The 288358-nt window shown below is 38.6% G+C and overlaps 1 protein-coding gene across 2 annotated transcripts; it reads right to left on the reverse strand.

Moving 5' to 3' along the window:
* Positions 1-33930: 33930 nt before the first annotated feature.
* On the reverse strand, positions 33931-202455 carry GADL1 (glutamate decarboxylase like 1). 2 transcript variants are annotated; one of them, XM_008009354.3, is made up of 15 exons: positions 201958-202455; positions 168429-168598; positions 163863-163989; positions 161548-161638; positions 157694-157800; positions 156849-156964; positions 151281-151360; positions 151104-151158; positions 145920-146036; positions 141068-141132; positions 140697-140778; positions 109403-109602; positions 93300-93351; positions 85101-85190; positions 33931-36186 (listed from the first exon to the last, which is right to left on the reverse strand). In XM_008009354.3, the coding sequence occupies exons 1-15, from the start codon at positions 201992-201994 to the stop codon at positions 36013-36015; spliced, it is 1563 nt and encodes a 520-aa protein (XP_008007545.1). In that variant the 5' UTR covers positions 201995-202455; the 3' UTR covers positions 33931-36012. The 2 variants fall into 2 exon arrangements, with proteins under 2 accessions (XP_008007545.1, XP_072879767.1); XM_073023666.1 differs by lacking the exons at positions 33931-36186; positions 85101-85190 and adding an exon at positions 86487-90127.
* Positions 202456-288358: the final 85903 nt, after the last annotated feature.

The following is a 288358-nucleotide window of genomic DNA, read 5'->3' on the forward strand; positions in this document are numbered from 1 at the left end:
AAAGTTGTAAGAGTTAAATGAAATGGTGGTTTTTTAAAATGGTTAGAACAGAGACCGATGCACGTTAAGTATTCGATATTATGATTAAGTTTTGCGTGCTTTAAAATGAAGCTGTGTTATTGCAGTATTTTAAAGATATCTTGTTCCCAAAATCTTTGGGTACAATTGACTCTTAAGGAAGATGAGTCATGTTTAAACTGTAATTGTGAGCAGACCACCCTTTTTCCTCGAGGGGCTTTCTCAACCAGGTGAATGGCATGGCTGTGGTGGGAAACACGGAGCCCTGTGAGACAGGAAATCTAGGGCGTTTGTGTAGCTCCATTACCATCCTCTTCTTTTATGGATTCAATGTCTTGTTCTTTTGTTCCATGTGAGAATCATCCCTATTCTGCCTACATTAGAAAGCTGGAGAAAAACGAAGTAAGTAAAAACACATGGGAAATGTACTAAAATATTAATGCAAGGATGCAAGGTATAAGCTTTGCTGGAACATTAGCTCCTCATTTATTAGTAACATTACAGGCATTTGAAAATATGTACTTTATGTAGGACCTATGTTTTACATATATGCTAATCATCCTAGAAACCCTACAAGGTAGGTGTTACTTTTTTTCCATTTTACCATTAAGGAAATCATCCAGGTTTACACAACTGGAACCCAGGTCTCTGTCGGTACAAAACTGTCTACTCTTCCAAACTGTTTTATCTATCCAAATTTATTTCCTCCATCAAACATTAGTTGAACGCAACGTGGTGTATCACCCAAGGTCAGCTGGCACCTTGAAAACTATGTGTTACTCAGCATCTTAGCACCTAGCAAAGAGTGGAGCATATAACAGTCTTTCAATTAAGTTCTGTTGAAGAAAGAAATGAAGGCTCTTGGTCTTTAGAAATTCACAAATCAGCTGAAGAGACAGACTTACTAACCAACAGCATATGATCAGCATGTTCTAATTGGTAATGTCTCTGGAATAAGACAGCCGGCTGCAAAAAAATGTCTGATTTTTGCAGAGAAACTCCTAGTGTGAGTTTGACTGCTGTCCCACATCTACCTCTGTGGCCATAGTGCTGTAGCCACTGTTGTTACCCTAAGAGGACAGGCTTCTTCCTCCAGGTCTCTTAGAACTCTCTTTTAAGGAACTTGTATTAGATCCCTAGAGCTGCTGTAACATATTGCCCCAGTCGTGGTGACTTAAACCAACAGACATTTATTATCTCATAATTTTGGGGAATAGAAGCCTGAAATCAATGTGTCTGCAGGCTTCACTGTCTCTGAATTTTTTTATGAGAACATTTTTCATTTGATTTAGGGCCCACCTGGGTAATCCAGGATGATATCATCTTAAGATTCCTAACTTAATGAGACCTGTAAAATCCATCTTTCCAAATAAGGTCACATTAACAGGTTCTGAAAACTAAGCATGGACAGATCTCATTGGAAGCCATCATTTAACCCACTGCAAAGCTTTAGCCAATTCCCAGCTATGAATTCTTCCAAGATGAAAGGATACCAAGCCCAGGACTCTCCCTGGTTCATTTGAAGCCTTCCCAGAGATGACTGACAACTTCACAGATTTCATCTGGTTTCATTTCCTATCTTAATGAAAAAAAGATAATGTTTATACTGTATGATAATTAAAACATCATGTAAAGATTACTCTTTATCTAAATGTTAGCACATACTTTTTGAACATCTATCATTTTTCCGGCAGTTACGATTTTTTCTTCCCAGGAATATGGGAATGAGGTGAAACTGACAACTTTTCCCCCACACATTGTATCCTCTTTTAACGCCACCCTGTGTTTAACAGCCGCTGACAGAATGTAGGAGCAATCCATGGTGCTCAAAGAATGTTATGGAATTTAACAACAAGTATATATTTTAGTTTTGATCCAGTGTCGCATCTGATTACCTTGGGCTACAGGAATACCCTAGGTGAGAAGGGAAAGTTGGGTTCTAGCCCAACTCCTGTTATTAAATCTCTTAGCTCCATGACCCTTGGATGTTCAAGTTATTATTACTACAAAACTTAGTGGCTTAAAGCAATCTTTTCATTTTGCTCAAATTTTGTGGGTCAGAAATTTGGGAAAGGATTAGGCTGGATAGTTTTCACTTGGAGTTTCCTCTACCATTGCAGACATATGTCAACTGGGACTGAAATCATCTGATAGCTTAGCTAGGCTGGATACCCAAGATGCCTCACTCTGGTGGTTAGTGCTAGTAATTAACTGGGAGATCATTTGGGGCTGTCATCTGGAACACCTGCACATGGCTTTTTCAAGTGGCAGTGTTAAGACAATAGTTCTAATATGACATCTGGCTTCCTCTAGGGTGAGTGTAGAACCTGTGGAAACTACATGGATATTTATGACATAGCCTTGGAAATCATATAAGATCACTTCTCCCATACTCAACTGAAACAAGCAGTTGCAAGTCACCCAAATTCAAAGCAATGGGACATAGCTCCCCACATCTCCATGGGAGACATGACAAAGAATTTGGGAGCAATATTTTAAAACCACCACAGGTACTTTATACTACGTGAGTCTAGCTCTTCTCTATAAAATGGGACTACATTGTCTCTAAGACTCCTCTAGGGCTTAAAGTCTATGGAGCACTTTCCTTTAATAATCTTAATTTATAGATACTTACATTAGTATTTGTATGCTAATTCTTTTCTATCATAAAATAACCATAGTACATAGAATTTTTAAGAATAGAAAAAAAGGCTCAGTTTCAATGCCTAAATCTTTATATATTTACATATTTAGAGTTGTTTTCTGTGTTTTTGTTTGTTTGTGGTGCCTTGTGTGTCTGTGTCTGTGTGTGAGTGTGGTGAACCTACCAGTACATCATTTTGGCATCTTTTCTCAGAATTAAACAAGCCACAAAGACAGTCTGAAAGATTGGTTTTTTTTGAGATGGAGTCTCATTCTGTCACCCAAGCTGGAGTGCAGGGGGGCAATCTTGGCTCACTGCAAGCTCCGCTTCCCAGGTTCACACCATTCTCCTGCCTCAGCCTCCCGAGTAGCTGGGACTACAGGTGCCAGCCACCATGCCCGGCTAATTTTTTTTTTTTTTTTTTTTTTTTTTTGGTAGAGACAGGGTTTCACTGAGTTAGCCAGGATGGTCTCAATCTCCTGACCTCATGATCCGCCCGCCTGGGCCTCCCAAAGTGCTGGAATTACAGGCATAAGCCACCATGCCCAGCCTGAAAGTTGGTTTTTAAAGACCATCAGTTGCCATTACAACTAAACATACTATGAAACAGTAACATTTAATATCCCAATTAAATTGTAGTGGTCGTTGACCTCAGATTACAAACTCAGGTGGGCCAGAAATGTCCTATTTTACTATAATATTTGTTTTAATTTTGATTCTGAACCCCTGTCCTGCTGAGCTGGTGGGAAATATAGCCCTTCATTTTTGAGACAACCTTCCCCACTAACTCCTGAGGTTATATCATTCATCCAGGTCTCATACATTTGGAACAAAGGGGAGGGGGCTGAAGGATTGTTCTCAACTATCCATGAAACCGAATTCACCCTAAAATGCCCATTATCCTTGTTTGCTGGACTTGTTCAAGTCTGTCTCTCCTATGGCTCCTTGCCTTGCAGGGAGTTTGTTATTATTCTCCAGGAAACAGAGTATCTCAGGTCTAGACTTGCTTTCTGGTGCACCATAAGCAATTTCCTTATGTCCTCCATGTCCTCAGGGTCCTGCCTTGGAACAGTAGGCAGGTGCCCTCTGCTCCAGAGATTACCACGACTCTTTCTCCCTCAGGTCCTACAGATTCCATATCCTCTTCCTTTTGCCTTACCCAAGCTCTACTCCTGCTCCTTTCTCAATAGTTTTTGATAGCCTATCAAAATCATTAGCAACCAAACAACTGCTTCACTTCATCCTGAAACTTTCCCTGGAGAAGGAAATATTTGCGTTCTATCTTTCTACTGCTTCAGAGAAAAGAAGAACCAAATGACTATTTTTCCACAATAAGAGTGAATGTTCACATCCTACTACAAAAGAATACATCAGGCTAATTTATATGCATTACATATTCTCCAATATATAAAGGGAATCACACTTCCATTAGAGAGTTTTTTGAGTCTGTGTTCAACTGCTTCCTAAATCTCCTGGGTCTAATGGGAGAACAGTCTCTTTCGTGGCTGATGACACTGAAGAAATGCCAAAGAAAAAGCAAAATGGCAGACTGTGTTTATTGTTGGGAAGAGATACTACAGGTTCATAATCCCTATGTGCTGTTTCACATTCAAAAGCTCAGAAAAATTGAAATAACTTCTCACTCATTTGGCTTCTAAACCTGACCTGAACTAATGTGAGGCTACTTTTAAGTCTTTGTTTATCACACTTAGGGTTGATATTTTTATATTATATACCAGAAATATTAGTATGATTGATTATGGGAGTGTTACCTACTTTCTGCTGCAGGGTATCACATGTTGGGGCTCAGAAAATGATACCCTGAAATATGCTGCTTTGAACTTCCAACTGAGAGGACCTGAGAAGCAGCAAATGCTGAGTTCCTTAATTGACTAAGATAATTTCCTTCAGAAGGCATTCAATTGTCTTGCCCCACCCCACCCTTCACCCCCAGAATTTCATCAGAGGAGATTAACTCATAGGAAAGAAGATTGGAGCTGACTCTACTCTTGGAGCCCATACAAACTTTTTCCCAAGCTATTGTCTGTTCTTCAGGCCCATTCACCTCCCCCAAAAAATCATGTATTCTTCCTCAAAAATTGTCTATTATCTTCCACTTCCCTTTCCCCCATGAAAAAGTGTTGAGGCTTATTCTGAGCCAATATGAGTGACCATGGCCTGAGAACCATCTCAAGAGCTCCTTCAAAAGTGTGACTGAGCTTGTTAGGTTACAATTTGGTTTTATACATTCAGGGAGACAGGAATTGTAGGTAAAATCATAAATCTATATAGAGAACATATACATTGGTTCAGCCTAAAGTGGTGGGATATCTTGAAGGCAGGGTTGAGGGGATGCTTACAGATCATAGGTAAATTCAAAGATTTTCTGATTCACAGTTGGTTGAAAGAATTAAGTTTTGTCTAAAGACTTGAAGTCAGTAGAAAAAAATGCTTGAGTAAGGATAAGGGGGGTTGTGAGGGCCAAATTTTTGGTACGTAGATGAAGTTTCATAGATAGCAGTCTTCAGAGAGAATAGAAGGTAAATGTCTCTTTTCAGACTTTAAAGGTATCAGACTCTCAGTTAATCTCTCCTGGATCCAAGAAAAGCCTAGAAAGAGAAGGCCTGATTCCATTAATGGAGATTCTCTACAGATGCAAATTTCCCCCATAAAAGATGGCTTTGTGGGGCCATTTCAAAATATGTTAAAGAAATATAATTTAAAGTAAAATCTGTTTATTTCCTTCAGGGTCTGCTGTCATGTGCCATGACATGCTATACCAGTCAGGTTGGAATCTGGTGTCTTATTGCCATAGTCTGTTTACTCAGTCTTATGATGTCTATTTTAATGTTAATGCTGGTCAGTTGTGCCTAAACCACAAAGGGTGGAAGTATGATGAGGCATATCAGACCTCCATTCCCATCATAGCTGGGAATTCAGTTTTTCAGGTTTCTCTGGGTCCTCCCTGAACTAGAGAGCATCTGATTAAAGCTGCATTTGCAAAGAATATGACAGTGAGATAAATCTAGCATGGCTGATTCCAACTTGTTTCTAGTCTCACAGGCTGGCTGTTTTAACCATTCTTGGGTATAGGCCAAGCTAGCCATGAAAAGGGACTGAATTCTGCTAAGATCTACTTTCTATAGTCCATTACTGCTCAGGAGTCACATGGCTGGAGGTCACAAGATTTGTGACTTATTGCTGCTTTACATAGCATCACCATTGTAGAAGATTGGCCTTTTGAGATGTTTTTTAGACTTTTGCATTCTGGCAACCACTGACCCCACCCAGACTCAGGACTCAACTGGTCCTGTGGCCCTGTACCCAGAGTGCCCCTCCAGCACACAAGGACTATTTTCCATGCCCCCATGATTGTATCCCCAGCTAATCAGCAGTACCCATTCATTAGTCTTCTGCCCACCAAACTCTCTTTGAAAAACTCTAACCTCTGAGCCTTTAGGGAGGCTGATGTGAGTGGCAACCACAGTTCTCCTGTGTGGTCTGCCTTGTGTTAATTAAGCTATTTCTTTACTGCAGTCCCACAATCTCAGTGAATTAATTTTGTCCATGTAACGGGCAGGAAGAACCCACCAGGTGATTACATGTTTATTTAGCTGAGGGGCTTAGTTTTTTATTTTTGGTTTATATGAGCAGATTTAAGCTTCAACCATCTGAACTGTCTTTGGGTTTTCATACTTTTTGTGACTCCTGTGCACTTGCATATTAATACATTTGTATGCCTTTTCTCCTGTTAATCTGTCTATTATCAGTTTATTTCAGCAGACTCAATTATCAAACCTTCAGAGAAGTTTAAGCTTCCCTGCATACATAATATGTACCATATTATCTTTTATGTATATATTTCATATATATGTGTGTGTGTATATATACATATGAATTAGTAAGTTTCTTTTTCATGGTATTTCTTCATGTGTCATTACAGGGACAGAAAAAATAATTTTTCCTCTACCCTTGTAAATTCTCAGCTGGGGCCCCAATATAAAAAGACAGATTAATGAAAGAAAAACAAACAGAAGTTTATTAACATGTATACAATGACTTTTTCTGTAACCTCTGCCTCCCCACCTCATCTTTATAAACCCCGACATTTAAACCATCTGGGACTTCAGGTTTTAAACACGAGCTGCCTGAATCTTGTTGCTTGGTACCCTGCAATAAATGTATGCATGAGAGACACCCAGGGAAAAATGAGGAACTCTCAAAGAGATACCTTAGAATTCAAGCATAAATACTATCTTCAGCTAAAGACAAAACAGAGAAGGGTGTCAGGCAGGAGGAGGTATCTAGGAAAAGTACAGTAAAGAGTAAGTTTTGTAATGCAGATTTAAGTCAGTACCTTCTTCATGGATAAGAGTCGCTAGTGATTTACCCATCTTTCTCTTTCTTATGCAAAGAGGGAGACACACTTAAAAAATGGAGATTTATTTTATAAATGCAAATTTCCCATAGAAAAGGGTTTACTTCTCCCTTGTTTTCAGAGTTTCTCCTGTGTCTGCTCAAAATAATTCTTATGCTAAAGAGGCAAATTTTGGGGTGGCATATTCTGGTCTCCTACATCATTCACACTAAACCATGGGGCAGCATGATTTTCAGTTAAAGATGAATACCAGGAAAGGCTTTTTAAAATTTCAAATGCTTCTGCTTCTGAATATCAAGAGGCAATCTGTGAAGAGATTCAAAGCAAGAAAGAAGACAGGAAGCATAAGAACAAAGCTTCTTATTTCCCCACCACCAAGTCTAGTTAAAATTTTCCAGTTGAAGGGAGACAAAGGAGCTAAGATGAGATAAGATGTTCATGGGGCTGAGGGACAATGTGCTGCAGACTTGGAGGAACCATGCAGAATGAAGGTAAATCATAATCGAGGGAACAGCCAGCCCCCACTGGAGTAGCACTTTATACTGTCAGTCCATGGGAATAGCATGAATACTAAGTCAGACACTCTAAAACTTCTGGATCCATTCAAGTGAGAATCATGTCTCTTGTGCCAAAGATTGACATCAATAGTCTTTCATACTAGCAACTGGTAAGAAGCTCCCATCCATAGCAGCCTACTGCCTACTTAATGTTAATCAGTACTGGCTCTAGTGGCCTAAGATAATTTTCTCAGGCCTTGACTGTTCTGAATTAACCTAACTCAATTTTGCCAGTCAAAATTATCGGATTATTTTGGTTATCAGTAGTTTCAAATGCTTAGAAGCAGACTAAGGATACAAGACTCCTCCCAAAAACCTCCCCAGCAGGCTTCACTGAAAACCATCTCAGATTGCAAAAAAAGCAGTCACACAACTGAGACGGAGCAGGGAACCCTCTTAAAGGCCTGCAGCCCACCCCCCACCACCAAAGCTTGATAATAAGGGAATATCTTGAGTTCCTTTAAGGGAAATTCCAAGCACCTAGTTAGCCCTGAGAAGTAAATGAGTGATTTGATAAGCAAGAAGGCAAAAGTAGCTTAAAACAACAGCTAAACAAGTTAGCATCAGGAGATGTTTTGTTCCCTATAGAAATTAAAGATAACATTTTAACCTCTCTTCCTGAGTTGGTTTACAGAAATCCAGACTCCCACCAAACGGATCCATTGGCACATAGACCTCAGATAAGGGGGAACTGAGGGCTGAACTCTGATCACCATTCTTCATTCTAAATTTCTTCCTGAGGGAGGCAGTTAAACCCATGAGCTAAAGCTAACATTCTTTTCTGCTGATCCCAAATTTTAGACAAAGCTTTGCTTTTTAACCAATCACAATTCAGAAAGACTTTGAATCTACCTATGACCTAGAGGCCCTGCTTCAAGATGTCCCACATTTCTAGTGAAACCAAGGTATAGCCTCAATGTATTGATTTATGACTTTTTCTGTAACCTCTGCCTCCCCATCTTTATAAACACCTACCTTTAAACCATCTGAGAGTTCAGGTCTTAAACATGAGCTGCCTGAATCTTCCTGCTCAGTACCCTGCAATAAATACCTCATTTTCTCTCATCTCCATCCCAGTGTCACTGTTTGGCTTTGCTGCACTGGATTAACAGACCCCAGTTTGGTTTTGTTGGGAGTAGGCCTCCGAATCTGGCCATAAACTGGCCGCAAAAATGGCCATAAACAAAATCTCTGCAGCACTGTGACATGCTCGTGATGGCCTTGACACCCTCGCTGGAAGGTTCTCGATTTACCAGAATGAAGGCAAGGAACACCTGGCCCACCCAGGGCAGAAAACCGCTTAAGGCGTTCTTAAACCACAAACAATAGCATGAGCGGTCTGTGCCTTAAGGACATGTTTATGATGCAGATAACTAGTCAGAGTCTATCCCTTTATTCAGCCCATCCCTTTATTTCCTGTAAGGAATACCTTTAATAAATCTTATGACTGGCTTGCTGTCAATAAATATGTGGGTAAATCTCTGTTCAGGGCTCTGAGGTCTGAAGATTGTGAGACCCCTGATTGCCTACTCTACATTCTATATTTCTGTGTGTGTCTTTAATTCCTCTAGCACCACTGGGTTAGGGTCTCCCTGACCAAGCTGGTCTTGGCAGATTTGATAATACAACCTTTACCACAACCTCAAGGAAGTTCCAAGTCTCTCTCTTTAGGTACCATCACCAGACCTCACACTTGAGACAAGAGCAGCAATATACTAAAGTTAGGGGGCAGCAACTTTACAGTTGGTGTCCAACAACCAGAATCTAGTTAATTAGTACCTGGACATTGTTTCAGAAACAAGCTTCAAATACCATTGTAAAAGATACGGATGTCTGAGCTATCTGGATTCTATTCACCTGAAGATGAAAGGGATCTTCACAACATATTTAGTCCATCCACATATTTCTATAGTTTGGATTTTTGTCCCCCAAACAGTATGATAAAATTTGATCTCCAGTGTCAGAGTTGGGGCCTAATGTAAGTGTTTGGATGATGGGGGCAGACCTGTCATTAATGGCTTGGTGCCATTCTTATGGTAATGAGTGAATTATTACTCTATTAGTTCCTGTAGGGTTTTTTTTTTTTTTAAAGGGATGAAAACGCCCCTCTCATCTGCTTCCTTCTTACCTTGTGATCTCTGCACAGGCCAGCTTGCCTTCACCTTCTGCCATGGGTAGAAGTAGCCTGAGGCTTCACTAGAAGCAAATACTAGCACTATCCTTCTTGTACAGCCTGCAGAACTGTGAGCCAAATAAACCTCTTTTCTTTATAAATTACCCATTATCAGGTACTTCTTTATAACAACACAAACATGGACTAAGACATACACCTTGATCACCAGTAATTTCAGCAATGAGCACTTATTTGTACATCCATCGTGATAATTAACAAAACCTCCACCATTGATATATAAAGGTAGGTGAAATGCTTGTAGTAACAGTCTCTGAAGTGTGACTTTTAACATACTAACTCACCATCCCTAGAGAGTATTTTTTGAAAATGGGAAGCCATCCATCCTAGTAATGTGCATTAAAGCCATCATACACACACACATATATCAAATACATGTGTGATACTATTTGAAAGTAAGCTATAGACTACAATTTATTAACTGAGGTCCTGTGTGGGTAACCTGCTTTTCATTTTCCCAGAGCACTCAGAAGCCCTTCAAGTTAGAGGGCGGAGCACTGGATACCTAGAAGGGTAATAGTGATGGTATTTAGGTGAAATCCTCCTAGCTTCTCAAACTTCACAGTTGAACTTGTTTGGAACCGAATGCAATCAGATGAAAATCTCCTCCAAAAGCAGGAAAGAAGTATATTATCTTCTATTCTTTCTGCTCAGGGAACATACCCTACATTTGGGACAGAGCTCGATTTGTTGGAATGTTTTTTCACTATAGCTCCCCTATGGACTACACTGAGTCATGCTTTCTGCAAGAAATGTCTCCGTTGTTGGCACAGTGATACAAGAAAAAGCTGTTAATGTGGCCATACCTTGTGGTTTTGTTTTATGAGACAGGTAGTTGTGTTAATATACAGATATTGTGTTAGAAAATTAAATCATTCACATGTAAGTATTGTGGTAAGAAATTAAATTATTTGTGTTATATATTTTCACTAATTGATATTAAATATGGTTTCTTAAAATGCTAATATGAAGTTACAACTTAAACGTTGAACATTCAAAATTTTATAAGGCAACAATATAGAAGTGATGAAGTAAACTACAGTTAGGGCTAATCAGGTGACAAGTCATGTGGACTGCTATGCATGATATAATGTTACACTGAAAAGAATCATGAAAAACCTGCAGGTTTTACCTTGTTTTAAAAAGATTTTATGTCTTATGTATGCATCTGTTGGGGCTCACAAAATGATATCCCCCAAATTAAAGTATCAGAAGCAGTCTCAGAATCAAAGTTTCTCTCTGACCTTCTGCCTTCCTATCACTCAGTCTTGTTCCCTTCCAAGGCAAATCATAGAAACCAGAATCCCTTTTCCCCAAAGTCAGCTATGAAGTTTAAAATTGTTACTCTAACTCTCCCCACCCACTCCCTTCCAGGTAAGAAATGGCCAGAAAGAAGGTATCTCATCTACCTTGTTTGATTATGAGTCATAACAGCCCCATTCCAGAATCCTGCCCTATGCCAGAAAGAAATGAATTTCCTCCAATCAGTCTATTACTATTAGATAATACATTTTATTGCCCAATCACATTTCTACTCAACTGTCCCTGCTTCATTGAACCTAAATATAAAATAAGATAGTTTTCCCTGTGTATGAGTCAGGATTCTCCAGAGGAACAGAACAAATAGGATATATGTACATACGAAAGGGAGTTTATTAATGAGAATTGACTCACACCATCACAAGGTGAAGTCCCACAATAGGTCATCTTCAAGCTGAGGAGCAAGAAAGCCAGTAGTGGCTTAGTCCAAGTCCCAAAGCCTACACAGTAGGGAAGTTGACACGCCAGTGCAACCTTCAGTGTGTGGCCAAAGGCCCAAGAGTCCCTGGCAAACTACTGGTGTAAGTCCAAAGGCCAAAGAACCTGGAGACTGATGTTCTAGGGTAGGGAGGATCCAGCACAGGAGAAAGATGAAAGCTGGAAGACTCAGCAAGCCAGCTTATTCCACTTTCTTCCACCTGCTTTTTCTAGTCACACTGGCAGCCAGTTGGATGGTGCCCACCTACATGGAGGGTGGGTCTTCCTCTGCTAGTCTGCTGACTCAAATGTTTATCTCTTCTGGCAATACCTCACAGACACACCCAGAAACAACACTTTGCTTCCTTCAATCCAATCAAGTTGACACTTAATATTAACCGTTATACCCTATATCATTTGGTCATTTAACCTGGAGGCTCCTGTGTCATGTAAAACTTGGACTAAATAAATCTGTTATGCTTTTCTCTTGTTAACCTGTCTTGTGTAATAGGAGTGTTGGCTATTTTATCATACTCAGGAAATGCATCACATCTTTCTGTTCCTACACATCTATGCTTGTTATTTTATCATTTCTGCATTTCTGTGTGCTAGATTGCTTCCCATTTCCTATTTTCCACCATCATGAATAATGCTGCAATTAATATTTTCATATAAGTTTGCTATGTTTTGTTATTTAAGATATACTATAAGAGGCTATGAGTATTTTTATGATTCTTATGGTCTCTGGCCAAATTATTTATCAAAAGGGTTGTGTCCATTTTGATTCCCACCAACAATACGTAAGACATATATTTCATAGAACATTCACTTGCTTTACATATTAGCATTTTAAAATTTTAATATTCCACAATTTTGCCTCACTAATGTTATTATTTGTATCTCTTTTATTCATAGAAGGTTGAATTTTTTCATGTATTTGTTTAGAAATTATATTTCTAGGCTGGGAATTATATGTAATTTCCTGTAGGAGAGAACAGGTAGTATCTTATTGTCACCCACTATAAGATTACTGGCTAAGAGACCTATAGCAAAAAAAAAAAAAAAAAACAGATTAACAAGAGAAAAGCATAACATTTTTATTTAATATAAGTTGTACATGACACAAGAGCCTTCACAAATGAAGACGTGAAGACCCACAGAAATCTATGTTATTTTTGTAGAAAGTTGTGCAGAAGTGTCACTGGAGGACAAAAGGGTGTGACCTAATGGAAATAAACAGGGGAGAACTCAGCCAGACCTGTTTGTTCACAGTCTTACTGGCCTCCCAGTATAGGGCAGAGCCCCTCTGGAATAAAGGTCTTATGTCCTACTTTCAAGGGAGGTAGTGTAGGGAATTCTTATATGGCCTCCTTCAGAGGAGAAAGGCAAGAGAAAAGCAAGGACCTTCCTGTTTCTGCGGAGCTTTGTTGTCAATTTCCTTCAGCTTAAAATACTCATCATGCCAAGGTGACATATTGCCAAGGGTTATTGTGTTCTGAGCCCTGACAATCCTTTATATATTTGTCTATGACACTAAAGTGATTTTATGAATTATAATATTTGCCAGAAATAATTTCTCAGTGTATAGGGGAAAGATTTATTTTACCCATCACTAGCTTCACTGCTGAAGTCTCTGTAACAACAGATAGATTGACAAGAACAAAGCATGCAAATTTATTCTCTTATAAATTTTTTGTGACATGGGAGTCTTTAGAAAGGAGGACCTAAAGAAACAGGGAAACCCATGTATTTTCATGCTTAGATTTGATGAAGAGCAGACAGTTCTGCAAAAGTATGACTGCACAAATAAGACATAATCTTATGGTAATAAACTAGGAGGAACACAGCAAGACCTGTTTGTTCAGATTCTTTTTTCTCCCTGTATCTTCAGAGATAAGGATGTTCCTTCCTCTGGGCACAGGAAGGGTACCTTTCTGAGGGTCTTATGGCCCACTTCAGGGGAGAAGGGCAAGTGAAAGGTGAGAGGAGACTTCCTGGTTCTACTGTTTTCTCAAGCCTCAAGGTGACATATTTTTAGGGTAGCATATATTAAACCGTATCACCAAACTTTCACTTGCCTTTTAATTTTCTTAATGTGTACTTAAAACATTTAAACTAAAAAATATTCATGGAGTATAATCACTCACTCTATTTTCTTATGAATTCTCCTGCTGCATTCATATTTAGAAGAGAAGTGTCTGTCCAAAGATCTAGTAAACATCCAACTTTATTTTCGTAAAGATTTTCTATGGCATTATTTTAAAACAATTAATTGCTTATTCTCTCCAGAATTTATTCAGGTGTGTAGTGTGGGCTTGATGGAAGATTATTTATGTTTTCTAATTGCTAAACAGATGACCCCAACATCATTTAATGTGGAGTAAGAATGAGAAAGTTTCATTTGTTATCAATTTGTGCTACTTTCTTAAGGATTTGTCCTTGCAATTGAAACCTTCTGGACTATTTTGCTCCATAATTCAGATTTCATACAAGTCTATCGTAGATAATATTACTCTAATTAATGTTTGTATATTTTAATTCCAGAAGAACAAAAAAATTACGGCTGTTAATATTTTTGTGTTTTCTTATGCTTCTTTTTTTGTCTCAATCATAAATTATTTTATTAGAAACAAATTAAAAAGTCAGCACATACTCAGGCCTATAACATGTATTCAGAGTTAAAAAAAGTATTTTGTCATGTTTGATTCAGAACTTAGCCTTTCACTTGAAAAGTAACAAAATATCACAAATACGTTAACATCTAAGTAACTGTCTTTACTTCCTAGTCCTGTCTCTATTGATCCTCCAAGAGCCCAGTTCTCTTATGGCTTAAATGTGGATCTTTCCTATCGATATATGTATCTAAAATCTAGAGTGTTACTTCCTGTACATGTTCTGTGTAATTTATGTAAATGGTATTTTGTATATATTGCTCTACAACTTTTTTAAAATTTAAGATTACACTTTTGAGAGCTATCTATGTTGATGAATATCGACCTAATTTATTCATTTTAACTGCTATGTAGTGTTATCACATGAATATAACAAAATTTATTTATTTGCCTTACTCAAAGACATTGGGTTCTTTCCAATGCTTTTTATAATTACAAAGTGCTGAGTAGACAGACTTGATCTATTTTATTAGAAGAGAAAATATCAAGGTTAATTAACAGAAACAAAACAATTTAGATTAAAAAGTTCACTGAAAAGTAAAGATGGAACATACTTAGTGAAGAAACAGATAGGATAAAGAGTAGAACACAGTGTAATTGTAACCTCAAAAAGGAGGATACATCTATCAGTTTAAGCTCTAACAAAATATGTCTAGAATCTGTATGCTAAAAGCTATAATAAACTAATGAAAAAGGAAATAAAAACATAAATGAAATACTAAACTCTAATCATGAATCTCTAGCAAGAATATTCTAAAATTTATGTAGAGATGCCAAGGAAATAGACTAGCCTGAACAATTCTGAAAAAGAACCAAGTTGGAGGTTTCATACTATCTGATTTTTTTAAATACCTATAAAGTTACAGTCATCAGAATAAGAAGCCCAGAAATAGACTACAGAAATATAGTAACTTATTTTTAATAATTTTCAGAGAAATCTAAATAAAAGAAATGGAAAGAAATCTCTCACAAATCCATAAAATCTCTCCCTTCACAAAGGTAAACGAGAGGCTGGGTGTGGTGGCTTACACCTGTCATCCCACACATTAGGAGGCCAATACGGGCAGATCACTTGAGGCAGGAGTTTGAGACCAGCCTGGCTAACATGTTTAAATCCCATCTCTACTAAAAATACAAATATTAACTGGGCTTGGCGCATGCCTGTAATCCCAGCAACTTGGGAAGCTGAGGCACGAGAATCACTTGAACCCAGGAGGCGGAGGTTGCAGTGAGCTAAGATTGTGCCACTGCACTCAAGCCTGGGCAACAGAGTGACTGAGACTCCATCTCAAACAAACCAAAACAAAAAACAAAGGTAGAAGAAAAATAAAGCAATTTTATTATTCTATAAGCATTAAACTATAATGTAAGGAGCATCACACGCAACTGGCTAAGGTGATTGTAAAAATGGAAAGAAATCACACCATTTTGTATAGCAAAGTAGTTGCAATCCATTACATACATGTGAATTGTCTTTATCAAAAAGAATAATACAACTTCTTATATTTTTGTGAAAAGCAGGAAGTTACACTAGGAGTCAAGCATGTAGGCTAAAACTCCCACAGGAACAGGAAGACAGAGCTCATCTTCCTCGATGTTTGCATTTCAAAAAGAAGGCCCAAACATTCCCAAGAAATAAAAATCTTTGAAATGCAAAACTAGGAAGAGACTAATTTAGCTTTTAAAGTGATTTAAATACAATTCAACATGACAGATAAAACATTTGCAATCTATTTTCTAAAGGAACTGTCTGACAGAAAGAAAGGGAGAAAATGTTTTCTCTCTCTTTTTGCATGAGGGAAAATTACATTTTTAGAATTTATATTTATACTTTATACAATATACAAAGACAGCTCAGTGGATAAAGAATAGTCCTTTCAATAAATAGAAAAATTGGGTGTCATATACAAAATATATGAACCTCAAAACATACCACACACCTTATACAAAAATTAATTCAAATGGTTTATAAAAAAAGTGAAAACGTGTAAGACTATAAAACTTATAGAAGAAAATACAGGAGAAAATCCATGTGACGTTGAGTTTAGCAATGAGCTTTTTTTCTTTTTTTTAGGTATTTTACAAAAAGAGAAAAATTAATACATTTCAGTTGATTAAAATTTAAACTTTTGTGAAAGACACTATTAAGAAAACAGAAAGGTAAACCACAGTTTGGGAGGAAATATTTGTAAATCATGTATCAATAGAGGACTTTTATCCAGAATATATAAAGGACATCTAAAGCTTAATATAAAGAAAACAAAAAGCTCACATTAAAAAAAATGGGCAAAAAACTGAACAAGAACTTTATCAAATAAAATACACAATGGCAAGTAAGTATATTAAAAGCATCTCAACATTATCAGTCATTACAGAAATGCAAATTAAAACTACAAGAAGGCAGAGGATTCTGCAAAGATGGTGGAGTATATAGCATCAAAATCTGACTCCTCCAAAGTCAACAACTGCACTGGCAGAATTTGTCTGATGTAACTATTTTGGAACTCTGAAGTCTACTGAAGGCTTGCAACTTTCAGGGGAAAGCTTGGATGACAAATTGCTGTTATTTTAGTCAATTCCAGCTCTTAAAATAGTAGTAGCTACCTATGCTCTATACCAGGTGTCCCTAACCCCTGGGCCACAGACTTGTACAGGTCCATGGCCTGTTAGGAACTGAGCAGTACAGCAGGAGGTGAGTGGCAGGTGAGCAAGCATTACCACCTGAGCTCCGCCTCCTGTCACGTCAGTGGTGGCATTAGATTCTCATAGGAGCATGAACCCTATTGTGAACTGTGCATGTCAATGATCTTGAGAATCTAACTCATGCCTGATGATCTGAGGTGGAAGAGTTTCATCCTGAAACTATCCCCCATACCAGGTCCATGGGAAAATTGTCTTTCACAAAACTGGTCCCTGGTGCCAAAATGGTTGGGAACCCCCACTGTACACCTCAGCCACATGGCAGACTATTTGCACATGTTTCTGGAGCAACTTGCGCACAGCTTGTGGGACCCAGGGTGGACAAAACTAATTCTACTCTTTAAATAGTGTTCATCCGTGCTTAGTTGTTAATTGCCACTCTGATCACGAGGGTGCGGACATTGAGGTGATAGCATTGTTGTTGTACCTTCCCAAATTGTGCAAGCCTCTTCTCCAGCTGAAGTGATTTCCAGGGGATGTATAAAGCTGGTGCCCCTCCCTTTCATTTTTCTTTTTTTCCTTTTTTAGAAGCCAGAAATGAAAGACTATGGCATTCAAAAGCACGCACATACATGAAAGAAATTAGAAAATCACTATATATGCCCAGGGAAAGACAGAAGCTCAGAAAAGATCTGAGAAGACCCTAAGTTCACATCTGAGGTTGATTCTTGGCAAAGATATAGTCTATAGCAACAACGACAACCAAAAAGGTCTTAATAACAAAAATACTTAAACCCCAGGGAAGGGAGAAAATCTGATTTCCAGAGTTAGCATGTTATTACTTACAAATGGCCAGTTTTCAACAACAACAAAAAATTACAAGACAAATAAAGAAACAGGAAATAATGGCTCATTCAAAGAAAAAAAATGATAAAAACCATACCTGAAAATGGATCTACTAGACAAAGACTTAAAAACAACTGTCTTCAAGATATTCAAAGAACTAAAGGAAGATGTGGAGAAAGTCGACAAAATGTTTTATGAACAAAATGGAAATAGCCATAAAGACATGTAAAACCTAAAAAGAAATGAACAAACAAAAATCAAAATCCTGGAGCCAAAAGTTTCAATAACTGAAATGAGAAATTCACTACAGATATTCAAAGGTTTGAGCAGGCAGAAAAAAGAATCAGTGAACTTGAAGATAAGGCAATGGGAATTATTAAGATAAGACATGGAAAAAAGATTAAAGAAAAGTGAACACAGCTTTTGGGACACCATCAAGTGAATCAATGTACACATTGTGAACGTCCCAGAAGGAGAAGAAAGAGAAAAATAGAGAGACTATTTAAAGAAATAATGATTTAAGCTTTCTAAATTTGATCAATGATACAAATATAAACCTCCAAGGAGCTCAGTAAATAAACTCCAAGTATGATGAATTCAATAAGACTCAAACCAAGACATGTTGTAATAAATCCTTTAAAAGCCAAAGGCAGAGAGAATCTGGAAAGCAACAACAGAGAAGTAACTCATTACATATGAGAAATCATAAATAAGATTATTAGGAAATTTCTCATCAGAAACTTTGGAGGCCAGAAGACAGTGGGCTGATATATTCAAAAGGCTAAAAGAGAGGGAAAAAAGCTACCATCAATAATCTTATATCCATCAAAACTGTCTTTCAAAAGTGAGGGAGAAATGAAAACATTCCCTGAGAAACTACAGCTGAGATAGTTTATTACCACTAGCCCTGCCCTGCAGACAATACTAACAGGAGTTCTGCAGGTTGAAATGAAAGGGCAGTAGACAGTAACTTAAATGTGTATGAGAAAATAAAGATCTCAATAAACGCATGGGAAATTATAAAATTAGTATTATTGTAACTTTGGTTGGTTACTCCACTTTTTGTTTTCTACATGATTAGGAGACTAATGCATTTTTTTAAAAAAATTATGAGTTTAAAAGCTAATGCTATAACATTTATTTTTAATTTTATGTTCTGTTTTCTACACAATTTAAGAGACTAATGTATTAAAAGGAATTATTAGTTTGTTTTTGGACAAATAATGTACAAAAATAAAATTTTGTTATATTAACTGGAAAAGATGACTATGGGGTAGTAAAGGAGCAGAATTTCTGTATGTTATTGAAGTTAAGTTATTATAAATTCAAATTAGAGTGTTACAAAATTAGGATGTTAAATGTAATCCTCATGGTAACTACACAGAGAAAATAGCTATAGAATATCCACAAAAGGGAATGAGAAAGGAATTTAAATATTTCACTACAAGAAAAATCAACTAAACACAAGACAATAGGGATTAAGGGACAAAAAGCTATAAGGCATATGGAAGTAAGTCTCTCATTATCAGTAATTACTTTAAATGTAAGTAGGTTAAACTCCCCAGTCAAAAGGCAGAGATTGGCAGAATGGATATAAACATATGATTCAATTATATGCTGTGTAGAAGATACTCACTTTAGATCCAAAGACACAAATAGCTTGAAAGTGAAAGGATGCAAAGAGGTATTCTATGCAATATTAACCGAAGAACACAGGTGGCTCTACTAATACAAGGCAAAATAAACTGGAAATAACAAAAGGTTACAAGAGACAAAGAAGAATATTATGCAAAGTAAAAGAAGCCAGTCATAAAAAGGCAAATGTTACATGACTACACTTATATGAAGTACTTAGAGTAGTCAAAATCATAGAGACAGAAAGATTGGTAGTTTCCAGGGACTGGGGTGAAGGAAGAATGGAGACCTATTGTTTTTCGGGGGAATCTAGAGTTTGTTTTCTGAGAATAAAAGACTTCTGAAGATAGGTGGTAATGATGGTTGTACAACAATGTGAATGTACTTAATATCACTGAAGTTTACACTAAAAAAATGGTTTAGATGGTAAATGTTATGTGTATTTTATCACAGTAAAAATGGAAAAAAAAAACACAAGAAGATACAGTTATTAGAGTGGCCGATAAAGATGGCATTACTATGTGCTAGTGAGAATATGGAGCAACCGAAATAGAATATATTGCTGGTAGAGATGCAAAATGGTACACCCTCTTTAGAAAATAATTTGGCAGTTTCTAAAAAATATATACCTATCATATGACCCAGAAATCCTCTTCTAAGCTTATTGAAAACATGTTCACATGAAAACCTATAAATAAATATTATAGATGCTTTATTCATAATTATACAAAGCTTGAAAGAACTCAGATATCTTTCAACAGATAAGTGGATAAACAAACTGTGTTATATCCATACAATGGAATATTACTCTGTGATAAGAGGAATGAATTATTGGTTAACACAACATGAGTAAATTTAAATATATTTTGCTAAATGAAAGCAGCTACACCCCCAAAGCTACCTTTATATGATTCCATTTGTATGACATTATAAAAAAAAGGCACTTACATTAGGATAGAAAGCAAACCATTAGGTGCAAGGTGTTGAAGGTGAGAAGAGAAGAGTTGACCACAAAGAGATCACACAAGAAAATTGTTAGGGTGGTGGAACTTTTCTCTATTGCAGTAGTGGATACCTGACTTTAATATTTTTCAAAACCCATGGAAGTATACACCACAATGAATGAATTCTACTATATGCAAATGTTAACAAATCAACTGGGATATCAGGGTAATATTAAAGAAAAAAATTATTCTGGCATTTGGTAAAATGGTAAGGAAGATTTCATTCAGGACTATTAAATAAATCAACTTCCATCTGATCTCTCTCCTCTATTGCAATAAGAATATCAAGAGAGAATAGGCTCAGTTCCAAATACAACAAAGACGACTGGGGATTTACATCCAACAAGCACATTGAGTGGAGTCAGTGTATAGAAAACTATTAACAGCAGGCTGGGCACAGTGGCTCACGCCTGTAATCTCAACACTTTGGGATGCCGAGGCGGTCAGATGACTTGAGGTCAGGAGCTCGAGACCAGCCTGGCCAACATGGTGAAACCCCATCTCTATTAAAACTACAAAAATATTAGCCAGGCATGGTTGCACACACCTCCAGTCCCAGCTACTCAGGAGGCCAAGGCAGGGCAGGAGACCTGCCTGAACTCAGGAAGCGGAGGTTGCAGTGAGCCGAGATTGCATCACTAAGCTCCAGCCTGGGCGACAGAGCAAGGACTCTTGTCTCAATAAAAGCAAAAAAAAAAAAAAAAAAAAAAAAAAAAAAAAAAAAAAAAAAAAGAAAATCATTAACAGGAGACCTTCAAGGGTAGGGGGATTTTTTTTGCCTAACTGACATGATAGGATTCTTGCTACAAACAGCCAAGGTCTTGGACATCAAAGGTGGGGGATGAAGAGCTTGATCAGATATCAAGGATGATCAGATATCAAGAAAGGAAGATTCTCCCTAAACTGACTTAGCAGGATTCTTGCTAAAACTGGACTGCACAAGGATGGACATGAAAGTCCAAGATGAAGGCCTAGTTGAGAAACGTGCTCAGAGGAGCCTTTAAAGACTGGTTAAGGAGACAGTCTATCCATAACCAGAATGAAATGTAGATTGTAACAAATAAATCTAGCAGTATTAAAAATTTATGACATAACTTCACTAAAGGGGATAGAGAGAAAAGAAGCTGACCTAGGTAACTTTGGAAAACAATTTTTTGTGTGGGTGCTGTAAAGCTAGAGAACAAAAGTACTGTTCACAAACACCATCCTCTAGCTGGGAATTTTTTTTTCACACAAAAGCACAGATTAGCAATTCTGGAACTAATCTATATGTATAATAAATTTGAACCAATAAGTAAATATGTTGTAGATAAAGACAGCCAGATTTCTTATTTCCAGAGAAAGGAGTTACAAATAATCAAGAGGTGGAGGAGTCGGAGAAGGCTAAAATAACTCTGTGATGCTGCCTTAAAATCACAGAAATCAGTACAAACTCATGTTTATATACACACACACAAACATGCATGTACACATATATGTCTGTAATATGTATAAATCACATGTATGTGACTGTGTATGTACTTGTATTAGGATATACACATGTATTTCCTAGCTTTGTCCTCTTAGATGAACTAAATGCCATGGCACCCAGGGATAATGAGCACACTTAAGGTCCAGATAGTAGTTTCTACCATTCTCCAATAAAAGAAACCAGGACTTCTTGAAGAAATGGCTGAATCTAGAGTTAGGACAATGAAAAAATCAGCCTGGAGCATCTTGTAGTACCAAAAGATATGAAAGTGCTTTTTGTAAAAGATAAGGGCATGTTAAAAGGACACAGAAGTCAATCTGTGAAAGTTCCCAGTGATCAAACCTGGAACCACCTGAGCATAAAATGAGTATCCTTGAGTCCACACTGATATAAGCACAAAATTAAATACATAAATAACTATGGGGAAATGCATGTTTTTCTTACAAAATAATTCCAATTAATAAATGTAAAAGGCATGATAGAAATATAAAGTCAGGCTGGGCGCAGTGGCTCATGCCTGTAATCTCAGCACTTTGGGAGGTTGAAGCAGGTGGATCATGAGGTCAGGACTTCAAGACCAGCCTGGTCAACATGGTGAAACGCCCTCTCTACTAAAAATACAAAAATTAGCTGGGTATGTTGGTGCGTGTCTATAATCCCAGCTACTCAGGAGGCTAAGGCTCCTGAGACCCAGCAAATGGCGTTTTGACAGAGTGCTGGGTCCCACCTCTGGGACCCAGGAGGTGGAGGATGCAGTGAACCGAGATCATGCCACTGCACTCCAGCCTGGGCTGCAAAGCAAGACTCCATCTCAAATAAATAAATCAATAAAGTCAGCATTAGAACACCACAGGAATAATTGCAGCTGGCAACATCCACTGATGACTGCAAAAATTACTGAGCAAAACTTTGAGAAAGAGGATACTTGCATATCCTAAAAATCTCCCCTAAAATATGTATTAATTAGTGTTAGTGGTTTTACTTTATGTCTACATATTCATTTATAGTCCTCACTCCAAAAATGGAGCTTAATTCTCCTCCATAAGTAACTCACTTATAAATAATAGTGCATGAAAAGGGAAAAACTAACTTCACAATGGAGAAACCTGTCAGGTACTACCTTAACCAAGTGATCAACATTAACATCATCAGTAATAAGACTAGACACAACCCAGACATCTTAGTCTAAAGCTAACTTTGTCCTACTGAGAGGTGACAACGTGCTAGCAGCCCTCGCTTGCTCTTGGCATCTCCTCAGCCTCAGCGTCCACTCTGGCTGCGCTTGAGGAGCCCTTTAGGCAGGCCACTGCTGCACTGTGGGAGCCCCTCTCTGGGCTGGCTGAGGCCACAGCTGGCTCCCTCTGCTTGCTGGGAGGCGTGGAGGGACAGGCCAGACGGGAGCCGGGGCTATGATCGGCACTCGCGGGCCAGCGCAAGTTCCGGGTGGGCACGGGCTCTGTGGCCCCACACTCAGAGCAGCCAGCTGGTGCCACCGCCCTGGGCAGTGAGGGGCTTAGCACCCGTGCCAGCAGCTACAGAGGGTGCACCGGGTCCCCTAGCACTGCCGGCCTGCCCATGCCGCGCTGGAATTCTCACCCGGCCTCAGCCACCTCCCCGCGGGGCAGAGCTCAGGACCTGCAGACTCCCATGCCTGAGCACCCCCTTCTCTGCCGTGGGCTCCTGCGCAGCCCAAGCCTCCCCGACAGGTGCCGCCCCCTGCTCTGCAGTGCTGGTCCCATGGACCGCCCAAGAGCTGAAGAGTGCAGGCGTGCTGTGCGGGACTGGCTGCCCCCAGCATGCGATCCACGAAGGGAATCCAGCTGGGCTCCTGAGGTGGGTGAGGACTTGCAGAACTTTTATGTCTAGCTAAAGGTTTGTAAATGCACCAATTAGCACTTTGTGTCTAGCTCAAGATTTGTAAATGCACCAATCAGTACTCTGTCAAAATGGACCAATCAGCTTTCTGTAAAATGGGCCAATCAGCTCTCTGTAAAATGGACCAATCAGCAGGATGTGGGTGGGGTCAGATAAGGGAGTAAAAGGAGGCTGTCCGAGCCAGCAATCTAACCGGGGTATCCCCTTCCACGTGGTGGAGGCGTTGTTCTTTGGCTCTTTGTGATAAATCTTTCTGCTGCTCACTCACTGGGTCAGTGCTGCTTTTATGAGCTGTAACACAGTGAAGGTCTGCAGCTTCACTCCTGAAGTCAGGAAGACCACAAACCCACCGGAAGGAACGAACAACTCCAGACACGCTGCCTTTAAGAACTGTAACATTGCGAGGGTCCACGGCTTCATTCTTGAAGTCAGCGAGAACAAGAACCCCCCATTTCAGACACCAGACACACTACTACTGAGGCAAGGCTTTTTAAAGTGTTCTACCCAATGCTTTTCTAACTATTCTACCTAATGTCTTGTAAATCATGAGGTTTTTCAGCCTGGCTAATAGAAGGAGGCAATATTACAGGCTCTGTATGGGAAGTGGACACTGTTTCCTTAAACCTTCTAAGGGAATTCTTTCTTCAGCCTCAGGTAGTTTTCTTACATACATGTGCTGATAAGTACTCTGTTGAAGACTCAAGGGAGACACTCTGTGGATCAGAATTTTCTCTCAATGCAGCTCTTTTCTCTTCAGTAATCTGTACCATATTCTCTAAATACCAGGTTTCCCCAGTCTTTCAAATCTGTCTCTAACTCAGTCTTCTGAGATCCACGTTGGTTTCTCTTCCTGTGCCACACTTAAAAAACAAACAAAAAACACCTCATTCATTAAGCTGGAGCAATCATTGGGTTCACCTCATTAGCTTCCTAGTTTTCAGGGATCACTGTCCTTCATTACCTGATGTCCAGTGTCTTAAAAACCTAACGTGTTTAGTCATGTTGTTTTGTTGTTTCATGTGAAAGAATAAATTTGGTTCCTGCTACTCCACCTTGTAGAAGTGAAACACTAAGTTCTTTAATTCTAGCTTTTACATCTGTTATTTTATCACCCAATCTTTTTATCTGTGTCCATTTATTTCTTTTATGACAGTTTTCTCAAGTCAATCTTGTGCTTAATTCATCTAAACATCAAAGTATTTTATATTTATGTATTATCTAAATATCAACAATCATTGTTAATACCTGCTGTTTCCAGTGCAGAGATGAATTACAGAAGCACAAAAAGTATATGCAGAATACGTAAGTGATGGGATTAATAAAATAATACTTTTCAGGATTATTTAAAAAAGAGTATCTGGGTAAACATAAAGCACTCTAATATGTTTTAAAAAAATTGTATTTTTTACCCACAACTAAATCTTACCCCCTGTCATCTCTCTCTCTCTCGACTCTGTGAGGTCAATTTATTACTACTTTTTCTCCCAATATGCTATGCATGTTTTCCATTTCTTTCCCAGTGATTCAGGTCTGTCCTTTTAAGTTCGTGAGAAGCCCACTTAAACTGGTTGAGTCTGATGCTCTACTTCACCACTGCAGCTCACTCAGGTCAACTCTCTAACAGGAAGCAAACTGATAACTAATCTTTGTGAAACCTGAAATATGCTTGACTCTTGTGATCCAGAATAACTGTTGCTGAGTATTTTTTCCTCGTTTCAAGGGTTTAACGGCTATTTTGGTGAAAAAGAGAGAAAAGGGATTTTACGGGCAATTACTCTTCAAATTAAGAAAAATCATCTTTAAGCAATCAAACTCTCAGTGGGGTCCAAAGTCACCCAAACATGCAACTAGTGCGCTTAATTCAGCAGACTCTTTGAAGAATATTCATTGGATTTTTAATTTTGAAGATAAGAACCAAAGACAACCCATTTAGATAGCATCAGGCCTAAGACTTTAAGACATTTAGTTATCATTACAGCAGGCAGCATCACAAAACATTCAGCAACCATGGGATTTGAGAGCAGCAGCATAAATGCCAACCATTGATTTCTAATTACCAAGCACTTCTTAAAAGATGGCAGTTGGCGCAGTGGCTGGTGATACAGTTTTTCTTCAGTTTTCCTGTGCAGTAGTAAGTTATGATTGTTGATGTGTTTGTTTTCTGAGTTGTATCACATCTCTTTCTGGAAGTTACTTGCTCATCCAAATTCATTCACCCACTTGCCTACTTAACCTTCCTTCCAAATTTCCCTGGTAATGTCAATCATTTTTTCCACTTACCCGTAATCAAAGATTTGCATCAATCTTCCACAAATATCCTTACTCATAATAGTGCACCCTTACTATTGGTCCTTTAGAATAGTGTGATACACACATCGTGTATATTAAACTGCTGACTTGTGAAGGGGAAGCTTAAACATTGGCTAGTGTTCAGGTCAATGACCTTGGTACCAATTTAATCTCTTTTAGAAGTTATGTATTTGTAGCTCTACCAGGTTCTGTTAACTCTGCCTTACTCACCATTTTTGGAAATTGGATTTTATTGTTTAGGCTTGGCCTATGCAGCATTCAATTTGCTCTTTTCCCAAGGTGTAGTGGTGGTCACTGCATTTCAGTTAAAAATCTTGTACTTCATTTTTGGCTTTAGAGAACCCAGACCTGCTGCCAACACTTGGCCAACATCCTGACCAAGTCAGCCCCATCCCTAAAAGTACCATACCTTCAACCTATAATCCAGTCCCCAACCTGTAACTACATACACACACCATAGACCAGGAGTAGAGCTGTTGTGTGAAACCTGTATCTATTAAGATGTTTCCATGATATTAAAACTCAGACCAATAGAGATTGGAAGACACTATGCTGGAGCATAAATATGCAGGACTAGTCATGTGACTGTTATTTCACTGGTTTAGTTAGCTATAGCAGGGGTGGAACAGGCCTAGGTGCCACACAATTAGTTTATTCACAAACTCTAGGATCTGTTCTTCACTCTTGTTTGTTCACATTAGGAGAAGAGATGCAGAAATTCACACCTATACCTTACTCAGCTACCACTACATATGAATATCCTGAGCTTGCAGAGAGTAAAGATTTTTAAAAATTCCTCACAATTTGCATACCGGATTAGGGCGATATGTGAGTTCTTGACTGGTAAACCAGCAAGTCACTATAACATGAATGTAAAAGCTCCTTAGAAGTCATTCAGGTTGGATTGTATAGCTCTGCCCTCAAAGATGTGAGAAATACCAAAATTGATTCACAGGCTCCAGATAGCAGAGAGTAAACACTTGAGTTGGGGATATTCATCCCAGAATGAGAAAATTCTCTCCTATAGATCCAAATTAGAGGCCTTAGAGGGGTTTTTGAACACTTGACCTAGTCATTCAACTAAAAATTCAACACACGTTAACTTAGATATGAGATGAAAGACATTTTTAAGAACCCATGCTAAATACAAAAATTAGTCCTAAAAGAAGAGAGTTGAGGAGGTAATGACATTTGCTCAAGCATCCATTGCTCATCCTCTTCTGTACCCAGCCCATCAACAGAAAGGAGCCACACCTGCAGAGAGAACAGCTGTGTTTCCATTACGGTTTAACCATCTTCTCATCCCTTCATTTCTGGCAGAGCATGACTTACCCAGAGAAACTTCAAATAACAGAATAAAAATTCACTTCAAAATAATAAATTCACTTCAGAATAAAAAAAAAACTTCATGGTGTCTTGCGAAGTCTTAAGATGGATGAACTCTTGTCATACTCTATCGTGAGGAAATATTTACAACTCAAAATCATGCTTAAGAAGAAAAATTTTGAGATAAGTCAAGTCTAACTGGGCGCGGTGGCTCACACCTGTAATCCCAGCACTTTGGGAGCCCAAGATGGGCGGATCACAAGGTCAGGAGATGGAGACCATCCTGGCTAACACGGTGAAACCCCGTCTCTACTAAAACTACAAAAAAATTAGCCTGGAGTGGTGGCGGGCCTGTAGTCCCAGCTATTCAGGAGGCTGAGGCAGGAGAATGGTGTGAACCCGGGAGGCGAAGCTTGCAGTGAGCCGAGATCATGCCACTGCACTCCAGTCTGGGTGATAGAGCAAGACTCCGTCTCAAAAAAAAAAAAAAAAAAGGAAACATTTTCTGAGATAAGTCAAGTCTAAATTTATTTTTAAGAAGAAACTTTTCTCTTTTCCTGTAGGGGCACATTTACTGACCAAAACACATTATGTCTCAATCTGTAGCATGTGTTTTAAAATTAGAGGTGACTTTAGCGCTTTCTCTAAGGCAATTGGTTAGTTGTTTTACATTTATGATATGCCTCTCAAATTAAAAAGTCATCTCCAAATACAAAAGCACCCATCTGCCAATCTTCCTTACTTCCCTAATTATATATTGAGCAATTAATTACTATATGTGAAGCCCTCTATAAATATTATAGTCTAATTTTTTAAAATGCACAGAGATACGTAATTACAAATAGTTGCACCTATAGTTTTGGGAAAGTACAGCAGCTTATGTTGGTGCAGATGCCATTTGGGTTTGTAGAGAATAGGTAGAGAAGCTGTTCTTAAAGAACTGAGAATCAAGCTGAGATCTGAACTGTAAGCACAAATTTAGAGTGGTGTAGAGAGAGAAGAAGGAAATCACACTTGAGAAAAAGGGAGTACATGCAACATTCAAAGGTTTTGACATTCAGGGGAAAGGACAGGGGTGGCTGAAAGAAGACTGAATTTTCTGGAGCCCAGCGTGAGAGAGGCTGCAAAACATAAAGCTGAAACTTCATGGAACCTGGAGGCATGCAGAGCTTTGGCAACCACTTGCAGAATTTGATCCTGTTGAGAATTCAAATGACTGTTTCCATATAGCTTAACTATCAGGACTAAGAATGAAGATCACTTACACCAACAAGATTTAACTCTTTATTCTTAACTGTAGATTCTTGCTCAGAAAGTTAAGGTTGTAAATCAATGAATAACTTTGTTCTTTAGGAAATTCCTGCTACCTGATTTATCCAAATAAACACTTGACTCATCTCTCACATCAGGACAAAAGAATGCTCACCTGCAGAAACAGCTTGCTTATCAAACAGCAGTTTATTTATCAAGACTCACATCAAGACCTTCACTTTGCTGTGCTCACCAGTGCTAAATGATTACATGATAAATTGTATTCGAGTCAGTTGGTCTTCTAAGCCACTTGTGTCCAGAACCAAAGCCTATAAATGTCCTCCTTTTCCCCCTTTCTGGGACACCTCTAAAACTTATTCAAGGCCATGGGATAAATGGACTTAGCTTTTCTTCACTTAACAGGTTTTCTGGTAGTCTTTGGCAGAGTTGGTAGTTGTCAATCCTGGGAGCAAACAAAAAGCTATTGAAGATTGTTAAGAAAGTAAAAGATAGTACCAGCATTTTAATTTGGTGGCAGTTTGGTGAGTAGATTGGAGAAAGCACAGAATCAATGTATGGATGTGGCGGTAAGGAGGCTATTGCTATAGTCCAGGGGGAAGGTGATAGAAGCTTGGAATTTGAACATGACAACTGAGATAGGATAAATGGATGGATTAGAGACGTGTTTTGAAAGTAGATCCAACAAGGCCTGCTAACAGTGGAGGAGAGGGGGAGTTAGAGGTGTTAAACATTAATTTATGAATTTTTGGTTTGCAAACTAGATAGAAAATGCTGGCAGTTATTGAGATGGAAAACATAGAAAAGGAACGGGTTTGGAGAGAAATGTGAGGGTTGTGGGTAGGAAATCATGAGTCAGTTTTGGACATGCTGAGTTTGAGGTGTCTTTGAGATACTCAAGTGGCACTGTCAAGTAAGCATTTGGACATGTGGTCATGGAGATTAGAAAAGGTCTGAGAAACAAAGCAATGGCCAAATACTCAGAAAATAATTATTTCATCTCCACTGTGGTTCCCGTTTAAATTTCTTAGTATGTGCACCCAAAGGGCCCTTTATACTGCTATCCTCCAACTTAAGTGGCAAAAAGCAGAAAGGAAAATTCTTGTATTCAGGCTTGAGAAAGATGGCAGGGTGGTATGATGTAATTATTGCCTTCTAAGACCAACTTGGTTCTTAATGGCCTTTCCTTTCCATATAGCTATACTAACAAGAAGAAGTTAAGAGTCTGGTCTCTGGGGTGAGGTGGGCTTAGATTTGACTCTTGAATCTATAACTTACTAGATCGATAATCTTAAGAAATTTTCTTAAACTGAGCCTCAGGTCCCTCAATTATAAGTTGAGGATAACAACAACTACCACCTCATAGAGTATTATGAGAAGTAATTAAGTCCATGTAGTGTGGCTGGTGTAGTACTTGGTGTGTGGTATGGACTCGATAAATGTTAGTTGTTGCTATAATTTTCATCCTTGGATTACTGCATTAGAGGATTCTCAAGCTCGTAGAATTTTGGCCATAAGAAGTGCCATGCCTGCAAAATTAGAGAGTTAAGGAAACAGAAAACCTATACTATTTTTCTAATGTACTTCAGGCCCACACCCAAACTCACTGCCAACCCCATGGAACTATAAGGGTCTAAATATCCAGTGCTTCATTTGACTAAACTCATGCCCATTGAGAAGAAGTGGAAAATAGAATGAAGACTGAGAGCTCTCATTTTTCTCCCCTTGTGACTTACATATAACTTCGGGTTGTTTTTGTATCATTAGATGAGTTTTCCCTTAATAGCTTGTCAAGAGTCCCTTTATTGCAATGTTGCTACTGAACTGTGTTCCCTAAAGCCAAGAGATTCATGAAAAAGGAACTTCTTTCTGAATCCAGTTGGATTGAACAATTTAATCCATCTTTTCTTGAGTTAAATTGTATAAAATAAATCCTATACAAATTTGAACAAATCATACAAGTTCTACTTAGTTGAAATAAATTTGCCCAAGATCAAACTAGCTCAAATAGAATGTGATCAAAACAGAGAGACATAAAATTACTTCAAACTGCAATCAGGTCAGTTCAAATGATATTAGGCTACTTCAGACCAGTTAAAAGGAATCAAACTGGTCCTGAAGAGCTTAAGTTAAGTCAAATTTTTTTTCCAGTTCAAAATTGGCTCTAATTGAGTCAAGGAGATTAAGACATTTCAAGTTGTATCAATCTGTTTCCAGTTGGATTAGATAAGCATGAACCAGGCAAGCTGGCTCTGATCAGCTAGAATGAGACAAATTGAATGCTAAACAGTTTAATTGGAATCAAGCTTTATCAATCTAGGTTAATTTCTGTGCTGTCTGGGAAAACAAAATATTCCTTTAAGAACTGGTGTCACTCTATGCTTGAGTCATGGTGGCAAAAACGATGAGTTGCTTCTCAGTGTCCATTCTGGTAGTTTTCTTCATTACTAGTGGAACTTACATGGTTGTGGTCATCAATGTATCTAGCTAAAACAAAGCAAAAAATAAACAAAAGACTACATTTTCTAGTCTTTCCTGAAGAGAAATATGACAAATGGAGTGGGCATTGAAAAATGAGTTCTTTTCTATTTCTTGTGCCTAAATTGTGGAAAATGTCTGGAACCACAGAGTTGCAACCATGGGTAAAACATGGTGACTTAATTCATCTCTAAGGATATCAGAATAAAAATATATAAGGATCCTGGGTCCCTGATAACATGGTGAAGGTACCCTGTTTCCAAAGTGGTCAGTGCTCCTTCCAAATCTCCTAGGCACTCACCAGTCCTGCTGAAGACTTTAGCTTCAAGCATCTGTACTCTGTCTAAAGGATTTCTCAGGCCATGGGAGCATGGTGGGGGACTGTCGGGTTGCTAATGCCCCTGGAATCAGTTATCAACCAACTTATCAACCAATGGATTAACAGCTGTTCTTCCCCAGCCCTCAGATGGAACATCTCCAAGGTATATTCTATACCCTTTCCCAGATGTCATGTGTAGGATTAAGCCTCAGTTGTTCAGAGCACTAATTTTCTCACTAATATCACTACTGATTCTCTCCCATTTCCTGTCTCAATGTACCACTCTCTAAACAGTGTTTCCTGGCATCACCAAATGAATAGGCTACTTGCTCTCAAATCCTTGTCTCATACCTGCCTATGAGGTAACCAAATGTAAGACCATCTCTGGATTGTCTATCTTGGAACTTCTTTTGAATAAAGAAACATAAGCCTCTTTAATTAAATCACAATTATTTGAGTATTCTCTTATGTGCTGCTAAACCTCATCTGATCCAATTAGCAATGTAATAATTTCTTTTTTTTTGTTTTCTTTTTTGAGACGGAGTCTCACTATGTCAACCAGGCTGGAGTGCAGTGGCCGGATCTCAGCTCACTGCAAGCTGCGCCTCCCGGGTTCACGCCATTCTCCTGCCTCAGCCTCCCGAGTAGCTGGGACTACAGGTACCCGCCACGTCACCCGGCTAGTTTTTTGTATTGTTTAGTAGAGATGGGGTTTCACCGTGTTAGGATGGTCTTGATCTCCTGACCTCATGATCCGCCCGTCTCGGCCTCCCAAAGTGCTGGGATTACAGGCTTGAGCCACCGCGCCTGGCCAATAATTTCTTAAGCTTAAATCACTTTATTATTACTAGACCTTTTTCCAATGAAGAACAGCTATTAAAAACAAAAAACCAGAAGAAGAATTTAAAAGCCTTTTTATTTAATAAAGTCTGATTCCTACTAAAATATTGAAAATTATATTCTAAATGTTTACTTTTAGCAAATACAATTTCAACAAGTAAATGGCTTCTACATTACCAACTAGTAAATTTCAGTTTTTACTTGATTCATCCATAGCTTTTGATAGAGTTGGTCCTTTCCTTCTTTCTGAAAAATGTTTCTCTAATTGGTCTGTAGGCAACCACCCTCTCTTGGCTTTCCTTCTGCCTCATTGGCTGCTGCTTTCCAGTCTCCCTTGCTGGTTTCCCCTCATCTCAAGCTGGTATTCCCAGGCTCAATCCTTGGCCAGTTCTCTCCTCTTTATCAAAAAGCATGCTCCACATGATATCATTCGATCCCATAATTTGAAATAGTATCCCTAGGTTGATGGATCTTAAATTTACATCTTCAACCCCAATTTCTCCCCTGAAGTTGAGACTCATAACTAACTACTTATATACCATCTGTGGTTGACTGGCTTTTAGACAGCTCAATTTTCACATGGCTGCAACCAGGCAAAACCACTCTTCCTGCAATCTTCAACACAGTAAATGGCAACTCCTTTATAATGGTTGCCCATGCCAAAAGCATATGAAACTAGCCACAATTCCTCATTTCTCTTTCAACCCTCCACTCCAGTAGCCAACCTTATCAACTCCACCTTTAAATACTTCTAGAATCTGACCCCCTTTCACCATACCTCCACTAAAATGCTAGTATAAACCACCATAATTTCTTGCTTGAACTCTTTCAATTGCTTCCTATTTTAGTTCTCTGAGTCTCCTCTTGCCCCCCCCCCACACCCAGTTCTCTAAGCAGTAATCAGTGTGATCTTCATTCAAATATAAGTTGAATTACATCAGTACCCTGTTCAAATTTTCCAGTGTATATCCATCTCACTCTAAGTCTTCACCTACAGAACCCAGTGTAGCTGACTCCCAGACACTTTTTTACTTCATCATTTACCACTCACTCTGTCATTCACTTGGTTTCAGCCAGATTCACCTCCATGTTGATCCTTGGACACATACCATGAATGCAACTCCTCAGGCCTCTGACTTATCATACCCTCTATCTAGAAGATCTTCTCACCAGCTATCCTTGTGCCTCTCTCCCTCACTTCCTGGAAGTCTCCACTCAAGAGGCCATGACTAACCAACTTTTCTACCATAGCATGGCCCACCACACTCTCCCTTCCACGTTCTATTCCTCTACTCTGTTTTTCTTCAGAATATTTATCACCACCTGACTTGTTACATATTTATGTGTCGTCTGTCTCCGTTAGGATGAAAATGTTGGAAAGGACTTTCTATTTTATTCACTGAATATCTCTAGTACCTAGATAATTGCCTAGAACATAGCAGGCATACTATAAATGTTTTAATGAAAGAATAAATGCATTATAATAATACTTCTCTCAAAAACTTATTTTTGACCACTTAGTCAAATACCTGATTGAGTGTGGTATGTTTGAATGTTTCAAGAAAAAATAATGAAATTTTCAAAATTTCTGGCAGCAGTTGTTTTTTTACATTGATCAAGGAGCTGCCCTCTCATAAAAAGGCACAGCAGGAGTTGAGCTGTGGCTGAGCTTACCTAGTAATTGAGAAAGATTAAACGAGAGTCCACTCTTTGCTATAACTGCTTTTTTTCCATTTTATTCAAGGTGTTAACTAAACTACAGAGAGCTTTCAACCTGCTTTTTCAGTCATTAAGCTAAAATGCCAACCAAGTCCAGTTCACTTCTAAAATGTGTTGGTACAATCCAGTAAGGAGGAGATGACAGGAAAAGAAAAGTCAACAACACTAAGTATAGTAATGTTCCTTTTTGTTTCATGAAACTCAAATTGTTACAAACATCAATTTTAGGAATATTTTATGTAGACATTAAAACAAAAAGGCAACAAGAAATGCAAAATAAATACACACACACACACAAATAGGTTTCCCCTGAGAATTTGAAGTAATTCAGAGAAAGATTTAATATTCTTTGACCAATAGAGATACCGAGAAACTGCACACTAAAATGAAAATAAGCAATAAAAGCAAATAGTACTCAAAATTTAAATGACATTAGTTAATAATGGAGTATGAAAAGGTTATTGAATATGCTAAGTCTAATACTTTAATACTCTTCAATCATTCACCTTTTAATGCAGAGCTTTATTATATTCATAATCTTATCTTGTTGAACTCTACACCCACACCTATGAATTCCATCAATTTCTTAGTTAAATAAAACTTTCCTAGAAATCTAGGACCAGGGTCAGAGATAGAGTTAAAATCACAGGCAAAATGGAGGACGTATTTCCACTGAAAGGCTGATAATTCCCAGATTCTCTAATATAAACCACTTAATAATCTATACTGACATTTCAAATCTTAGGAAAGGGAATGTTGTACAACCGTGGACGTCCTTGTGTTTATTCCCTATGAGGCACAGAGCAAGATAAGAAACAAGCCCCTCAAGCTAAAAGAGGAACACAGAAACATATATGTATATATATCCACACACATATGTATGTGTGTATATATGTATATATATCACAGAAACATATATATATGTCCCAAATTTGTTCCCAAATTTTTCTTAAAAAGCACCCCAGTTCAGGTATCTTGAATAAAGAAAATTAGTCATAGATGAAAAAAAAAAAAAAACTTTCCAGTTGTCTAGCAAGAAAAATCTAATATGAATATTATGTGCATTTCTATTTTGAAGACTAATAGTTTGTTAATTTATTAATAGAACCTGTATTTTTCTGTCAATTATTGTGCTTTTAATTATTGTGGTTTGAATATATATATATAGAGAGAGAGTCCATCCCCGGCTAATGACACAAATGATTTTGGGAAGTGAATTAGGACTATTGCTCATTGATTGAAAGGGCCATACTACAAAGTATTTGCCTTTTATTCTAATCTCTAACTGAGAAAAAACAGAATGGATAATTTTAACTTTTGAGATAAACATTCAGCCTGCATAAAACATACATCTCTATGAAGTAAACATCTTATACAGTTTCTCTCTTTAAAAACAGCTTTTGACATGCTTCTGATGTCCTTAAATATTTCTGCTACAGATGCCATAGTTGTATTTTTTCAAAGACTGGCTCAGAGGCTTCTGAAACATTAGATATCCCTTTGCTGGCAAAATATCAGAGTGAGCATTCGATCATTACAAGGTTTTTCTTAAACCAGTGTTTCTCAGATTTTACTGTGCATCAGAATTCCCTGAAGAGCTTGTTAAAACCCAGAATACTGAGCCTTACCCCCAGAGCTTCTGATCCAGTTGGTCTGGGGAAAGCCTGAGAATCTGCATTTTTAACAAGTTCCCAGGTGATACTTTGATGCTGATAGTCCAGGGACCACACTTTGAGAACCACTGCTTTAAACTGTTAGTTTATAAGTTCTTTAAAAAGCAATGTAAGCTTAGAATCCAGAACCTACATGGTACTTACTATCAGAGCTGTGTTCCAGGGGCATTCCTTGAGAAAATCTTTTTTTTTTTTTTTTTCAACTTTCTTCTTTTAGGACATAGTAATGCCCAGGCAGCTAGAGAGTCCTTAATATTCATTGCTTAGCATTTTGGTTTTGTTGGGCCTGGACTTGGGAGAATTTCCTATTTCTCATCAGAAGGGCGGCAATCTACTGTGTATCCCCAAGATGTTCTGAATCTAAACTCTCCCAGGACAGGATATATGCCTCTGGGGGACGAAAGCCGCAGCTACATGTCTTTACCCAGTAAGTCTATCTCATCCAGGAGGAAGTCCATGTCCTCCCGGCTCACTTGAGGGCTGATCACCACCTGGCGGAAGAAGTTGACCTTTCCCCGGTGCGGCTGGTAGCCCAGCATCAAGCTTCCCTTCTTCATCATCCTCTCCTTAATGGCTGGGGCCACCTGTGTGGGGAGAAAAGGGGAGGGAGGTGAAAGACCAGAACACCAAGGCATTTCAATAGCATTTTCACCAGCCATTTGACATTTACTGGGCATCGACTGGTTTGGATCCCATTCTCATGTGCACAAGGTTGACACTAGTAACAATAATAATTTATGGAGGACTGATGACATATGAGTACTGATTCAAGTGCTTTAGACATATTAATCTTCACAATAACCGTGAGGAAGATGCTACTAATATGCCCATTTGTGGTCGAGAAAACAGATACATGGAGACTAAATCAATATCTCAAGGTCCCAGGCATTTTCTCCCTAAGCCCATACTCTTAAGTATAAATCATTATGCAATGCTGCCTCGTTAAAAACAAATCGGGTGTCCACAGGGATTACAGTCTCATTCTCAAATTTGTCTTAACTAACAAACACCCCAGTTCAGGTATCTTGAATAAAGAAAATTAGTCCTAGATGCAAAAGAAAGAAAACCTTCCAGTTGTCTACCAAAAAAAAAACAAACATGGATATTATGTGCAGTTCTATTTTGAAGCCTAACAGTTTATTAATTTATTAATAGAACCTGTATTTTTCATTAATTATTGTGCTTTGAAAATTTATGGTTGCCATTCCTAGAAAAAAATGAAACTTAGATATTATTCTCACATATGAAATACACTCTGTCTCTTATTAAGAGATGTAAATGTGGTAATAAAATTAGGAAGCACATATTTTAAAGATCTATAGCTGACATGAGAAGTACAGGCCCTGATAATCCAGATACACAGATTTTTCTAAAAGTTTAATGTTTGAAGAAACTATACTAATTTAAGAACCACTTGGGAAAATCAGTCCATTTTCTAATCAGTAGTATGGCCACCAAAGAGCTAGGTTGTAAACTTTTAAAATAGTGAAGTTCTTTTTTGATACACTGAGTTAAAATATTAAGAATGCACTTTTACTATCTTGGAAATCCAAGTGAAGTTTTTCCATTTGAATTTTATTTTAACTTTTTTTTTTGAGTGTGTCCTATGCAAATATGTGGACAGGGAATACGATGAGTTTCTATCCTTGCCTTCTCAGGAAGATGAGACTTAGTCCTCCAGAAGGGAGGACTACTTAGAGAAAGAACACCAGGCAGAGTGTGGTTTTGAACTCCTTAGGTGAGGGGCATGAATCTTGGTTCCCACGAGTCTCTCTCTCATAGTGTGACAATCCCATACCACTCCAGTTTTTGAACATACCCACATTTTGTCAGCAAGTCAAATGACTTCATCTGACACTCAACACAATCTTGATCTGTTCCAAAACTGATGGAAAATTCGGTGTTTTAGACCTCTGAAGATACTACTTGTTGAACTTTACCACAGAGCCTTCTCAAGGGATGTTCAAGGGTAATTTTAACTCAACACTTTTTTTCCATATGTGCTAATTTTAGAACATAAGTCTTGCAAAACATGGACAACACAGTGCTTACAATAACAAAACAGACATCTATTCAGCAAAATCACATTGCCATTCTAGCAAAAGATTGGAAGTTTCTTACATTATAACAAGATACGAAAGGAAAATATATGCATGTAAAAGAAAAAATGTAGAAAAGGTGATGTTAAAGGTCAAGTTAGTGAAAAAAGCATGGGCCATCAGGTTCTACAAATTTCTAAATATATGTGACACATTTTATTCTGAGCTTTCTAGAGATGAGAAAAATGTGATTAAACAACAGCCTCCATTCACTTGAAAAGAGTGACAGATGTCCAGTTGATGCTGGAAACTGGAAGCTAGGAAGTAACTCTCTACTATGCTTATACGTATCTGCTTGAAACCCATGAATTTGTATGCATTGGTTGAGTTTTCTTCCAAATCTATTTATGCAAGTAGTAATTATAAAATCAAGTAAAATAATATGTAAGACAGAGACAGGTGAGTGCCAAAAAAAGTGATTTTTATAAAAACTAAGTTGAGTCCGTTGGAAAGACTGGATAAAGGGGGATGGCTAAACATCATTGCGATCACACTAGGTAAGAGAACTATAAAAGCTTATAAGAATCCAGACTGATTGTGCATTGCGGTCACTACACAGGTGCCTGAGTACTTCACTTGAAGAAACCTGAGCTGCATAAGACAAGATGATTCTTGAAGAACGTGGTTTATACAAGAACCGTGGAGGGCCCTCTTGTCATCAGACCTCTACTTAAGAAAAGATTCACTTGTTTTTAAAAAGCATTTGGAAATCTTCACTAGGTGGAAAAAACCTTTCCATCAAAAGATGGTAACATCAATGTACATTGATGTACAAATATAACATTAAAAATTTAAATATAAATATACAAATATTAAATGGGAAAATGTTCACATTATGTATGCATCACATTATTTTCTAAGATTATTTGCTTTACCTGACTAATCCTTCTCACCTTAGGTAGGAGGGCTTCTCCTGTGTTTGTGGATATAAATGGGTGTGCATGCATAAGCATGTGTGTGTGTGCCTGTGTATATGCACATGTGTATGTACACACACACATATAATTTAAACCTCTGACCCACCATATTGTACCGCTCTTAAAACCTCTCTGGCCACAAGGCAATGGCGAACCATGCTTTGACTTAGGTTCATGATAAAAGTACATTTGTTTTTAATTCAAAGAACAAGTGGCCTTCTGAATGTAAACTGAGAAAAAGACAACAGTACTGCCAGTGCTAAATCAAGATTAGGAAGACCTAATTTGGTCCACTACATGGACCAAATGTCTGGCCAGAAGAGCCACAGGCTATCAGTTTTAGAACTTACAGCTTGTGGTTCTGTGGTTCTTGTTTTTGAAATTAAAATTCTCTTCATTATTCCTCTTCGTTGTCCTCCAGGTACCCAGGGTATAACTGGCTCTGGCTTGTAGCCAATTTTAAATTTAAAACAGGCATGCTCTTGGCTCAGACCTAATTTGCATAGTCTATTCCTGTTTACTTTTCAATACTTCTATTTTTTCTCCCAAAATGGTATTTTATGGCTTATCTTTGGAGAGTATTAGAATTTTGATTCCAGCACATAATATGTCTGAGGCTCACATGAGGCAATTATCAAAATGAATCTGTCACGTTTGTATTTCTTGTGAGGAAGCCAGAAATACTTTGTAACGTGAACAAGAAAGTTAAAGGAAGAGGGCACTTCGGATGTTTTACTATAAAGATACTTTGGATGTTTAAATTCTTGCTCTCGTGTAAAGCACATTAATGTACTTCCGTGGGCAAAACACAGGGAATAAAAGCCAAACTTCTAGGACAAATTTTGTTACTGATTTTCTGAGATTATAAAGACATAACTAAATATATGACTCAGAGAACTAGCTAAGCAAGGGTTTGACAGTACAACACACTTTTATTTAGGAGTCTATGAACTGTAAGATTAATTCCTAGAGGCAGTTACTAGGTAAAAATGGAAGGTCTCCGCTGTCTATGAATACTTCAAGGGAAAGAAAGTAATAAACAACATCAAAGCTGATATTCATCAAATCTCTATCACAACCTATTCTGCTGGTAGTAGTAGTTGCTGTTTTTAACACATATTTTACCAGTTCTTTACAATTTGCAATGTCTTTTCACTGTCTGATTCCCATAAATTGAAATTAAAGCTTGCTTGAAAGGAATTTATGTTTTGGTAATTTAGGGACCACGCATGTTCTCACTAACAGTCTTTTTTAAAGCTTTTATAAGCATATCACCTTTGCACTTAAAAAAAATCAATCATTTTTTAATTTATAAAGCTCCAGTCATAATCCAATGCTAGCTAATTTGGATATTCCTTTTTGTTGATCACAGCAGAGAAACAGTCCTGATCTGACAGGATGGCATGTCACAGGGGAAGGAAAATATGCACGAACTAAATGTCGGCATCCAGATATCACCCCTAAATGGGGTGCGCATAGAGGAAAGCAATTTGGCAGGAGTGAGATTGCTTTCCAGCTCTCAATTATTTTACTGCTGTTTTTCCTTCAAATTGTAAATCAAATTCTTTTCTTGTGCCTCAGTGCACTGGTTCCTGCATCTTAAGCGGAGGAAGATCCTGACATTTCTATTTGGATACACAGTGACTTAATCTACACATTTCTATAGAATTTCTGTCTCTCCCCACCCTTAAGTTATGTTCCATCAGTGGGTTAGTCATTTAAGTAGAGTTTTGTTGTCACATCGCTGTAGCACAAAATAGGATTTGATATTTAAAAGTTGCTTAAATCCAAGGAAAAATAAAATAAAATGACTTTCTTTCTGACCAAGTGGGGCAATTTGATAACAAGCTACTGACCAGGCATCATTATTGCCTTTGATTAAAATAAAATGATAGTTTCCATAAAATGACATTTCTTTTTAAGACTTTGTTACATACTCAGTGTTAACAACAGTTTTTTAAAATACAAAGTGTTTTTCAGGGTCGGGTGTGGTTGCTCACACCTGTAATCTCAGCACTTTGGGAGGCCGAGGCGGGAGGATCACTTGAGGCCAGGAGTTTGAGACCAGCCTGAGCAACATGGTGAAACCCTGTCTCTACTACAAGTACAAAAATTAGCTAGGCGTGGTGCTGCTTGTTTGTAATCCCAACTACTCGTGAGGCTGTGGCATGGGACACGGGGGTTGCAGTGAGCCAAGATCACTCAACTGCACTCCAGCCTGGGTGACGGAGTGAGGCTCTGTCTTAAAAAAATGTAATAAAATACAAAGTGTTTTGCAAACTATCTGTGGGGAAGGATCAGTTTTATTTTTTTCATTGCATTATAGACTAGCACTTTTGTAAAATACAATAAAAATCAATTACTAGCAAAATGAAATAAAAATACAAGCCCAATTTTGTTTATTTTTAAGTTCAATAGTAAAGTTAATCTGTTAAGGTTGCTATAAAAATTTCTAAATGGAAACTGTGGATTTCCATAAATTTCTTATTGCAGACTGGTAACACAGATGGGTTGGGATTGCTGCTGTGGCTTTCTTCCAGTATAGTTTTTCTGGAACAATCACAAAAACTAATTTGCTTTATACTTTCCTCCCACGTAATCTGCTTCCCAATGTGTCCCACTTTTCTATGTCAACTTGAGGAGGGTTCTGCTGAGTGGGATATTGAAATCTAGTTCATGGAAAACGTTGGCACGAGATGTTCATACTTTGTATCTGGCACTCAAAACTATCACTGAGACTTATATATCTCCTTCCCCTGTAAAGTCATTTCTTTTCTCTTTTTCCTTCCTTCCTTCCCTCCCTCCCTTCCTTCCTTCCTTCCTTCCTTCCTTCCTTCCTTCCTTCCTTCCTTCCTTCCTTCCTTCCTTCCTCCCTCCCTCCCTCCCTCTCTCTCTCCTTCTCTCCCTCTCTCCCTTGCTTGCTTGCTTTCTCTTCTTTCTTTCTTTTTTGTAGTTTGGGGTCATCTTAGATTTTCTGAAGCCACCATGGATCAAGGCAGGGGCCAGAATTCAGGGTATGAACAGCCTCAAGGGTAGAACTTAAGTGGAAGGATTTCAGTTCAAGAGAAGTATTAGCATGTCAAACCAATTGAGATTTTGATGGCTTTCCACATGCCTCCCCCTTCTGAGAGGGTGCACCAATGCAGTGGCAATCTAGAAGGTAGAGTTTTTCCTGCCTCACTGGACTCAGGAGAAAGTAGCCACAGTCCTCAAAAGCTAAAGCCTGATTACCCATCTGAGAAAAGCCAACGTAGAGAATACTGAATGCCAACTTCTGCAGATGTGAAAAGTTAGACATGTGAGAAAGCATGAAATTCTTTTATTTGCTTATTAATTTTTCTGGTATTTATCTCCATAACTAAAGCATTATAGTTGGCAGTGAATTTAAGGTCATCAGAACCATGTTAGATCACAAAGTCTCATATAGATTTACATGTCTGTTTGCCTTTTAGTTTCAATTTTTGTTTAAGTATATTCTTCAGTGGAAAAGTGGATTTCATCTGTTTCTGATGATGAAAGAGCTCAACAATATGTCTCATACAAGTACTTCTTAAAACCTAGTGAACATTCTTATTTCTGAACTACATATCTGACCATAAATATGAACGGAATTATTCTGCCTGTAAATATGAACTGAATTTTCCTTTACACATGCAGCTCACAACATGTAGAGTTAAAATGGGTTTTGGATTCAGCTAAATATACATCCTCCAGTGTGTCACCTCCATGTTAGCCAGGCAGGTTGTTACTAAATGAACAGCTGTTGACAGAAAGCATTTCCTTATAGTCTAAACATATGATAGTGTAAAAAAGAAAGTGATTGTTTTAGTCTTATATAAAAAGTTTTTTTGTGTTAATGGTTAGCTTTACATCTTTAAAATGTATTAAATGGAATGTCTCACCAAATACAAAAAAAAAAAAAAAAAAAAGGCTAACCCATAATATAGAAGCTTTTCTATTTCCAAATATGTCTGAGTAATTTGTCTCTTGTCCCAAGTGAGACATCCTACATACCACTACATACCAGACATTTGCCCTCCCAACACAGCTTGCTTTTGTCCATAGCCATAAACTGCAGAAATTTTGAATATCCTTCATCGTATAGTCAATTTCAGTCCCCATTAAGGAAGAAACCAGTATTTGTCAGAACAAGTACTTTATCACCTTCTTGTTTCTTAGAGCACCTGACAATTTAAAGAGGGGAAAATAATAGTCTTCTTAGTTTGTGTTCAGGTACCATCTAAATCGCTCTACTTTGTTGTTTTTTCTACCTGATTTAGTCTTAGGTAAAATGATCTTATTTCACTGTTGTTTCATCAAGTTACACATTTTCCTTTTGGAATAGAAAAATAGCAAGAGTGCTACCCTTTGTTGAAAGCTACTTGATCCATGCAGTAAAGAAAACAATCTCCCACTGCATTGTGTAAAAGCAGTCACACTACACAGTTTAACCTTCTAGGGCAATTGTTTGTTAATGAAAAATTTAGAACATTTTTCTTAAAAATGCCAAATCAAATGAAATTATTCACTCCATTTTTTTCTTCTTTACATTGATATTTTGGCTGTATAGTCTTAAAAAAGAAATGTGAATGTTTACAGTAATTTATTCAAAGCAACACAAATGTACTTCAAGTACAGAATGGATAAACAAACTGTGGGATACCTATACAATGGAATACTACTCAACAATTAAAGGGAATAAACTACCAACAACACAACATAGATGAATCTCTGATAGACTATGCTAACAGAAAGAAGCCAGACTCAAAGGCTACCTTCTATATGTTTCCATTTATGTGGCATTCTCAAAATGGCAAAATCAAATGGCTAGAGAAAAGATGAGTGGTTGCCAGGACTTGGGCTGAGGGGAAGGGTTGACTACAAAGAATCAGTCCTAGGGAATTTTGGTGAGTGATGAACACTGTGGTACTGTCATGGTGGTGGGTATATAAACACCAATGGGCAATAAATTCTGTTTGTAGCTGGGCCTTTCACTCTTGGGTGCAAAGGAAGAAGGCATTTTGAACACGGTAGAACTTGAAGCTTTTCTTCCTGGTGGGCTGAGTGGAATAATGGGAACTGCATGGCTCAAGGATTTTGGGGGGCTCTACCACACATCAGACTGAACATATTTAAATGTACCCAACATACTTATTAAATATAATTCATATGGAATTATAGAATATTTCAGTTGAATTGTGATTGACTCAGTTAACATAATCTTTTGTTGTGTTTGTTTTGTAGTTTTCCTTTTACATTTTGGATCCATTTTTAAAACTAGCAAATATTTTAATGTGGCCCTATTGAATTCTATGCTCTTCATGTTTATTTTGCCTGATGATTAAATAAACAAACTCTGTTCACACTAGTGTGATCAAATATCTGGTTTGCTCAGGAGAGACCCATTTTATACATGTTTTCCTGTAATTATCAATAACACCACTTTTCATGGCCATAAGTGTCCCAGTTCAGATGATAAACTTTATGGATTACATTGACCATACATAGACCAACAGACTAGCTTAGACTGACTTGCGACCCAATTCCTGAAATTCTCTGTGACTTTGGGCCAATATTTAACTCCTCTGGGAATCATATGTCTCTTCCATTCAGAGCCGATAATCCTTTGCAGGGTCCTTATGTGGACTGAGTGAAATAATGAGAACACAATAAGCATAGTGCTTGGCACATTAGGCACTCAGTAATGGAACTAATATTATTTATTTCTTAAAATAAATTTGTATTTAATCAATTTACACTCACATTTGGACTTTTATTACATTATTCATTATTATCTCTTGAGACATGAACATTTCCAAGCGCTATGAAAAACATGACATAATTTATTTTCTCCCCAAAGTGTCTAAACTGTATTTAAATATTTATGAGAGAGGCTGCAAGTCTGAAGTTTCAGAAATTAAATATTGCACCCATGTATACCATTAATCTTCCATTTAAGTTGCAGGATTTTTTCAAACGTTGATAAAGTCAACTTACATTTTTCCTTCACAAAGTAACACAGTCATTGATAATCTTGGCAGATATTTTGGAGGGAAGTTTTCCACTAAAATTTATTGTGGGTACGGATGAGTTTATTATATGCTAGAAATTTCTATCTGTTGCATAAGTTGTTAAAATACAAAAGCATTTTAAAAGTAAAAAAAGTTACTTTTTCTTGGACCCATGAAAAGGCCATGTACTTAAAATTCATAAGCTTGTTTCCAGCATTGTGCAGTCTCCTTGTACTTTCCTGTCATTTATGTCTTTATCAAAGAAAGGTTGAAGAATACTATTTGGTATGTCCCAAATGTACATGAAAATACAAATCACCTAGATTCAGGCCCCGATCAGAGCAGCTGAGTTTGAATTTCATCCGAATAAGCCTAGTGGTCTGTATATTTACCAGGCCACCCAAATGCTTTTTTTTTCATTATGTTAATTTGGTGAATGATGATCTCTTATTTAGGACTTTGGGAGAGGCAAAGGTGAGGTTGGAGGTAAGAGGAGTTTAGGAAAGGAAAAGCAATTTTGACAGAAGGGGAGAGGAAATTGAGAATTTCCTCTTGTTGCATTGCTTATGTCGATTTTGTAATAAAACAAACCAGTGACTTTCAAAGAAGTTGTTAGCCAACTTTTTTGTTAATCATAAAACCTAATAAAGTGTTTAAAATACTTAACCATGGCCCAGGAAACAATGAGCCTCTTAGTTTTAATTGCTCAAAGAATCAATTTTTCTCTTCTACCAAATTTTCTGCCATTTTAAAACTATCTAATTCTTCTCTTACTCCTTTATAAAACCCTTACTCATTTCCCCCGATACCCCCAAAAATCCATGATTTAGAGGTAAAATGCATTAGTGTAAGTCTCTCAAGTTTAAATTATGTAAAATTGGTGGTCTATAGCCCATGAAATCATATGCATCTAAGGGATCATTTTAGCTTGGCAGAACATGAACAAAAAAGCCATACTTTGATTGAACATACGTTTTTCAAATATGAACTTTTACCCTTATTTTCCTCCTGAGTATATCTGAAAATCAGACATGCACAAAATAAAAGAACTGCCTCGATTCATGTTCTTTCCAATACAGATGAGCAAAGCCACAGAAACAAAGAGTTTAGAAACCCCAAAAGCCAGAAGAACACAGTGAGCTTCACATTTGGTGTTTACAACGTAGTGACGACGATGACAACACTTCCAATAAACCTAATGTCAGTCATATATTCAAGGCAGCTGAAATGAACAGTCATAAAAACAAACCAAACTGAACTGAAAGCTTTAGCTGAAGAATGGACACAATAAACATTTTATACACTCTATAAAGCAAAAGCTTAATACTCAATTGTGTCTCAGCAGCCATCTGAGCTAATAGCTCCTGAGTAACTGCTGTGGGCCAACTCCCAAATTTCTGCCTATGTAGGGAGATCCCCGTACTGCTCCCTAAATGCAGTTATTCAGTAGGCCTCTACCAGAGGTGGTACCAACTCCCTTGGGGCATTTGGAATCATGGGAAAGCATTTTGGATGGTTGCAATGACTGTGGAGTGCTACTTGCAGTTAGTGTCCCATGGTTAAGGGTGCCAGACACCTCACAATGCTGAAAATAAATCTGCCCAAGGAAGAGTCATGTCATCCAACATGCCAGTAGTACCTTTGTTGAGAAACACTTTTCAGGAGCCCCATAATCCCCATCGACATCTCTACACTTTTTCTTGACACCCCCGAGACTTTTAAGTCTCTCTGAGGAGTCGTTAACCTTGCTTTGGCCAAGAGCAAAGTAAATGGGATCATAAGTGCCTAAAGGTATGTTCATGTTGTTTTCCAAGGATTCTTAACATACTCAGTGAGTATCACTCCATCTGAGAGGAGAGAATGAGTACAATCCCAGGTTCCTCTTTAGGTTCTACGGGTAGTGGTCCAATATTTCCGAATATTGTGTCTGACCATTTTAGCAGGGATACAATGCTTTAGTTTCAGCACTACTGCCTGTTACAATAAGTGGGTCACATTCATGAGTTTTTAGCCACACAGATGTCACATTCACACCTTACCCACACACTTAGTGAGATGAGGAGTACCTCAAATACACTCTATAGCAGATGAAAATTATGATTCATTTTCTCACGGGTTTTCTCAGGGCAACTTTCTCTGAGAATCCTATTACTTTTCAATATTTGACATTGGGAAATTAGCAGCTAAAAGTTTCTCTTTTGATTTATTCCACTCTAGCAAGCCACTGACAGCCAACGAGCCTCTTCTGGGCATAAATGCAAAACTCCTAACTAGTGGCACAGGCACAGATGTGGGAATCGGCCCCAGTGTTGGCACAGCAGTAATTTTACATTGTAGAACCTGCATATTAGGCTTGGGAGGCTTAGCTTCCTGAATGACAGAATTGCTGGTTTTATAGTAGATTCAGGGACCTGACAAGGCAGGGGGTGAAAAAAGAAGGGAGCCCATGGTGTTACGCTGCTTTGACCTAAGAGACGTCTTGTTCTGCACAGGCTGCCAAGACATTCCAATTATGCCTCGGTGAGATTCCTGTATCCATCAGCCTGCACCCTCCTTCCTGTGCCTGTCCTGTCCTCCTGTGTGACTGTCTACCTGCCCCCACCTGCCTGTGCCCGCCGCCTGCACCCATGCACCTATATCTTATCTTGTTTATAGGTTTTTTCCACTGATTATTTGCTTCAGGAGTAAATTGAAGTTTAAATCGTCTTGTTGACGTTTTTTTGTTTGTTCGTTTGAATACAGGTGTTCACTATCCACACAAAGTTAGCTGCACACACACAGGATGTGTTCTCAGCTCTCCCTATACCTTCTCTTTGCATCTCTAGTTATGTCATTTTCATATATTTTACTGCACTTCTTTATTCAGCTATAGTGCTTCCTAAAACACCTTGGTGTTTCAACCTCAGAGGCAAAATCTGAACTTTTAAAGTCCCACGTGTTACGTACCTTACTTTACTTCTGTCACTGAATCAAAGAAAGCTACCATGGGGATATTTTAAAATAATTATTATTCTTGTATTACTCATAAAAATACTGAGAAAATGTTAAGTATGAGGTGTTTGTTCCTCCTTGAAATCTTTATAAATACTAATAAAGAGTCCTTACCATTAATGCTATAAATATTAACCAACAGTTTTTAAAAGCAATCCAGACCATTTACTTAATGAAATGCTTTTGATTTGCACATTTTGAGAAAATTAATGGAAGCAAGTTACACATTATTTTTTATGGAGCTTGCTCAACACTCCTAGTGTTTAAGTTTGGAAATTACTCTTTCCTCTAAGTCATAATGTTTCTATTGTGTCCAGGGGGCTACAGGATATGGAAGAATAGAACGCTCCCACAAGGGGCAAGAAGAAAGCAAAGCAGGCAGGACCCAGCTCTGCCTAAACTAAGCTCTGCTTTGCCTGCTTCATATGTCAGAGTTCTACTAAGAGTCTGCTTGGCAAAAAGGACTCTGGTTTTTAAAAAGACAGAGTTCGAATTCTATTGGTAATGTATTTTTGCTATTATTCAAGATCTTTATTTGGCAATAACTGCAAAATAGCCCTCAAGATGTTAGCTAGGGGAATTCCTACATGCCATGTCTAAGGGGAGAAAGTTGCTCTTGGAGTCTGGCATTCTTTCCCAAGTTGGGGAAGTTATGAGAAAGGTCCTAGAGAAACATATTGCTCTGCTAAAACCAAGTTTGTTTTGCTTAAGAGTTTAGGGTAGGTGATACACTGTCAAGTTATGTTCAAGTCGAGTAATGATAATAATAAACTACTATTTCACATAATTGAACCTCTAAGTACGTCCTAAAGCAGTTACGTAACAAAGCACCATCACCTTCCCACCAAAGGTCTCTTTTGCTTCTTCCAGGTAATCACTATTCAACTCCTGCTTTCTTACTCTCCCATATATGCCCCTAGGGTTTCAAGTTATCTACTAGCCATTTGAATGTCTTCTTTTTGTTAAATGCCTATTCATGTTCTTTGCATATTTTTGTTTTGGGTGATCATCTTTTTCTTACAAATTTAGAAAAACCCATTATTATTAAGAACATTAATTCTGACTTTACGTGTTGCAAGTTATCTGCTTTTAACTTTGTTTTTAGTTATTTCCTGAGCAATTTTTGTTTCTACAAACAAACATTTATATATATATCTCAAATATATAAATGTTTGTATAAATATATAGAGGTGTTTGTATTATATATATATTCCTATTTTATATATATGTGAGATAGGTGGTTTGTTTGTATTAATATTATATATATTATGTAATTATATGTGTGTGTGTGTGTGTGTGTGTATTCCAACACTGTGGTGTTATCCTCTGCCCTCTCTCTGCCCACACCAAGAATACCAAAATGTGTGTTATTTTCTGATTTGATTATGACACTTGAACTTTTAATCCATTTAAACATTCAATTTTTTACCTTGCATAGAGATACACTCCTATATCCTCACATTTAACCAGTAGTCACAACACTGCTGATAAAACAAGCCTGCCTTTCCCCAGTAGGTATTGGAAACATGTTTGATTCCTATAAATACTTGGGCCTAAGCCTTCTATTCTGTAAGACTTACCTGTCTATTCTCAGAATAATCCAAGTTGTTTTATTTATGTAATTCTATAATACGTTCAGTTCCTAGAGAACTCCCCTCTCAAAATGTTCTTACCTGTTACTACCAACTTACTCTCCTAGGTGACATCTAGAAGTGTTTTTGATGAGTTTAAAAAATCATTTAAATATTATGATTAGAATTATATTAAGCCCATGTATAAATTAGGGAAAAATTAATCTTCTCAACTAAAATTATGGTGGTGTTTTTCAGTTTCAAAATGAGGTAATTTAAAAAATATGACTGCAATTTTTTTGACACTTCCCTCAAAGAGATCTCTTGAATGAGATAGGGCTTGTGGCACACTAATCACCAGTGGGATGCAGTGGAAGAGACCCTGTGTGGCCTCCAAGGCAAGGTCAGCAGAGGTGGATTATTGTCCAACTTATTCTCAGGTACACTGACTCTTCCAAGTTCAACTCTCCTGAGCCCACCATGAGGAATCCCAGGCCACATGGAGAGGCTTTCCTGTAGGTGCTCTGATTGACAGCTCCAAATGAGGTCCTAGCTAAGGGCCAGCATTAACCACCAAACCTGTGAGTAAAGACACTTCCAGAATAATTCGGCCCAGACAGTAAATCACCTTCAGCTATTTTAGTCTTCCCAGATGAGATCCAGAGATCATGTTCCCTCTCTGCTGTGTCAGAATTACTGACCCACAAAATCCATGAGCATAATAAAATACGGCTTAATGCTCCTACATTCGGAGTGATTTGTAAAACAGAAATTGTTACTGGAACATTAAGGGGTTGTTTTTTTTTTTTTTTTTGCCTTAAACTTTTATAGTTTTCTTCCATAGATATTACACTTTATTTAACTCTTAGTTATTTAATATACTTTTGCTATTATGGTGATAAAATTATTCTGACTAAAAAGCTACCTTCTGATGTAATTTTTCATTTTCTAGCTCCCAGTTTCTTACCTTTTGTGTAGTTTTTCAACTTTGTACATCTACTATAGTAAATTTCTAAAAGTATTTTATTTAATATTCTTAGGTTTTATAGATACACGATCACACAATTTAAAATGAACATATTTGGATCTTCACCATTAAAATATCATAAAATTCAGGTTTTTTTCTGGTCATTATATTGGCTAGTACTCCTAGAACATCATTAACTCACAGTGGTCCAGCCAGACGTTCCTAATTTGTTACTGAGTTTAAGGGGAAGGCATTTCATGTTTAATATATATAGGTCTAAACATCATACAAGAAAACAAAATAATATAATCAGAAGATAACCTCTAAGCCTTACTATTAGTTTTGAAGGTCATATATTTTAGCATATTTCAAGTAATTTTTTTTTTCTCTCCATTTAAGTGGGAGAAGTAATTCTGGATTACTTTTTTGATTTACTTATTCAGAGATAGGAAGAAAATTATGAAATTGCTTTTTAAAGCCTGCTTTTGCTTCGCTTTAGAAATAATGACGTTCTGCTGAATGGAGCAATAAAAACAGAACCTGCGCGTGATCTTGTACGCTACACCGGCTGACTAATCCATCTCTTCAGATGGTTTTCAGAGTCCAAAAATGCTACATCAATTTTTTTCAACCTGTGTGAGTGGATTATTGTGTGGCTTCCTGAAATAATCCTCTCATCTTTTAACACATTTCTGACCCAGTTAGAGAGAGTATCTTTAATATCTTGCTCTACTTCACTGACCTCAAGGCAGAATAGCCAGAAATATATGCATTTAACAGGCAACTTTCATCTTCAGGCTCACAAAAGGGTTGGCTTTCTTTAAAAAGGAAATTGAAACTTATATCACCAGGCAGCTTTTTAGATAATTTTACTTTCTATTTTATAACTCCAGCAAATAGGAAGCAGAGATGTGGAATGACTGAAGGAGAGAGATGGAGTGACTGAGGTGTCTCAGAATAGGGCATAACAATTGATGGAAGCAAACAAAAGCTGTCACAGGGTCCGCTTTTACCTCACCATTGATTATTCATCAGGTCAAAGGCATTCATCCCAGAAAGAAAAACAGAAACACATGTATGGAAGACGAGGAAAGTGGGTTGCTAGAACAAAACACAGAACAATAGCCCATCCAGAGGAGTGGGCTAGCGAGGTACTTACAGAACACAATCACTCTAAGAATTCACAACACACCCTGATTCCCCGAGTGGATGGTGAGGAGCATGGGTGTTTTCTAGTGGGTAAATGGGAGACTGATTGTTCTTCATTATTTAAATGTCCTTCTTGCCTTTGCCTCATAACCCACACACAGGGCCTGCTGTAGGAGAGGTACACATACATCTCTGTTCCATTGCTAAGTGACCACTTCTGAGCTGAAACTCTAAGAGTCATTGTGTGTTTCTGCCAGGCTTTCTCTTTTCCCTTTGCCACAAGAATAGCATTTCCCAGACAGAGGCTCCTCCTTCAGTCTGGATGCAAGGGGAAAGACCATGGAGCAGAGCAAAGCTGTGACTGACGCCCCAGGGCATGAAGCATGATCCAGAAATACACTTTTGTAATATAAACCATTGAGATTTGGCTGGGAAAGGTGGGTGGGGTAGAGAGGCTTATTTGTTGCTGCAGTGTAACTAAGTGAAACCTAATTCACATGACTCAAACAAGGTATATTTGGTTAGATCTAGGTGAGTTCTACTTTAGAGGAAATCCTGGTAACTGTTGTTTGTTTGTAAGTTATGGCTCTAATTAATAATCCCTGGATTCGAAGTCCCCAAACCCTGCATTTGGATACTATGCATTTAGACTTCCTTAGGCAATGTCAAGGCAACAAGCTGATGATTCCAAGCTATTGTTCAAGGAGTATCTGCCATTGTAAAAGTGGCTTAGTCATATAGATAATATCAATCTATAATACAGGAGATGGCAAAATTTTTTTGTAAAGAGCCAGATAGTAGCTGACTATGGTGGCCCCTAATCTCAGCACTTTGGGAGGCTGAGGGGAGAGGGTCCTTTAAGACCAGGAGTTCAAGACCAGCCTGGGCAATATAAAAAAACTCCGTCTCTACAAAAAAACTTTAAAAAATTAGCCGAGTGTAGTGACTCATGCCTGTAGTCCCAGCTACTTAGGAGACTGAAGTGGGAGGATTGCTTGAACCCAGGAGTTTGAGGCTGCAGTGAGCCATGATCACACCACTGCACTCCAGCCTAGGCAATAGAGTGGGGCACTGTCTCCAAAAAGAAAAGAAAAAGCTAGATAGTAAGTATTTTAGACTTTGCAGGCCATACAGTTTCTGTGGCAACCACTCAGGTTGTAAGTGAAAGCAGCCATAAATAAAACAAATGATAGTGGCCATGTTCCAATACAACTTTATTTACAAAAAAAAAAAATGACAGTGGGATGTATTTTGCCTGTAGGCTGACCCTTGCTGTAGAATAAGAAACACGAACAGCGGTGAACAAAATCTAAATAACAAACCTAATGAAGAATGTTCTACAACTATGTTTATATGATTTTAAAATTAAAAGCTACCCAGGAGCCACTGAAGAACATCGTTAAGTTCTTGGTTTTCTTATAGGTAAAACAGAGACAGTAAAAGCTATTTCATAAGATTTTTGTAGGAATTAATTAAGATGAAATACAAAGTGTGCATGAGTGAGCAAGTGCTCAATGAAATTTCAGCTTTAATCTTTCTGTGTGCTACTATTCAGGACTCAAAGTAGATTATCAGTGAAGGCCTATTTAATTCATGCCAAGTTAATGAATGAGGTCAAACAGTAATAAGGTGAAGCAGAGAATCCTTTAAGTCAACATTTGCTGAGCAATTCAAACTTATGGTAATGAAGAATAAATATTAATATATGTCATGATTTACATGTCTATTAATTAGATCCCTAATTATATTGATTTGACATGGAAATGCTTTATTTTTATTGCAGGGGTACATTTGGAATGATAGAAAATAATTATCTGTGTTCCACACCCAAATCATGAAATTCTGTCCTGCATGGGCAAGGGATAGAAAATAAAACCCTATTGCTATCTGCTATATTAAGAAGCTGCTCAATTAAACAGAAGTCCATTTTGTTATTCATTAAACTCAGATTGAGACATCAGATTTTCTTTCAAAAAGCAATAGATCTCAATATGTTGCTCTGTGTTCTGTTAAATACCTTCTATCATGAATAATTAGTGTCAAATACGCTCAGAAGCTCATGGCCAATATCATCATCTTTGGTGCATGGGCCATAGTGACAATTGTTGAGATACCTGAACTATCTTTTTCTTTTTGTAAATCTAAATGACACCAGAGAAAAGTATATTTGTTTTTCTAATACATTCTCTGCCTCATTTAACATTTAAAATTTATCTTCCTAGGCCTCCACTTGGAGTTCATCTTGTTCCAAAATATTAAAATTCTCTTCCCTTATTCTTTCCATTTCTTCTTCTACTTCTTTGTTTTTTGTTTTTTGGAGTTTTTTTGTTTTGTTTTGTTTTTCTTTTTTTGCACTCCAGCTCTGTTGCCCAGGCTGGAGTGCAGTGGTGGGGTCTTGGCTCACTGCAGCCTTCGCTTCCTGGGTTCAAGCAATTCTCCTGTGTCAGCCTCCCGGGTAGCTGGGATTGCAGGCGTGTGCCACCATGCCTGGCTAATTTTTGTAGTTTTAGTAGAGACAGGGTTTCACCAGGTTCGCCAGGCTGGTTCGAGACCTCAAGTGACCTCAAGTGATCTGCCGGCCACAGCCTCCCAAAGTGCTGAAATTACAGGCATGAGCCGCTGCACCCGGCCTCCATTTCTTCTAATGGCTATGTAATGACTAATATTTTTAACAACCTCAGGATGTCTGGTCTATCCACAAGATGGATAATATGACATACATCAAGATACACAATTACTTCTCAAGACATCAGGCTGGGTGTGAATACTTCCCCTCCTTAACTGGTGTTAAAAAAAAAAAAAAAAAAAAGATGTAAATATTTTTCTGTAAAACCTGAGCATATGCTTAAGTAGATCGAGTTCCACCTTATTCACAGAGTAGAAGAGATGTTTAAGGTGAGTAAAAGTTCTCTGAGGAGACAGCACTGTTGTGTGCTTGAATAAATGTGGGGAAAGGAGTACGGAACTGGGAAATGACTTAATATGCATTGAATCCAGATGCTAATATAATTGACACATAGTGGCAGGGGAGATAACAGCATCTGTGCCAGTCTTGCATTCATCTTGCGTAGCGTTTCCAGAATATGGAAAATTTGCCTTGGCATCACCTGGACATGTTTGTTAAAATTACACGCTTTAAGGTAGCACTCGCTGCAGACCTACTGAGCCTCCAGTCTCTAAGAAGTTGTTTCTAGAAATACAATGTTTACCAAATTTTCCCATGATTCTAATGTGAAGCCAAGTATGGGACCCTCCTTATTAAAGGAACATGAAGAACGTGAGAGATGCCAATAGTCATCACCATCAATATTTTCACAGGGGCATAAAAAACAGCACCAGGGCTGTGATAAAGGTAATAAGGTGACAGGTGCACCAGGTGGGACAGGTGATGGGGTGATAAGGTGACAGGTGGGCCAACATTTGTTAGGAGGAGTTTTCTTCTCTTTTTACTTCGTACCTTTCCTTTAGCTGAGAACAGTATCTAATCCTGGGCCATCAGATTTCGTACACACAGAAATGCCAACACATAAAAGTGACATATAAGTTGGAGATGGAAGGAAACAATGGACATTAAGATAATTGACAATAAAAATTTCCATTAAAATAATTGAAAAAAGTGAACCAGATCTATCATATCTACAGAATTATTATCTATAAATTCAATGTTGTATTTTGGTGTTCCTGATGGCCAGCAATGCAGGGGAGTGAAAATGAGATATGTGAGTTTAAGCATTGAAGGGCAGAAGGATACTGAGAAATCCCTCAGTGAAACAACCCAATTTAGGCCAGGAATTTTCCACTCTTTATCCTCACAGGCCCTTTTTGGTACCTTGTATAATTATAGCAGACATATAGGGATGTCTCTGCAACATGGTGCCTGTCAGGTTCCTGCGTTTTTCTTTTTGCCTCTCAGATGATTTTCACTATCACAGGCCTGGAGTAAGTGATTTGCACATAAAGCATATTAGCAGACCAATCAATTAGAATCAGGCTTTTTCTGTTTATGTTGATAGCCAAATGATCACAAGAATACCCAGGCCATTGTTCCCTCCCAGGGATTTAGCATCCAGCACCTTGGGTTGTCTGAAAGTTCTTTCCAGGGAGCTCCTTCCAGACCTTAAACACACCATGAAAAACATGTCTCCTTGGCTACTGACAATAATGAATCAACTGCATAAATATATCTGTCAAAATGGTGGTACATTTGTCTATCTGAGTACTAGAGAAGGAAGGGTAGGAGAGAGTGAAAGAAGGGTGGAATTGAGTAGAGTCTGACACCTCACAAACTTAGCAATTCTGGTAAAGGATAAATTCACATCTATCTGTATATTTCTTTGGACATCTGTGCAGAATTCTCAAATCCAATTTCTTTGGAAAGACAGTCTCTAATATAATTTCTGAATCAAATGGATTTTTAGTTTGTTTGTTTTTAAAGTTAATCTATAATTTCCTTTGAAATGAAGACTCTAGACATGGCCATATCTAAGAGAATATGAACCAAACATTTAAATAGGAGCATTCATGGTCAATTCACTTCCTTGGTTTATCCTATTCTGTAAATATTTTCAATCTACTACCCATCTGTCCACTCCATTCTCCTAACCTGATTCCAGCTCTTGTCAGGATTGTGGCCTGTGGTTTAACTGACTGCCTTTGCCAGAGAGTTCAAATGAGTCTGTTCTGATTCACAGTACCAGCTAGATCACTAGGGCCACTAATGATGAGTTTAGCAAACCTCCCTGCCAAGAACATAAAACAATTCGATGGCTGAAAAATGCTTCCTGTCCGAACTAATCCCCCAAATATTTACAAGTATAGCCCACAAAAAAATTCAACAGCATGCAAACCTAATTACTCATCAGATAGTGATGAAAAGTCCAGCCATTGCTGAAGCCAGAGAAACGAAGTTAGGTGAGTTAGAAAGGGATGGCTTGGTGTTTTCTCACCTTCCTCCTGGACCAAATCAATGGCATAGACACAATGGATTGATTTGGAACACCATCTAGTGAAGGATGTGAGGAAGTGCATGGACATAGAAAAATCCCACATCAACTCCTGATTCAATTCATTTAACATTTCCTTTCAGGCTACTTTAAATGGTTCTGAAATGAATAATGATGTAATTTTTTTTTAAGTTATGAAAAAAGCAAAACAGAATGACCAGCGTGTACTCCAGCACCAACCAGATTCAGCTAATGAGTCTACCTGCCTCTTTCTGTCTTAGCGCTTTCCCACTGACTACAGTAAGGATGTAAGAAACACCCCCATAGAGTTGGGACAATCAATAGTTTCCTTCGGCCAGAATGTCAGCATCTGGGATGGCACCAAAGGATTTGAGAAGAATGATGCCAGGGCACCAGATTTTCAAACAAGCATCTATCAGCCATGGTATTTTTCAGTTAACCAATATATGTGTAAGAGGCTTTAGCTATCAAAAAATTAAAAAATTTTCTGGAACTCAATAGCTTTTATCGCCAGAAAATCGGTACCAACAGCACCTATTTCACACTGTGCTGCACACAAAAAGCATTCAATAAATATAATATTGTCCAATGACTAGAGGTGGCAGCTAGAATTTTTAACTTGGGAAGAAAGCTGAATATAATTCAACCATTACATTTTGAATTCTTCTATATAAAAGTGTGTCCTCAATTATTTATTTACTTTTTGAACCTCTCAACTCCACATTTCGATGTCTTACGCCTTGGGACATTTATCCATGTGCTGTTAGCACTGAATAAATACTATATGACTGCCTCTAAACTTCCCACAGAGGGAAAAAAAGACAAAGCAAAACAACAACACAACTCCCCACATTCAATATTGTGGTTATTTCACTATAATTATCAATTCCCTAATCAATCTTGCCTTCATTTACCTTATTCTGACTTTCAGGAAACCTCACTGCACCATTCCTCATTGGAATCTTGCTTTGTGTTTTCTAGCTGTTGCTCTGAAGTCACATGGTCAGCCTGCCATTTGGGGTATCATAGTTTCTGAGCAATTGATTCTAGCCAGTCTTAAATGGAAATAAATGCTGTGTTTGTGTTGCTCAACATGTTAAATTTTCCTTTTAGTTGAAGCAGAAAAGGTTACATAAGGTCTGAAGGCCTCAAGTATAGGCCACTAGGAAGATAGTGACCTCCCATTACACTCTTGGTCTTCTCCCTATAATAGGAAGAAAAGAAGACTGGCCAGAATGCTGGAGTGTCTCTCACTTTCTCCTTTCAACTCTTCTATTGTTTGAACAATGACTAATTAGCTGTCACTATCTTTAATCCAGCAATGTACTGACTAACGCATGCCTATTTTTAGCAACAGGTGAATCTTGGGGCATTGCTTCAAGAAGCCAACACTTTAGACCAATGGGACCTACTTTGATCTTAGAGAATAGAACAGTTTTCAAACATTCCAACTGTGCTTCCCTGATTGTGTGTGTTTGTGGTCCTGGACATAATAGAGAAGGAAGGCTTTTACCTAGCAGCACATTTGCAATCTTCTAGGCAACACCTGAGAAGCACCTGAAGGCAGGCAGAAATCCTCTACTGAGTGGTTTCATTCGCCCCAGCTGAGCACCTGCCACAAGCTCCCGAGGCAGTCTAACGAGGATAATTAGATGTAGCATGTCACTACTCAGGGAGCAGCAATAAAACATGGAAACAGTTATGATATAAAACGAAATGGGTTAGCTGTCATAACTGAAGAATTAACTGTGATGGAGAGTTAAATCAGGGTATTCTACAGACAATGATCAGGGTCAATGGAAAAGAGTGCTTTGGGCAGGAGGTTTTGTACTTTAGACAAAGGTCGGGAGATTTTGCTGTCATTCAATCAGTTGTGTGCTGTGTAGGCAACTTATTATCATTCAGGTTACAGTATAAGAATTTGTTGTTGTTCTGGTGTGATTATTGATAACATCCTTTCACTTTCAGAAATGTCCTGAGTTGGGCAATTCATCCTCTGGTCAACAGACACGCACCAATAGTCTATCTTATGAAAGCTGTAACAGCACATGGAGTGGCACAAGAGGGCATGATGCATCGTCGACATCCACTGACACCACCGGCATTGTCAGCCTCCCTCTGCTTAGGCTTCCAAAGCACCAGGTCTACCGAGATGCCCAAACAACATTGCAAAGGCAAGGTTATGTGAAATGCCACACTAGTTGTGGAAAGAGTGCCAGTTGATGTTTTCAATGGAATGAAATGATGAAAAACCCGGTGGATAAAAATTTCTGTATATCCCTTCTCTCCCCTTATAGCCACTTTTTTTTTTTTTTAACACAATCGCTACAGCTGTCAATATTAGCAACATACACACACACAATATAAAATATACACATACGTAAATGTAAAGTCTGCTGTGGTTTCATGTGGATTTAAATTCATATCTTCAAATTAACTTATTTTCAGCTTGACTAAAAAGTTGCTAATTCATTTGCCTTAGCTCATTTTTTATTTTCAATGAACATTAGTCTCTGGTAGATCCTGTAACAAATAAAGCACTACATATTTTAAATATTTTTGAAAGACACAGGACATTATCTGAACCACAAGGTAATAAATATAAAAGAAGTGTGCTTTGAGAGAAAGAGGTAAAGAACTATTGAGACAGGAGAATAGGAATCAGGGTAACCGGGGTTAAGGCATAAACAAAAGAACAGCAGGTGCAACCAATTCGCATAAGCAAAAGAATAGCAGGTGCAGCCAGTTCTAGGCAAGATTGGGCAGCCTGTGGGCCATATTCTCGCTTCGTGGTGGCGAGACAGGAGTTTCCAGTTCAGCCTCTGAGTAACTGCGTGTCAAGCCTTCACTTCGGCCTCTGATTGGTTGCAGGCGAATCCTTCAAAGGGCGTAACCAATTGGAGGCCTCTAAAGGACACCTGGTGGGTGTTGCCAAGTTCTTTTGGCTTTATAAAACCCTGGGAACTTTTCGGTAAGGAGGCTCTTGAGCCGTTTGTTGGAGTTTGTTTCTACTCTGTGAGTTGTCTTCGATCAATCTGTGCTTTTTCTTTCCTTACTCTATTCTGTTGCTTTGTCTTTCGTTGCTTTGTGCCTTTTGCTCGACACTCTGAGAACCTAGTAGAGCTAGATCTTTTAACACTATTTCATAGGCAAACTGGAAATGTCTTTTTTTCTAGTCTACTGAGTAGGCAAAAACTCTCGAGTTTGAGTGGAGGTATCTGTAGAAGATAGGCTGACGTGAAAACTGAAAGAAAAACGGCTTGAGGAATTATCTCCCCACAAGCCCACCCCTCCATCTAGTCTTAGCTACAACTGGGTCCCATGGACACGAAGATCTATGCACTGAGAAACTGAATTAGATTTCTGCTGCGCTGGTGCCCCCAATGGCCTTACCATTTCACGGCTCACAGTTTTTAGAGGAACGTCCCTTGGAAAATTTGCCTTTGTCTTTGGCTGGCTAGACACAGAAGTAGGATTAAATGGTAGGGCTAAATCTAGCTTCCCTCTTCATCCCCAACCAATCTTGTTCCCCTCTCTCTCTTCCCAACATCCCATTGAAAGGCAAAGGGTAATGAGGCCGAAGATGAAAACAAAAAAGACTTGCTGATGGCTGTCTAAAGATAGGACGAGATTCTGAAATTAAACCCAGCAGGCAGAATGCTTCCAAAGGCCGCCCGGGCCCATGTGCTGAAACCTATTTCACTAAAGCACTGTTGTTTCTCATTCCACACGCAAAGTGGCACCTGACTGAGTACTTAGAACTTTGAACAGAAGATGTGGCTCTGATGTAGTGCTGCTTATCAAGTTTTTGCAGATAACTTCAGGGTTGTTACCAACAGCCTTTTCTTTTAAACGTAAGGGAAGCCAGATCCACAAACCGAGCACTAGCACAGGCTGGGACGAAACAAAGCTTAACTTTCACTTCAGGCACTGTAGGACCTATCTCTGACTTGCTGCAGTTACGGGTGCAGTTTAAGCACAAAATCTAAGTGGTGCACTTTGCATGGAGGCGCAGAAATGTATGATAAAAGAGGATAGGAGTAACAATGGAGTCTGTGCCGCAGCCAATCTCCACTTTTAGATAATGTCCTGTATCTAATTACTAATTTGTGATAGCCCTGGGAATGAGGATGCTGGGGGACACTGTCTTTCAAATCACCATAACCACTCGTAAACCCAGTCTCGAAGAGTTTTAACAAGTGTCTTTCTCTGTCGTTTCTCTCAACCTGTTCCCTTTAAATATCTGATAGTTACAAGAAAACCGTCCATTGGAGCATACTTCATAGCACCATGATAGTAGCAGAAGGGAGAAAAGTGTTTCGAGAGGAACTTGCCCCAGCTCTTAGTTCCTTTGTGAGTATTTAGAAAGTGCTGGAGTCCAAAGATTTGTTAGCATTTGAGAGATGTTAATGGCAGGTTAAAACAATCCAGGCTGCTGGAGGATTAGAGTGTGTTCGATTTAAGTTAATAGGATAATTATTTTTCGAGTTCTCTAAAAGTGGATGGAAGTCAAACCAGTGTAAGATGGCAAGCTGGTAGTTCTTAATTCAGTTGAGAACACAATCTTCATTTTCACCAACTTAAATTGGTTTTGAACACTTCATTGGCAATACTTAAATTTTTAAAACATTCAGACTCCTAAAGGAGAATCATAATGGGCGGCTTCTTAAACCAGCTTCTCTTTAAAATCAAATGCTGTCACTGCCGATAAACAAATGCGATGTTTTTTCTTATCGGTGAGTCAATTACTTAGTCTCACTGTAATTTCAATCTAATGTTGTGAAATATTAACCACGCTCCACAGGCCCCACCCCTGACGGCCCCACCCTGACTGCAGGCAAGCAGAAATTCCCTTCAGATTGTGTGAACGGAGACAGTTCCAATCTACCTTACATGGTCTCTCTACACAATAGTATGTTTTCTGACATTTATTCCTTTAATTCAGAAATCCTTAAAACCATGTATTTTGAATCTTAATTTCAAGTACATCTTTGAAAATATCCATGGCAGGTTTGTGCACAACTTGTATTTTGCTTATTTACCTTGGTTAATTGAAGTTTTTCTTTAGTTTATTTTTAAATTTTCTTTTAATTTTTAGGAAAAAATTTCAGGTTTTTAATTTAAAAAAAAAAAAAAAAACTTCCTTTTACGGGAAGAATAGTTCCTTGTAGAAAGGTGAATGAAATCCCTGCTTTGCCATTCTCTATTGAGTTATTTCAAATAAGCATCCAAAGACCAACAAGACTCGTAAGGGTAACTTGTTCTTCTCTTGAGCAATACTTAAATTCAGTCTTTTAATTGTTTACTTGTGGGATGTGGCTTAGAGAATCTCAATCGGATAATATGAGGAAACCAACGTGAATTCAGTGGCACCAAGTATAAAGAAAACTATTTGCTTTTTAACTACTAAACCTACAAATGTGTTCCTATGCAAGATTTATATAATTCATAAATTGCAAGAAAACAGGCTAGCTTCCATGTACACTTTTAAATCTATTTGAGGCTCCTCACTCAGTACCTTTTAGTGGACCCTACAAATGAGGTGACTTAGACCATTGACGAATCAGAAGAGGGAAGCAATTGCCTAAAAGGACATCACTACTCTGTTAGGAGCACGCTAAAAGCCATGGCCACCTGCAGATTTTCCCGAGGAGGACTGAGGGTGAGGGCTACCTGCATTACCAGCTGTATTCTATATTTTCCACCTGCAAATAGTAACTCAATTAGTAACACACAGGCTTTCCTGAAAAAGCATCTGATTTGCTAATGTGTCTCCAGATGAGTAAAATCCCTTTTAAGAAAAATAGGCAAGGTTGTGTATTGGCTTTTGTGAAGGTATGGCTTCATCCTTTTTTGCTTTCCCCATGGGTTTAGAAATTCAATGCAATGTGAGGGGCAGAAAGCCTGCCTTTTTTTTTTTTTTCCCCAAGATGTGTAAAGGAGAACCATATGCAAGCCTTTTGGGGAACAAACTATAATTCTGTCAAGCTGATTGAAATAAGTTATCAAGTAATCTTTTAGCTTCCTTCAGGAAAGAAAATACGTTGGGACTACATTTTGATAGGATATTCAACCGTGATAAGCCTTAAAAGCATGAATCCTAAAGGGACATGGAAAAAAGCCTCACAGGAATGCCAGTGATTGGATTCTGGAATCTTCAGGAGTTCTGGGAGCATCAAGAATATGGAATCCAAATTCTACCGCTGAGCTGACAGATGACAAAGTATATTACCTCAATGGCTAAATATTTAAGCTTCATGGAGTGGAAGATATTTGACTGTGTAAATGAGCCAAGAATACAAAATTAAAAAACTGCCTGTGAAATTATACTGCAGACATAAAATCTCAACTGCCTAAGAGCTCCAGTTCTTTTCAAAGCCGTGGCTGACAGAGCAAATGAAGCAGTGAGATGTTTACTATGTTTAACAGAGATACACTGGCAAATGTAGAAGATGTAATTACCCAGCATGTTTCTCTAAAAATGAATTTTAACTCTGTCCTATGAGGGGGCAACAACTGCAGGGCACTGATTTATTTATTTTTTCTTGAAAGTCATGTGCTTGGGAAGAATTTTTAAAATTATTCAGTAATTGGTAATGGTCAAATATTGAAAAACCAAGAGACTTTCACTGAGAAAGCAGACCAAAAGGGGAGCATTTCAGCATCTCCTGAAAAGGATTCTGGTTGAAGAATACCGTTTGATCTAGCAGGATATCCAGAGGATGAGCCTGCCAGGGACAAAGCAGTGCTTCACACAGAAATTAGTCAGTTAAAGCTGACTTGAGACTCTGTATATGAATGTCATATATACAGATGATCTCCCACCACAAGAATTAACCTGTGCTTTACTGTAAATTATATCACAATTATATTTGTCTTGCATGCAATAGATAATTACTGACTTTAAAATATATGTAAAGATGTTTACATGGTGAAACCATCAGCTTGATTTATTAAAGAACCTGGACACTTTTCTTATTAAATAGCAACAATAAATGAGAGTTCCAAGACAGTCTTTGGAAGAAGATACTATTACTAAAAAACCTAGAAATAGCTGCATAGCAAAACTTTTAATAAGCTAAAAACTTCTCTAAACCAGCACTGGAATAAATACAAAGGTGATTGCTCACACATTTAAAAATATTACAGTAACCTGAAGGAACTCCTCCTCCCCCTGAGGAATTTCTTGGGCCTGTCCTAGGAGGGCTATTTCCTTTGCAATATTATGACAGGAAATCGTCCATTTTTGAGTGTGACAGTTGTAGAGAATATACTAGCCTCATAGTGGTAGTGTTACAGTTAAATGTCTGAATCCCCTGTTAGACTATAAATTCATGCAGGTCTGGGAGTCCTCCTAGAATAGTGTCTGACACATTGGAAATGCTTAGTATACTTGTTAAATGAATGAGTGAATGAAACAAAAGGCAAATATCTAGATATCTATGTTGTGATAAAGATTTAAAAGCCAAAGGTACTTTTTTCCTACTAAGAGGGCATCACTTGTATACACAACATTCATACACAGTCCCAAGTCAGCTTTAAATGGCTGGTTCCTCTGTGAGCCACTGCTATGTCACTGATGGTAGACTTCCACAAGCCGCCTTCTATATGCAGATTAGAGACCTCAGCTTCTTGATCATCCATACAGTTACCTCACCCTAGGCCTCACAGGAGAAACCTGGGACTGTACAGGAGACCTAGGACAGTGCAGGAGGAGTTTCACAATGTTTTGGCAGCAGGGAACCAGCAGCAGCAGAGATGAAATGACCACTCTTTGGGCACAGGATCTAGCTATGTCAAGCATTTTTCACTTCATTTTGATATGTTTTTATGGACCATGACGTGAACATGGAGCTTGGTAACTAAGAGAAATGTAAGTTCTGAAACTCTGAGCTGCTCAACTGATTTGGCCTCAGTTTCCTCATACATATGATGGGAATGAGAATAAGAAGGAAATGGACTATTCTAGGATTCGTAGCCGAGTCAAGTGAGATTGGATGTGTAAACACTTGTCAAGCCATAAAACACTATAATGTATGAAGTGTTAAAGGCGTCTTTGTGGTAGAATGATAGAAATATGGTACCAGTTATCCTTCTACCACTTTGCACTGTGCCTTTTGAAGTTCCATCAACAGGTGAAGTCTATTCCTCCACCTCATCTCTAATCTAGTCTGGTCTTGCAATTTGCTCTGGTTCATAGAAAACAGCAGAAGTAATGGTGTGCTAATTCTGACCCAAGGCCTCAAGGTAATTTCTTTTGCAAATATATTTGCTCTCTCAGAACCCTACCACTGGCAGAAGAACAAGCCTGGATTAGCCTGATTAGGAAGTAGAGATGATGTAGAGGAGAGTTTAGTTGTCCCAGATGAGGCCATCCTTGTCCACCCTTAAGCCACAAACACAGCCAAGATCAGCAGAGCTCCCTACCTGACTCATAGCTGATGGCAAGTTGTAAGAGTGAGACAAGCCAAGACCAGTAGATCCATCCAGATCTGTAGATTCATGAGGAAAGATAAAGGCTGATTGTGTTTAAACCACTGTGTTTGGGGGTAGTTTGTAGCAATAACGGATTTCAGCATTGTAGCTGCCAACCAGAGTCCCTGGGGACATGTCAAAGGAGGGTTAACAAAGGCAGAAAATGTGTGGGTCTTGATGATCAATGACAACTGTTTCAGCATTACCCCTCAGCTTCCTCCATTTTCAGGGTGGTGGTAGTCACAGCTTCTGGCTTACCTCGAGACTAAGTCTGAGAACTTCTGATTTCAGCAGAAAGACTGTTCTTAATTCAGAGTGCTATGTGAACCGCTATACCTCTGCTTCCAAAATGTGATTTATAAAAGAGAATAAATGGCCTGCTGGACCCTATCAAATTAAGTATGCTGTCTCAATCAAGAATGAAATACTCAGATCTCCTTTTAAATATAGCCTCTGAAATCAACCTACTCAGCCTGACACTTAAATCAGCTGATACAGAAAGGCAGGAAGGGATTAGTTAGCAAAAAATGGGAAAGTGAATAGATCAGAGACCAGATCATCAGAAGCCTATAAAAAGCATAAATGCTTGGGACAGTTCACACGGAAAGTGAAAAGGGAATTAGACATGAAAGGGAAACCAGTTCATCTTTTTTTATGAGCAAAGTATATCCTTGCTCAGAGAACTGTGTACAGCCAAAACTAATGTAATGCCATCAGTAGTAAATATTCGGAGGATAATTACAGGCCCATAGATTAGTGGATTTCTACTTTAAGGTTGCCCTTTACTTCCCAGGGCATAACCCTTCCCACAGAGAATGAGTAAACACAGAAGGGCCTAGAATTCCAATCATCCAAAGAGTTATTGTAATTAGTAGATCAGAAGATCAGATTCACAAAATTAGAAGAATTTGAAGGAGTTCTACACTCCTAGTCCCACCCCTGTTTAAACAGACTGTTCTTTTTACTCTCTTCTGGATCCCGAGACATCTTTCTTCTATCTAATCAATACACTAGTAGCAAAGCTGCTCAGATTATTAGCAGTTCAGCAAAATTCAAAAGGAATATCTGAGCTTAAAGATGGAAGGGTCAGGTACCCAGTACCAATAAATGCAGATAACACTTATTGAGCATGTTATGTGCTGAGTAGTACCATGGTGTTTCTTAATTATCTCAAATTTGTTTTCTCAATTCCATGAGTTAGGTATTAACCAGTTTTATAGATGAAACTTCACAAGATGCAGTAGCTTGCCCCAAAAGTTTCATAGCTTTGTTTCCTGCACAGCCCAGAGCAAAACCAAATCTGGATGATACCAAACTACTCTCTCCAACCATCCAAACGTCATGTCTTGGCTTTACTCAACATTCTTTGCCTTTGTGTACTACACATTCCTATCTGCCAAGTACTAGCGCATACAGTTGCGTGAACCAAGTGTGTACTCTTAGTGAACACCTTTCTTTGACAGAGCTTGGTGGAGCACTCCACTCTAAAGGAGCCCCTCCTTAGCCTGATGAGTTTTCTCTGGACTATTCTTTGCAGCCTCCCTCCAGCTCTTCTATCAGATCTCCATTTCCTACACTTTGCTTCATGTTGCCTTTTTTTTTTTTTCTGTCTTCCCCTCAGGAAGAACCACAGTGACTGTACTTAACTTCAGGATCAGATTGGCTCTGCCAGTAACTGATTGACAAAAAACCTATGAGATGGTAACTAACAATAAGATAACATGGTAAATGCTGAAACATAAATGTGGGACTTCTATGAATATATCGACTTGGTGGAAGAGTAAAAACTATTCCTGGATTCTTATCACTGAGATAAAGGCTTTCATGGTGACTCCAAGAGGACTCCATTGTATTTCCATAAAGCAATTTTTTGTCTCATAATGAAGTACTTTCATAAACAGAATCCTGTCCCATCCTTGCCATTAGGCAGCACTTTGTAAAAGCTGGTACAAGTGTCACCCTTTTGATAGTCTTCCCTGAGCTTCCAGTGGAAGATATAGGGGACTGATTCAACATTTATTCAATCTCCTTCTAAACTCCCTATATTGCAGAGGCTTACACATTTCCAACACTCCCTTGCAGTTAGTCTGATGTAATTTAAAGTGAGCCAGCCAGATGTACCTGCACAAAAGCTATAATTTCAAACTTAAGTGGGAGAAGTCATAATGATAAAAATTCGTGTTTCCCCCCACCCCCCCAATCTAGTGCAGATCACGATGGAGGTGGCTGGATTTAGTGCTGGCATTTAAGGCAAATTCACAATTCAACAGGCCTCTGCAGATTGGAGCAGAAGCAGCAGCTCCCTGGGCACCCCAGTTTTGGGGTAGAACTTGGACATCTGTCTCTTTAGCTCTCCCAATGATTATGTAAATCCCTTTTTCTTCCAAAATTAGCCAGAGTATATTCTACTCTGCACTTCATTTCTAAACAATAGCTGAGAGGAGCTCTTGCTCTTTTTTTCTGTACCTCCAGGACTTGTTCTTGCTCATAATTCTTGTTACACTGGACGTTTTATTACAGTAACTCTTGGATACATTCATATTTTCCTGAAGTTGAAAGCTTGATGGAAGATGCTATGTCATTTTCACCTTTGATATTTCCCATAGTGCTTGGCACAAAGCATTTGCTGAATTGAACTGAGACAGGTTCCCACAATAACACTACGGTAAGCTAAAGCCTAATTTTGAATTGTCACTAGGTCTTATTCCATATTCTGTACATTGCTAAATTATGCTTAAACTGTTTTAAAAGTGACCATCTTTATTTGTGGTAGATTAGGTCCTTCAGAAATCCTGATGTATCTTCACTACTTCACTTCCTTGGAAGTGTAATATATTTCCCTGCTTCACTGACACTGGATTTGTGCATATGGCTGGATTTGGCTAACTGCAGTGGAGTATCGTCTCCAATATCTTCTAAGGTTGGGCTCAGTTACGCGATTCACTTATGGCCAAGCTGATGTCAGCGGATATAACAGACTCGCAAAATGCTCTTATGCAGCTGGGCTTGTGCTGTGTGCCTCTGCTATCGTACGAACATTCCTCAGACAGTCCGGTTCAAGAAAGGATAAGAGATTCACGGAGCACAGCCACCCCCAGCCAAGTTCAGCCTAAATTAGCTACCTAATATCTCCCTTTTACCTGCAGGTGCATGAGTGATAAATGCTTATTGTCTTGTATCACTAAAGTTTTGTGATTGTTTCAGTGTTGTCAATGAGTCATGTTTCTAGAGAATTCTTTCAAAGAAAACTGGATGTTACCAGAAAGAGAAGGCATACGCTGGTATGAAGTTTAATACTTCCCTCTAGGACACTTCCTTCCTGCACAACCATCTTCCTCCTTGAGGCTCATCTCCTTCATTTCCATAGCAATACACATTACTCGTGCCCCAGTTACTGACTTGACCTTATATCTTTGTGTGCATTATCAATAGATGGTACTCAAATTTTGCTTCTCTTCATTAAGCTTTCGACTCTTAAAAATCATTTTCAGGGACTTGTATCGCTCTCTATGGGAAAACTCCTAAATTCTGTCCAACCTTGAACTTTTTAAGTCATAGCCACCAAGCTCTAGCTACCAACAGACTGTCTCTAGCTGGCATTCCTCCTAACGTCTTACATAAAACTCTCCAAACCACATCCAGCAATGTTTCCTTAAAGACAAAACAGAGTGAGTTTTCTCTTACCATCTTCCAGGCCATCTATACGCAAAATCTGTTATCGTTACCTTCCTCTCACCATACCAGACTCCAAAATTTAATAATTACCACATATCTTAAGTGTTCTGACAGACATTCCAAAGGAGTTACTTATTAGGTTAGTGGAGCTTCTAATTTGAAGGAATACTATTTGAAATCATTTTTGTAAAGCAAAGAGCAATTTTGATTATGTAACTTGTCCCTGAATTGGTCCTCTAATTTCGGGACTTCTACTCCATATGTTTTTCTTCAGCTGGGGGCAGGGTGATGGGCAGCATGTGGAGCATCATATATACTGATCAAGATTTCAGGTAGTCATTTGCAGAAGGGAAAGGACATAGGGAAACTGGCCATTCTTGCTTCCACCAGCAAAATTAAATGCTGATGTCCTGTACTGTTCTAAAAAATCAGTGGCTAATAAAAAACATAAAAGCAATATTTACCTAGACTGGCAAAACAAGGATTAAAATTTACCATGCAGAACATAACCCACAAAACATTTTGCAACTAGATAGCGTTACATTTTTTTGAATGAAAAAAAGCTATCATGTTTCATATAGGCATTTAATGAAGGATCTCTGAAGGAGAGCCTGGATGTAAATCTTATTATTGTATGCTTTATTTACTTGAATAAAATTCCAGCTTTCCTCTAAATCAGGCTAGATTTCTATCACGTACATTTGAGAGAGGTTCTATCATGGATAGCAATGAGAATTCTGAGTCTCTAGGGAGAAGACAGAGCCTTTCAAAGCTCCTCAAGCTGAAGCTAAAATTGACTCAATGTTTATTTGGTGAATTCTAGGCATAAACAACTAAGTTAACCAAATATTGTAGGGTTTATTGACAAAACAAGTAGCCAAGTCTTCTTCCAGGCACCCAGTGTTGGTGGCACACACACATTTTCATGGTCACTTAACTGCAGAACCTGGGGATAGATATGTTTTTACTGCATGGTATATTTTAGCTCCTATATACTACCCAAGTTTTTAGTGCAAAGGGTTATTGAGTAAGCTTCCTTCCCTGACTCTGAAGCTGACATTTGTTTTGCATCTGGAAAATCTTTCAGTCTAAAACTTCATCCAACTGAAACTGTCAATCCTCAGCATGCTGTAGTAATAATTAAAAAAAAGACTTTTTAGAGGTATCCATTTGCATGTGAGGCAAGTGGACAGAGAAAAGTAATATTAGACCAGTAAGGAAAAAATCTGGAACATATTTTCTACCTTGTAATCACAATAGAGCATCCCCTCCACCCAGTACCTCTACCAATTAGATTCAAACCTATGGCCAATATTTTTAATGGCAATCTTGAAACAGCACAACACATAAAAATGCTGCATTTCACAGCATACATAATATGACGTTTATATGCATGTATATATGTATTTGCATATAATATCTAGGGCCGTGGGAGGAGTGGGAGTCTAATAGAGTATCTGGAACTAAGGCACAAAAGAGCCGAGACATTGAGTACAGACCTTGCAATGTGACCTGAGCAGATAAGAGGTTTGGATGTAGGAGACAAAGTCTACATCACTAAATGCCTTGACTACCCTGCTTAGGAACTCATGTTTTATAGAGAAGGCAGCAGGAAAGTCTTCACATAGTGGAATTGAAGGAGTCAATGGCTGTTTATACAAGGCCTCTAACAGTGAAGAGAGAAGAGGGGCTTGGGGTAGTGACAACGCTAGGAGTAAGCGAATTATGTTGAGAAGGTTCATGGCAGTAATCTAAGTGAGAAAAAAGAAGCAAGGACATATGCTTTAAAAGGCTTCCTTTTCTACCTGGTAATTCAATACAAGGTCCTTTGGAAGACTAATTTTTGTGGGCACTTAGTAGGTGTATATAATTTTGGGGGTACATGAGATGTTTTGATGCAGGCATGCAATGTGAAATAAGCACATCATGGAAAATGAGGTATCCATTCCCTCAAGCATTTATCCATTGAGTTGCAAATGTCCCAACTATACTTGTTAAAAATGTACAGTTATTGACTAGTGACTCTTACTCAATCAAATTAGAGGTCTTGTTCATTCTTTTTATTTTGGACCCATTAACCATGCCTACCTCCCAGACTCCCACTCCCCTTCCCATTCTCTGGTAACCATCTTTCTAATCTCTTCAATTGTTTGTTTAGATCCCACAAATAACTGAAAACATGTGATGTTTGTCTTTCTGTGCCTTATTTCACATAACATTACAATCTCCAGTTCCATGTTTCAAATGACTGGATCTCATTCTTTTCTATGGCTGAATAAGACTTCATTGTGTATATGTACTGTACTTTATTCATCTGCAGATGGACACTTAGGTTGCTTTCAAATCTTAGCTATTGTAAACAGTGCTACAACAAAGGAGTGCAGTTTTCTCTTCCATATACTGATTTCCTTTTAGGTTGACAATTAAAACTAGGATCATAAATAGGTACAATCATGTGTCAAAAGTGAAACTATAAAGGTACACATACAAATTACACATGTACGTATGTGTATTCATACATATACATATACATACTCCTCAACTTACAATGGGGTTACATACGCATGATCCCATCATAAATTGAAAGTATTGGCCAGGTGCAATGGCTCACACCTGTAATCCCAGCACTTTGGGAGGCCGAGGCGGGTGGATCACAAGGTCAGGAGATTGAGACCATCCTGGCTAACACAGTTGAAACCCTGTCGCTACTAAAAATACAAAAGAAAAGTAGCTGGGTGTAGTGGCCAGCGCCTGTAGTCCCAGCTACTCGAGAGGCTGAGGCAGGAGAATGGCGTGAACCTGGGAGGCGGAGCCGAGATCGTACCACTGCACTCCAGCCTGGGCGACAGCGAGACTCCGTCTCAGGAAAAAATATATATATATGGTAAGTCAAAACTGTATTTTATTACACCTAACCTACCAAATATCACAACTTAGCCCAATCTACCTTAAATATACTCAGGCACTTAGATTATAGTTGGGCAAAATCAACAGGAAGCCTATTTTATAATAGTGTTGCATATCTCATAGACTTTATTGAATACCGTACATTACATCAAAATTGCACGTTTCTCACATTGGAAAGTTGAGAAATCCTTGGGGTCTAAGCATTGTTAGTCTTAAAGACCATATCTTTATATATGTCTTCATCTATAGAGATACATACATACATATATATATAACCTTCAGTCAGCTTTTGACCAGAAAATTCTAAATGAAGAAATGTGAATATATCAGAAAATATCACCTTAAAATGATATAACTTGGTTATCTATATTTGAAAAATGACTAAATCCTCTTGATAATACAAAGGAAAAAATCTTTCCATTGACTTTTTTTCTTAAAGAATAAAATTATAGAATATTCCTATTAAACTAACATCAAATCTCTAAATGAGGATACAGGATTTAAAATACTCCATAATTTGGGCAGAATAGCATAGAAAGTTTTTAACATTCATAAAAATTCAAATACATATTAAATAAACATTTATCTTTACTGAAGTAATTTTATATTTAAACTTCATACAAAACATTGCCTAAGATTTTTAAGTTTTTCAAAATTTCTTAATTTTTTTCTTCATGTCCTCAGTTATTTATCTTAATAGTTACAAGAACAGATATTCAGATCTGAGTCAATTTCCCTACTCATTGTAAGAAGATACACAGCATAAACTAATTTCTGAGACATCGGATAGATTCTGGTGTGTAGACTCTAAGAGAAACCTGCAAAATTTGTAAGATTACACTTAAAACATAAAAAATATAACTCATAAGAAAAGTAAAACTACAGGACCAGTGCATTAAAGCTGTTTGATTTTCAGTTTACTTCCAATTTTATGGAAAAATTGAGCCAAGTGTAGTTACATTTTATCTTTCCGACTATCTTTCATACTACTTGGTCCTTCTTTATAATTTTTCTAAGCCCCTTACTAAGCATTTAGAGAAATCACTTGAAGGATATGTCCCAAGCATCAAGAACAGTGGAACACAATAGATGCTCAATAAATATATTGTTTAATGAATAGGCAAGTTCCCATGAGAATTCTATCTCTGATCATCATCTTACACTTGTTAACTCACATGAGAGAGGTGATTAGTACCAAACTAAATGGCCACAGTATTCTAGTCTACCTCAGTACACTTCAGGGTACTCACCGCAGGTTGTACTGACAATCTCCATTTGGAATTAGGCAGGTGATACTACAATTGATTAAAGCAAGCTCTGCTGAGGTACTGCCAGAATTTGAATTATTCCTATCCTTAAAACAGTGAGGCACTACCATTTCTAGAACATCCTGTAAGGGGGGGGATACTTTCATAAGAAACAAAGCATAATCCAAGGACAGATTGTAGGAAAAGTCTGACAATGGAGGTTTAGCCATCTGTAGTCACAACAGTAAATTGACTTTTTTTCTTTTACATTCTGAACTGATGATTTGGCCAGCAGAACCAAAACTAGATAGCAATTTACAACCCTAACTCTGCTAGATTTACGCAAGACAGAGGAGGTAGTTCCCTCAAAGGCAACGTTAGGAGAGCCATCAAAATGTTCATTTTCCCTAACATGTCTTCCTTATTAAGCTGTCCTTATCCTGAGAATTCCCCACACAGATCACTCATCAGAAGTGGTAGCTCTCGGCTCTTCCTGCACATCAAAAGCCAGATAAAAAGATGATCCTAGGTTTTTATTGCAGACCAACTCGATCACACTTTCAGGATGAGTAGTCATATTCTATAAAACTACAAGTGGGATAATGGACAAAGAACCATGTCTTCAGAAAGCCACGATAAGCATATAAGTTGTCCAAATCAAGTTCATGCCTTCATTTATTGATTCAGCAAAATATTATGCATCCTACTATGTGATAGCAACATCGTGAAAACATATGAGAACAATCAACCCCATTATTTAACATTCAGTACCAGGGCTTGCTTCATGGGTGTACAACCTGTGCAGCTGAACAAGGCCCTGCCCTCAGAAGGGTATGCTTGGTTTAATGCTCAGCTGTCAGCATCTTAAGACTCTGGGTAATTTTGGAACAAGGAGAGCCCTACATTTTTTATTTTGCATGAGTTTTTGTAGTAGCCAGGCTTGGAAGGTTGAAACTCAAATATGACCCTAGTGTGACACATTGTCCCCACCTTCATCTCCCCTGCAATCTACTGTATCATAGGGAAATTATAATGCATCGTCCCTGTGCTGAAATTCATCAGCTATTTTCCCCTATGCATTGCATAATTTCTCACTGTCTCTCTCGCCTCTAGCTTGACATCTTTTCCAACCCCCGCCCCAACCCCCCACAATATTGGTTTCCTATTGTAACTGCCGAGACAGGGGAAGAAAATGTGTCATAAAAGTATCTGAAAAGTATCATGCTCAGGTGCCAGGAAATATAGTTCCTGGGAAAGCTGAAAGGCTGACCTTCTGATTTTAAATTGGAGTCAGACATAAAAACTGACTGTGTTCGTTAGATGATATTGGTTACAAGCTATAAATGGCTTACAAACGATTACATCATTCCCCATTCAGAGGAGGAGACAAGTATATATCTGGGGCCTCCAGGAGGAAATTGAACATGGGGCACCAAGAATGAAGAGGTGGTAGGAATATAGGCACAAGACGCCAGGGACAAAGAAAGCAGAGAGAGAATACAAGGAGGCGGGAATGCTCAATTCACTCTCATTAACCCTGAGCACCAGGGATTCAAGATGTGCAACCAGCACAGTCACACAAGCTCCTGAGCAGACAAAGGCCTCATGCTTGGTAATGCTCTACTGTTGCCATCTTGAAAATTTAGTAGTTTCTGGAAAAGGAACCCCACATTTTTACTTTACACCAGGCTCTGCAGATTATGTAGCCTGTCCTACTTAGCACTATGTAAAGTGGTTAACGTGTACTATCCTATTTAGTCCCTGAAAATCCACAACATAATTACTGTGATTTTTTTGTTGTTGTTGTTTTTTTGCATGAGGAAACGGGCATGGAGCGGTAATATACTTTGCCAAAAGGCACACCACGAAGAAGTGATGAAGCCAGAACTCGCATTCGGGTTTTTCTGACTGCCAAGCCAGTGTGTTTTTAATGACTGTGATAGGCTGGCTTTCCAAGTAAAGACAGTAGCAGGTTGTCTCAGTCTGCTAGACTGCAGGGGACGTAAACAGGATTAGCAGAGGACAAGGTAAGAAGGTTGAGTAAAAGATCACTGTAGTCCCTGAATGATAGACTCTTTCCTATGGGACAAGGGGAAACATGAAAGTTGACATATTGAGAGTTGGACTTTAGGAATTCTATTGTGATAGTGTTAAGGTATTTTGTTGAGCAAACAAAAAAAGGCATGGAGAAGATATCTTGGGCTCATATAGTCCTTCCAATATGAAGTAACAGGATGAATAATAATGAAAGCTAATATTAAGCGTTTACTCTGTGCCAAGCACAATGCTAAGCACTTTACAGTATTTAAGCATTATACCAGTCAATCCCCATCAGTTCTGTGAGGTAGGTAGTTTTTAACATATCATGTTATTGATGGAAAAATGAAAGCAAGTTTCAGTAACTTGTTCATGGTCATGCAGCCAGTGAGTGGCAGAGGCATCATTTACTTAACTCCAGAATCAGTGATTTAATCTTCAATAAGAATATTTAAAAGATGCCATTTTTAACTTAAAGCGTTCTAAAATATATAAAAACTAAATTATTAAAGAATGCCATTTTACAAAGTTAGCAGATTTGAGAACCTATTGTAAAGGAAAACCATTTAAATCCTTTGGTTCTTGGCACAAAAAAGACTCAGATCAATAGAACAGATTGGAAAACTGAAATAGTTCTTAAAATTGTAACACATAAGTACCCCAAAATAAAGTGTTAGGAGGAATTAATTAGAAAAACTGGATAATACTTTGAGGAAATGATCAGGTTAGATTCATACTTCGCATGGTGCACTAAAATAACCCCTACATGGATTAAGGAGTTAAATACAAAAAATTGAATGACAGTAAAGCCAGCAGGAGATGGAATTAGAATATCAGATTTGTGAGAAAACGGTAACTTCAGCTTTGAAGCAGTGGAATAAATTATGCAGGAAAAGATTGACGGATTTGAATACATAAAAAATTTAAAACTTCTGTACAATGAAAAAACAGCAAGACTAAATACAAAGGACATTATACTGAAGGCAATATTTGCTTTCCATGTTACAAAGACAGCTTTAAAACCCAAACCATGTTACCCTTATTCAAATTTACAAGGAAAACATCAGATCTCATATATAAATACTTAAAATATGAAAAAAATGGATACTGATCATGAGAAACTGTTCAGCCTACCAACAATTAATAAATACACATATGTGTAAAATTTTAGAAAGGTAAAATATCCTATCTCAACTTCCCATACTCCCCTTATCCCTACAACACCCAATGCTGTCAGAGTTAGATTGAACCTGGTGTACGCATTCCTTGCTGCTGGCATTGTAAATGTATGCAGACTTCTTAAAAAATAGTAATACAAAGCTAATCAAGCTCAAAGTCGCATGAGTGTTTTCATAGTCAGCAATTACATTTTGAGAATTTTATCTCCTGGAAATAATAGCAAAAGTAGACGTGAGAAAAAAAAGTTCATCTGTTATTTACAATGGCAAAATCCTAGAAACCTAAATGCTCCAAATTATGGGAATGGTTTTATAAATTATGAGAGGGACTACTTGTTACAGAGGGCAAGCCATTTGGAGATTTTTATTTTCAGGAGTTTGGTCCAAAGGGATGAGGAAAGAGACAGTGTGAAGTAGCTTGAGGGGAAAACAATATTAAGGAAAAATTATGTCATTTCTTTCATTGAAGCCTGGACATGTTTATCAATTGAGGGGGGAACAAGATATTAGAGGAAATAATGAAATTTTGAGAAGGCGAAAGGGAGAGAGAGAGGACGGGGCGGGGTGGGGGAGGGGAGCCGAGAAGGAAGAAAGTGGCGAGACTGCAGGTGCAGTGACCGCTGAGGCACAAAGAAGCCTCAAAGGCAAACGTGGAAAAGTTTGCTTTGGAGACAAGGGATGTGACTTCCTCTGAGATAAAGTGAAAGAAAGAAACATATTTGAAGTGAAGAGAAGGAATAATTTGATCCTCTGAGAATTTCTGACTTGAGTCTTTCTTGGTCTGGCAGAATCGGATACCCTTGGCACCTGTGATGCTGTAATTCTGTAACATTTCACAGTTGTTCACTCAGCATTTAGTGTGTCATTTTCCAGCTATGACCAAAAACGTGAGCAAAAGTGCCACCAGGGGGCAGGCTGGGCACTGGCAAAGGACTTCAAAGAGACCATGGAAAAAAGTCTTTTGCTTTCAGCCCAGGGATCCATTCTTTTTTTTTTTTTTTTCCCAACAACAAATACTACAAGTCCAGAGCAATTTCCTTAATGGTTGTGTTGTGGGTATGGATTTTGCTCCATAAACTCAAGTGTGCAAGAAATGTCACAGTACTATATTTTCTCTAAATAAAATTAAATCCAACTGCAAGCCACCATCCTAGGCAAGGCTGCTGAAAGTCACTCAGTCGTTATTACAGCTCCCACAGCTCCAAAGGATTCTGTAGAGGTAATGAGGATCTTATTCAGTGCTCATGTTTAGGTCATTGGTCCATCCAGTGACCAGTGAAATACTTATGACCTGAACCAACATGATGTCTTTGTATACTGTGACAGTGCTGTATCCTTATCTGTTAGGATATGGGCAGAAGTTCCAATGTCTGGAACACATGCACGCATGCACACACCCACCCACCCACCCAGATAACTCCTTAGGAATCATCCTCAGCTTCCCTGCTTTGTGTAACCTATCTGTAGAAATTGTCTCCTGTACCCTCCTCTGGCTTGAGGGAAATTTCTCCTGCTTCCTCCTGTGCCTGCCTCTTTGTTGCCTCTATGGTCTCATGATGGGCCAGCTTAGGTTACTAGAACATCTAGGAAGATGGACATCTTCAGAACACACAAACCTCAGGAGAAGGCATGAAGCCCAGAGGCCCTGTCTAATTCTTGGAATCCGGAAAGGAGAAAACACAAGACCAAAACGCACCCACACCCATATGTCTAAATTGTGTTACCACATTTGCCACAAGGTTACAGTCTTTAAAACCCACTTCACAGTCTGACAGCGTGAGACAGTTTTTCGGTAGATGACAGAGCTCAAGCATCCCTCAAAGTCGATAGTGGGCCAACCCCAGAATTGTTGCCATAGAGGAGCAAAGATGAAGAGACAAACTCTCAAGGAGCTTCCAGTGACACACACACACACAGGTAATCAAGGACTGATGAATTTAGGTAGGAATTGCAAGCTAAAAGCCTGAAGACCAGATCCCACTGACAAATGTGTATTACACATTTCTAAATTATTTGCCAGTATTGAAAACATTAAAAACAGTTCATGTAAGCATCTGTATATTATCTAGCTTCTCTTAAAAATAAGACTTGGCAACTCTGATCTGCATTCCTGCATGGCAGTCATGATTAGGAGCTGAGTAGAGGTTGCTCCCTTTAGCTGGGGCCAATATACTTCAGTGTATCACAGTCCCCATCACTCCCTCCTGTGTTATGCTCGGGCTCCTCTCATTTATGCCACTTGTCTAGCTTCTATATGTATTTGGGTTTGCAACTCGACTGAGTAAACCAAATAAAACCTTAGAGACACAGCAGTAAGTGGCCCATAAGTATTAAGCTTCTGCCTTTCCTTGATGTTCACCCTGATATATTTGGAAATTCAGAATTATTTCACTTAGACCTTAAACAGACACTAAAGAAACAGACTTAAGTGATAAACTTGGCTCATGTGCAAATGTTACACAGAAAGCCAGTGGCACTCCAGTACAGAGCATAGTATACTTTTGCCTCATGTGTGTGTCTATAGAACAATAGACCTGATGTACAAAAAGATGTTTGTGAAATGCAGCTTTAGCTGTTCCTTGGCCTCATTTCCTAGGACTGTCATCAAAGGTGCCCAGTGGATCAGTCGGTCACAAGTGAACAAGTGTTTACTGTTGTGAGCTGTGGGTGGCCACTCCCATGAAAATTCCTCTGATAACTGGTCTCATCCTGGCCTTAGGCCTCTGAGGTCAGCCTCAGTCTGCAGTAAATGCCAGCTTCATTCCTCTCTATTTTAATTTTCAAGAGATAGGCCAAACTCAATGTATGCCACAACAAATTGGAACAGTCCAACAGAAACAAGAGAAGGGAGGCTGTTAAACTCAAGGAAAGAAATTTATAATGAGGACATCTGTACTTATCTGGCTTTTCTGGAGAGTTCAAGTTACTATCCATAAAACACTTATATCTATGAAAATGTTTAAAGACCAAAACAACATTAATTAGCAAATAAAGTAATAATTCATTGAAACATGCTATTAAACACAAAAGAAAACTCAGAACTTCCCCCTTAAACATGCACAATACAACAAGAATTTTATTGGTACTTTTTGTTGGTTGAAATTGTATAAATCCAGTGGAGTATATTTAGAAAGACAACAATTAACAACTGGAAAAGAGATGAACATAAAAGCAAGAAAAGCACTGAATATTCCCTGCCCTTCAGCTGAAGGAACACTACAGCTTCAGCAATCAGCTGAAGCTGGCCATAATTATATCAGAAGTACCTAAGTGGCTTCTCTTGACCCTTAGTTGCAGAAAGGTGTAAGAACAAAACTGATTACCATTAGAATGCATGACAAATTGTACATAATCTCTACCTGACAGAATACTTAAAATTTTATATTAGCTTTTAATAGTTCAGGGAAAGAGCATATGATGTCTACAAAACACAGAATATTAGCTAAATATTCTTGAAATCTACATCCCAGCCACTATCCAAATAAGGGGAGCCTCTTAAGTCATATTTAGAACTATTTTCTTTAAAAGGCACTTTGATATTAGACTCTTTAAACATAAATTTTAAACTACAACTTGAAAGTGATATCTACTAGGAAACAGGATTTTTTGAGGGATATACTATAAATTCTGTAGCATAAGGTTTAAAAAAATCTAATCTTTGAACATTTTTTTAAAGCGCTGCACCTTTGAAGACCCAGGTGCTTTTAGTTCACAATCCAAAATTGAGTGATTGAATATACTAACGTCAAAGACAATGACAAAAGAAAATCAGAATTCTGAAACAATACACAAGCCTTCAATTGTTGTGAACTTGTGCACGTGTGTGCATGTGTGTATGCATATCTGAGTCCCTAAGAGATCAGAAGACATATACAGAACTGCTGTTGGAGTGGCTAGAAATATGTCCAGATACTAGACACGCAAAAACACATTCAGAAAATAAATGGGGCAAGGAAAGAGATGCTAAAACCCTCCCTAAAATCCAAAGCAGCAGCCTGTGTGGAAGTCTTCACTGTGAGGTTTCCACAGTGACGTTTCCACATCACCCTACCCAGATTATGCAGTCTCATCTTCAAGTGCCGTTAATCAGAAACCTGCCAGGGAGAATACTAAATTCTTAAGATATCTGGGATATCAAGTTTTATCACCAAACAATAAAACCCATCAAGTAGATTTTTAAGATTTATTTCCCCTCTACTATTGAGAAAGGAGCCTGTTATAAATAACATTAGTCACAAATCTGCAGGTCAGCAAATGAAAAAAACAACCATACATGAATATGAAAAGACAGCTTGTTAATTACTTTTAAGAATGTAAATTTTGTTGGCATAATGTAGAATTATTTATGAAATATTGACAAAAGAAGAAATCTTCTATATCAGAGTACCAAGTAATGACGGGACAAAACAAACAAGTGGAATTTTCAATTACATTCTCTGGGTCTAACATTTCCCATCTTATCTTTGCATTCTATCCTCAACTTCCTCGTTCTAAATATCTGATCACTATCGGGCAGCTTCAGAAGCAAACATACAAACTTATTTCAGGAAGTTACTTTAGAAAGCGAAGTATAGGGCTGGGTGCGGTGGCTGACGCTTGTAATCTCAGCACTTTGGGGAGGCCAAGGTTGGGTGAATCATGAGGTCAGGAGTTGGAGACCAGCCTGCCAACATGAGTTAAAACACCATCTCGACTAAAAACATGAAAAATTAGCTCTGTGTAGTGGTGAGTAGCTATAATCCCAGCAACTCAGGAGGCTAAGGCAGGAGAGTCGGTTGAACCCAGGAGGCGGAGGTTGCAGTGAGCCAAGATTGTGTCACTGCACTCCAGCCTGGGCGACAGAGTGAGACTCCATCTTAAAAAAGCAAAACAAAAAAAAAGCAAAGCATAACTTTACCACAATGCCGGAAGCTTTCAGGGAAACCTAGGAAGCCTATTGAAGATCACTATGAACCACCACTAGCAATGCCTCTAAACTGAAAACCAATGCAGATACTGTGTGTATTTTAGCAAGGAGGGAGAGATGGGAAGGGATGACATTGAACACAATACCTAGGAACGTGTCATAAGAGAAAATAGTTTGCAAACTAATCGATTGAGTATTGTATAATGATCCTTAAAGAATGGTACAAGAAGATTAAAACATTTTAATATTTAAAACTTCAAAATTCATCCTTACAAAAATTTTGTGTTAAATCTACATGCTATATTTCTCAAGTAATACGTGTAGATAATTTTAAAATGGTAAAAATGTACCATATTGGGCTTAATGCTTAGTTTTTCTGGCTCTTGGGAAATACATGGTTGAAACCTGGATAATAACTTCTGTCTAGATAAAGCACTCAGGGAAATCTGTGGCTTCATTGGATCAATTACTCCACTAAAGTATCTCATTTTATTGTTGTTGTTTTCACAAACATACACTAATTACAGAAAATTTTCAAACTGAAGAGAAATATAAAATCACCTACAACTTTAAAATATTTTAGCACCTCTTATGTACCCTTAAAGCATACACAGTATTTTATATGTACTCATGTACATTTAAGCATAAAATTTCGATATTGGTATAATACAGTGGCTGTTTTAAGCCCCTTTTTAATAGGAATTATTTTGAAACACAATTTTGTCTGGACACTACAAATTTGTTTATAAGTTATGTACTAAAATTTAACCAGTTCTCTATAGTTGAATATTTAGTTTCTTCTGAAATATTTGCTATTTTAAAATAATGCCTATGAATGTCTTAGTAGCTTCCCCCAATATTTCTATAACTATTTTTAAAGAATACATTTTTTAGAAAAGGAATTTGCTGAAAGAAAAATGAAATTAAGATATTGATATGTTTTATAAAGTTGCTTTTCAGAAAAATGGTACAAAATTTACCCAAGAACAGCTTACAGGAGTCTCCTGACGCGCTCACCAACAGTAGACAATCAACATTGAAAACTACAGTGATTTGTCAATTTGATTAGTGAAAGATATCCATTACCCAGTTTCCAGTGTTTCTCTAACTCCTCTGGCCCAATTTACTCGGTATAAGAAATCACATAGGTTGAGTTAGAAAAGTGCCTTAGGGATCAGACATGGAGGACTTTGGATGCCAAAGAGACAAGATTCAATTGGTAAGACATGCTAAGATTTTATTCTGTTGGACAGTGGTTCTCAAGGAAATGCTACTACATGCCTAGGGAATACAGGAAATTTGGGCAAATGCTTTGGATTTTCATGATCTTGAGGGGGTTGCTACTGGCATTTAGTAGGTGGAGAGCAGAGGTGTCAGCTGCCCTGCACTGTGTAGAGTTATCTTGAGTGACATTGAACTGTCCCATGTTTTACACAACTTTCAAATGTCCTAGTAGAAATGCATGAGGTAAGAAGCCTGATTATAATTATTCAAGCACAGAACCTAACTGTTTTACGTACCAATGCCAAATATTTTGTGGCCATTTTTAATAGTTTTCTACCGTGTAAAGCAAGGGAAAAATGATTTCTTCGGAGTATTCGCAAAAGTTGTTCATCATTTTTGAAAAGTATATCACTAATACCATACTGTTATTTTCATCACCAATATCACCTACTTATAATAGTGTGCATTCATAAATAGCCTACATTCACTGTGTTTCTAAGAGTATATGCAAGAATCTTATCACTTCCTCATGTCTTCCAGTACTGTCATGCTTAAGCATTTACATAATATTTTTATTATAAACTTTCACATTGTATCATAAAGTCTTATGTAGCCCTTTACAAAACTGCATATAGGGAGGTCATGTATTTCATTGGTTTCATTTTAGAATAGTAAAGGGTATATTCTAAATATCGTATTTTACTATAAATAGTGGTCATTGACTCTCACATGGTTGAGACCTGTTGCTATATGGGACTAGGGGATGGGAAGCAAGTCAGACTTCCAGCCAGAAGAGTGACATGATGAAGCAGAGATGGAGGTAAAGAGGCTGACAGTAAAGAAAATAAACTGGAAAAGGAGATGGCAGGAGGCAAAGAGACCAGAAAATGAGACAAATACAATCTTAGGGAAGTAATGAAGACGTAAGATATCAATAATGAATCAGAAAGAGGAGCATCTTATGGTGGGCATCTTGAAAAGAGGTCATTGGAACTCAGTGATCCAGTATCACAGAGTGTCATCATATTGTTAGGCCACAGACTAAATTGTGTTCTCAAATAGTCTCACGTATGCGCACATACTTGCAAGCACACATGTACACTTATACCCTCCAACTCTCCCGATTCATTACCAAATAATCCCTCTCCCCTTCTGCCGCCAAGTGGAAGATTTATCACACCAGCGATTCTGAAATCTGACAGCTCAACCTGACAGTCTGCATCAGAGGGGCAAAGCCTTAATTTGTGATTCTCTGTTCAAGATAAACCCTAAAATAAATTTCAAGTGTGCTTTAAGTACACTACAGGTTATAAATCATACCCTTGCATTCTCATTCTACAGTAAGCATAAAACCACATAAACAATATGTATACATATACATATGTCTCCCTTCCCCCTTGCCAAATTCATGCAGACACCTCGACTTGCAGGAGGAGAATGATAGGAAACTAAAACTCAGGACTGGTGATAATTTGTCTGCAGCAGGCATTTTTTCTATTCAGTGGCAACTATATAACAAATGAAGTTGTTACTAGATCAGGCAATGGTTGTAAATGGCAGAAAAGCATTTCCAAAATTAAGGGATGGAGAGTCCATGATGGGCAGTAAAGAAAATAAACTGGATATTTACCATATGATCCACTTTGGCAAATATTGGGGATAAAAGAGAATGTCCCAATTCCTGTTCAATTCCCAATATAAGATAAAAAGTGCATTACACGCCAGGCATGGTGGCTCATGCCTGTAATCCCAGCACTTTGGGAGGCCGAGGCGGGCGGATCACCTGAAGTCAAAGCCTGGCCAATATGGTGAAACCCCATCTCGACAAAAATACAAAAACTCAGCTAGGCATGATGGTGGATGCCTGTGATCCCAGCTACTCGGGAGACTCAGGTGGGAATCACTTGAACCTGGGAGGTGGAGGTTGCAGTGAGCAGAGATCGTGCCATTGCACCCCAGCCTGGGCAACAGAGCAAGACACCATCTTGGGCCGAAAAATACCCTTTCTACTTTCACTGGCACAGTTAATCTCCATTCAGGCACTTCTTGGCTACCTTGTGATTGTTTCTCTACTTGTTGTCTCTGGGAATATTGAGTTTCTCAAGGGCGGAGACACATCCTTTTGATGTTTGTATTTCCAGTGCATAGTTTAGTGGACATCGGCAAATGTTTGTCACTTATCTGAGCAGGGAGTTTTTTGTTTTTGTTTTTTGTCTTCTTAAAGGCTATGGACCACAAAAATTGCTTAAAAAAAAAAAAATCCTTTTCCCCCTGAGGGTTAAGGAGGGGTTTGCAAGTCAGAGCCTTACTAACCAGGGTCATAAAGTCAGCTGTGCTGACTTGATCTCACTCAAAAGGGTAGGGAATTGCCTGATTTTGTTGGTGCTAGCCCGTGAGAATTTGCACTCTACATGACCACATAATCCCCAGTGGAACTCCCATGGGTTCACTTTCAATATGCATTATGTTCATACATCTGGAAAGTGGGATCAAATAGTGTTACTTGCAAGACTCCATAGTTCTTGGAAATCTGAATCAGAGGCAGGATTATAACTGGCAGGGCCATGCTAGGCGAGGAGTAGATGAGACACAAGCAGTCCCTAGAGCCTAGGGCCTCTCCTCACACTGTATGATCAGCCCCAACAGCTGTGTGTGAAGACACTTCCAAGCACATTTTGTTCGATGTTCAACTGAAACCCATTGCTAGCATCTCTTCTATGTAATCCCCTTGGGTGTAAGACATAGGGCCTTTGTTGAAGACAGAAGGTCTCAAGCTCACAAAAAGTATCAGATTTAGATTTTTAACATTATTTTCCAAGTAAGGTGATACAACAGCCCAGATGCAGTAGCAGAGTTGAAATAGTCATTCATCATACAACTCTAACCTTGTGTCCCATGACCAGATGGCACTTCCTGAAGTACACTGTGAGCCAGAACTTCTAACAAATTCCATAATTATCTTACAACCTAATTGTTTTGAGAGTGTGTGTCAACCATGTTAATTTGTTAAATGTAAACAACATCTACAACTGTTTGGCCTGTCATTACTTTTTAACGAACTAGAAGACACTTCTCTAGATAAGAGGGCCTAGCAAGCACAGAACTACTTATAGGATCAACAGATAATGTGCACTGAATCAACTTCATCAAAAAGAAAAATACCATTTACTTATTACTTACCAAATTAAGTTTTGCCCAGAACTCAGGTCCTTCTTTCATCTCTCTGAGGCTCGGTGGAATGTACCAAAAGCAAATATTGGCATATTCAGGCTGAGAATTAGAAAAAATTTAAAATTGTTATCCTAAGATTTATCTTAGAATGCAATTAAATACTTTGAAAACTTAATTTCTTTAAGGGTTACCATGTGTATAAAACTTTAACATATCACAATCTTAGAGTAACAATCCCTTCTGCCTTCTGATAACATCCTATTTAAAAATTTTCTTCTCCATAGTGTGCACCTAGCGGGTTCCTTCATCTTAATGTGAAAAGAGCAGGAAAAAAGTTAAGTTTGAAGCTGACTCAACCCAGTTTTGTCAGTTAGTGCCTGCTTACATATATGCTTAGAGATGCCCTGGATCCTTTCTCTCCAACACTGATCCTTAAGTTATTTGCTATATCATCATAGGCTTCCAATAATTATTTTTCTTAAGGCAGCCAAAGTTGGCCCCTACACCTGACAAATGCAAAAGCTTTGATTACCTGTGAGTTGATAGTAGCACGACATGCGTGGGCTTCACTAACCAGCACTATGATCCTAGCCAATACTGCTTTTGAAAAAAGAGCATCACCTTGACTCCCGGCTCACAAATATCAGTAAAAGTGTGAATTAGCTAGAAGACCTATTCAAAATGTAGAGTCTGAGTTCCTATGTTCAAAATGTCCAGTGTCTAAGTCCATCCCAGAAAAGGCTAAAGAATTGGCAGTTTATGAAGCATGTCAAGTGATTCTGAAGTGGGCAGTGTATGTTCTATGAGAAACTGTCATCTACACTAAGTAACCATAACCCAGTCATCTTCCCTGCTGGTCTGTTTTTCTATCAGACATGATTTGCTTAAACGTGGAACTGTATTCTAACAGACTTTAGCCCAGCCGTTGTCATGCAGACAAGGCTTCGTCCTCACTGGACAAAAATATAGGAAGTTCCATGACCAAAAGACTTGTACTCAGGATGAGGAGATTTGGGACATTATGTTGGGGGTTCACAAATTAGACATACAGAATTGTATTCAGGAAAGATTGAGTCATACACATCTTCCTCATTGTCAGTTTTACACTGACAATATTTGAACTGATTTTCATTTTCTGCCATAAACAGTTTGTAATAACCAATGTTATAACAGTTCTCTAACCATCAGAATTACGCTCTAGTATATAAAGTTTCAAAGCATTTCATAAAGAGAAATAGAACTATCATCTCATATCTTAAAATCAAGACTGGTGAGATATATATATATATATATAAAATATATATAATATATGTAATATAAATATATGTATTTTTTATATATATATAATGTTTTGAGTTTAGTGGATTTTAAATCATAAGTGAATGCCCAGAAACATTCCCAGTTCAACAAGGTAAGTTCTTGATCTTATTTCATCTCTGAAATTAACATTCTTATAGCTCTTCTCTTGTCAAGTTCAATAAGTCTTCAAAATAAAGTTAAAAATGAAACACTGTAATTCAACTCAATTTTCACAAACATTTATGAGACTACAATCATTCTTACAAATTACACAATTTATATGTGGATTTCTGATGTATTGAAAGTAATGGCAAAACTGCAATTACTTTTGCAGCACTGTCACTAGATTGTGTTATGTCAGTTATCGATTTATTGCCTCTCAGCTACAAATCTACCCTTTTTTGAGTGTCCTAAAATAATGTAGGTGGACTCTGCAGATATTTCTCCCTTGACATCTGGTCCAATCTTAAACTTTGTCAGCAGAGGGTGCTGGAGAGACACTGGAGAAGGAAGGAGGAATGCCTTCCTGGTGTGCTCACTTCATGGGTCTCCTACAGAATCTGTGGTTCTTTTCAGCAGCACTGGTAACCAGAAACCAGAGCACATCCCCACCCATCGACCCCAGCAGCTTCCCCCAGTACATCCCTTTCAGGTGGCATCACAGGCAGCAAGTGAAGGGCCCATAAATGGCTTTTCCTGGCATACTCCCCTCAGGTGGTCTCATGAGAGATGCCAGCTAGGCACCTTGCCTTGGATGACTTCTTTGGCACTCCTTCTGGGTAGCTTGCAGTGATTTCCAAGTTGTGGCATGGCCCCTGTGGATGGCTTCCCTCAGCTCAGCAATCCAGACTAGATTTCTAGTGAGTACCACCAATGTAACACCTCAGTAAATTTTTGTTATCCCATGAGCCAAGGTCATACTCTCTGAAGAGGTCTAGACCTCAGTCCCGCGAAGGGATGGCCTTTCTCTTGGGTGCTCTATCTCAGTTCTAGGAGTGGTGGTTGCTCTCTGTCTGCTACTCCTGTTCATTTTTAGGTTTTTCATTCTCTCCTATGAAGCAATCCTCCGTTACTCCAATCCCTTAATAATTCTTGATACTACATTTCCCACTTTACCATGCAGTTCTTGTCTTCTGAATGGACTCTAATATGTGTCACCAAATTTGTTATTCCCTTTCATTTGCACAGGAACATTATAAAACAGTTCACAATGTTTTATCTGCTGTTATAGGTTCTATATTTTACATTTTTTAGTAAGTTTCTGTTTAGCAATAGATCTGATTCCTTTTGCCCAAACACTCTTAGAATGGAATGGCTTCAGTGCTACATTTGAAAGCTTATAAAGTCTTTCTGAGAGTTCATTTCATTGGAAGACATTTGATGCTTCATTTGGAGTATCTTCGCTTTGGTAATTTCCCAAATCATTAAGAGTTGAAAAACATACCTTTTGAATTTCTGCAAAAGTATGAGTTTTTCCTGTCTCTGCCTCTGTAACTTGTATTTTACATAATTTTTAAGAGACTTCAAGGCACTGAGTATTTTCAGAGTAAAATCATTTATACACCACTTTAGTTGCTTACATACATGAAAGTCTGACTTCTTGGATGTCCTGAGAACACATTTAGTCTGTTCTAAAATCCACAAAATTAGGAAGGTAACACAATAGTTCACGTGTCTAATGAAGGGTACAAAAACTCCGTAGCAGCAAGTGCATTATCATCATCTTTTAAAATTCACAACAAAAGAGTAACGTGCCATTAAAGAAGAATTTGAATACATTTTATACTGGTTTTCAAACAAAAAATACATAAAGTTCTTTATCAATTTCAGGAAGAATTATTTAGCAAATTTTGAGACCATTTGGGAAAGAAATTAGTGGTCACTAAGAGGTAGCAGCTCACATTCTGAGTCATATCAAAAATTCATCTCCTTTGCTTATACTGTCATTGGATCAGAATAATAAAAGCTAGCACTGTTTTGTTTTAATAAATATATATGCAGAATCCAGCACACAGATTCAAACAATCATGCAAATATAGACTGAAGGAAAAGCTGGAATAGTGAATTTTAATTGACTTCAAGCTTATAGGTGTTAAGATTAGACTATTGAAAAATTTCAAAGGCAGCACTGGATAGCACAAAAAGCCTTAAGTTTTGGAGTTGCAAGGATGTGGCTTTGAATTTCAACTTCATCAGATCTTTGCTGGAATGAGTATCAAACTTTCTCAGTTTCTGCTTCCTAAACTAAAATGTAGATGATGTCTGCTCCATCGGGTTGGTTTGATGATAGAAAAAAAATGTTTTCAAAATTTAGTACCATGTCTGGCACACAGCAAGCACTGTAGTCAGTGACTATTATTTGGGGCCATAATGGTAAAAAGAGATGTCTTTTAAAGTGAATGAAGTAGCTCCATTAAAACGTGTACTAGTGAGGTACATCACTATGTTAATTTCTTGCTAATATATTTGAAGGGAAACATTAATGTCCAACGAGGGGCTAACCAAGCTGTCCAACTTAATATGCAAAACTTTCTGTGTTATAGATATTGACTAGGCATCAGGACGAGAAAATGACTAACACTTTCTGAACTTGGAATGAATAGAGGACAGGGTGTACTGAAGAGAGGTGAAGCTAGAATTGAAGATGGGAGTTTTATGTCATGAAGGACTTCTTATATGACATGCTTGGAAGCTTGGGCTTGATTCTAGAGGAAGATGGAGTCACTGGAGAGTTTCACTACTCTAGGAAATAGATGTCATTTTCGAAAAGCTGCTGTAGCAGCAGTGTGGAGGTTAGGCTGGAGGGATCTGAGACTGGAAGGTGGGACACAAGTTAGGAGACAGTACCTAGATAGTACCAACCTGAAGAGTGATGAGATCTTGAACTAAGGCAGTGGCTTTGGGAGTGGAGAAGACTAAGCATTCAAGATGTATTTAGAGGGGAGGAAAAGGAGATAGTAAGAACAACATCAAGACTTTTGCTTGGGTGGATCATAGCTCTAATGACCAAAAGAAGAAAGTAGAATTTTGGTAAGGAAAATACTACACTTAACCTTTAGAAATGTTGCATTTTTGAGGTGTCTGTGGCATCTAGGTGAAAATTTCAGGATATATTCATATTACAAAGGCCTAGAGTTTAGGAGCTAAGTTGAGGATGAGGAGATATAAAGAGGCTATTGATAAAGCTCTGGATGTGAAGAAATTTCAGGGAGACTGTGTGGCCAAAGATGACAGAGTATAGAAGAATATTTAAGGGGGTGCACTGATGAAAAAACCCCTTAACGTGGAGACTGAAAAGAACAAGTCACATGGAATGAGAGACTGGGGAAGGAAATCAAAGAAACTAAGACAAGGGAGACTATCAAGAGATGGAGTAAATAGATAACATGATGCTACAGAATTTCAGCAAGATGAAGATTAAAATACGCATTGGATTTAGCAATTAGGAGGTAGTTGTAAATCTAATAACTATAACAAGATAACAATGTAAGAAAAATCACAATTGCTTGATACATATTAGTAGGTTCACTTATTAGAACATGAATAATTAGAGCTATCTGGAAGAGGAATGAACTAGCGAATTCTCTGCAAATAGGAAGTATTCAGAGGTTGACCACTTGTTAACAGATACTGTTAAGATAGCTTTCCTGCATTGTGCAGGAAGTTGACTATATGTCCTCGAAGATCTTCTGTAGCTCAATGTTGATGAAACATTAATAACTCCTCCTAGTGTAGACCTTGAGAAAAGAAAAACAAAAAAAGTTGAATAATTAGGACTCTCCCAAGAGATAAAAATAAAATATGTGAATGATAGTATAAGAATGAATATACCTCTAGGAAACGTCTATTAGATCTTAGATCCAACACAGAAAAAGAGATGATTTTCAGAGGCCTATGAATAATTCAGAATTCACTTAAAATAACTTTCAATCATCTTCAGGAAATGTATTTTTGTTCTTTTCAGGAAAAAAAAATTCAAGTACTGGGTATTGTCTTGTGATGTTCATCTACAATTTCCAATGTTCCATTTAACTTTCTCCTTGCTGTTAGACAACGGTGATACATGTACTCTCTCTCAAATACACACATGTACATATACATATAGAGACATACAAATGCATATATAAGCAAAAAGACTATCAACTTAATACTTATATGTGACATTCAAGGTCTAATTCTGCTTTATTTCTTGGTGTAATGAAAAGCAGCAAATGCAGATCACATACAAAAATTCTTACAGCAGGAATTCTGGAAAACCATTTAGAAAATCACCTTCACTGCTTGTGGCCCAGCTGGCTCCCACAGATGAAAAATCCAGGGGCAGAAGGCTGACTAATAATTAAATCCTACCTTAGCTTTCATTGCAAGGACTTGAGTGTTTGCAATTTCCTAATGACAATGGTAAGTGGTTCCTCTTTTCTAAACCTTTAGGAAGAATATATAAACAACTTTTTAATTGGCCCATCTTTTTTCTCACTTTCAGCTCTATCAAAAGACTGTACAGTTCTAATGTATGCAGGACTTTTCATAAGCACTAATAACTCCCATCACCAGAGAAAATAACACAACTCAAATTTGAGAAAATAGGAAACTCAAACCCGAGAAAATATAATCAAACTCAATTCAAGTAAAATAACTGCTTTTTCTCCCATACATGCTTAGGTATGCACCTCTAAAATCTATAGACATTTTCTTACATAGTTATAATGCCATTATGCTTCACAAAATTGACAATTCCTTGACACCATCTAATAGCCAGTTCATATTCAAAACTCCCCAATTGTTACAAGAATTACTTTTTACAGTTGGCTTGTTCAAACTGGGATTTCACAAGGTCTATATGCTTTACTTGGTTGTTATGCTTATTTGGTCTCTTTGAACCTAAAGAGATTATCACTACTCCCTCCTTTATTTTTTCCTCACGTCACTGGCCTATTGAAGAAACCAGGTTGTCTATTCTGTAGAACTTTTCATGCTCTAAATTTGTCGTCTTTCTAGTACTACCAGAAAGTTGTTTATTATTTTGGAATGCATGCAAGATCTTCCATATCTGTAGCTTTCTGGAACTCGGGAAGCTTAGAACTTTCTAATCTGGTGCTTCCTTTGTAGATAGTAGTGGAATCCATGGTCTAGATTCTCTGGAAAGTATTTCCCAAACTTCCCTGAGGACTATTGTCATATTTCACTTTGGCTACTAAAAAGTTTCCAAGTTTGTCTTCCTTATTTTTATCTTGTCCTCTCTTCACTATTACTTTTTCAACATTCCTCTCTTCTCATGACATCAAGCATCTTTTAAAATGCAAGTCAAACCCCTGTCGTCTTAAAACATCTCCAATGACTACATTTGGAGTACAGGCGAAAGGCCTTTACCTTGACCTACCTGACCACCTCTCCAATTCCGTCACCTGCTGCACACTCCCCTTCATTTAATACAACTTTTTTTTGGCTGCTCAAAGATAGAACTCTCTTCAGCTTTAAGCCTTGCAGTTGTTTACCAATTCTGCCAGAATGTCTTTCCCCCAAATATCCGCATGGCTTGCTGTTTATCTTTATTCAGATCTCAGCTCAAAGATAACCTTAAACTCTCCTACCTAGATTACCCAAACCAAATAAGCCATCCCCATTTCAGCATTTTACCCTCTTCACCCCAATAAAATAATATATCTATAACCTTGTCTAATTATATACTAGATTATCTCATGAACATGTTTTATTGTTTTAAGACTCTTACTACCTGATTTCCCTATTAATTAATTTGCTTATTTAGTGCGTTTCACTTTCCAGTCAAATGTAAGCATCATGAAATCGGGGCCCCTTTTCTGTTTTCTATCTCCTGTGCCTAGAACCATGCCTGACACATAGTAAATTGTTCAATGCATCTTATTGAATACCAAAAAAAAGCTAGATTTCTTTTTCTTTTTACTTTCCTTTTTTTTTTTTTTCTTTTTTCTTTTTCTTTGAGACAGTTTCGCTCTTGTTGCTCAGGCTGGAGTGCAGTGGCGCGATCTTAGCTCACTGCAACCTCCACCTCCCAGGTTTTAGCAATTCTCCTGCCTCAGCCTCCCAAGTAGCTGGGTTTACAAGCATGAACCACCATGCCTGACTAACTTTTGTATTTTTAGTAGAGACAGGATTTCGCCATGTTAGGCTGGTCTCGAACTCTTGACCTGGTGATCTGCCTGCCTTGGCCTCCCAAAGTGCTGGGATCATAGGTATGAGCCACCAATGCCCAGCCAGCTAGATTTCTTATATATAGCACAGGCTCCAAGACTAGAATCTCTAGGTTATTTTTACATTTAGGTTAAAAACTGCTATAATACATATACTATAACAAAATCTAAGATAACCTTGCAATTTGTTTCTTAAAAACCAGAATTACACATTAAATATTTATATTTTCTAAACATGTTTTAGAAAAAAATATATTCTCTAGCTTTGTAACAACCTCATTTCTTACATATAGCAAACAATACAACATCAACAAAATGACTTATTTTCCCGTTGCTCTAAAACAAATATGCTCATTATTTTATAAAGAGAAAACTGTATGCAGTATTGTACATTCACTTAATTGATTTTCACATGCAGGCACCACTACATTACAGATGAATATTTGCAGTACAATCATTATGCAATTTATATATCAAGATAGAGGTTATAATTCAATATTATCCTTGGTAATTGAGCATTTTAATTTTCAATACTTAAAGGCAAGTATATTCTCTGAATCCAACAAAGGAAAAGTACTCACTAATAGAGTAAATTAACATAATAGACTCTATGAATTAAACTAATTACTTGTTTTTAAGTCTGCAACACAAAAACCAATGAAATATAACAGATTAGAAAATTACCACCTTCATCACTGTTAACTGACAAAATCACAAGCACAATTACACAATCACTTACTTCCAGCAGTAACTTGAATCCTTCTCTTTTCTTGATTTCATCTACTAGGTACCTAAAATTAAAAGTCACAATATTTATAATCTGCAATGTAAAAATGTCATGAACATGAATGATGTATGACAAAACCGATTCAGAGACAGGACTTGGAGATAAGAAAGATACAGATAAAGGTCAAGGTATAGGTAGAGCTATGGATAAATACTCCAGACCTACTGTTATTTACTTGGCCTGAGTAAAAAGATACATCTTTTTGGTGAGGTCTATCTCACATGTTAGCGTCAGGCTTTAACCCTGGTGTGAAAAGCTAGATAAAGCAGGTTGGATATGTATCTCTTCTGAACATGTGGGTCTTACTTTCATATCCTAAATCGGGGATTTAACACAGGCACTTATATTAAATAGCTGGCTTGGAGGAAAGAGGTTTTTTTGGTGTGTAATCCTGCTTGTAAGTTCATTTAAAATGAAGGAAGATCAACATAATCTTAGTACAGCACAGAGGGAAGGAGGACTGATAATCAGTATCATGTTAAAAGTAAGTGGGCTGATTATCCTTAGCAAACTAACACAGGAACAGAAAACCAGACACTGCATGCTCTCGCTTGTAAGTAGGAGCTGAACAATGAGAACACATGGACACAGGGAGGGTAGCAACATAACTAGGGCCTGTCAGGGGAGGATGAGGGGAGAATATTAGGGAAAAGAGCTAATGCATGTGGGGCTTAATACCTAGGTGGTGAGTTGATAAGTGCAGCAAACTGTAGTTCATGTTTACCTAGGTAACCTGCACACGTACCCCAAAACTTAAAAAAAAAATACAAGAAAAAATAAATTACTTGAATATGAGGGGGCAAAAAAGTGGGCTGTAGCCATTGATAGAATATCTATAAAGTCATTTTGGATGTTGGGGGAAAGAGAATTATCACTCCTAAGGGCATGGATGAAATATGGAATATGAGTGAGAAAAGACTAAAATAGTATTGAGAATATAGTGCTCTATGTAATAACATTGACTCCTCTCTTTTAGGCTTGGCTTTTGTGTATACCAAAAGAAAAGTCTGAAATGGCCTTGAAAACTAGCGATTCACAAGCCTTTAAATGTTCACAACATTTGACCCAGTATTTCAAATCTAGGAATCAAATCTAAGGAAATAATAGAGACACTGACAGAAATGTCTGTCAGAGCATTTATTGTGATTTTTTTATATGTAATAGCAAAAAAAAAAAAAAATCACACCGAACATAAGGAATACCTTTGAAAACTAGATTCCAGTAATGGAATTATGATCTTACGATCCTGTCACTAAATCATAAATATTCAACTAATATTTAAAGACACAACGATGCTCCTCTTGGGCCTCAAGGCTCTTACCTATAAAACTGGACTAATACAATCTTTTCTAATTTGAAATGGTTTTTGTAAAAATGAAAATCATAAACATGAAAAAACGCAGACTATAAAACCTGGAAAGAAGGGACAATTACATCATTTTAGGAAGGCCATTCTATAATGTGAATATGGAATACAGTAAAGATGAAGTTCCTTTTTCCAAATGTATACAGCTTTTTATATTAGGTTAAATATTGATGTTTGCATATAGATACTATCATCTTTGAAATATACAATATCTTATTTAAAATTGTCAATATTAACTAGTACGGGAATCTTTGAGCAATAATGTTGTGAGCATACACACGGGCACACACGCTCACAAAGTACTAGATGTTCTATGTACACCATTCTCTGAACACTTTTTCAGAAGACAATGTAGCTATATAAAGTTCTTAAACCTTTTATCACACTGGCTAGCTTTCATAAAAAGCAATTTCATTGCTCAATACATACCAGAAAAGGTATTCAAAACCAGTAATAAAGAAGTACAAATTAAAACAATAATACGGGCATCCCGTGGGGGTATTGTAAGTTTGGTTCCAGAACACTACAATAAAGTGAATGCCGCAGTAAAGGGGGTCACAATTTTGGAGGTTCCTCAGTGTATATAAAGGTTACATTTACAGTATACTGTAGTCTGAGTGTACAATGGCGTTATGTCTAAAACACAATGCACACGCCATGATTACAAATACCCTATTGCTAAAAAGTGCTAAGGATCATCTGAGACTTCAGTGAGTTGTAATCTTTTTGCTCCTGGAGGGTCTTGCCTTGGTGATGGTTGCTGACTGATCAAAGGGCTGAAGGTTGGGGGTGACTGATAATTTCTTACAATAAGACAACAATCAAGTTTGCCACATTGCCTGACTCTTCTTTCACAAAAGATTTCTCTCTAGTAGGCAATACTGTTTGAAAACATCTTACCCACAACAGAACTTCCTTCAAAATTGAAGTTGGCCCTTTCAAGCCTTGTTGCTGCTTTGCCAAGTAAGTTTATGTAATATTCTGTTTCCTTTGTTATCCTTTCAACAAGATTCACAACACGCTCACTGAGTAGATTTCTTCTCACAAAACCACTTTCTTTGCTCATCCATAGGAAGAGGCTCCTCATCCATTCAAGTTGTATCATGAGACTGCAGCAATTCAGTCACATCTTCAGGCTTCACTTCTAGTTCTCTTGCTGTTTTCACCACATCTTCAGTGACTTCCTTCCCTGAAGTCTTACACCCCTAAAGGTCAACCACGAGAGTTGGAATTAACTTCTTCCATATCCCCATTACTACTATTTTGACCTCCTCCTATAAGTCATCAGTGTTTTTAATGGTGTATAAAAGAGTAAACCCGTAAAATTTTCAATTCACTTTGCCCAGATCCATCAGGGGAATCACTTATATATTCTGTAAGGCTATAGCTGTGATATTTCTTAAATAAGACTTGAAAGTAATCCTTGATCCATGAGCTGTAAAATGAATGTTGTGTTAGCAAGCATGGAAATATTAATCTCCTTGTACATCTCCATCAGAGCTCTTGGGTGGTGACTAAGTGCATTGTCAATGAGCAGTAATATTTTGAAAATCTTTTTTTCTGAGCAGTAAGTCTCATGTCTCAACAGTGGGCTTCAAATATTCAGTAAACCATGCTATAAAGAGAGATGCTGTCACAGGCTTTGTTGTTCCATTTACAGAGTACAGGCAGAGTAAGTTTAGCATAAATCTGAAGAGTCTTCAAATTTTCAGAATGGTAAATAAGCATTGACTTCAACCTAGTCACCAGCTGCATTAGCTCCTAAAAATAGATTCAGCCTGTTTTTGAAGCTTTGAAGACAGGCATTGACTTCCCTCTGGTCATGAAACTTCTAGGTGGCAGCTTATTCCAATATAAGACTGATTTGCCTACATCGAATACCTGTTTAATGTAGCCACATTCTTCAATGATCTTAGCTAGATCTTCGGGATAACTTGCTGCAGTTTCTCCATTTGCCGCTTCACCTTGCACTTTTATGTTATGGAGACAGCTTCTGTGCTCAAACCTCATGAGCCAACCTCTGCTAGCTTCTAACTTTCCTTCTGCATCTTCCGCACCCCTCTCAGCCTTCGCAGAACTGGAGAAAGTTAGAGTGTTGCTCTGAATTAGGCTTTGGCTTAAGGCAATGTCATGCCTGGTTTGATCTACTCAGAACTCTAAAACCTTTGTCTCAGCAATAAGGTTGTTTTGCTTTCTTATTCATGTATTCACTGAAGTAGAACCTCTAATTTCCTTCAAGAACTTTTCCTTTGCATTCATAAATTGGCTATTTGGCACAAGGGGCCTAACTTTGTCTTGGCTTTTGGCATACCATCCTCACTAAGCTTAACCATTTCTAGTTTATTTGTGACAGACATGTGACTCTTCCTTTCATTTGAACACTCAGGCCCATTGTAGCATTATTAGTTGGCCTAATTTTGATATTGTTGTCTCAGGAAATTGGAAAGCCTGAAGAGGAGGGAGGAGAGAGATGGGGGGAATGGCCAGTTGGACAGCAGTCAGAACACACACACTATTAAGTTTTCTAGCTTCTATGGTGCATTCTATGGGGAGCCCCAGAATAATTACAACAGTAACATCAAAGAGAACTGATGAATCAAACATCTTTATTATGAGAATTACCAAAACCTAACACAGACATGAAGTGAGCACATGCTGTTGGGAAGATGGCACTGATGGGCTTGCTCAATGCAGGATTACCACAAACCCTCAATTTGTAAAACAAAACCCCCCAAAACACAATATCTGGAAAATAAGGTTAAGCACATGAAATGAAGGATTCCTGTATTAACCCTGTTTCCCAATGATACCGGAAACACTTTAGAGTGACAACTTCCAGTGGTGGTGAGAATATGATAGAAAGCTGCTACAAACCTTTTAATAATACTCATATCTTCTTATCGAGCAAACCAGTTTTGAAATGCTGGTCTACCAAGAAAAAAGTTATCAAGGATAGATGGTACATATAAATATGTGCACATATATGCTGTTATATCTAAATCTCTACTGTGAGTAGGTATATTCCATACAAAATAACTGGAAACAACATTAATATTCAGAAATTAATAGTGAATTAAAATGTACTATAGCAACATAATGTAATATGCAGCTATTAAAATGAATTATATCTACTTCAATTAAAGCACAGGATGATCATGATAAATTAGTAAAAGATAAAAGTGAGGTTCTGAGAAATGGGGATGATTTGATTCAATTTTTAAACATTTTTTAAAAATTTCTATCCACATGTATATACAAACAAAATATGGAAGGATACATTATAAATTTAGTTTACCTGAGGGAGGAGGAAAGAAGATGCAATAGGGGTGGGGAGTTTTCCATTTGCTTTTTATCTTTTCAAAGTTTCATACATGTGGTTACTTGTATAGTTTTTGAAAACTTAAAGAAAAAATATAAAAAAAATAGATGTATATACTTCCTACCTATAGGAGGAAAGCTTTGTGAACCATCCTTTTTCTCACCTTTTCAGGCACAAATGTACTGGCAATCTGTTAACTCAAAAGTTTATGCTATGATTTCATCCTGAACTGAGGCTATGAAGAAAGCTTTCTCCAGAAATCTTGGGAATTAACTATAAGATTCTAATTGTGCAGCTAAATAACTTTGAATCTAGGCAAATTCCTAAGTCTTCCTGAGCCTGCCTCCATTTCCTCGTGCATATAAAGACATACAACAAAATTGGTAAAATCCTTCTCTAACAAGTTATGGCTACACAAAACTTACATGTATTAACCATAGTATAATTTTAAAATGCTTCTGTCAAACTGGCTAAAGGTGCTCCTGGGGGAAAGGCATCCTAAAACAGAGCTGAATTATTTTGGTTAAAACTCTTTTTGCTAACTGTATAGATCTGGGCTTTGTGTTGGGGTAATGTGCCTATCGCAGTCACTCTCAGAGCCTGTAAAGCCCAGTGATATGGTTTGGCTGTGCCCTCACCCAAACGTCATCTTGAATTGTAGCTCCCATAATCCCCATGGGTCATGGGAGGGACCTGGTAGGAGGTAATTGAATTATGGGGGTGGGTTTTCTCATGCTGTTTTCATGATAGTGAATAATTCTCTTACCTGCTGCCATGTAAGACGTGCCTTTGCTCCTCCACTTTCCACCACGATTGTGAGGCCTCGCCAGCCACGTGGAACTGTGAGCCCATTAACCTCTTTTTCTTTATAAATTACCCCGTCTCAGTTGTGTCTTTATTAGCAGCATGAGAATGGACTGATACACCCAGTGTAACACTCCAGCTGAGTTGAAAATAGAGGTGATTTGAGGCAAGAGGGGATGCAGCTATTACTATGATAACAAAGGGTCTTACACCAGAATTTTCAAACTATGCTCCATGGTATACCATCTTAATAGGTTTTCCACTTAAAAAGTCCTACTATCAAATAAGTTTGAACACTGCTAGGCATATCAATTAGATTGATTTTTTTTGTCTACACTTAGAAGTACACTTGGCAAGGCATGGTGGCTTATGCCTGTAATCCTAGCACTTTGGGAGGCCAAGGTAGGCAGATTAAGTCCAGGAGTTCAAGACCAGCCTAGGCAACATGGTGAAACCCCATCTCTACAAAGAATACAAAAATTAGCCGGGTGTGGAGGTGTACATCTGTGGTCCCAGCTATGCAGGAGGCTGAGGTGGGAGGATCACTTGAGCCTGGGAGGTGGAAGTTGCAGTGAGCTTTAATTGGACCCCACTGCACTCCAGTCTAGGTGACAGAATAAGCCCTTCTCGAACAAAAAAGTATACTTGGCTTAATTCATAAGGCCATTTGTCAAGCTGGTTGGATTGTTCAATAATATCAGGAAACAGTTATTATAATTTCAGCTAGCCATGCTCAGTGTTAGGGAGGTTTCCTCTCATGTTCTCATGTTCACAAGACAGCTGCTACAACTCCATATGTCCCATCCTTATACAGCAGTGTCCCAAGAGTGGAGGGTGCTATAGCAAAAGCACTTAAGTTCTCTCTATTTAGGTAAGAATATTTTCCCCAGAAGTCTTCACAGTATCTTACACAGTGACATCTTCACCATATCTTGTTGACTGAGCCACATACCCTCCCCTAAACTAATAGTTAGGGAAGGTAGTTTGCTAAACCAAGTTCCCAGCTTGAACACTGCTACGTGAACAAAATCAAGTTTCTACAGGCAAGACACAAATGGTCCTTGGTGAGCAATCAACAGGGTCTGCATATTTATTAAAGTTAAAAATGCTTCTATAAAATCAATATTGTGAAAATGGCCATACTGCCCAAGGTGTAATTTATAGATTTGATGCCATCCCCATCAAGCTACCAATGACTTTCTTCACAGAATTGGAAAAAACTACTTTAAAGTTCACATGGAACTAAAAAAGAGCCCTCATTGCCAAGACAATCCTAAGCCAAAAGAACAAAGCTGGAGGCATCATGAAACCTGACTTCAAACTATACTGCAAGGCTACAGTAACCAAAACAGCATGGTACTGGTACCAAAACAGAGATACAAACTAATGGAACAGAACAGAGCCCTCGGAAATACCACACATTTACAACCATCTGATCTTTGACAAATCTGACAAAAACAAGAAATGGGGAAAGGATTCCCTATTTAATAAATAGTGCTGGGAAAACCGGCTAACCATAGGTAGAAAGCTGAAACTGGATCCCTTCCTTACACCTTATACAAAACTTAAGATGGATTAAAGCCTTAAATATTAGACCTAAAACCATAAAAACCCTAGAAGAAAACCTAGGCAATACCATTCAGGCCATAGGCATGGGCAAGGGCTTCATGACTAAAACACCAAAAGCAATGGCAACAAAAGCCAAAATTGACAAATGGGATCTAATTAAAAGAGCTTCTTCACAGCAAAAGAAACTCATCAGAGTGAACAGGCAACCCTACAGAATGGGAGAAAATTTTTTCAATCTACCCATCTGACAAAGGGCTAATATCCGGAACCTACAAAGAACTTAAACAAATTTACAAGAAAATAATCCCCATCAAAAAGTGGGCAAAGGATCTGAACAGACACTTCTCAAAACAAGACATTTATGCAGCCAACAGACACATGAAAAATGCTCATCATCACTGGTCATCAGATAAATGCAAATCAAAACCACAATGAGATACCATCTCACACCAGTTAGAATGGCAATCATTAAAAAGTCAGGAAAACAACAGGTGCTGGAGAGGATGTGGAGAAATAGGAACACTTTTACACTGTTGGGACTGTAAACTAGTTCAGCCATTGTGGAAGACAGTGTGGTGATCCTCAAGGATCTAGAACTAGAAATACCATTTGACCCAGCCATCCCATTACTGGGCATATACCCAAAGGATTATAAATCATGCTGCTATAAAGACACATGCACATGTATGTTTATTGTGGCACTATTCACAATAGCAAATACTTGGAACCAACCCAAACGTCCACCAATGATAGACTGGATTAAGAAAACGTGGCACATATACACCAAGGAATACTATGCAGCCATAAAAAGATGAGTTCATGCCCTTTGTAGGGACATGGATGAAGCTGGAAACCATCATTCTCAGCAAACTATTGCAAGAACAGAAAACCAAACACTGCATGTTCTCACTCATAGGTGGGAATTGAGCAATGAGAACACTTGGACACAGGGTGTGGAACATCACACACCAGGGCCTGTTGTGGGATTGGGGGGAGGGGGAGGGCTAGCATTAGGAGATACATCTAATGTAAATGATGAGTTAATGGGTGCAACACACCAACATGGCACAAGTACACATATGTAACAAACCTGCACGTTGTGCACATGTACCCTAGAACTTAAAGTACAATTTTTTAAAAAAAATGCTTCTATATTACAGGCCCTCTCAAAGTTTTAGTACTTTGAATTTCCAAGAGAAGAATAATATAGCAGTTAGCATCTCCCAAACTTATTTAACCATGGAACCATTTTTTGAGAGATCATCTATTAAGATCTCTTGGAAGTCTACTGGCCACAGCGTACTTTCATAAATGCTGGTTTGGAAGTGTTTCTACTATAAAGTACCCTATCCTCTTAAATAAATGCTTAAATGAGTTGTTGGGAGGAAAGCCAAAATGTTTGAAATCACCTCTGCCTAGGTTTCTAGGGATGATTTATTCCTCACAACTCTTGTTTTCAATATATGAAAACAGCCTAAAGACAAAATACATTTAATAAACTAATCTTATATGGTGGAAGCCAGAAAACAAGGTCCGTTCAGTTTGGGGACATAATACCGAAAACCATAAACTACTATCAAAAGGCATTCAAGTAAGAGGACTCGAAAAGCAGTAATAACTTCATAAAACTCTTTGTCCCTTCCACTAACCTTGGCATAGAAGAGAGAAAAAATATATATATTAGCAAGAGGTTTCACCAATCTGTGTGGTAATAACATATTAATATTCTGGCTTGATCTTGGCATATGCATTAATGATAAACTTGCTACAAAACAATTTTCCTTTACTTACAACGATGCTTCTAACATTAGAGAATCTCAGTTCTCACATTGGTTATATAAGTCCCCCGCTTTTTGTTTTTATTTCTCTTGTCCTTTTGCAAGACATTCTTTTCTCTCTGAAAATAGCCTTTCCAGTCCCTTTCTTCAGCAGCCACTTAGCGCCTCCCTGGACCACTTTGGACCAAGTTTCTCTCCTAGTCTCATCTTCCCATTTGAAATTTCTTCTGATGCACTGAGTCTCCCAGCACTCCTGAGATTTTTTCCATCTGCTTTCCGTATGCTCTGCATATATCAGCACATATCACATGGCTTGTGGAATTCATCACAGACACCCACGTGCTCTATTCTACTGTAATTGTAACTTTTAAAAAGATCACCAATATAAAGATAAAAATACAAACAAAGACTGTTCCCTAGTTTTCTAGACTCTGTACCTCCCATCACCTAGAGAAATACACCGGCACAAAAGCACCATTGTGTAACTGCTCACCTTTTCCATACTGATAACAATAAGCCCCTCGGTATCCATGCAAGTCTATGAAATGATTTCCATCTGAGAGATTGCAGAGATTGTGTGTCAAGGGAATAAATAAATGATACTCTGGAGACCAAACAAAGTAGCAGAGTTGGGAGTTCCTGAGCTGTTTGTTGTTGAAAAGACTTACAGACATGACTCTTCTAGGCCTACTTGAAAAATGATCCTTTAGTGGATATCCATTTAACCTGAATGCCATCACAAAGGCCTAGAAGGTGCCCTCAGCAACAGGTAACCTTGTATAGTAAAACATTTTTTACTTTCCTAGGCAGATATCAGAAATATACAGTCACTGGTTTTATGCCATAGTAGTGGTTTTAAACCTGAGCCCCCTGAGTTTCAATTATGCTCAATAATCACATGTTGCTTTAGGCTCTCAGTGTTGCTGATTTTCAAACCAAAGAAAAAAAGCATATTAGCCATTAATATTTTCTGGGAGAAATATTCTCTCTTCAGTTGGGTTGATAGGGTCAAATGGAAATTAGGAAAAGCCTTAGAGGTCTCCTAGGCACTAAATTTTTCCTTCTTGCTAAATTTCTGACAACCAATGAAATTGGAATCATTGTCCTCTTGAAAGTGTCTGCTCTTACCTTCCCAGGGGAAGACGAAGAAGGCTATCTTATCAGTGCAAGTGATCACTGGCCTATCAAAATCTCGTCCTTAAATCTTAGTCAATATAAAAACTTCAAAGTTAAGCTCCATTAAGATTCAGGAATATAGAAACATTAATCTATGGAATCAGTATAATTCTTCCTGTATCATTATCAAAGGAAAAGAGTTGCACAGCTTTTCCAGTATTTTAGAGATCTGACCTAGGGCCTAGGGAAGTGGATATTTTAGCTATGAGAGCCTGCCAATAACGTGCTCCTCAAATACTAACAATCATCACATGCAGCTTTACTTTGCTAGAGTTGTCTACTGAAGGAAGTTACACCTCTTGGAAACAAAACAATGTTACTGTGACTTAGAAATTATTTCAGGTGGAGCCTTCCAACCATGGGTGAAATGCTTTTGATTTGGTAAACTCTGAAGCCAGTTGCCAGACATCAGTGAGCTTCATGGGAAATATCTTGACCCTGAGAGTTTTTGAATTGATTATGCTACTTCACATTATGCGCGTGGTTAGAAGATTGGAAGAGTTAAGATTATGGCCCACAGAACCAGTGGTGTTCTAGAGTTAGTTTGTAGTGGTTGAGAGTCCACTGTTAAATATTCAGGAAATTCATAAACTACAACCATTGGTAGCTTGCAATTGGCTGTGACAGAAATATTTACACCATGAAAATTGGAAGACAACTGGCGCTTGCTTTTCCTTCTGAGAGCCAATTTATGGCCACACCACTGCATATAGGCTTAAGCGCAAACACAAGAGACCCTAGAATTGAGAAAATATTCTGTTTTTCCTAAAAAGCAGAACTTCAAATGAATCAGTAATTTGAAAAGAAATCATGAAAATAAAGCCCTTCTGTTGTTAATTTACTACAAATCTTACTCTAGAGAAATTCTCTTCAAGTTTATAATTTCACATTCATACCAAATTACATGCCTCAGGGTACTCTGCCCTTTTTCTTGGCATTGGAGACAGACTTTTGCCCACCCCAGGAATAGACTGTTGGATATCAAGACTGTGGGAAGTTAAGCCAAAAAAAAAAACTCTTATAAGTAACAGCAGGAAAGAGGAGGGATTATTTTTCAAATATTTAAATATAGGTCAGAGTCTGCAGCAATGCTCACTAAAATGTTAATTCAATTCAACTTAACAAACATTTACAAACAATAAGTGTTTGTTGAATTGAAATGTTAACATTCATCCTCCTGTGATATTTCTCTGCAAAAATTAGAAAGTATTCTTAGATTGTGAACTAAATTCCACCCTGAGATGAATGTTAACTTCATAATAAATACAATCGTAAAATATTTATATCTAACCTTATTTCAAGACACCTCCCATTGAATTATTTCAAAGCTTAGACAAAATAATGCAGAGATTCTCTACCCCATTTAAATAGTGCAAGAAAATCCACAAACAGGGAACAGAGCTTCCTGGACTTCTAATTTAGTGAGCAGCTATAAATAATTTATGGTAGACCGTAGACCATCTTGTGTTTTCACCATTGGGTTATCTCCCCACTTCTAATAGAAGCACTTTAACCCTATCTCTAACAAAGGTACCTTCGTCATCTAGGCTCAGTACACATTCTATAAAAGGAATTGACACTCTCCCCAGTGCCAAGAGAGAGCAGGTGAGTCATCATTACTACTGAGAGCATCACACTGCCCTGGAAACCATGATGACTGATTCAGAGATGGATATTTACCTCACTCTCAAATAATTAAACTTTCCTCGGATTGTTGAGAGAGGAGTACTTTATCTTTTGATCTTGAACCCGGAAGAACAGAGATCTGACACTCTTTGCAGCCACCTTCCCCCATAGGAATAAACTCAACCTGAAGGAAAGCAGAACTGAAAGATGCAGAGAGACTGAAGACTGCTGATATTATTTAAGCACCTAGACCAAGCCTTCCAAAAGTCATCACTACACTAGTCTTAACAGCCTTAAATTACCTTTGTTTATAATACCTTGAGTTAATGTTTCCATCGCTTACTACCAAGAGTCCTCATATAACATTCACAGGTTTTTCAAACTACTTCATACTCATAATCACCAGAATTACTGACTTCTAAATGTCTTCTGAAAATGCCAAAGCCATCTCTTTACCTGTCTTTACATCCAAGCCCTTTGCCACGTAACTTCGCAATTCTTCCTGCTAAAAGCCGCCAGAGGGTACTTCCCACCTCTTCACATAGGGCTTAGCCATATGATTTTCTTTGACCAAGGGAGTATAATGTAATCAGGAGTTTAAAGTGGGCTTACATAATTGGTTTGCCTTCTTGGCCTTCTGTCATGGCCATCTCAAGAATATGTGCTGGCTAGTATACTGATCAAGGAATATGAAAGACATGTGGAGAGTAGACTCAAACACCCCAGCCACTATGGTATGCTATAAAGTCATGCTAGCCAACATTTAGACCTCTGGGGGAAAACAATTGTTTTAAGACATTAGGTTTCAGACAGCTCGTTGCTCAGAATACCCATACCCACTATAGAAAGAAGAAATTGCTCTAAATCTCTAAGAAGGTCCTTCATGATTTTCCAAGTGAAATGTTAACAGGGAGTAAAGAAGGAAAGACTATCCAAACCAGAGTTCAAAGCCTAATGTCTATACTGGCTAAGCAGTTAAGTAAATAATAACTAAGACTTAAATAGCATGTAGGACATCGCAGGCATTGATCTAAGTGTTCTACATGTATCCATTTCTTTAACCTTTACAGTAACTGTTTGAGACATGTGCTATTATCATTTTCTTGGGACAAAACTGAGGTGCAGAGATTAAGAAACTTGCCCCAGTCACATAGGATTTAGGTCTTGAATCCAGGTTGTCTGTACCTCTATGCTATTAGGCTAGATTTATTTGTTGTTGTTGTTGTTGTTTTTAACTGTAAGAAGTGATAGGGACTGGTTCTCCAGATTTGGGCGTCATCATGTTCAGCTAATTGTTACCATGTGGGATTGAGAACATTCTAACCTTTGAGAAAAAAAAATCCAGGTTTGTGAGAAATCTATTTTTAAAAAACATTTTAAATATTTAAATGTTTGAATGTTTAACACCATGGAAGTTAACCCTAAGCAGTATAAGCCCAACAAAACACATGTAAAACTAAATTTGGCTATGGCCTGTCCACCACTGATCTAAGTTTAGCAGTTCAGTCCTATTCAAGTAGCAATGTCTGGCACCTATCTCTCGAGCTTTTCTAATGTTCTCGCAAGTGTGATAACAGCTTTATTTCTTAATGTTACTACAAGGCAAGTAAACATGGTGCTTCCACACTGCCTTTCCCTTTAAGACTTAAGCTGCCACCAAAACTCACAGATCTGCTTTTCAGTTCCTTAATGTCACATCCAGACTTTTGCATCACCTCACATCCAGAGACTTAGGCCTGCTGCTCCTTCCACCCAGGTCATTCTTCTCCCTTTCTGTTTTAGTCCGTTTTCACGCTACTGATAGACACACCCGAGATTGGGAAGAAAAAGATTTAATTGAACTTACAATTCCACATGGCTGGTGAGGCCTCAGAATCATGGTGGGAGGCAAAAGGCACTTCTTACATGGCAGTGGCAAGAGAAAAGAGTGATGCAAAAGCAGAAACCCCTGATAAAGAGCTTGTGAGATGTAGGTACTACCACGACAGCAATGTGGGGAAACTGCCTCCATGATTCAAATTATCTCCCACTGGGTCACTCCCACAACACCTGGGAATTATGGGAGTAGAATTCAAGATGAGATTTGGGTGGGGACACAGAGCCAAACCATGTCACTCTGGCCCTGGCTCCTCCAAATCTCATGTGCTCACGTTTCAAAAGCAATCATGCCTTCCCACCAGTCCTCTAAAGTCTTAACTCATTCCAGCATTAATCCAAAAGTCCACAGTCCAAAGTTTCATCTGAGACATGGCAAGTCTCTTCTGCCTATGAACCTGTAAAGTCAAGCAAGCTAGTAACTTCCCAGATACAATGGGGATACAGGTATCAGGTAAATACAGCCATTCCGAATGGGAGAACTTGGCCAAAACAAAGAGATTACAGGGCCCATGCAAGTCTGAATTCCAGCGGGGCAGTCAAATTCTAAAGTTCCGAAATGATCTCCTTTGACTCCATGTCTTAAATCCAGGTCATGCTTATGCAAGAGGTAGGTTCCCATAGTCTTTGGCAGCTCCACCCCTGTGGTTTTGCAGGGTATAGCACCCCTCATGGCTGCTTTCACATGCTGGCATTGAGTGTTTGTGGCTTTTCCAGGTGCACAGTGTAAGCTGTCAGTGGATCTACCATTCTGGGGTCTGGAGGACAGTGGCCTTTGTCTCACAGTTCCACTGGGCAATGCCCCAGTAGGGACTCTGTGTGGAGGCTCGGACCCCACATTTCCCTTCTGAACTGCCCTAGCAGAGGTTCTCCGTGAGGGCCCCCTCCCCTGCAGCAAACTTGCCTGGGCATCCAGGCATTTCCATACCTCTTCTGAAATCTAGATGGAGGTTCCCAAACCTCAATTCTTGACTTCTGTGTGCCCACAGGCTCAACACCACATGGAAGCTGCTAAGGTTTGGCGCTTGCACCCTCTGAAACCATGGGCTGAGCTGTACTTGGGCCCCTTTTAGCAATGACTGGAGCAGCTGGGATGCAGGGCACCAAGTCTGTAGGCTGCACACAGCATGGGGACCCTGGGCCCAGCCCACGAAACCATTTATTCCTCCTAGGCTTCTGGGTCTGTGATAGGAGGGGCTGCCATGAAGAACTATGACATGACTTGGGGACATTTTCCCCATGTCTTGAGGACTATCGTTCAGCTCCTAGTTACTTATGCAAATTTCTGCAGCTAGCTTGAATTTCTCCTCAAAAAATGGGTTTCTTTTCTACTGCATCGTCAGGCTGAAAATTGTTTGAACTTTTATGCTGTTTCCTTTTTAAAACAGAATGTTTTTAATAGCACCCAAGTCACCTCTTGAATGTTTTGCTGCTTAAAAATTTCTTCCATCTGATACTGTAAATCATCTCTCTCAAGTTCAAAGTTCCACAAATCTCTAGGACAGGGGCCGAAATGCCACCAGTCTCTTTGCTAAAACGTAACAAAAGTCAATTTTGCTCCATTTCCCAACAAGTTCCTCATCTCCATCTGAGACCACCTCAGCCTGGACCTTATTGTTCATATCACTATCAGCATTTTTGTCGAAGCCATTCAACAAGTCTCTAGGAAGTTCCAAATTTTCCTGTCTTCTGAGCCCTCCAAACTGCTCCAACCTCTGCCTGTTACCCAGTTCCAAAGTCACTTCCACATTTTTGGGTATCTTTTCAGTAGCACCCCATTCTACTGGTACTAATTTGCTATATTAGTCAGTTTTCATGCTGCTGATAAATATGTGCCTGAGACTGGGAAGAAAAAAGTTTAATTGGACTTACAGTTCCACATGGCTGGGGAGGCCTCAGAATCATAATGGAAGCCGAAAGACACTTCTTGCATGGTGGCAGCAAGAGAAAATGAAGAATGCAAAAATAGAAACCCCTGATAAAACCATCCCATGTTGTGAAGGCCTATTCACTATCACAGTGCAGTATGGGGAAAACAGCTCCCATAATTCAAATTATTTCCCACCAGGTCCCTCCCACAACCCCTGGGAATTATGGGAATACAATTCAAGATGAGATCTGGGTGGGGACACAGAGCCAAACGATATCACCTTCTCTTCATTAGATCTCAGTTGAAAGTCACTTTCTCCAAGGAGCCTCTGCCAGTGCTCCTCAAGAACATACTAGTAGAGAGCCCTCCTGATTGGGATTGGAGACTCTGTACCTCACCTTGCTAGAAAGGAGGGCCATTTGTATCTCTCAGTAGGCTAGGATCTTGGAAAGAGGTGGTAGGACTGCTCTGTTCATAATTCCTAACACGTAGTAGGTACTGAGAAAACGTGTATTGGATGAAATAAAGAATGCACAAATGAAAATATGCACTTGCAACACATTTGAAGTATTACTTTCCTTAGGTCTTTATAAGACAGTCATGGATACACACACACACACACACACACACACACACACACACACACACACACAGATTGAGAGAGGCTAGTACCTAGATAAAGCAAGAGCACGATTAACTCTCTCTTCAAGGCCTGATGTACCCAGGGCCTTCCAGGTCATCCAGAACTTGAATGCATCTGGTCTTCTGCTACATTGGATAGACTTGTCTCCTGTGTCATAGCTCACATCATAGAATTTATCCTGCTGGAAGAGGTAAGATGCCTTGGCACAGTAGCATTTTTTAAGAAGATCCTTTGAAAAAGAAAAAGATTACAAGACTGTTCAATTTTAGAATACAACTTGATTTTGAAAGCAAACACATGTACACACACAATGTATATTCTACCTATGCCAAATATACATCTCACTTTGTGACTGCCTTGCATCGGACACAATCAGTGTACATTGACTTTTGAGATACACGTTACCCACAGTGTTACCAAACAAAGCCTCAGAGTTGACAATGCTAAAATCCATCTTCACAACTTTACTGAGTATTGAGAAGCTGAAAAGACCATGTCATTATCACTATGACATCAAGGCGGGCCAGTTTTTCAGTATGAATAAAACTGTCTATAACTCACTTAAAGCTCTCCATTGGCAAACAAAAAAAAAAAAAACTGACATTTACACGATATACAATTTCATAAGCAAAATAGGTTTAAAGACCTTCTTTTTCATATTCATTTGAAAAGGCTAGACCCGACATAACTCAGGGGAAAAGCCCAGGTATAAAAACCCAGTGAAAGAGCTATGGAAGAGGTAAACAAGAGCCAACAAGTTTTCACTACCACAAAATGTCAGCTATAATTCCACGGGGCCTTTCATGTTTGTCTCATGCTGGTTTTATTTGCAACCAAATTCCATCTGCATTTACTAACTTGTTATCATTAGGAAGTGGGTGATAATTTACTGTTCATCAGGATTATAGGGTCTTTGCCTTGACCTCAAACCATTAAAGTTGAAGCCATGTTGTCTTCAATGTCATCTAGTGTCTACAAAAGCCAGGATTTCCTAATCAATCATTGACAGCCCTGACAACTCTCCTAAAATATTTTAGATCCTTGTGCCTCCTCAGTGGAAGCCAATGTACTCAATGTCCCTGAACCACTTCATCATGTCTCTTCTATGTCTTATACCATTTGCTTGCATCTAACTCTCTATTTTATTATGATACTTGACACTTTCAACAGAATATATGCAGTCTATTTATAAGCTGTGAAGTTTACTGACACTAAACATAGCCTTGCCTTCTTTCTCAGGCCTGCCCTTCCATCAGGTCCCATCTCAACTTTTTCCTCCCCTTCAGCTTCATCTGCCCATCTCGTTGGACTCAAAGGAATAACTGGTATTTGGCTGCATTTGTTGGCCTTCGTCCTGTGCTTTCCCCATGCAATGAGCAGTCACTACCTATATTCTCTCCTTGTGTGGTCAAGCAGGTTCTTGGGAGCAGGAATCATTTCTTATCCATCATTATATCCATGTAGCTTAACACTGCTGGGCACAGAGCACTCTCATTAAGCTATCAAGACAATGATTCCTCTCCCAATACCCCTGACATGTGGTATGAATAGAATAAACACAGATAGATGAGCTTCTCATTTGGTGCATTTTCCAAACTTTAACAATTCAAAACTACTAGTGCTGTACAGGAAGCTTACAAAAAAGCTGCTCAGTAGACATGGGGGTCCTAGAAAATGTTTCCTTCTGATCAGAGAATGTATTATATGTGCTTCATTTGACTAATCAGCTTGTGCTAATTAGTTGAATGAAAAGGAAATCTCAACGTATCACATTTCAAATGAAAGCATAAGTTTGCTGACTTAAGCAACATTGTCTTGTGTACATACTAGTCTGGCTCTAAATATGTTTTGTTATCAAAGTATGATTTTATACTACATAAAAATTATATACCAAATATAACCAAGAATTACAATATGCCCCTCATCCAGTATCCACAATAAACTGAATATAAAACAATAAGGCTGGGCACTGTGACTCACACCAGTAATCCCAATGCTTTGGAGGGCCGAGGTAAGAAAATCACTTGAGGCCAGCAGTTTGCTACAAGCCTGGGCAATACAGTGAGACCTCATCTCTATAAACAAAAATTAGTTGGACATGGTGGCACGTGCCTGTGGTTGTGGCATGTGCCTGAAGTGGGAGGATCACTTGAGCCCATGAGGTCGAGGCTGCAGTGAGCTGTGAGCACACCACGGCTTGCCAGCCTGTGCAACAGTGAGACCCTGTCTCTAGAATAATAATAATAAACATTAGTATGCCTTCAGCCTGGTTCAGATGGGTATTCTTGAGAGATACAGGGAAAGAGCAGATTGCTCTGACCTGAACACTAAAGTAGAAAAATCCCTTAAAGTCTTAGATTTTATCATCAATAACAACTACTCTGATCACAGTTGCCACTGCTGCATCTCCCTGCCCTCAAAAGTCGGGAAATTTGGTTGTTTCCATAGCAACTACAGTCTGATCATATATTATAACACTAAAAGGCCACCGCATGTATTTTAAGGACAAATCATGCACACACATTCACAACACAGGCACACACACACACTTGCATTATGATTATAAATTCACTGTCACCAACCATGAAAGATTAAAAATTCCCAAAGCAAATGAACTTTGGACATTTATTGAGCAAGTTTTAGGGGCCTATGGTAGTGATTGAAAGGGAGAGGAGGCTCATCCATTATCAGAAGACAAATTTGTGTAATCATAAGCAAGTGGAGAACCACGAGAGCCAAGAAAGCAAATAGCAGAAGAAACAATTGTCCTGCAGTAGTGACAGTTAATTTCATGGCACTAAAAATTCTGCCTTGGGAAGGTTTCCTAAAGAACTGGAGGCTTGGGATTTACTTTATCAAAAATAAACTTTCCTCCCAAATATTTCACTTTGCATTTTAGTTTATGTCCTCGTATTAAAGTGGATGAGATGTCCTTTAGTTTTAAGACATCAACTAAGAGAAGATGCTCAGATCTCCAGAGAAAACATTTTAGAATAAGTATAGTAAAATTTAACATTGTTGAAAATAATTAGTTATTGTGCTATCAAAGAGAAGTACCATATTTATCTTGCTCATCTTCATATACTCTTAATCCTAGCAGGACAATAAACACTAGTAATATGGCTTTCAGAGACAAGTATCCAATGAAAATTCAAACTGCTTTATATTGTGGTATTGAAACTCTTCTCAGGGATTAGTAGACATTGTATTAGGACTTGTACAGTGGCAAGTGAAAGAAGCTTAAGCAAAAGGGAGTCTTTTTATAGGCTTGTATATTTAAAATCTAGTCGTATATATAATCTTCAGGTACAGTTGAATCCGGTACTAAATAATACCCATTATCAGGAATATGTCCTTTCGTCTTGTTCTATTGTAGCCTGTATTGGCCTCACTCCCTACATGGAAAGCTGGTAGGAAGGCTGAAAACTGAAGCTTCTAAGTGGGATCTGAGAGCATGGAGAAAGGCTCTGTTTGGAGATGGGAAGTGATGAAGAGACAACTTCTGCTGGTGGTGCTACTAACAAACATTCTCTTTTTGACTAACATTTAGTTAAAGTCCTCTAGGTCTCCACCTTGACATTTATCTTTCTATAAATGCATCGCCCTCTTGTAGCAAGAATCTTGCTAGTCAGTTTGAAAAGAATCCCCCATCCCAATATCCCCCTTTATCTGACCAAGTTCTTCATCCTTCATACTTGTTATCTGACTATTCTAGCCTGCCTTCAGCAAGACTCTTGTCAGATGTCTAACCTGTATCCTTTTATTCCTAATGTTTTCTCAGTCATTTTCCACCCACTGACTCCCAAACTGCCCTTTGGCTATGAATCCCTACTTGTCCATGCTGTATTCAGAAGTGAGTCAGGTTATACTGAGGTCTCTCTTCCTCATTCCAGTAGTTCCTGAACAAAGTCTGTTTTTACTACTTTACTGTCTGCTTCCAGTTTTCTTTAACATTACCCATGTAGAGAGAGACTCTTGGCCTCCCAACCTCACTATCTTATATGAACCTCTTTGTGACCAAACCTAGCAGGAAGCCAATTGGCAAAAGAGCCTGGAAAATATGACTTTTAGGAGTCTGGCCCTTTTGCAGAGCAAAGCAGAGGAAAGTAAAGAATGGATTGGATTTTACGGTACAGAGAAGCCAACGACAAGCACAGAAACCACAAATTTACTTTCCCTTTTTGCCTTCACAACACCTAACCTAGCACATAATAATGACCAGAGCTAACATTTATTGAACTCTTACTATTTTCCAGATACTTCATATGTAATAACTCATTTAAATCTCATAACAACCCAGTGAGAGAAATTCTATTTTTGTCAAGTCCATTGTACAATTTGCAACACAGCAAGTTAATTACCTAACTTCATGTAGCTACTAGGTGACAGGGCCAGGTTTCAAACCAAAACTTAGGTTAGAGTTCAGGCCCTGAATCTATTATTCTTTATTGCATCGACAGTGGGCACTTAAATACATGTGAAAGAGGGTGCTCCATTTGGAGAGGTTGGTAAAAAGGAAAATGGCAGAAGAGAGAACACTGAGCTAGAGGTCAAAATAACTAAGATCCTGTTTCAAACTCTTTTTTCTATAAACATGACTTCTGGTCTTACCACCAGTAAGTAATATCGTGTTTATAAAGCATTTTGAGATCTTTATGAATATTTGTGAATCTGGAAATATTATCCAAAATATTCACTCATTATGTGAATGAATGAATCTGTAGGTTGCATATTCTCCTGACCAAGATTAGCCAAGCCATCTTTGATTTTCATAGGCCAGATCAGGTTCTGCGGTCTCTTTTTGGACAGTGATCATGTGGGTCTACTAAGTCGGGATTCTGTGCACCAGCAGTCCCAGCCTTTTTTCGGCACCAGGGGACCAGTGCTCATGGGAGACAATTTTTCCACAGATGTGTGGGGTGTGCTGTTGGGGAGATGGTTTCAGGAAGAAACTATTCTACCTTAAATCGGGCATTAGAGTCTCATAAGGAGCCACACGACCTAGATCCCTCTTATGCACAGTTCACAATAGAGTTCGCATTCCTATGAGAATCTAATGCCAAGGCTGGTCTTACGAGAGGCAGAGCTCAGGTGGTCATGCTTGCTCACCTACCACTCACCTTCTGCTGTGTGGCCCCATTCCTAGCAGGCCATCAACTGGTACAGGTCTGTGGCCTGGCGGGGGTGGGGGGGATCCTTGCTGTACACAACAAAAACCTTTGTATTTCCTCCTTGCAATCATGTTTTTCAGCTCATCAAAGAAAAGCTACCAAAAGCTCTTCCCATATGACCTTTCCTATATTCTGTCCTACGTCACCATAAAAAAGGTCTAAACTAAATGACTTAGAAAATAGGAATATTAATCATCTTTTAATAATTCATCTAAAAATTGTGTATTGAGGACCTATTACATAACAAACACTATCATGCCAGGAGCCTGGGTATAGAAGCCCATGAAGGTGCTAAGCATCTGGGTTAATATTTGTTGGCGTAATGTACAAAATCAAAGTTAGGTTGCAAATAGAAGACTTGGTTGTAATCCAAAATATAAAAGTGAACTTTTAAAATGATTATGCCATCTGATACTGGCTTTATTTACCAAACATTTGGGTACATTAATATAGACTGAAAGCTGTGCTAGGCGCTGGAGATGTAAATAAGAAAGCCACCAACCTTAAGATATTTCAGGTGGGAATAGGAGCAGAAAAAAAACAGGCCACTACTGTCCAGTGCTAGAATAGGAAAAAGCACAAGGCACGACGGAGCACAGAGGGTCATATTCACCACCTTAGAGGTGTGAGAGATGGCTTTTCAGAAAAAGCTGAGCACTGAAAAGTGAGGGGCAGCTGGACCAATGAGAGGACAGAATGAATTGAGTATAACTGGAGCTAATTAAGGAAGTGGGCCATAGCTGGAGAGTTCAGGCTAGAAATCTAGAGTAGCCAAGTCACCAAACATCTTAAATGCCACAGTAAGAATGATTAGTGATGGAATCTTCCCAGGCTCCTGTAGATCTTACAGCTTAAACTTCATTACTAATCTGGCAGAATAAAGTGAGAATCAGCAGATGTGAATTCTGCTTTTGATTTAGTTACTTGGTGTCAGAGCTCAAAGCCTGTCACTTAACATCTTGGGCTTCATTTTTCTCGTTGGCCTAATGAAAATGCTGTTACTTGTTCTACCCATCATACATAAGTATTAGGAAAATCTGAGGAACTAACGTTAACTGGGAATACTCTTCAGTCTTAAACCAAAAATCTTACCCACCACTCCTCCTCTTCTGCACATTCCAGTATCCCCTGACCCCTCCCAGCTGTCACTGCCTGTTCCTCCTTTGGTTTACTTTATTTCCCCCAGGCAAGCTGCAGGATGGAACATCAGCTCTCGACTTCCTCACTGTTTATGAAATGAACATATTACAACCCTCACCCACCTTCCTTTTTAATGGAATGTACTTGCCAGTTATACAGTTATAGAAGTAGGCCGAGCTGACAGAATATATTACAAAAAATCTTGAAGCAATAAAAAGTTATCAATGCTCTACATCCTTCAAATGGAGCAGATCCTGACTTAATTAAGCTCCCATACTTGAAGTCCTTTGTAGATGCTGTGGGTCTTTACAAGTCTCAGTGTAGTTTAAATGGAAGACCCTAAAGGCATCACATAAAATTAGAATGACCCAGGGCATACGCCAGGTGGGCTGAGAGCTAAGGAGTCATCAATTGGCCAGGTGTAACTTGTTGAGTTTTCTCCAGTTTCCTTAAGCAAAGAGGGAAAAATGGTTGTTAATTTCTGCATAGTTGGTGTGGGGTGGAAGGAAGAGAGTAAGCAGAGGACAATAGAGGATGTGCGGCCGGGCGCAGTGGCTCATGCCTATAATCCCAGCACTTTGGGAGGCTGAGTCGGGTGGATCACTTGAGGTCAGGAGTTCGAGAGCAGCCTGGCCAACATGGCGAAACCCCATCTCTATTAAAAATACAAAAATCAATCAGGTACGGTGGCACATGCCTGTAGTCCCAGCTACTCAGGAGGCTGAGGCAGAAGAATCATTTGAACCTGGGAGGTGGAGATTGCAGTGAGCCGAGATTGTGCCACTATACTCCAGCCTGGGTGACAGAGGGAGACACCATCGGGGCGGGGGAATAAAACAGTGTTTTTCCCAAAAGGAAGCAAATCAGACTGAACCATGTAAAAGGTCAGTGTATTAGGTTGGGCCATGAATAGTCTGACAAGGAAGAAAAGAAAGGAGGGAGGGAAGGACAGGGCAGAGAGGTGGAAAAAGGAAGAAACCAAGGATGAACAGGCCAGGCCTGGTGGCCCACGCCTGTAATCCCAGCACTTTGGGAGGCTGAGGTGGGCGGATCACTTGAGGTCAGGGGTTGGAGACCAGCCTGACCAACATGGTGAAACCCCATCTCTACTAAAAATACAAAAATTAACTGGGTGTGGTGGCACATGCCTGTAATCCCAGCTACTTGGGAGGCTAAGGCAGGAGAATTGATTGAACCTAGAAGGTGGAAGTTGCAGTGAGCTGAGATAGCGTTACTGCACTCTGGCCTGGGCGACAGAGCAGGACTCATCTCAAAAACAAAAAACAATGAGGGATATCATTCAAAGGTGAGATTTCAAGTGCTAAAGTATAGGGTCAGTACAAGGCACCTGTGTAAATGGACACATTTTTGAACTTGTGGAAATCAGCAGACTCTTTGGATGCCATCTAATACACAGATTCTTATATTAGCACACCACTTTTATCAATCTTTTGCCTTTTTTGTCTAAAATGCTGACGTATGAAGTTAGAAAGTGGGAAAATAGCCCTCTCTTCATTTCTCTAAATGCAAGTCCACCCACTACTTTTGTCTTTCTGGTCCCTGCCCCCCCCCCACCCCACCCCACCCCGTTATAAATGTTCCTTCTTTCTGACTTTCAAATGTATACAACATGTTACAAGTCCTGTGGTAAGAATGAGAGCAGGTCATCAAAATCATTTCAAACAATCTTTGCACTTAACCTTCACCTCACCCTCCTGTGTCTGTTCTTCTGTGTAACCTCTGCTTTCCTAGTCTCACGCACAGTGAATGAAGGATGGTGGCATTCTACTGTAAGAGCTATTCACTTATAACTGGGAATTTGCCTTCAACTTTAACCAGCGAGGACTCATTTCCTGAGTCTCTACTCACAATCTTTCTACATTTTGCTCTATTTATGTTCACCTATAATCCAAAGCAGGTATTCTTTCATTTGTCATCTTTAAATAGACATCTTTCATTTTTTTCCTATGGCATGTCTTTAATTCATTTCTTTACTTGGATTTATTTAGTTCATTTTTCTGCTGTAGATTTTTCATTCTCTGTCAGAATAGAAAATATTTAAAATCATCCAGTTTGCATACAGCTTGGAGAGAGAACTTATTTTTTATAAAGGGGCACAATTTTTGAATTTGCCACCAAATCTGAATTCCTATTTGCCTTTTCATCTGCAATTTGAGAGACTAATCGCAGACACATTGTGCTCCATTGGATGTTTCAATGTAGGAGGTTCAAATCATGATATTAAAGGCTTGCTTCTATTACCAGTTCCGAATCATTTTTTGATATTGACTCAGCTATCTTTCCCATTCCAGTCAAGCATTTTCCAGTCACTGGTATCGCCTATAGATCAATCTCTACTCAAATCCTCAATTAGTTCTCCAATTCTCACTTCCTTCTCATGATCTCTTGTACTTCCTGGAAGATGTTGTGTACAGAAGTTTGCTGATACTTTTTTGTTTGTTTTTTAATAGTTTATTTTCAGAGGTGGGATTGTAGAAAACTTTCATTTAAGTTTATATTTTTATATTACTTGGATTTATTATAAGTATATATTAAGAAAAAGATTTTTACACACAACTTTTCCTCCAAAAAAATCATTGCATAAAATTCATACTATAAGAAGAATCTCTATGCATATTCTCTGGGGGATATATACATATTTTTTGTCTTATTCCAATTTAAGGAGCATGAGGCTACAAGGAGACAACAACCTTGCTCTAATATTTTCTCAGACATAATCTGAAGTGTATCAGATACATAATGAAGTTTGCTGATACATAAGGTTCTTGTGATTGAATTTCTGTTCTGCTGAACAGTCTGCCCTGTATTCTTCTGCCATATAGTGACATATTTGAGCTTGTAATGCCATTTTGACATCTCCTTTCCTCGAGTTTATTTTGATCTCCACTTTCTCAAAAACTGTGTGCTGTCAGCCCTCCTCACAAACTGGTTCGATGGTCTGCCTGGTTCAAGCCGTTTCCAGAAAGTTTCTGGGTGCTGTGTGCTAGGTTTCCAACAAAATGTGACTTCATCTCTTGTTTCAGTTAATTGACATAATGCTTTTAACTTCACAGCTATCTGTGAAAATACATTCTTTGAGAAAACATCAGCATTTAAATTCATGATACTATGAAAGAAAAGTTTTACATGATATATATAGACAGGTTAATAGAGATATATACAGAGAGAGATCTGTTTGTTTTCCACCTTTGACCCTTTCGTTGATATGCTCTTGAAAATTCTTAAGTTGCTTTACAAAGCTGAGGTCAGTTGCTTCTTTCCTTAATACATTTGACATTTTTGTGGTGGTTCAAAATCCTCACTTTCCCACTGTGTATATTGCTTTATGTAATAGGTTATCAAAGAGATCCTACAGCTCTGTCCAGCTCAAGGCAGAAGAGCAGGAAAGGGCGTGTTTGTGCAGTGGGCACTACTCCCCAGGTTCCTCCCATGAGCCCCCAGTCATCTCTTGGCCGCACCCTCCTCTGGCTCGCCTTTCTTCTCGTTTGTCATCTTTGCTACTGTCTCTCCCAGTCACCCACAGTAGTCTCACAGCACAATGGGCAAAGGAAATAGCAGCCTTCCACGCAAAATGAAAGTAGAGAGGGAGGGGGAGGGAAGTCCCTCCCCCTCATGCTACAAGGGCGGGGCTGGAAACACCAGCCTTCTTGATAGTGGTTTACACATTACCAGATATGAACTGCCAAGAGGTCGCAGGCACTGGATCAGTTTGACATCATCTGTAAAAAACCACTGACTTCTAGAATATTCTGAGCACTTAGTGTTGAGATCAAGACTCCCCTTCCAATTCCAGAAAGCCTCTTGGAAGATTCCAGAAAGCTTTAAGTTTCAGGGCTGTAGACCTGTTAGGGATTTTCAGAGAACTGCTAGCATACTTTAGTGCAAGATCTGAGATATTTTCTCCCAGAGTGTAAATCTTCCTTAAATACCCCTAACGAAGGGTTAGAATGAACTGCTTAGAAAATGAGGAGACTGAACTAAAAGATATTTTTAGAAATGCAACTTAATAATTTTAAACCATAACGCTGCCTACAAGAGAGGAAAGTTGGACTCAGTTTCTTAGAGAATGTGTAAGTGCCTCTATAAATAGGTAAGAAACATTTGATAGTGCAGAGATCACTTGGCAATACCTCGGCATGCCCTACAAGCGTTTAAAAATAGTACAATCGGGCTTCTCTCTTGGGACAGATGGAGATTTTTTGATTTTCCCTAGGCAACAATCAACATACCTTCTCTATTAAAAATAATCTAAAAGTGTTTTTCAAACTCTGACTACAACTCACAGTAAGAAATTATTTTTAAATAGTGACACAGTATCCACCCTACTACACATGAAACTGAAAGAAAAATTTCATGGAATAGTACACATTACCACATGGAGTGCATACTGATTTTTTTTTCTATTTCAGTCTGTTCTGTTCATTAAAAGGAAAAAAATAAAAAGCTGGCATGACTTACAATTGACTGTAACTCAAGAACAATTAGTACAGTAATTGTTAACCCTGGATAACATTAGAATCATCTGTTGGTGTTTTTTTTCCCCCAAAAAAATAACATTGCAGGGTTCCTACTCCAGGCCACAGAGCCAGAATTTTCTGTGTGAAGGGCAATGTTACTGTTCAAAATGTTTCCCAGGCGATGCTCAGGTGCAACCAGGATTGGAAACCACTGCTCTGATGGGTCTTGATCTCACGTTGAAAGATCCTGATCTAGAAGTTTCAGTGAATATTACATTCATGTTGGGACTAGAGAAGTCTGAAGTGTTTTTTTCTGATAACATATAAACTAGGGTGATTAACTTATTTTTTGCTACTAGTGCTCATTATAAGAGTTTTATTTGTGTGTGAATACAAGTGAAGAATGGCTTTATTTCATGTAACCCAAAGAGAATATGGGTTACATGTCGTCCATGCTGAAGTCTTAATCAGTGGGAGGAAAAAAGAAGCGCCAAACTATAAAACCTATGTCCACGGGCTACAGCATGGATGAAATGTGCAAACAAAACCAAGAACCTTATTCAACCTTTTGTTTTGCCATGTGTATCAGTCTGTCTTCATGCTGCTGATAGATATACCAGAGACTGGCCAATTTACAAAAGTTTAATGGACTTATAGTTCCACGTGGCTGGGGAGGCCTTCCAATCATGGTGGAAGGTGAAAAGCACATCTTACATGGCGACACACAAGAGAACTTGTGCAGAGAAGCTCCCTTTTCTAAAACCATCAGATCTTGAAAGACTATCACGAGAATAGCATGGGAAAGACCTGCCCCCATGATTCAGTTGCTTCCCACTGGGTCCCTCCCACAACACAAACGAACTGTGGGAGCTACAATTAAAAATGAGATTGGGGTGGGGACACAGGCAAACCATATCATTATGTTATTGTGATATGGAAGAAAAACCATTTGTTTTCAGAAGCTAGTATCAACAGATAGGTTAACTTTGCTCACTTGGCTCTGATAGGAAGAACTGCGATCCTTCCTCTTCCTATATTACTGCTAACTGAGTTTCTGGGATCCATTTGAGACCCTACTTTGTTGCAAAAGGGATTTAAGGTAGCCTACAATGTGGTAGGATTGGGAGAGGACAAGAAGAAGGGGAGAGATAAGAGATAGGAGAAGTGAGGGAGGTAGGGTAGAGATGGGGGAAGAAGAGAAGGAGGGGGAAATAAAAGGGGGAGAATGTGGAACAGGAGAATAAATGAGGTTCAAAGCCAAGAGAAAATGCAGTGAGGAAGCCTGGCATGTCTGCACACAAAAGGCACATGAGAAGGGAGACAAAAGAGAGATTACAGAATTTGGCAAATGTTTGGCATATCTAGTTAACTGACGCATAGTGTAGCAAAGGCATTCAGTAATCATTTGCTGCTTCTGAACTTTGGGTATTTACTGTGTAACGGTCAACTACATCACCTTGCTTTATCATATAACATTTTCATTTATCTGCAAATTGAGGATAATATTGCACTGCAGTCCGCCACCTGGAGATATTTGGATTATTTGTGGCATGATGTGTAAGTAAATGCCTGAAAAAACATGTTAACACAGGACGTTTTTCTTCAGTCTAGATGGATTAATTGCATCTCTCTAAAATAGGTAGATGTCTAGAAATGTTCTCTTTCAAATTGGACAAAACAGAGACAGAGTGAGTGTGCTGCTTTGGACTGAGGCTAGAAGAGCAATTCTTCACCAAGAGCATAATACTTAACAAAATCAATCTATGTCCCCAGCTTATTGTGATGCTGTCAACAAAGGCATGGCTCCTTCTCAAATGGAATTTTACATTTGCATTTTACCTTTAGCAGTAAGGCCTGTGGCCTACATTTCTTAGAGTTCGAGCATTCTTGAGAGTTCTCGCCTCTGAGGCCTGAAGTATAGGTAGGAGATTGATATCACAGAAAGGAAAATGCTATGCAGGAAGGTGAGTTCTGAAACATAAGTTTCCTGTTCTTCTTTATATAAATCCCATTGAAGATTTGTGGGACATTACTGACATTACCATCACCATGAGTAGTCCTATTTAAAACTATCCTTAAATGCCAGTTAAAAATTTAGGAAGTACTTGGTGGAACCTTTCGGATACAACAAAAGATGTAGTGGACAATAGCATTCTTTTAAAGGACTTATAAACTACAGAAATGTGCTAAAATGACATGTTTCCACTATACTAATGGATATTTGTTCATACAGAAGAGCCTGTGCATTTGCATGTGGCTTACTCAACATAGACATAACAAGGAAAAAGGAAATTATTTGCTGTGTGCTGACTACCTGGTTAACAATGCATTGCACATGTTTGAACATTATTTAATGTTATAGTAGTTTTTCAAAACAGAAGGTGTCTTCATTATACAGATAAAAGCATCAAGGTTCAGAAAGGTTAAATGACTTCTCAAAGTCACACAAGGCAGTCCCAAGCAGAGGAATAACTCGAATACAAATCTTGCTGGGTTTTCAAGGTCCATATGTTACCCACTGAGAAATATTTAATCCCAGAATTTCCCAGTTCAGACTATAGCCTTAGAGACTGGGTAAAGCAAACCCGCATATCTGGATGTTCTAAAACAAGGATCAGCAAGTGATTCCATCTTATACATCCTATATAGGATAGATAGAATCTTATCTGTATAGAGCCAGGTAGTAAATACTTTCAGGTTTACAAGCCACATGATCTCTATCACAACCACTCAACTCTATGGTGGTAGCATGAAAACAGCCATAGAGAATATTTAAATGAGCATGACTGACTGTATTCTAATAAAACTTTATAAGAACAGGTGACAGGTCAGGTTTAACCCAAGGGCCATAATTTTTGGACCCCTGCTTTAAGACATTCCAGTGAAGAGACACTCCTTAAGTCATTTCCAAATTTGTAGAGGCAGAAAAAGTTAAACCTTTACATGAAGGCTGCAAAACCAGAGACATTTTTCTTGATTTAAAAAAAAGGAATAAGAGTTTGAGACCAGCCTGGCCAACACAGTGAAGACCCTGTCTCTACTAAAATTAGCTGGGCATGGTGGTGGGCACCTGTAATCCCAGCTGCTTGGAAGACTGAGGCAGGAGAATCGCTTGAACCTGGGAGACCAAAGGTTGCAGTGAGCCGAGATTGTGCACTCCAACCTGGGCAACAGAGCCAGACTCTGTCTCCAAAAAAAAAAAATTGTCTTTTTCATTAAGGCAAATTTTTAATCCCTTTTACACAGTAAATGTTTAGCCATTAAAAGAGATACTTAAACTGGGAAATAAAATGGCCATGGTTTATTTTCCTTTCTGGATTTGAGAAACATCTTACACAATTCCCATAGAGAATGACATTTGAAAATCAAGACCCATACTGGTTTATAATTTCTAATTTTCATTGTTCCCCCAATAGCCCAAGAAGAAAAAAAAAATACTCTGTGATGAAACTGGTTAAATTTGGTTTCATTTTCTGTTTTACTGCAAATAGTAAGTGGAAGCTACCAGTAAAGGAGCAAAAAAGGAGGCAGGGAGGGAAAGTAGACAGGTCTCTCTGGTCGGTTAAAAGGAGGGATATGTGATGACGTTTACAATTCTCTGGCGCAATCCTAGGTCTCTAGGTATGAGAATTACAGTTTCCAAACCAAACAAGAAAACCGTTGTCTGACAAATTGCACATGTCCCGAAGGGAACAAGAGAACCAGATGTATCTAGAACAACCATGACTGCAAATCCAGGGGAGAGAGTGACTGTATCTACAGAGTCTCCGTACAACCTTGGCTGAAAGAGGGAAAGTGTAATGAGAAAAACCTACAGGCAAGAGTCTGGGGACCGAATTGAGTTAGGTGGAGATTCATAGGTCAGTTTAACCAGACTAGCTGTGGAAATGAGTTAGAATTAGCAAAATCATCAGCATTACTACTTCATTTTGTATAAGGTTCCAGAGGGGATTAAACAAGCAGGTTTTATCTTTCTAAATCAACGTTTTCTATTTCTGTACATTATTATGGCTTTAAAATTCAGTTTTAGGCAGGAAATAGGGTTGATCCATTACCTGCCATCTTGTTTTAAGCACACATAAGCTATGTGGTTAAAAGCATGGATTGTGGACTGAGCATGACTGACTGAATCCCACTTCCATCCTTTATGAGCTTCATGGAAGGCTTTGAGCATGTTCATGCTTTCTGTATTCAGGTTCCTCATCTGTACAGTAGGAAGGGGAATAGTCCCTACCTAATGGGGTTGATATGTGGATTTGATGGGTTACTATATTTATCCACTTGTTTTAACTGTTTATGGAACTTGCCAGGCCTGTACTGGACATGAGGAACAGGCAGGGAGCCTCTATTTCAATATAGATGAGAGGCTAATGGCTCCACCATTAGAGGAATTTGTGATATGTACTGAACAAATGCTTGGCTAGACAGGAGGCCCCTAAAGCGTCCTGGAAAAGCAAAAAGGCCGCCTGGAAGAGTTGAGGCTTGAGCTGTGTTTTATGAGATAAACAGTAGGACTCAAGTAGGCAAAGAAGAGAGTATCTGGTTTTCCACACAGAGGGAACAACTTGCCTGTAGGAAAAAATCCATTCTTCACATGATGTTTAAATCCCTCCATATGTGATCTGAAATTGCCTCCAAGCCTCATCTCCCAGCGCATCGTTTCCCAGTCCCAGATACCCACATGTCATTGTCCAGATCTGACTTTGCTCTCCCCAAGACCATAGATTCTTAATCTGTTTCTTTTCTTTCCTTTTCTTGTTTCTTCTTCTTCTTCTTTTTTTTTTTTTTTTTTTTTTTTTTTTTTTTTTTTTGAGACAGTCTTACTCTGTCAGCCAGGCTGGAGTGCAGTGGTGTGATCTTGGCTCAATGCAACCTCCGCCTCCTGCGTTCAAGCAATTCTCCTGCCTCAGCCTCCCGAGTAGCTGGGACTACAGATGCATGCAACCATCCCTGGCTACCTTTTGTATTTTTGGTAGAGACAGGATTTCGCCATGTTGGCCAGGCTGGTCTTGAACTCCTGACCTCAGGTAATCCACCTGCCTCAGTCTCTCAAAGTGCTAGGATTATAGGCATGAGCTACCACACCCGGCCCACATATTCTTAATTTCTGACAGTTCAGTGCTTGTCAGAAATCAGGGGATAACTGTGTTTACAGCATCTTAGGGTGAAGGGTACCACACCCTATTCCTGTCCCATATCCAAACACTGATGTAGTCCCCACGCCTATCACTGCTCAGCATACCCTCTAAAAAGTCACCGTGGGCTGACATACAGTGCCCACACCCCAGTGACCTAAAATGAACCATAGACACTTTCCTTCTCGCCTGCCTTACAAAATCCATGAACGCATTACAATGATGAGTGACAATATGTCTTCTCTCTAGTCTCATGTAGCCTGGCATGCATGTCTGTTTTTGGTTCTAAATAATTATAAATGTCTTGAATGTAAGTGACAACCTTTCTCAAAATTGTCTAAAGCTATAGCGGCATTGAGAAAAATAAATCTCCGTACAGGGAGAGTTAAACTCCATGAGTTCATACTAATTTATTGTATTGTAAATCCAATATCAGATTCTAGAATATACTTAAGATTCCAGCTCTGTGAAATTAACCTTGCCACCAATCATGGGTGAGTCATTTCCTCAATCACAAGCTTTTTAAACAAAGACGACAATTGAACTCTACTTCTCTAGAGATTTTCCTTTTAGATTTCAATTGAACCTTTTACGTGAAGGGGCCCTGTATCTTTCAAAATTGGGAGATGAAATCTATTAGAGTGGCTAACCCTCTAACGCTTGATGTTGCTACCTCACAGGCAGGAAACAATCTTTTCCTTATTACATATAAATTTCTGGTTCACACTAGCTCTGAAAACAGCTATGTATTTCATTGCATTTCACTCCCTCTCTGGCAAGTTGGATATTGAAATGGCACAAAGATTCTGACAGTGCTCTAAATGAATGCACCAGTATTTCTATAACTGGATGTCAAGGGTTTAATCTACACTTTGGTGCTAAGACTGAAAATAAAACAGATGAACACTATTTCAAAGACCGAAAGAACATATAATAGCCACATGTACTACTCCATGACAAGGGCATAATGAAATGTACTGGGAAGAGAGTAGCCTTATAAAGGAGAAGTGGTAAACTTCTTTCTGAAAACTGCTATGGAACTGGAGATGGGGAAGGTACAATTCTTGGTTTGTTTTTGTTTTGTTTTGTTTTGTTTGTTTAGTTTCTGGACTACATTTCAAAATCAGCAATCCACTAGTAAATTGTCACAGCAAGGCATGGAAGATGTTCATTGTAGACATAATTTAGCCGCCTTGCCCAGTTCACAATGACCCCTTACTTTCCCTCTCATCCATAGAGATGGGCGCAAAGAACCCTCGCTCCATCCCGCTGCCCCACCAATTGGACCAGAGGCTAAGAAGACTAGAAATGTGGAATTAACACTGAGATATTTTAATTTAGCTTTGCTGGTCTCTTGGGCAGAGATGTAAACATTATACTGTGGAGGTGCTGTATTTTTCCTGTCATGAGAACTTAAAAGCAAATATAATTGTTAGAAGTTTTAAAATTATATCACTTTGGATGTGATATAATACAAAGGGAACTTTATTTTTCTTTAAAACATTTCTGATTTGGAGCCACCATTACTTCTAATGCATGATATTTAGTCTGGTCACTACCAGAAAAACTCAAATTGACCAGTCAGACCATTCAGAAATAAAACATAGTTGATCAAGAATTTTTTTTTTCTGAGGGTAATTTCTTCCTCCTCTTGTTCTCTATTTCATGTTATTGTGAATTTCTCAAATGCTTTTAAGAGTTGCCAGTTAAAATACAAAATACCCCCATTAAATTTGAATTTCAAACACATTATAAATTTATAAAAACCATTAATATAAGTATGTCCTATGTAACATTTGGGATATACTTACACTAAAATATTGTTTAATGAAAATCAAATTTAACTGAGCCTCCTGTGTTTTTATTTACTGAATCTGGCAACCCTATACTGAGGTGTGAAATCTGCTTGTCCAGTTTGGTCACTGCAGTCATGTGTTGAGCTCCGCCCTTAGCTCATCCCAAGATGGTCTTCCCACCTTTCTGCTTATGCCTGAAGATCTACCATGGCCTCTGAATGTCAGATCACTTGAGGTCTGCTTCTTGCTTCATGCTCCTATTTCCAGGCATCTTTCTATTTTGTTCATGTTCAGTCACTTTTGGATGATCCTCCATACCAGCCACTCTGAAGCCTGCAGGAACACAGGGGGGCTACCCCAGGCACTCTAATGCCTAGAAAGGGCCATCTCTAGTTTCTGCTTGACCATATTGACATGGGAGATGGAGGAGGGGGGAGGCTTCCCACATTGAGTTTCACCTAGAATTTCAGCTGACAGGAAAGAACCTACTATCCTTTCATTTACAGGGAGGTTCTATTCTTTCTTGGTGCCCCGGGTTTACACTTATACTTAAGAATTGCTTTCTCTTCAGAGAGGCCTCTTCCCTCCCCAACTCCTGAAGCCTGTTTGTCTACTTGGGAAAGAGGGTGTGAATTAAAAATGGTTTTTCGTATAAGATACCCTTCCAAGAATAACGGAGTGTAAAAGGTAAAAATTTGTCACTCTTTATCTCTGGTTTCATTCTGATCATTATCTGAGTACAATAAAAACCAGAATTTCATAATGCATCTTAAGCACTTCGGAGATTAAAATCACTATTATAAATCAGTCTTTGCTCAGAGTAAACTAACATGGTTATTATAGATTAATTGGAAAATAATTTAGATGAGAACACTCCAAAATGGAACTTAAGGAGCTGAGCCAAAACTGCCCTCAAATGTAAAACAGCATTCTTACAGAACAAAAAAATCAGGAGAAATGGAATATTAATTACATAAATTTAATAAGGACATGAAAAATAAATGCAAAAAGTGATTCCTCATGGAGAGAAAATAAGTAATCAGGGAAAATTTTTTAATTAAAAATTAAGATTTCAGGCAGGAATACGAGACAAAAATGAGATAAAAATAAAGACATGGCATATATTATGCTAAGATCTTTGAAAATCTTAGTAAAATATATTTGAGAAAATATTGAACTCAACTACAGCAGAAAATTATTAATAGTTCAATTTAAAAACTGAACACACAAAGAATTATCTATCCCAAAATTTCAGAGCAAGAATTTTGTTACATTTCCTGAACATTGCTAAAAACTGATCCTGTTATTGAAATTTTTTTTAAAAAAAGACATTTTAAAACTGTACTCAAAATACTATCCAACCAAGATAAAACACAAAGAATAGATTGATCACATGTATATGGAGGCAAAAATCATCCACTAATATATTAAAATAATTTAACGTAATAAAATGAGGTGAATCAGTAATATAGAAAATCTATTAACATTAATTTTGTTTAAGGAGAAAATTAATAAAATTGCCTTATATGATAATAGAAAGATATATGGTAAAACTCAATACTAGATAATTTCTCAATATTAAGAATATACAAGTTAGGGCACCTTCAATAAAATTACAAAGACAAGAGTGTCTTCTGTTTACTATTACTGAACATATTTTTGAAAATTCTATCAGTGCATTATAATTGTAACCAATATGAAGCTTAGATATTAGAATGAAAAAAATGACAATTTATACTGATATTCTCTTGCATTTCTAAGAATATGATTATAACTTAAAATCTCTCAGAACCAATTAGCTAGCGATCTGGTAAAGTAGTTAAATATAAGTAAATATTTCAAAAGTTTTTCTTACATCAGCCTTAGCAGTTAGGTTTAAAAAACAAAATATATAATAATATAAAATGTATAAATAATCCGAGCAAAATATATGCAGGGTCCTCTGTTAGAAAAGGCATTACAACTGAAATACTTACAGGTACACTGATATAATGTGTGTCTTTTTTTTTTTTTTTTTTAATACACAGGCAAGAGGGGGAAGAAATAGATATGAAACTTCTCATGAATTGATCCTTGCTAAAAACCATGTGATGGGTTCATGGAAGTTCATCTCTACTTTTGTACATATTTGAAATTTATAACAAAAAGTTAAAAAGAACCTTTGTGTGAAATAAATGGGATCTGAATATTACTAGGTTGGAAGGCTAAAATCATACAAAGATGCTAAGTCTTCTGAAATTAACTTGTAGGTTTAATGTAAACCTTAGAAAAACTCCCCAGTGGAAGTTTTTTAAACTTAAGTTTTTGAAAACTGTTTGGAAGAATAAATAGATGATAATAAGTCATTTTGTAAAAGACTCTACTAGATGAAATATATTCTGAAGCTATAATGATTACAGCAAGGTGGACTTGCAAAACAGTCAACAGCCGTTTGATCCAATGAATGGGATTATTTCAGAAATGTAATATCAAGTTATATTCATGCCTTACCCAGTCTTCTGACCCTTAATTAAAATTCCTCTACTTTTCTCCTCCAGTTTATGCACTAATGCTATGTTTTTTACAAATTATTTTCACTTTAGACTATTCCACATTTCCTCTAGTTGATATGCAGGTTTTGTACAATATTGGGTTTCATTTGGTACATCTAATGGGATAATTTGCTCATACGAAAATCTTGGTATCACTTGGAGACTTTCTCTATAGATGAATAGTTAACGTGTGTCACAAAAAGATGACAAAATTCCACAAGAAAAATAGATGGCTGGATGATATTTCCAAATACCAATATCTCCTAATTGAACAAGACAGGTTTAGCTTCCCATGTTTCTGACAGTCACTGATTACCTCAGTAACTACAGTTGTAAGAAGTGTCTGGATGGGGGAGAATGTGTTGCAAATTTTGTAATAGGAAGAAAGCTTCTAAAAACATATATGGACTTTCATGTAATGCACACCGCTGAACTTGGCTGAAGGTGCTGAATTAGCTGCTTTCGTGGTAAAGATGGCTGTGATTAAAGAAATATTCTCAAGCTTCTTTAAACCCAAGGAGACTGTTTTTTAGATCATAAGAAGGGGTAGAAGTGGATAAAGCAAGATGCTGGCTATATAAGCAAAATATATTAATTTATACTTAGCATAGACATATATTAACATGCATCTCAAGAAAATTTTAAATGATTTAATATTGGCTGGTGTTGTACAAATAATTTTTGTGTTCTTAATTATGCTTGACTCTGTTTGATAATGTGATCATATTATTACTTTTAAAATATGGAAAGAAAATACCGTAACTGATATTTTAAGTCACCTCTGTTGCAACAGTTTCTTGACCAGCCTTTTCAGCAGTGCTCTCTTATTTTATCTACATTCTCCAACTCCTTTTTAACCATTACATAACTAAAGAATAGTATACGTTAATTGTTTGCTGAAAATGTTTTTCTTATTAACCTTTGCGTTAACTTAGGGTAGGGAGCATGTCTTATTCACTGAACACATAGTAGTCTCTACATATTTTCAGGTTGAATGAAAGACTGAATAAACATGCTTATTTCCAGTGGCAGTACTGAACAGCTGCTAATTACTAAAAATCCAAAATGTGGTACATACCAATTCTAATAAAGGAATAGATGAATTGGAGTCCCTCCCATTGAAGACAGCCAGGAATCCTGGAACAAAATATCAAAACTGCATCTAATGAAAAGCCTAGCAGACCTCCACAAGACAGGGATAAACTGCTGGAGGTACAAAGAGGGAAAGGGAACTCAAGGAGGTAAGCTAGAGACGTTCCTACTCCAGGACATTTTCAGAGTTGGGGAGGACAGTCAAGACAAGAACCAGAATGGTGAGAAGGGAGGGAACAAAGATTGAGGTCCTATGTCCACCAAGTTTGGAGACCTGGAGTGTTATCAATTCTCACCACCAGATATCCTAAAGGGTTCAGGAAACAAAATTCAAAAGTGTTTATTGTCATTAAGGCCAAGAAAGAAATCCCTTTTCTTATTTGGGACCCAAAGTTCTCTACCATGAAATGGAGGTGCAGGCTATACCTCGAAGAGCCAGAAAAAATGTCAAACATTGGTCCTAAACTGCCAGTTCCCTCAGATGCTCATAAAAATGAAAATAGAGATTCCATTTTTATAAAGAAAGATCACTTCAGGTCTCAAATTATTCCTAAGGGTAACTTTTCAAATAAAATATTAAGTAAACCACCAAGGATTATAAGGTACCTCTCTAGACAATATGAGAGCCAGGAATCACAGACACAAGAAATAATAGTAATAACACCAAAGGGAAACTAGATATTGAAGTTAACAAAAGAGATGGTAAATATGCTTACAGTGTTTAAGCAGATAAAAACTAATCTTAAAAACATCAAGAACATAGAGAAGACAGTATATAGGTAAAAAGAATCCATTAGAAATTATAAAGCTAGAAAGACAATATCGAAATAACTCAGACGGCTTTAGCAGCAGATTAGCTACAGCTGAAGAGAAAATTAGAGAATTTCAAGATACGTCAGAAAAAACTACACAATGAAACATGGAAAGACAATTATAGAACATATAAAATAGAAGGAAAAAAAAGGAACAGGCTTAATATATATTTAATTGATGTGCCAGAAAAGGAGAGAGAAATGGAAGCAAAAAATAGACTCCCTGAAATATTTTGACCATGAAACAACAAAGCTAGAAAGCCTAATTAGAATTATCAGGTATGTTTTAAGATATCTTCCTTGGAAACAATCAATATGACAACTAAAATTGTACAAAGAAAAACAAATAGAATGATTTATTCCAAGAACTCAAAAGGGCCTCAAGTATCATATCAGAGTTGTGGTAAAAGAGAAGGCCTTAACTAGCACAGGAACAGAAAAACCAACCACCACAAGTTTTCACTCATAAGTGGGAGAGAAACAATGAGAACACATGGACACAGGTAGGGGAACATCACACATCAGGGCCTGTCTCTGGGTGGGGGACAAGGGGAGGGAGAGCATTACAACAAATACCTAATGCATGCGAGGCTTAAAACCTAGATGACGGGTTGACAGGTTCAGCAAGCCACCATGGCACATGTGTACCTATTTAACAAACCTGTACGCTTAGCACACGTATCCCAGAACTTAAAAAGAGAAGGCCTTGTTGCCACGAGTTAATAGTAAAATAAAAGGCCAAAAGGCAGATACTTGCAATCCTTTAAAAATAGTAAAACCAAATTCTAGCCTACCCGAGGCAGGTGTAGCGTGCTTAGTATGGCATAAATGTTTCTATTACGTTCATTCCAGGCTTCCTTTTATTCCCTTAATCTTATGTTTCTTCCTTTCTTAGATTTTAATTTATATAATCTTTCTGTGCTGTGGGACCCTAATCAGTTTTGTTTCAAGCTGAGATGGAAAAAAATTAGTGCGTAAATAGAATCCTCTCTCTGGGATATTTTTCAACTGCTGGTCTTTTATCAAATGACAAAAGGACACAAAGGCAGAATTTCATATTTTTCTTGTCATTTTTTTAGTGAATCTGAAGTCCTCTGATGACTGGCAGAGAAGCAAAGATTGGAGTTCCATACTGAAACAGGCTGACTGCCAAGATGAGTGAATTCGTTACCTGGAAGGGCGTTAGAGATTCCTACACCCTCAGGGTTCTACAGAAACAGGCAGAAAATATAAAATCCAATAATGGGCAAAACCCCAACTCATCTAAGCCAAACTGACAAAATAAATGTAGCTTAATCAGTAAGACCAGGTGGCAGTCACCCAAGAGTTTTGAAGGAACTCAAGGATGAAATTGGGAGACTGTTGGCCAAGATGCTGCATCCAACATTACAGACAGCCATTTGCAGCCAACTGGCAGATTGTGAATGTCATTCTGTTCATTAGAAGGGGTCAAGAGAGGACCCAGGGAGCCTTAGAAAAGCAAGTGTCTCTTCTACTTGTCCAGTCTCCAATAAAAGACAGCATCATTAGATACTAAAACAAAAATAACTTCCTAGGGGAAAGACAATATGGTTTCTGAAAAAGGAAACCATGAGTCACTGGTTTATTATTGGTCTCTAAGGCATGTAGGTAAAAGGCCAAATGTTGGCACAACCCAGAGTCAAGATTTTTAAAGTTCCAACATGGGATGGGATGAGAGGGAGGTAATGGCTACATCAAGCCATATGGATGAGACGAGACAAACGATTTCCATACCCCTTCAAAAAAATTCCTCTATATTAGCGAGAAGGGACATGCTTTGAGACTTGAAAGATCAGGATGCATGATAAAGGACATATTACTCCACACTGTGGGTAAAAAACTTAAAACACATTGCCATTTGGTGGTATTGGAAATAGATACAGATTTAGTCACTTCAGGAAACATTTTTTAATTGAAAATTAGCTGAGGCTTGGGTTTTATACTCAGTAGTGGAGCAATAGTGGTGAGTGAGACCCATTCTATCCTCAAGTAGCTCTCAGTGTACTACACAGATGATTCTAAGAACTGTGGTGCCCAGTTCAAGCTCTGCATTAGGACCGGTACACATTTATGACTAGATGGTAACTGATGATTGAGATCAGGTAGTACAATCACAATTACATAATAACACATAATAACACATCTCTTGGGGCCACAGTCAGCAATAGCAGCAATATACTGAGCTGTATGGGTCAAGGATCTAAAGCAAAATGCAAATTCTCTTGTTAAAATGAATGGCAATGGTAATACCAACAAATCCTAAAAATTTTATTGGTTTGGCGGAGAAATAGATAATGGATTCTGAACACAGGAGGTTCTAACATTATTATCCCTTTACCTTTTAGAGAAGGAAAGCAGAAATGACAGAGGTGTTTGTGATTACTGATGAAATCATGTTTTTTAATGTGATGCACCTGCAAAACTTCGTGGACAGAAAATTACCTGTTGCTTATTATAATTTTTAAAATACAGGAATTAAAAAGAGTATTTACCAATCAGGAAATCAATGAGTTCTCTGTGTTTGATTCTCAACTTTGCCGAAAGGCCTGGGAAGAATTTTCTGAGCTCAAGCAAGAACAGCCCAGACACAGAGGATGATTATGGCAGCATGAAGCACAAGAGATTGATATCTCCCCTACAAGTCAAATGCTTCTCTTTTCTGATCAGTTTTAAACACCTACCTTCCCCTTTTTCCTGCTACATTAGCTGGTAGGCTGCCATCCTAAATAAATTTACAATGTACCTGTACAGAAAAAAGTGTGAGTGTTCTCTGGCAGGAGAGAAAAAAATTTCTTTGATCAGATTGTTCAGTATTTTCAAACCATCTAATGGCATTTCCATAGGAACTCTATGAAGAAAAGCAAGAGCTATGAAAGAAATCCCCACAAAACCAGATTCAGTTTGTTCTAGTTTCTCTGATTTAAAAGAAAAATGTATTTTCTTTCTTTCTTTACTTGCACACTTTTTAATGGGCATGTAATAATTGTCATTTGTAATATCATTCAGAACAGAAATGAAAATGGGGCTAAGAAACCTGCTTCTCAGGTATATTTTCCAGCAAAAATTCTGTCTTTTCCTGGCAACCACACTGGGAAATGACATTAGTCTCCTTTTTTTCTTTACATTGCAGTGTGTGGCTCAGCACATCCTCAATAACTATGTGTTGAATGACTATCCCACTCTTTTTTTGCTACTCCTTCTCCAAAAATAAAAGTGGGGGGGCGGGGAGGGTCTATATTCTGAGCCTCCTCTAGAATAAAGATGAAAGGAAAGGAAAAGCCTTGCAAGCTTATCTCCAAGGCCTCACATTTAAACCCTAGGTAATTTACAATTGCGTGTCAATACACTGAGCCAAAGAAGATCCCTGAGAAGGAGGTATAAAATGTCAATAGATACAATTAGAAGGAAAATGTTTGCATCTGTGTCAGTAAGTGTACAAATGTCTGCCTATCAAATTGACAAAACTATGCCTGTGATGTCAAAGGTTAGAACAAAAACACATGCATGCACACACACATGCATATATATATACACACACACACATACACATACACTCCACTAATGAGAATGTAAATGCTTTTGAAGAAAGATTAGGAAACCTGTATTTAAAAAGCATTATGAAAGCTAGATACTGCTCTTCTACTTCTAGGGATTTATGCTAAAGTAAGACTAAAGTTTGTGCAAAAAGATTTAGTCTCAAAGATGGTAACCAAATTTGTAATAGACAAAAATTAAAGTCATCTGATTGGTCAGCAATAAGAGGTTGGCCAAGTTAATTATGATACATTAAGATTATAGGACTTTCTGCAGCTATTAAAATTGTAATAGCATCCATATTGACATGAAACAGTTTTCATAATTTTGTTAAATAGAAAATGCATGCTAAAAGCAAGATATACTGCAAATTTTTTAGATGAAGGATGGTGTACACACATACATTTAAATGTAGGTATACATTGGGAAATACATAAAGGGCATCTTCAGATATCAGTATTCTGTGTTGCTTTTCATTCACCTTTTTATCTGAATTTTCAGACTCATTGGATGATGAACATGAATTACTTCTGAAATAAAAACATTAAAAATGAACATGATTTTAAAAAACCCATACTGTCAACATAGTCTTTCTAAAAAAGTAAAATTCACTTGAGTTTTCTGTAGCATCCAGGTTCAACAGAAAGGCATTGTGAGTTCAAATGGAATGATAATGGTAGGTAGAAATAAAGAGGAATCATTTGTACTTAAAATGCCGTCTGATTAGCATGTTTCATGTTCTCATACCTGTTGGGTTTTTTTTTTGAACTAAAAAATGTCTCATAAACACTAAAAATCAAAAAGCTGATACTGAGATTTTTCTCCATCTATGTAACTGATTCTTAGAATATATTGCCTTTTATTTTAGATCAAAGCATCAAAACTGTCTTTGATCCAAAACAGCCACGCAAATCCTGCATTTACCTCTGAAGTCAACCCTTTTTTAAATCCCTGATTTTCTTTTTATCCCTGTGATTCAAAGGGGGGGTTAGTGATAATACAACTTTGAGAGCAACAGCTGTGCTTTGTTCCTGAAGCAGTCCTATTTACTAACACAGGAAATCAAAAATGCAAAAGCTACCAGTCAATCAGGAAAACAGCATTGTGGATGTCAGGGCTTTGCAGGTACAAATTAGGGAATTAGTTTTTGCCTGAAGAGCAGTATATTTACTAAGTAATTTCCTTTCTTTTAAACTAGAGTTATCCTCTTACATCAACAGAAGAAGTACCAATTAAAATCACTATTCATCAATGATTGTCCTAACACAAGCCTTGTGTTAGGACCTAAGCAATAGAGCTCATCAACTATAATTTTAATCATTGTATCTTGGAGTTTTCAAAAGGAATAATTTGGGGTGAGGGAAAAATTCAAATTCTTAGTTACTGCTGACATGAAGGCAGATATTGCTGAGGATGATTAATGTATTTAATCATTCAGTTTTTAAATAGATACTAGATTTTTTTCCCTTTTCAGTGAATACTTGCTAGGCACTGACAACAAAGTGGTGAATATGATGATAGTCTTTCTCCTCATGCAGCTTACATTCTAGTGGGAGAGAATATTACATGAGAAGTCATAATTACAAATAGTAATTATACACACTATGCATATAGCAACTAGATAAGCACTTTAAAGGAGGGAAACAGAGTCTGAGAAACAACACTGGGGAGGTGCAAGTTTATCTTGGTAAGTCTGGGGACTCTTCAAAGAAGAGGGTGACAATAAGCTGTCACACGAAGGATGAAAGTCATTCACATGCCTCACATTTTGTATGGCTCAGAACACAGTTATCCAAAATATGGCACCTTGGAGGTCACTCACTGACCTTCTCTCACCTTTCTTCCCTGAAACATGGTCATAAATAATTATTTGACCTATCTCCCCTAAAAGGAGGCTGTTAAGACCCTCGTTCTGGAGAGGTCCTACCCTATGCCTGGAGGCCAAGAAACCTGGACAAACAGGCCCTGCAAAGTCCCCCCTGCCAGTATATGACCATACTTCTGCATGATTGTCTAGAAAAATAGTTTTACCTGGGCCTTTGGAGCTTCATCTCTGGAAGGTTCTTGTTTCACATAAAATATTGGTTAAATAAGCTTGTTATGCTTTCCTTTTGTCAATGTCTTTTGTTATAGGAAAGTCAGCCATGAACCTTGCAATGGGTAAGGAAAAGAGAGGACTTTTTCTCTCCTACATGTTCTTCTCTGTTTGGTTAGCATCACTCTTTGTGGTCTTCCCACCATCTCCCTGGCCATTCTGACTCAGCCTTCATGGGGAATCCTTCCTCCTCTATCTAATCTCTAAATGCTAAAGTTTTTCAGGGCTAAGTTCTAGATCTTATTTTCTTCTAATTCCAAAGATCCTCCCAAGGCATCTAACCCCTTCCTATGACCTCACATGTCATCTATGTGTCAACAATTCTGTAACAGACTTTACCATACAGACTTCTTAGCTTTGGGTCCGTATGTCAACCTCCTATGTGACTTCCTCACTTGAATACCTCAGAAGAACCTCATTTAGTATAAGCAACACTGAAAGGTGTTTCACTCTCAACTCTTCTCCTCCAGTGATCTTCATCTCCCTAAATGGAATCATTCATTCAGTTGCTGTATCCTGATGACTGATACAGCAACTGAATGAATGATTCTATTTAGGGAGATGGACATGACACCTGTTTCTCATCTCCCATAATAATTGATAATGAATTGATAATAGTTGATAATTCAGCCCTGTCTAAATGGACAGCTAAAATGTATACTAAATATCACATTTTCCCATCTCTCTTGCCATCAACTCTGGCATAGGATATTACAAGCCTTTTTTTAGTCTTCTATCTATTCTTGTTCCCCTCTAATTCATTGTCCTAAATGAAAATCTTTTCCAATAACTTTTAGTTCTTCTGTTGTTCTAAAGATCAAGTCTAAAATCATCACAATAGTCTCTAAGACCCTTCATGATCTACCCACTGCTTGATCCTTTAGTCTCATATTATGTCAATCTTCACATTATTCTCTATGCCTCAGTCAAAATAGGCTTTCTTTTTCAGTTTTTTAATTTTTTAAAAAAGGACATTCCTTTCTTAAAGAATTTTTACATGATGTTCCTTCCACCTGGAACATCATAGATCTCCCTACTGTGTATTACTGAAGTGACATATTCTTCTCTATATCAGACAAGGGTGCATTTGGCTGCAACTAACAGATTACCCAATGGAGATGGTTTCAGTAGTAAGAACATTTAATTTTAACCACTGATATCACAAAGTCTGAAAGGAGTCACGTTTTGGGGGTGCAATGTTTCAAAATTACCCCAATCCAAGACTTTCCCTTTGTTTCTGTCATTCTGTGCATATTAATTTTTAAAATTTAGGGTAATTGCCTTATGGTAACAACCCATATATCAAGTCTGATGCAACTGCATTCAAGGTAGAAAAATGTGAGAAGAATGCTTTCGTACAAAATTCTTCTCAAGGTCCTCATCACATTTTCCTACATCACATTAGACATATCTACGTCATATGGAAACTGCAGGGGAGGCTAGTTAGGTGAATATTGGGAGATGGGCAAGAAGAGAAGGAGGCTGGAATGCCTGTTGATTTTTACAATCAACAGAGTCTGACATTCATTGGTGCACTTATCAAATTAGCAGTTAAAAAATTATATATCTGCATTTTGTTCATTGTCTTCCCTGTGAGATTAAAAGCTCTTTGTCTCTGAGGAATATGTCTGATTCAATGCTATAAGAGCTTAGAATCGCACAGTGTCTAGCCTACACAAATCGTTTATGCTGGTTGATGGAATGAATTAATGATATGGAAGAGAGAATAACAGGCAGAAACCAGGTACAAAAGAGATAGAAAACTGCCAACACAAAGCTTAAACTGATTGCCATATCTCATATCTCATGGTTCAGCTTTCTATTCCATTTAAATTGAAAAGTCTTTTCATTTAAAAAAAAAAAAAAAATCAGGCAACTTTTTGAAAGTGCTCAGTTCTTTGCACAGTGAATAGAATTCCCCTAACCTCTTAATTCATGCCATGAAAACAGACATGGTTATTATTGTCACTAAGATCCAGGAATGAATTCTTTTTTAAAAAAAATAAAATAAAACCCTGTTAGGGAGTTATATGATCCAGAAAAATTTAAATTGTCTCAAGTACATAAATGTAATTCAGTTGTTGGCTAAATTACTCAAATATTTAACAAGAAAAGTGTATGAAAGCTAGAAAGTTATTTAAGAGTAGTCATAAAATTTTTAGTCTAAGTTCCCCACTCCTTAGCGTATCACACCAACAGATAAGTTTGTCATTCAGATTGTCTGATTTAGGTAGAAAGCACATGTAAAATACCTCACTCATTAAGGATGCTTTTGATACATTTTTGTTTTTATACCTAGACCAAAAGAAAACTTGAGTAAATTCTTATCTCTGTACCATCCTAAATGTGTACCTATGGGCAAGTTGATTACGTTCTTTGGTTCACAATCAATATAGTAATCTTAAACTACCTTTCAGTTATAAATACAGTCACACCACAATTTTAAAACTTAAATTTAAAAATTAAATGGTATTGAATACATTCAACTATATCCAACCTAATAAAACATTAAGGAACTGATTCATATTTCTGGTGGTGTCTATTTCTATAGAAGCAAAACCTGTTCCTAGTTTCTGATGGACATTCTGTTTGATCATGTCAAAATGCACAGGGCACTAGCATATAAATATCACAATTTCTTTACAAAGTTGTAAATAGCTACGCATGCAAGACTAGGTTTCAAGTTTTAAAAATAGTTTTCATTTGAAATAAAATTCCTTAAAAACAGAAAATGACTTTAACATTGGCAAAGGGAGTCCCCTAAGAAAAAAATGTAAACAGATGGCTGAGAAAGATCACCCACATGCTGAACACAGATCTTGAGGAGGCATTTCTAAGAATGAAGTAGCACTTCCCAGCCTGGGCCACTTCCCACAAGGATCCTTATTTAACCCATGGAAAACACAGAGTTTATACCTCCGGCCAACAGGAGCCTCAACTTTTTTCCCACTTGCCTCACAGTTATCCAGACAAGTTTCCAACTCTCCCTAGCATTCCAAAAGAAGCTAAGTACCAACCACTTGGGATGAACAATCCCCTAATAAATCAGTGTTCAATGATCAGCCCTGAACAAATGTCTTCCCATATAAACGGGCTGTTAAGCCCTAGCTAAGCATATTAAGTATTCAATTTAATGTATGACACACATCTGTTTCACTTTCTCAGTGAGCAGAAGTTTCAAGATAACTTAAATCCCAGACTTAATCAAGGAGAAAAAAATCTTGGCAATGTTTAAAACTGAGTTTTAAAATATAATCCAAATGCGGTGAGAGAGACCATTTTGCTGTAACTAATGAGATTATATAATACCTAAATCAAATCCACAAAATGACCTGAGCAGAATCACTAAATATTTTATGTAGGCTTCTTTGTCTTTCATTTAGAGACCATCAACATTTCCCAAAGACCTTCAATTTACACCTTGCCCAAGTCATCAAGAGGTGAGCAAAAATGAAGCCCTTGGCAAACACAATGACTTAACCTCCTTGAAGCCCAAAGAACACAAGAGGAAAACTTACAGATTTGTCTTTCACAAGGAGAGCACAGCACTGGATCCCAGCCATCAGCATCTTGTGTGGGTTCCAGGCCACAGAGTCAGCCCTATTTTTTAAACAAAGGGACAGAGAAGGGAGAGGACTCGTTAGTTTCCACAGGCAATGGAATACTATCATTATCAGTATCTACATTCAGTACTCATACAGTTTTACTGTTCTACAGAACTCCTTGTCTGAGTGGTTTAAGGAATTAGGTTTTGTGTTTGTTTTTGTTTTTTTTGGTTTATTTAAGGAAAACAATTACTTTGTTTTTTCCTATTTTCAAAATATCACTTAGTCCAAAGAGATCCCTTTGCCTGACAAAAGTTGGCTAGACACCAGGAAACTACATTTACCTGTGGATGCCATGCAGAAGCTTGCGGTGCTTCCTCGACATCAAAGCTGAGCCACCCCAAGAAGCCTGTTGAGATATTTACAGTACCAAAACAATGTTATTTCAATGTTATTTGTTTGCCAGTGGATTGTCATGGAAAACCCTCAGTGATGACCTCAATCCGCATTATTTGATATTTCGTTTTATGTCATGTTACCCGATTTGTACCCCAGGAAATTCTGATCACTGGTTCTACTCAGGCAACCAGAACCTCATCACAATAGACGGGCCCTCACTGACCCTTAGAATTATAAATTCACATGTCATATATTGGTATATTAACCAATTGAGCTATGTGTGGATGAAGAGGTTCAAAGTCTATGCCCTCTTGTAGCTTAGACTCTAACATAGACAACATGTTCACAATGCTAACATTTTGCCATTCAGTGTTTGATGAGACATGGGCTAAGGACTAGCATTCTACATAATGAACAAGGCATATTATTGACACGGTAGCTAGAAGACCAACTAGAATGATCTAGGTGGAAACATCTGTTAATGAAAAATTAGATCATTTTAGCTAAATGGCTTTCAGAAATATCTGCAAATGAAACAAGGACAAATGAGAGAAGAGAGCAAGCTTGGGACATAAGGAAGTTATCCGCAGGAGAAATAAATTTTGTGAGCAAAGGAGAGGGGGAGCTCAGATAAAATCCCATAGTCAACAGGTCTGGAGCAAAGGGAGAAAAATTGATGTAAGAAATACAAAAGTTAGTATGCTTCTTGAAAATGGAGCAGACATAAATTTTAATTTGTAGGACATTAAAGGATAACTGTATTGAGAATTTGAGGGGACTAGCTTGGGCTGTATTGAATGCTTTCCATGTTTATTTAAACCTTACAGCATTCCATTAAGAATGGAGTTATGATCACTTCCACTTCTTCTAAAGTTCAGAGGTGTTCAGGTAAATTGTCCAAGGTCTTGTCAATAACAAAAATCAGATCTGAGATTCAAAGCCTATTCTCTTGTCATGTTAACATCATTACTTAAGGAAGGTGACAATTTGGCCAAAGTGGGGAGTATAGCAAGTGCAATGAGGGTGACAAAGATGCTTCAGGCAATAGGTAAGTTCAGGAGTTGCTTAGGATGTAGCAACCTCTGTTTTTGGCTATGGAATTTAAAGGCATAGATAGACCTTAATATATAGAAGGAAGTGGCAAGGTTGTATGCATCACAGATATGGAAGATAAAGAAAATGAAGTATCTCCATGATCCTCAGACTACTACAAAAGCTGGGCCCATTGGTAGCCAATGAGAAAGTACAGCACAAGCAACTTTGTGGCCTTAAATCCCACTTAAAAACAACTTTCATTGACAGCTGAGACTAGGGTAAAGTGAATGAGTCAGTAGGGTGCATAATTCAAGGAGGAACTCAGTCTCAGAGCTGGACTCTTGCAAGGCCCTAAGAGTGAATCCTTCTTAAAATTTGAGCCCTGTGAATCCCACTGGCCTCATATTAGCACCAGCCTTGATCCCATGGACTAGACTCTCCAACAACTCGATGGGGGTCCCCAGAGGCCTGTGAGGTCTGATGTGTTTCAAGGATGTTGTGTGTTCAAATGCCAAAGATTCCCAGGTAAAGGATTAGTAACTTAGTATTGTCAGTCAAGTTCCCTTCCTGTTGCATTTTCTCCCTTACTTGGATTCACAATGGACCACGTGCGACTAAGGCTGAGCCACAAAGGCAAATGTCCCCAGCATCTAGGAAAAATTTATCCCAGCCTACACCTGAGGATCTCCAGATCTGGATTTTGAGAACTTGGTCCTTGCAAATATTAAGATGAATTACATATCACATTTTTCTTGACTTTCATTACATATCCTAAATCCTAAATTACCTACTTTTCTCACTTCTCTTATTGCCCAACCTCTCTGAGAACCTTTCAGTGACAACTACAGGAAGGATTAATTAGTCCACTCAGTTACACCTGTTTACTCGCTAACCCTTTCCACCTACCTCACACCCTACACTTCTACTCCTTCATGCTCCCTGAGCTAGTGTCTGCCTCCATTCCTTCTCCAGAAAGGTCAATAATCATCTCCCAATTCTAGTGAACTGGATTTAAGTTTTGAAATCACAAGAACTCTTTCAAGGTATTAGTTCACCAGTTTACAAAGTACTTTGGCAGGATTAGGAACAGCTCATCCATAAATTTATTCAAAAAATAAATAAAACACTCCTGATGTAAATGCCGTACTTTAATTTGCTTTACTCTAATTCCTAACTCCAGAACCTGTGAAATTATCAAACCAATCACCTAAATGATGGAGTTTGGCTTTCCATCTCAATAAAGACTATCATTTATTAAGCTCTTACTATGTGTGAGGCACCACAGTTTATCATTTTTTATATATTTGTCTTTAATTGGTTAATAAATTAATAGTAGAACCAATCCTGAAAGGGAAGTGAAGGAAGGAATGGAATTGAGATTTGGTAGCTTCTAAAGCCCAGGATTTTAAATATGTTTGCTGCCTTCTATGGGACTTGGAATGAAGAATGGGTGAGAGAATAGGAAGCTTTGCTGGGAATGAGGCTTCCAGCAGCTACAACCTCTGATTTAAAGAAGAGCTAGACCAGTCCAACATTTTGCTCTCAGACAGAAGCTCGCATAACAATTGCCCTCATGAAGGAAGAACTGTACGGGAGGTGAAAGAGTCTAATAAAACTAGTTTTTCTTATTCGGTTGCTTAAAAATGCATTATATTACCAAATTGAAGACACTATCAGATGTAAGCATCCCCATTTTTTGTGTACTACTAATAAAAATTGACATCAAAATACCAATTTCAGATGTTAAATTTTTTTCAAATAAGTGCATCTTAGAATTAATAAAACATGATATGTATGCAGAGCAGTATTGTTTTACTGAAAACTCAGAACAAGTAAATGTCTTTTCATTTTTAAAAAGAGATAATGTCAGTTTTTAATATTTTAAAGAAGCTTTAAAATGCCATTTAGAAGATTTCCAACAGGTCCAAGCAATTATTGCAATTTGTTAATATTTTCTCTTTAAAAGTAATAAAGTACCTATGGCATATGAAGTTTCTTCAACATAAGCTACATGTTCCTGTAATAACATTTTATTGATTTGACACCCACAATACTAAAGGATGGGTAAACACTGTCTTTAATTAAAGACAGTAAACACTGTCTTTAATAAGCCAGATAGGCTTGTGTCAAATTTAATCTAATACTATAGGCATTTGCCAGATGGGCATGCTATGCACAAATAGGATAATTTGGTGTGGTTTACATTCCCTTATAAAGATGTTTTCTTCAAAGACTCAACCTTTAATTTTTAGAAAACCGAAAGAGCTTTTCATTCATACTTATAAATCACAATTTTCTCTAAGCCCCATAAATCTCTTAATGTCACTCCCAATTTAAAAGCTGCTGTGGTTACTGTTTTACATAAACTACTTACTTTTACATAAACTATTTACTTTTCTCCGTTTTATACAAACTACATAAACTATATGATCCATATGTGATGTTTCTTTTATGAGAGTATAATATTTAGGTATAACTGCTGATGTATTTGATTTTTTTCCCCTTATTTCCACAGTTAAAAAATGCTCACTTCATATTGTCTTTTAGGATATAATGTATTGTTATGCTTCTAAGTCTATAAAAATCAATAAGATATAAGTTGAAATATGAACAGATACAAATGCTAAAATCCCATTAAGAAGTCACAGATAATCTACCTGAAGTATTGCCATTGGCATACTAATAGAAGCAATAACTCTAGTGAACTTTATACTACTGTTGCTCTTACCAAATGTTAGTATACAGTTAATGTAAACTTTGAATCATATCACAGACGCTGTACTACATGATACGATTGGATTGAAATAAACACTTCGAAAGCATAAAATCATCTAAACTACAAAATTATGTGTGGATATATCCCCCAAATGCTGTTTTCTTTTGTTCAGCAAGTCAAAGAATATTGCTTCTGATAAGGAGGATCTGAAACTATCACTTACCAGAGGAAAGGTCCCAAAATACCACATGCAATTGTCTCTTTGGTTAGAATCAAACTAATTAACTCCTGGTTTCACAAAAAAAATTTAATTTTAAAAAAGAAAATTAAAAAGCTCAACAAGTGTTCATAGTTGATGGAATTCAGCATTCTAACCCTGGAGAAGTAGAATTTTTAAAGTTGCCTTTTGATTTAGGGAAATACGTATTTTGAATTAACCACAGGACTTACAAAATTTTTTTTAAAAGCCAATGTTTTGTTAAACAGTGAAGAGTATACTTTCCCAACCCCCCTCAAATAATTACTTGATAGATCCAGAGAAAACTTGCTTTAGTGATAGCATGCAATTATGTCATGTAGCTTTTTGCATTTCCCAGCTGTTGGGCATCATAATTTTAGAGCTAGAAGATCCTTTACTGCCCACATCCACAGTCCCCCCTCTTTACAAATGAAGAAATTGAAATCCAAAAGGCTAAGATCACAATGAAGAAGAGGCAGATGAGAGTCTCAAACCAAAGTGTCTCAGCTCCCTAGTCCCAGATGTGTCCCTTACACCAGGCTGCTTCAATGACAGTAGATTTGAGGACCAAAGATGGCTCATGGGAGTGAAAGAAGCAAAATGGAATCCAGAAAACTAAAAATTTACGAAGCCTTGGAATCTTCTCATTTATACTTCACAGAAAGCGGCATACTACTTTTCCCCAATTTGAAACATAAATAAAAGCATTGGGGGCTCCACATCTAGTTTCTGAGAATAAGAAAAATATCATACCAAGGCTACAAAAAGACCAAAGGTTAAACAGGTATGTACACATAGATGAACTTACATCTACATGAAGCCAGAGGCCGTGCCGCTCACAGATGTCTGCTATTTCATCCAGAGGGTCAAAGGCTCCCAACACAGTTGTACCAGAAGTGGCACAGACAAGAAACGGTGCTGCCCCCTGTAAGAAGGATCCAAAACACAAAGAGAATTGTCACCGTCATCACTAAGCTTGTCCTGAAATAGCTGGAAAATATAAAGGGTTATGCATCCAGAGAGTTACATGGTTTTTTTTGGAGATAGTCACTAATTCAATGGGTGTTTTTAAATGTTGTCAATATGTGGTCTCTTGGCATTATAAACAGATCAAGTGTACATCTTCAGTATTCTCAGTATTCTTCAGTATTCTCATGTTCTTTTTGTAATGTTTTGCTCTTTAAATTGTCCAGATAGAAATTTAATAACTTCAGCTGCAACAGCAAACTGACATTTTGTATGACTCCTAATTTCTTCCTGAAAAAATTGTGCCATCACTGTCACCTTCTCAAAAAAAAAAAAAAAAAAAAAATGGAATATGAACAGAGCTCCAGGAGTAAACCATGCAGGCCTGTTTGCTTGTCTCCTTGTAAAGTAAGTGCAGTTATAAAACAAAGAATGTAGAATATACTCAGGTACAAATTCAGCATCAGAGGAGATAAGGCAACCTCACTGAGACACATTCTCCAAAACAGGTGCTGCAACAGAGAAATCCATTGGCATGTGCTGGAAAAGAAAATCTGTATCACTTCTATCATGGTTATTCCTCCTCACATAGCTGATGACTGCATCTCATGGAGTGAACAGGCGCTGGTGGGAAATAGAGAAGGAAAGGGAGAATGTGGGTGCACACACACACAGTGAATGGTTATCTCGGTCAAGCTAGTCACACGCTTTGTCCCCATTAAAGGACTCGATGCCAACCAGATCGAGGAAGAGTACATGAAGTTGTTTCCACATGGATTGCTCCAGGATGGTGGCACAGATGTGTTGCTCGCTGTGTAGGTGCCCTGCAAGAACACTTGCAGACAAATGTGGGGGTGAGGGGAGCAACTAGAATATTAAGATTCGAGAGCACCTGAGAAATAGTGACAAGAATGTTTACTGCCTCTAAAAGTTGTTTACTGCCGCTAAAAATTATTTTTTTCTCCATTTAGCATGGAGCCACTTTTTCCCCTCAGTTTTATAAAGTGCATGCTCATTGCAATATATTTTTATGTCCTTTTATGCCAGGGATTATTGTGTTTGAACCAAACTCTTTCCAATTTAACTGACTTTTGACAGAAAGATGTTATTTCTCAATGGAAAATGGGGCAGAGCAAGAATATATGGTTTGCATCTCTAAATTGAGACTCATACAGATCAAAGTGATGGTATATAACAAATCCATTTGCCATCTTGGGAGACAGCTGTGGCAAATAGAATCAATTCCATCTACCCAAAACTTGTAGAGCCAAGTCAGTAGGTGACAGAGCCCTGGAGAAACCAAAGGTTTTGAAAATTCTTCCCTGTATTCAAACTACTGACAACTATGGCTTTATCATACCACTGACCTAAAGGAAATAAGACCAGCTTTACATCAATCATTAAAATCATTAAAAGCAATAGAAAAAGTAATTTACTAAAACCATTTAAGGTGTCTTTAATGGTTGGGCTTTTCCTCATAAACTATATGACATCCTGACAGTCATGAGAAAATACCTTTGCAAGCTATTATAGTCTATTAATGAGTTTTTCTCACCTTTTAAAAAAGATCTCACTATAAATACAAGCCCAGAAATTAAACTTTTGCAATCTGGATTTAACCTTTTAGATTTTCTTCCCCATATCTCGTGCTGTTAATGAGAAAATTCAGTAGAAACAGTATTGATTGCATGCTGCCAGTGAGCTGTACTGCCTAAGAAAATTTGTCATTTCTAACACTCATAACTCTAACAAAATGTCTCTAAATATTCAGTGTTCATCCTAGTTTGAGCTTGTCAGTAAGCCCTTTAGAACCTATGATGCTTTGTGGTTTTCACCATCTCTGTAATGACATCAAGACAAGGTCACCGTGCAACAGTTTTTCAATGGATTGTCATAGGCCAGGGAGTTGAATCCCAGCAGAAAAAATAGTTGATGTACTACTATTCCTTATATCTGAAACAACACAAGTTAAAAGCTTGAAACAAAACAACTAGGTCTGAAGCTACTGAGAAAAATGAACCAGTCATCATGTATTATTATCTCAGAATGGATGCAAGGTTTGTCCTTGGTGAATCCAGGCTCAAGTATTAGCTGACTTGAAAGAAAACTGAGGAGACATACCAACTTTAACCCCATTGCCCTACTTTTAAATGTGCCTAAAGCAATTTTTACTTTTCAAAAACTTACTTTTTTGAGTTCTCAACTTTAGTATTATGTCCGTTTCATGTACTTTCACTGTCAAAACAAACAAAAATTTGAGCGACGAAAATGATAATGACTGTGGTGGAATAAAACCCTCTATGCTAGAAATATGAATTCTTAATGACATTAAAAAAATAAGGATTATCTTTAGGGGATGCTAGGCAACAAACTCACTATTTTAAAAATTGATAAATAAGGGGAAAGAATAGGACGTCTATCCTGTCTTGCTGTGCAGTGTTTCCTTAGGGAAACAAAATGAGGAGGAATATTTTTCTTTATAGCAGAATGCCTGACAAGGAAGGAGAGAAGGAATTAGGACATCGCTTAATGAAATAATGGGTCTAGACAATGATCATCAATGGCAGCAAAATCCATCAAGTGAGAAGCTGATGGAGGGTATATTGTGATGGATAGACTGATGATACCAGACGCCACCAATCAATGTTATTACAAAAAAGAGACACAGGATGTCTCCTGATGGCAGGACCCATGAAGCCTCCCTGGTTTTTAAAAAAAGAAAAATACAGCTTAAATCTCATTGAGTCTCAAGATCTAACTGCCAAATTACAGAAAATATAAAGAACAAACCGGATGGTGCAGAGGAGGTGAGCACTTAGGGTCTCAAATTCTTGATGTAATCCACAAAAATCTATAACGTGGAAAGCTCTACAGGACAAAGGACCTGATCTTTTCAACAAATCAATGGTAGTGGGGGACAGAGGAGGGAGGAGGAAGCCTATAGATCAGAAAACATTTACATTTGACATATCAACCAAATGCAATTTGTGAACTTTATTTGAATCCTTAATTCAGACAAGCCAACTATTTTTTTAAAAGGGCAATGGGGGAAATTTTAATATACACTGAAGATTTGATATTAAAAATTATATTTTAAACAAAACTATGGTATGTTTTTAAAGCAAGTATATATCCTTTATAAATATACTCAACTATTTATAGATCAAATGATATTATGTCTAGGGTTTACTTCAAACTAATCTAGTGGTGATATGAGGGAATGTAGTACAGATGAAATAGAAAGGAGCCTAATGGCTGTTGATTACGGAATGGGTATATGAAGGCTTATGATATTAGTCTCTTGGTTTTTGTGTGTGTTGGTTTTTTAGGAAACATTTACAATTTTTTGTAATGAGAAGTTTAAAATTTAAGAAGTGGGGAATAGGGAACGGAGAAAGGGAAGAAGGAAAGGAGAAATAGGGAAGAAAAACAATCATGACACAATTAATATTCCCCACCAAGATTAATAATATATGCAAATTATTTTTGATAGGAATTTGTGTAGAAAGAAATGAAACTAAAACTAGAAAATATCTGCAGTTCTCAGCAGAACGAACTTACAAGTTGTTACTCAGAATTATACCCGAGTCAAATCTGATTATGTAAACCACCAGATAACAATCAAGTTCACTTGTCATTGGAATGTTTAAAAAAGAAATGTAGATGAAGGACACATACCTGAAGTCATATATCTGCAATAATGGCAGAAATTTTAAATACAGAAGTTCAAGCCAAATATTGTGATCTAGCATTCCCCAGGGCTAGGTGATTTTTATGAAAACTTGAGAAAAAAAAAGTATAATAACAGAACTGTAATATTTGAACTTAAAAACATTTAAAAACCCATCCTTGTTAGAGGATGAACTCCTATGAGGATAGATACACGTGTATCCCAGCTCGGGAGCCAGGCTTTTTATTTTTCCGTAGTCATGCCTGACTTTGTTGCTACCTATTGGAAAGTTACTGGAGAATGGACTCAAGCTCCATTAGCAGGTAGCAGTGGGATGGGAGAGAAGCAGCAGATCTAGCAGGCTTTTGGTCCAAAAAGCAAAATGGCTGACACCAAAATAATGACATTTTTCTTTTTTTTTCTTTTTGAGATGGAGTCTTACTCTGTCGCTCAGGCTGCGGTGCACTGGTGTGATCTCAGCTCACTGCAACCTCCGCCTCCTGGGTTCAAGCGATTCTCCCGCCTTAGTCTCCCGAGTAGCTGGGATTACAGGCGTGCGCCACCAGGCCCGGCGATTTTTTTTGTGTTATAGAGACCGGGTTTCACTGTATTGGCCAAGATGGGTTGGATCTCCTGACCTCATAATCTGCCCGCCTCAGCCTCCCGAAGTGTTGAGATTACAAGTGTGAGCCACCGCACCTGGCCTAATGACGTCTCTTTTTAAAATGCAGGTGTTAAGGCCAGCCTTGGCTGGAGCCATAGCAGGTGCACAGAGCCATGCCTTGCTTTCTCCAATATTTCAGTTTTAATATGTTCTAGCAGCTAAGGAAGAAAGGACGTTTTGCCACTGAACTACTAGATACAGACCCAACAGGGGGGTGATAGTAATAGATGAGTTTTTGGGTTGGAAGCAACCTGGGAGAATAGGTTGGTCAAGAAATCAGGAATCACCCTGAATGCAGCCCAGAGAAAATCGGTTTGTCCTGCAGATTTCTCAGAGGGAGGAGTTATAAGGAGAGGAGATGCTGGGGCCCTGCTGGAGAGACTGGGTTCATCCTTAGAGCTGCTTCTAGCCAAGAATCCTGAATACTGGTGATTTCATTGTTTTAATAGGCTCCAGCTACCTGGGAACATGAATATCCAGGAAACTCCACAGAACATGGAGAGCCAAGCACTTGGAAATAGAACATCTGTAAATGAGTTTTCCTATTTTAATTCCAACATGCTCTCTTCTCTCTCCCACACACAGAAATGGTTTGGGCTGTTTGCATTCTCTCCTTGCTATTCTGTCTCTCTCATAAGCGCGCGCACGCACACACACACGTTATCTCTCCCTCTTGCTTTCTCCCCTCTCACCTCTTTTCTGGCTTGCCAGACTTGCTTCTCCAGTTCCTCCGGTATCATTTTACCTCTAAGGGACAAAGATTTGAGACTTTCAGTTATGTTTTGTAGTTAACAGACAATGATACTGCTTTATAAACCGTATGAATTTTTCCCTCCACCCACCAGGCTTCCGGATCCTGTCCCCATTACCTTCCATCTGTTTCCACAAAGCAAACATTCTCAGTGCCAATCCCAAGAAAAGAGGCTGCCTTCTTCATGGAGTAATGACACTGAATTAAAAGGGACAGTGGGGAACGGAGAGACATGAATACATGACACAAAAAAAGCATTGCTTATTATCAGAGGCGCAGATAAAAGTCAGTATGGTTGAGCATAGTCTTTGGGACATCATTGCATAAAAAAGTAATTGAGCTCCTTAGCATAGTGGTTGAGAACATTCACTTTGGGGTCAGAGAAACCAAGATTGAATGTCAAGTATTCCAGTTATAACTATGGAATCTTGAACAAATAATATACAGTCTCCAAGCCTCAATTTCCTAATCTTTAAAGAGATCATGCCAATAATGCCTACTCCATCTGCTTGTGATAAGTGGGTTAATAATATATGTAAAGGGCTTAGCACAGAGCCTGGCACATGGAACAAACCAGGACACTGGAGGCTGTTGTTTTCCATCCCATTGAGAAAAGTAAAGTTTCTCCTGATGCTACCCCTAAGACTTAGTATTAATGGAAATTTAGAATCTAGTCCACTGCTGACTTGAAACCCTCTAAGGAGAGGGCATGACTCTATCTCAAAGATTGCAATCACAGGCTAGAGAGGAATTTAATTATTTCTTAGAGCAAACAATGAGTTATAGGTGCTGATCAGACACTTGACCAATCTGGTTTAATACTGAACACAAGACTGAAATTAAACACACAAGAATGTGGCTAAAATCATAAGAACGAGAGTACTAATAGACAAACCTACTCAGCTATGGCATGAGTGAGGCTAATAGGTGAATATGGAATTAAGTCTGGTCTATTTCATATTGATAAATAGTAGTGTGTGCTTTACATTATTGGGCCTTCTCTACACTACATGCAGCCCATAAAATAATTAGCATGCAAACAATGAATATGTCGCTTTTCATACATTAGTGAGGACAGGTGGTCAATTCTTTTTCATCCCAGAAAAATGAGGGTGCTAAAGGGACATCATTGTTCCAAAGAAAATCTTAGTAATTTGTAGGTATGAATACATTAAAAGAGTAGTCATGCCTTCACACTTCACTTGATATATTCCCTCAAATGTGGTAATTTTTTCCTTCTTTTGTCAAGAGAGTTTTATTGGGAGCTCTTTTTTTAACTCTGTAAAAATAAATGCAGAAGTAACATCAGGAACAGTGAAACCATTCTAAATAATTAATTTCCAAATATCAAATAGGACATGTCCAAAATGCCTATAGGATGCTTTTATTTCAGGTTGTAACAAGACTATATGCATACTGAAGAGTAATGATGTACATGAAAGTGTAATTAATTCTCTACTTGCTCCACCAGCCTATGCTGGTTGGCGGTAACCTGCCTGCCATAGCTAAGGTGACACAGCTCGGGTGAGTTACTTCTCACCAGAGAGTTGGGCTCTGGCAACCAAACAGCTATTGATTTCATAATGATAAATGCTAGCCTACCCCACTGATATCTACCTATAAGGAAAATCACAATGCTCTCCCCCTGAGAAATAGCAAAATATCTCCAATCAATGAATCTGCTGAATAAAAAAAACTTGTAATCGGAATAAGAATAGTGGAGCTCTCTTTAAGTACCTCAGTGCAAATTACAACCCAATGTCAATCTGAGATAGACAGATTAAAAAAAAAAAACTCTACAAAACTGAAGTTTAAATATCTGAAAGCTTCAGAGAAGGAAGAGTCCTGGAAGGGGAACAAAAGAAGGTGATGCTTCAGACATGCTGAGTAGTTTCAAGGAAAGGAAAAACCTAGAAGGCTGGAATTCAAAAGCAAAAACTGCATTTAGAAACAAACAGTGGCTGTTTCTATCACTGGCAAAAGATAAGTCGGTTGTTCTAAGACCCAACCTCCCCATAGGTTTCATAAATCTACAGAAGACGAAAAAACTCTCAGTGGGTGTTCCTTTCTATAAAGATAAAATGGCAAGTGCCTACATGAAAGACAGCATTGAGCAGGAGTTTTACTTTCTGGCTCCCACAAGGATTTTTTTTCTATGACCTTGAGCTGCTCAATGAACTGCTGCTTTCTCCTCAGTGTACACTGTGCCCTGGACACCTGGACTCCAATGCTGACTAATTTGATTCTCAAGTTAGCTGGTAGAGAGAACGGGGTAATAAATGTTACATTTTAGAGAATGAAGAAAAAGTTTCCAGGGGATGTCTCTAAGAACACACAGCTGGTTTAATTCCCGAAGAGGCCAGAACCAGAAGCCAGATAGACTGAACCCCCCAGACTCATGCTCTGCAAGATGTCCTATGAAGCACCTGCTTGCCTGTGGAGAAGACCTGCAATCACATCCCATCGCAACTCAACCTCAGCTCTCACTCAGCGATCAGGAGGAAGTGAAGGAGGCACCTTACGGTGCAAAATTTAGAGGCATGACCCTGAGACACACCCTAGATAACCTACCTCACTTGCCTCTCCCAGCCCAAGCCCTGCTAGAGAGGAGCTAGGCCATTGATTACTGGCCTGGGAGGTAAGAGTTTCTTTTTCACCCTTGCTTTTTAGTGGCAAATCATGATCACTACTTTATGCTAATTCCAGAAGTGATCTGAAATATACAGGAACTTTACAAACTTGGGATTTCTATACACCCATGGAATTTACATCAAAGTGCAAACCAAGTCATAGATTTATTACTTTTATTTCCCCAAAAGTTCCCTTCTCTTAGATTCCCATTTAGCACTAGAGAGGCAACCTTGGATATACTGACAGTACAGAGGTTTTAGTCGTGATCTTGCAGGTCTCTATCTATCAATAGTAGAATTACAATAAAAGCCTAACGCATGCAAAAACACCTTCAGTGGTGGGTACATATATTCTGCACTTGATGGTGCAAGATAGAGATGGAGTAATTTGGGGTAGCACAAAAACTGGAAAAGACCACCTAATAGAACAGTACTGGGCCATGGACCAAACCCCTAAAAGGAAATAAGGGAGATATAGCAAAAAGACTAATGCAGAGTTTAAGACTGTTTAGTAACACAACCTTCTTTAATTCTTTAATGAAATAGATTGATTTGTTGTAATAAGTAGTAAAGGCAGTCAATAAAATATGAATTAAAATAGTGCAAATGCTATAACTTGACTCTTTGAGAGAGCAGGGAAAGGAATGAGCTGCAAAGTAGTGTTTCAACCAATGGAGTGAAAATATAAATTCAAGGCTACAGTGTGCTCGAAGTGATGTAATTTTTCTGTGGAATTCACACCTAGTTCTTGGTTTTTCTGGCTCCAACTTCTGCTGGCATGTTAGCCAAGGCATATATTTTGCCTCTATTTGGAAAATTTTTAAAAACCACTTAGTTCTGGTTTCACAACTACATAAGGTTTCACTTTCTTTTCACTCCCAATTCACAAGCCCCACCTGTTACTGATATTTCCCAGGCATCATCTTTATTCTAGGCTTCCATATAATATCTTTCCCCTTTCCATGGTAATTATTCCAGAAGAACTCCAGCAAGCTTTAAACCAAATGAAGAATGAAAAAGGCAAAAGTAAAAAACCTGAGCTGATAACCAGGGAGCCATTTAATCAGCTTTCCCACGCTTGGAAATAGCAGTTTGAATGCAGAAGAGACTCTGCATTTATGATCCACTGGGGTCCCTCACACTGAAATATCCAGGGCTGAAGCATGAAGAAGGAAACTCTATTCCATAATAATCCCAAATAATCAGGTACTTTTTTCCAGCTGTCCATATTACCAAACATTCTTCTCTTGGTACAGAAAGAATGTCTTATGAACAAGAGCCTCGAATGGCCGAGTTAAGAATCTCAGGCTAGATGATTCCTCCCAGTTGCCTCCCATCACTCAACTCCCACTTTGCACTTAGTGCTGAAAGAACCAGAGCAAAGGTCAGACAGGGCAAGAGGAAAACATGAGAGTGGTCATATTTTCTCCTACTGAGGAGAAATTAGTGCACAATTGGTCCTTTTGCAATAAGAGACTAACTTTTATATTTAGAAGAAAACGATAGATACAGGAAAGCCCAGCTGGAAATAACAAACCCTCAGTTTTTTATTTTGCCCACTTCATGTTAATGACAGGATACCTGGTATTACCTCAGAAGGTAAGAAGCTAAACTCATTCTGCCAAGAACCTGGGTGATGAAGCAGTGGTAGAATAGACAGAGGCATCCACTGGAGTCACACAAGAACAGGAAAGGGAAAAAGTCTCTTCCATATAAAGGATGCACTTAAGCTGTGCCATCTACTTCTGCCCACCTTGTTGTAGCTTGATCATTCTCCTAGTAACAATTATATTTAATATTTTAAAAAATCTATTATGTCTCAGATGCTACTTTACATGCAATTACTCATTTAACATTTGCCAAAACTCACTAATCAGCAACTACTGCATGGTTGCTGGATTGTTCTAGTGGTTCCAGTGGTACTCTGTTCCATGTATTCAAATCCTCTGCCTGGTGACTTTACAGCAAGTCTCCCCATGAGATGGGGTCTTCCCACATCTTGGATCTGGACTCACAAATGGGACTTTGTCAAGAAAATGAGGCAGAAGTAACAATGGCCGGTTCCGAGGCTAAGACTCAAGAGGCCTGATGTGTTGCCATGCCCTTTTACACCTGCACCATTGCCATGAGGACACACCTAGACTGACCTGGAGAATGAGAGACATATGGAGCAGAGAGGCATCACTGGAATCATCCAGGCTGAGCCACTCATAGATGGGCCATCAACCAGCCAACCCCTAGACGTGGAAGGGGGCCCAGCCAAGAGCAGCAAATTTGCCCAGCTATCTTGAGACTTACAAGAGATAATATACAGTTATGAAATGATAACTGTATATTTGGGGTGATTTGTGGGTTATAAGAGCTAAGCGATAAACTTATTTTTACAAATTTAGGAAACTGAGGCACAGAGAAATTAACTCAAGGTTACTCAGATAGTAAGTGGCAGAGGCAGAGACTGAATCCAGGCAGCCTAACTCAAAGCCAATGTACTTATCCACCATCTGACCTCCTACTTGAGTAGAGAGTAAAATAGAAGAGATTGAGAACTGTGGCAAAATCTCTCTCTCTCTCTCTCTGTCTTTTTCTCTCTCTGTGTGTGTGTGTGTGTGTGTGTGTGTGTGTGTTTTCGTTGTTACTGTATATCTTTTCCCTGGAAAAGTAAGATACACATCCCTTATATTAGCCAATCAAAGCAATCATTTTACAAGGAAATGTGAGTAGAAGACATAGCTGAGATCCATAGTGTTCATCTAAATACTGACAAATAAGACACTCAAAAAAAAAGAGATTCACAGAGATAGCACTTTCAAATTTAATATTCTTTTCTTAAAATGTTTTTACAGACTATACACTTTAAATAAAGGTAATTACACAAAATTGGACCAAGTGTTACAACATCAAACTCCTTAGAATTTACTTTGGAATGAAATACTATGTTATACTGCAGCATATCAGTCACATGAGTATAGGACACAATCGCATCAGGAGTCCTCAAACAAGCCCTCTTAAATATACATTCTCAGAAAATCTATATTCAACACAAAAAATAATTTTACCTCTGCAGATGTGAAAAGGATTAATCTTGGCGAACCAGACAGCCCCTTTTCCTTAATATCGGGACAATATTTGTACCTAGCTAAATTCATTGCATACATATTGGACACTGAGCCACCTGCAAAAACAAAATTAAAATGGCATATTTGTAGCATGAAGTTGTAGCTCACAAAATGCTGAATACAGTGGAAAGCATGGATGGCCATGGCTGCGCTAGTCTAATGAAAAATCACTGTGAAAAGCACATGAGCAGCGACCTCCCTGCTCCCACTACTCTGAAGATTTTATTGCATACCCTAATCTCTAATTCCAGAACTTTTATTCTTAGGAAAAAAGATAAATTTTGGTGTATTTTCATGACAGGGTTTTTTTCAAACCAAAAGTCTCAATCTGTCAGCTCTGGACTTAGAGTCAGTACCTAGGTCTCCATAGTTAATATTCTTTCTGTCACCTAATCAATAAAATTGAAATAATATTTGTTGGTTTCTGGCTCCAAAAAAGGACTACAGGATAAACAAATGTAATTCAGAAACCTTCTCAAGTAAAATTTGATTTTAAAATTTAGAGGACTTATAGGCTTTCCAAACTTCCAGCCACTGATCAATTCGTTTGTGTTAGATATGAATCCTAAACTGTAGGCGTCTCATTCATGAAGTATGTATGTCACTTATTTAGCATTAATACAAAACGTGATCACTCTGGAGAAAGGCATAAGCTAGATTCTTAGCAAGTAGAATTATTAATACCCAACTTTTTGTCATGTATAAATCTGCAAGTTGTTCCTCATATAGGTAAATTTTTATGTGTTTGTATTGGAAGATTGATATCAATAACTCATTGTACTCACCTGGGTTAAATATTCCATCCCCTTCTTTCCAGCCAATAAATTCAATCATTTTCTTCAGAACCGCTTCTTCCACTAACAGAAACACTGGGGACACCTCATACGTATAACTAGATGGATATAAAAAACACTTCACTTCTATGACTAGAGTCAAAACATTCCTTTGGTGTCCCAAGAAATGCACACAGAGTTCTATTAAACCAAGTGGCTGCTGAAGTGTAGGCAGTCTTTGGAAATTTATCCATTGAAAATAGAGAATTACTCCATTAGTGACAGCACTAGTCATGGTTAGATAAGTGCCAATAGCTTGTGGCCTTAGGGATCTGCAAGCTGCTGCAGCAGTCTTACTTTCTAGAAAAACCTCAATTCCATGAGGAGAGATAAAGGCAACGCATTTGCATCCTATATATTAGTCATGGGCAGTGGCCATTTCACTCTTCGGATGCTTGGAATACTGCCTTGGATGCTGTTGATGGTGAAAGAAAATTCATTGTCATGGTAACCAGGTTTTATCAGATTACTACCGTGAGTACGCTAACAGTCCCCTCTAGATATTCTAAGTGGAGACTACTCCACCTGAACCAGGGTTTCCTCTACACTCTCTGTCTGTATAAATGAGGAGTGTTCTGTGAGACATCTCTTATGTGATAATTTTACTGCAAAGCACTGCCCAAATCCCTTGTCAGTGTAGGATTTGTTGCTCGGGCTGGAATGCTGTTGTCTCAGAGCATTGCTGTTTTAGCCCCTTTAGAGATTGCCTCAGCTGCAGGGAGCTACCTCCTCCAGGGTCACACCCCTTCTTGTGATGGTCTACACCTGATGACTGCTGGAGATGTAAAGGCCTGGCTGTCTGGGCCCAACTGCAGACCACTCTTGAAGGGCCACTGTAGTTCCAGAGATCTCCGAGCATCAGCCAAGATTGCCATGGAGGCTGCATGGCAACTTGCCTCCTATCCCTGCCCTTTCTTGCATCCTCCTCCTCCTCCCCAGGTCACTCATGTTGATCCCAAGGGATCAACTCCTTAATAAACATCCCACTCACTAAACACCATCTAGAGCAGCATTCCTGGGAACCCACATTGCAACAGTCACCATGCCTTGTTTGGTAGTGTTTGAGTATTTTCTCTCTCTCCAGACAACTTGAGGGTGACTACATATCTATGATCTCCTTCTCAATTAAGGGACTACATTAAATTGTATCTGAATAAATGTGTAATCTAAATGTGTTAAGCAGACACATTTAGATTTGTAGTCACAGAATTTAATGCAATTATTTTAACATCTGGAAAGGAAAACTTTGGGATTGAGGCATAAAAGTTGGTCATCTATGTATCACCTACTATTTATCACCTACATATGTGTCAAGAACTCTACAGATATTATGCCATCTTACAAACATAGATTCGGCCGGGTGAGGTGGCTCACACCTGTAATCCCAGCACTTTGGGAGTCCAAGGTGGGTGGATCATGAGGTCAGGAGTTCAAGACCAGCCTGGTCAAGATGGTGAAACCCCATCTCTACTAAAACTACAAAAATTAGCGCCACATGGTGGCGGGGGCCTGTAATCCCAGGTACTCAGGAGACTGAGGCAGACAATCATTTGAACCTGGGAAGCAGAGGTTGCAGTAAGCCGAGATTGTGCCACTGTACTCCAGTCTGGGCAACAGAGCAAGACTCTGTCTCAAAAAAAAAAAAAAAAGATTGTTTTTCAACCATGTTATGAAACCAGTGTACATACACCAAAAGTGTGAAAGAAAAGCATATATATTTATGTGAACCTACAAATATATATAAAATAGTTGTTCACTTTTTCATAATAAAAGTATTAAGCCTGTCTTTGAAAACTGGCTCAATTATAAACCTAGGAATCAGCCTGGAGGTGGAGGGAAAGACAAGATAGAACACACTCGTGGGCTGGCATATTTTGAGTGGATGGTTTAGCTTAGCAGCAATTTAACACTTCTTTAATCTGAAATATTTAGAGATTTTTGAACTTAGATGAAGAGTTAGAAAACCTGGCATATACAAGAAAAGATTGAGAAAGGTATGTAATTTTACTGTCTCTTCTGACTTACCCTCACTGTAACTGATTGTAACCTGGTATCTGCTCTCATCACTCCAACAAAACATCCGTAAAGTTGCCAGGGATGTCCATGTAGCTAATCCAGTGGACGCTGTTTAAGCTCTTAGTTGAATATTCAACAACATGTGACACTAAGCATACTCTCCTCATGGCTGCCACAGCTAGCCTTTTGGTTTTTTCTTTCTATTCTCGCCATTGTAAGCTGACCCTGTTCTTCCTAACCATTAAATGTTAGATGTCCTCAACGCCCAGTCTGGAGCCCTCTTCTCTCCCCACTCTATACTCTGTCCCCTGAGCAGTGGTTCTTTATCTTGGCTTCCCAGTGAAATCATTTGTTGAACTTTGTAAATATATCAATGCATGGGGCACAGCCACAGAAATTCAGATTTAATTGGCCTGGGTTGGCACCCAGGTATCAATACATTTTTATAAAATTCTCAAGTGATTCTCATGAATAGTCAGGGTGTTGAATCACTGACATAGGAAATCTCATCCACGTCCACCATTTCAATTACCATCATTTCACTGATAATTCTTAAATTTATACCTTTCATATAGACATCAGAATTCCAGGCCCATGTATTTCTCAGCTTAGTTCCTATGTATTCTTGGGTATTTTAAAGTCACTGCAAACTCAAATGCCCACAACTGAAAATGGATTGCTTGCTCTTGCCTCCTTCACCATGTACTTGAAAACCAGTTCCCTCTCCCAGTGCTTCTTATTTCTATGAATGATATGACCATGTACCCAGCTATGAAAGCCAGAAACACAGGCATTGTCCCAGAAACCTTCTCCGTCCTACCATTATTTCCAAGATGTGTATCCCGTCCTTTCTGTTTTATTTTCTGAACTCATTCTTTCCCGCTCTATTCCTACCTCTTCTCTTCAAGTCCAAGCTACTTTCCTCTCTCACTTGACTAAAGTAATGCCCTCCTAACGGGTCCTCTCCAACCTATTTATACTTTTAGAGATTTTTTCAATAAGCAAATGGCACCGAGTGATTTAGAAACCCTCAATGGCTTTTTGTTACATTTAGAATGACTCATAAACATGGTCACCTGTGCCCTGTATGTCTGGCTCCTGTCTTTCTCTCTCTTTCTCTAGTCTTATTCTCCACTACAGTCCTTGTAACTCTCGGCTATACCCACACTGACCTTCCAGTTCTTAGAGAATGGCATGCTGTGTCCCGCCACAGAGCCTTTATACACGTCTTTCTATCTATTTAGAACTCATCCCTCACCGTATTACTTAATAACACTTATTCTTCAGTGCCGACTGTCACCTCTGCAGAGCACACTTTCCTGAGCTTCCAACTAGGAAGAATTACCCCATTCGTATTAATACTTAGAACACTTCATACTTTTCCTTCAGATGAGAGTTTGGATTTTACATGAATTTTTGTGAACCACTTCGATTAGCATTTTTATACCAGATATTATGCTCCATGAGGGCAGAGTCAAGGTTTATTTGTTCAATATGTCTCTCCATCACTTAGCACAGAAAATGGCTTTTCATGCAGGATAAGCCAAAAAATTGCCCAATCCATTTTCTCATCTGTTAAGTGGAGATAATAATAACTGCCTTTTCCATCTCACGGTACCACTATTTAAATCAAACAACTATTTGAATCTGATAAGTATCATAAAACTATTCCATTATTTGTGATGGCACTATGCGAAAGAAACCATTAAATAGAAAATTTTGAAATAAAATGTCATCTAAAAAGTCTCTAATCCACATTTGGTGTGAAATTTCTATAGCATGGCACTTACACACTTGGATTCAATGCTTCGGTCATAAATCGGGCCACCAAGGAGTAGTAATCAAGTCCAGCATACAATTGGTTGAAAAATCTTGGGTGGTCTGCAAATTTAAAATGGAGCATTCATCTATGCAGCAATAAAAAAAAACTGATACAGCATTAACATAAATGAATCTTTCAGAAAATGAAAACAGACACACACACAAGAATTATATATAACGTAATTCCATTGATACGGCATTCAAAATCAACAAAGCTAAGGAGATGGTGGTTAGAATTCTAGGTACTTTGTAGAAAGAATTATGGATTGGGAAGGGACTTCAGAGAGCCTCTGGAGTGCTAGAATTGGTCTATATCTAGATCCAGGTGATGGCTCCATATGCACAGCTATGTACAAATTCATCATGCCAAGCAATTATGATTTGTGCATTTTACTGAATATAAATTATACCCCATTTTAAAAAAAATCCATAACAGGATCATGTACAAGGAAGAACATGTTGAAGACTCATCTCAGAGCCCTTTCTGCTGATCAGTGTTTCTAAGTAAAATCTGAGTTATCTTTTAAGAGCTTTGATTTACTTGCTCCTCTTTTTTACAACCCAGACCCAAACCAGAACCCTTTAAATAATTATTTGAACATTGTTTGTCCAAGGATCACAGGGTACTGCCTTTTTTTCTGAAAATATCAATATTAACTTCTCACTTCATATACATTTCACTTACAACAGAGTTCGCCCCAGGCTATGGCACTGAGCAGCCTTTTCATTTTTCAGATTGTACCCATGCGACTGGCAGTATATAGATGGAGTAAGATGTGACTCACTATGCGGCTTATGTACACTTCTGATTCAATTTGCTTCAAATGCAATTGCCTTTAACAGACAAACATCTTGTTCCAGTTTTAATTTTTTCCCCTCCTATAAAAGGTCTCATAAAGGTTCTTGGCTTTACACCATGTGAATAATCACACCATACACCCAGCTAACTGGCTTGACATTCTCAATCACAGGAAGCTCAGCATGACAGAATAAATAGGCAGGAGGTCTATTTCTACATTTGAGTATTTGGGAATCATTTAATTTGGTGACCTCTCATTACAACTTACAGCATCTGGCTTTAATTTATTTTAGTTTTTTTTTTTTCTCTTTAAACTAGGGGTTCAATAAAAAACAAGTCTCAAAAGAAAATGTCTTTTCAGCTTAAACGTGGAAAACTTCCTCTGATCTGGCAAAAAAAAAAAAAACAGGCACTGCTACAAGTAATTTTAATAAGTTTTTTTTAGTTCTGTGTTAATTTATGATTGATTTCCATGGTAACATGGAAAATATCCAGTAAACTGAAAAATCTACTGCATTAAATGTCATTCTACACTTTTGACATGCACTGTAATAATAAGATACCTATCTCTGCTTTTGAAATGCTAACTGGGTTTTTGATACATACACTAGACTTTCCCAAGGGAATATACTCCAATTATTTTTAGCCAGAATTTTATTATGTTCTTTCCACTAAATTTAGTCCAGTGTCAGAATTTACAAAGTAATGCCTGTATGGTCTTAAGCACTGGATTACCTTTACATTACACTGAGAAATATTTTAGAAGATTATTCTCCCATTTTTGAAACTTGTTCACTGGATGAACAGGATATTAACAGGTAAGTTGGAATGCGCCTCAGTGTAAGACTGACGTCCTATCACTGCATGTAGAAAGTTCACAGTTATGACATCACTGTGAAATAATCTCATCAAAAACTTGGAATGTATTCGTTTGTCTTATATCCATCTAAGGGCTTTTATTTTTTATTTTTATTTTTTGATACTGCCAGATTTGATCAAATAGTTTGGCAGCTACCAACTGCCAAGAGTTAATCAGTGTCTTCCAAATCTATTTCTGTTTATATTAAAGATAGCTTTTGAACACGTTATTTTGCATACTCTGGGCCATCAAGACTTAAAATCCCTTAACGAATATATATAATCAAAATACTATTTGCCACTTTGGTCTAACATAAGAAATAAGTAACAGTGATAATATATGATCTCGATTACAAATAGTACGTGGGGGTTGGCAAGGAGAAGAGGATATTTACATACAAACACTAACATCAACAGTTTTCCTATCAACTTATCTTTGGCCTTCGCAGTGAATCTGGATTAGAGATTAAAGGGACCATTGCAAAAACGTCAGAACCACTAATTTTTTAATCCAGATTTCTCATTCCACAAATATCGCTATACTCAGTTTTGAGAGGTAAATAAATGCTTTACAAACATAAGAACTTGTCAGAGGTACAGATCAAGGAAGTAAATTAAAGTTCTTACTAGTTTTGACGCTGTAGCGTATGACATCCCGACAGAGTTCCAATAGTCTATGGGGTGGCTCGCCTGAGTCTCTCATCTCCAAATCAAGAAGCTGTTTCAGTTGCTCAGGAGGCCTCCATTCACACACCTGGAGATTCAACCACAACCCAAATTGAGTATCCACCATAGCTAGGTATTGAAAGGATGTTAGAAACATGGACTCTACCATTACAAAACGTCTGGGCACTAGGAGATTTAAACATGCAACTACAGTTCAGACGAAAAGAACAATGACAGTAATGTAGACGTCGATGCTACTGATGAGGGGTGCCATCTTAGATTTGCAAGGTTAAGGCTGATTTCTTAGAGACACTGATATCTAACTTGTTACTAGAATAAGAGTAGAGTGAACCAAGTAAAGTTTAGGGAGGTTCTAGATGGAAGTGACAGAAGTAACAAAGGTCAAAAGTAAAATAAAAAAATAAAAAATTCAGATCCTATGGCACATCTGAAAAATCAAGTACATTAGAATATGGTATGGTTAGAACATGGATTTTTGAGAAACGGAGAGGAAATAAATAAAACAGGAATGCTGAAGTAGTTTTCTCTCTGCAAGTACCCTTCCCTATACAGTCTGCTATCAATCTTGCAGCCAGAATGATCCTCCTAAACTTAAGCCATGGCCATTCCCCTACTCAAATACATCTGATGGCTCCCTATTTCTTTCAAAGTAAAACCTGAGGTCCTTACAAAGATATAAAATGATTCTTTATGATCTGCTTCTCCTGGTTTCATTTTTCCTCTAGTCTCATCTGGGAGTACTTTCCTTCTGGCCGACTCTGCTCCTGCCACCCTGGCCTCCTTGCTGTTCTTAACTGCGTGAGGGATGTTCCCATACTGGGGTCTCTGCACTATCTGTGCCCTCTGCCTAGAATGTTTTTCAAAATATCCTCATAACTGAATCCCTCACTTATTTCAAAGCTTAGATCAGAAGTCACTTTCTCAACAACAGCAATCCTGCCTCCCTTACCCAAAATTAAAATCTAACCATTACCTCTATCAATCCCCTTTAACCTTTCCTACTCTTCCTTTTTACAAAGCACTTATCACCCTCTAATATACTGTTATTTACTGTATCCTACATAATCTCCATACAAGTAGATCTTTTTGCTCACTGATCCCAAGTGACTACCACAGAGTCTGCACATAATAGTGCTCCATAAAGATGTGTTGAATAAATGAATGAATAAACAGATAAACAAGGCTCAGATCATAATGGACTTTATGTGACATATTTACAGAGTTTGGACTTGGCTCTAAGGAAGCCATTTAAATGTGTAGGACAGGGGAATGAAAGAATCATATTTGTGTTTGGGGCAATAGCTTTAGTTGTTATGTGGAGATTCCAAATAAAATTTGAAATAAGAGTTTGCTGTAATAAACCAGGCAAGAGAAGGTGATGATCTGGATGAGGGTCAATGCTGTATTAAGTATGTAGTTTTTAGAGATATTTAAAATGCAGAATCACTAGAACTTGGAAATCAGTTAGATTTTGAGGGTGAGATGCATGAGCCAAGGATCATTCTGAGGTTTCCAGCTTGGACACAAGATTGGATGGCAGCAATGGGGAGAGCAGGAAGAAGGATCTGGTTGGGGTGGTGTGGGGATGATGAGGTGTAAGCATGTTTAGGACAAGGCACCTTCAGAATATCCAAAAGTTATATAGCCGTTGATCTGAGGCTCTTGCAAAAGATCGAGGACAGAGTTCCAGGGATACACTATGATAATATAACAGTAGATGATGTGACGCAGAGAGAACCTACAGCAGAGAAGAGAGGAGCAGAATCTTTCTGGGTATCACCAACACTTACGAATGGACACAGGAAGAGGAGCTTGCCTGTACTATGGAGGACATGCCAAAGGGGTAGGGAGACTCCTAAGAGTTTAGTGCTACCATAACCAAGAAGAATGAATGTTTAGGAAGGAGATGTTCACCACTGTCAAACACTGCTAAGAAGCCGAATTAGATAAAGACTGAAGTGCTCATGGAATTTATCAACAAGGAGGTGTTCTTGGCAAGAGCAGCTTGACTTAGAGAGGTGGGGGCGGAGGCCAGATTGCTTTGAAGTGAGGATGTAGGAGGTGAAGAAATAGAAGGGAGGGAGGGAGGGAGTATAGATAATCTCTAAAAATTTTGGCTGTGGAGGGGAGGAGAGAGATAGGGAAGTAGCCAGGGAGTGAAAAGACTGGGAGGTTGGGGGAAGCAGAAGGAAATACCAAGTTGTGCAAGTAGTATGAAATTGAACTCTGATGCTATAACCATGACAGGTCAGAGGTAAATTGGAAATGCCTGAGACAATCAAAAGTAATGACTACTGGTGCATTCAACAACATGGATGAATCTCAAATGCATTTTGTTGAGGGTGAACAGCAAGACTCAAAGGCTGCTACAATACAATTCCATCAATATGACATTCTAGAAAAGGCAAGTATCATAGGGAAAGAAAATCAGTGGTTTCAGGGGCTAGAGGAAAGGAGAAAATGGATTAAACAGGGGCACAGAATAGTTATATAACTATTCTAATGAAGATATAGAACAGTTCCATCATGTTGTAGTAATAGTTATGACTTCTGAAACTCATAGAAACACACCCCAAAGGGGTAAATTTTACTGAATGTAAATTCAGTTTTAAAAACTGATTGATGAAGAATTTTCTACTAATGAAACTAGCAGTGATCATTGCATCAAGCTTGAGTATGTGTCTGCAGGCTACTTTTTAATGGTGCTCTGTTGGATCTCAAACAAGGTAGGTTTAGTTAGTGTTATCAAAACTTCACCTCCTTCCCTGAACTCGAGCATAGCTTTCAATCCAATTTCCCGTGGTAGCCTGCACATCTATTACATTGTGGTTGACTTGTGGTTCCTTCATTGACAACTTAGGATCTTAAGATCTTCCATTTCTCATCTTATTAGTCCCCTGTGTGAGCCCTTTTTTTCTGGGCAAAAAATGGTCCCCTTGCTGTGTTAAATACATCTTGTCCTTTTGCAATGCTCTTTCCATTATTGACCTCCCTGCTTTCTTCTTCCAGAAATGAGTACCCTAAACCCAACCTCTCTCTTCCCCTGCCACTTGCCCTTTACATTCCACATCTGAGCTCAAAGTACCCACTCCTGAGTGAAATCCCAAAAATCTGCTCCAGTCTCAAAGCATTTCTCACATCCTCACTGGAACCCCCACTGCCTTTTCTAATGAAAACATATCCTTCCAATTAGATTATAAATTCTGTTCAGAGCTGGGCCTTTCTATTGTTTTTCTTTGTATTCTCTAGGACTTAATATAAAGCCTTATTCATAGCTAATACTCAGTTAATATTTAATGACTGAATAAAGGCCAATTTAAAAAAAAACCCTGCCAGAGGAGCAGTGTACTCCAAAGTAAAGCAGGTCCAAAGTATTTCACAAGTACAGAGAAGACCAGAAATTACGTAATTATACATATGCTCTCTAGGCAAATACCAAACACCATCAGGATTTTGCCTTGAACATAACTTCTAAATTCATGCATCAATCTATTTTCCTATTCGTTTTCCCAAAAGCATGTGATCAAAACCTCAGAATAAATATCACCTGACATTTAAAATCTTTTCAAAATGATATTTATTTCTAACTAATATAACTAGAATAAAAATCTCTTCCTTACAACATTTGGTGATAATCTACCTCCAACATGAAAACCAATGTGATAAAGGATAATTCGGTAATTTTAAGAGGCATATGGAGTAGTTAAGAGTGCAGATCGTAAAGTGAGACTGCCTGGATTTTAGTCCCAGCTCTGATACTTGCGTATAATCTTGGACAAGGTATTTCTTTTTTTGCCTGACTTTCTTTCCCAGCTCTAAAATGGGGGTAGTAAATAGTATCTGCCTTTTAGTGCTTTTGAAAGGATTAAATACATAAGGAGTAATCCTTAGAACATAGTAAGTACTCTTAAGAGTAGATGCCATTAGCAGCAGTTCTAGTATCAATTTGAATTGAATTTGAGCCTGAATTTGAAATCTATAATCAATAACTGGTACCAGAAAGGAGTCAGGTTTAACCATCTAAGATTTCTAGGCTAAATTCAGACAAGCTCTTGATAAGGACCTTAAGATAAATTTAAAATATCTTCACATCCTTTTCTATCTTTTGCTTGATTTTCATGAGCAACATGAAGAGTGTGCACTAGAAAGTGGGGAGCGAAGAGCATTAGAGAGTTGCATAAGTCAGATTAGCAGGTTACTTATCTATGTTATTATCTAGGGCAGAGAGTTTCATCCCTGTGCTTCATGGCCTTATGTGATTAAGCTCTAGGGTCTCAGTCAATCTTCCCACGAATGATGACTGTCAGAGGAAGGAGTCAACCCTTCAAGGAAGGCAGGAATTGCCTGAAGGACAGCCTACACTTTTATATCTGGACATCCTTTTGAGACAAAGGCATAGAAGAAATAAAAACTTGGCCTTCCCATTTCCCTTACATCCAGCCATACTGATTTGGGGAACATCTATCTTTCCCATTTCTGCAATTTCTTACAGGTTTTAATTTTTACCTTCTCATTGACATCTGTAGCTTTCAAAACCACCTCTTCCATTATTAGCCTACAGGCCTCTTCAACAAATTTTTCTCCAGCTTTTGCATCTGTTGTAGGGCCATTCAGCACAACCCCATCCACAAGAACAGCATTCTTACTTGGAATCATCTCTTGCTGATCAACAGCTCCTGGAAGCATGCAAACAAATTGTGTTTGAGATATAATCTAATACATCACATAACGAAGCACAGGGGACAAAATGCATCACTATCCCAGCTTCAAATGGCACATCTTTTAATACATGAAGGCATCATTTGAGGTGTTGAGCTGACGATTTCTTATGACACACACACAATGGTATGATAGAGTTAAGGAAAATTTTACAAGGAAAGCTCACAATTTATGGATTAAGTAAATCCACCTTATTATATATGTTACTCTGTACTGGGCTGAGTTAGTCATGGAGTATATGACCCCTCATTCAGTATAATTTCAGGTCTGATGAGGGAAAGGTTACCATTCACATACACCAATTCCCATGCTAGATAGTGTCTGAAGTTGGGGAAAACAAATGTTTTCCGTAATTAGAGTTGGTTCACAAAACAACTATATCCCTAAAAGAGAGTAAATATTCATTGGCATTCCTACACATGCATGAATGATTAAGTGATTTCCCTAATCCTTTCCTCAGAGACAGCCATCACTCTACCACAGGAGAGTTTAAGATGGAGGAAGAAGAGTTAAGCATTTGGAGAAAAGGATGAGGAAAAATCACTTCAGATTTTATCTAGAATTAACACCTCCTCTATGCTGTTGGTGTCCCCTTAAAATATAAATAATACAATATAATACAATAGTTGTTTTAACTTTCAGAATCTGGTATCCTATAATTAAGGTAGCAAGCTTTTAGCTTCATTTCCTTGTACAAAGTCCTTTAGCATTTCTGAGCCCTAGGATGAAGCTTTGGGCAGAGATAAAGAAAATATCACCTGTCCTTAATTTGTTTTCTTTAAGGAAGAGATAATGCATTTCCAGACTGAAATAACAAATTGAATTTTATAAAGATCCATCATGTATTTGATGTATCTGAATTATGGAAGCATCTAAGAGGGATCACCGGGTCACCTTCAGCGAAGTGAATATTGAAATCTTCAAAGGCAAAGAGCTAGCTGCTTTCTTCTTGAACTGGCACACATGAATACGTTTCTCCAAATGTATGTTCCCTCTTCCTTTAGGTGTATGTAGCTGTTGGCCAATTTCTCTATGAACTAGATTACAAAGTTTACACAGAAAGTTCTATTTTCCATTCTTGCAGCATCTTGTTTAGCATCAGGGAGTGTGGAGGAGCCGAAGAAATGTAAATGCAACTCATTTTACTCATTCTTGCAGTCACCTTTCAAACACATGTACAAAAAGATCTTCGTAAACATAAGCCCACGTCTGTTTCATGCACACAGACACACACACACATGCGCGCACACTCTCTTTCTCTCGTAATTTGTTAGGGATACCATGTTTTCCCTTTTAAATCATTCCTAAAAAAAGCAATATAAATGTCACTAATCCCGTCTCTACTAAAAAAAGTACAAAAAAAAAAAAAAAAAAAAAAAAACTAGCCGGGCGCGGTGGCGGGCGCCTGTAGTCCCAGCTACTCCGGAGGCTGAGGCAGGAGAATGGCGTAAACCCGGGAGGCGGAGCTTGCGGTGAGCAGAGATCCGGCCACTGCACTCCAGCCTGGGTGACAGAGCCAGACTCCGTCTCAAAAAAAAAAAAAAAAAAAAAAAAAAAAAAGTCACTAATCTTAATTGTATGTTTTAATTCTATGTTTAAATGTTCCTCTATATTACAGATACTGCTTTGTCCCTGAAAGCCCGTAATTTTTCAGCCATTTTCTACATAGAGAATGATAGAGGAAAGAAAACAGCACAATGGTTTGTTAAGCCTATATTAAATGACTTTAAACTTTTCCACCTTGCAGTTTAAGCACAGGCAAAAGGATGAGACGGAACATGCCGATCATTGACTAAATGTTAAAAGTCAACATGAAAATCTATATCTGAGAAGAAAGGTTACTGCCTACCCAAAATAGCCCTCCACAAAAATAATTCTGGCAACTCAATCCAGACATTCAACCAATTTCTAGCACAAGCTTTGATTTAATCATATTCTCTTTTTCTAATCAGTGTGTTTCTCCACCTTATAATGTATATGTTCATTTAATTGTTGAAATGTACAGGAACAATTTTACTGTACCTCACACAGTACCTTCTATTTTAAATCCATCTTAAATATTCCAATGGTCTACCAAAAAAAAAAAAAAAAACCCTTCTAAATATATGTATTTCAAACACTTCTACTCTTAGTGAGGGCTCTAACAATATTGACATTGATCATACCTTAGACTCCACCTTCTCCTCAAAGTTAAACGTTCTGATAAAATTCTATGGCTTCACAAACACTTTAATTCTGTTATTGGCAAACACAAATGGTGTCTACAAAAGCACCAGAAAAAAATGTTACAGGAAGATCCCCCAATTGGGGAAAGATGGAATCTGCAGCAAAGGATCAATCTTTTGTCCTCTCACTGAAAGAGAAGCCATTCAGAGCTCCTATGATGAATGTCAGTTCCAGCCTTCACTTTCACATGAAAGGAAACATTTAACATGGTTTAGAGCCAAATGTTGAAGTCCTAGAATTGAGCTCTTAGATGGAAATGCTCTGCACCTGAAGGTACTTTCCTCTCCTCTCAAATTTTCTAGGCCCTAAAAATAGAGTAAGAAAGAGGGCAATTATTCCAAGAACTCTGGTTATGTGAGTAGGCAGTGCTATTATTAAGCACACAGAAAAAGTTAAGTTTTTTTTTTTAACCTCATTAGTAGGATTTCAAGCTTTTATTACCCAGAGAATAGCAGCAGCCCTATAGCTTGCTCAGTCTTTCTCTTTCTCTCACCCTGTTCCTTGTGTGTGTGTCACACACACACACACACACACACACGATAAAATAAAAAATGTCAACACCCACTCGTAACCAGAATAGCAGTGAAATTTAAATTATCACTGTCTTCACACCAATGAATTAAAAAAATCCCTATAATTCACACAATTATCTAGGAGAAAATACTATAAAAATCTATACAGAATTGGGTCTAGATTATGTCTTGTCTTTGATGGACATATTTCATTTTTATAGCCAGATGTGATAATGTGCCTCTTTCTCCCCCAGCCGAGGTCAAAAAAGGCCCTCTGAAGATTCTAGAATAGGTCAAGCTGTGGTCTCCTGAGGAAGGATATTCAGAATTTTAATTCTAACTGCTAGAGTTTATAGTGGCTCTTAATGAAATCTTTCAATTTGAGGAATCTTCCATGAAGACTATACCTGGGATATGACTGCTTTTCATCACCCCCACTTTTACCACCTTAGTTCAAACCGCCATCAAATGCTAGGGTTACTGCAGTAGCCTCTCAACTAACCACCTTCTTCCACCCTTTCCCCTCATTGTCTGTGGACTATTCTCGACACAGTACCCTCCTACATTCCCACATTCCCTTGAAAAGGTAAATCTGATCACATGATGACTCCTCTTCTTAAACCATTCAATGACTCCTCATCAAACTGAAAGCTAATATCCTTCTGATAACCTCTAAGGCCCATTTCCTTATTATCTCATGGATCTCAGACCTCATCTTGTTACTGTCCTCCAAGCTCATACAGCTCTATCATCTGTGGTCTTTTCACCATTCTGATTCTTTCCTTAAACATTAGTTTCTCACCTCATATGACGATGCATCCACCTCTCTGCACTACTTTCTCTGCTTTGATTCCAGAGCAGTGACTACAATGGGACATATAATACCTATACAAATTTATATATATATATATATTTTTAAATATCTGTCTCTCCAATAAAGAAAGGTTAAGCTCTGTGAGAGCATAAATTTGTGTCTGTTGGTTTCACTGTTATTTCCATAGCACCCAGAAGGTGCCTGGCAGTTTGTAGGAGTTTGATGAACATTTTTTGACTATTCAATGAAAGAAGTTCTTCCTGGTTCCTTCAACCAACCAGCGATAATGTCTCCCTCCTCTGAGATGCCATCGCAGGTTGTCTGTATGCCTTTCTGAACTGATAGCACAGCAAGGAGACTGGACCTGATTAAGCAGGAAAAACCTTTGGCTGGGGATGCAATAGACATAGAACACAGATAATGGGATAGAGAAGAGACAGTAGAGGCTGAAAGAACCCCGCGAACAGTCAGCAAGGCAAACCTGGGTTTCTGTTCTCTGCATTATTAAAGGAAACTGTGGCTGAAAGACCCTCCCTTTCCTCTCCTCTCCATTCTTGCTACTGCAGCCACTCTTTTGACTTCTGAAAGTCAGACCACGGACCACAGGCTTACTCCAGAAACCACACTTCCAAATTTGAAAGCCAGTTAATTCCTTAAAGACTCCAACTTCTGCATTTTTGGAGGAAGGGAGTTCCTTCCCTCCATAGCTTCCAAAATTCTATATAGGCTCAACTTTTGCTTTGTTCAGAGAGATATATTGTTCTCCCTTGATGAACAGACAATTCAGCTTCAAATATTGTTTCAGATTTTGAGAGATAGCCTCTTCCTTTGACATAGAATTAAATGAATTAATACAGATAATGCCTTAAAACAGTGTCTGGTACATAGTGGGAACTAAATAAAAGTTAGCTAACAGTACTAAGTAACAACAATACTTATTCAATACATAAATGCCACCAGGCGCAGTGGTTCACACCTGCAATCTCAGCACTTTGGGAGGCCGAGGCAGGCAGATCACTTGTGGCCGGGAGTTTGAGACCAGTCTGGCCAACATGATGAAACCCCATCTCTACCAAAAAGTACAAAAATTAGCCAGGCATAGTGGCATGTGCCTGTAGTCCCAGCTACCTGGGAGGCTAAGGCACAAGAATCACTTGGACCTGGGAGGAGGAGGTTGCAGTGAGCCAAGATCATAGCACTGCACTTCAGCCTGGGCAAAAGAGTGAGACTGTGTCTCAAAAATAATAGTAATAATAGTACATAAATGCATAAAGGAAACTTGCATGTGGTGGTAAGCTGTGATAATGGAAAGAGAGGTCTTCTCAGATTGATCAAATGACCAGGGTAATAAACTCTAGACCAAGTAGCTGGTGAGTTATCACCTCTGGAAGGGCAGGAAGAGAGGACCACAGTGGTTGGGGGTTTCCCTGTGAGAAGAACAGAGCTTCCTCCACCATGTTCATGAACGCAAGATGATAGCCAAGTGGTTCAACCCACACTGGGTAGGCAGCTTGCTAGACCTCCTGCTTTATTGCTTTCCACCTTGCACTGTGGTTACCTCTGTAGAGGTTTTATTTCTTATACCAGGTTATAAACCTATAGAAAAAAAGAACCATTTTACTGACCATTCCAGAAACAGAGTTCAGCAACTGGCTTTCAATAGCTCTCTGAGGACTGACTGGCTGACTGTATATTTACTTTGGAAGTCATCTTACCTAACATTTTCATACAATCCAATAATTCCCTCCACAACCTGGGGCCAAGAAATGAGGAGAGCTGACTTCTAGTCCCACTTGATCACTCCTAAGTTCTCTGATACTGAAATAATACAACCTCTCTGTGCCTCAGTTTCCTCATCCATAAAAATTGGAGCCCATCTGAGGAAAGTGAGCTGCTAGTTTCCAAAAAATTCCTGGGAAAATTAATGAAGATTCAGAATCCTGGATTCCTACCCAAAAGGATTCTACGTGGAGCCTAGAATCTAAAACGTTAGCAAGTATTCCCATTTATATTAATACCGAAATACACTAATATGCAGTGGGTGTGGGCATGGCTATTCTGGGTGACCTCTAAAGTCCTTCCAAAACTTCAGATCTTCAGTTGTCTAGCCCCTCTTTCTAATCCTTTAATAATTATGTGTTTATCTTAACAAATATGCATCAATCTCTGAGAAGAACTGAAAAATTACAATACTACACACACACACATATATATGAGAGAGAGTACTTACTATGTGCCAGGCCCTGTTCTAAAGGATTTACAGATTTAACAAATGTAATTGTAACAGAAACTCCAGTTACTCAGTTTTTCAGTTCAGAAAACAGAGGCACAGAGGATTTAATTGGGTTAAATTGCCTTGCCCAAGGTCACAGAACTACTGAGTAGTGAAGCTGAAGGTAAATTTTTACTGAGTACTAAATATTTACTGAAGTTCTATGAAGGATCAATGAGATTCTGCTTTATGGGTGTCAACCATTAGCAAGGCATCATTAGGGAGTTAATAATGACAGCAAGACAAATTACTGTACTTGGGTAATTGGGGGGCTCAAAGCAATGAATAGAAGATAATAGGTGCAACAGAAGATAATAGGTGTCAAGTAGTGCCACATGGAAGACACCAATAAAATATTCTGAATGTAAACAATGTAGACATTTGAAATTAAGGGTTGTGGTTATAGAGAAGTTGAGGTGTCAAGAAAGATTTCTGAAACTGGAAGACCTGCCTTCTCTTTGAACATATACACTAATAAATAATAATACTTTTAAAACCTCATCACTTCTAAAGTAACAACTTCATTGACAGCTGCTCAGATCTCCCATCTTGTCACTTTCACAATGGTCACACAGCTTTTCCTGAGAGTGACTCCAAATATGCATTTGTGTCATGTCTATAGGCTTTTATAGTAAATGAGTAAAGTGCATGGAACGTTTCTTCCACAGCACTATGATCCAAATATGTGAAGACTTTGTATCAACTCTCTTTTGTCAGTTAAAACTGCTCTCACTTTTTCCAGTGGTTTCTGATAGTCCATGGTCCGTAGTCTGGACCAATTTGCTTTTATCTTATAAAATGAGACATCTCACAAAATTCCGGGTGTGATCTCAGCAACTCTCAACAGAGAACTCATATTTCCCATCCTCTGGGCACCATGATTTCTTTAATAAAGCTTTTATTGACACCATAGTCGATTCCAAAGCCTGAGCTTTAAATCCTGGCCCAAATTCTAACTCCGCTGCTGTGACCTTGCCCATGTTATTTAACCTCTGTGTGATCCATATTTATTATCTGGCAAATGGGGAAAACAGCTATGAGTCATCGAAAGGGTCAAATGTGGTAATGTGCGCAAGGTACTAAACAAAGTGCCAGGGACAGTGTAAAGAACTCAATAAATGATGACTATTAATGAGGCTCAGTCTATATGAACTCTCTTTTGGCACTCACATTACACTGTTGGCTCAGGTAGAAGCCATAATTAGCAGTCTTAGGGTTTCGTCAGAAAGTCTGCCAGTAAAAGCCAAGTTTCCCATCCAAGTCTCTTTAATTGTTAAGAGCAAATTAGCAATAGAAAAATAATGTTTGCTTTCAAAGGACAGAAATGAGAAACAATGAATCAAAAGTGAATCCAGACATCTGGTTGGGGAGACCAAGGAGCTCTTCAGAAAGTTAGTGCAAAGACATTGGAAACTGAGTGAGGCAGGAGGGTCAGGACTTAGAGAATCCAGTAGGCCAGTCCAAGAGAGTCTGAGAAGCAAAGTTTGAGAAAAGAGCTGGGATAGTATTAATTAATAAATTAATAAGAGCCTACTAAGTATCAAGCACCCAGCCTGGTACCTGTGGATACAGAAGTAAACGACACAGTCTCTGTTCTCAAGTTGTTAAAAGTCTAGAAAGAGAATATTTAGGAAACCAGGGCAAAGCAAAAAATGAGATTTAAAAAACTGAAGATATATTTTCTGTTCTGGAGTTTTCTAAGTCACGTATTTCTTCTAAGCTCAAAACAATGGATGCCTAATTTACTTGATGTACCTGGTACATCAGCCTCATAGATTGTTTGCCACACTTCTGAATTTCACACTGGTTTTAAAGCCATTTTAGTTGTCTTTAAAATGACATGCCAATGACAGGGTAACTGTGAACAACCTACAAAGAAAAAGACTATGGGAAATAAATACTAAGAAATAACACTAATACAAAGCAGTGAGAACAGAAGCTCTGAAGCTTTGGGTAATGGCGACAAATGTGGCAACTTAGTCCCCAGATCTAGCCCTATAATTTGATAGAATCATAATGCTTAGGGATTGAACCATTTCCATATCCAATCCACAAACATGAATTCAAAGGAGTAAACAGAAAACTATATTTACAACTTTGTCAGCAAGAGACGGGTATCTATTTTTTTTTTTTTTTTTGAAAAGGAGGAGCAAGACAAGATAATTTTAATCATTTCTTTAGTCTCCTCTTGGGCTCATTCTCCTCAGCTGAAATCCACAGTAAGCAGATACTTCTCTTATTCATACTTTCATGAAATATTCATAAAATATTGAATTGCTACTATGTTCAAGACATTAGGGCAGGCACTATAGAAAACTTCAAGACCAAACAGACACATAGCTGGCGACCCCAAAATCCAATAAGGGAAATGAGACATGTTTATGAATACTTAAAATTCTATCCAAAAGGCATACATTATGATATATGAAGTCAGACAAAACACATACTGAAATTGCAGAGAAGGGTATTGCTTCTGAATGTGAGAAGCAGAAAGTCCTTCTGGATGAGGTGGCATTTGAGACAGACCTCCATTCAGCCATTCAGCAAAGACTTATATTTAGTGCCTATTATGTACAGAACTCTGTGTAAGGCATTCGAGGTTGAGCAATGAACAAGAAAAATTTACATTTAGTTAGGATGGATAATATATGCAGTTAAACAGATAAATTATTAAAATAATGCAGGCTCTAATAAATGTTCTAAAGGAAATACCTGAATGACTTCATAGAATAAGGACAAGGAGCTATTGTAGATATGATTAGGAAAAAATGTTTCTGAGCAGAAGATATCTGAATTGAGTTGTAAAAGAGAAGCAGCCAGACACGAAAAGATATGGAAAGAGAATGATCCAGGAAGAAGGAACAGAAAATGCAAACCATCAATAAGTTGGCCTCGTTAAGAAGTGGAAAGAGACGAGTGTGGCCCACGTGTGAGGGCAAGGGAAAGGAAGGGTGAAATTTGATTTGGAAATAGGGACCGGGAGCAGATCAGGTCAGGTTGTATTTTACTCTAAAATCAACAAGAAGCCGCTTAAGGGTTTTAAACAGAGGAGTAACGTGTACTGGCTTACATTTATGGAAGATTACTCTGGATGCCGTGTAGAGAATGAACTGTCAAAAGACAGATGTGGAAATAGGGAGAAAGCTTAGGTCACTACTGTAGAAGTCCAGACAGTAGATAATGGGAACTTTGGTCTGAATGGTAACAGAGGAGATGGAGCAAAGTGCTGCAACTTGGGAGATACTTAGGTGATAAAGCTTAAAGAACTTGCTGATAGATTGGATGTGTAGGGGTCAAGAAAGCAGAAGAATTTAAAGTAATTCTTAGGTTTGAGACCCGAGCAATGAGATAGATGTGGAACCCCCTGTACTGATCTGGGGAATGCTGGGGAAAAGCAAGTTAGACAAGTGTGTGGCTGGCACATAGGAAGATTAGCATTTTGACAAATTCATAGGGATTGCTCATGATGACATAGAAACAAGATTCACGCCATGGACTTTCATGACAGAAAAAGCAACATGAACTAAGGCAAAAAAGTGTGTGTGTCTGTCCAGGAACCTCAAGTACTTCTGTTTGTCCAAAGGGCCGGGTCTGTAAATGAGGGAAGGAGCTTTTGAGAAGGAAGCAAAGAGACCAACCTTGCAGGGACTTCAGTAGAAACTGAGAGTTCAGTTGTTACTTAGTGAGTGGGCAATAGGAGGAGGCCACTGAACGTTGTCGATGGGATAGGAAGACTGCCTTAGAAAGATGAAGTGGGACTGGTGTAAAGTTTAGGTGGGAAACCAAGAACTGAAGGAAGAAATGACACCAATAATCCAGGTCAGGGAGAAGGGAGGAAATGAAATAAATAGTAGACAGGATGGTAGGTTTACATTTATTTTATATTCTCTCCTACAATGCTGTTACTGAATTTGAGCCAGGTATCCCGTATCTTTGTAAAGAGTTCTACAACTGTCCATGGATAGACAGCTTTTCTCTCTTCCAGTAAGTCTATGTTCTAAAAATGATCATTAGATAAAAAGTGACAGAAGAAGATGGGAGAAAATCACTTTGTGCATCAGCTCCTTTCTTGCAAAACACAGATGAACATGTAATATTTCTAGGAGCGAACATGTTCCCATCACCCAGAGTTTTATGTTATGAGATTGTTATGTTAGAATCTGATACTAGTCAGATAATTCTGATTCTACTGAAACACCAAGGCACCCCCACGAACCAAAGAGCCAGATCCATAAACACCTTCTAGCTTCTGAGAGAACATGCTCCTCAGAAGGGAGTCTCTGAAACAGCCAGAAAAATAGCTGGCAGTGCCCCTACCAATAGCCAATAAATACACAGTACACCATAAACCCTGCTTATTTTAATTTCAATAATGTTTTCCTTTCACTGGGCACAAGGCCAGGAATTAAATAACCTGATCTTTTCAAGAGAGTAGATTTTTCAGAGACATTTACTCCTATTGCTTGAGTAAACATTACTTAATAAGGGGCATGACGTGCTGCAATTGTATATCTTACATTGTCATATTAAGGCAGCTCTCTAAACCACCTCCACCCACTAACCCATTTCTAAACCTTTTGAACTTTTTAATGGATCCAAATTCAGCTTGAAAAAACTTCTGAAATTGGGCTCCATGAAAAAAAAAAAATGATGTAGCATACCCATTCAGTGAATTTTATCCCTGCCCTTCAGTCCCAGGTTGGAGAACTTGACCATATGCTTTAATGTGGCTCAGCAGTAGCTACTGCGCCGCAGAGCAGTATTTTCCTCGGCAGCTGTACTAACTATATCTTCCTTCTTCTCTTCATTAACCACTGTCACTCCCATAGTCACGGTTTCTGTTGGCATTTGGCATTTTCCTCCTCTGACACCTTGGCTGTTTGTCCTTTCTTATTCTTCATCCTTTTCTTGTCTATATACCTTTGTAAAACACCAAGTTTCACTCATTGCTTTAATGGTAACTTCTGTGTTTTCTGAGATTCAGGGCCGAGTAAAGAGAAGACCTGTTTTGGGTTTGCTTGTTTACTTGAGGGCATTTTTGGCCTAACTAGCATCTCAGCTAGAACCACAGTTCCCCTAGGACATGGTCTTGGTAATACTGTCAGTTACATAAAGACCCTTTTTGCAGGTATCTCCAAGTTCTAAGTTTTCCAGATCTCCAGAGTCACCTTAGTTTCTGTCTTATTTAAGACCTAATTATTTATCTTTCTCTAATTCTGTGAGCTTTCTAAGATACTCTCAATAAACTCCCCCTTTTGGTGAGCAAGAGTCATTCTGTGCTCTGTGAAACTAGAGAGCCATAATGGATACTCTGAGTAGCTTGGATTGTATAGTCGTTTCCAACTGATGAAAATTAAAACCAACTAGACACACCTTACTAAGTATACTCTCTTGACCTTCAGAGTCTCTCATCTATTTACACTGTTTTCCAAAACTTGGAGGTCAACCAGTCACTGTCAGACAATAAATATGCTGTTTTTTCTCCAACATTCTTCCCATGTATAATTCTGGATGCTTGAGGTCAGTGGGTATAGTGCAGTCATAGCAAGAAGAGTCCAGGACAGTGCTGCCAAAAAGAAATATAATGCAAGCCACTGACACAAGCCACCCGAGTAATTCTATCTTCTCTAGTAGCTTTTCTAGTTGTAGTGTGGCATAAACGAAACAAAAATATAACTGCGCTTATAAAATAATAATGGTTAACATGTAATGGATACTTACAATGGACCAGGTATTGGGCTATGTATTTTATATAGATTATTTCATTTAATCCTCATAACAGCCTTATGATGAAGATATCTCTTTTAACTCTATTTTATAGATAAGAAAACTGAAGTTAGAGAAAGAGAATTGCCCAAGTCTCATATAGCTAGTAAGTGGTGGAGCCAGAATTCAAAGCCAGGCAGCCTGATTCCAGATCCCATGTTAATAATTACCATATTCTTCTGTTTTTCCAAAAAAGGCAAGCAAGAAGATATTGCTTTCTGCGTCTTATCAACCACACTAAACTATTTGGACACATTTTTGTACTCCTAAAGCAATAAGCAATTATCTTAGAAGTATGTATTAAATTGCAATGTGTTACAATTTAATATATAGTTTTAAAAACAATTTGCTCAAGTGTTGACTACAGGATTTTAAATGTATTCCATTTAACCAGCAATTTAAATGAAAATTTAAATAAATGCTAGAAATGGGTCCCTCATTTGCATCATCTGTTGATTAACTCTGATATGGGGATTATCTTTGCCCAGGGTTCTGCCTCCTGCTTAGGGCTTTGGTGAATCATTTTCTAGGTGAACAGGGGGCAATTACTCTCAGCTCTCTTGCTTCTCAATACACATGTTGTGACATTCACATGTGGCCACCTTCAGATACAGAAAACTACTCACCAAATTCCTTTACAGAGATACTAAATGTGATTGGAAAATACATATTGAGATGCTCATTGGAATGGCAATAAAACCTTTCCAAGGGCTACACTTAAATTAAAACAGATGGTCCAAACTGCCTTCTAGGGAGGGAGGACAATGTTACCTGCAAGAAAAATGCATTGCTGAGTAGGGTTTGCAAACATGGGGCCAGAGCTGAATTGCTTAGTGAAGTAGTGAAGAGGGTGAGGCTGAAACTCGTCCTTTTATGCCACACAGATTCAGCTTCACCTCTACCTCTATATAGAATTGGAGCAAATGTCCTGAAAATTGTAGCCTCCTGGGAGTCACCACAGTAACATAAACTACATTATAGATTGTACCACTGGAGTGGCAAATACAGGTGCCCTGGGGAATGCCCACACATCTCACTGCTACTGTCATGTTGAGAAATGAAGTACTCACAGAACACTGCCTAAAAGATCATAGTAACGCTGGCCTGGGTTATTCCTCAACTGAAATTCACTGAGATATGGGTTTGAAACCATCTAGGATATGGGCCAAGGATGTTTTTGGCCAATTATGTGTAAGATTTTGGGATCTTAGAGCTTTACAAGCACTTACAGATCAGTTAGCAAATGTCCTCATTTTTTATTTGAGAGAACCAAGGTTTGATGACACAGAGATTGCTTGAAGCCCGTGTAGCCCCTTCTAAAGATTCACCAGATCCACTAAGTGTTATCTACATTCCATCTCTCATAAGCATCTAGAACCTATTTCATATAATCATAGCTAGCATTTATTTAGTGCTTACTCTATGCCATATTTTTGTAGGTCCTTTGTAAACAGCAGCATATTTATACAAAACAACTCTTTGAAAATACAACTAAATTCACTTTGGTTAAGTAAATCAGAAAAAAAACCTACTTAAAGGGTATATCAGCTATCTATAGTTGTACCAAAAAATGAACCCAAAATTTAGTAGCTTAAAGCGGCACCAACGTACATAATTGCTTCGGGGTAATTCTGCTGGTCTTGCCTGGGCTCACTCACACAACTGCATCCAACCTGTGCCCTGACTCAGAGCTCAGCTCAGCCAGGAAGATTGAGATGGCTGGGTCTTTCTATGTAGGCTTTTATTATCAAAGATAAGACTCGTCTTCCTCACAAAGTAATACCAGCTTTGAAGACAGTGAAGGCAAAAGCTACAGCACCTCTTGAGATCTCAGATGATTTGTCAGAAATATCACTTTTGCTGTCTAGTGGTCAAAGCAAGTCACAAAAGCAGCCAGACTCAAGGATATAGAGAAGGAAAACAAAAAGCTCACCTCTTGATGACAGAGGGCAGTGTCACATTGCAAAGTAGTAAGCATACTAGGCGGAAAGGATTCTGAAACCAATTTTGCAATCTATCATAGTCCAATCTCTGACCAAAATTATTCATATTCCTCTCATTCCCGTATGAGGACCTCCCAAAATCTTATCTCATAGAATTAGGCTTGAAGTCTAGAATGCCATGGTCTGTGTGTCTTGTCTACAGGCGGACAAGACTGTTCAGTTATGTTCTTGGTCCCGAGACCCCTAAACTAAAAACACAAGTTATCAGACGTCACATGCAACATGCAATAGTGATAGAGGCCAGGATAATTTCTGCAGACACTCTCAGGAAAGAATGGGAGGCAGAGGGTAATCACTGGCTTATAGCAGTTCTGAAATCCCACTGGGCACATACTTCACATATTAAGTAGGATCTGATTCTGCCCTCTGGGGTGGTTTCCTAATCCAGTATTCTCTGTGGCTCTTAGCTCCACACTCTGGCAGAAGTGAAGCAGTGGCCCAGCCTCTCTGAGGTCAAATGCCATGATGGATAGATACAAACATGCCAACATATTGCAGTTTATCCTCACTCTCTTCTCTTCTCATCTGGATGCTTCATGATTGATCCCAGAGATATCCTTTACACAGAGGAAAAAGTTTCTCCAGCCCATTTCACTATTGCACTTGGGCAATTGGACATGCCTGGATTTCCAGATTTTCCTACAAGCTCCAACTTGGCCATTCTTGCCAGTTCTTCAGGAAGGCTGATCTGTGACTTTTCTCTGATTTCCAATTCTCCCTTGTGAATGTTTTCTTCAGTTCGTATTACAATTGTGTGAGGTCTAATTCCCATAATACGTTCCATATTCTATAATATTCTGCACATATGTTACTGTATTTAATCTTCACAACAGCCATGCAAGTTACATACTAACATCCCCATTTTATAGATGAGGATATTAAAACTCAGAGAAGTTAAGTAACTTGCCCAAGGCTACACAGTTAAAAGGTATCAGAGATCAAATTCGAATAGGTCCATATGATTCTCAAGCCTAAGATTGTAACCCCTATTCTCTATTTATGGAAAGAGATGGGATAAGGACAGTAATGTGTACTGATAAATTGGTTTCTGAAGAAAAGACTGATTGGTAGCATTTGCCTATTTCTATGGTGTAAAGACCCTGATCATGGCTGAATTCAGGGCCAATTGTAAAACTGGGTCACAACATTTCTGAATATTTAACACTTGTGATGAACAAGTATGAGGTCGTTTCAACATGCCTTTTCATGGGGAGCCAAGAAAACAAAAGCTCATCAATTGAAAAAATAACAGAAATGGAGTAGTGTTTCTTCAGGTGTCTCTTCCACGCACAGGCTAATTTCTCTTTAATGCCCACTTAAGTGCCAAGTGTGAAGCTCTGAAAAATAAATACCCATAGCTCAGCATCCTTCAACCAGTAAGTGATAGAAACTGATGTATTAATAGCCAACTTTCTTGTTCTTCACATGCGATAACACTAATGTCTGTCTTCTTCATTAACACCCAGAGTTACCCAGCAGGATTAAGCTTCAGTTACCCACAGTGATAGACACCTTACTTTATTATGCATCCTCTATTTGGCTGTCTCCCTGAAATCACCTTACAAAGTAACTACCCACACTCTAATTCTTGATTCAGAGTCGGATTCTGAAAAACCTAACAAATACTTATTATATTTTGAATCCCAATGGACCAGAAAGACACTGTACGAGGCACTTATATTTCATGTTTTTGGACAAATATTCATAGCACCCTATAAGGCAAGTATACCCAGTTCTACAAATATGGAAATGAGAATCAGAGAGGTCAGTTAACTCTATGGAGGTCACATAGCTGATATAGTAAACAGCAAAGCTGATGTTACAATTGATCATAATTTGAATATCTCTTCTCTTTCCACTAAACTATGCAGCCTCTCTTACCAGAAAGATTGGACTAACACACATGAAACAATAAAAGAACAATTAAATGCTAAGATGAGGTATTGAACAATTTTGGGCAAAACTATCATCAAACTTATATTCTACAATTACTTTCTAAAATTATCTTTTTTTGTGCCATCAATTTGAAAAATAAGGCCACTGACTAATATTAGGAAATCCAATTTTTCATAAATTTTCTTTCTCCTCTATCACTGCATCATACAAATTAGGTACTGAAATAAAACTGAGTGTCATGACATATACCATGATGAAAAGGCATATGAAGGAAATACGTTGCTTGGGTATATTTTTCGGCCCACATAGCATCTGAAAAATCAGATATGTCATAAAATGCCAGCTACGTCTCTATTGATTTTGTAAGTCAATGCAAAGTATTAGAAGATCAAACAACACAGCATACAGAGTGCTGAGATGGGAATAGGCTTACCAGCTAACATCAGCAAAGGAAGGACTTTGATTTGACTTTTGTCTGTTAAAGGGGCAAAAACTGAAGTGTGGAAATTTAAGATGGTTAATGATGTAGTATTAACCATATAGATTTTAATATTTAACCATAATATATTTTAATATTTAACAGTGGCTTGCTGTCAGCAAGTAATTTAGATAGTTGCTCTACAATATTTAACATGAAGAAAGTTCTGAATGCTAAAATTATTAAGCACTACACCAAAAAATCTCAGATGCTGGTAGAAACACATATGAATTCCCAGTATGATTTGATCAGTATCTTACAGGTTTTGTTTCTTTCTTTTAATTACCTGCCCTGGTGATATGCACAAAAGGAAACCTCTGGAGTTTGGGGTGAGAGAGTTTTAGCCCTGACTCTGGCCCCTAAGTAGCTCTGTGGCTTCAAGTACTTTAACCTTTCTGGTTAAATGATACTCTCAGTTAAATAATGCTCTACAAAACACCTTGTCACTCTAACAGTGATTGTACAGCTAAAGCCTATTTTTTAAAATTAAGTTCTTATTCATGTAACTAACAAAGATCACATGCTACCATTTCTAAAAGTGGTCCTTATTAGTGCTCTTCAGAACCATAAATTTCTAAAATCGTCCAGGACCTTCATGGAAGTAGCTTGGGGAAGGAAGTGATGGAGAACATGAGCAGGTAGTCTTTTAGGCCCATGAGGCCTACTTTTTAGGTATAGAAATGCAATTTTATCTCAAGTATCTCTGTAAATTATTTTCTTTAAACAAAGAGTTTGTAGGCTGGATGAATATATGAATACTTTGACTTAAATTATAAGAAGACTGATAGACATTTGACACTCATCTCTTTTCCCTCTTTACAAAATACATAATCTAGTGAGACTCACTTACCATAGGACACTCCACTCAGAGGCCTGAGACCTAGCTTTGCACATATTTACCTTTGGCAACTGCACTTCTCCCAAGACAGTGCCAGTGGCAGTGGTACTACCTGAAGCAGTCAATTCCATTTGTTTTAAGCCTGTTGTGGTACTATTATTTTTAGGACACTAGGGTATATAGAGAAAATATAGTATCCTTATTATGTTCTTTAATTAATCTTGTCTTCCACATGAGCCCACATTGCTGGAAAAAAGGTAATTAAATTTATTTTATTTAGTCCAATCTGGTTAAAACATGATACATAATAAGTTAAACAATTCGTTTAGGCAATGTTCTGTTTAACTGTTTGAACATGTTATCTCAGATTTCCACTTCTAATACTTTTCTTGATGACTTCTAGGTACATGGGGAGAAAAGAATGTCTCACTCAACCTCAGAGTGGAGGAAGAGTGGTGGAGTCCTTGGATCACTGCAGTGTGCACTGACTGTTACCTTTGTCCCTGGGCAATCTCGCTTGTCTGCATCTTGACTCCATTCACACCTGGCAGTCATGTGAGACGCATACTCATGGCCTCTTATCTCTCATGTTAGTCATGGACTAGGGTTCTCTCTGGGTAAGGTGGTCTCACTTTAGCTTTTGGTGATGGAATCGACATTTCTGGGCTTATGCCCCATTCTTCCTTGGCTCCCCAGTAAAGCAAATGCATCCCATAGTTTGTGCCTTCATCCTCATCAGAGAAAGCCCACTGGGAGGACCAAGGGTACTCAATTAATCTACCTTCCTCTGAGGACAAAAAGGGCTTTTCTGAATTATCTCCACCCCTGGAAGAGATCAATACAGGCCCTCCCTCTCCATCCCACTTTGGTGAGCCATCACTTTGGCTTTGATAAGTCTGCAAGGTGATCTCCTCCAAGAGAAACTGATAAAGGCCTATGTTGTTACTTACCTTATTTCCATAAAACTACCATTAGTTTTACTAATGGTAATGGTAAAGAGGTAGAAGCTACCCAAGTGTCCATCAATGGAAGAATGGATAAACAAAATGCAGTGTATACATACAATGGAATGCTATTTAAAAGGGAGGAAATTCTGTCAGTGCTATAATATGGATAAACCCTCATGACATTATGCAGAGTGAAGTCAGTCACAAAAAGACAAATACTATGTAACTCCATTTATGTGATGTATTTAAAGTAGTAAAATACTACTCCACCCCTGCTTCCATCCCAAGTAATAAGAAATCAAGAATGTGCATTTCTGCACTCGCCTCTCTTGCTTAATCCTTCTTCCTCCTCTCATTGTCACTTCTTGCCAGAAATGAAGATTTTTCAGTGACTTTGCCTGCATTAAATATTAATTTTTCTTGATGCTAGCCTCATGGATAGCCATTGAATGTACACAAAAATATCTTTTTTGCACCAGGAAAAAACTCCATAATTTGGTTCTCTAGGCAAAATTGGTTAAGTTAAAGGGAAAATAAAAGAATGTAGAAAGCCCAAGGCAGTAGCTGGAATGATAAAACTATTGTTTTGCTTTGAAACTCCTATTTTGACTGCCTGAATCTAAACTGTAACTGCCTTTCTCTTTGCATTCTACTTACAAAGATCAGAATCTTTCACAGCCAGACACTGCTGGCATAAAGGAAGAGGTATTCATAAAGGCAGCAGAAGAAAAGCACAGTAATTTTTTAAATACATACATGAAAACACAGTCCTCTGCCTGAGTTCTACATCTATGGATTCAATAAATACTTTTAAATATTAAACATTTTTAAAAACCAACAATGACAGTACAATAAAAATACAATTTTTAAAATAAAATATAACTATTTACATATCATTTACATTGCATTAAGTATTATAAGTAATCTAGAGATGATTTATGTATACAGGAGGATGTGCACAGGTTATATGCTGATATGGTTTGTCTGTGTCCCCACCCAAATCTTATCTTGAACTGTAGTTCCCATAATCCCATGTGTCATGGGAGGGAACTGGTGGGAATTAATTGAATCATGGGGGTGAGTTTTTCCCATGCTGTTCTCATGATAGTGAATAAGTCTCGTGAGATCTGATGGTTTTATAAAGGACAGTTCCCCTGCCCATGCTCTCTTGCCTGCTGCCATATAAGATGTGCCTTTGCTCCTTCTTTGCCTCTGCCATGATTGTGAGGCCTCCCCAGCCATGTGGAACTGTGAGTCCATTAAACCTCTTTCTTTTATAAGTGACCCAGTCTCAGGTATGTCCTTATAGCAGTTTGAGAATGGACTAATACATATGCAAATACTACGCCATTTTATATAAGGGAATTGAGCATCTTGTGGATTTTGGTATCTACAGGAAGTCCTGGAACCAATTCCCTGCAGATTCTGAGGGATGACTGTACTCTAAAATTTTATGGACATGAGGATTAAATAACTGTAAATTTCTTAAAAATGGAATTGTACTCTCAAATTGGTGAATTTTGTGGAATATAAATTAGACCTCAAGAAAGCTCTTAAAAAATTACATGCAGTATAAAAAAGAGTGAAAGATAATTGGCCACCCCCTTTAAGCTGTACTATGAACTCTTAGTAGTATTGCTTATGAGAGCAGTGAAAATGGAGAAAGTAAGGAATGAAAGCATAGGCATTGTCCTTTTCTTAGCTAAGGGCTAGAGATCAATCACATTCCCAGTGCAGGTAAGTGAGTAGAAAGCTATAATATTCCTTTCAACTGGGACTTATCTGCCAATTCTGCTTATATGTGTATCTCTTGAGCAATAAAATATCAGCTTTTACAAATCATGGGCATAAATTGTAATTATGCATGTATACATTTACATAAAAATATTTTCATTTACATATACTTTGTGTGCAAGCTTCTTATCTGATAAAATAATATAACTAGAACATATGCAAGAATACAGAAGAATGCCAAAAATTAGAACAATGTGAAAGTAACAGATACTGAAACTCTTATAGTAGATCCTCTTAACATTTTCAGAGGCAACCCAAATTATGCTATATGTAATTCCAACCTTTTGTGGGCTAAAAAACTAGAAGATAAAATGATGACCAAGCTTGTTAAATGCAATACACAAAAGCATCAAATAGTGGTTAAGGATGCTACTGGAATTCAAGAGAAGGAAGAAAATATCACTGACCTTCATGGGAGACCCTATGGAGGGAGATGGCAACAGTATAAAAAAAGATGTGAGAACTCAAGAACAGCCATCTGAGATTGTCCAGTGAAGGGACAAATAAACAACTGGACACATCTCTACTCTTTAGAAATATTACATTATGACCAGTGCTGTCTAGCAATGTCAAAATACAACAAAAAATGATAAATTTGATCAGGGACTGCTATGGTTTGAATGCTTGTCTCCTCCAAAAACTCATGTTGAAATTTAATTGCTATTGTAACAACATTAAAAGGTGGGACCTTGAAATACTATAAAAAATAACTAGGTCGTGAGGGCTCCAGCCTCATGGGTGGAGGTTGAAGTTGCTACAAAGGCAAGAGTGTGCCCCTGTGTTGCTCTCTTGCAACCTTCCATCATCAAATGACACAGCAAGAAGGCTTGCCAGATGCTGACCCCTCAATCTTGGACTTCTCAGCTCCAGAACAGTAACCCAATACAATTGTTATAAATTACCCATTCCGTGGCATTCTGTTTTAGCAGCACAAAATAGACTAAGACAGTTTGACAAGGAAAGTTCTAAAGAGTTTTACACACTTTCCTATCCTTAAAATATTTATTTTTTTAATTAGGTATTTTTGTTGTAAAACATGAATAATAAAAATTACCATCTTAACCATTTTTAAGTGTTCAGCTCAGTAGTGTTAAGTCTATTCACATTGTTTATTTAGACATATACAACAATGTTTCACATTGTGAAACAGATGTTCAAAACCTTTTCATCTTCCAAAACTGAAATTGTATAGTCATTGAATAATTCCACTTCCCCCCTCACAATCTACTGAAAATCACCATCCTGTTTTCTGTTTCTATGAATTTTACTACTTTAAATACCTCACATAAATGGAGTTACATAGTATTTGTCTTTTTGTGACTGACTTCACTCTGCATAATGTCATGAAGGTTTATCCATATTATAGCACTGACAGAATTTCCTCCCTTTTTAATAGTATTCCATTGTATGTATATACTACATTTTGTTTATCCATTCTTCCATTGATGGACACTTGGGTAGCTTCTACCTCTTTATTATCGTGAATAGTGCTTCTATGGACATTGATGTGCCAATATCTCTTCACCCTGTTTTCAGTTTTTGAGGTAGATACCCAGAAGTAGAATTGCTGGATATGGTAGTTCTATTTCTATTTTTTTGATTTTTCATTTTTAATGCTATTTTACATAGCAGTTACACCACTGTACAATGTCACTAACAGTGTACAAGTGCTCCAGTTTGTCCACATACTCTCCAGCACATGTTACTTTCAGGTGGTTTTTTTTTTTTTTATAGTAGCCATCTTAATAGGTGTCAGGTAATAGTGTGGTTTCAGTGTATTTCTCTAACATTAGTGATAGGGAACATCTTTGCATATATTTGTTGGTTATTTTTGTATCATCTTTGAAGAAATATCTTTTCAAGGACTCTGCCCATTTTTAAGTTGAGTGATATAATTGTTTTGAGTTGTAGGAGTTCTTTGTATATTCACAATATTATCAGATGTATTATTTGAAAATATTTTCTCTCATCCCATAGATTGCCTTTTCACTGTTGATTGTGTCTTTTGGTGCATAAAAGGTTTTACGTTTGATGTAGTCTCATTTGTCTATTTTTGCTTTTGTTGCCTGTGCTGTGGTGTCATATGCAAGAAATCATTGCCAAATCCAATGTCATAAGGTTTTCCTTTCTTGTTTCCTTATAAACATTTTATATTTTGGGGTCTTGTGCTACATCTTTAATCCATTTTGAGTTGATTTCTATATATAGTATAATAAAAAGATACAACCTTATTCTTTTGCTTGTGGATATTCAGTTTTTCCCGCACCATTTATTGTAAAAGCCTGTTCTTTCTTCATAGAGTAGTCTTCTAACCTTTTTCAAAGATCATTTGACTGTATATGTGAGGGTTTATTTCTGGTTTCTCTATCCTATTCCATTTATCTATACGTCTGTCTTTATGCTAGTACCACACTCTTGATTCCTATAGCTTTGTAGTATTTTCAGATCCAAATGTATGAGTCCTCTAAATTTATTTTTCTTTTAAAAATCATTTTGGACTTTCAGATTCCTTGAAATGCCATGTGAATTTAAGGGTAAATTTTTATATTTCTGCAAAAATAATGCCATTTGGGTTTTGATAAAGATTGTGTTAAATCTGCACATTGCTCTGGGTAGCATGAATATCTTAATACAATTTTCTTAATCCGTGAACACAGTATGTCTCTTCATTTATTTGTGTCTTTAATTTCTTTTAGCAATATTTTGTAGTTTTTAGTGTATAAGTCTTTAATCTCCTTCATTGGATTTATTACTGTTTTTTATGCTATTGTAAACATTTTAAGTTTTTAAATAAAAATTTTAATTGGCTTTTTAAGAGATTAGCAGTGAGAGAGCTGTGGAAAGACAACTGGTATCCCACTTGTCTAAGTCCTTCAACTCTAAATATCCTATTTGCTCATCCAACTCCAAATGCTTGCATGTCTTAGTCTGCAAAATTTTGCTATTCCACTGCCAATAAGGAGCAGGAAGGGAACAGTAGGGATGCATTCCATATTATCTTGATGGGTCTGAGGACAACACTTTCTGCGGTCCATCTCCAACTTGAAGAGGCACAGCCACAGTAGTCACAGATCAGACAACATTAAGCAGAGTGTTTGAACCACATCTGGGGACCTGAGATGTAGCCCAGTTGGGGAAGGAAAATGCCTTCCCTGAGACAATCCCATTGCATGAGAACTTCGTGATATACTTTTCAAAAATGAGCATCAGGCAAAAACTCATATTGGTGATCTCTGTGATTCCCTTCCTGTGCAAGTCTGCAGCACCTGTTGAAGGGACAGTCCTTAAAGTAGTGGTGGCAATAGAAGCAGAACCAAATTCTGATCCCTAAATCCACAAGAGATCGAATCTGAGCACAGGTTCAGGAAGATTCCAACTTCAACCACCATAATTTCATTAGTAGCCAAAAAAACCTAATCTATTTATCTCCTACACTGATTTTTCTATTATATTTTCTATTTGTGCTGTTTCCATTCTGAGCAGAAAGAATCTTTGATACCACCCTTTTTCAGTTACTCTATTACAAGTGCTAAAAGTCAAAGGTGTCCCTTCCTCATTATACATTGCATTTGTTATTTGGTTTGGAGGACATATTTAAATGAATCCTTATTAAAAATCATACTCCCCAGAGATTTTCATGCATATGTATACATAGAATTCAATGTGATAAATATTTATTGAGGGAGGAAGGCAGGAAATACTTATTAATGTGCCAGGTACTTAACATATATTCTCTATCAACCCTCAGAAGACCCTAGGAGGTAAGTAGTGTTGTTTCTTATCACCTTTATTGTATGGGGGAGTGAACTGATGGCTCATTGCTATTAGAGTCAGAATCCACACCTCAGTCCATATCAGAATAATGCTCAAACTTTGTTTTTCCCCTTTGCTGTCCTGACAAGCATCTAGTATTTGTTCAATACCAACTTAACCAAATACAAATTGGTCAAGATGATCTTTTGTAAAAATAAGTATTTCCAGTTACTGATTTCCAGGGATTAGTAATTCTGGCATGTTCCACCTTAAAACATTATTAATCTTTTTCCAGAATTGCAGTGTTCCTCCATTTTTTGCTTCTATATTTTTAATTAATTTCCATTCAATTATTTTTTCTTCTGTCTTATCTATGATTTAAAGATGTCAAAATAAGTATCCAGCAAGAAGGGATTAATTAGAAAACATTTTAGATTCCAATGTAAGAATTTTTTAAACAATAGAATGACATTCATGCTTGTATAAGATGATGATGAAAACCAAACCAGATGGATAAAGCTAAAAAGCCTGGCCTAAAGTGAGAAAAGCATTTAAGCAAAATGAAAGCTCCATCCCTACCAAGTTTTTTTTTTTCTTCTTCTTAACAGAAACAATACAAACTCATTATGGAAAATACAGACAAGCAGATGAATCTAAGAAAAATTCCATTATCCACCCAATCACACACAACTACTTTTAATTCCTACATGTAAATATTTTCAATTCCAGTTTCATATGTATAAATGGATGATTTTTCAACAACAGACTTCTATATAAACCCTTTGAATCCACTATAATTTAAATAAGTCAGCATTTACATTTTAATTTTAATTTTATACATTTTTTATAAAATTACATTTTATATATTTTAATAGAGATGAGATCTTACCATGCTGCCCAGGCTGGTTTTGAACTCCTGATCTCGAGTGATCCTCCTATTTTGTCCTCTTGAAGTACTGCGACTATAAGCATGAGCCACCGTGCCCAGCCAATGTTTTTAAATTAATATTTCTAAGCATTTAGCAAATATGAATATTTTACCATTATTGGCAGAGAAAAGAAATAATTGCCAGAAAATTAATAAAGAGATCAAAAACAGGCTAGCAATAAACTTGAAAAATTCTAAATATACGTCAACAAAAGGCTTAATATATAAAAGTCTGTAAAACTGCCCCATAATGCATCACAAGGAAAATTACTAATATTTGAACTAATTGGTAAATGAGAACATCAATTTTTACCAATCATTATAATGGTTAATGGAGCTAACACAAGAACTGAAGCGTTGAATATGAAGAGCTCAATAAAAGACTCGATCCCCTAATAAGAAGCCCAATAGATGACAAAAGGACTTCGTGCTTTTTTTCTGGAATTTAAGGATTAGATTAAGGAATGTACTGTAGTCAAGAGGACTGGATATGTCCAACAGAAGAAGCAATATGTAGATATTTCTGCACACCAAAACACAAGGTGTTGATTTCTCACCACTAATTTTTACAGCATCCATGGTTTCTGCAGAAGTAAGCAAGACTCTCCCCCAGGAGTAACTGCGCAGTTTTGCATTATAAAGAACAAACTATGGGCACAACAAGAGCAAACGTGGGCTGGTGAGAAGATGACAGGGCAAGGGCAAGGGATGGGGAGTGGGGTGGGATAGCAATGTCTGACAAAGGGGCTTCACTGAAGGAGGGGACTCTGACCTAAACAGTGCTGTTGGAGCCTGTTGAAGTAGAATGCAAACTTCTCAGCACGGGGGTTAGCTTTATGCTAATAATTCATGTTGTAATTCTTTACTTGCTACAACTGCGTTATACAGAAAGGACTAGACAACTCTGATTGCTTTGCAGCATCCAGCCTGAATGGAGCTTCTAGGTCCCAATCTATATTGTTGTGTGCAAGGTCACAGCCTAGAGCTCCTGGCAGGCAGCATAAGATAGACAGTGGACAAAACTAGGGACATGGAGTTGATAGGGTACATTGGAGCTTCAGTACAAATGTTGTCTGCCACTTCTTTCTACTTAATGATAATCATAATAACAGCAGCTAATAGAGAGCACATATAGAATGAGCCAGTGCTAAGTGTTTACAGATATCCTCTCATGTCATCTTCACCACTACTCTGAGAGGCAGGCTCTGTTACTAGTTACAGATAAGGAAGCTGGACCTCAGAATTTGGGCAGCATACCCAAGGACATAGTTCAGTGCCCACAGTGCCTAGACTTCAGTAACTGCTAGAGCCTGGACTCCAACATGGTGTGTCACCTCACCTTGTTATACCTGTTAGTTAATAGAGTACTTAGCATATGCAATCAAGGACTGAGAAGGAGGACACTCTGGGGTGGTACAAACTGGAGTTAAAAAGAAAGGGCTATGGTTTGAATGTCCTCTCCAAAACTCACGTTGAGAGTGAATTCCCAATCTGGCAGTACTAAGAGGTGGGGCCTTTAAAAGGTGATTGGATCGTGAGGCCTCTGGATCTTTGAGAAAGCATTTATAGATTGTTGAGTTAGTGAGTTAATGGGTTATCATGGGAAGGGAACTGGTGGCTTTATAAGAAGAAGAAAAGAGACCTAAGCTAGTGCATTAGCACTCTCAGTCCCTTTGCTATGTAATGCCCTGCACCACCTTGGGATACCGAAAAGAATCCCCACAACAAGAAGGTTCTCTCTAGATGCACCCACTTGACCTTGGACTTCCCAGCCTCCAGAACTATAAGAAATTCCTATGTTTTGTGAATTATCCAGTTTAGGGAATTTTGGTATAAGCAACAGAAAAGAGACTAAGAGGCAGTCTTCAGGAAAAATGTTGAACCGCGGGCACAAAAGTAGTGAAATTCAGATTGTCAGTTTTATAAGCTGAATGGCCCAGGTTCTTCAACAGGGAAGTTTTAAGAATAGAAAAGAATGAGAGAGAATCTATACATTAAAAAGACATCTCATAGTTTTTAAATGGTAAAACTAAATTGTTTTAACTAGGAATGCATATATGAATGGTAAAACTATTTTTAAAATGCCAGAAAGTAATGACAGTCAATGCTTGGTGTTCACAAGGGATTGGTTTCAGGTCCCCTGTGGATACCAAAACCCGAGGCTGCTCAAGTTCCTTATGTGAAAAGGTATAATATTTGCACATAACCTATGCATATCCTCCTGTATATTGTAAATCATCTCAAGATTATTCATAATACCTAATACAATGTAAATGCTATGTAAGTAGTTGTTATACTGTATTGTTTTTATTTGTGTTCTTTTTTATTGTGTTTTTATTGATTTTATTTTCCTTCTGCAGTTTGTTAAAGATGCAGATGCAGAAACTGCAGCTATGAAGGGGGCCAACTGTGCTATCAAAATCAAGATCCTGGTTACTTATAGGGGAGAAAAGAGCTCTGGGAATAAGGCACATAAAAGAACCTTCTAAGATAATGGCAAAATTATATTTCCTCTTCTGGGTGGTGGTTACAAGTGTACAAAATAATATTTGGGTGTTCTATGTGTACACCCCTCATAATTCAAAAAAGATGAATAAGCATAAAACAGAACCACCATTATGGAGTTGTGGAGACTCCCAGGAATCCTCAGAATCTCATAGTGAAAACCAAGTGGGAAGCAGAGAGAAGAGGGATGTTCCAAATCCCTGAGTGCCAGCAGTAGGTTTAGTGGGGACAGATTCTATTTTTGAGATTTTTTTTCAGGATTTTTCCCATTCCATACCTATTATCCCCAAGTGGGATGCAATAGGGGTATCACCTTCAAATCAAGAGATTAGGACTTCTTACTCCCTTTTTCAAGAGAAGGAGTATACTAGGGCTGCATAACAAGGAGACAGTCTCAAGGGCATGCAAGTTTATCACAGTGCCTATGAGGCAAAATATTAAAAATGAAGTAGGGCTTTCCTTTAAGACTGAAAGGAGTTCCCTATGTGAAAGGAAAAGTGATGTGGCTGGTGGATCCTGGGAAAAGGGACTCTGAATTCCACTTCTGTCAGAAAACCAAAGAAGCAACCAGATGTTAGGAAGAAAACAATGTCATATGCTCCCAGAAATGGTATAGAGCAAACAGTAAAATTTCTGCAATATATATAAATGTATAATATTAAAAGTTTACTCATTCATACCTCTATTCCCAAATGTTAATTTAAAAAAAGAGAAAAGCTGTATTAGTTCATTTTCATACTGCTATGAAGAAATACCCAAGACTGGGTAATCTATAAAGAAAAAGAGGATTAATGGACTCACAGTTCCACATGGCTGGGGAGGCCTCACAATCATGGTGGGAGGCAAAGAAAGAGCAAAGGCATGTTTTACATGGTGGGAGGCAAGATGGCATGTGCAGTGGAACTGCTCTTTATAAAACTACCAGGTCCTTCCCGTGACATGTGTGGATTATGGGAACTACAAATCGAGATGAGATTTGGGTAGGGACACAGCCAAACCATATCAGAAGCCATCTTACTTTACAAAGTTTCTCATTCCTGGAACTTCCTTTGCAGACAAAGAAATGATACTCAACAGTGGCCACCTTGCAAACACCTCAAGCACATATGCGAAACAATTAGGGAACACTTACAAAGGAGGTATTCACGAACTGTCAGAAAATGTATACATAACAAAGGAAAAGCCAAAAGCAAAAATGAGACCAAAAGTTAACTATGATTTACAGCAAAGCGACGTATTTAACCTGGCAACATGCTGAAAAATTAATATTCTTAGTCACTGGATTCCAGTTAACTTTTTTTTTCCTACTTTGAGTTTCTTTTTAAATCATACATCTCTTTTAACTCAATTATGCAATTTTGGAATGCTGAGAGGTTGGAAACTACTGAAATGTTCAAAAAGGGTTAGAGGAGGGCAAATTTAGAAAATTAGCTGAGAAGACAACCTTAAGTGCCTAGTGACAGGTGGTACAGTATAAGTGATCTATAATATACATAGTTTGTATTTCTTATACTGCATTTCCTCCTATAAAACCAATGCAAATTGGCCGGGCGCGGTGGCTCAAGCCTGTAATCCCAGCACTTTGGGAGGCCGAGACGGGCGGATCACGAGGTCAGGAGATCGAGACCATCCTGGCTAAAACGGTGAAACCCCATCTCTACTAAAAAAATACAAAAAAAAAAATTAGCCGGGCGAGGTGGCGGGCGCCTGTAGTCCCAGCTACTCGGGAGGCTGAGGCAGGAGAATGGCGGAACCCGGGAGGCGGAGCTTGCAGTGAGCCGAGATTGCGCCACTGCACTCCAGCCTGGGCGACAGAGCGAGACTCCGTCTCCAAAAAAAAAAAAAAAAAAAAAAAAAAAAAAAGAATCAAATACAGTCAAAGAATTTAAAAAATATCCACAATCCCATCTACCTAGAGACAACCCCTGTTCTTTGCTATCTAACCACCTAAAACCTCTTGCAATGTATAGTCATTGTCCAAACATGGAATGCATTCACATAGTATTCTATACTCTACCATAATTTAGTTTAGCCATCCAGCTGTTAGATATTTAGATGTTCCCAACAATGCCCCGTTTTTGATGTGTAAATGGTTACTAATTTTTACTATTATAAACAGCTTCAAGGAGGCAAAAGTGAATACAAACTTAAGATTTAAATGCAAAGATGAAAAGAACTTAAGATTTCAGGAATCATGCACTGTCATGATTCTTGTCACTCTCTAAATCATTCGTGTATGAGTTTATTGAACAAACATATGTCATATATATGTACCTACTATGTGCCAGGCAGTTTGCTAGATGCTGGGGATGCAGTAAATAGACAGATGTGTTCCATACCCTCATAGACATCAGGCAAGAAATAGATATATAGAATTACAAACATTTAAAAAAGAATGATGATATGGGCAATTCAACCTTTACCAAATACAGTAGAAAAACCAGTGAACAGAGATAAAAATCTTGAAACATCTGTGGTAGTAATTCCATTACGCCAGTGACCAAATTGCTTTCTGAAAATCACCTCCCTATGAATCACCTGGATTCTTAATTCATTCTCCTGTTTTAATAATGTAAATTAACTACTCATTCTTTCCTAAAACTGAAAGCTCAAATTACAAAGACTCAGCAGTAGACCAAATGTATAGAGTGTGGGGTAATCATGCAGCTGGTGGACATTCTTTATCAATAGGTGAGTATGAGATTGTGCTTGGTAGCACTGTACAGTTGAGTGAACATCACCATGGGCTCTTTCTATAAAATCATGTGGTGCTAACACATTTCAATAACCTCATTAACTTTCACATACAATTTTCTGAACATCATAAGTCTATTTATAACCTACTACCTGCCATGTATTCTGCATATTATTCCTAATCTTCATGATAATCCTAAACAGTAGATATTTTTATCCCTACGTTACAAATTAACAAACTGAGGCTCATAGAGGTTAAATCACGTAACCAGAGACACAGTCTGAACAGGCTGTTGGCTAGAGTATTTACTTTGCATTATTCTCCTTCCTTCCTTCCTATTTCTTCCTTCCTTCTCTATTTCAAGTGATAGAGAACAGCTATGGTGAGTCTGCCTGCTCCCAGGGTACTGCCTTATAAAATGGATTCATCTGTCATGATCTGAGAGGAAGAATCAGTAAACCTACCCCAAGAGAAAGGGATGTTACAGAATTCATCCCATGGGGTGCTGCCCTTTTCCCTCAGAGCCGAGCTGCTTTGATTCTTAGCAACCAAACAGCAGAGCACATATACATGCCTCTGAGAGGCGCAGTGAGCTCTGTCTCGTCAGGATTGCCACATCCAGTCCTACCACAAGTGCGAACCTCCCAAAACTGACAGCTTTTCTCCCATCCTTCCCACTCAAAGAGGAAAGAATGCTACTGTCATTTCAAGGAACTTAAAGCCACACACATCTCAGGGTCTTCTCCAGCATTCTTCCTGTGGTCCCAGCACAGGCAGGCAAACGAGGCTGCTCCAGGTCACTGGCCCATATTCTGTAACATAGGCCAGGGTCTGGGATTAGGTGTTAGGAGTATAGGGGTGTGGAACTCTGGAGTGAGAACCCTGGGTTTAATGCCCAGAACCGATCTTTACCTTCTCCAAGCCTTGGTTTCCTTAAGATAAAAAAATAAAAAGCAGACCATAATATTATCCCCACTGACTTGTTAATGAAGGTTAGATAAGATAGTATTTGTAGTTCAGCACAGCAATAGTAGGGACCAGGCACCCAGTGATGAATTTTGCCTGTTGGGGGTTTCATTTAAATGATAAGAAGTAAATAAAAAGTGAAAAAGTCATAGAGAAAAAGAGAAAAAATCTAGAGGGGGCAAAAAAATACAGAAGTTTTTGTCCCAAATGTTATGATTTCAATTTTATTATAACATGCCAGTCTTACAACGGTATATAAAACCAGCATTCCAACAACAAATTTTTGACCCATCATGAAAATTAGAATTCTACTTCTCTTTAAACGTGTTTTAACAAGAATCAAAGCTATTCAGGAAGAATGGAAGGTTGTGCTGTTATTTCAAGTGATAGAGAAAAAAACATTATTTGAGTCTGAAGAATCATTCATTTTTAATATAATGAAAATTTGAATCTGATATAACTAATTGCTTAAACCTCTCTTGCATGTACTACAGCAAGATCATAAACGATAGCAAAGCATAAAGAGAAGAATAAGAATTCTTTATCTGCAACAGGATTCCCTATAGTATTCTTCCATAATGTATAGGTCTGTAACAGATATTCAACAAGAGAATTTAAGACAAGATATCATTTAACATACTAATCCAATGTTACCTTCAGGATCTCATCATACATACTTGGAGGATTACTAAGTCTGACAGATAGTTATCTTGTACTCTTTTAAGATGCCATAGCAAGCATTTGGCATAATTAGGTGTGTTGCTGCCTTATCACCTGCTCAAGGATAACCAGAGAGCAACCCAAGAATTCTGGTATTTTCAGAAATTCAGATTTAAGGCAAACTTTGAACTTTACTATTTATAAATCATATATTCAGCTACCAAAGTCACCACAAGCTACAGACATGCTTTGTTACAAGGCACATGCTTAATTTAGGAAAAGTAGATACCTTGTTATTTTATTTTATTTAAAAAACATTCCTATCAGATTTCTGAAGACTATGCTATAGGGCTTTAAAACAAGAATTAAGGTTGAAAACAATCAAAACAGAGCAGGGTTAAGGTCAGAAAAAATTATTCTGACCATCCTTCATTCACATAAAGAAGTCTCCTGTATTAGGATTCTTAAATAATCTAATTTATACTTTTCAATCTGTTCTCAAATAGCCAAATTATTTATTTATTTACTTATTTATTTATTTATTTATTTTGAGACAGAGTTTTGCTCTGTCACCTAGGCTGAAGTGCAGTGACACAAATCTCAGCTCACTGCAGCCTCCACCTCCCAAGTTCAAGCAATTCTCCTGCCTCAGCCTCCCATGTACTGGATTACAGGCACCCACCACCATGCCCGGCTAATTTTTTGTATTTTTAGTAGAGATGGGGTTTCACCATGTTGTCCAGGCTGGTCTCAAACTCCTGACCTCAAGTGATCTGCCCACCCTGGCCTCCCAAACTGCTGGCGTAAGCCATCATGCCCAGCCTAGCCAAATATTTAAATAAGTATGTGCTGACCCTAGGAACATAAGAGTCTGACAAAAAGCCTTAGCAGTTTAAAGTGTCAGTTGTTTTTCTTCTTTTTAAGTTTTATTTTGTTTTTAATTGAAGCATAACAATTGTACCTATTTATGGGCTACAATGTGATGTTTCAGCATACATATACATTGTTTAATGACCAAATCAGGGTAATTACCATATACCTGTCATCTCTTTTGTGGTGAGAACATGGAAATCCTCTCTTCTAGCTTTTTGGAAATATACATTATCATTAAATATATTCACCCTACTGTGCAATACAACACTGGAATTTATTCTTCCTGTCTAACTGCAGCTTTATACCCATTGACCTACATTTCTACAACCCTCTCTCTCCCCTCCCCTCCCCAGCCTCTGATAACCACTATTCTAACTTTCTACTTCTAAGTGCCAGGTTTTATGCCATATGTAAACATAATAATGATAATAACACAACTTGTAAAGTTTTTTTAAAAAGAGCGTCAGGACAGTTATGCTGGAAACTCTCCTTGGGACAATAAAAGGTGAAGTATTTCTTTCAGAAAAATGGCTTCTGCTTCACCAACTACTGTGCAAAATTCCCAGCCCTGAAAATGACTGATCCGCAGGGAACCCTCGCTGAGTTACCTGACCTACCTGTTGAGCAGAAGCCCCCAGAGAGATTCAGCTTTGAAACTTCATTAAGTTGTGTTCAGCACAGTTCAAAAAGGTTATTGATACAAAGAGGAGTTATTCCGGGAGGATCACTCCTAAAAGGTCAACAACTAGTTAGTGAGAATACCTGAAGGACAATAATGATAACCTTTCAAAGAAGGAGTAACTATTATTTTACCGAAGTAGAACGAAGTGACACCTGAGTTATAAAGACAGTTTGGGGAATCCTGCTGCACAAGATCTTTAAACAACTAACGTCCCCGTTCTCAACCCGCAGCTCTGATCCAAAAAACATTAAGGGTATCACGTACTCTGAGATGAGGGTAGCCTCTTTTAACCCTTGTTTATAGAATAACTGGCTGCAGGTGACAGGACTGGGATGATGCTGTCCTTGTCCCCCCAAAAAAGAAGCAAAATCATCTTTTTTACAGGGCAAGTATTTCCAGTCTAACTAGGGAAATGTGCAGCAGTTCGCCAAGCAGTAAAATCTCAATACGTATCTATTTAACAAAACCCCATTATGTCTTAGGCGCGGTTCTTCGTGCTTTATAAAAGTTAACTGATTTGATTCTAAATAATAACATTTTAGGTAGGGAAAATGGTGCAAAAAATCCATGAAGATGGGGACTTTCTACCACCCCAGCCGCTTTACAAGGAAATAACCAAACTTCTAGTCCCCAGGTCAAAAAGTAAGGAGATTAAAATCCAGACAGGGGAGCTTAAGGACAAAAACCGCAGCCGCGCTGAGTAGTTACCGTCTACAGGGCACTGGTGGTCCGAGTCGCTGCTCATCTCTGTTCCCCCACTCCAGGCTGCCCCGGGCGCGGCTCCCGCAGTCTGGGCGGCGACGGTGGTTGCTGAGGCAGCGCCCCTCTAGGGACCCGCAGGTGCACCAGGCAGCCGCGGAGCGCACACCCCGTGCGAAGGGAGGGACGAGGACGCGCGCGCTCCGTGCTCCTTTCACTTTGCTATCTGAGGCTCCAGTGCCAGACTTTTGCAGCCCGCGGCTCTCTTAATATTTGGAGCGCTGCTGGCTGCGTTGCCACAGGCTTGACCCAGGGCCAGGGTCTCTCCGCCTTTGCGGGGAAGGGGTGGGAAAGTGTGTAGGAATGTGGGTAATTTGGGTAGGAAAAGGCAGGGAGCACCCTACCAGCCCTCCTAGGATACAGGCTGGGCAAGGCAGATAAGTGGCTCTTGGCCTGGTGACCTTTCCAGCGTCCCGTTCTTTGGAGTAACCACTTCTCAGAGCCTCATCCACCCGGAGGAGCCCCAGGCTAAATATGATGCCTGCGCCAGGTCATCAGCTGAAGGAACCTATTTTAGGGCAGCTGTGGTGAACAGGATCCACTACCCATTCATTCAGCTCTCCCCTGACATTTAGAAGTTCTATAAGTGAATCCCTTTTCCCAGCCCACTTTCAACTTTCTCTGTGTGTGTACCTCTGCAAAATTTTAAGTTTGGAAAAGGGAAATGGTAGGGGGTGGTAGGCATGTTGTTACCTTATGGTAATGTGCAAAAGGAGGTGGTAAAAGGTGAAATATTGTAAAAGACTCAATATTTAGTCTTTAGAGTCAAATTTTCTCACTGTACTTGCTCCAGCAAGCCCTTAGAATTTTAGTTTCAGTCATGTTCCTATTGTAAATTTAAATTTAATTAGCGAGTGCAGCTTTTTTTGTCATTCCTCCAACAGGCTTTATATTTGAAGTTAAATTCCCTTAGGACCTTTTTACTGAGGCTGTCATGTGATAGAAACAATCAGTTAATGCCATTTCAAAGCACATTTATGACAACTGCATTTACGGAGCTGCATTTGTAATCCAGATCTCTCAATGGACGAAAAAAAATCTCACTTTACATTTGCAAATGCCTAGTGTCACTTCTTAGCGGGTGAATTTTTTTCCTCTGGTAAGCAAAATTGTAGTTCACATCAGTGAAGACAGTACAGACCTTTCTTCCAAATAAGGATAGATTATTTCTAATATACCAACAACCAGAGTTACTAAAGTCAAGACCCTGCAGATACATTTCATAAAGACTGTGTAAGCTTCTGAGATCCCCCATACTCTTTTGTATCCAGTCTCAGCAGAAATATCACTGAGATCTAGTGATGAAAACATACAAAACTTAGGAGTTAATCTTCTGTAACTCTATTAAAACATACTGAAAGAAGTGCAGTCCTGTGTTGATTAATGATGGGGATATGTTCTGAGAGTGCATCTCTAGGCGATCCATCATGCAAACATCCTAGAGTGTATTTACACAAAGCTAGATGGCACGTTCTACAACACACTTAGGCTACATGGTATAGTCTATTGCTCCCAGACTACAAGCCTGTACAGCACATCACTGTACTGAATAGTGTAGGCAACCATGAGACAGTGGTAAGTAACTATGTATCTAAACATAGAAAAGATACAGCAAAAATACGGCATAAAAGATAAAGATAAAATAACACGTTACATCTGCATGGGGGCACTTACCGTGATTGGAGCTTGTAGGATTGGAAGTTGCTCTGAGTAAGGCAGTGAGTGTTAAGTGAGAATGAAAGCCCTAGGAAATTACTGTACACTACTGTAGACTTTATAAACACTGTGCCTTTAGGCCATACTAAATGTATTAAAAATATTTTCCTTTATTTAATAAATTAATCCTAGCTTATTGTAACAAACCAAAAACTTATAAAACGTTTCTCTAGGCCAGGTGTGGTGGCTCACGCCTGTAATCCCAGCACTTTGGGAGGTTGAGGCAGGCGGATCACGAGGTTTAGGAGATCGAGACCATCCTGGCTAACACGGTGAAACCCCGTCTCTACTAAAAATACAAAACATCAGCCGGGTGTGGTGGCATGTGCCTGTAGTCCCAGCTACTCGGGAGGTTGAGGCAGGAGAATCACTTGAACTCAGGAGGCGGAGGTTGCAGTGAGCCGAGATCATGCCACTGCACTCCAGCCTGGGCGACAACAAGATTCTGTCTAAAACAAATGAAGTTTCTATAAGTTCTTTAATTTGGTAAACTCTTTGACTTTGTCATAACACAGCTTAAAACACATTGTCCAGCTGTACAAAACTATTTTTTGTATCCTTATTCTGTAAGCTTTATGTTTGTTTTTATTTTATAAGCTTTTTTGGTTAAAAACTAAGACACAAACATACATATTCACCTAGGCTTATACAGGGTCCAGACCATCAATATCACTGTCTTCTACCTCAACATCTTGTCTCGCTGGAAGGTCTTCAGTGGCAGTAATACACATAGAGCTGCCATCTCCTATGATAATGATGGCTCCTTCTGGAACACCGCCTGAAGGTCCTGCCTGAGGCTGCTTTACTGTTAACTTTTAATATACATATGTATGAGGAGTATGCTATAAAATAACTTAGTATATAGTTAGTATAGTATGGTAAATACATAAACCAGTAACATAGTTGTTTATTATCATTATCAGGTGTTATGTATTATACATAATTGCATGTGTTATACTTTTATAGGACTGATTGTTTGTTTATGCCAGCATCACCACAAATACAGGAGTAATGCACTGCACCACAACATCACAATGGCTACAGAGTCACTACGTGATAGAAACTTTTCAGCTACATTATATTCTTATGGAACCACTACCGTATATGTGGCCCACAGTTGACTAAAACATTATTATGCAGCACATGACTGTACACACTCCAGCCAGTTTTTCGCTTTTTCCTTAGCATTTTAGTAAGAAAATCCTCTCCATTCCAGTTGAGGATAGTGACCCGTGGCAGCTGCTGCTAACGTTCGTATTTCTCTGTGTGACAAACCAGGGCCTGAAGGGGCCACAGTCATTTTACAGACCTGGATAAAGACCCCCAAGCAGGGAATATGCCTTTCAAAATTTCTTAGATTGAAAACCAGAAACTGCCCTATAGCGCACCTCTTAATGCCTTATTTCAACTATCACATTTATTCCTCTGCAAAGGTATTGCATTATATTCTTCAATTACTAGACACTTTCCCTGTGCCCAACACTAAGGATTTAAAGAAAAATCCTGCCCTCAGAAGAGTTTAGTATAATTGAGGGAGAGATGCATAAAACCAGCTAACCTTTCCTAGATGTTTTATTTTCTGTGAAAGATAAAGGGCATTGAGGAGCCACTACTGAGGGGATGGTTAATTCTAGTAGGGGGATTAAAAAACATCTCCAACTGGAAAAGACCATTTTGAAATACTTGGAAAAATTCTCTAATGACAGTTTCTGTCATGTACTATGAACTAGGTACTCCACCAAATGTGGTTTATACATTCCCTTTTATAACCTTTGTAAAAATAGGAATTATTGTCCCATTTTGCAAATGGACAAACTGAGGTTCAGATTAAGTAACTTGCCCAAGAACCCAGAGGTGAAGAGTTTTAGAATCATAATCGGAATGCAGTTGTCTCTTATTATAAAGCCTGTTTCCTATCTCTACAGTGGACTGCATTGATTAGCAAAGATACTTTGTAAAATCCTTGAAGTGTAAAACTTTTCACATAAACCTTTCAGAAAGTCTTTTGTGAGTATGAAGATGTGCCACTTGGTGTTACAGGAAACTGGACTGTGTCTAGGCAGTCACATTTCCCTCACCGAGGAATCTCTACTTGTCATGACAAGATAGAACACACAAATGGCTCTCTAAAAAGAACTTGGAAGGCTGGGCGCGGTGGCTCATGCCTGTAATCCAGCACTTTGGAAGGTCAAGGCTGGTGGATCATGAGATCGAGAGATGGAGACCATCCTGGCCAACATGGTGAAATGCCATCTCTACTAAAAATATAAAAATGAGCTGGGTGTGGTGGTGTGCACACCCAGTTCAGGTGACTGAGGCAGGAGACTTGCTTGAACCTGGGAGGTGGAGGTTGCAATGAGCTGAGATCACGCCACTCCACCCCAGCCTGGTGACAGAGCGAGGCTCTGTCTCCAAAAAAACAAAACAAAACAAAACAAAAACACTTGAAAATCAATATCCCAGGCAGGACTGCTGTGGAAATGCATTTATTAATTTATAAATTTGTTCAACATTTGCTGAGCACCTACTACATTGCACATACTTTTTATGGAAGCTGATGTCATCCCAACAACAGATGTCCATAACAATGCTCCAAGGAGTTAGATATGTACATGAAAAGAGAGAAAAAAGAAGCATTACTCCATGCAGAGTTGGCCAGTAGGCCATTTTATTTAAAGTTGAGAAATGTACCTTTTGTCGAATAGGAAGTGAAAGAGAACAAAGAAGATCCCAAGCTTCTATTCAGATGAGAAAATCTCTACCAGTCACATCTATCCAAGAGGTCCCCCCAGATTGTGTGGGTCTGAAAATCTGGAAGCACACTCAACAGAGAGGCAGCAAAATGCAGTGATTCAGAATCCAGTCTTTGGTGTCAAGTAAACACTACATTCACATGCTGACCAGTACGATCAATGGTGCTCAATACGAGGTCAGTCCAATACTATCCAATGAATGAGTAACTAGAGCAAGTGATAAAACTAACCTAAGACTTCACATCTGTGTAAAGTGGGATTAATAGTACAAACTTTAAGGAACTTTTGTGTGATGTCTCTGTATTGGTAAAGAAGTGCTTTCAGTTGCTAATGGCAGAGATCTAAATTAGCAATGATTTAACTACATTAGGTTGTTTTTTTCATCATTTAGCACAAAGTGTGGAGGTAGACATCGTCTAGGGTTGTTATTACAGTTCTATATTTTAATCAAGCATGTTTTAATTTTCTTCTGTAGCATCTTTAATGCAGCCTTCCAGCCTCAGAACTTTCTCATGGTCATGTAATGGCTTCCAGAACTCCGGAGGACTCCCGTTAGTCTTCCAAACAGGAAAGAAAAGGAAAGGGGAGAAAGTAGCATCTGGCAGTTGATTCAGACACTTTAAATAACTTTCCCAGTGGCTTTGTTCAACAACATCTATTTAAAATTCAACAGACGCTTCTTCTCAAGAGAGGCTAGGAAGTTTGTGTATGTGTGTGTGTGTGTGTGTGTCTGTGTCTGTCTGTGAATGTGGGCACTTTAGGGGTTCTGCTATCAAGGAAAAAGAGAATGGAGATTGGGTGGACAGCCAGCAATATCCATTGTAGTTACAGATTTGACCCAGTGCCACAAAGTAAATACTCAAAAAAAAAAAAAAAAAAAAAAAAATCGGTATGTTAGAAAATCAAACGGATTCCTGACAAATGGTAATAAAACTAGTCTAAGTGTGTGTGTGTGTGTGTTGAGGCTGAATGTGAGAAAGAGTTTCGATCAGATAGTTACTTCTCATGAAAGAGGCAGAACACTCATTAATTTTAACAGTTTCAAGCTGAGCTCAAAACCGCCAGGAAACATCATTTAGGTTACAATCTTTTGCATACTTTGGTGCTAAAAGCATGAATAGGAACACAGTTCAGTTACTTCACAGAAGAACTCCAGGCCAAGAGAAAGAAAGAGCTCAGCAATTTATAGAAACAAAAGTGGGAAAGTGGAAGAGAAAAAATGAGAAAGGGATCTAATATGTATTGCTTGCAAACAACTTAAATCACATCTGCCTTTCTTAAGACTGGTTTTACAGCAATCAATGGGGAGGATATCAAGGCCACACAGACTTGACTGAAGGTTGTAAAGAGGGAAAATCAGACTTGGCAGTTAAGCAAGAACCAAACTCTGGAAGTTCAAAAGGCAGGAAGCACAACAAGTAATTTTTTACAGGGATGAGTCTGGTCAAGGATACCCCCCTTGTCCCACTGCTGCAAGAAAGCCCCGATGCTACCATCAGATCCTATCTCAAGTCCTCAGAGATAATCCAGTTTACTTTTTAACTTTATTTTTAAAATTTAAGTTCGGGGATACATGTGCAGAATGTACAGGTTTGTTACATAGGTAAACATGTGCCATGGTGGTTTGCCTGGAGGAAGGGTCAATGGGTGAATCTAGTTTCTTATCTTTGTATCACTTGATCAAATGGATCAGGTGTATGTGTCTGATTACCCATGTCATGCCTGGATCCAAGGATTGAGATAGGATGAATCTCCTTCCTTTGGCTTCCCTGGGTAGTAAATTGGCCCCACCATTATCATCCTCCAAGAGGGACTCTTACACTTGCAGGAAAGAGGGTTAGATGCAGGACAGCCAAATAAACAAAAAAAGAGGGACAAATATCAATCACAGTGCCTTAATGAGCCAAGCTGTGTTGAGCACTAGGCATGTAATATTCACCATGATCCTGTAACTACCATTTTGTAAATTAAAAATTACACATTTATTTAAGGACCCATCGCTAGTAAGCAACAGATCTGGGACTCAAACTTAGGTTTGTGGATTTCAAGAGCTCTTCTGCTTTGCAATATCTGACCCTACTTCCATGTTTTATTTTATCTGGATTTGACATATTTTTAAAAACCTACTTCACTTTGTCTAAGTCAAGGGATTCGAGGGGATGACAATGTAATACTCAAGGCCATTTGACATGGAGCATTGTTCTTTTAGCTAGTAGACAATGTGGACACTAGTTATTTTTCCAATGATCAGGTACTCATTCAAATAATTCTTATTGAACTTTGATGTGAAAGGCACTGAGCTAAATGTGGCACACGAATAAGTCATGGTTCCTTAGAGAATTGGCAGGGGAGATTGATATGTGGACAGTTAAATCACAATATGTTGTGTTAAGTGCAACAATAGAAGAATGCACAGAAAAATGTACAGAAGCAGTGCTGAGCAGGCGGCTACTTGGACCCCTTTAACAAGTAAGTCCCCAGAACAACTAAGATTTATTTCTCACTCCTGCTAAATGTCCACTATGCATCTTCTGTACTTCATTTCTACCCCCTCTGCCATGCCACCCCCCGCCCCCCCCCCAGCCACCAGGACCCAGGATGCGGAAGTAACCTCTCTCTGGACAGGCTCACTTAAGAGAGATAAGAGTAGCAAACCATGTCCTGGCTTCCACACTGTCTATCCAGGAAGAATACCCGTATTTCTGCCTATAGTTCATGGAATAAAGGAAGTCACGTGGCCAAAACTGACACCAGTAGGACGGGAAATAATAATGTTGATCTTCTCCCAGGGAGGGGCAGCACGTGTTTTTAAACAAGAATATAGTCCACCACATGAGCCCTCTGGGAGAGGGGAGCAACAAGAAAGGCTTTCCCAGGGAGGAGAAACGTGAAGTTGTCCGGTGGAAGGTGGGATCTGGATTTATCCTGGGTTTGAATCCAGTTTCTAGCACTTACTATTGTATAACCCTTGGAAAGTTACCTAAATTAGCTAAGTGCCATTTCCATTTCCTCAATAGTTAGTGAACTATTAATAATAAAATGGTACCTACCTCATGGGGTTCTTGTAGAGAATAAATGAAACAAACATTTAGCGCAGTGCCTATCATACATAATGCATAAAAAGCTAATATTTTAGCTGAAGTTTGAAAAATGAATACAAGTTTTCCATGTAGATGGTGTTAATAAGGTAGAATACTGGTTTTCCAGGCAGAGGGGCAAGTATAGGCCAAGTATTGACCTCTGACCCAGCACTAATATTTGAGCCAGTACTTTCTGGAGGGGTTAAAGTTGGGAGAAAAGGGTGTTCAGAGATGAGGGTGGGGAAGGGAACAGGTCTCAGGTCCTGAAGGACTTGTAGGCCATACATGGAAGTTTAGATTTTCTCCTTTTAGGCAATGGAAACCCAGGGAAGAGTTTTAATCTGGGACAGATAGAGAGAGTATCATTATGGAATATGCCCAGAGGGCAGGGGTGGGGACTATTCTATGTAATAATCCAGGTGAGAGGTGGCAAGTGCTACCAGCAAAGCAGGGACAGTAAAAACTGAGGAAGGGTCCACAGCAGGGAGCATACAAGGGGCGTGGCAGAGCTGTGAGTGCACCGGGACTTCTTGCCTTTACTACTGCTGAAGCCCCAAACCCAGAGTGGCATGAGGCAATGCGTAAGGGGTCGTTGAATAGATACATCAACAAGACTGGTGAATGGATTCAGAAATGGTGGGAGCATACCTGATGGGGGTATATTTTCTCTCAGTATTTTCAGACCTCTCTAATTATTGGACTCACCCAGGGTACTTACTAAATATACAGATTCCCAGCAATCCCCCAACCTAGTTCCTCCATCTTTTGAGGAATCTTGAAATCTCTATTTTTAAAAAGAACTATTGATTAGTGGTAAGAAACTAATGGTTCATTAGGTAAATCCTGCTAAATTGACTAAAATATTAGTGGTCAAAAAGGACAAGGGTGCTGGGTATGTCAAAGAGGTGTCATGACTCAATCTGGGAATTGTGCATTCATTCTTCAATGCTGTTTAGAGATGTTTATGAGCACTCCTATTCATATCCTAGAGCACTTATAGTAGGGTTAGTTATATCATTTTAAGAAAATAAACGTCTATATTATAAGTTACATGATTTCCATCTGTTTTTATTACCCTTGGGTAATATACAGATTCTTCTGAAATTCCCCCACATTGGGATCTCATCCTTGGGCTAATGAGAAAGGCAGTGGGAAAACTTCTTCTAGAATGTTGCTTCTCAGAGTGTGTTCTGCAGACCAGTGCTGATCTGGGACATGCTCATAACTGGCCCATGAAAGGTAAGAGCAAAAATTGAGGTGAGTCATTTAGACACTACAATAGAAACATCCTCAGTACTGTTGACCTCCGGAACATGATCATTGTGGTGGGAGCTGTCCTATGCGTTCAAGGATGTTTAGCAGCATCTCTGATGTCTTCCCACTAGATGCTAGTAGCACTCTCCTCCCAGTTTTGACAACCAAAAATGTCTCTAGACATTGGCAAATGTCCCCATAAGACAAAATGTCCCAGGTGAGAACCATGTCTTTATAACAATTTAATAGAGTAATTTTATGCCTATGAATCCAATAATATGAAAATAAAATTGTATCATTTGAGTCTTTTAATTCCATTTTCTAGTAATTCATTATTATATTTTGCTCTTAATTCCTACAGTTTTTAAAATAGTCCTTCCCTATATATAGCTTAAAACACACAGAGAGAAAGTCACTGTAAAATACAGAAGTGGTCCTTAGAAGAAGAGGTACAACCTTGGACTATCTATCATTCCCCTGCCACAGTCAACATTACAAGATGACTTTGACGAAATTAACTAGACTTTGCTTTTTATGGTTTTATGTCTGTAACCCATCATGAAGTCTTTAACTTTCCCATATCATTAGAAAGGAAGAAGTAGCCAGCACTAGGTTATTCATTCTCTAGTGAGAGTAAGTAGCTCTTTTTTTTCTTTCCCAGGACAGATGAAAATTTGCTGGAAGAGAAGGTGGGGAAAAAACCTAGAGGTAAACCCTCAAAATGTTTGTATGAGAGAAAGCCCTAGGTAAGAGGCCACACACTGCCTAACCACACAGGTTAAATTTAGTCTACAGACAGGTTTTATTTGCCTCTCATACTGACTTTTTAAAAATTAATTACAAAACTACTTCTCATAGAAATCTTGATTGTCAGCTTCTCTTGAAAGATCAGAGCCTTTTGGGAACACTGGGCCTATCTTATCTCACAGTGTCAACCACTGAAGCGGAAAAGCAGCTGCCATCCTCAGCCCTCTTTTGCTGTCTCCTGACAGCTCACTTCCTGATCCATGTAGCCATGTGAGTTGGCAATTCCTGGACAAAGTCAACAGAGCATTTCATCTAGACATCTGGAGAAATAGAGGTGACAGAGGATTTGGACTTTGAGGATACAACATGGTAGACCCAGGGACTGTCCAAATCTGGGACAGGGAAGGTCAAAGGCTCAAGTGCTTGCAGTTGCTAGGTAATTTAGGTCCTGGGTCTTGGAGGTAGGTCTGCTTCAGATGGGGCTAGCAATATGGGCACCTCTACAGGAGTGGATAAAGATTGCCTGAGCCTGATCTTACTGTATTAATTGGAAGTTGAGCCATGAGACTTGTCTGTCTTGGCCTTGGCAGCAATGTCCCTCACTAGCTGGTGTGCAGGATCTTCTCCCATCACTAATTCTTTGGTCTTGTAAGATTCAAGGGGTCTCCCAAATTTGATTGCTAGAGAATGTTTAACCAATCTGTCAAGTGAGCACTAAACTAAACTTAATGGACCTTAGGAAAATGAGTAACAGTGACCTTGATTGCCCTCTGAGTGCCAAGGAAAACACTTAGTGGGTATTTACTATGTACGGGCTTTGAGGTTCCAAAGACAGATGAGACGAATCAGTGCTCCTCACCCTATGATGCTCTCACAGAGGGATGAATTCAGCTGTGTAAAAAGATAATCAAGATGGGTGAACGCTATTTCAGAGGATAATCCAAACCCTGAAGCAGCTAAAGCATGAGTAACATAATCTCTGTTCAGACAACTTGGGGCTTCCTGGAGGAGATGCCATCTCAGCTGGGCTTTGAAGATTAGGTGGGTTTATTAGATAAAGGAAAAAAAAAAAGCATTGTATCCAAAGGAATCAGCTTGTGTAAATAAAGAAGACTGGAGGCTGACTGAAATGAGCAGCAGTTTAGTATGGCAAGAAGAGAGTGTGAGTAAACAGAGTGGTAGGGACCCGAGAAAAGGGCTGAGCTCAGGTCAGGTCATGTCCTCACATCGAGGTTACTTAAGCTTGTTGGTTGCCTGAAAATTCAAAAATTATGTGATCTTATCAACTTTGTTTCTTTGGAGATGAAATCCGATGGCATATTACAGACTGGGCAAGAAAAACTGGAGGCGGATAGTCCAGCTCTGAAGCTGTTTGCAAACCTGAACTAAGGCAGTGACAGTAGTGAGACATTCTCTAGAAATTTCAAGACTTGTATTAAACGAGGAGGTGGGAGAGAGGAGGGTGCTTTCTGACTTGGGGAGACTAGGTAGTTGATGAAACTCTTAACAGAAATGACAAAAATAGCAAAGAGCATGTTTGAGGAGATATGGTAGAGAGTGAGTTGTTTAGGACAAGTTTGAAACAACTGTGGGATCTTCAAACAGACTTATCCAAAAGATGCTGAAAAATAGGATACCAGAGTTACAAAAGTAAGAAAGATACTAGAGATATCAGTGATTCATGAAGCCACATGAGTGGCTGAAAGTTCTAGAAAGAAAAGGAAGATCCAGAACAGAATCTTAGAGAACCTTCAATTAAAGGGACAAACACAAGAGAGGATAGTACAATACAGGAAAGAAAGGAGAGTCAGAGAATTGGGAACATGAAGACCAGAGTGATAGAAACCAGTGAAGGGAGGTTTCAAGAAGCAGTCAGTCCTCGTGTCCGCCTGGGGATGTGCAGAAAAATATCCATAGGATTTTGCAATTAGGAGGCCACTAGAGACCTTAGCTAGAGCCACATCAAAGGAAGGGGAATGGCCAGCAGCTAGAATGTAGTGGACTGAGGCATGCACTCAGGGTTTGTGGAAGTACAGATGGTAATGTTACTGGAAAGGGGTCCTGATACACCAAGAAAGGGTTCTTGGACCTCGCACAAGAAATAATTCAGGGTGAGTTCATAGAGAAAATGAAAGCAAATGTATTCTGCCTACTCCATCAGCAGAGTAGCCCTGAAGGCCACTAGTTGGCTATTTTTATTGTCATTTCTTGATCGTATGCTAAACTAGGAATGGATTATTCATGAGTTTTCTGGGAAAGGGGTGAACAGTTCCCAGAACTGAGGGTTTATCCCCTTTTTAGACTACAAAGCGTAACTTTCTGATATTGCCATGGCATCTGTAAGATGTCATGGCACTGGTGGGAGAGTCTTTCGCATGCGAATCCATTATTATTAGTGTATAATGAGCACTGAGGACAACCAGAGGTCACTTTCATTGCCATCTTGGTTTTGGTGGGTTTTAGGATGCTGGCTTCCTAATCACATCCTATTTTGATCAGCAAGGTCTTTGTGACATGTATCTTGGGCCTATCTCCTATCTCATCTTGTGACAGAATGCCTGACCTCCTGGGAATGAGCCCAGTAGGTCTCAGCCTCATTTTACCCAGCCCCTATTCAAGATGGAGTCACTCTGGTTCAAATGCCTCTGACAGTAAGGTGGACTACTAATTCATAAATTTGTTGTTAAAGCTAACCCAACAGCCTAGAGGCTGGAAGCAGGCTACAGTTGTGGTATTTCTTCCCCATTTGTCAGCCTTAATTGCTGGAGATGTCTTGAGCTTATTTGTAAGGAGAGGGAAAGGCCCAGTGAAAAGAGAAAGGCTGAAAATTCCTGGAGACAGAGGGTTCCAGGGCATGTTCCAAGTGAGGACTTTGGGAATGAGGGGAAGACCACAAGTCCTGCTTTTAGGAGTAATGGGAGGGAAATTGACTTGGGGGACTGTCTCATGAAAATCCTATTATTTCTTAAGGTTTGGCCTTGGGGAGCAGGAAAGTCCTCCCCCAGGAACTTGAGAACCCCCAGCAGACTCATGGGGCCCCTCCCAGGAGCCACCACATCAGAATCACTGGGAGGAGGGCCCCAGGACCTGCATTTTAAACCAGCACCCCAGAAAGCCACCATGTGAGAAATGATAGAGTAATTATGCCCCCTCTGAAGCCCAGTTGCCTGGGTTCAACTTTCATCTCTGCCAACAACCAAATATATGATATCGGAAAATTTACTAAGTATTTCTGTGCCCAAGTTTCCTCTTTTGAAAAATGGGCATGATGGGACCTACCTCAAAGGGGGGTGTGGGTATTGGTGAGGAGTAAATGAATGAGTGTATGGAAGGTACTTACAGCGGTGTCTGGCACATAGTAAATACGCAAGAAATGTGGACACATTGCTTTTCTTTCACATTTTCTGTCATAATGATTCTCAGTTTATAGTATGAGCACAGATAACTTGGGGAAATACATTAAAACTCCAAATTTCACTGCTGAAATTCTAGAGAACCTAATGAAATTGGTCTGAGATGGGGCTCTAAAATGTGTGTTTTAAACAAGTCCATTTTCCCCAGCCCTCCGCACCGCCGTAATTTTAGTGTAAATGGGCAAAAGACCACACTTCCAGAATCATTGTTCTGCAGGATCGTGCCCATTGGGCTAACTGTGCCCCTGCTCTCAGCTTCCCCTACTTGCAGGAAAGTCAAGATGGCCCTGACACCTCTCAAGGGCCTCAGGACACTGGATGGTGAGAAGAGAAAGGGCTATCAACTATAACTAATTATGATTTTTTTTTTTTTTTTTTTTTTTTTTTGAGACGGAGTCTCGCTCTGTTGCCCAGGCTGGAGTGCAGTGGTGCAATCTCGGCTCACTGCAAGTTCTGCCTCCCAGGATCACACCATTCTCCTGCCTCACCCTCCCGAGTAGCTGGGACTACAGGCGCCCGCCACCGCGCCCGGTTAATTTTTTTGTATGGCAGAGACAGGGTTTCACCTTGTTAGCCAGGATGATTTCGATCTCCTGACCTCGTGATCCGCCCACCTCAGCCTCCCAAAGTGCTGGGATTACAGGCGTGAGCCCCCACGCCCGGCCTAATTATGAACATTTTTAAAACAACTTTTGGTTTTAAAAACTTTTGACTCAAAGTATTTTCACCCAAATTAGTCATATGTCAGCCTTAATTGCTACTCGTGTTTTCTTTGGGGGGAAACGCAATTTGAAAAGAGGTATGACACGGGCATTTTTCTGGTGTATTTATAGCACAACCATTACTATGTGTGCTGGTTTCAAACTTAACATTACAAAACACAAGAACAATAAAACTTAAAATGTAAATGGGCTCAGCAAACCAAATGTTTTCTTCCAGTGGGGTAACGGTTCTAAAATTTTAACTTGAGTATTCAGCACAAGGGATGGTTATTTACATAAATAAAAATAATGGAAGGAATGACTGGAGGTGAAATTAGACTCCTCCTGGCAAGTGTATGTAAAGAAGGGTAATTGAAAAGGAGAAGACAGGTGTCTGGCCTCCTGTGTGCAATGCAAATGAGCCTCACTGGCTTTGTATTTTTTCCTTTTTTCCCCAATGCTTGAAGTACTGTGAGTACTGGCTTTCGGCTGAGTAAGGCTGTTTGCAGATGATGTGTAGGTATCCTGGGTCCTCTTGCTGATGAAAAGCAGTGGCCAACAGGGTTAACTTCTGTTCTCTAACCCAAAGCAGATTCACAGTAATTTATCGGGGTTATCTGTATTTTTGATTAAAAAAATTAGAGCTTTGCTGCTTACAAGGCTTTTAGACCCATTAACCCGAGGTTGCAAATGGGCTGTCTGAAGCCATAGTTGGCCTACCCAGGTTTTCTTTTTGGCCTGCATAATGTTTTAAAAATATCTAAATGGTTGCCAGGGTTTTTCTCTTAATTGGGAGAATTCACATTAAATTCAGATTTCAAGCCCTTAAAAAATATGGTGTCGTTACCTATATTCTCGCATGATTGGAATGAGCTGGAGCCGAGTAGCAGCTGCTCCCTTTATATAGGAAATGTATTTTCTGTGTTATCCTCTCTATGCCTCAGTTTCTTGATCTGAAAAATGGGGATAGTAGTTATGCTTCTTTCGTAGAGTTTTTGTGATAAGCAAGGAAGTTGATGTAGGTAAAACACTTAATGCCCAGCATTTAATAAGTGCCAGAGTCTCCACCCAGCCCAATTGAAATTGATTTAAATTCCTAGCAGGCACATGGTTTACATGTATTTGCATTTGTGACCCTTGCTAAGTCTCGCCAATTTTTAAAAGTAGATACCAAACAAAGTAGATACAGACGTTTCTAAAAAGCAGAGGAGTTTGAGGGTCTTTAGCACCTTCCTGCTAAAAAGAGCTGGCCCCAAGGAATTTAAAATCTGAGGAGAACCAAGTGTTTTGAGTATGTAAAGTATTACAGCCTTGTCCCCTCACTTTTCTTCCCCTGAGCTATAATGCTTTGTAGACTCAAAACACTGTCTTTGTTAAACTTGGTAGGGTAAGTTTGCAGCTTTGGGATTTTTCCTTTCTTTTATTCTCTCTCTTCTCCTGTGGTTTTGAGTAGTAAGAATCCTTAGAAATCCTCAAATAGTTTGGCATGTGTTTAAAAGGAAGTATTAATAAATAAAAAGTTCAAGACAAGATGGTGCTCCTGAAAATACTGAGTAGGAACCGTCATGTGGCGGCAGTTGGGTGAGACCCCAGTGGAGTGGCACTCTATTTGTCACCAGGATTGCAGCATCTTACTACACTGGGTATTTTCCACCAGTCTTCCCAGATTCACTCTCTGTCCTTCCACCTGCTTGGGGTCCCCAGAGGCTAGCTTGTGTGGGCTTTCACTGGCTTCCCAGCCCTTGGGTGTTCAGCTAGATTCAGCCAATGAGAGGCTTGGTGAGAGAGAGGAGAAAATGTGAAGTTGTGTGTTTATTGCTGTGCTGCTGTGCTGGCCTGCTGCTGGCCTGTGGCAGCCTTGCTGTGTCTCCTTACCGAAGACCCAGGGCCCCTGCCAGGCGACCCTCTCGAATCAGCTGTGTTCTCTCAGTTCCAGTCATTGCTCTCCACCATTTTCTTCTTCAGGCAGGTCCAGGGATGGCAAAGGATGCCCACCCAAGGAGACCACACCATCTTCAGTGGCTTTCCTGAAGCCCACCGGCACCTTTGAGAACAATCCTCTTATTAAACCTCTCAATGCTTTCAACCCAGGCGTGGGTTTCCCGCCAGACCTCTGATTGATAAATTTATCTACCATGCAATATCCTTTACCACTTATACCCTGCTTGTGTTTTATGAACAGGGCCTTCAAAATCTGTGCCATGTCCTTATTAGTAAATTCTTGGGTTTGATCCTATTATATGTTAAGCAATGCTTACTCAATTGTATTAGTAGATTGAGTAATGTGTTAATCAAAATATCTAATGTTATCAAAGGTGAAATTTTGAAAAGGAATAACATTGCTCCACATGAACTTTTGTCTGTCTTACCATGAAGGAATAAGAAAAATGCCTCCAGGCATGTGCTTCCCATACTGCCTTGGGCTAAGAGAGCACTCCTGGTCCTCCCCTATGCCCCCAGCCATGGAGCTCACATATTTGGGTTTTGAAATATAAGCAAAAATTCTACGTAATTGAAAGTGAAGAGGGAAGGTCTATATAGGAGGAGACAACGAATTCGTTAGTGAAGTAGTAGAGTTGTATAGCCCACTATGGTGGCCCTAGGCCATGTGTCCCTACTGAGCAGTTAAAGTGTGGCTGGTCCAAATTGAGATGTGCTGAAACTGTAGAATGCACACTGGATTTCAGGGTATCTATGAAAAATATGCAAAACATATCATTGATAATCTAAATGTTGATTACATATTGAATTATATGTACGTGTATGCTGTTTTGAATATACTGGGTTAAATGTAATATGTTATTAACATCTTTTTGAAATGTAATAGTAAATTAGAAGTGTTCTGTGTCTCTCTCCCTCACTTGCAACCCATGAGCTTTACTGAATAGGAGTGAAACGAAGGGTTAGAGCTTATGCTTGGCACATACCGTTTAGCTACCTTCTTTGAGCCATACCCCATGGCATGTCCCACATGTGAACATGATTTAACCCTTTTCCCAGGTAGAAAAGGGATTCCCTGTACCATAGATGTCAGTCAAAGCCACTTGTCCTTTGAGATGTACATAAAATTCTCTCCAACATTAGATCTCCACTAAGAGGTAAGTCATATGCCTCTCTTCCTCTGGTCACTTCTTTCTCTCTCTCTCTTCTCGCCTTCTATAACTCTTCTCCCCCTTGGGTTTCACACTGACCCAGGGGTGGTCAGTATCTCCTAACTCTTGATTTTCCTGCCAGTCTCTTATGCAAAGTATTTAAAAGTTGCAGCTTTTACTGAAAGTAAAAGATGAAAGACATTTCTGTCACACCAAGGAAGGGGGGATTTCTGACTGGCCACCTTTGTTGATAAGCTACCTCTTTCCTCACTCCTGGAATCACCTCTTTATTCTCAAATTCCTTCTACTTCTTAGAAAGAGTACTGTAACCATCTCTTTGTCCTGCTACAATCTTCCATGCCATATATCTTGGAGTCTCATCTTCTACACTTAAACGATTCTATGAAGCATCTGTCTTAAACACAGACATTTCTTTCTGAAATGCTCCACTAGAACTTAAAACTAATGTGACCTCTTTATATCTCAATATCCTCATGCTTAAAAGCTTGAAAAAGTTCCTCTGGGCTTACTGTGAATCTTTAGCAAGGCAATACCCATAAAGAGCATAGAACATGGTCTCAGCTATAGTAAGCCTTTAGTAAGTGCTAACTGACAGTGATGTTTGTTCTTAAAACAGAAGGAACTTCCACCCCATTACATGAGCAACTTTCATTTTATGGTAATGCTTTGCTTCAAGAAATCCTGGGGCAGGTGACTAGCTGCCCAGAGATACCTCTCTTTGCCCTGCTCTAGTATAATGGCTTGGATTAGTGACATTAGAAAACCCACCAAAGGTTTGAGGAGGTTTCCAGTGGCCATATGCTAGACTTCTTATGGTACAAACTTTCCATGGCAACTTCTGTAGTAGTTTCCTATGACTGCTGTAAAAATTGCCACAAACTTGGCAACTTGATACACATTTATTCTCTCACAGCTTCTGGAGGTCAGAAATGTAAAATGAGTTTCACTGGGTCAAAGTCAAGTTATCAGCAGAGCTGTGCTCCCTCCAGAGAAGCTGGAGGAGAATCTATTTCCAACTTCTAAAGCTGCATCTCTGAGTTCCTTGGCTCCAAGCCCCTCCCTCTGTCTTCAAAGCCAGCCACTGAGCACCTTGCTTGCTTGCTTTCCTCAGATTGCCTTCATCTGTCTCTGCAGTCACATCTCCCTCTGCCACCTCCTTATAAGGTCACATGATTGCGTTGAGGGTATGTAAGATTTTAGCGTGATCACATCTGCAAAATCCCTTTTGCCAAATAAGGAAACATTCACAAGTTCCAGAGATTCCGACATGAACATCTGTGGGGGTTATTATCCAGCCTGCCACACCTGACAATTTACCTAAATAGGAGTGAAGCAATGGACCAGGATTGTTTTTTTCTTTAAGGATAAAGAGTACTAATACAGACATATGAGCGGTTCTAACATTCTTCATAGTCTCACAGAGCAAGAGTATGCCCCTAATCCCAGCTCTAGAAATACCACTGCAAGTGGTAGCTTTTAAAATCCATTCATGTATTCATTCTTCCATCCATCTATTCGTTCATTTATTCATTCATTTATCAGGCAACAAACAGTTGTTGAGACTGTACTAGGTCCCAGGCACTGTGATAGGAATTAAGTAAAATAGAGACTGTACTAGGTCCCAGGCACTGTGATAGGAATTAAGTAAAATACATTCCCTGCTCTCAAGGGGATTACAATTCATGGTGATGACAAGCAATGGCAGGAAATGACTAGTTAAGTAAGCTAGAGAAATATTCTGTCTTGAATGCTGCTACAACGGAGGCATGACAAGCAATGGGAGGTGCTGTGTGTCCTTGAAGAAGGGTGATATAAAGTTAAGGTGGTTTCTTGTAGGAAGTAATACTCTGTGCTTTGAAAGATGAGGCAAAATTTGCTAAGTAAATGCAAAAGACAGTAATACTAGATATCTTGGTGTTTTTGGTGAACTATGAATTTTTCTTGATGACTAGAGCTCTGGTTGTTCCATTTAACTACATATTTGATTCCCCTGGGACTAGGTAGACTGATTAAATACAGATGACTCAGTTCTACCTCAGATATTCTGATGTAATTGGTCTGGGGTGAGTTTTTTAAAAATTGGGATTTTTTTTTTTTTTTTTAAACTTGCAGGTGATTCTTTTTTGTTGTTTTCTGAGATAAGGTCTCACTCTGTTGCTGAGGCTGGAGTGCAGTCATGTGAACACAGCTCGCTGCAGCCTTGACCTCCCGGGCTCTCAAGCAATCCTCCTGCCTCAACCTCCTGACTAGCTGGGACCACAGGCACATGCTACCTTGCCCAGTTAATTTTTTTTTTTTTATTTTTTCATAAAGACAAGGTCTCATTTTTTGTCCAGGATGGTCTCAAACTACTGGCCTCAAGTGATCCTCCCACCTCAGCTTCCCAAAGTGCTGAGATCACAGGCGTGAATGACTATGCCCTGCCCCAGGTGATTTGAATGTGCGGCCGGGTTTGAGAATGGCTGGCCTAAAGCAGAATGAAGGGCAAATGTGGAGACAAGAGACAAGGGAGGGGTATAAGCATAGTTCATCACAGAGCATTGTGTGCCTTCCTAAGGGATGCTCAAGGAGAATCATTTGTTTTGTCTTGATTTTTTTTGTTTTTAGTGGGGGCTTCCAACAACCTCATTTCTTGCTCCAATGGTGGTTTGCTTTATGGCATTTGCCTCCAGGCTGCCTTGGCTTCTCATAGGTTTTATACAAAAGCATTAAAGCAGGCTAGAATTGAATATGTTTATCTAGGTGCTCGGAATTTAAGCAGCTGGAAAGTGATTATGCTGTGTACTCCACATAGGCCTGCCACATACTACCTACATGTCCTCAGGCAAGATATTTTCTGAGGCTGATTCCTCATCTGAAAAATGGGGATAAATATGTAGAAACTCATATTTATTGGTTATTGTGATGTATAAAATACTTGGGAGAGAGAAAATCCTTAGAGCGGTGCCTGGCACACTGGAAGTCCTCAGGAAAGCTTCACCTTGTTATGATCTGAACTTGCTACTTAAAGGGAACCTGGGGGGACTGCTGGAAACAAAATAGTAAGATAACACAGAACAGTGACACTCTAATTTACACAGCTTGTCTCCAAACACAGCCCCCAGTGAAGCAGGCCTCCCACATCCATGTCTTCCTGTCATCACCTCCCAGTGACTCTGGGCTGGCCCTGTGATTCACTTTTGACTGTAGATGCAGCAGAAAAATGTTAAGTGAACTAAGGCTGAAACAGACAAATTTTGCATATTCTTATATGTGGGAGCTGAAAATTAAGCAAATTGAACTCACGCAGGTAGAATAGAATGATGGTTACCAGAGGCTGGGGAGAGTAGGAGGAATAGGAGGATAAAGTGGAGTTCATTAATGGATACAAAAATAGTCAGATAGAATGAATAAAATCTAGTATTTGGTAGCACAATAGGGTGACTATAATTAACAATAATCTAGTGTATGTTTTAAAATAAAAGAGTAGAATTAGAATGTTCCTAACATGAAGAAATGATAAATGCTTAGGTGATGGAGACACCAATTACCCTGATTTGATCCATTATACATTGTTTGTATCAAATCATCACAGGTACTCCATAAATATATATACCTAGTATGTACCCACTATTCAAAATAATTTTTTTTAATGAGGCAAAATTAACACTACATAATTTCTGAGACGAGGTCAAAAGGAGTCCTGTAGCTTCCATGGGGACTCTTGGAACACTCAGTCTTGCTTCTACTCCTCTGAAAGGGCCATACTGTGAAGAAGCCCTAACTAGCTACCTGAAGGCAGCATGGAGAGAGAGAGATGCCTGGTCAGTCTCTAGTCCTTTCAGTCATCCTGGCTGAGGTGCCAGGCATGCAAGCAAAGAAGCCCTCTTGGATATCTTGTGCAGCGGAGTTTTCAGATGACTCTAGCCTCAACTTCCATTTGACCGTGACCACATAAGCGTCTCCAAGCAAGATCTGCCCAGCTAAGGCTAGTCAACACATGGACCCATCCAAGAAAAACACATTGTTTTAAACCACAGAGTTTTGAAGTGGCTCATTATCCATCAGGAGACAACCACAATATAACAAAAACAGTTCTCTGCATCCAACATTTTGTAAACACATTATCTCACAGTCATGTGCATCTACAAGGAGCACTTGAGACAGGTCTTAGATGTTGGCTGCCTTCCCTCAGAGTGAGCATTTCAAGAGATCCAGGCGGAAGCTGCGCCTTGCACCACATCTACAGCCAAAAGTGAATCACAGGGTCAGCCCAGATTCACTGGGAAGTGATGACACCTTAAGACATGGACATGGGAGGCCTGCTTCATTGCAGGGACTCTCTTTGGAGACTAGCTGCCACAAGAGCAGATAAACTAGAGTGCCACTGCCCCCACTGTGTAAGGCTGCCTTCTTAATTGGCTGTTGCTTTGTTACATCTTGCAGTCAAATTATTTTTCCATCCTATTAATTGAATTCTATACACAGAAAGACATTGAGAACTGCTAAGTGGACTAAAGAACAAACTGAATTAGAAACTTTCCAGGTTGAAGGACCCAACCCACAGACATGCTTTTGTTTGCCTGCACTGCAGCTAATTATGATCCTGCTGAGGCTCTGATTGATGTTCAGGAAAACTAGGTATTCAATGTGTAGCCCATTGATATTGTTTCTTCTATTGTTAGTGTCTGTAAAGCAAATTTAAGGTCTTGAAGGAGAAAAAAAATCTGCCTCTGTTTTTATATTTTGCCTTATGTTATCAGGAGGTTGTGTATTTTGTAACTGCATTAATGAAGCTATACAAATGTAATGAAATCCACGCATATCAGAACAGTATGATCTGGTTAAATGCCATTTGACTGGGTTAGAATTATTCCCATCACACCTACCACATCCTGACAGGGTGAAAAACATTTTAAGATTTGTGTAATGACTATGTTTCCTTTGGTCTGAGGCTTTTTTTTCTAATTAATTGACTCATATTTTAAGGGCAGTTTCAGGTTTATAGAAAAGCAGAAAGTATTTTGAACAGTGTCCATATATCCCCTCTCCATACCCCTCCCCCCAATTTCCCCTATTATAAGTATCTTGAAGACTCGATGTGGTGGCATTAATACTGTAATCCTAGCATTTTGGGAGGCTGAGGCAAGAGGATCACTCGAGACCAGAAGTTCAAGACCAACCTAGGCAACATGGCAAGACCCTGTCTCTACAAAAAGGAAAAAAATTAACAGAATGCAATGGCTCATTGCCTGTAGTCCCAGTTACTCAGAAGTGGCTCAAACCTGCAGTCCCAGCTACTCAGAAAGTTGAGATAAGAGAATCACTTGAGCCCAGGAGTTTGAGGTTGCAGTGAGCTATGATCATGCCACTGCACTCCGGCCTGAACAAGGCTCTATCTTAAAAAAAAAGAAAAAAGAAAATCTTGCATTTGGTGAGGTATGTTTATTACAATTGATAAGCCAAGACTGACACATTATTAACTAAAGTCCATAGTTTACATTAGGATCTATTCTTTTTGTTACACATGCTATAGACTTTGAAAAACTTATGGTATGTATTCATCACAAATGTATGCTATGTATTCGTCCCTGACACCCAAATATCTGGTGTTTCACCTGACCCATATCTTTTTCACATTTTAATGTCTCAGAAAGGGGGATATTCAAATACCATTGATGGCTACAATTAACGTAATGTGCTGTCTCCTTTCCCTACCTCTGTCTCCACTTTCCTTGCCTCTTTCTTCCCTCCCTTCCTTTCCCTTCCAACTTTCCTTCACCTGAGAGGCTCTTGTTAAACTGCCAGCGTATTTTATAATCCATGGCATCTTAGCACTGAGGAAACATGGTAGTAAAAGAGGCCTTAATATGAAGCCTAGTATGTACTCTCTTCTCCTTTGTTGCGTATCACTGAGAATAACTAACAGGACCTGCTCCATTCTCCTTCTGACTGGAGTTGTGGGGGAGGTTGCCTAATGTAGCAGCCTTTTTCTGCCATGTGCACATGTCACTTTCTTCCCTGCTGTCAGAATCTGATTCTGTGTCCGGGTGGTGTGCTGTGTTTCCCCCGCTTTCTCCTTGAGGTCCCCTCTCCTCCATCTTTCTCCACCCTGCTCTGCCCCCAGAGACTGCCCTGTTTGGATTACATCAATAGGTCCCAAGCCCTTTGGCTTTCAGTTGTTTCATCAGTGAGGAGTCTGGGCAGGAGAATGGAAGGACTGAAGGGGGGTGTTTATTCTCCAGGTTCTCTTATAAAGGCCACCTTAACCTGGCTCTCTTCCTTGATAGAAGGTCGCTGCTCCTCTAAAAGTGAATGACTCTACGAGAATCTTTCTCTTTTTGAATCTCATAAGCCCTCTTTCACCTCATTACATTGGCCCACGGATGGTAGCAGCTTGTGTTTTTATACCATCGCTTATAGTTTCCTCAAACCCTGGCCACATCTTCATAATGAGCCCCTTTGTGAATTCACCCTCCTGGAGTTGTCCTCATTTGAATGGACCATCTGGTTGTTATCAGGTTCTCCACTGATACAGGCTGTAAATGGAGATGACTTTCATCTCAGGGAAAGGAGGCCTCAGTCCCACGGGATGAACCATGATTGGTCTAAGCATTTCTTGGTGGTCTCAATCTTTGTTACTAATGATTGATCTAGGCCCTAAATTCTAGGGGTTCCAATAAATGTAAAAGGAAGTCAGCTGGGGGACTTCTGTTTTTGAAGATAAAGACAGAGCTTCATGAGAGAAAAAGACATTTGTTCTCCCATGGATATTGGTGTGAGTTCATGATGTCTGGAGATACAACTGCCACTTTGTGACCATGAGGTGACCAAAATAAAAAAATATTTCAAAACCCTGTCATGTACAGAGAGTCAGGATGTCTCTCTCTCTCTCTCGAGGTATATATATCCTCAATGGTGTTTCAGGGCCTTGCATGAAATCTGAAACCACCTATTTTGGATTACTCTTCTTTGGGTGATATGATTACATGCCCTTATTGTTTATGCCACTAAGAGTTCAGCAAAACCCATTGCTACCTGATAGGGTGGGGGCTTGATAATAAAGGTAATACATAACATTCTCCAGTTCAGGGTGTGATGGAGTGGGGATAGGAAAACACTGAGTCTAAGATGAAAAGGGCTGCATATTGACTTGCCCTCATTGTTCTATCTTTAGAAGAGGCAGTATAAGGTTTTTGCCATCTATTGGACCTGTGCCATACTCAATGCAATATCAGAATCCACTACATTGGAAGCTTCTCAGTGCTTAGAATCTGACTTTCATAGCCAGGTAACACTGAGCCCTTACTCAACATTTCCAAAGCTGCTTTCTGGGTTTTTCCACTAACTGCCTTTGCTGACACTAAACTCTTATCCTTAGCCTGTCCATTTGAGGAATAGGCTTTCTGTATGTAGGGGAAAAATAACTAATAATTCCTGACCAGCTACTCAAACCAGGCAAATACAGTATTTCAAATCCTAACAATCCTGCAAGGTAGAAACTACAATTACCCCCATTTTACAGAGAAGGAAACTGAGGTTTTTAGATATAAAATCACCCAAATCTGTCTGAAACCTAAGCACTTGTTTCTAGTATGCTTAAAGTAAGCATAAATTCTGAGCACATCTGTCTTATTCATAATCTGGACACTGTAACTCCTTGCTGCATTTTCTCTATTCCTGGCTTATCCCTTGCTCTCTTCTTGCTGTTCATCAGCTTGCTCAATGTACAGCACTGATCATGCATATTTCTCCTTGGGCCCAATTTTGCCCTCACTTTCAGACCCCATCCTGAAGCTTTGGGCTATCAACATCCACAGGGTGACCTCAGAGTCTTTTACAAAAGAAGTAGACTTCACACACTTGAGTGAGCCTGGCATTTTCTCTGGATAAAAAGCAATGCCTAATTTACATTTTATATATTCAGAGTTTATTTTAAAATTTGGCTTCTATCTTACTCTATACAGACAGTTCTCAATTTATGCTAAATCGACACATGATTTTTCAACTTTACGATGGTGTGAAAGTGATACGATACTCTCACACGTTGCTGGGCTGTGGCTCCCAGTCAACCACATGATCACCAAAGTAAACAACTGATACTCTACAGTTTACTGTGTTGCCAGATGATTCTGCCCAACTGGAGACTAACACAAGTGTTCTGAGCACTTTTAAGTTAAGCTGGACTAAGCTATCATGTTTAGTAGTTTTGGTGTATTAAATGCATTTTTGACTCAATATTTTCAACTTATAATGAGTTTATTGGGATGTAACCCCATTGTGAGTCAAAGAGCATCTGTATAGAAGAATCAAACAAGATAATAAGACATACTACTCTTGAAGAGAGATTAAATAATCAGTGTCTACCCACATTGGGAGTAAAGGCAATGGTAAACAAAGGGTTTGTGGGACAAATGATGTTCAGAACCATCAATGGGCACATTAGACACACACCAGGATTGTCAGAGCAATGACTGGTTTAAGTAGAATTCCACCAGAGAAGCCATGATAAACAAATCAGAAAGTTCCATGTAATCTGAGAGGCTTCCTTCAGATGTCAAAGGATCTGGTAACTTCATTTCTTTGTTTTTCTAGAATACTAGGCCATATTTTCTGGAGACATAGGAAAAAAATGTTTTTTTGATGATACTGATAACAGGAAGCGTAGAAATTCTAGGCAGACAGAGGCAGGTCCCTGGTGAAGCTCCACCCTCCAGCCAAAAAACCTGAAACCATAGCCCAAAGTGAGAACTCATATCCCTGTTTTCCCACTCGAATGTCGCCTTTTCCTAAACCACCCATGGCACCACCCCACCCCATCCTGTGCCTATAAACACCCTAGACTCAGCTGGCAGAAAGGAGAAGCAGCTGGACATCGGAGACTACAGCTGAACATTGGAGAGAAGCACTTGATTTCAGAGGGACAGCTTGATGGTATAACTTCAGAGAAGAATCCAGCCAGAGACAGCCAGACTTTGGGGGGAAATTACCTACCTACCCCATCCCCTTATCAGTTCCCCTTCCCACTGAGAGCCACTTTCACTGACAACAAAATCCACATTTACCATTTTTCAATTTGTTTGTGTGACCTCATTTTTCCTGGCCGCTGGACAACAGCTTGGGAGCCACGAGTATGGATACAAAAGGCTATCACACTGGCCCTTTACCCTTGCTGGCAGAGGACAGCTGTGGGTCCACTGAGTTGTTAATACTTAAGCTATCTGCTGACGGCAGAGCTAAAAGAGCACTGTAACATGCCCTTTGGGGCTTTGGGAGTCGCAGGCACCCTGCCTGGATCCTGGCATAGGCTTGTATGAAGTTCACTCCTGCCGGCACCCAAAAACACTGGCTCCAGCCGCTGCACCCGCTCACCTGCATGCTCCCTCCCACGAGAGGTAGAACGGAGCAGGTCTGAGTGAGTGGAGTCTGATCCCACCAGTGCTGAAATGGCTGGCCAGTTCCGGCCCTCATGAACTGCAGCTCCTGCCTTGTTCACTCACACACTCTCCCTTGAGGAGTTGACAGCGTGGGCTGAGTAAAGGAGGCACCCCTGTCATGATCCCAAAAAGGGGTCAGGGAAATATCCTGCTTCAATATCATCTGATTCACTCACTATAATATTTTTCACAATGATGATTCTATTCTATTTTCAAAGTATGACTCTCATAGGTTTTGTTAAATGTGGTGAGCACACATCCTCAGAGGACTGATACCTTGGTAGACTTTATGCATAGAAGTAGCACATAGTGATATGTTTAGGTGCAATAGATAATACCCAATGAAAATATATGCATTATCATTTATTGAGCATTTCTGTGTGTCTCTCAATATTTTAAACATTTTGATGTGCTAATTCATGTAATCTTCAAACAACGCCATGAGGTAATACCAAATTTTTTTTGGACTTGTGAAGTCACTGAAACTTAGCAAAGGTATGAAACTTGTTCAAGGTCCACATGTAGATAGTGATAGAGCCCAAGTTCCAACCTGGTTCACCTGATTTAGGAGCCCACACAGTTAAACATGCTAATTTACTGTCTTTCATTGGCATCAAAAATTATGACTTGAAACAGTCTATTTGCACTTGAAGACGTGTCAAGTTATCTACATAGATGTATTTGCCAGGTTTTAGGGTTCAGACTCAAGCCAAAAGGAGGGATAGCCCAGAGTCTTTGTGCTTTAGGGAACTCAAGGAGGGGGGAATCTCATTTTATAATAAATATTTCCCCCTATTAAATTATAGGTGATTCATTTTTCTGTCAAATTATTGATGACTCTTCACTCTCAGGAAATCATAACTAAATATAACAACAACAACAACAACAAAAGCAGGGAGAGTGGTATTTTAATTACTCTCTAATTTGTTACAACTAAATGCTGTGCTTTCCTAAACTTCATCCTGAAGATCAAAACATACTCCTTCGTTTCAGAAGTTCTAACCAATAAAAAAGATTCTCTTGGGTGTGGAAATTTAGGAAATGGTAACTGTGCTGCCTTATCATTCATAATATAAAAGTTTGGCAACACTGAACTAAGTTAAATGTACCTGTGATTTGAAGACAGAGCCTTTCAAATTTTTAGAGAGATGGAGACATATGTATCAGCTATCTTGTGTTGTGTAACAAACCAGCCACAATTTTGTGGCTCAACACAATAAAAAAATTATTTAGCTCATGGTTCTGTGAGTTGGCAATTTAGGTTGGCCTCAGCAGATTCGTTCTACCAGTCTCTGCTGGTCTCACTCATGTGTCTATCAGATAGTACATTAGCTAGAGTTGTCTGGGACTGGCTGGGTTTATGATGACCTCAGCAGAGATGGCTGGAATGATTGTTGTCACTCTCCATATAGTTTTTCATCTTTCAGTAGACTAGACTGAACTCATTCTCATAGTGGTCACAAAGTTGCAGAAAGTCAATCTCCAATGTGAAAGCATATTTCAAGCATGTGCTCTAGTCAAATTTGCTATTGTTCCATTGGCCAAAGCAAGTCACATGGCCAATCCTGTGTGTGGGGCATAGGGAAGCACAAACAAATTGGAAGTCAAAGCAATAATCTCTTACGAGATATAAATCCCAAGGTACAAATTTCTAAAGATGGACATTTTTTAAAGATTGTAAAATAAAATTTTGATTATGCAAAACCAAATAATTTTAAATAATTATAAAGTATCAAATTTTATAAGAAAACCAATGTTTTTCTACAGGGAACCATCTGATAAGTTTGAATTTTAAAAGATAGATACAAATGATAGAATATCATTATCAAGAATAAACTAAATGGGAGACATCTGTGAGAATAAAAATTCTAAAAATAAATTGAGGTTTGAAAAATGTATCAAGACAATAAACAGTGTTGTTTATTATCAGACAATCTTTTTGTGGTGTTTCATCACTCTTCATGTGTGTTCTGAGCAAGGAAGAAGTGATAGGCCAAAGTTTGGAGCAGACAGTGTTATGTTAGCAGATGGTCAGGAAAAGCAGCACTATTCCCTTTCTGTCGTGCTTCCATTTCCTCCATTAAAAAGAAAGAGATTTAAGCTGGAAAGGTTGGAATAAATGTGATTGAATAAAAAACAAACCCGTATTTGCTGAAAAGTTGGTTTAATGCTCAGAGAACTAGATGGGATAGTGATAGCAATTGCAGATGTGACTGTAGAATTTTTATTTGAAAACGTATGTGACAAAAATATGTGGAACAAGAATTTCCAAAAGATCAGTGGTGACCATGTATAAAGCTTATATTCAAAATGTATATCTACAGTCACTTCAATTTCAGAAATGCATTCTACAGTCATTTCAATTTCAGAAATTTTACACTACCAAGTTTGTTATCAATTCTTTCTTGATTTTAGGAGAGAGTCGTTTGGTCATTAATTCTCATTAATTTGTTTTAATAGCAGGGATGTAACAATGAATGTCTGTCTAGGGAAATTCCCATTTACTTAGGGAGATAGAAATGTAAATAAGCCACTATGCTACCCATGAAAGAATGTTGAAAGGAAGACATAGCATCTTGAAGGATGAGAAGGATTTGGCAAGGTGGGAGGTTGCTGGGTCAGAAGGTGAAGGAAATAGAACTAGAGTGTACACAGAGAAAGCAGCTTGTGAAGAGATTTAGGTTACAAAAAGATCACTCAGATGCATCAATGTGGCTAGATATTAGGGAGGGATGAGGGAACTGTAGGAGACAAACCAAAAGCATATTTTATTTAAAGGCAGCAGGGGCATTTAATAAAAAGCATTATTTGCTAGTTATACATTTATTCCAAAGGAAAAGGGAAACTATACAACATGTTAATTTCCAGTATAGGTCTATTTCTGAGTTTCTAATGTGTTATATTGATCCATGTGTTCATATCTAAACAGATGGTTAAACAAATCCCCAGAAAAGAACGTGAGACTCACTGGAACCCATCATGGTTCTTAGGACATGTTTATAATTCTTTCTGCTAAAAGTTCAGGTATAAAATTTATAAATATGAGACAAATGGCTACTTGATTTTGGTAACAAATTTGACAGGAACTCTCATACTATCTTAGTAGCCAAGATGAAGGCTAGGTAATTATGCAGTTGGGTAGATGTATTGTGACTGGACAATTTATTAGAATCAGCCTTTTTGGTATCCATACTTAATCATTTACCTTTAATTTTCTTAATCAATAACTTGGATAAAGACACACTATGATAAATGTTTAAGTCACGCAAACAATAAGATAGTACATCAGAAAATCAGGTTCAAAGGAACTGTGTTATGCTCTAAATAACAAGCTAAAATCTGAGATGAAATTCAAGATTTTGGTTAAAATTTTTGATATGTCAACTAAATGTAATAGGATTCTATTTGGATCCTGATTTGACTAAACTGATTTTGAAAAGAAATATTTCAGACAATACTGGAAAATTAAATATAGACTCGGCATTAGATAATATTAACAAAATATGAATTTTTAAAGTATGATAGTGGGCCTTTTGGTTACATTTAAAAATGGTTCTTTCTGGGAACAGTGACTAATGCCTATAATCCTAGCATTTTGGGAGGCCAACGCAGTTGGATTGCTCGAGCCCCAGGCATTTGAGATCAGGCTGGGCAACAAAGTGAGATCTACTAGCTACAAAATTTTTTTTTAAAAATTAGCCAGGTATAGTGGCTTGCACCTGTACTCCTAGCTACTGAGAAGGCTGAGGCGGGAGGATGCCCTGAGCTCAGGAGTTTGAGATTGCAGATGAGCTAGGATCCCACCACTGTACTTCAGCCTGGGTAACAGAGCAAGACCTTGTCTCAAAAAATGAAACAGTTTTTATCTTCTAGCAATACATGAATATTTACAGGTAAATTATATGACTATGGTATTTGCTGTAAAATAGTACAGGAACAAACAAACAAACATGGGAAGTATATGGACGAAATACATATACCAAAAAAAAAAAGATAATGTTGAATCTGAGTGATGGGGATGGTAGGGGAAATTAAGTTCCTGTTCTGGGGGCTGAGTACTACCTACCCTTAGCTCTGTCCTCATTAATGGGATTAGTGTCCTTATAAAAGAATTTTGAGGGAGCCCTTTTGCCCTTCCCCTTTTGCCTTTCAGGAAGGAGACACTCACTGTGGATGGCATCCCTCCAGAAAAGTGGCTAGGCCACTTGCTTTCCAACCTCCTCTTCTCTAGAGGTGCAACCAACCTTCTGTTTAGCCTGCCCTGTACAGGCCAGTGGTCTCTAGTTTTAATGATGTGTGTGTGCCCATGGAGGTGTTGAGGGAGACGAGGGTCAGACATTGATTAGAGCAGAGAAACGGACCAACTTCTCATGCAGACTATCGATTACTTCAACCATGCAGGACACCTCCTTGTACAGCATGATCTGCTGTCCTGTTGAGAAAATTATAAAACAAGCTCCTCCCTCTCAGTATTCTCATCATGGGGATATTTCATGTGGGCAGTTGCCAGCCTTCTGGGACAACACCTTAGAAGTACTTAAGCTTAATCCAGGTAACCAACTGTCAAGGAGTATACCTATCTGGCTGAATGTCTCTTCATTTTATCATCTGTGATGTTTCTCAGGAGTCTTTAGGTAAAAGGAGCTACATGCTCATATTAATGTTTTCAAATAATGAGGTATCTAATTTTATAAACAAGTGGCTCTGCTTCAGAAAAGTCAGCTACAGCTTATACCCTATAAAATAATCATAAAAGGACAAGAACAGTCACAGTATTAAAAGAAGAGGCATAAATGTGGGGGAGGCAAGTATAAATGTGCTAAGGTAAGACAGAAAAGATGTCGAGGGTAGGGAAACCTAAAGGCAGGGTAGAGAATTTTTCTGAAAATTATGACTGAGAAACAAGCTTGGTAATTAACACTTAGTCAACTTATCTAATTATTGTGACATATAGCCAGACTCAGAATTTTTTTTTAAAATCAAGTTGTACATTTTGTAAATTCCTGTCCACTCAATAGGTAAGATCACACAGCAGAAAGCCCATCTAGTCCAGTGAAGGGGAAACTGGGGAATGGGGAGGTGAAGTGATAAAGTCACACAGTTAATTAGAGTAAAGACACAAATTAGGATCCAGATCTTTAAACTATTGGTTACATTTTTCCCCAGACAGATTAATACAGACAAATAGCCACCTACAGAACCTCAAAGTTCTAGAAAGCCAGTAAGGCTTATCTCTTAGCTAATGGCATTTGGAGTTCCATTTCACTTAGTTTCAGCCTATGGAGGACCCTGGCAGGAGATTGCAATGTGGGTGAAAGAAGAAATAAAGATCATTCCACTTTCTCTTTCTTTGCCTTGAGTTGTCTCCTCAGCAGAAGCTGATTGGTTTCAACTCTGGTCAGACAGACCCCATGATGGTTACAGCTCCTACCAGGGGGCTGCAGCTTCTGCAAGGTGGTCAAATCCAGTGGCACTGCCCCCTGCCTTTGTCTCACCCCACCCCCCCACCCAGACAATGGAAGCATCTTCCTGCACTTGGTATTCTGAGATGTCTTACCTTCTTCCTTTGTTTTTTCAGTTGTTCTAGCACTCTGATTATCAGATGTTCATAGTAAATTCTTTTCACTAAACTGCTCAGAATAGATTCTATTTTCTGGCTGAACCCTGCCACTCAAACCCTTGGCAACTCCCAGAATGTAAAGAAATTGATCTACCTCATGATCAATTTCATCAGAGTTATACACAAAAGAAACAAAATTTCAATTCCAAAATCTAAAAACAGTTGTCTTGACTAAAGTCTCAAAGAGGATGCAAAGAGATGAGAACACATTGCCTAGCATGCAGCAAATTTTTTCTATAGTTTGTGACATTCACTTGCTCCCTCAAAACCCGTGTTGATTATGCTACTATTTTAAAGTGAATGAAAAAGGTTTCCAAATACAATGACAAAACAAACAAAAAATCTATTATTTTATTGAGATTCATTGATGTTAAAGATTATATTTATATTTTTAACTACAAACTAATTATAATTTGCAGTAAATAACAAACCCTCAATGAATCAATTTCAAATATTTGGTCTCAAAATAAGTAATGACACAATAAAATTATTTACTTTTTATTAATAAAGAAAAATGTTGTGATAAAACACAATAGTAAAGATGGTAGATTTAAATCCCAATATACTAGTAATTACATTAAGAGGCTAAATAATCTATATAATGATTTGTGTTGTTGGACTGTATAAATAAAAACTTACTATTTGCTGCTTTAAAAAGACAATCATCAGAATAGAATAAATCTTGTAAAACATGTGAGGGCTCTACACTAAAATCTAGAAAACTTTATTGAGATAATTATTTAAGACCTACATTAATATAGAGACACACCATATTCAATAATGAAAAATAATCTATATGATAGAGATGTCAATGCCCCCTAATCTGGAGAATGCTGCATATTCTAATACTGGCAAATAACTAGTGAGATCGCTCTCTGGTCACCTCTGACCTGGTGGCACAGAACTGTAGCTATGGAAGAATCTAAAGTCTTGAAATGCATGGTTTAGAAGTCTTGATAAAGTACCCTTTCTGGGGAAAAAGTAGGCAAGTGAGATCAGAAAAGTGTCTTAGAAGGGGTGGGAAAAAAACACAACTGTCAGAATTTGAGACTTATAGAACAAATGAGTACAACAGAATCTAAATGTACCTCAACTCTTCTACTCCCCACAAAATGCCACATATTAAAGAAAACACACCTCACTGTCCTGATAGAAGAGGGCGCTCATTTTTTTGGTTTGTTTTTGAGATGGAGTCTCACTCTGTTGCCCAGTCTGGAGTGCAGTGGTGCTATCTCAGCTCACCACAACCTCCACCTCCTGGGTTCAAGGGATTCTTCTGCCTCAGCCTCCCATGTAGCTAGGACTATAGGCACATGCCACCACGCCCGGTTAATTTTTGTATTTTTAGTAGAGGAGGGGTTTTGCCATGTTGGCCAGGCTGATCTCGAACTCCTAATCTCAAGTGGTACACCTCCCAAAGTCCTGGGATTACAGACGTGAGCCACCATGCCCAGCTGAGGGCACTCTTAAACTAAGAAACCTATGAGCCATCCAAACCCTTTGCTATTTTTTTTAATTGATGATCCAGTTAAATCCAGACATTTAAAGACAAGATAGGTGACATCCATATAAAGCAATTATAACAGGAACAAAGAAAATGGGAACTGTTTTTACCTGATGACCATGATCTAAAAAAAGAAACAGCAGAATAAAAATGTAAAACAACACTGTAACATAAATGCCATGAATAAGTATTTACAAATATGAGAACACCTCCAATAAAACGTAGACTAGGATAAGCAGAAAATAGGAATGTGAAATAATCAAACTCAGAAAATAACTTGAATTTAGGCTGGGCATGGTGGCTCATGTCTGTAATAGGTCAGGAGTTTGAGACCAGCAGCCTGGCAAACATGGTGAAACCCCGTTTCTACTAAAAAAATAAAAATAAAAAAATAAGCTATTCACAGCGGTGCATGCCTGTAATCCCAGCTGCTTGGGAGGCTGAGGCACAAGAATCACTTGGGCCCAGGAGGTGGAGGCCGCAGTGAGCCAAGATTGTGCTACTGCACTCCAGCCTGGGTGACAGAGTGAGACTCTGTCTCAAAAAAAAAAAAAAAAAAGTATATATAGCAGACTAAATTTCAAACTCCCCAAGGGGAAATGAACTTGATTAAAAACAAGGAACTCTGAGGACATGAATGAAAACAGTTATGAGAAAGTGAAACAAAGGATCCAAGAGACAGTACAAATATTCTTGAAATAAATATAATTGGAATCCATGAAGAAGAAAAAACAATGCGACATAACTAATATTTTAAAACATCATCCAAGAAAACACTCCAGAGGAAAAAAATTCTAGAATACATATTGAAAAGGCCCACCGTCTGCTGAGAATTGTCAATTCCAAGCTATAACCTAGAAAATCATTAGATCATAAAAATAAAGAAGAAATACCATGGATCTTTCAGTAAAATAGCAAAGTCATTTGCAAAAGACAGAAAAAAATGGTATGTATCACACTTCTCAATAGCAACATGCACAATTTTAAAAATTGGAACAACATTTTCTCAAGGCTCAAAGATAAAGTCAGCCAAGATTTTTTTTAATCAGACAAACTTCTAGAATCAAAGTTATTGAAGAATAAATTTAAACATTTACATACTGAAGGAATATTGTATTCATATGTTCTTGAAAAATTGGCTAGAGTATGACCAAGAGATGATTGGGGAAATGCTGTCAAAATTTTGAGTATATATATACTCAATAGACCCCATATGTCCATGTTATCTTTCCATACTCATATACTGAAGACATATATCTAAGACAAAAAATGTGGTGGTAATGGGGGGAAAATAGCTTGTAAATGTTGTATGTTTTGATAGAGTTGAAACAATACAACTAAAAAGTGAAAGAAAAGACCATTCAGGACATAGGCATGGGCAAAGTCTTCATGACTAAAACACCAAAAGCAATTGCAACAAAAGCGAAAATTGACAAATGGAATCTAATCGAACTGAAGGGCTTCTGCGCAGCAAAAGAAACTATCATCAGAGTGAACAGGCAACCTACAAAATGGGAGAAAATTTTTGCAAGCTACCCATCTGACAAAGGTCTAATATCCAGAATCTATAAGGAACTTAAACAAATTTACAAGAAAACAACAAATGACCCCATCAAAAAGTGGGTGAAGGATATGAGCAGACACTTCTCAAAAAAAGACATTTATGCAACCAACAAACATATGAAAAAAAGTTCATCATTGGTCATTAGAAAAATGCAAATCAAAACCACAATGAGATACCAGTTAGAATGGTGATCATTAAAAAGTCAGGAAACAACAGATGCTGGCAAGACTGCAGAGAAATAAGAATACTTATACACTGTTGGTGGTAGTGTAAATTAGTTCAACCATCGTGGAAGACAGTGTGGTGATTCCTCAAGGATCTAGAACCAGAAATACCATTTGACCCAGCAATCCATGGGTATATACCATTGCCGGGTATATACCCAAAGGATTATAAATCATTCTACTATAAAGACATATGTAGACATGTTTATTGCAGCACTATTTACAATAGCAAAGACTTGGAACCAACCAAATGCCCATCAGTGATAGACTGGATGAAGAAAATGTGACACGTATATGTCATAGAATACTATACAGCCATAAAAAGGAAGGAGTTCGTGTCCTTTGCAGGGACATGGATGAACCTGGAAGCCATCATTCTCAGCAAACTAACACAGAAACAGAAAACCAAACACCACATGTTCTCACTCATAAGTGAACGTTGAACAGTGAGAACACATGGACACAGGGAGGGGACTGTCACACACCAGGGCCTGTTGGAAGGTGGGAGGCAAGGGGAGGGAGAGCATTAGGACAAATACCTAATGCATGTGGTGCTTAAATTTAGATGACGGATTGGTAGGTGCAGCAAACCACCATGGCACATGTATACCTATGTAACAAACCTGCACGTTCTGCACATGTATCCCAGAAATTAAAGTAAAATTTTTAAAAAGAAACAAAAGAGACCAACTTTCTATTAGAGCAAAAGCGTAGGAGAGTATATTGGCAGCTGAAGCAGGTGAATGCAGGGACAAAGCAGAAATGAACATATTCACGTGTAGGTGACCCACCCTGTGGCAGTTTGGAAAATTCTCCCTTATTCCTTTCAAAGAAGAGCCCCCATTGCAGCGTTTCAGTGACCCAGTGATTTTAGACGTTCTTAGACACTGAAAATGTGTCTTCCTTCTCCAGCCCACTAAACCCCTGAACTTACCTTCAGGTACCAGAGAAAAAGTCTCCTCATGACTACTATGTTCAATCCAGGAATGGAGATCTAGTGTATTCAAAGAGTTGGACCAATACTTGGGCTGACTATGTGATGCACTTCTCAGATGCTCTTGAAGGATTTGTGCAACATATATTTTCAGGTGGACCTGCCTGGTAGACAAAAAAAAAAAAAAAAAAAAAAAAACAAAGTGAAAGCAAGGAGAGTGAAAGAAAAAAGAAAGTAGAATAAGTGTTTGATTGTCATATAGGTAATAAATGGGACTTAAAGAATATCATTTAAAGATGACAAATCAAATAATAGAAGCCTAAGTAAAGAAAAGGGAAAATGAAAACATTATAAAAGACATTAACATACAGGCAAATACTGGAAAAAAAAATACAAACTTTTTCCTAAATACCAAAAAAGAAAAATTTTAAAGCGAAGACAGGCTACCTAGGGTCAACATCTCACAAAAATGTATACCAAAATGTACACAGCATTAAGTGGGCAAAACATAAGTAAGGGTAACCTAAAAAACATTAATGTAGAAAATACAGATGTTTATTAAATTTTAGACTCTAATCATTGAAAATACACTTTCTCAAGTACATATAGTAAAACTGATGTTAGTTTACAAGTAAACCACAATAAATTCCATAAAGCAGAAAAAATAAGAACAGCATTATCTGATAACATTTCAATAAAGCTAGAAATAACAATACAAAATTAAAGCAGAGATTTCAACCCAAAAATGAAAAATCTCTATAAACTCTTGCAATAATCAAAATTAAGAATTTCTGAATAAAATAATGATAATTATAAACACTAGTTGAGCAGCGCTAGGTGATGATAAAAATGACAGTAATCATAAAAATAATAGTTGGTATTGAGTATTTTTTACTTCATATGTGAAACAAATATTTTCATATGTTTATATACATACCTGCACATAAACATCATTATATATAAATGTATAAGTGTGATCACGTATCAGCATGCTAGGACTGCCATAGCAAAGTACCACAGACTGGGTGGTTTAAACAGCAGAAATTTCTTTCTTCACAGTTCTGGAGGCTGGGAGCCCAAGTTCAAGATGTCGGCAGGGTTGATTTCTTCTGAGTTCTCTCTCCTTGGCTTGAAGATGGCTGTCTTCTCCCAGTGGTGTCTTCATGTGGTCTTTCTTCTGTGTATATCTGTATATTAATTGTCTCTTTTTACAAAGACACTAGTCATATTGGATTAGGGCCTACACCAACAGCCCTATCTCCAAATATAATAACATTCTGAAGCCTTTGGGGGTTAAGACTTCAACATTTGGACTTTGGGAGGACACCATTCAGCCCAGAACAGATTATAAACACTTTTAATGTGGCCTTTTCTTTCTTTCTCCTTTCTTCTTAATTCCTTTATCTGTTTTTATTACCACATAGTTCTCTCCTCCCTCAGGGTAATCCATGGCATGCATATTTCCACGTTATCTTTCCATACTCATAGATCATAAACATCCATGCACGTAAATCTGTAGGCACACATACATATTTATATATAGAAGGACTTTTTAAATGCACAAAAGCGACACGCATTATTCACCTCTTTCTGCATTTCATTTTTCATGTTCAACCATACCTCATAAAATATCTCCATGAAGAATTCTAACTCATTCGTTCTGAGAACTGAACAATATTCAGTGTCCCATGGTGTAGATGCGCCGATCCACTCATCTGTTTCTCTGATAGTTTTGTAGGCACTAGAAATCATGCTGCATGAGCATCCATGTACACACACCTCTGTGCACTGTGCACTGCTGCTTTTATTACCATGGGATAGATTCCAGAAGTGAGATTTCTAGTTTGAAGGACACACGTATTTTCTTTTCTTTTTTTTTTTTTGAGATGGAGTCTTGCTCTGTCACCCAGGCTGGAGTGCAGTGGCACAATCTTGGCTCACTGTAACCTTCGCCTCCCGGGTTCAAGCAATTGTCCTGCCTCAGCCTCCCAAGTAACTGGGATTACAAGCGCACACCGCCATGCCCAGCTAATTTTTTGTGTTTTTAGTAGAGACAGGGTTTCACCATGATGGCCAAGCTTGTTTTGAACTCCTGACCTCAAATGATCTGCCCACCTTGGCTTCCCAAAGTGCTAGGATTACAGGTGTGAGCCACTGCCCCCGACCAGGATACACATATTTCTAGTTTCAGTAGATACTGCCAGCTTGGCTTCCAAAGTGGCTGTAACACTCCACACTCCCATGAGGCTGGAATTTTATCCCTCTTTTACAGCTCAAGAAGCTGAAAAACAGAGAAGACAATGTGTTCATGCTTATTAGCAGCAGAGGTGAGGTACAAACGACACCTGCCTTGTTTGCAAACCAGTGCTTTTACCACCCCAATACTCAGACTCCCAAAATGACAGGCACGTGTCCTGCAGCAGCCAGGTGTGTGCCTGTCAGGGTGAAGAACTGGTTTCCCCTGACCCTTTTGTCCACTAGGCTGGCTGTACCCTCTCTGTCGCCTGCTGAGCCACAGGTGCTGGACTTGTACTGTTTACAACATAAAATCGCCCCCTCATAAAAGTATCATAATGTACAATTTGTAAGAATAAGGATCCTTCAGGAGCAAAAGTGGGTACTAGAGCTTGATGCCACTAAATGTTATCTGGGAGGTCATAAGAGATAGCTAGTACAGTGAAAAATTGGGGCCCCTTCTACCTGATTAAACACATTATCCAAATAATGCATATGAAAATAGAAGGGGAATGAGAAGCAGGTGCTGTGGTCAGTTTTCTTATCTCTCTACTTTTTAGTTATCGTTTTTTTTGTAAATAACAAACGTGCCATTCAACTAAGTCTTGCTTACTTAGCACATTTTTGAGAAAGGGAAAGAGATTGAAAGCAGCATTAATTTTAAGAATAAACAAGCCGATGCATCTTTCTGTAGCTGTTGTTGATGGAGTTCGTTTTGAGAATACAATTACGCCTCTGGACATGTACACTGGAAAAGGTTAGCTATAATAATTAAAACAGCATTGCTGTTACAACATCCTTTCCAAATACATTGGAGAGAAAACAAATAAGTTTCTGTTTTGACCACAGGGAGAAACATCAGCATGGCATTTGAATGCTTTCACAGCTTCCAGGAGAGATGTTCCACCTATTTGTGAGTGATGGCAGGAGCAACATGAATAATAACATTTTATTTTCTCCTTGGAAAAATATAATAGAGGGAGGGCAGGTCAACATGGGAATGGCAAAACCATAAAATTCATCAGGTCTAATTCACACTTGATCATGAGCACACGAGCAATGGGATGGGACTTTCTGGGTCTTTGGCAGAGAGGAAACTCATAGGAAAAATAAGCAAGAAAAACCAGAGTAATCCTGTTCTGCACAATGGGGCAATATTATATAATTCTTCTAACCTTAAACCTTCTTTTAAACAGTTCTTTAAATAACTGAGCTTTTCGTTTTTTCGTTTAGTAGCTGTTAAAGTCACTTGAAATGAATGCTCTAGTTTAAACTAAAAAATAACCAGGAATTGACTGTTTAAAAAACTAAACTAACCCTATAATTTTAGTCTATATAGCCTTCTTCAATTAGTTTCATATTTTGTCCATTTTATGCCATGGCTTGTAGCTTTCTACATGGCTAATGATGCTAATAACAAATTTTGTATAGCATCTTCAACTTTTTCTAAAAGCAGGGTTTTATTTTTTATTTTTACTTTTCAGAGACAAGATCTCACTCTGTTACCCAGGCTGCAGTGCAGTGGCCTGATCTTACTGCACTTCTAACTCCCGGGTTCAAGGGATCCTCCTGCCTTAGCCTACCAAGTAGTGTGGACTACAACCATCTGCCACCACACCCTGCTAATCAGAGCAGTCTGTTTACAACTTCCCAGTGAGGCTGGAAATCGGGTATAATTATCTTCAATTTACAAGTGTGCAGATCAATTAAGTCACCTACTTAAAGTCACATAACTGGGAATAGACTCAGAAAGAACCCAAACTTTCAGATGCCTAGTCCAGGCACTTTCCATTATATTACACTTCATATAAACGGCAACATAGATTAATAATTAGTGTTTATTACTTTTTGCCTGAAATAACTAAGCTCTGGGATGACTAGACACCAGTTAGTAGTGGCTAAATGAATTGCTGTTTGAGAAGGATTATAAAGCTGTATTATAAAGCCATCAGAACCATGATGGATGGGATGATAATATCTGTCATGTGTGATGAGGGGGTGATGCTAATATACAAGCCACTTATTTTCCCGATCCTGAAAATTCCAAGATCCTTATTCGGCATTTTGACCATCGTTTTTATTTGCTGTCAACCCAATGTCATGGTCACTTCTTGGACCATTTTTCAGATTGAACCATGTCTAAACTCTCCTTTTTTTCCTATCTGTCTACAATCTCTTCTTCCATCTTCCTCAGTTCTTGCTCTCACACGTTTGTTATTTAACTTAAACACTCCCCAAAATTCCTCCACCACTTTCTTTTTTATTGTTATGACTATTGTTGTTGTTGCTATTTCAATAATTTTTGGGGAACAGGTGGTGTTTGGTTACATGTAGAAGTTCTTTAGTGGTGATTTCTAAGATTTCAGTGCACCCATCACCCAAGCAGTGTACACTGCACTTAATGTGTAGTTTTTTATCCCTCGGTCCCTCCCACCCTTCCCCCCAAGTCCCTAAAGTCCACTAGATCATTCTTATGCCTTTGTGTCTTCATCGTTTAGCTCCCACTTATAAACGTGAACATAAGATGTTTGGTTTGTTATTCCTAAGTTACTTCACTTAGAATAATGGTCTCCACTCCATCCAGGTTGCTGTGAATGCCATTATTTCATTCCTTTTTATGGCTGAGTAGTATTCCATGGTACATATATACCACATATTTTTAATCCACTTGTTGATTGTTGGGCATTTACGTTGATTTCACGTTTTTGCAACTGTGAATTATGTTGCTATAAACATGCATGTGCAAGTGTCTTTTTCATATAATGACTTTTCCTCTGGGTAGATATTCAGTAGTGGGATTGCTGGATCAAACGGTAGACCTGCTTTTAGTTCTTTAAGGAATCCCCATACTATTTTCCATAGTGGTTGTACTAGTTTACATTCCCACCAGCAGTGTCAAAGTACTCCCTTTTCACCACATCCATGCCAACATCTTTTTTTTGTTTGTTTTTGTTTTGAATTATGGCCATTCTTGCAGGAGTAAGGTGGTATCACATTGTGGTTTTGATTTTCCTTTCCCTGATAATTGGTGATGTTGAGCACTTTTTTCATATGTTTTCTGGCCATTTGTATATCTTTTGAGAATTGTCTACTAATGGCCTTACCCCACTTTTTTATGACATTATTTGCTTTTTCTTGCTGATTTGAGTTCTTTGTAGATTCTGGATATTAATCCTTTGTCAGATACATAGTTTGCAAATATTTTCTCCCAACTCTGTGAGTTGTCTGTTTACTCTGCTGATTATTTCTTTTACTAGGCAGAAGCTTTTTAGTTTAATTAAGTCCCATCTATTTATCTTTGTTTTTGTTGCATTTGCTTTTTGGTTCTTGGTCATGAAGTCTTTGCCTAAGCTAATGTCTAGAAGAGTTTGTCTGATGTTATATTCTAGAATTTTTATGGTTTCAGGTATTAGATGTAAGTCTTTAATCCATACTGAGTTGATTTTTGTATATGGTGAGAGATGAGGATCCAGTTTCATTTTTTCTACATGTGGCTTGCCAATTATCACCACCATTTATTGAATAGGGTGTCCTTTTCTCACTTTGTTTTTGTTTGCTTCAATGAAGATCAGTTGGCTGTAAGTGTTTGGCTTTATTTCTGGGTTTTCTATTCTGTTCCATTGGTCTGCATGCCTATTTTTATACCAGTACCATGCTGTTTTGGTAACTATATCCTTATACTATAGCTTAAAGTCAATGTGATGCCTCCAGATTCGTTCTTTTTGCTTAGTCTTGCTTTGACTATGTGAGTTATTTTTTTTTTTTTTTGGTTCCATATGAATTTTAGAATTGGTTTTTCTAGTGCTGTGAAGAATGAAGAATGATAATGATATTTTGATTGGAATTTCATTGAATTTATAGATTGCTTTTGGCAGTATGGTCATTTTTACAATATTCGTTCTACCCATCCATGAGCATGGGATGTGTTTCCATTTGTTTGTGTTGTCTGTGATATCTTTTAGCAGTGTTTTGTATTTTTCCTTATAGCGATCTACAGGGAAAACTCTTTCAATTTCACCTCTTTGGTTAGGTATATTCCTAAGGATTTTTGTTTTTGTTTTTGATTTTTCAGCTGTTGTAAAAGGGGGTGAGTTCTTGATTTGATTCTTGGCTTGGTCGCTGTTGTTGTTTAGCAATGCTACTGATTAGTACACATTGATTTTAGATCCTGAAACTTTACTGAATTCATTTATCAAATTTCAGAGCTTTTGGATGAGTCTTTAGAGTTTTCTAGATGTACAATCATATTTTCAGTGAACAGCAACAGTTTGACTTCCTCTTTACCAATTTGTACGCTCTTTATTTCTTTCTCTTGTCTGATGGCTCTGGCTAGAACATCCTGTACTGGGTTAAATAGAAGTGGTGAAAGTGAGCATCTTTGTCTTGCTGTTGTTCTCAGGGGAAATGCTTTCAACTTTTTCCTGCTCAATATAATGTTGGCTGTGGGTTTATAATAGATGGTTTTTATTCCCTTAAAATATGTCCTTTCTATTCCCATTTTGCTGAGGGTTTTAATCATAAAGGGATGCTGCATTCCATCACATGTTATTTTTCTACATCTATTGAGATGTTCATAAGATTTTAGGGAGGATTCCCTCTTTATCTTTTGGAATAGTTTCAGTAGTATTAGTATCAATTCTTTCTTGAATGTCTAATAGAATTCAGCTGTGAATCCATCTGGTCCTGGAATTTTTTTGTTGACAATATTTTTTTTATTACTGTTTCAATCTCGCTGCATGTTTTTGGTCTGTTCAGAGTTTCTAGTTCTTCCTCATTCTAGGAAGATTGTCTATTTCCAGCAATTTATCCACCTCCTCTAGGTTTTCTAGTTTTTGCACATAAAGGTGTTCATAGAAGCCTGAAAGATCATTTGTATTTCTGTGGTATTGTAATATCTCCCATTTCATTTCTAATTGAGCTTATTTGGATCTTCTCTCATTCATTTTTTTACTGGTTACTCTTGCTAATTAATGGTCCATCAATTTTGTTTGTTTTCCAAAAACCAGCTTTTTGTTTTATCTTTTGTATTGTCTTTATTTCTTTCAATTTCATTTATTAATAGTTCTCCTCTGATCTTTGTTATTTCTTTTCTTCTGCTGGGTTTGAGTTTGATTTGTTCTTGTTTCTCTAGTTCCTTGAGGTGTGACCTTAGATTGTCTGTTTGTACTCTTTCAGACTTTTTGATGTAGGCATTTAATGCTATGAACTTTCCTCTTAACACGACTTTTGCTGTATCCCAGAGGTTTGATAGGTTGTGTCACTATTATTGTTCAGTTCAAATAATTTTTTAATTTCCATCTTGATTTCATTGTTGACTCAAATATCATTAGGAGCAGATTATTTAACTTCCATGTGCTTGCATAGTTTTGAGGATTCCTTTTGGAGTTAATTTCCAATTTTATTCCACTGTGGTCTGAGAGAGTACTTAATATAATTTCAATTCTCTTAAATTTATTAAGACTTGTTTTGTGGCCTATCAGATAGTCTGTCTTGCAGAATAGTCCATGTGCTGATGAAAAGAATGCATACTCTACAGTTGTTGGGTAGAATGTTCTATAAATATCTAAGTACATTTATTCTAGGGTATAGTTTAAGTCCATTGTTTCTTTGTTGTCTTTCTTGATGACCTGTCTAGTGCTTTCAGTGGAGTATTGAAGTCCCTCACTATTATTGTGTTGTCATCTATCTCATTTCTTAGGTCTAGTAGTAATTGTTTTATACATTTGGGAGCTCCAGTATTAGCTGCATATATATTTAGGACTGAGGTATTTTCCTGTTGGACAGATCCTTTTATCATTATTTAATGTCCCTCTTCATCTTTTTTAACTACTGTTGCTTTAAAGTCTGTTTGGTCTGATATAAGAATACCTACTTCTACTCACTTTTGTTTCCATTTGCACAGAATATCTTTTTCCACCTCTTTATCTTAAGTTTATATGAGCCCTTATGAGGTAGGCAAGTCTCTTGAAGACAGCAGATACTTGGTTGGTGGACTTTTATCCATTCTGCCATTCTGTATCTTTTAAGTGGAGCATTTACATTCACCATTAGTATTGAGATGTGAAGTACTGTTTCATTCATCATGCTAATTGTTGCCTGAATACCTTGGTTTTTTTTTTTTCTTTTTTATTGTGTTACTGTTTTATAGGCCCTGTGAAAATTATGCTTTAAGGAGGTTCTATCTTGGGATATTTCGAGGTTTTGTTTCAATATTTAGAACTTCCTTTAGCATTTCTGGTAGTGGTGGCTTGGTAGTGGTGAATTCTCTCAGCATTTGTTTGTCTGAAAAAGACTCTCTCTCCTTCATTTCTGAAGCTTAGTTTCACTGGATACAAAATTCTTGGCTGATAATTATTTTGTATAAGGAGGCTAAAGATAGGACCCCAATCCCTTCTGTCTTGTAGGATTTCTGCTGAGTAATCTGCTGTTAATCAGATGGGTTTTTCTTTATAGATTACCTGATGCTTTTGTCTCACAGCTCTTAAGATTATTCATTTTGACTTAGGTAACTGATCACTTTTTGCAGTGAATTTTCTGGACTTTCTTTGAATGTCTTGTATTTGGATGTCTAGATCTCTAGCAAGACCAAGGATTTTTTTTCCTCAATTATTCCCTCAAATAAGTTTTCCAAGCTTTTAGATTTCTCTTCTTTCTGAGGAACATCAATTATTCTTATGTTTGGTCATTTAACATAATCCCAGATTTCTTGGATTTCATTTTATATTCTTTTTTTCTTTGTCTTTGTCAAATTGGGTTAATTCAAAAGCCTCATTTTCAAACTCTAAAGTTCTTTCTTCTACTTGTTTGATTCTATTTTTGAAACTTTCCACTGTATTTTGCGTTTCTCTAAGTCTATCTTTCATTTTCAGAAGTTGTGACTGTCTTTTCTTTGATATCTATTTCACTGAAGACTCTTTCATCTATATGCTGTATAGTTTTTTACATTTCTTTAAGTTGACTTCACCTTTTTCTGGTGCCTCCTTGAGTAGCTTAATAATATTCTAAATTCTTTTTCTGACAATTTGCAGATTTCTTCTTGGTTTGGATCCCTTGTTGAAGAGCTAGTGTGATCTTTTGGGGGTATTATAGAAACTTGTTTTGTTATATTGCCAGAATTACTTTTCTGGTTTCTTCTCGTTTGGGTAGACTGTTTCATTGGAAAGATCTAGAATTCAAGGGCTGTTGTTTAGATACTTTTGTGCCATGGGGTGACCCTTTGATGTGGCACTCTATCCCTTCCCCTAGTGATGGGACTTCCTGAGAACCAAACTCTAGTGACTGTTATTGTCCTTCTGGGTCAAGCCACCCAGTAGGGCTACTGGGCTCTGGGCTGATGCTGGGGAATGTCTGCAAAGAGTCCTGTGATGTGATCTGTCTTCAGGTCTTCCAGCTGTGGATACCAGCACCTGCTCTGGTGGAGGTGGTAGAATAGTGAAGTAGACTCTGAGGATCCTTGATTGTAGTTTTCTTTAGTGTGCTGGTTTTCTCAAATGTTGGTTATACTAGCAATGAAGTTGTCATATGAACAGAACTTGGGACCTCTGGTTAGCCAGGATGTTGCAGGCAGTGGAATTAGCTGTTGTTTTCTCCTTCTTTGGAGCAGGGTTGTTCTGTTATGAGTTGCTCTAATGGCTTGAGTTGGTTGGTCTCCAGCCAAGAAATGGTGCTTTCAATAGAGCACCAGCTGCAGTAGTGGATGTGGGATATAATCTTGCCCTGTGTTGGCCAGAGGAAGTATTTGTGTTATTAAGGTAGTGGGTGGGGTCATAGATGTCCCAAAGGTTGATGTCTTTTGTCTTTGGCTACCAGGGTAGGTAGAGAAAAACCATCATGTTGGGGGAGGGTTAGGTAGGTCTGAGCTCAGACTCCCATTGAGTAGGGCTTGCTGCTGTCACTGTGGGGGGATGGTTCTGAGGCCAATGGGGTTGTATTCCCAGGAGGATTCTTGCTACCTCTGTTGCATCATACAGATCACCAGGGAAGTGGGGGGGAAATCGGCAGTGACAGGCCTCACCCAACTCCCACACAGCCAGCAAGGTCAGTCTTATTCCCACCATGCCCCCACAACAGCATTTAGTTTATATCCAGGCAGGCAGTGAGCAGGGCTAAAATCTTGCCCCCGGCTACAAGCTTCCCCCCCGATGAAGCAAGCAGAGCTCTTGGACCTTACCCCTCCCTGCCTGCTCTCACCTTTGGCTATAGCTTCTGTGCTTGTATCTGCACTTCCCATTCACTCCCCCGGATGATGTTTAGGAAAATTTGTGTTCAGTCAATATTATTACATAACTCAGCGAGGAGCTTCCTTCACCCTGTGGTCCCTCCCCAGTTCCACTGACTGCCTTCCCTTCCCCAAGGACCTCTGTAAGAAAAGGCCAGGAATGGCTTTCCTGGATTCAAGCTGGGGACTGGGAGTGCTGACAGGGCTCTTCCCACAGCTTCCTCTACTTTTATATTTTGCTTAGCTCCATAAATCCATTTCAATTCTAGGTAAGGTTAAATCTTTCCCCCATGATCTGGGTTTTCAGGTTCCCTAGTGAGGATTTATGTTTGGAGGCAGACATTTTCCCCTTCTCACACTTTGAGAGCTCAGTTTTTCAGCTGTCTTGCAGCCTCTGCAGTATCAAGCCACTTCTTTCAAAGGGTCTGTGAATTATTTCGGTTTTCCTAGTATGTTCCTAAGTGGTTCTTGTAGCAAAAGTTCACAATGTCAGTCTCCACATGCTGTTCTGTCCATCTAAGTGGGAGCTGCATGTTAGTCCTGCTCCTATCTGCCGTTTTCCTCATTCTGTCTCTGTCCCTCCACCACTTTCTTACCAGTCTGCTTGACCCCATAATCCAGTTCTTCTAAAATGCTAAACATTTTGCTCCATTGTCTTTTTACTGTACTATACTTAAACATTTTCTATAGTCAATGAATCCAACCAGTCTAATTTTACACCTGAGCTCTGTTGGAGTAAATATTTCCAAATATAGATCTTAGTGCCACTAAAAACTTTTTTTTTTTTTTTTTTTTTTTTTTTTTTTTTTTTTTTTTTTTTTTTTGAGACAGGGAGAGTGCAGTGGTGTAATCACGGCTCATTGCTGCCTCAACCTCCTGGGCTCAAATGATCCTCTTACCTCAGCCTCCAAAGTAGCTAGGACTACAAGCATGCCCCACCAACTCCTGCCTTTTTTTTTTTTTTTTTGGACAGATGAGGTATCTCTGTGTTACCCAGGCTAGTCTAGAACTTCTGGGCTCAAGCAATTCTCTTGTCTCAGCCTCCCAAAATGCTGGGATTATAGGTGTGAGCCACCATGCCCCCAAAAATATACTTTTCAAATTTTTATTTATTTTTTATGTTTTTATTTTTGAGTCTCACTCTGTCACCCAGGCTGGTGTACAATGGCATGATCTCAGCTCACTGAAACCTCCAGCTCCTGGGTTCAAGCAGGACTCCTGGGTCTTGTGCCTCAGACTCCCAAGTAGCTGGGATTACAGGCATGTGCCACCACACCACATACTTTTAGCAGAGATGGGGTTTCACCATGTTGACCAGTCTGGTCTCGAACACTTGGCCTCAAGTACTGCACCTACCTTAGCCTCCCAAAGTACCAGGATTACAGACGTGACCCACTGTGCCTATCCCAAAATACGTCTAATGTTCAGTTTCAACTTGTCTGTGTTGCCTTTCAACCCATTTACTCATGACTGATCAAGCAGACTACCATGCTGCACATGTCATTACATGAATTAAAGTTGTACTATGTAGTTGTACTATTGGTCAGCATCTTTTCTCATTCCTCACATTGGTTACTCCAAATTTTTATAACTACCCTCAAGTTACGTTCAAAAATATCCAATTTCCTCACCCGTTAAAAAAATCAATTCTACCATGTGTTAATGATTTGAAATCATGACATACAGTAGACCTCAATCTCTTAACCTTTAACCTATTGTTTACCACATTTGTACACATTTCCCTGTATTGGATTGAATTTTAAAGTCTTGCATGGTGGTGTGTGCCTGTAGTCCCAGCTACCTGAGAGTCTGAGGTGGGAGAATCACTTAAGTCCAGAAGTTAGAGGCTGCAGTGAGAGATTATCACACTACTGCACTCCAGCCTGGGCAACAGAGGAAGAACCTCTCTCTTTAAAAAAGTCCTTATCAAGCCCCTCAGCTCCCAAGGTGGATCTAAGGGAGGAGACTACCCCTCATATTGTCTTATGCCCAATTTTTGCCTCCAAAGAAAGAAAAAGTAAAAACTAAAAGGCAGAAATGAAATCCACAGGCAGACAGCCCGGCGCCGCACCCTGGGCCTGGTAGTTAAAGATCGACCCCTGACCTAATTGGTTCTGTTATCTATAGATTACAGACATTGTCTAGAAAAGCACCGTGAAAATCCCTATCCTGTTTTGTTCTGATCTAATTACCGGTGCATGCAACCCCCAGTTACGTACCCCCTGCTTGCTTGATCGATCACAACCCTGTCACGCGTACCCCCTTAGAGTTGTGAGCCCTTAAAAGGGACAGAAATTGCTCACTTGGGGAGCTCGGCTCTTGAGACAGGAGTCTTGCTGATGTCCCCAGCCAAATAAACCCCTTCCTTCTGTAACTCGGTGTCTGAGGAGTTTTGTCTGCGGCTTGTCCTGCTACGGATCATTTTACACTATGACTAATTAGGAAGAAATGGAGAATAAAAACAAAAGAGTGGAGAGGATAACATCACCGTTCTGCCCAGATCCCTTCAAATCTCTTCTTAGCACTTATTTATTGATTATTTCATATGTGCACATTTCCATCCCTACTCTGACACTGATGTGCTTTCGTCTCCAACGGTTTTGTTTCTGAGGACTCCTTTCAACCCACTGGAGTCCACTCAGCCTGATTAGAAAGCTGGAAATGCTAAAAAACAAACAAACAAACAAACAAAACAAACCAAAAACACCTTTTAGAAAGCCTCCCCCAGTGGCTACAGGAGTATAAAAGCCCCAGATCCCTTGCCTCAGGAAGCAACAACTCTGAGGCGTGGCTTGTAAGCCCCAGCTCCCTGTAGGATCAGGCTACAGCTCCCCTCTGTGGGACTTTGCTTTAGATTATCCCCTTCTGCTTGGCTTCCTCCCCTCCCTGTCCTGTTTCCTTACTCCATTATTGGTCTTCACTGACAGCATTTTCTTAATAAATCACTTGCACACTTCTGGGGAATCAATTTTAAGACAATTAGGTAATATTTGTGGGACTGAAGAAACTGAACTAAACCAAATAAGTTTTTGAAGGTATGTTGTTCCATTAAAGTCGCTTTTGCAGTTTTTATATTACCTTTTTAAAAACTTGAATATTGGGGGCCTGGAAAGTAATTTTTTTACAGTCCATAAAGTCTAAAAAATTCAATTGCAATCATTTTCTGAAATGCATAGTTTTTCTAACATCCATAAACCAGAGATAAAATTGTGTAAATAATACAATATTGCCCGAGCAATTTGTAGTTGTGCTTTGTACTAGTATTTTTAATTTGATCATTTCAAAAGAATTATTAAGGTTATAGAAATTGTATAAGCAGTTTCTGAGGTATTTCTTTGGAGATGTGGGAAGATGTGCATATTATCTTCTATAAAACCATTCTTTTCCAAAGAAGAAAAAAAAATGGTGCTAAGTTCTCTCTTTCCCCTTCCATTCTCCCATGTGACTGTGCCAGTCATGGATATACCTCTCAGCTCCAAATTCACCCCTTTGCCTGCTCTGTGATAAGGGGGGCGGGCCTTATGAATATTTCTCCTTTGACAGCTAGCACAATAAACTTTTCAGTAGAGGACACTGGAGGGACACAGGAAAAGGAAGGGGATTTCTCCTCCTGATTCTGGTGTGCTCCTCTTGTGGTCCTAGCTGAGTTCCTGCAGAGTGGCTGACGTTTTGTGGTCATGGCCCCACAGCAAGCAGCAAGAGTCACCTGCTCATGCTGGAGTTTAGTGTACTCCCAAGGACAGCTAATGAGTTTCCACAGGCACCTGGCTCATTGATGACTCAAGAGTATCCCACCACACACACAGGCAGCTTCCAGGAAACTTTCTAGAAGATCTACCTGTTGGCTTTCCAGAAAGTTAATGACTTCCACCTTCTGCCCTCCTCAGCAGCTTTCTGGTGAATGTCTTTGGCATCCTAGCAGATAGTTCTCTGCTTACCAGCCTCAGCCTCACCCTACTGTGTTTGGACAGCGACAACACAGTAAATTTCTCTACCATTGAATGGACTTAAACCACACCCTGGCAACCAGTTGTGGAAAGAACATCACCCTCTCAAGTTTGTTTCTTCCTTGGGTACACATTCTCAGCCCTAAGGTGTCTTTATGAGTTCTTTTTTCCCTCCTCTTAGACAATTCCCTGTTATTCCATTCCTGTATTAATAACATTTTATACTGGTCTTTCCTTGTTCTGTCTCCTGATGGGGCTCTCATATAATGACTAAGCAATGCAAAATAATGAAATCTTAAAAAATTGCTTGTCCTCTCAATGTGTGAGTTCTTTAAAGAAAGTTTTTTTTTTTTAAAGTATTTAAATAGGCCGTGCCTTTTAAGTCATTTTTTTTAAAGTTGTTCTTCCACTCTTTAAATGGCTTTCAATTTGAGACAAAAAAGTTGCCAACTCTAAGAGTGACAGCTCTGACTTTTTATATGGTTAATATAAAAAAACCAGAGTTGTCACTTTTGGAGTAACTGCTTAGTGCTTGGCACTTTACAAACAACACATTTAATTCCCAGAAAACTCTGCAAGGCCCACACCATCATCCCTGTTGTAGAGATAAGGAAACTGAGGCTCAAAGATGTGAAATGATTTGCCTGATGTTACATTGCTGGTATGTGCTGGCACATGGATCAAAAAAGTCTCTTCACTGTCTTTCATGGTATCTCATGTAGACACAAAATGAAACCTTTCAGATCTTTAGTGATTTGATTAATTAGTTCCTTCCTTTATTCCTCAATATTAATTGGATACTTCCTATGTTTCATGATAGGTTAAAAAACAAAGCCTCAAGGAGTTTCCATGTTAAAAGCACTTTTTTCTTAACTACTTGCCCTTGACCATGCATTGCACTTTGCTCCTTGTTTAAAGACCTTAAATTCCCAAGGAAGCCTGTGCAGGGTGTGACATTTTCCCCCAGAGTTACTATGGGCCACTTCCTGCTTGCATGCTTTGCAACATTTTGTATTGATTTGCCCAGTTTTTCTGCCCCACTTTAGGTCTCTGTTCCTTGGGACTCGGTCTCGGCCTGTCCCCTTGGATGCTGCTTCATATGGGGGCTGCTTGTTCCTCTTCTGACCTTTAGTTCTTCCCCTTCACCATCTTAGCTTCTTCAACCGTTCTCTAGATCTGCTTCTGGTATTCCATGTTTCATGACCCATCACCACCACTACTAAGCCTGCCTCCCTAGCCACACAGGCGCGTGGGAATGGGCAGGAGCTTTTTCTAAGTGGAGAATGTCTGTTTCCCCAAGACACAGATTTGGGGGCAGCTCTGATCTACATTGAGGCACAAGCAAGACAATATCTTTATGGAAGAAGCTCCTCTGGCCTCGTCCTATTGCCTCCAGCAAGCCATGAAGTTTTGTCTTCCTGGAATGCTTTTCTCCCTTGCCCATCTCTTCTCTTCCTCATAAGGCCCATCTTTCACCCCAGCTATCTGTCCAAATTCTATTCATCTTTTATGTTCAACTGTAACATTAGCTGAAGGAGATGGACCCCCACCGAGCCCTTGCTGCAGTGCTGAACTGTATTGGCTGATTCTTTGCATCTTAGGAATTGGGAGCATCTGGAGCACACGGACCATGTTGTATTAGTCTGTATACACCAAGGCTTAGGATTGCATGGCATGGTAGTCCCTTAATAAAGATATGGGGAGAGAAAATGGGAGGGAGAAAGAGGAAAGAAGGCAGAAAGAAGAAATAATTGGGGAAAAGGAGGCAATGTATTCTGTCTTTCTTTGGGCATTTTATAACATTTTACCAACTGAAGTAAATTAAATTTATCCTCTGACATTTAGGATATCTCCAGAAACACTGTTTTAGGTGGCTCTTGGCTGAGCTGCTGTTCTAGCCAGTAACTTCACTCAGAGACAGAAAGAATAATTCCACCATCATTGCTATACCACAGTAGAAATAACATCAAACAACAATGACCACGTAGTGAGCCCCTGTTATATACCAGGCTCCATACTAAGCATCTTCTATACATTATCTCATTAATCACCACAGTCGCCCAATGAGTGGATACTGTTCCTCTTTTCAGATAAAGAAACTAGCATAGAGATATGAAAAAACTTGCCAAGATCACACTGCTTGTCAATAGCAATGTTAGGATATTAAATCAGGCTGTTACCCACCCAAGCCAAACTTAAAACCATTACACTATGGTGCTTCTCTAAGGAAGTGATATATATTTTCATGCCCAGAAAGGGCCCACAAGATAGCAGAGTGGATCCTAAAGAGAGAGAGAGAGACCTAAAACTTTGGTCAATAAAAGGCATTTAATGCAAATTAAAACTACAGTGAGACATCATCTTACGACAGTCAGAATAGCTATTATTAAAAAGTCAAAAAATAGCAGATGTTGGCAAGGATGTAGAGAAAAGGAAATGCTTATACACTGTTGGTTGGAATGTAAATTAGTACAACCCCTCTGGAAAAGAGTATGGAGATTTCTACAATATAACTAAATAAAGAACTACCATCCAATCCAGCAATCCCATGATGGTATTTTCCCAAAATAAATAATTATATTTAAAAGATACTTGTAATTTTAGGTTTATTGCAGCACTACCCACAACCTCAAAGATTTGAAATAAAACTAAGTGATCATCAACGGTTAGATGGATAAAGAAAATGTGTAAATGTACAGTGGAATACTATTTGGCAATTAAAAATGAAATCACATCTTTTGCAGCAATGTGGATGTAGCTGGAGGGCATTATCTTAAGTGAAACAACTCAGTCAAAAACCACATGTCCTCACTTGTAAGTAGAAGCTAAATAATATGCACACGTGGACACGGAGTGTGGAATAATAGACACTGGAGACTCAGAAGGATGGGAGAGGTGGAAGTGGAGTGAGGGCTGAGAAATTACTTAATGGGTACAATGTAAATTATTTGAGTGATGGTTACACTAAAAGCCTGGACTTCACCACTGTGCAATATACCCAGGCAACAAAACTGCACTTATACCCTTAAATTTATACAAATAAAAAAAAAAAAAAGATGTTTAAAAACCCGCAATATCCAAATGCATTAACATGTGATGACATTTCCTTATACAAGCAAAATGAAAGTCACTCTCAGAATGAAATCTGACTGCTTATTTCAGTGGGCGGGGGGTGGAAAAGTGGGGAGCAAGAAAAGCAGAAGCAGCTGATGGAGTAGTTTGCACAATTTCCCACTAAATTGAAACAACAAATAACAAAATGGCTATTGCACTCAATTGAGAGGCATCAAATAGATTATCATAAAGTAAATATTATAATAGTGAGGCTCTTGGGCAGAATCAATTCCCCAACAACCGGGAGAGATTTTATCTCAGGTCACAATGCCTATCCTCCACAAAACAAGGCCCCCATATACTAAGTGAGGGAGAAAGCATTAGGTGGAGAAGGCACTTTCAAAGAGAGGGCAATTGAATTTTGAACAGCAATGAAACAAGCTTCACAAGAGTTGGTTTCAACATTAAATGGTTTGTATGATGATCACTTTGACTCCCAGTGCATCAAAACATAAAATATTATTTTACATGCGTTTCCACAGTCCATTTCTCTATAATACCTCACTGCTTTGACAAGCATGTTACGTTAGAAGGGAATAACAAAGGGATATGGGCTGCCTGGGAACCAATCATATGGGAGTCTTTGTGACTTGGTTAAGATTATTCAAAGATCAATGCAAAGAAATGTGCCTTGCCTCTCTCCCCTAAATCTTGTCTGGAATCTCTTGGAGAGAATTTGCAGCTTTGAGTCCTCAGCTTGGGAAACTTTTCACCTTGGTTTTGCACATATTAAATCTCAGAATGTTCTACTCTCAAATTACTTATTCTCAGTGATGGTCACTTGTTGGCTGACAGGTCATTTATTTAGATGTCAGTAGAAGGCAGTAGGACACCACAAAAAGCATCTACCTCCAACTCCCTGTCCTCAGATAAGACTACACATGAAGTATTTATGGTACATTGTTTGCGAAAATGACTACAATCCTTTATCCTTCCCTATGTGTGTATACTCTCTGTACTGTGGCTTGCAGCTTCTCCTATCAAGAAACAGTTTATTTCATTTGTCTTTGAATCTTCAGTCTTGCTTCAACCAATAGAATGTGGTAGAATTGACACTATGCTTGTTCTGAGCATGGGTCACCAGAAAAATACACCCTTCCATTCATTTCCTTGGTCCCTGCCTTTGCCATATGAATAAGCTCAAGTTGACTGACTAAAGGGTGAAGGATCATCTGTACTGGATCAAGTTAGTCCAATTGTCTCATTTAAAGCCTCAGAGATATGAAAAGCCCAACCTGCATCAACAAACCTGTCTACTTCACCTTCAGCTAATCACAGGTACATGAAGCAGCCCAGCCAAGACTCGAACTGCCCAGCTAAGTCCCACCTAAATTGTTGACCCCAATCATGAGATAAACGAATGGTGTTCTAAGCCCCTCAGTTTTATGGTTTTTAAATGCACAATAGCTGTTATATCATCTCAGTATCAATTCTGTTATTGGGAGGAAGTTCTGATAACCATCCCTTTTCAACACCAACAGCCAAGAGAGACCAGGTTATATGCTAGTTGAGTAATCCAGGGGCTCGATTTCTATGGCTCTGGAGCTAAAATTGGAGCCTGCAAGAGAAAGATAGCTAAGAATACTCTGTAAACCACATCACATTCAGAGGTAAAATATGAGGCGTAAACATGATATGTAAACACCAAATACAAATGAATATTCCAGAGGGCAAGTTGGGGTCGCATAGATGGGAAACAGACAAAAGGTAGAAGACAAGGAAAGGTAGATTCTTTAGTAGCTACCTCCTGTGCTGGTTGTGTGCACCATGAGAACAGACACTATGCACGGCCTGCTCAGCAGGATTTGCACGCAGGAGGATCTCAGGGAATATTTGTTGAGTAAATACATGGCCTGACAACTCAGGAATACTTATGACTTGTCTTTCTGCATCTGCTGCTAAGTAGATAGGAAGCATGGGTCTTTCTTCCTAGGAATGTCCCTAAATAGTCATAGAAACCCTTAGTTTAAAAGAGTTAACAAATATATATAATATATAAATATTGCATATATAATATATATGTTAATTTTTAAAATTTTTTTAAAATTTAAATTTTTTTAACTTTTAAAGTATATCTGTAAAGTCTATATTTAAAGTATATATTACATTTTAAGGTATACTTTATAGACTATAGTACATAAGTTTTAAAGTATGTTTTATAGATACATATAAATTATATATCTCATATATTTGTTATATAGCTCTTTGTGTTGGCGTCGTTCTGATCATTTAACAAATAATCCGTTTCATTCTCTTAGTAGCCTGATGAGGTAGGCATGAACTTTATCCATATTTTCCCCATGAAGCTGAGGCATGGAACATCATCCAGTTTACCCAAGACACAAAGTTGGTAAGTGGCAGAGCCAGCAGTCAAGAACCTGTGTTCTGACATCTCCTTATGCTGCTGCCTTTCTTAAAATCATCTCTATTAACATAGAGGTGCTTTAGAGATTACCTAGGTCAAGTTCTTCTTTCCACAGAGGAGAAGATTTCAGCCTAGGAAACTTACATGACCTTCTCAATATCATGCAATTAATGAAGAGTCCACATCTCCTGACACAGGTGCTTTTTCCTCTATAGCACACTCATAATATGAAAAGGTTTTTTTATGGGCATCTTTCCTTCCATAGGGATTTGAAATTTTGAGACATCTTGCACTCTGAATTTCAAGCCCAAGAAGGAGTGGTATAGTATAAACTACGTAGGTAGAGTGGTAGGGAGGAGAAGAGAAAATGAAAAGGTAAGTGGTAGACTTTTTCCAGTCCATAGATGATCAAGTTATGCTGCAATAAAACACGGGTCTCACTCACTAAAAAACATCTATTAGAAATTTTTGATGCCTCAAAACTCAGGTTTCTTGTTTAGCACGTGTAGGGAGGGGCCTAGGGTTTTAGTACAGAGCTTCTCAAACATTAGTGTGCCTATTAATTGTGTAGGGATCTTATTACAAGGCAGATTCTGATTAAGAAGTTCTGCATGAGGCTGTAGATTCTGCAGTTCTATCGAACTTCTAAGAGATGCTAATGCTGCTGGTCCCTAGACCACGTTTTGAGTAGCAAGGATCTATAGCACTAGCTGGATTCTTCAAATAAGATCTAAAGTCCTGATACAAATTCCACTCAACGACCTGAGACAACCTGAAAGTACAGCCCTAAAGTATGATCAGAAGTCATTTAGAAACCTAGGTGCATGAGATATATAAATACACATGGAAAATAAATATATATACATTAAAAATATAGTTTCTGCTTCAAAAAGGACAAAATGCTCCCAAAGATCAGAACAAATTGTAAAAAAAAAAAAAAAAAAAAAAAAAAAAAAAATTGAGATAATACAGAAAAATTTGACTACTTAGCTGGATACTTGCTGTTAAAAAATGATGTGTTTTTGTTTGTTTGTTTGTTTGTTTGTTTTTTTGAGACAGAGTCTGGCTCTGTCAGCCAGGCTGGAGTGCAGTGGCCGGATCTCTGCTCACCGCAAGCTCCTCCTCCCGGGTTTAAGCCATTCTCCTGCCTCAGCCTCCGGAGTAGCTGGGACTACAGGCGCCCGCCACCTCGCCCGGCTAGTTTTTTGTACTTTTTAGTAGAGACGGGGTTTCACCGTGTTAGCCAGGATGGTCTCGATCTCCTGACCTCGTGATCCGCCCGTCTCGGCCTCCCAAAGTGCTGGGATTACAGGCTTGAACCACCGCGCCCGGCCAAAAATGATCATGTTTTAATTGTAAAATGTCATTGTGATTATGTTTCTAAAAACAACTCTGTTTTGAGGAATACCTACTGAACTATACACAATTAAATATTCTAATACTATTCAAAACTATCCAGTGGTGGTTGGGAAGAAGTGGGGTGGTTGGGAAGAAGTGGGTGATAAAACAGGGTAGCCAGAGAGGTAAGTTCTGAAGCTGGGAGATGGGAGCAGGGTGTTATTATGCTAGTTTTTCTGCTCTTCTATGTATTTGAAATTTTCCAAATTTAAGGTTGTAAATAGTTATGCAAAAAAGGGAAAGAAGGATAGAGGAAAGGAGAGAGATGGAGAGGAAGAGAGGGAGAATAAGATAAAGAGAGAAAAATATTCAGAGAGGATAGTCTCTCATCCAAGTTTCCTGCAAAAAAATAAGTAGGTTCAGCAAAATAACTGGTGATTCCAATCTCATTGCTAGGTAATATTCTAAGACATATTATTGAGATAGTGGAAGTTCAGTTTTTTGTGTTTTTTTTTGTTTGTTTTTTTTTTTTTTTTTTTTGAGACGGAGTCTCGCTCTGCCGCCCAGGCTGGAGTGCAGTGGCCGGATCTCAGCTCACTGCAAGCTCCGCCTCCCGGGTTCACGCCATTCTCCTGCCTCCGCCTCCCGAGTAGCTGGGACTACAGGCGCCCGCCACCTCGCCCGGCTAGTTTTTTTTTTTTTTGTATTTTTTAGTAGAGACGGGGTTTCACCATGTTAACCAGGATGGTCTCGATCTCCTGACCTCGTGATCCGCCCGTCTCGGCCTCCCAAAGTGCTGGGATTACAGGCTTGAGCCACCGCGCCCGGCCGGAAGTTCAGTTTTAAAAACAGAAAAAGATGAGATCACTGGGTCCTTCTCAGGACAGATTGCTAAGGACTCTGCCTTTTTTATTATGGCTTTTTTGATAGGCATGTTAGATCCTGTAGATTTAAGGCCTCTGAATTCAGCAGAGCATTTGTCAAAGTCTTCTGTGATCTTTATAAAGAAGGCAAAAATTGTGGCTCAGGTGATAGCATGGCAAGGTGGATTTATGACCGGTTGAACGTCTACCCCCAAGAGGAATAGATGAGGAGCCAGCATCAGGCTGGAGGCAGCTCTTTAGTGGAAGACTGAAGGAGTCCTGTTCAACATGTTGTAGTTTTTTAAATCAATGACAGGTGAAGATACAAGATGTTTTGGCCAAATTGACAGGGGGCATAAGGTCTAAAGGAATATCTTATAATATCTTTGACAGCAGAATTATAATCTAAAGACATATCAACATGTTACAGCTAAGAACCAGTGTTAGCAGGCTGAAGTTTAATAGCATTTTTGATCAGTCAGCCGGGAAAATTCAAAATGAGAATGTGGACCACGTGCACCTAGGGGTACTTGTTAACTACAGATGGCCAGGACTCTTCCCCCTGAATTTTGCCATCAGCCTGTACTGGTTTGCGAAGCACTGACTTAAAAGATTTTTCTCTCATTGTAAATTCCATAAGAATCAAGAATGTAAATAGCCGCTGAAGCCAATTTGATCTGCTAATTTTATTTTAGGGTACCTTAAAACAATTACTTCTCCAGAAGAGAAGGGGGAATAAAAGCAATAATTGCATCTACAATTTACTAAGCATTTACTATGGTGAGGCATTGCACCAAGTATTTTACATACATTATCTCATTTAATAGCCACATAATTCTTTCCATGTGGGTGTTAAAAACTTCATTTCCTACTTGGGAAAACCTGGGTTCAGAGTGGTTCAGTGACGGCTGAAGCCACACAGCTGCAGAGCATCAAAATGGAGATGCAAGTGGAGCTTCTCTGGTGCTGCGGCAGCTCAGGAATGCAATGCGTGCTCTCACATTGTCTGGGCTGCCCCCTAAAAATCCCAAACGCAGGATTTAGCTCTGGTTACTGTGCTTTAAGAGAGCATCAGAAAATCTTAGTCTGTGTCCAGAAGAGTCTTACTGATCAAGGCAGTGAGAGAACAAGCACATCTTCCAATTAGAAGAAAGATAGAAGAGGCAACTTAGAATGTCACAGTAGGTGCTTAGTAAATGTTTGCTAAAAGACTAACTTTAGCTTAAAAAAAAGGAATTTTATGGTGTCTGCTGTTTTGGTTATCATTACATAAAAAACTACTCAAAAACATGGCTTAAAACAGTAACCATCATTTATTTTTATCTCATAATTCTGGGAGCTAACTGGGTTTAGCTGGGCAATTCTCACTTGGTCTCTCAAGTTTTTGCAGATGGTGATGAGAGCTAGTATGGGGGGAAAGAAATATCTTCTCATCCATCATCAGGTTCATGGTGAGACCTCTGTAACAAAAGACAGATTAACAAGAGAAAAGAATACAGTCAGTCTAACGCGACCTGGGAGCCTTCATGAGGAAATGAAGACCCAAATAAACAGATTAACTTGTATCTTTTTATGCTACATTTCATAAAGAAGTAAACAGTTGTGGAGAAGTATGATTGGACAAAGGCTACATCATCTAGTGGTAATAAACTGGGGTGGAATTTAGCAAGGCCCGTCTGTTCAGATTCTTCTCTATGTCCCTGTGTCTTCAGTGATAAGGGTGTTTCTTTCCTTCATGTAATAGGATGGCACCTCTGGAATGAGGGTCTTATGAACTGCTTCAGGGAAGAAGGACAAGGAGAAAGTGAGAATGACCTTCCTGCTTCTGCTATTTTCTCAAATGCAAAAATGCCATATTTGGGGAATAGCATGTCCAGAACCATATCACTGGAATAATCTCAAAAGCTGTTGAACTCAACTACTTGGAAGTTACATAATCACTCAGGGTTCGAAAGTATGTGTCACAAGCAACCGAGTCCAGCAGTAGCTGTATTGCCTTCTCCAATTTGCCCTAGCAAACCATATAGTGTGCCTTCCATATTCTTTTTGTCAAGTCAGTCACCAAAGCCTGCCCAGTTTCAAGGGTGAGATGGGGATGTAGACTCTACCTGTTTGACAGGGGAGGGAAAGGTTTTGAGAAAAGGTTTTGAGAAGGTTTATGGGACCAGAAATGTGATTGAAGCCATTTTGGAAAATACAATTTGCCACATCTGCCTAGGAATATTTGGGGTGGAGGTGGGGGACTGGAAGTATCATATGTGGACAGAGAAAGTGGAACTAAGCCAGGTCATGAAAAGAAGTAAAATAGAGGCAAATTTGGATTCAAGAAAGGAAAATGTTTTCAAGGTGCTGGGTTATTTTAAGGGGGAATGAATTTTCTGCCATTGAAACGTGGGCTGTCAACGCATTTCTAGGGTCTGATATAGTGAGGTATCTGATCCCTGCAGCTCAGTGTGTCCAGGACTAATCTGTTAGAGGTAGCAACCTACGGGTCAGTGGCTGGAGCAAGAAGTCTTCATGAGAACCAGAAAGGCCAGAGGACCAAGCAAAGCTGAAAGCTAAAATGTTTTTAATTTTTAAAACTTTCTAAAGATTGTGAAGTCCAGGTTGCAGGAGTGGGGTTAGAAGGTTTATTGAATGTGGTAGGACCTGGAAGTGGACTTTTAAGTTGGGGATGTGAACAAGAGTTTGAAACCAGAGAGGATCAAATAAATATAATTAAAGTAGATCTAGAACTAAAGCTTCGGAGGAGCAGAGCAGGGAAGGACAGCACAGGGGACCTGAGTATTCAAAGAACAGCCTCTGGTTGTTAGAGTGCACTCCCTGGGCCTGCTGGGGCACTGGGTGTGTTGGAGAGAGAAGGAGGCACTGCCAGAAGAAGGTTAGCTTGGCCTAGTACAGGACAGAGACAGGAAGACAAGCTCCACATGGAGGCATGGAGAACTTGAATTAGGATGGACAGTGAGGCGTGTTCTGAAGCTAGGACTATTAGATTCTCATAGGACTAGGGGACATGTAGTAAATGTTGGTCAATCTCTAGGCATTTATGCTTCTCTGGGTGTTATGAGTCTGGACAGTAGATGTTTTCTGCCCTTTGATAACTAATCAATAACAGCCTTGGCATGCCACCCTTGGGTGTAAATGAAGCCCTTACAGGGAATCACAGTTTCATGGCCTTACACATCAGCTATTGCATCGTTTTGAAGGTTTATTTCAATAATTAAAATCCAGGTCTGATGAACAACCCAGCACCACAAAGCCAAATTGTGTCTTCTGCCCTGGTAAAGGCCATTATTCCGACTAGGATTGGTACATAGTTGAGAACTCACAACTGTATTAAATTCATTCATCTACCTATGTAGGTTTCAGGGAAAGTTGCATATATTTTGACAAGGTAACATGGGTTCAAGAAGATAAAAATGGTGGTGAGAAAACACAGATCTGTATCAATAAAGAAAACCTTATCCTGGACCACCAAAAGGACAAAGAACACTAGCTGGCTTTAGTGGCAGGACAACGAGCCAAATGAGCAATTGGCCTCAAATGGGAGTGAATGAATGGGTGGAACAGATGGCACTATAGTGATCTTCCAGCCACCCAGACTGACACACTTTGGCTAATAAGCCAGCAGCCCCATATTGTACTCAAAGAGACATGCCATGCTAAATCCTCAGGCCTGGGGCATCCACCGTCAGCAGCTACACTCTGGTCCCTTCCCATACTATATGGAGTGACCATTAAGCCAGATTTCTCAGTTATGGAGTACATCAATCCAGGAGCACAGATATTAATTTAAATCTGTATTTAGATACAGTTCAGTAGATGTGGAGCATGATTCCTGGCTTCAGCTTAAAACCTCTTGGGAGTAACACAGTCACTAGACTGGAATGTGTTACTCTTTACACCTTTATGTTTTCTTTACTGGAGAAGGGTGTTACGCTGGAGAGTAAGGCAAGCTGAATTAAGTCTCAGCTTGAAACAGTGGCCCAAAGGTTCACAGAGAAAATGTAGATTGAGACCAAAATGCCCACCTCTATTTCGAATCGTAGAATTTTGTAAGTTGGAAGTGGCCTTAGAAATTACCTAACCCAATCTTTAATCTTACACATGAGAAAACTGATGCTGTAGAGGATAATTCTATGCCTTCTGTCCATTTCTCTTTATGATAGAGTATTTCTCTGATATATGTACTGAAAAAGAATGGAAAGAATAGAATTTGGCTTGCAAAGTTTTAATTTCCAAATCATGCCATCTACAGTGATTGTCATATCACTTTGCCACCTTCGCAGCACGACTTGGGAGAAGGAGAGAAACTCTGTGGTTCAGGAATCCTGTGACCTGGTCTCCACTCCATCCTAACTAGCTCTGGGACTTTCTCTCAGGCCCCTTTCTGCCTTTCTTTTTTTTTTTTAAATCACACAACCTAGCAGAGTACAGAGCAGCACGTGGTTGATAATAAAGAAATGTTTGATATCCAGGCACAGTGGCTCACGCCTGTAACCCCAGCACTTTGGGAGGCCAAGGCAGGTGGATCACTTGAGGTCAGGAGTTCGAGACCAGCCTAACCAACATGGTGAAACCCTGTCTCTATTAAAAATTCAAAAATTATCCAAGTGTGCCGGCACACGTCTGTAATCCCAGCTGCTTGGAAGGCTGAGGCAGGAGAACTGCTTGAACCCGGGAGGCAGAGGTTTCAGTGAGCCGAGATTGCACCATTGCACTCCAGCCTGGGCGAAGAAGCGAGACTCTGTCAAAAAATAAAACAAATATTTGATGAATGAATAAATGCACTTAAACTCTAAAATATGCTTCTCGCATAGTAATCAAAGAAATAGAAAACCCTTTTAAATAGGAAGTTTCTTTATCAGAATATGGAAATATCCAAATTCCTGGATTTGTGTTAAGATAAATGAATAGTAATTTTACTAAAAGAGAAAATGCTTTCAAAAGAGTAATTAACTTAAGGGCATCATGATGCCCCAGAGATGTTCATTTATGTCATTAATTTTAGGAAGATGAGCACTTCATTTTTATTCACTGGAGAGTCAAGACCCTTGGGAACAGTTTTATAAATTGATCTCCCTTTAATCTTCCTAGATCCTTACTTCTCAAAATGGGGGTCCATGGACCAGCAACATCAGCCTCAGCATCACCTGGGAACTTGATAGAATTGCAGAAGTTCAGTCCCCACCCCGATCCACTGAGTTTGAATCTATATTTTAACAAAGGCATTAGGTAATTTGTGTGCACACTAAAGTCTGCAAAATGCTGCCATAGATCAGTCCAGCAGCCTGAAATCTTTAGCAAGAAGCATCATTCTTCTTTACGGTTTATGGCTTCCTTCACTTCTATCAAAGAACCTGTCATGCACATAATCTATCTGAATACTGAAAGATAAATAACCCATGAAACAAACTTCACGAAGCCTTCTGAATATTTCCTTAATTATTAGGTTGAACTATATGAAATCACTGCAACTCAATGTTTGCAACGAGTAAAATAGCAAATTTTTGTATATTTCAACATAATATAATATATACCTTATAGTGAGTGCTTATAATGCACCAGGCTTGGTGTTAGGTACTTTGCGAATGTTTATTCTAATCCCCAAAATACTCTATGAAGTAGATATTATTAAGTCAATTTTATAGTAGAGAAAGTTAGGAACTAGGAAGGTTAAGTTCCCAAGGTTACCTCAGCCAGTTATGAAAAAGCTGGGAAACACATCCAGCCCTAAACCCAAGGCCCACCGTTTCTCAAAATGTGAACTTCAGACCATCACATTAGATCCACGTGGGAAGTGTGTTAAAATGCACATTTCTAGGTGCTATCCCAGATATGTTGAATCTGAATCTCTGGTACTTGGTCCTTGGAATTTACATTTTAGTAGCTCCTCTGTGAATTGGGCATGCTTTCTTTGAGAAAAAATTGAATCCACTATTTTCATGCACTGACTCTTTTCCAACGAGGTATTGGGAGGTCACTGACATAAAAATTCTGACTTACCCAAGGGTAGAGTGACCATATGTCCTATTTTCCCAGGGCAGATCTGGTTTATGAACATTGTACTGGTACAATTTCTAAGAGCTCCTCTTTTGATTCTCAAAAGTATTCTGGTTTGGATGATAAATTATATGATTGATCTGTGTTAGGGAGAAAACTGAACTGGGTTTCTCCCAGGAGAGCAGCAGAAGTTCTGTCTCCCATAGGAGAGCTATCTTGAACTTCTCAGTGAGCTGAGGAAGTCTAAATCTATCTCTGGAAATGTCAAGGGCCCTGAATCTCACTATCTTCCTCTTCCCATCCTGACCTCCCTGGACATGCAGCTCCAGGCAGTGGCAGGCAGGATTCCAGTATACTCAAGGCATTCCCCTAAGGTTGCCTATGCTGGCATTCCCTAGAAATTCTAGTTAGACCTTTTTGTTCAAGTTTGAACTCTACTCAGAGCACCAACTGTTTTCCATTTCTCATTCTCCCTGCCTTTGAAGGAGCCTTGCCTGAGACCCCCCTCTCCATTCCTGCAGTGTTTGTGTCCCTCTCAGGCAGAGACTCCCAGGGCTGGTAAGGTCTGACTCCTCTCTGAAACCTAGTATGTGATACGAGACCAGGCACTGAGTGAAATGCCAACATATGCTTGTAGTTGGCCTAATAAGGAAATTAATGCAGTTATCAGATTATTGTACCAGGAGTGGATTTTGACAAATCAGGGAAAAAAGAAAAACAAGAAAATTGGTGGGCAGAGAATGTAGATCTAGCAAGGCCTTGAGAGAGCTCGGAAAAGAAAAAAGCCTATATGGTGCTACAACATTAGGAAACAAAATTTAAACTTATCTTTAAAGAACACATTAGCCACATCTCCAAATTATATGCTCAATATATTTTCCTTTAGCCTCTAGGCACCTTTTCAGGTAAAGTGCCCCTGAATTTAAAACAATGGGTCTAATTTTGAATATACTGTACAGCATCCCACAAGTCAGGAAACAAGAAAATACTGCATTCTTGATACCTCTTTCAGATTAACATTTTGTCCATTTGCCAATTTACAAGCATTTTTATCTGAAAACATTTGCAAGTATTTTATTTGAAAATATTTATCAAAAATAAATTTATTCTATGTATGATTAATTTTATGTGTCAACTCAATTGGGTCATGGAGATATTTGGTGAAATATTATTTTGTGAGGGTGTCTTTGGATCCGATTAGCAATTGAGTGGGTAGACTGAGGAAAGCAGACTGTCCCTCCTAATGTCGATAAGTCTCATCCAATCAATTGAAGAGCTGAATAAGAAGAAACTTCACCTGCCTGACTGATTGCTCTGGGACATTGGTCTTCTCCTGCTGTGGCACTGGAACTTAACATCATTGGCTTTTCTGATACTCAAGCTTTTTTACTCAGGCTGGAATTTATATTACCATGTCTCCCACATTTTCAGCTTTCTGACTGCAGATTTTCAGACTTCTCAGTCTCTGTAATCACAAGAACCAATTTCGTATAATCTTTCTCTCTTCCTCCCTCCCTTCCTATACACACACACACACACATCCTATTGTTTCTACTTCTCTGGGAACCCTGCCTATTACTATGTTTTCTATCTTTCATACTTTCATGTATCCTGTACTTGAAAACTTAGTTAAGGAAAAAAAAAGGCCTTAAGAAAGAACCTTTTTATTAAATAAAAGAACATTATTTTTTCTTTGAATATGTTCCTGACTCAAATGTTGTGGACTGAATCATAAAATGCTACTGTAATCTGTTTCTTGTTTTTCATTATTTATAGAGGCTGGAAAGCTAAAAAAATCTACATTTTCTAGACTCCCTTGCAGCTAGAGTATCCTGTTGTGATCTAGCTTTTGCCAAGCAGATGCATCAGCTCCAAGCTGAGTGAGCAAAAGTGAACGTGGTAGCTTGATGGCTGTCTGGAAATGTGGTGAGGAAATGCTTGGGTTTTTTTCATGGCAGCAGTGGTGAAGCTTCTGGTGCCTGAGCAGTCCTGAGCTTCAGTATAGATAGCAGCCAAGGTGAATGCTTTCTGAATGGCAGCTTTTCTGTGTGTAGCAGAGGCAGAATGACTCTTGAGTCAGCAGTGGTGGCATCAGCTCCCATGCAAGCCAGTTTTGTAGTGTGCCTCTGGGATCTGTCACTGAAAGCTCAACCTATATTTGCATCTCCAGCCCGTAAAACAATCCACATATCCTAAAAAACACATAATAAAATATTTCTACTTAATCTAACTAGAGTAACATTCTATTTCTTGCAACTGAACTCCGACCAATTCAGCAGCCTAATGAAAGAAGTCTTAAAGCAAAGTCCAATGGACTAGGAGTCTGATTCTTGGCATACTGGTTAGTCACAATACTTTGATTAGAGGTACACTCCTGCATATCTGCATACTCTGTTTAGAGTTACTGCAATTCAGCTTTTTCCAATGTATGTTCATCCAATCAATATATTACCTACTGTATTAGTCTTTTCTCATGCTGCTAATAAAGACATATCTGAGACTGAGTAATTTATAAAGAGAAGAGGTTTAATTGACAAACATTTCTACAGGCCTGGGGAGGCCTCATGAAACTTACAATCATGGCAGAATGGGAAGCAAACATGTCCTCCTTCACATGGCAGCAGCAAGTAGAAGAATGAGTGCCCGGCAAAGGGGGACGCCCCTTATAAAATCATCAGATCTTGTGAGAACTAATTCACTATCATGAGAACAGGATGGGGGAAACCACCTCCATGATTCAATTATCTCCACCTGGTCCCCCTCCCCCCATCACACATGGGATTATGGGAACTACAATTCAGGATGAGATTTAGGTGGAGACATAGCAAAACCATATCACCTACCTACCCCCAAAATATGTTAGTGGTCAAATGAATAAGAGAAAATTAAAGGCAAAAATATTTTGAATCAGAACCTTTAAGGTGATTTCATGCCTTAAAAGTCTTAAAATATGCTTCAAAGAGATAAGTATAACATATGCAGTTTTTGTTTAGTATTTTCAACCACTAATTCCCCATTCTGCTACCATTCCTTTTTATTTTTGTAAGACTGATATTCCAATAAATATACTGGGGGAAAGCTGTGCTCAATCCATTCAAAGTGACCAGTTCTGACTGTAGAGAAGCCATTGGCAAGTGAGGCTTTTGAGCTGCTTTCTACAGATGGTACCATAGGACCTCTGTATTAGTCTGTTTTCACGTTGCTGATAAAGACATACCTGAGACTGTGTGATTTACAAAAGAAAGAGATTTAATGGAATTACAGTTCCACGTGGCTGGGGAACCCTCACAATCATGGTAGAAGGCAAGGAGGAGCAAGTCACATCTTACATGGATGGCAGCAGACAAAAAGAGGGACTGTGCAGAGAAACTCCCCTTTTTAAAACTATCAGATCTCGTGAGACTTATTAACCATGATAAGAACAGCACAAGAAAGACCTGCCCCCATGATTCAATTACCTCTCACTGGGTCCCTCCCACAACATGTGGGAATTCAAGATGAGATTTAGGTGGGAACACAGTCAAACCACATCTCCCTGGCCTCTCTCATATCTCATGTCCTCACATTTCAAAACCAATCATGCATTCCCAACAGTCCCCCAAAGTCTTAACTCATTTCAGTATTAACTCAAAAGTCCATAGTCTCATCTGAGACAAAGCAAGTCCCTTCTGCCTATGAGCCCATAAAATCAAAAGTGAGTTAATTACTTCCTAGATGCATTGGGGGTACAGGCATTGAGTAAATATACTCATTCCAAATGGGAGAAATTGGCCAAAACAAAGGGGCTACAGGCCCCATGCAAATCCAAAATCCAATGGGACAATCAAATCTTTAGAACTCCAAATAGATCTCCTTTGACTCCATGTCTCACATCCAGGTCACACTGGATGCAAGAGGTGGGTTCCCATGGTCTTGGGCAGCTCCACCTCCGTGGATTTGCAGGGTATGGCCTCTTTCCTGGCTGCTTTCACAGGCTGGCATTGAGTGTCTGTGACTTTTTCAGGTGCACAGTGTAAGCTGTCAGTGGATCTACCATTCTGGGGTCTGGAGGATAATGGCCCTCTTCTGACAGCTCCACTAGGTGGTGCCCCAGTGGGACTATGTGTGGGGGTTCCGACAATACATTTCCCTTTCACACTGCCCTAGCAGAGGCTCTTCATGAGGGCCCCACCCCTGCACCAAACATCTGCCTGGACATCCAGGTGTTTCTACACATCCTCTGAAATCTAGGCAGAGGTTCCAAAATCCCAATTATTGACTTCTGTGCATTTGCAGGCTCAATACCACATGGAAGCTGCCAAGGCTTGGGACTGGCTATCTCTGAATCCATGGCCCGAGTTCTATGTTGGCCCCTTTTAGCCATGGCTGGAGCAGCTGGGACACAGGGCACCAAGTTCCTAGGCTGCACACAGCATGGGGACTCTGGGCCCGACCCATAAAACCATTTTTCCTTCCTAGGCCTCTGGGCCTGTGATAAGAGGGGCTGCTATGAAGACCTCTGAAATGTCCTGGAGACACTTTCCCCATTATCTTGGGGATTAACATTTGGTTCCTCATTACTTATGCAAATTTCTGCAGCTGACTTGAATTTGTTTCTCAGAAAATGGGATTTTCTTTTCTATCACATTGTCAGGCTGCAAATTTTCCAAACTTCTATGCTCTGTTTGCCTTTTAAAACAGAATGCTTTTAACAGCACCCAGGTCACATTTTGAATGCTTTGCTGCTTAGAAATTTCTTCTGCCAGATGCCCTAAATCATCTCTCTTGAGTTCAAAGTTCCACAGATCTCTAGGGCAGGGGCAAAATGCTGCCAGTCTTTGCTAAAATATAGCAAGAGTCATCATTGCTCCAATTCCCAACAAGTTCCTCATCTCTATCTGAGACCGTATTAGCCTGGATTTCATTGTCCATATCATTATCAACAATTTGGTCAGAGCCATTCAACAAGTCTCTAGGAAGTTCCAAACTTTCCTACATTTTCCAGTCTTCTTCTGAGCTCTCTGAACTGTTCCAACCTCTGCCTGTTACCCAGTTCCATAGTCACTTTCACATTTTTTGGGTATCTTTTCAGCAGTGCCCCACTCTACCAGTACCAATTTATAGTATTAGTTTTCATGCTGCTGATAAAGACATACCTGAGACCAGGCAATTTACAAAAAAAAAAAAAAGAGGTTTAATAGATTAACATTTCCACATGGCTGGGGAAGCCTCACAATCATGGCAGAAGGCAAGGAGGAACAAGTTACATCTTATGCTGATGGCAGCAGGCAAAAAGAGAGCCTGTGCAGAGAAACTCCCCTTTTTAAAACCATCAGATCTCGTAAGCCTTACTCACCATCATGTGAACAGCATGGGATAGACCTGCCTCCGTGATTCAACCACCTCCCACTGGGTCCCTCCCACAATACATGGAAATTCAATATGAGATCTGGATGGGGACACAGCTAAACCACATCAACCTCCATAGCTTTTTTTCATTCAAATTGCAGGAATCTTTTTCCTATCTCTTGGCTTTTTATGTTTCATCATAAAACAAGATTTTGTCTTTCCCTATAGAATCTGCTTCCTTTGGGACTAAAGATCAGCATATAGTATAATGGCTGTGATTGCCTGGGCTTGATTTCTGACTCTGTGTATTAGTCCATTCTCACGTTGCTATAAAACAAAACCTGAGACTGGGTAATTTACAAAGAAAAGAGGTTTAATTGGCTCACAGTTCCACAGGCTGTACAGGAAACATGAGGCTGGCATCAGCTGAGCTTCTGCAAAGGCCCCTGGAAGCTCACAATCATGATGGAAGGCAAAGAGGGAGCAGGCATGTCACATGGCTGGGACAAGAGCAATAGAGCTAGGGGCGAGGTGCTACACACTTTTAAATGACCAGATCTCACACAAACTTACTATCGTGAGGACAGTATCAAGGAGATGGTGCTAAACCATTCAAGAGATATCTGCCCCCATGATTCAATCACCTCCTGCCAGGCCCCAACTCTAACCCTGGGGATTACATTTTGATATAATTTGTTCAAAGACATACATCCAAACTATGTCACTCTGACACTTGCCAGCTGTGTGAGCTTAGGCAAGTTGCTAACCTCTCTGTGCCTCACCTCTCCGTCTGCAAAATGTAGATGACAATAGCTGTTGTACTGAAGAAGTTAATACACATAAATTCTTAATATACGACTGTGTTGTACAGAAGTGTAGTCACTAGCCATATGTTGCTATTTCCACTAAAATTAGCTAAGTTAAATTAAAATTCACTTCCTTAGTTATACTAGCCACATTTCACGTGCTTGATAGCCAAGTGTGACTAGTGACATCCATTATGGACAAAACGCATATAGATATTTCCATTGCCACAGAAACTTCTAGAGCCTAAGTACTTAGTAAGTTCTGAATAAAAGCTAGTTTTTATGCTCCAAGACCCAAATAAGTTCAATTGCCCTCATCAGATTCTTAATCTTCAGTTAGATCTCCCTCTAGGAAACAAATAAAAATTGTAGAATTTCTGTCACTCTTTGCTCTGTCTTCTCTTTTTCCCTTTTTTCCTTATTTCCTTCCTCTTTTCCTTCCCTCCTTCCTTCTTTCTTTTGTTCCTTCCCTTCTTTATTCGTTTGTTCCTTTCTTCCTCTTTCCTTCTTTCTTTCCTTTCTTCCTTCCATTTTTCCTTTGTTCTTTCATCTTTCCCTCTCTTTCTTCTCTTCTTTCCCTCTCTTTTCTTCTCTTCTTTCCCTTTTCTCTCCACCTCTGTGGAAGAAACCAGAGTTTCCTGGTTGGGATTTCCTAGTAAACTACCCTGACTCTCCAAGTTTACTATTACAGTATAACTATCACACTGGAGCCCAAAAGCCCATATTACTCATACCAACATCTGGAAAGTTCTCTGTCAGAAAGCTGAACCTGTCTTTCCATCAACTTCATCCTTTCTCTCAAAGCATAAGATTTTGACAAGATAGATGTGCTCCTATTAAATTATTTGTAGTCTCACTCTAATGAGTTCATCCTAACATGATTGCCATGGGCCACTGTCTAGGCCTCAAAGAAACAGGCCAGAGGAAGATTTCTGTTGATGATACTCATTGAAAAAAATGTGATCACTAGTCCTTTCAAAAGGATCACAACAGATATTGACTCTTAGTTTGGGAGTTTGCCTAATTAAAATACCAAACAGAATTCTATGGGGAATGGGCTATATTGATTGGTTCATTTTGTTTTATAGCTTTGTTTCCTATGTAACATGTAATTGTATTTTATAGTTGCTATAGTATGCAAGAATTAAAGACTTAATTTGGCTAAACAAGAATTGGCTTATAAATTATGAAACATTCTCCCATCAAACTTCTAGATAATTAAACAAAAATTTAGGAAATGTTATCTTTGCTGATTGTTTTGTATTGTGGTAAGAGACAGAAGAGGATAAATAAACTGTTTTTTCTTCTTGTCACTGTTTAATTTTCTTAGCAATTAAGCCACTAGTAATGAGTTTAGGGATTTCAGAGAAGAGTATGTTTTTTTCCTGAGGTCTATTAAACTGTCTTTGTTTAAACATGATTTTGCTTCCAAAATTTGAAAATGAGTTGACGTCAATGGCACGACGGAGGCAGCACAGGTTCTGAAAGTATTCAGACTTAAACTCAAATTCTGTATTTTCCCTTCTGTTTGAACTAAGGCAAGTTAGTGAATGGGATATTTTGAGATTTTAGAAAATTGTTCTGTACACAAGTAGATTTAAAATAATCACTTCTTTCTCCCTCTTTTCAGTAGATAGATTGTACTTCAGGTGCTTTGATTCTGCACTTGGCCATCTGGCATGCTTTGGCCAATGGGAGGTTAGCAGACATGGTGTAAGCAACATCTTGAAAAATGCTTGCCTGCTTGGGCTTTCTCTCTTACTCTTCTGCCATAGCTGTGAGAACATGTATTAGCCACCTTACTCCAAGAAAAGAAACAGAAACACCTCAAGCAGAGCCACTCACAGCCAACCACAACCTAGATCAGCTGACGCATAGCCAATCCTTATATTTGTGAATTAAATAAGTGATTATTGCTATATGGTGCTGGGATTTGTATCACAGTTAACTGATATAACCTCTCAAGCTTCCTTTAGGCATTACCTTCTCCCATTGTTCATGAGGATGGTTCTCTATAAATATTGCCCTTACAGATGAGAAAACACACAGCCAAGAAAAGAGATCAGTTGATGTGCTGAATGCATATCTATATATCCAGTAGCAAAACAATTCTCTCTATCTGCAAGATTCAAGTTTGTTGAGATAGGAAATAATTTATGGTTTCCAAGAAGTAGTGCCCTGGAAGACGAAGAGCATAGCTTTTATACTATGAAACATATGTTAGGGAATAGTGCTACTAAAATAGAATAGACCACAAGAAAATAAGATGACAGATAGAAGGAGCAAAGATCTGTTGGGAGGTGGCTAGAATTCAGATACACGAGACCTTAAGAGGAGCTAGCTGAGTCTAACAAAAGAAAGATGAGGAAAAAGCCTAAGTAGGATTTATTTGTGGGTTCTTTTTCTCTTTCCTTTGTTTAAGCCCAATACTACAACTTTCTTTTGGAACTCAAACATCTAATGTGGCACTATATACTGTATATTCACAGTGGCTAAGGGAATTATCAACGTAGCTAAGCATAGAGAAGCCTCATAAAACCTACCTACTTCGGTGATAGGTGGTTAAAATAGGCAATGGGTTTGCATTTCATCCTGGGGAATCTTTGTACATGAGTACAAGGAATTGGTGATGAACTAGAAGAGAAGAGACCAGAAAAACTGGAAAAGGAGCACACGGAGACAAGGATCTCAGTACAGATGCTAGAGCTGAAAAATGGGAATATGGCTTAAGCAAAGAAAATGGGATCTTTTCTGGATTGATTGAAGAGTGTTAGCCATTAAGTTCTCAAGTCCTTGTCTTATTTTACATTATCCAAGAAAGAAGCAGAACACAGGAAAATTTTCGCATCTGAGGATAACACTAAGGTTTTCTAAGTAATAAATAACAAGTATAAGGAAGCTATAGAAAGATTCCATGAAATCAAGGGCTAAAAAGTGGCAGGTGATACTCAATATTGACAAGGGTCTGATAAAATGTTTCAGGAAAATGGTCCTTTACGTGAAACAACATCAAAAGTTTGTCTCTATAGCCAATTGATTATAAATGATTAAAAAGTAAGCCCATGAATACAAAAAAATGGGAAAGATAATATTAGAGAAAGATGGAAGATGATAAATGAGTGTTAAGTAACTTGGCAAAAAAAAAAAGAAGGGTGCCGGTAATGTGAAAGGATATTCAGATTGTGGAGCCCAAAAACACCTGAAAGCAGAGCTGCCAGATGAAGGGTAGGGCAGACAGCAGAAGGACTGGTATAAAGCTTATATCAGGAGATCCTCTCTCGTGAACCTCAGCTACCAAATGGCCTTCTCCTATCAGAGACAGAGACAGAATATTTTTCTCTGAATAAATTCAATGAGGGTAGGTCCAGTTCCTGTATGGTGAGGTACCATATTGAAAACAGAGAGCTAAGGAAATAGCTACATAATTGACAGGCATATCCCCATCCTTCTCTACTTGTTTACAGCATGCTAGCCTACAAGTCTGTAAGTACTAGGCAGGTGATTGGAAATATTTTCTGTAGAAATAGATTCAAGAGAAAGACCCACAGATTTCCCTACTGTGGGAAATGCCAACCCTGATTCAGCTTCAGTGAAACACAACGGTTTGACCAACCCATATATGCATAGCTTCTAATCAGCTTTTTAGGACTTTATAAAATATGATTGAATCGCCAAGGATCACCTGATATTTGTGAGAAGTTTTTAACATCAAAGACTGAGACTGGATTGGCTGCATGTAATCACTGACCAGAAATAACAATGCCTTAAATATAAGAGGAATTACTAGAGCTCCAGACGTCATATCCAATTCCAAGCAGTAGGGAAGGAAAAAGGGCAGAAGGGTAAAAGCCTTTATTTGTGATAAATCCCTTTAAGCAGGTTCCCCAGAAGCCCTAAAAAACACTTTTGTGTACCTTTCATTGGCCAGAACATGCTCATATGAATATATCTAGCTCCAAGGAAGGTTGGAAAATATAGACTTTCAACAGGATAAATATCTCTCCTGAATAAAATTGTTTTATAGATGAGAAGAGAGAATGAGCTTTTGGTAAACAACCAGCAATTTCAGACACACACAGTCTGAATAAAGTAACTTGAAAAAAACAAGATTGATGTACTAGAAGCAGAAAACCCCAAAATATGATATTTTCAGAAAGAAGATATTTACCCATGAATAAAGAACAGATTTCTATTTAAAAGAAAAGAACAACAAAAAACCAAAGAGCTACTTGAAATAAAAAAAATATATATGGTAGTCACCAAAAAAGGGGGAGTGTGGATTAAAATATACAGTTGAAGAAATCTCACAGAAAAGTGAAAGCAAGAAGATTAAGGAGAAAAGAACAGAAAACTAGAAAAATCAATCCAGAAATCCAAATATTTTAATAATAAGTGCTTAAGAAAAAGATATCAGGAAAAAAATGAGAGGAGTAAAAGAAATAATTAAAAGTTTTCTCTTTTGTGAAGTAAATGTGTTTCCATTTGAAAGTACACATTGAATGTTCAATAAAATAAGGGAGAAAAATTCACACGAGATAAATTATCATGAAATATCAGAACACCAGAGAGACAACATGAAATTTCCAGAATGAAAAAAGGTATTCCTAAAGCAATACTGAAAGATATAATTCAAAATTATCTTACAAAATGTGAAGAAAAACAATATTCAGCCTAGAATTCCCTACTCAGCCATACTAGCAATTGAACAGGATGGAATAATCATTTTCAGACCTAAAGTGACCCAAAATATTTACCTACCATGCACTCTTTCCCAGAAAGCTATTGAAAGATGTTGACCATTGAAGTGATGGAATAAAGTAAGAAAGAAGAAGATGTGAGAGCTGGGAAACACAAGATCCAACACTGGAAGAGTGAAAGAAATTCTCAGGATAAGGACAGAGGGAAGTCTCTGGACATCAACTCTGCAGCAGACCTAGAGCAACCCGTCAAGATTGTCAGAGGAGGATAGAGTGTTCCAGGATAGATGGAATTAAGCCAAGATGTTAGAATTGATGAATAAAATTATCCTGAGAGAGGCTTTAAGTTTCTAGCAAAGACAGTTTAGATCCATTGACTACTTTGCAATTAATGAAATTATAGCAGCTATTTTCTTTAATGAAAAACCTAAAAAATTGTAGGAGAAAGGCTATATAATGCAGGATAATTCAAGGCTACCCTATGAACAACATTTGCAAAGCTATAACAATATATAAAAGGTTAATTTAACCACAAATTGTGATGTAACCATATTAGGAAGATGGGAGAGTGGAGTTTAGGGAATATATAATAACTTTAACAATAAGCACAACTTAGAAATTGAGGTAAATATGAGGGAAAAGAGCTAAAATAATTCAGAACAGTTTCCCCTAGGGAGTGGGACTCCTGAAAGGAGATAGGTGCTGTAAATTCCCATTGTTTTTCATGATAAACATTGTAGTAGTGCCATTTGACTTTGAGAACTATGACACCTATTATTATGACAAAAGAAAAAATTAAGCATGTACGCAGAAGCAAATAAAATAGTTTTATATGTCCCCTTATTGAAGACAACTTCTAGCCAGCATTTTAAAAGATACGGGGGGGAAAGGCTGGGTGTGGTGGCTCACGCCTGTAATCTTAGCACTTTGGGAGGCCGAGGCGGGGGAATCACTTGGTCAGGAGTTCACGACCAGCCTGACCAACATGGTGAAACCCCGTCTCTACTAAAAATACAAAAATTATCCGGGCATGGTGGCACCTACCTGTAATTCAGCTACTTGGGAGGCTGATACAGGAGAATCACTTGAACCTGGGAGGTGGAGGTTGCAGTGAGCTGAGATCGTGCTACTGCACTCCAGTCTGGGTGACAGAGCAAGACTCCATCTCAAAAAAAAAAAAAAAAAAAAAAAAAAAGGATCGAGGGGGAAAAAAGAAGGAAAATAATACGAAAGTGGCAACCCCTGTTTAAGTACAGCTTCCACATTCTTGTACTCAGACTCCACATGTATTTCAGAAAAGCTTTATTGAAGCAGAAAAATACCCAAGAAGAGATTCATGTTAATCCAGGATTGAAGCTGCTACATAATAAGGGAAACACTTTTGCCAGCAAGCTGCTCTTCCCATTACTGTAAAGCAGGGCTAGTTATGAGGTTAAGACTTTATGTCTGCGGTCAGGCACAGTGGCTCACACCTGTAATCCCAACGTTTGGGGAGGCTGAGGTGGGCGGATTACCTGAGGTAAGGAGTTCAAGATGAGCCCAGCCAACTTGGCAAAACCCCATTTCTGCTAAAAACACAAAAATTAGCCAGGCGTGGTTGGTGCATGCCTGTAGTCCCAGCTACTCAGGAGGCAGAGGTGGGAGGATTGCTTGAACCTGGAAGGCTGAGGTTGCAGGGAGCTGAGGTCGAACCATTGCACTCCAGCCTGGGCAACAGAGGGAGACTGTCTCAAAGACTTTCTGTCTGGAAAGATCAAGACTGAAAAGAACATTGTCAAAGTTTAATGTTATGAAAGCTTCATAGAACAGTTGACCATAATGAATAAACGTTGTGTAGAAGGAGAAGGAGTAGAGAAAGGAACAGGCAATGAAGGCATCCCTTAAACCCTTCCCTCATCTTTTCAAATAGAAAAAGTACTTTATAACAGGGAGAAATGTGATAAGGCAGTAAGGAGTACAGTTAATAAGTTCCATCAATTATGAAGCTAGTTCAGTGTAAACATCTGAAATATGTCAAGAAGCACTCCATTGGTGAACCACTGATTCAAATGATATGGATCAATCTCAACAAATGTGATGTCGAGTGAAAGAAGCCAGCACATGATGTATTCATTCATTTTGCCACTCTTCTTTCAACTGTACATTATGATTAATATACTTTTATAGTATGATATATCTCCCAACTTAAACGATTCTGGAGGTTCACTCCTGCAATATTTCTAGAATATAGTGTTTTTACCTGAAAGTACTGGTATCTATGGAGTAGGTCATTAATGTTTGCTGAAAACCTAGTATTGCTGTTGCTACTTTATACATATCATTACACATAATACTGAAAGTAACACTGAATTATTTGTCATTGATATAAATTAAAGATTAGAACATTAAGGCTCAGAGAGATGAAATAACCTTGTCCAAAACCTACACATGCATGCAGATCTATTCGACTCCACGGTTTCTTCTCTTTTGATACTGCCTGACTGTGAGTGATTCTGTTCTTTTATTTTAAGGGTATTTCTAAGACTGACTGTGAGTAATTCTGTTCTTTTATTTTAAGGGTATTTCTAAGAGGAAACCAAGGGTTATTTGGAGTTGTGTACAAAACAATTTCAGGGAAGGCAGTTAAAGCTCTTCTCTCTCAGGAGATGGTGGTATCCTTTTTGTCACACCACTGCTGTCTCTGCAGAGGGTACCTGAGAGTCTACTTCAACACAGCTCTTCTGCCGTCTTTCACCCTTCTGAATAATTATGTGCCCTGATGTTCTAAGAAAGTTCCATCCTGGAAATTAACTTCCTCAATGATACAGAAACATTTTTCTTTCCTGGTGGGAAATTAAATGAGAAAACCAACTGATAAGGACCAGGAAAAGCCAAAAATTAACAAAACCTGAAAGCAATGGCAGAAACTGCTGGATGCGTTAGATGAATTATGTAGAATATTCCTAATGAGATGCCCTAGGATTTGACTCTTGCCAAAGAAAGTAAACGGAACCTTGGTGATTTATTTAAGAAATTGTTTAAATTCACTTGATCAATGGCTGAGACTCCAGAGGTGACACGACCTCCCCAACATTGCTCTTCTTTCTGGAGTAAAAAGAAATTAATAAAAGGAAAGAGAGATAACTAAAGTTCCATTCTGATTACAAAAAAAAAAAAAAAAAAAAAAAAAAAAAAAAAAAAAAAATGCCTCACTCTGACTCTTTAGGAAATCTCTTTAGTTGGATAAATGGCAGAATATAGAATGAAACCCGTCAGCTTCATTTTTAAAAGCATCAAAATGAAGCCTCCAGAAGGGAGATAAGTGCTGCTGCAGACAGCTGCAAACAATTCTTAAAAACAAAACTGAAAACAGACTAATTAATTTACAAAGTGTAGGGTGTGCCAAGAGTGCAATAAAAATCCATCCCACTTAGTGTCCACCCGTATTTCGGTAAAAGAGAGCATTTGCAAAGTGCTGTATATTAAATTATAAGGGAAAACTATGGTGTCTAATTCTCAGATGCCCAAATATATCTCTCTAATAAGAACAGTTCACCTAAAACCATTTATAATGTAATAAATTTCTTAATATTGAATTGGTAAACATCTGCATAGCCCATGCTACCAGGACTGTATCTGTGAAATTCTTAGTAAGCTGGTTGGCTCAAACCAGGATGGTAGCAAAAGATGTTCTGAGGTTAAAGTCTGGATCCATTTTCAAGACAGAACCAACAGGATTTTCTCACAGATCAAGGGAGGTCATGAGAAAGATGGAGATGACTCAAGGATTTTTGACTTGCGCAAATAGATTATGAAGCTTCAGTAAAACGAGATGAAGATTATGGGTGCAGCAAATTCATGGGGACAGAGAAGCTCAGTTTTGACATGTTGATTTTGAAATATCCACCATAGCTCTAAGTGGAGAGCTAGAGTAGACAGTTGAATGTGTCAAGAAAGAGTTGGGGAGAAAGACAATAATTATTGTGTGCACACTTGGTTGCAGGGACTTTATATTCATCATGTCATTTAATTCCACGGAAGTCTATGTGTTAGCTATTCTACCTGTTTTGTTTTATATTGTTTAACCAAAAAAAGTAGTGAGTATCAAAGAATTTGAATAACTTGGTAAAGGTCCTACAGCTAATAGATGGAGAAGCTGGAACTCAAATTCAGATTGTCTGATGCCAAACCAAAGTCCATGCTTTTCTTTTTGCTAACCATGCACCCCAGGAAAATGCCCTTTGCATTTCTTTGCACTTTGGAGAAGTGACTATTTCACCTACTTTTATTAATTGGAATGTAGGTTACATGTTCTAGAGACCCCAAATAATAGTGGTTTAAATAAAACCATTGAAGCGATTGCTTTTTTACATAACAGATTGGTTGGAGATAGACAATGATGGGCTGTTGTGGCAGTTCTGCTGCTGGGCTCATCATGGGACCCGGGCTCCCGCTATTTTCTTGCACCACCATATCCATGATAATTCTGTTTTCTGAACAGATCAGAATAGTTGACTGTCAGGGTCACAATCCAGGCATTAGGATAGAGGAAGGGAGAAAGAAGAGCCCACACATCATTTCCACTCATGTCCTATTGGCCAAAACTTTTGGCCTAGCTTCAAAGCAGTCTGGAAAATATTATCTTTACTTTGAACATACAAGTGTCAAACTAAACATCAGGATTTCTAATACTTTGAAATAAAAGAGGAACATAGATGTCAGAGAACAGCAAGCATTGTTTATTACTTTAGTATAAGTTGGGCCAAATCGCTTAATGTCTTCAGATGAATGCTTATGAAATAAGTTCAGTTGATATAGATTTTAATTTGGAAAAAAATGATTAAAATTTCAATTAATGTTTGAACCTGAAAAAATACCAATTATTTCATATAAGATATAAGGAAACACAGTATTTCAAAGGATGGAGACAAAGTGAGTTTGTTAACTGTGTTTATACTATTGCTATATAGAGCCACCACTTCAGCTGGTAACAAAACACTTGTCATTCTTCGCCAGGATGAGTCTTGAATGAGAAGAGTTTTGAATTATCAGATGTTTCCAGTAGTTCATCTGTCACATAAACTGTGACCACCCAATAATGCTAATTTTCCTTTCCATGAACCAATATCCAGACAGCTTTTTTTTTTTTTCTCCTTAGAGCAAAGCAGATCTTGTCAAAATAGCTACTACTCAAAACAGACTGCCAGTTTTAGGAAGATAGGGTCAAAGAAAACAAGATCTCCTCCTTGCCTCTCTGCTTTTATTATTAAGTAGAATAACAATGAGGGTAGTGATCATGAGGAATGAGAGAAAATATTTAAATGTAAGTCCCAAATTTGCATTTCTAGCTCATACTTCTAGCCTAAACTGAACTCCAAATTCATATATAAAATTATCTCCACTTTGAAGTCTAGTAGTTGCAATTTCAAAATGTCTAAAGCTGAATTCTTAATATATTGACACCATGCACAGACTACCCATCTCAGCTGATGGCAGCTGCATCTTTCCAGTTACACTATCCCTCCACAGGTCAACAGTTTAGGTTGATTTTTCTCATTTTCTCATATCCACATCCAATTTGCTAGAAAAGGCTTTTGGTTCCACCTACTTATAATCTGATGAGTCCCTCATTGCATTCACTACTGCTATCATGGTACCAAGCATTATGTCCTCTCTTGCCTGGATTATTACAGTATCTGTTGTGCTATCTCTACTCCCTATAGTCTACCCTCAGCAAAGCAGCCAGGATGAAGCTTTTAAACTGTCACTCAGATTATGTTTTTCCTCTGCTTAAAAGTCTCCAGTAGTTTTGCATATGCCTTATAGCAGTGTCCAGAGTCTTCACCGGGAACTTCAGAGCCTGGGGGTCTGCTCTGCCACCACTATCCCCCTCGCTCATTCAGCTGGATTCACATGGGCCTCCCTGCAGTTCCTGGAACAGGAGAGCTTTTCTGCTTCAGGGTACTTGCTCTCCTAACCCTGTCTGAAATGCCCTTTCCTCCCATTGTCCCCTTAGCTCACTTTCTCACCTCCTCTAAGCCTTTGCTCCTCTCTCACCTGAGAAGTGAGGACTCCCTCCGTCCCCCGTTAAATACCTCAACTATTCCCGCAACCCAGTATCTAGATTCCATTTCTCATATTCTTTTTTTCATAGTGCTCATTATCTGTATTAATTTGCCATGTGTGTTCTTTCTCATGTGCATTTAGAATACCAGCCCCACGTGGAAAAGGATCTCTGCCTGGTTCATCACCACACATGCCAGAGCCTAGAACAGCTTACTGATGGCACTCACTCAGCTCCCAACACACATTTGCTGGCTAAATATTTTTTTCGATTTATAAAGAAAAGAGATTTAATTAACTCACGTTTCTGCAAGCTGTACAGGAAGCGTGGCTGGGAAGCCTCAGAAAACTTACAATCATGGTGGAAGGCAAACAGGAAGGAGGCACGTCTGACATTAGCTTCTTAAGTCAAACAGACACATTTCACCCTATGGACCCTCTTAGTTTTGAGAACAGCAATGCTACACTGCCAAGAATTCCTGCTAAAACAAACCATAAACCTGACCTTTGTCCCTAGTCTGCTGACGTCTCCCAAAATCTAAGCTCTTGCATTCGACTTTAAGTCCAAATGATATCATCATGGATTTTAGAAGAAAACATGTATTTCCTTTGATTTTTATTTTGAAGATAATAGTAATAAAGACCAGGCAGTGTGAAGAACACTGAATGGAGTGAACTTTGCTTGCACTTGCTGCAATACCCTAAACCAGCCTATTGGTTTTCCTATGTAGTTTCTCTAATTGTAGAGCAGTTGGAATAGGGTTCCAGCAAGTTACCAGCTTACCTATGCCTCAGCAAATCACTGAGCCTTAGTTTCCTGGTTTGTAAAACAGGGGACACTCACAGCCTTGTAGGAGGGCTAAATGAGTGTATAAACAAAAATTCCTTAGCACAGTGCCAGGCACATAATAAACGTGCTATTTATTACCAGCTTGGATCTTACATCTAGATCACTAAGTTAGCATTACAATAGAAATTAAAATCTGAATTATCTGGGTTAAGAAAAAAAAAAGATGATGAAAATGAGGGTAGGAAAATCAAACAGGTTCGAATAAGCCAAGTCAAGTTTTATCTTAACGTTTAAGTACAAGATACTTCAAATATAGGAAAGTAATACTTACACTAGCAGTATTACAGCCAGGTATTTTATTTTGAGGAGGAAAGTTCCTTAAGTTCTCCTCGTTGTCATTCTCCTTTCTCTGGTGAATTTAGTGTGCAACCTACCAGCATATGGTTTATACTTTTACTATACAGATGCATTGTACCTTTAGCACATGTACTGCATGCCTGTATAAACAATATAGTGATGTTTTGTTATTACATTTGTAGGTTTTTGCTGCTATATATTCTCAAACTCCATGTGAAAAGGTATTATAATGTAAATATTAATCTTTTTTCTTAACATCAAATGTTGGTGATATACTCATCCTGGTTGACATAGCTTTAGTTCGGTATGGCAGGAGTCAGCATACTTTTTCTGCAGAAGGCTGAACAGTAAGGGACGAATACTGTAGGCTCTGCAGGCCACATTGTCTCTATTGCATCTACTTAACTATCTGGTTGTGGTGTAGAACAGCAGCCACAGGTAATGTATAAATGCGTGAATGTGGCTGTGTTCCAGTCAAACTTTACTTGTAAAAACTGGGGTGGGTCTGATTTGGCCCACAGAACATGTAGCAACCAAATCCTGCTATATGGTACTTCACTGAAGAAATAAGGCACAACTAATTTTCTATTTAATGATGTGATGATTAATTTTAGCTGTCGACTTGAGCGGGTTAAGGGATATGCAAATAGCAAGTAAAGCATTATTTGTGGGTAAATCTGTGAGAACGTTTTTGGAAGAGGCTGGCATTTCAATTAGTGGACTGAGGAAAGCAGATCTGCCCTCAATGAGGGTGGGCTCCATCTGATCTGCTGAGGACCTGGATAGGATAAGCAGGTGAATTTGCACTCTCTCCCTTCTGGAGCTGGGATGCCCTTCTTCTCCTGCCCCGGACATCAGTACTCCAGGTTCCCTGGCTTTTGGACTCCAGGACATGCACCAGCAGCTCCCCCTGGGTTTCCAGGCCATCAGTTTCAGACTGAGAATTACACCACCAGCTCCACTGGTTCTGGGGCCTTCAGTCTTGGACTGGGGCAAGCTGTGGGCTTCCCTGGTTCTCCTGCTTACACTGGGACTATCATAGGCCTTCTCAGCCTCCATAATCCTATAAGCCAATTCCCCTAATAAATTCCCTCTCATATACCTGTGTCTATATCCTATTGGTTCTCTCTCTCTCTGGAAAACCCTGACTAATACACATGATAATGGACACTTTAGTCCTCAACCATTTTTTACTAAATCAGCCAATGTTTCAGTGAAGAATCATATACATGTTCCCTGCGTCCTTGTATAAAAAATCTTCTAGATCAGTGCTTCTTAACCTTTAATGTGCCTGTAACCCACCTAGGGATCTTGTTAAAATATAAAATCAGTAGGATGGGATGAAAGCCTGATATCTTTTTGGTCTAACAAGCTCCCAGGTGATGCAAGATGCTGCCAGTCCATGGACCACATTTTGAAAAGCATGGCTAGACTAGAAAACTAGAGTAAAATTGCTCGAAATTATTAGATGTTGCCAAATTGCTCTTCAAGGTAGACAAACCTGTTTCCATGCCCAGCAGCAGCATATGCCAGTTTTATTTCTGTATGTTCTCACCCACAGTCTGAATTTTCATATTTTTTATGTCAGCAATTTAAAGAGCATGAAATTATACCTTAAATTTGTTTTTATCTAATACCTTGAGGTTGATGATCTCTTCTGCTTTTATGTATCTGGTCTTGTTCTTCTGTGTATATCTTGTTCATTTGTGTTTTTTTTGTTGTTGCTTTGTATGAATACTTTTAAAATTCTACACATTGATCTTTTGCCTATTATATCCTTTGCAAGTATTTTCTCCCAGTCTGTTTCTCTTTCAATGTTGTTTTTAGTGTACAGAATATCTTAATTTTAATATGCTATAATTCAACCATTTCTCCCCTTAATGTTTGCATTTTAGAACTTAAGAATTTTTCCTAACTTCCAAAGCCATAAAGATATTCTATTTTCTTCTATCTATTGGACAGTTTTTCTTTTTCTATTTAGTTTTAAACTGATCAGAGATTGGTTTTTATAAATGTGAAGCAAGGAACGAAGTTTTTCCTAATAGAAAACCAGTTCTCCCAACATCATCTATTAAACAGCCCATCCCTTTTCCTTCTGCTGATTGTGATGTTTTGGTGATATTTCTGTATATGTATTGGTCTGTTTCAGGATTCTATTCTGATCTATCACCCATCTGCACATCACTACCACACTGTCTTATTTACTACAGCTTTATAAGTATTGATGTCTGATAGGACACCTTGTTTTTCTTTAAAACTATCTTAATTATTTTAGATGTTCACTTTTTTAAGCTATTTTAAGTATATACATATAAGCGCACATAAATACACATAAATGTAGATCGATAAATTTTTAAAGACTAAATGTACCTATAAAACCAGAAAACAGATCAAGAAAAAGAAGTTGGCTACCATCCCCAAAGCCTCTGCCATGCTCACCTCCTGTCACTAATGCCTCTCCCCAAAGGAAACCAATATTATGAATCCAATATCATTGCATAAAGTAGTTTTGTTTTAGTATTTTATATAAATGGAAATATAAAGTATGTATACTTTTGTATATTCAACTCTAATAGATACTCTCAAATTGTTTCCAAAGTGGTTGTACCGATTTACTGTCAATATGAGAGCTCTAGTTACTTCACATCTTCAGCATATTTTGATATTTTCAGACAAATGGGATATGTCTGAATCCCATTTTAGCCAGTTTGGTTGGCATGTAATTTTATCCCATTATAGCTTTAATTTGCATTTTCTTAATAACTAATGAAACTGAGTGCCTCATACATTTATTGGCCATCTAGGTATCCTGGGTCCTGAAGTATCTAAGTTGTTAGTTCATTTTTCACTGTTCTCCCAAGCATAGTCTTTCCATTCCTGTTTTACACTTTTGCCTGTTGTGGGGTTTTGTTTTTTGTTTGTTTGTTTTGGGGTTTTTTTGTTTGTTTGCTCTGTCACCCAGGCTAGAGTGCAGTGGCATGATCTTGGCTCACTGCAACCACATCCCAGACTCAAGTAATCCTCCCACCTCAGCCTCTCAAGTAGCTAGGATCACAGGCATGTACCACCACGCCCAGCTACTTTTTTGTATTTTTAGTAGAGATGGGGTTTCCCCATGTTGCCCAGGCTGGTCTTGAACTTCTGAGCTCACGGGATCTGCCTGCCTCAGCATCCCAAAGTGCTGGGATTGCAGGCATGAGCCGTTGCTCCTGGCCACACTTTTGCCTTTTTCTTTTCCCCTGTGTAAACAAAAGTCTATCCTACCCCGCTATATAGAACACATGACTCTTTCTTCAAACTTTCCTTTTCCTTCGAGGCCCATCATGAGTTTCTTGATCTCTCATGCTTCTGCTAATTCCCCAGTCAAATATTGTATCTACCCCATTTAATAATTTGTAGTTTTTTTTTTAAACTTACTGTTGATAACACATTCTTCCCTGAACTAGAAGTATCTTTGCACTTGTCACTTGCCCCCTATTTCAGAGTTTTCTAACAGTGAGTAGTAACCTATTAATGGGTCATGAAATCAGTTAGTGTTTCACAACTGATATGGCTTGGATCTGTGTCCCCACCCAAATCTCATGGTGAATTATAATTCCCAGTGTTAGAGGTGGGGTCTGGAGGGAGGTGATTGGACCATGGGGATGGTTTCTGATGGCTTAGTACCATCCCCTTAGTGCTGTCTCATGATAGAGTTCTCACGAGATCTGGTTTTTGGAAAAGTGTACAGCACCTGCCCCTTTGCTCTCTCTCTTCAACCTACTCCAGTCATGTAGGACACGTGCCAGCTTCCCCTTCACCTTCTACCACGTTTATGAGTTCCCTGAGGCCTCCCCACACATGCATCCCACACAGCCTGTGGAACCATGAGCCAATTAAACCTCTTTTCTTTATAAATTACCCAGTCTCACACCAGCAGTGTGAGAACAGACTGATATTAACTATTGTAATTTTCAAAATATGAAAGAGAATAGACTAGAAGTGGAATATTTAAAAAATACAAATAGATTAGATAGAAAATATCAAATTAATTGCGTATAATGGTAAATCTTTAATAATATTCTTATTTCATATATACATATACCCGCATGGTGGGTTATGTTATAAAATATATTTTTAACACTGAACTTCTGTCCAAAAAGTTTTAAAAACACTGTCTTATTTGACTTTAACCTCCATGAGGGCAAAGAAAGTCTTCATCTTTTATT

Source organism: Chlorocebus sabaeus, chromosome 15 (assembly GCF_047675955.1).
Source record: "Chlorocebus sabaeus isolate Y175 chromosome 15, mChlSab1.0.hap1, whole genome shotgun sequence".
NCBI classification, from domain to species: domain Eukaryota; kingdom Metazoa; phylum Chordata; class Mammalia; order Primates; family Cercopithecidae; genus Chlorocebus; species Chlorocebus sabaeus.

Coding starts and splice junctions, on each gene's coding strand:
- GADL1 (XM_008009354.3), bottom strand. CDS start 201,994: ATGAGCAGCGACTCGGACCACCAGTGCCCTGTAGACG. Junction 156,965..157,693: donor GGATGGAATATTTAACCCAG/GTGAGTACAATG, acceptor TTGTTTTTGCAG/GTGGCTCAGTGTCCAATATG. Junction 141,133..145,919: donor GCCTCTGGCTTCATGTAGAT/GTAAGTTCATCT, acceptor ATATCTCAACAG/GCTTCTTGGGGTGGCTCAGC.